Consider the following 269525-nt stretch of genomic DNA (forward strand, 5'->3'; position numbering starts at 1 on the left):
AAGCAGGCTGCATGCACTCAGTGCAGAGCCCTATGTAGAGCTTGATCTCACAGACTGTGAGATCATGACCTGAGTTGAAATCAAGAGTTGGACGCTTAACTGTTTTAAATCTTAGGACTCCCTTATACCTTACCTAGCATATTAGAAATATTTAATAAAGGGCTTTTTTAAAATGCCAAACACATGACTCCAGATTGCTCTAGTCCTTGTTCTATGAATAAAAGCTGACCTGTGTGGAAGGCAGAGGAGCTCATCGGAAGAGACTGTGTTACAGTAACTAAAGGGCTAACAACAGAAAAAGAGACCTCAGGAATCAAACGGACCTCCAGAGTCAGGTCCATGTTTTATCTGAAAGACCCTCCTTCTCACCCTGCCCAATAATATCCTAATATCACCCAAGTGTACTATCCTATTGTACTCATTTGTTGATGGAATCTCAGCAACACAATTATTCATATTCACTTCATGTGCTGAAAACACATTAAGGCAGAACCGATAAAGCCAGTCGCATGCTTCTCCTGTCCTTCCAGGGGGGTGGTGTTTTGTCTCCTTGTTATTGTGACTCTCCTAACGAATATACTCCCACCCTCAGGTAAGAAGAAATGGTTGTAGCCAACATCCTTCAGAAATAGGAGGGCAGAAATCAGACCAAAGTTGAGGTGGCTTCTACCGGACAGACCACATGACCGTTTGCTTCTCCCCCAACTCTCAGGAAAAATAAGGCGGAAGTAATTTGTCCCTAGGACTTCTATGATTATCAGTGACTTACGGTCTCAGGATATAAGGAAGAGTCAACAAGTCTACCCTCACGGGTTTTTTCAAGGTGACGGGGTCTGTAAACAGACCCCATTCCTCACAGAGGAATAAAGTAGCAAAGCTAAAGGTGCCATATGGTCCAGGGAGGAGTCTAGATTCTGGTTTCCCTAGATTTTATCCACGCCTGTGAAAAGTTCTCGCATCTCTCCGCATGCCACACCACCTGAACTATCAGTCGATACATTATTCATATTTATCCAAAAGTCCAGAGGACACTGTTCAGGGCTGTTTTTCCATATGTCCTTTGAGATGGCACCATCCACAGTATCTGTGATGTTCTATCTCCTCTCTGTTGGGTCCCCACCTCCCACAGGCACCTTCTGGTCTTCACTGCTGTTCTGTTTGTATCCAGCAAAGCACTCACCAGTTCTGTGGAAGAAGGCCGATCTTATTATTCAAAAATGCACGCACAAACGAAAAGAAGTAAGGTTCAACTATTTCCTTTACAATTGTTTTATTCAAAGCAAATTTTCAAACCTAGTATCCTTTTTCTTTAAAAACGGGGATTTTTAAAATAGTTTTATAATTAGTGGTGATGTTGTTTTACTTTACCTTCGACATAAATGATTTATATATTAAGTTAAAGTTGTCTGATATTCACGTACATTCTAATCGGGCTTAGGGAGCGAGGAGGTTTCATATTCAGAAGCCAACACCACTTTTCTAAAATGTAGAAGAGGAGATCCTCGGGCCCAGCACGGCAGACGGTAGCTCCAAATGGTGAAAAGTCCTTTAGCCTTTGGCCAAATATCAGGTCTTCATTGCGGGCTGTGTGAAAGGAAGGGTTTTGTTTTCTTCAGAGGATGGAAGAAGCCTTCATTCCTTAGGTTTGTTTTTGTCTCAAAGCCGTGTCTAAAATGGGGGTCTACGGTTGTGATGTGTAATAAACCTTTTGATAGTCTGGCCCGTGCGGTCCAATGTTTAGATGATGTTTTTATGCCGAAAGAGATGACCGCTGGTAGCCGTACTGCACACAGGCCAAGGATCTCTGTGTTGTCGTCTCAAGTCCTTCTAATGAAGGCGACAAGGCTTGTTTCATGTAACCAACAAATAGAGGAGTCCAGGTACACGGCAGTTGGGAGGGAATGGGGGCGGGGGGGGCACAAGAGTAGGACGTAAAAATAAATACTTTACACACTTTTCTCCCACGCCTATAAGTATTAAAAATTCTAGCTGGAGAAGATTAGAAGGTAATTAGCCAACTCAATTACTTATAAAAAATATAAAAACTCACAAACCAAATGATGCAAAAAATCTTTTTAATCTAAAATCTCATTTCCCAGGGTTAATTAATAGCCAAGCCCTGCCAATTTTTATTAGTGTATTTGACTAACAAGAGGTATTCAGCATTTTCTTCAAAGTATGAGAATATAGAATAGATTCTGATAAACCTTTCTAAATGGGGCCATGGTACTGTATGTAGGCAGGTCAAGGAAAAATAGCCATACCTATATCTTTGGTGTCACCAAAAGGATATCCAAAAAAGTCAGCAAATGTTGACATGTCAAGCGATAAGAAATTGCCAAATGCGAGTTTACACTCTGGTAAAAACGGCCGTAAAAGGAAAATCTCCACCCACAGTTCTGTAGTGCAAGTCTTCAAGTGGAATTCTGAAAAATAAGTTTATTTCATAAGCAGGAAACAGCTTCCAGCAGCGTTTTATCACTTGCCCCTCTTCCCTTCTGTCCCCTCTCACCCTCTCTGTGCGCGTACGCGGTCATCTTCGTTCTCAAGGAAGGCCTCGGCCGCTACTCAAGGAGGAAAGTCATGAAAAGACTGCCCACGTGTCTAAAACTCAGACCAGAAGGCGTGTGTCTGTGGCCGCAGCGGAGCAGGCTCCAAGTGACTGCCCTGCCACTTCCCCACATTTGTCATGTTCGCGAAACCAAGCCTTTTTTCCCCAGGAAAAAGTACCTGAACCCATTAGTCATTTAGCCCTTTCGCATCGTTTTGGGTTCATCGCGACACAGCTCACCTCGAAAGCACGCCGGGGCCGGGACCCCGTGTCCTCTGCAGCACCAGCCAATATGCCCCCTCTTTCTTAGAAGGAATGGTTCTCTCCCCTCTTTCTTCAGAAACTCACTAGTTTCCCCAAACAGAATACTTTTCAAGCAATTCCCACCTAGTCCAGAAGATTCCATGTTTCCACCCATCTTTCCTTCTATTTCTGTACATGCTGTTTGTGTGTGTGTGCGCGTGTGTATGTGTGTGTGAGCGCACGCACGCGTGTGGTTTAACACAAAAGGGTTCAAAATGCACACACACACACACCCTTCCACACACACACACACACACACACACACACCCAGCATTTAGTCAAAAAAAAAAAAAAAAAAAAAAAAGGGCGTGCGGAAGAATAAAAAAAAGAAATCTTCCCCAGGAAGCACTTCTGGAAGTTAAGCTTCTACTTGCTTTTCAGCCACAGGGCAAGTGCCGAGGGGAGGCCTAAATAACACCCCCCTTCCGCTGTAGGGCTGGCAGCGCCCGGGGCCCACAGCACAAACGCTGAGCGGGATCCACGGGCAAGGCAGGGAAGGTACCTGTCAGACTTTCCTAGAGCGAGGTGTTGTGCGTCTCCCTCACGTTACCTGGGAGACTCACATTCTCATCCCTAGCTCTCCTCCCCCAGAGGACCTCCGCACCGTTCTGATGGACCCGTGCGCTCCGCCGTGACTGTCCCGTTGGCGGGGCCGGGACCCTGTGCCTGCGGCGAGGCGGCGGGCTCCCCGCCACAGAGCAGGCTGCCCTTGTCCGTTTCATCCCCCACCGGTCCATCCAGGGAGCATCCCCTCGCAGCACCCGGGGCCCGGCGAGCCCGGTTGTCTACAGGCTCCAAGGCTTCCCCTTCGCCTTCCGAGATGACGGTCATGGGGCTGCTCTGGATCCGGTTCCGCACGCTGTATCTGCTGCTGGCCGCAGAAGGCGGGGTTCGGCTGCGGCCGTACCGGGGGCCGGAAAAGGACAGACTCCGAGGCATCAGACCTTCGTTCTTGGCCCACTCCTCCTGGGCCCGCCTGTTCTTGCTTGGGGAGCAGCTTGACGGGCTCTCGGGGGCGTCTGGCGAAGGCTCTGACCTTGATCTCTGGAATCTGGGGTCTGTGTTCTTCAGCATCTCGGCTGCAGACATGCGGGCACTCGTGTCTGCCCGACTCCCCTTTTTTAGCAGCAGAGCTTTGAAGTTGTCACTGCTGGTGCTGCTTTTACGGACACTTCTCTGAATTGACCCCACTTGCTTCGGGGAGGCCAGGCTGGGGGCAGCACCAGTGGGTGTCACTGGCGGGGAGGGAGAATGGTTTCGGGAGTGATCATCATCTGAATCTTTACGGCCAAGGACTTTCCTCTTGGATCTGAGATTTAAGAACATGAAGATAAAGGTTCATTCCCAGGGGGCCATGGGATGTCGGTCACAACCGCCCTGCATATTCCGGTCACCATTTATTAAGAGTTCCTTTAATAGTTTATTTTATTATCATGTGAGCCCATGACCCAGCTACAATAATGATTAACTCATGGCTGCCCTTCTTTCATCTGTACCCTCACTGGATTACTTTGAAATGAATCTTAAGATATCATATTAACTTACTGTGGTGAGGATCATTTCAAAAGTTTCTATTGCCGTATTTTATTTAACACTCCCGTATTAGACTGATCCCGAGTGAATTTCACTGCCGACCACCCTTGTTTGTAATCTTCCTTTTCTTGTTTGGTACTAGCCCTTCAACAGGGCTAATAGAGAAGTCAACCCCCAGAATATCCCCTACCATGAGGGAGGCCCCCACTTCAGGTTCTAGAACAATTCTATAGCTCTGCGTTCTCATAGAGGGCTAATAGAGAAGTCAACCCCCAGAATATCCCCTACCATGAGGGAGGCCCCCACTTCAGGTTCTAGAACAATTCTATAGCTCTGCGTTCTCATACAGGGCTAATAGAGAAGTCAACCCCCAGAATATCCCCTACCATGAGGGAGGCCCCCACTTCAGGTTCTAGAACAATTCTATAGCTCTGCGTTCTCATACAGGGCTAATAGAGAAGTCAACCCCCAGAATATCCCCTACCATGAGGGAGGCCCCCACTTCAGGTTCTAGAACAATTCTATAGCTCTGCGTTCTCATACAGGGCTAATAGAGAAGTCAACCCCCAGAATATCCCCTACCATGAGGGAGGCCCCCACTTCAGGTTCTAGAACAATTCTATAGCTCTGCGTTCTCATAGAGGGCTAATAGAGAAGTCAACCCCCAGAATATCCCCTACCATGAGGGAGGCCCCCACTTCAGGTTCTAGAACAATTCTATAGCTCTGCGTTCTCATACATTCTAGAGTGTGACATAAAACCAGGCTTCTTTGGCTCTTACTGGCCCATATGTCAATTTCTGAAAATCCAGTTTTCCAGAAAACTAGAGTGAACCTTCCACACCAGATCCTGTTTCCTGACTGACTTCAGAAAACCTCTCAGGGATCAAGATAATCTGAAGAATGTGGGTGGAATGTGACAGAGGAGGGGCCTTTAGGGAAAGTTAAGATGTTTCCCGGAGGTGCTTCTTGTCCTCAGTCTCTAAGAAGCTTGCTGTTCAATGTGTTTTGTATGCAGAGTGACTCAGAGATAATAACGCAGATGAGCCAGGGGGCCCCTTGCTGGTCTCTTCACAATAACAACTCAGTCTGCAAGGAATCTCTCAGCCAGATGCAGGTGCTTTAAGAAAAACTCGGTACATTTAATAAAACAAAGACATGGGTGCATCTTTTTGTTTGCTATAAAATGATAGAATATGCAGCAGGTGCTTGCAGCACCAAGAGGTTGGTACTGTATATACAGATTGAGAGTTGAACTTGAGCACTACCAACCTCTAGCTGTGTGACCTTGGACAAACTAGTCCGTTTTCATACTTGTAAAAATGGGGGCGAGGATACTAACCTCACAGGTTCGTGAGGATCCAATGAGATGAAGAGCCTCTGGAGTCACACAGACCTGGGCTAAATCCCCTGCTAAAGCTTCCTTGCTCTGTGACCTTGGGCAAATTAAAGTTTCTGATCCTTGGGGAGCCTGGGTGGCTCAGTTGGTTGAGCATCCGACTTCAGCTCGGGTCATGATCTCACGGTTCGTGAGTTCGAGCCCCGCTTCGGGCTCCGTGCTGACAGCTCAGCGCCTGGAGCCTGCTTTGGATTCTGTGTCTCCCTCTCTCTCTGCTCCTCCTCTGCTCACACTTTGTCTCTCTCTCAAAAATAAATAAAGATTAAAAAATTTAAAAAAAAAAGTTTCTGATCCAGTATCCTATCTGGAAAGTGAAACAACGGTAGAGAGCTCCTAGTTTATCAATAAAGATGAATGCAAATAACAGCCATAAAGTGTCAGGCACGGAAGATGTGCTCAACAGACCTGTGAGTGTCATTTAGGGAAAAAGAGTTCTTTCTTCCTGCCGCTAGGCCCGCTTCAGTGCTGTTTTTACTTGGCCTTGCACAGCAAGACACGGGAGGAATGGACCCCTAATGGCTGCCCTGGGCTCGGTGCTCCCACAGTCCTCTTCATGCTTCTGGCCAAAAAGAAGCCCCCAAAGCAGAAGACAGGAGATGGTAAGGACTGAAACAAAGTCTGAAGGGTGTCCAAAGCTGACGTGGCACCAGCCCCTTTGAGACTGCAGAGCCTGGCCTATGACCCTTTGGTCCAACGGCTCTGCATGGTTGTCAACAGAGAGCGGTGCTCTGGAATACATTAATGACCAGCTGACAGAAACCACAAAAATAATAACATCGCAGAATCTTAGAGCTGGAAATGGCTTTAGCTGGTGTGGTCTGACCAGGGAAGGTAACTGATACCAAAGAGTGAAGTCACACAGCTTAATATAAGAACTAGGACCTGATGGAGTATCTTCCTACCCATAGTGCCTGACCTCACAACCTATAACAGTCACCTTAGAGAGTGATTTAGCACTGAAGCTATATATATTGCCTTATTTGAACTTCTCAAAAGCAGTTCTGCCCATCTCATTCTTGCAGGTACTGCTTTGTAGCCTAATTTTTAGTTTGTTTTTTAAAAGGTAAGGGTGTGCAGGGTGCCTGGGTGGCTCAGTCGGTTAAATGTCCAACTTCGGCTCAGGTCATGATCTCACAGTCCGTGAGTTCAAGCCCCGCGTCAGGCTCTGAGCTGACAGCTCAGAGCCTGGAGCCTGCTTCGGATTCTGTGTCTCCCTCTCTCTCTGCCCCTCCCCTACTTGCATATTCTCTCTCTCTCTCTCTCTCTCTCTCTCTCTCTCGCTCTCTCTCAAAAATAAACATGAAGAAAAAAAAAAGGTAAGGGTGTGCTGAAATCCATACATCAAGCCACAGGTATACTTGATTAAAGTTATGGCCTTTAACTGTAGGTTTAGAATTAAGAGCGGAGATGGGAATTTATGAAAGTTTTTGTTGTTTCTCAAAAGCAGCTGCCCCTGAAAATGAGAATTAAATCTAAGCACACAAATTCTCTGCATATATGTATGTATACACACGCACACACACATACATGCTCTGTGTGTGTATTTCCAAAGAAGATGGCTATAAAAAGCACTCAAACAGTTAACACTGGCTTGAAACCTAATTACTTCAATAAATATAAAAATTTCACACCTCAACTGGTGTTCTGCATTTTCCATCTGGCTTTAAATCTGAATTGAATTCATTTGCATTATAAAATTTGAAAGCTGTGGGTTCAGTTTAGATACTCTTTCTTTTAAATTATTAGCTTAGGTGGGGCGCCTGGGTGGCTCAGTCTGTTGGGCATCCGACTTCGGCTCAGGTCACGATCTCATGATTCACGGGTTCGAGCCCCGCGTCGGGCTCTGTGCTGACCGCTCAGAGCCTGCAGTCTGCTTTGTGGATTCTGTCTCCCTCTCTCTCTCTGCCCCTGCCCAGCTCATACTCTGTCTCTCTCTCTCTCAAAAATAAATAAAACATTTTTAAAAAATTAAAAAAAAAGAAGTTTCTAAATTATTAGCTTAGGTGCTGAAGAATATAAAATAAAATAAAGCCCAAAAAAGCAGTCTTCGGGTGGATTTTTATTATGTCCGTTAATACATTATCAACACCAAAACAGAAATTAGCAGTCGTCTTCCCTCGCTCTCCAATCCATACCCTACTTGGTCTCCATTTCTATCGTGTGTACACAGAATGATACAGACTGGCTGATTTCCACATCTGTAGTAGATATAATTCACTACTAGGAGGCACCACAGATTTTTCAGTGTCTTAAGAAGGTTGCCAAAGTAAAATATGGAAGAGACATTTGGCGTATTTTTCAGAAAAGCACACAGTAAATTGGCCCCACAATAGCTGGGTTCCTCACTGAGACCAAGTACTTAGTACACAGAGCAACGAGCAACGTATCTTCTCTGTAGACTGCTATTTTAAACATATATGTCTGCCCATTTAGCAAACCAGTGCATTCCCTATGAAATGAAAGATGCCACATCCTGGAAGAATTTCCTGATAGTTAAATCCCAACTGGTTTCATTTAATCCAGAAAATATTTACGGTGTGCTTATTATGTCTCTAGCATGGTTAGAATAGAAACCTCTGTATAAACTTCTACAAATGCCACTAACGTCCGTTTCAAAGACGTAGCATTTTTCATTTTACAGTTTTCAGAAATAATTTCATAAGTAGCTACACCTTTCTATTTCTAATGAGATCAAAGAAACCATTGCTAAAGAGGCAGTCTTTAGGGTCTTTAGGCTCCAATGCTAGAGCCAAGATGTAAAGAACCTAATTGCTGGGGCACCTGGGTGGCTCAGTCAGTTGAGCGTCAGCTCTTGATTTCGGCTCAGGTCATGATCCCAAGGTTGTGGGATCAAGTCCTGTGTCTGGCTCTGCCCTGAGTGTGGAGTCTGCTTAAGATTCTCTCTCTCCCTCTGCCCCTCTCCCCTGCTCAGGATCTCTCTCTAAAATAATAAATAAATAAATAAATAAATAAATAAATAAATAAATAAATAAATAAAATAAAAGACTCTACCTTTAAAAAAGAAAAGAAAAAACAGAATTCTTGACAAACACCTAATTCCCCAGCTTGGTCCCCTCCGCCCCCCCCCCCAACTCCTCCCCAAGTTAGATATTTATATGCTGCACAAGGAATTTCAGATCAGGATAACACCGTGCTTTTCATCTCATGCAACAGCCTTCTCAGATTCCAAGAGCTGGGAAAACAGTCCTGACACAAGGTTACTTACATGGAGAGTCAAATGATTTTATAGGATGCTTCGTTCCGGGAAGAGAAAAGGGACCTTGATTCAGGGCCACATAAGGTGCTGGCAGCATAAAGACACTCATAAGAGTGTCCAAAAACACTGTGGTAAAGGAGTTGAGAAAGCAGCAAAGGATTGATACAGCTTTGTGGTTAAAAGCACTTGCACATATCCAATCTCATCTATTCTTACAGTGACACTGTTAACGAGTACGCGGCTGTTTACAGCCAGAAAAATAAGGCAATATATATATATAGCTTTGGTGCTAAATCATATTCACTCTCTAGGGTGACCATATGTAAAGACTCTAACAGTTCAGGCAGTTATTTTGAAACATTTACTCCACATTTTTTCTTAAAGCCCAACAATTTCTGATGCCAGTAGATGGCACTAACAGTATACACTAACAAATTCAATTCCTTTCGCTCCCGCTTTGAAAAGACCGTACTCTTGTATGGAAACATTTCAGTAGCCAAAGAAAACTGCGCTAAAAAACCCTGCTATTTCCGTGAAGTAAAAAAAAATAATAATAATAAATGAATAAATAAATAAATAAATAAATAAATAATAATAAAACACCCTTAGGAAAGAAGCAATCCTGTAGAGCTTAGCCTGTGCCTATCTTCTGTCCACAAAACACAGCATTCCTCCCCCTGGACTAGACCATCCGTCGCTCTAATCCAGTTCTTGTAAATACTCCATCACGTGACTGACACATTGCATTTCTTGCCAGCAAGTGCAGTGCTGGGCAGAAGGCACCCATTGAGTCCCTGTCCCCACGTCTTCATAAAAATCAGTGGAACAAAGGAGAACAGAAATTGGGAGTCAGAAGAAAAAAAGGAAAAAACATAGAAACACACTAAAAAAAAAAAATCAAGTTAATGGGTGACAGAAAAAAAGCTCAAGGAAGACAGACTGAGGAACCACTTAGACTCAGAGAGTCGATCGCCGATAAGAGCGAGGAGTTCGGGATACCTGTGAATAGCTGCGAAAAGGTCTTCTGTGGTCCGGGGTCTGCTGGGGGTCATCACCTCCTCACTCCCTTCTTCCCTAAGGAAGTCGCAGGCCTCCGAGGAAGCAGCCCCTGTGTCCGGCTCTGGCACCCCGGCTGTAGAGAAGCAAGCCGATACAGGACGCGCACAAGTGACTTGAATTGGCACTTTTCACCAGGCTTCCCCATCTGCTTCCCTGCCATTCCCGATAACGTGAGAACCCCGGGACAGGCAGTGGGGTCGGCAGTTTGATCTTTTATTTGGATCACAAATAAAAGACAGCCAAAGCTCACTCTCTTCTGTTGAAGTCCGGGGCTCCTACTGAATCTCTCCCTCCGATTTTGTTGCCACATTTCTTTGCAGCTCTCCAGAAGGGAGATTACTCATTGCTGTTTAATAAACACCCTGTCTGCTGCGGACCACGCTGCCCCTCTATTTTCTGACGTTCAGTAAGCCCTACCCTCAGATCCAGATTTTTTTTTTTTTAATATCGTAAAATGCCAAGTTGGTAACCTAAGTGTGAGGCAGCACAATGAGCCCACATGCGGCTAGCTTTACCTTGAACATGCACCGGCCCTATCTTCTGCCTGGGCTGCATGTGGTCGGAGGGGAAGGAGAGAGAAAAGCAGACTCACGCCCTCCGTCCTGTAGAGACAGGCAGCTCTCCGCGCTGCCTCCACCGTCTGCACTGTTCTCGGCACCTGGCTCCTCCTGCTTGGCGGCTGGCGAGACATCGGGCTGCACCATGGGGACATTGGCTCTCACTCTGCCGGGGGAAGCAGGAGCTGCAGCCCCTCCCTCGAGATCCGAGCCGCCAGGACCGGTCTCGTCTGGACCGGCCCCGGCTCTACAAGTCTCGGCTGCCTCTCCCCTCGTGGGGCTGGGCGATGCTCCGCTCACGTTCTCCGCGGGCTCCGCTGTGAAATCTCTCTGCGGAGGTGGCACCACAAGGAACAGTTTGGGCTTCTTGGAAATGGGGGGTGGCTTCCTGCCGGGGGACGGGCCGGGGGGCTCCTGGAGCGGGGCGGCCCCGGCCTCTGGCTCCGCGGCGCGGCCCGGGCTGCGGCTCAGGAGGCCACGCTCGGCTGCACCGTCCTGGTGACCCTGACTCAAGCTCTTGGCAGGAGCCGGCGGCGAGCCTGTCACAGAGGCAGTCTGGCTTTCACTCTCCATTTCATTTATGCTATTTCGGGATTTCAGGAAAGCAGATGGCTTTAAATGATACTGGGGAACAACCGGAGTTAGTGTTTCCTGAGATACTTGTTCATATAACAGTGCTTGCTCGGATCCTGAGTTCTTTTTCACGGGCCTCAACTGTACCATCTGCAATGCTTCAGTGGTTATCAGGGGCATGGGGGGTCTAGTGCCCTCCTCTTTGCTAGCGGGCTGCCTAACGGCCTCCCAGGAGCACTCGGGCTGGCCAGATTTTTTGAAAGACGGCCTGGCATCTTTCATCAATTTGGGGTCAAGGGGTGGGGCAGGCGGGGGAGCTGAGGAGGGTACCGAGGCAGGGGGAGGCGGCAGGGAAGCCGAGGCACCCAGAGGAAGGGGGCTAAGTGCCCTGGGGGGAGGGGGAAAGCCCTGGCCAGGGAGGGGACAGAAGGGAGTGAGAGCTTCCGGTGGTGGAGGGGGGAAAAGGGGAGACTGAGGCAGAGAGCCCTCGGGGGAGTCTACTAAAGGCGGGGGAGGGGGAAGAGGAACGGCAGCAAGGGGAGAGGCCAGCGCAGAATCCAGCTTCTTCATCGTCCCGCTTCCTTCCGTGGAAGTGTTGGAAGACAGGGAGGTGGACGACGAGGAGACGGACACTGAAGATACCAGGGAGGACTTCCTCTCTGGCACCTTGGGCTTGGTCTTCCCCTTCCCGTTTGCTGGTGACGCGGATTTTAAAAACACAGGCACAGGGGTGAGCGCTGTGGGTGTATTCGACTGGCTGGAATACCCACTGGATGGAGAAGTGACTCTGTGGGACTTCTCCGGTGACGTGACCTTTGGTTTGATGGCGCCACCGGGCACCTGGGGCATCGCGGTCCCGGAGCCCTCCTGGACCTGGCAGGCTGGCCCGTCTCCGGCCGGCGCCCCGCTGCCGCCGGGGCAGCCCCCGCCGGGGATCCCGGGGTCTTCCTGCGCGCCCGTGTAGTCAATGTAGTACCCCCAGGGGTCCGCGTACTCGGACTTGACGCTGCTCGTGTCGCTCTGCGACGGCGTGGCCCCGCACAGGGAGTACACGTTGGGGGCGGTGGCCGAGGTCATGCTGCTGCCCGCGCTCACCGTGCTCTGGCTGCGGGAGCGGGACAGCCAGGGCTCTTCACAGTCGCTGCAGGGGCTCTGCGAGGGCGAGCTGCCGCCCCTGGCCTTGCCCGGGAGGTTCAGCTGCAGCGAGTGCTGGAGCGAGGCGATCAGGCTCTCGTTCAGCGCCTGTCCGTTGGCCTGCACGCCCTTCTTGGGAACCCTGCGCAGGGAGTCCGTCCGGGAGGGTGGCAGGGGCGGCTTCTTCGCTTTCTTCAAAGAGATGTTACGCGAAAGGGACTTGTCATGGTCACGCGGCCGGTCCCCTTGGCTCTTCCGAGCTCGCCCATCAAAAACATTGACCACACTGTGCCTGGGGTTCCCGAAGCCATCGCTGCTATTGCACAGGTTTCCAGATCCGTGTCCGGCGTCGGGGTGCATAGATGCGTAGAAGCCATCGTGCTCCTCTGAATACAGGGACCTGGCATCATCTTTGGTCGACGTCTGATCCAAACTGCAGCTGCTCATGTTACTTCCGGGAGTGGAGAAGCCGGGAGTTGCCGCACGTGCCTTCAGTGGGGATGCCCGTCCGTTACCTGCGGCACCGTATTCCCAGGGCTCCGAGCTGCCGTGCCCCCCGCCCTCGGAAAAACTGGACTCGCTTTTGCCATCCACATCCTGGGCGTGCGCTGGAAAGCCCAGGTTGTTTTTACAGTCGTAGGTCATGGCTTGGGATCCATTCTCCCGACTAGCTGGAGTATTTAGAGAGACCGCTGAATCACAGAGAGAGGACAGCATGGCTGCACTGGGGGGATGGGGATCTAGGGCCTGGGAAAGAACAGTGGGGTGACCCTCAGTCCAGTGACCGCCGTGAGACTGATGGCCCTCTTTACTAGCATGCCTGGACAGGAGGTGCTCTCTGGATTTTGCCTTCAGGTATGAACAGGAGCTGGTAATTTTACCGTCCAGCTGTCCTGGACTGTGAGCAGCGTGAATAATAATGACCTCCGGAGAGGACGAGAGCGTGGCGTTTGGGATGATGCTGGTGGAATAGGTTGCGTGAGGAGAAACCACGCACGCTGGGCTAATCACGTTCTCAAAGTGCCTCAGCTCCTGGGACTTGGGCCTCAAAAGTGTTCCGGTCCTCGAGGCACCTCCTAAGTGTCCTAGGTTTTCATCTACTTGTGGGTTCCCGCTCTGGTAGGGGCGCGCGCCATCCAGGTCTTCCGCAGGGCCCAGGGGACCCAGCCGTGGCTCGAGGGACTGGATGATTGCCCTTGCTCCAGAACGTGGAAGGCTGTGGAAACCAGCATCACTGTGGAGGCGGGAAGGGAACACGATACCCGCGGAATCGCTCAGCACAGACATGTTCCCAGAGGAGCCCGAGAAGTGGCTCATCTGGGCGGCGATGCCTTGCCCCTTCTGTGCCCTGATTCTTCTCATGGAAGGTGGTACAACTTTCACTTCCTCGGTCTGACAGCTGGAGTCCCTGGTTTCTGAGCGCTGCCCAGCAGCCCGAGAGCTGTCAAGCCTTCCTAGTGTGGAGTAGTGGTCTGGGGTATACACTGAGTGAGCACCGACCTCATCCTGGCCGGTGCCTGATGCTGGAGATAAAGCAGAAAGAGGCTTGTTACCTAAAAATAAAAATATGTTAGTTCATCACTGATACCCTCATCCCCTTTTTACTCTGCTGTACTTAAAAATATTTTTTTTTCAATTCGATTTAGTTTTTCTTTCCTCCTGTAGGCACCTGAGAGTTTAAACAGTTATTGATACTCCTAAAAATAAAAACCCTTCTTATGAATGTCATGTGCTTCTCTCGATTTGTACTTCAAACCCTCCTATAGGGTGAGCGCTACATATGGAATTCTCAGTTACTCTCTTTAAGATCAAAGCTGAACACTCTGTGCAGGAGATACTTTTCAAATAACCTCCTTTCGGTAAAGATTTCAAGGTGGCCTGTCACCCGCCAGGTGACTGTGCCGAGTATCTGTCAAGCTGTGACGATCTTTCCCAAAGACAAATGAATGTAGTGGTTCAATAGCAGGGCTACAGAGATACCATTTACAGGGGATACTGGTATAAAACAGTGTTGATTATACTAATTTTTTTTATGTCAGAAGGAATTCCAAGGGAAGAATGATTTACAGGCCCATCTGCGTATCAAACATTTCATTATCCATGTTAGACCATTGTCATCTGTCTGTCAGTGACATTCAAAATCCAATGGCAATCTGTTATGTTCTGGTGGGGGAAAAGCTGCAAGAATTCATCCAGTGAGCATTTCCTCAAATTAGGGTTATTCATTTCTTGGAGCTCTAAAACCAGATGAGAGCAGGTACGTTTAAAGGTGGGGCGGGGTGGGGCGGGGCAGGGAGGGGGGAAGCATAAGGAGGGCCAAACAGAGAGGGAAATGGATGAGAAAAAACCTTAAGTGTAGATAACAGTTAGATTTCAAAATACCTAGAAAGGAACAGAATCTTAAAAACACAAGTCCAACATGAAACCAACAATTTAGCCAAAGTGGAGAGGCAGACAGAGAGAGAGAGAGAGAGAGGAGAGGGAGAGAGAAACCAATTCATGCATAGTAACTAACCACTAGGACACGTTAAATCTTGAAAAGTAACAGCAAAACCAGTTTTCTCTACACTGTTTCAAAAACTGAAAAATTCTCAATCATGGGCTTTGCTGAGCAAGTTGGGTGCCTGCTGGCATCACTGTTCACCTGGGCAAGGACACCAGTGGTGATGGGATTCCCGCGAACTCCTTCCCTATCCCGCATGAACTAACTACGTGTCCCTGACTGGACATCCAAATACCAAGGATATTACAAAAATGGCAGCGATGTTCTTGTATGAACCACAAAGGAGATGTCATCCTGTGAGGAATAAAGCATAAAGCCTTTTCCTTCACTGTGATGATGGAGAATATTTTTATACTGGTATCTTTTAGCAAAGAGGATCTGTTTCCTCCCCCTACTTCTCTGCCAGTTACGCTCACTGAAGACAGACAGACACGCGCACGTGCGCACACACACATGCACACGAGGTTCTCCCTTAGAAAGAGAGGAAGTGGGTCAAAGGGCAGGAGCAGGAGAAAAATCCACTTTGAGGAAAGAAAACAAAAGATGAAGGTTTTGCTATTTTAAAAGGTATTTTAGTAGGTGGGAAAATCGACTTGCATGGCTCCACCAGTTTGCTTCCAAATATTCAAGTTACCTTATTCCATTGAACAATGGATTTTCATGCTTTTTCTTCTAAGATTGCAGCCGTTTTGCACGGGATCAGTGGTAGATTTTTAATGGTCTTTAAGGGCCATAAACAAAGTACTGATTCTTTCAGGTAACAATTCTGAATGTGAAACCATTTTAGGCTTCTGAAAATGGAAATATAACCGTTTCTTCGCCATTTACAGCCCAGTACAACTTTCTTATTAACAAAGTTTTTCTAAAGACTTTAAAAAACATGTGTGAAAAACAACTCACATATCATCCGTCATAGGGACCACCAAAGTTCTATTCCCAAAACAGACTGCCTAATATTTTCATAGTACAAAAAGTGTCACATATTATAGGATATAGATGAACACTATCTTGACCAGAATTCAATAACAAAAGCAGACTATAAATAAAGAGATCTGTGGGGCACCTGGGTGGCTCAGTTTGTTAAGCATCTGGCTTCAGCTCATATCATGCTCTCATGGCTCATGGGTTCAAGCCTCGCATCAGGCTGTGCACCGACAGTGTGGAGCCTGCTTGGGATTCTCTCTCTCCCCCTTCTCTCTCTGCCCCTCCCCCATCTCAAAATAAATAAATAAACTTAAAAAAAAAAGAGAGGACTGCAAATATAGACCTCTCGGGTACTGCTAAAAATCTTGAATGGATTTTTCTGATTTTACAACATAAAGAAATAATTATATTTTTTCTTCTACTTATTACGCAATGCTACAAGGTATGTCAAATTCAAAAAAACATATGTAATCAAAGGTAGTTAATTTAAAGTTTAATAGATGAATTTTTAAAAAGTCATGTCTGGTCTTATGTTCTTAATGGTCTTCGTACAAACTATCAAAAATCATTCAGAAGGGGGATTCCTTTAAGTGAAGCTTTTCCTGCTTGGGGAATACATATTGTTGTTCAAGGACTATTCAAACTCTTCAGGAGCCAAATATAATTGTATACCAACAAAATAATCCGATCTGATTCTAAAAGATGAAAACTCATAATGGGTTGTTCAAACACATTTCTATGTATATATAAGATAATAAGAGTAAAGAAAAAATTAGAAATTTTGTCCGATTCACTTAAATGGAAGGCAACGAATTCTAGGCCATAAAGACTTTAGAGAGTAAATCTCATAGCTTGACTTCAAAGTACAAACTGGCTCATCTCAAAAATAAAAATAAAAATAAAAATAAAAATAAAAATAAAAATAAAAATAAAAATAAAATAAATAAAATAAAACAACTCATCTCTAGAGTCCACTGTTTATGGTTTCTGAAGTGAAAAGTGCATATAATGAAGCACAATCAACTTTAATTCTGGAAGAATCTCTGGTTTTGATTTTTAAAACTCCAAATCTCCAGCAACTTGGGCAGTGTCTAGTGGACAGGAAGTATCTTTCCTAGTGAATGTTTTCTTTTCAGATAATCATATCCTTTTTTTAATCTAATTTGTTTGACTCAGCCATACTTCCCTCTCCTTCGTATCTAAAAAAGACTAATTTTTAAGGAAAATACCAAGTGTCTATAAGCTTTCAAACCAGATACCTTTCAAGTACAGAGTATTGGGGAGAAAAGGCAAGATCAACCAGAAGTCATAAAATGAATGAAGAAAATACATGATCCAAATTTTCTGCTAAATGTTACTCTATTCAATATTTATTTATTTTTGAGACAGACAGAGACAGAGCGTGAACAGGGGAGGGTCAGAGAGAGAGGGAGACACAGAATCCGAAGCAGGCTCCAGGCTCTGAGCCGTCAGCACAGAGCCCGATGCGGGGCTCGAACTCACGCAAGTGAGATCGTGACCTGAGCTGAAGTCGGACACTTAACCGACGGAGCCACCCAGGTGCCCCAAATGTTACTCTTATTCAAACGTTATTTTCCCTTACTCTATCAATCCTTTCAACTAGTCTATCTATAAAAGTACAGTTGTTTCTTATCTTTTCTTTCTTTTTTTTTTAAACTAGCTCTCACTTCAATACAGCTGTCTCAGTGGACCACCAGCTATGATTCAGGTTATGTCGACTGCACAGTGACATCAACCGTCTCTGTTTGGCCAAGACCACAGCGCAATGATGTGGGCAGGGCTATTTCCTTTCCTCCAGCATTGTTGGTGTTTCTACGTCACATACAAAAGAGATGGGAGCATGGGCCCCAGGGACTCAATTACTGATTCTAAAAATACAATTACAGAAGACCGGATTTACCTAGCTGATCAGATCATTCCACTAAGATCAAAGAGGCAACTGAGTTATTGGCTTCATACTGGTTGGTTTAGTAATAAAAGTGATAAATTTCATTATCTCTGAGGTTCTAGAAATCATGTTACATATATACATAGAGAGAGAGAGAGAGAGGGAGGGGGGAGTGAACAGGGGGAGACACAGAGATAATTCACACTGAATACTTGTGTGTATGTATATGTTTTTCTGAGTCAAATTATTCTTATACTCTTTGCACAAAGCCATCCAAAACCTACCTATTTTGGCTGCACAGCCATTTAAAATGTAGACTACCCTGAAATATCAACCTTGTTATCTTACAAAGGGCATGTCTTTAAAGTCACTCCTTTAGGTTAAGGAACGTCCCCTAAAAGACCAGTTAAAATATAAACATTACTGCAGTGCTGTAAGAAATTAGCCCATTAAGTATCTACTGAACATAAGAGTATGTACTAGTTTCTCACATAAGTTAGCTGTCACCTAAAGGAAGAAAAAAAGAGAGAGTCTGAAAGAATGAGATCCAGGAGGACCGGCCCAGATCTGGAAGCAGATGCAGGGGCACGGACGGAAGACAGATTTCTTAAACCCTGTGGATGCAATCTCGCCTTTGTTTGCGATAAGACCCTGTGTTATGAAATAAGACGGGCACTTGTATGTCACCTGGGTCACCGGAACTACCTAGAGCAAAAGCAAAGCACTGCTATTCTTGTCCCACTGTGGCTTCAGTCTAGAAGGCAGAACATACATATCGGAGAACTGGGTGGCAGTAAAAGAGAGAACGCCAGGTAAAGAAGAGTGAGCCTTCTGTCCCTAAAACAGGGCATTTCCGCAGGTGTTTTGGGAAAAAACACATAGGAACAATGTCTGTAGCACTTGGAAGCTGAAGTAGGCAATGCTACCTCAAAGTATAACAGATCACTAGAGCTAGGATAAACCCATTTTGACTCAAAGACTGCGGGGCAAGTTCCGAAAGAATTATCCCGAGTATCTAGACTGTAACCTTCAAAAGCAAATAAAAGTAAAAACATCAGGTGAAAGCAACTATGAGGAAATAAGTCCACAGGTTGGCTGCAGAGAAAGAGGCAAATTTCAAAATAGGTAGTATTAAGTTCCCTACGGTAATTACAAAAGCAGCTTTTATGTTAACCTATAGTGAACCTACCGGCACCAAGTGCTTCACCTGTATGAATTCATGACACCCTCAGACAACCCTATGAGGTATGGTCTGTCAACATCAACAACCACATTATTTGCATGAGGAAGGAGACTCGGGCAGGTGAAGTAACCAGCTTGAGGCCACCCCGGGCGTCAGCGGCAGAACTGGGATTCAAATCCACACATCTGGCGCCGGAGTCCCTGCCCCGGCCCAGCGTGCGCTGCTGTCTGTGTAGACATTCCCAATGAGCCCATTGAAAACCAAAGGAGGAAGGGAATATAGAAAGAGGAGAGTGAGAGGGTTACCCAAAGCATCTATAAAGATAAGCAGAAATAATATGGATAAGTGAATTATGAAATAAATAACCTTCTCCGCTAGCCCCCCCCAAAAAGAGGGGGGGTTCTTTCTTTTCTGTTTTTATCACAGGTTGAAAAATATTGAATTAAAAACCTATGAAACTGTTTCCTTGGACATTCCATTAAGGTACTATCCAACATAAATGAGTATTTTCTGTTGTACTGAAATTTACTAATTATCTCACACTTGCTGTCTCTTTGATGACAAAATGGCCGTCACCGTTGTCAGTATTAACTAACGAAGTCCACAGTCATTATCTGGAGTCCTAGAATGAGTTTTTGGTTTTATGAAAACTTAAAATCTAAATGAGAGGTAAATTTCATCGTGGAAATACCCAATGTGCAAGGCACATGGAGATGCTGACATTACTGTAAATGTCTATCACCCCAGTTGACAGTCTTTATATAAGCTCTTCCTGTAACCGTCTCACCAAAACTCAACAAATCAGCTGCAGGGGATGTTAAGACTTGTACCCAGTGCTGCACTCAGGAGAGAAGCTGGCCCTCTGGGGGCACCAAACGGCTATCAGAATGTATTGATCTCGTAAGCACCACAATGAGGTTAGCGTAGTAATGCTGAGCAGTAACGAGGGGCAACAGAATACAGTTCTGATGAGCCATACCTAGCTCCTTCTGTATGTTGTCAGGGACTCCTGTAATAGTCTTTCTCCTTTTGACTTTCTTCGGTCGTCTTACCAGAGTGTCTGTGTAAATTAGAGACCGCCGAAGGCTGGCCTGGCGATCGAAATTCTCCCCTAATATAGAGTAGTAGAACAAGCAAAGCAATGTTATTCTCAAGCAAGCCGACACCATGCACTCTCTTCGAGCAGCTTGTTGTAAAATGATAAGAAGGTTATTAATAATGATGTTAGCCAGTCTTATGATGATGAATGAATGCTGAAGGCCAAAAAAAGAAGGAAAGCACATTATCGTCATAAGGCTATTTTTTCATTTCCGGTCTACTTCCAAAGGAAGCGCCTTGATCTCATTTGCACATGAGCTGGGGTAACAAGTGCAAATCTGTTAACATGACTTGAAGAGTGATTCTCTGTTATTTAGAAAAATGGGTCATTTTGGAAGTGCTTTTTACATAGGCCCTATCGTCACCAAAATCACTCTTCACATCAGCGTAGGGTGTGGTGAAGGCAATGAGCCTATTGTATTCACGTGTTCTCTCTAGAGAGCAATATGATGTCTTGTCCTGTGTGAGGATACAAATAATCAAGAATTCTTGGATGCAGAGCTTTCTCTTTCTGTCGAGGAGGCTGACCATTTGGGCAGGCTGCAGTAATTGTTGTGGTGTAGATATAACCGTAATGACCAATAAAAAGCCTTATAATGATAAAGTACTTTTACCACAATGAGACCCAGTAGCACTGCTGTTGTTAAAGCTGAACTGCTTTCTTTCTGCTTCTTGATCACTTTTGACCATTGATCTTAATTCAGACATTTCAGGTAGTTTTGCAATCAAACCTAGAATGCCATATCCACAGGACTGTTTTTTGTCCTCTGAAGTACGAACTTGTGTGATTAGCACACCAATGGAAACCATAAAATAATAAAGTAGCAGTTACTGATTGGTCTGCTTTAAATTCTTTCCCAGTTTCATTAAAGAAAGTTTTGTAGCACTGTCTCTGTTAAATGGTTATTCTCCTCAAAAAGAGATTTTAAAAATACATATATACACAAATTATATACTCCTATCATGCTTATGTTGTACAAAAAGAAATATATAAACATTCATTCTTTTTAGCAATATTGACACACAAAGTGAGTATGTTGTAAACAAGCCACCCTCTATTTAAATAGGAATAAACTGTGATTAGAAACTTCTTTAAAGCAAAACAGAGGATAAAAGATCTGAATGATCAAAGCACATTTCACGTACGAAGCAACAAACACAAATAAATGCTTGCAACTTTGTTCCTAGTGGAGAAAACCAGAAATGATTGAGAGAAGATGGTGAAACACCCGAAGGTATCATCACTGTAATAAACGCATCACTAAGTACAATAGCACGGATGATGCTTGTAAGGGGGCAAGCCATGACTTCAATGGTCCATAGTTCCCTGCCGCAGAGGAAAACAATTTCCTTGTATGAAGGTATTAAAAACAGACAAAACATCAACAGATAGCTGCATTTAGTCTCTACTTTTGCTTCCTTAAAAACAAAAACAAGAGATAAACCACTCAACTTCCAAGGAAATTAAGAAACAAACCATGAGAATGGACATCGAAGACATATGCCGTTAAAGGCACCAAACTCTCCATCTTGCATCATGGCCTCAAATGTCTGTCCCTGATGGTGGACTAAACATTTCTTGAGGGTAGGTACCACAATTCTTGTACTTTAGCACCCCCTGCCAGTGTGCCAAAACTGTTAAGCATGGTACCACTCTATTTATCTTCCAGGTGGAAGGCTTTTAATCCACATGGCGAATAGGAAACCTACACATATATGCATTTCATTTGAAACATTTTTTTTTTTCCTTCCTCAACTCCTAGAACATGATGAGTCCCTACAGGACTATGACTGAGGGGATTAAATTGATTTTCATGCTAGCAGCTCATTGTGCTAATGTTCTGCTGCTATGCCTGGCCGGCTTCACTCTGGACGTAAAATAATATATTTATCGACGTTTCTTTCCCCTGCTGATCCTGACTGAAAATCAAACCGGAGGGTCAATGTTCATCCAAATAAATGAACACATGACAATTCCCTACAGGAAGCTATATTTTAGTCTCAAAAGCCTTCTAGGGCTGCAGAAACACATCATTTAAAGAGGAGGAAGTGGTATAACCTAGGTCAACTCGACTGCTGAAAGTGAAAATTTTAAATTTAGTGCTTCTTTGTATCAGAATAGTAGAAAAATTAACATCTTTATGTAATGCATGTATATGTATGTGAACACATGGATCCAGAAGATGAATCAATACACATGCAACTAGATACGAGATTTGATTATTACAGTTCTGAAAATGTTAATCACTCAATTTAAACTGCATTTTGACATAACTCATTTTGCTCACTTCTTTGTCATTTGCCTTTCCTATGTGGCATTTGAAGGCCTCCTTTTAAACTCTGTGTAATTCATATCTACTTAGTCATCAACAGGAGGGAATTACAGCTCAAAGAAATGGCAATGTCTTCTGTTGTTACAATGCATTTCATTGCAAATGATTATTTCTGAGGCTGTAGTTAACTCTGTTTTAAATTTCCTGATCTCAAGATAATGCATTTATCCTAATTCCATTAAGGACTGCCATATTTCATAGCACAATCTTCTTATCTTACAATATTACTTTGGAGGCATCTAATCATATATAATGTAATTTATGTTTCTGCTGCATTTAATCAATCAAATAATGTAATGCGTTTTCTTATAGAAAATTTGTGTCCACATATTCCATTAAGCAATAAACACACTTTATTCTGAAACACAGCTACTTCTAAAAATAACCTTAAAAAAATATGATCTAGGTGCATGAGAATCACACTTGGGAAGATCAACGTTATTTGCAAAGAAAATGGAATCAAATACTACGCTATTCCTTTAAGGCTTAAATACAATCAATGTGGGAGAATGTACCTGGAATTTAAAATAATTCATGCACCTATTTACTAAATTTCTCCAAAATAGATGTAATTTTTATTTTAAGTGTAATTCTTAAACATCTGTAAGGTTTTTTTTTTTTTTTTTAAAGTCTGCATTAACTATCAAAATACAAAAACCTTTCTAACAGCAGACCACAGCATTAGCTTCAGAAATACAGCAAGGGTGCTATGGGTTTTCATCCTAATTTTTTAATGAAAACTCAGCCTTATTGGTCACCTGATATTTTTTAGGTTCTGGCCCTAGAGGCCATGCTTCTGTAAGGACTGGTTATCAATGACGATTATTAGCAACCAGTTTCTCTTGAATACACTGTCCAACGTTAACTCTTAACACATCTATTTTACACGTGTATGCTTCCCAAACCACAGACCTTTTTTATGAGGTACGGAACTGATAAAGCAGGAAAAATCTGGTGCCTTTTAGCAGTTCCTCTAAGTTCATGAAATACTGTCTTTGAGCTTCATGTAACTTGTTATCTGTCCCCTTAAATATTACAGATGATTAAAATCTGAGCATAATATTCCAAAAGAACTTGAATTTGAAGATTATAGAATTCAAATTATGAGGATCAAAATATGACTTGACCATCCTCTTAACTTTAAAACAGTATTTTCATAATCCTTACTGTTAGTTCACTTGATATTCTTATTTTAAGCAATTTGAGAAGACAAAAGGGCAAGAAAATCCATCACTCAAAAATATCACAAAACTGTTACTTCTTCACTTCCATAAATACTACATAAAACAGCCCTTTAGAAGGGAAACGTCATTGTTTCCTTACCCAGGGCCACATTTAGAAGATGTTCCCAAATAAACAAAATATTTTAAAGAAGCAATTCAATGAAAAAAGACACACATTTTCTATGAATTCCATGACATCAACCTTTGGTGACAGCCCTCTAATCTTACAAGCAAGAGATATTTCATATGCATGCACACATATAAATTTTAGTTTTCCTTTCCTTAAACACAGAGCAGGAAGCCCGACTATAGCTATTTACCTTTGATGTACAAGTGAGATGCTAAGAGCATATAACAAACAGAAGCCAAAGTCATTTTCCCAAGTATGTTTAGAAACCTATCTGTACAGCAAAGCATACCAGTTATATTAATGGGAACCACATCAGCCTGGATTGTTTGGGCTTGCTGTCGCATCTTCTCTTCTGGCGTTGGCAAAGGAAGTGACTTGGTCCAGTTCGTTTGAGTATGAAGGTCAGAGAAGTCACTTGAGGTTGGCGTGTTAGGTCTCCTGATGGAAATAAGTCTTTCCTCTTCTGATGAAGAAATAGAACACTGCAGGGAAAACAGTAAGTAGATGCTGTAGTGTGCAAATAGCTGGCAAAAACATTTAAAAATACATTCCTTGTTTAAAGCCTTTTTTCAACTAGGGCACGGGCGCCTGGGTGGCTCAGTCGGTTGAGTGGCCGACTTTAGCTCAGGTCATGATCTCACGATCTGTGAGTTCGAGCCCTGCGTCGGGCTCTGTGCTGACAGCTCGGAGCCTGGAGCCTGCTTCAGATTCTGTGTCTCCCTCTCTCTGCCCCTCCTCCACTCAGTCTCTCAAAAATGAATAAATGTTAAATAAATAAGTAAATCAATAAAATATTTTTTCAACTCATTAAAAGCGAGCCAAAAAAAAAACAAAAACAAAAAACAAAAAACAAAAAACAAAACTGGCCACATTTAAGAAAGAAGCAATAGTTTGCAAGAAAACTGCTCATCATCTTGAGCATGACCCGTTATGTATATGATTCACGACGTCGCCTTAGTCTCTAAACCATGAGGTCTGCAAATGGCTTTGCTGACCCTCGATATCTTTTCAGTCCTTCCTGTTTCTCCTATATTTACTGTGGTCAGAAAGCTTATGGATTTAGTTGAATGCCAGAAGCCCGGAGAAGCATCATGGCTGTGGCCATCGGTTTCCACTTTTATTAAAATTTTGTTTGCTCAAAGTCATTTCTAGCCTCAACCTCATTTCCTTCAGGCGCTGACCTCAAGGAACATTTCTGGAATCATAGAGCTATTGTGTGCTCTTCTGAAACCATTTATATGAAAACAATTGGTGTGAAATTGTTAAATTCTAAGAAGCTGACTGAAGCTCTGCTCTGAGCCTTATCAGAATTCCCTGAAAACATTTCTGGCAGTGTCTGTTTCAATACAGATTAACATCCTAACTGGGGAGCCCTTCTGCAATACCTTTCTTCCCATAACATCTTAAAAAGCGGAAGCAAGAACGCTGTTTGGGGAAGCATTTTACCATGGACGGTACCATGGCCGCACGACAGTTGGCTCTTTGACAAGGAAGCTCCAAGAACTCAAACACAATGTGCTCACAAACAACAACGATGACAAAAAAGGGTGATTGGCTTTTGTTGAGAAACGGCAGTTTATAATACACAATAAATGTCTTAAGAACTGGTCTTCGAGTTGAAAGCATTTAAACTAACTACCACCTCTGAAAATAAGGCGTTTAAAAGAGTTTTACTTCAGAATAAAAAGTCAATGAACCTTCCCAAGGGAATACCTGTGTAACCAGCACCCAAGTCAGCTCAACACTCCCCCTCCCCAAACCACACACCCCTAAGCAAGGGTAACTACTCTCTGACTTCTAACACCCCACCATAGCTTTGTTTGCCTATGTGTGACCTAAAGGGAATCCTGACGTTCTCTTTTGTGACTTTCTTTTTTCGTTCAATATTATGTTTGCGAGGATTTATCTATCTTTAAGAAGCAGGCATTGATACCTTGCTGGATTTAATGCAAGTTTCTTTTTTTTTTTTTCAACGTTTATTTATTTTGGGGACAGAGAGAGACAGAGCATGAACAGGGGAGGGGCAGAGAGAGAGGGAGACACAGAATCTGAAGCAGGCTCCAGGCTCCGAGCCATCAGCCCAGAGCCTGACGCGGGGCTCGAACTCACGGACCGCGAGATCGTGACCTGGCTGAAGTCGGACGCTTAACCGACTGCGCCACCCAGGCGCCCCTAATGCAAGTTTCTAAAAGCATACAGGTAAGAAATTTACAGAAGAAATACATCTGTTAGAAATTTCAACCACTTAGAAGAACACTGTAATCACTGTTTATTACTATTGAATTCATCTTACTGTAAAATATCTGTTTTTATTCTACAACTACCAGCCCTGCACAAATTTCACAAGGACTACAGAAGAGCCAATTAAAATAGTTTGGTGTTGGGGGATAGGGCCTAAACTAAGAATCCAAAGACCTGAGTCTATTCACTTTATACCTGACAGTCTCGTGACTTTTAGGCTCTTCTTGAACCCTTCCTTTGCTGTAAAGTGGGGCTATATGTTTCCCTCCTGAGTCCCACAAAGAGCCATTCTCAAGACCTAATGAGATAAGGGCTGCCTGGGTGACTCAGTTGGTTAGGCCTCCAACTTCAACTCAGGTCATGATCTCGTGGTCCATGAGTTCGAGCCCCATGTTGGGCTCCGTGCTGACAGCTCAGAGCCTGGATCCTGCTTCAGATTCTGTGTCACCCCCTCTCTCTGCTCCTCCCCTGCTCACACTCTGTCTCTCTCTCTCTCTCTCTCTCTCTCTCTCTCTCAAAAATGAATAAATGTTAAAAAAAATTATTAAAAAAAGACCTAATGAGATAAAATCTCTGAAAATATCTATGGCTGTTAAACATCATGGAAATAAAGGTGATGGTCCTATAAAAGTGACTTTAGGAAAGCAAAATCATGGGGGCACCCGGCTGGCTCAGTCGAAGAACAAAGGACTCTTGATCGTGGGTTGTGAGTTTGAGCACCAAGTTGGGTGTAGAGGTTACTTAAAAAAAAAAAATCTTAGTACAAAAAAGAAAGAAAGCAAAATCATGAATTGACAAGTTCATGATTTTTTCTTTTATTGCAAAAAGACTACCAATAATAAAGGTGTTGTGGAAATAGATAATATAAAATAAATCATAATGAAACATCTCTATTTTTGACTTTATATTCTTGATACGTAAAAATGTAAAATGATATGGTAGTTTCTTCTCCACCTAAGGAAAATTGTGAAAAGACGTTTGTAATTAAACTGACAAATAAATATACTCAATTTATAATGAGCATATGTTACCGACATCTGATAATGATATTAAATTACATCGGATTATGATATTAGATTACACCATATCCATTTCACATTTGATCCAATTCTGCTTAAATGGTTACAACACCTATCAATGGTTCCAACTCCTACCTATCCTTGAAAGATAAGGGAATGTTTGAGTCAGCAGTGGCAGCGAAGCCACAGTGATATAAATAATTTCCAGCCTTTTTGCACTTGTACCACGCTGGTTACATATGACTTATAATACATATTCTCTACCCTTAAGATGCAGATTCCCCCTGCCCCCCAGGCACACACACAAGTAAATTTAACTGTATATGAGAATTTCATGACAGTTCGCATAAAGGTCTCATGTCGATGACTGAATCTCAACGTTGCCAATTAGAAGGTTACTCCAATTTTCTGATACACACACAGAAATAATTTCTCAGGTAATCTTGAAATACAGCACACACTTTCAAGCCTACAGGAAGCAAATCCTAACGAAACCAGTTTAACAGAAAAGTAAAGCTACAGCTTGATGAAGAATAAATAGCACGGTGACATCCTGCAGGGAGGGTTCCCTTTTCCATGTGACACCTGCCAAGGGAGATGGTGAAGCACCGTTCCACAGTCTGTGTGCATCTCAGTGGTGCCCAACAGCCCTAGTAACCTACTTTTCTTTTAGCTGACTGACGGCGTCAGAATCGATAACTATCACAAAGAGAAAGTACTTGAGTTTGGCCTGGTTGCCGTGGGATGACCGCCAGGGAGAGCTCCAGTACGACAACTTTCAAAGGTAATCTGTTATAAAGGGCTCTCTTCATTTGTGAGACAATTTCCCAAGCATGGCAGAGAATAAAGTTCTATGCAAATGTGACTATTACACAGTGCTACAACTAAGGAAAGATAAAAACCAGGACGGTATGACTTCCAGAACGATCGCACTCCTATCCTTCCTAGGATTTATAAATCCAGCAGGGGCGCAGGGAACCACCTCCGGCATCTCAATAGCCGAACACATCATGATTACTCCATTAAGATGGACACTGTAATCCTCTGGATTATGTTAGCCTCTTACCTGGTCTCCACATTTCTGCCTATTGTGCCCACCCTCCCGCTCCAAGTCTACGTCTCAACACAGAGGCGTGAGGCATCCTTTTAAAATTTAAGTCAGATCGTGTTGCTCCTCTGTTCAAACCCCCCAACATCCTTACCATGACCGACAAGACCCTACATGATCTGCAAATGGCTCACCACTCCCTCTGACCTCATCTCCTACTATTCAGTCCCTTATTTCACTCTAGCCACTCCATCCTTTCCGTGTAGTCTCTTGTACATATCATGCACACTTCTGCCTCAGGGCCTTTGCACTTGCTGCTCCCGTTGCCTGACATGCTCTTCCCTTAGACATCCACACCATCTTTTTCTTCATGTGTTTATTCAAGAGTCTCCTTCTTGTTGAGGTCTTACCTGTTGAGCATACCTCAAATTTCAACTCCTCCCTAATATTTTATATCTCCCTTCACTGCTTTTTCTCTTTAGTACATATCAATAGTATACATATATTTTAGATATTTACCTTGTTTTCTCTCCCATGAGAATGTAAGTTCCAGGAAGCTTTAAATCAGAATTTCATAGAGAACTATTTCAGGATTTTAGCTAAAAAAGGGTCACCATTTATTTACTGGCTGCTACATGCCTTGCTCTGGGTTACAGACTTTATAGAAATTGGCACCTCATTTAATATTTATAGCATTAGCTTCATTTTATAAATAAGGAAATAGAACAAAGTAATTTGACTTTTGGGACGTTCACAAGTGGACAGCTGGGATTAGAACCTGGACTTGACCCCAGAGTCTCTGCTGTTAAACAGTGTTAAAATAACAACTTGGCAATATTTGCAATAAGTTACTAGGTTGTCTGATCTAAAGATAAAATCTCCGTTTATATCTCTTCTTCAAGAACAAACCTTTTAAAAATCTAGAAAAGCCACCGCAGTGTGGTGCAGTGGAAGAAGCACTAAACCCTGGAGTAAAACACTAAGTACCAGCATCCTGGCTCTTGTCATTTACGAGCTATAGGTTTTGAGCAACTCAACTCCCTCTGTTGAGAACAGAACAACTCAAATAGCTTCACCATGCTTCATATTAATGGACTGCCTCAATATAGAGTGAATTACTTTTTTCAAACATGGAGTGTAAAGTTGCCTTGCTTTCGGACCTTAAATGCAATTTTTAAACCTGTCTGTTGATCAGTAACGTTCTCTGATACCCCATACCCTGATCCCAGAAGGAATGAAGAGTCACAAATGAAAGGAGAAACCACAATTCCTTGTGCCAGATTACTTAATTTAGAAAGGGAAATCACTGGCCACACCAGCAGTTGTTGTGTAGATTTGGGATGCTGCAGACCTGCATTTCAGAGACTCCTAGGTCCTGTCTGGAAGCCAGACAAGCTCCCACCAGATGGACAGTGGAGCCTGAAACATGGTCTCTTTGGCAGGTGGCCAAGTTATCAAAAAGTGAGCTTAAATGTGAATCACAGATTAGCCCAGGCTTTTTCCTTTTTAATCTGCTATGCTCCTAGCAATTAAAAAATGTAATTATAATCAGAGCTAAATTTAGCATTCATTTAGCAATTATTACATGAAAATGAATGTAGAACAGATGAAACTATATAGAGTATTATTATTATTTTTTTAATTTTTTAATGTTTATTTATTTTTGAAAGATAGACAAAGCATAAGCAGGGCAGGGGCAGACAGAGAGGGAGACACAGAATCCAAAGCAGGTTCCAGACTCTGAGCTGTCAGCACAGAGCCTGACACAGGGCTTGAACTCATGATCTGTGAGATCATGACCTGAGCCAAAGTCAGATGCTTAACCGATTGAGCCACCCAGGCGCCTTTATGTAGAGCATTAGTTAAAAGAATACTAACATACACTCCACTCCTTTTTGCAGGACATTTACTCTGTCTTTGATGTTGGTTTTTTTTGTTTGTTTGTTTTGTTTTGTCTTGTTTTGTTTCCCAGAAGGAAATCTGTCTTGGGTTGACTCTTGGTTTTCCAGATCATAGATGGCTTCATAAGGTGTCGAAACTTCCGCAGCCTTTTTTGCCTATATGTGCTTCTTCTACTTTCAATATACTTAGACACAAAAGATCCTGACTTATTTCTGTTCTCTCCTATCCCCTCCCCGCCAACCCCAGGCTCAACAACAACAAAAAAAGCAGGGGCAGTGGAAATGGATCCATACGGAAGCACAGTTCTTGGCCCATCTAGCGGCTCCCTGATGGCCAGATGGTGGTGTCCATATCCACAATATTAAATAGCTTCAATTGTTCTTTCTCTCCCCATCAGCATATTAGTCCTTTTACCACAAAGCCAGCCCCTTTGTCATTATTACATGTTGGATTAAAATATTGTGGACTGAAACTGATATTGTGGACTGCATATTAAGGATCTTTTCCTTAAAAGAATGGAAAATACTTAAGACTTTAAATGTTTCACTGATATAATACTTCTTACTTATAATCTTTTAATTTTAATAAATGATATATACAAAATATAACATAATGAATATTTCAGAACTTACCACCCACCCCGTGACTTATACAAACTATTACCAATAACTGCATCTACCTCAGTGCTCCTCCCCGCTTTCCCCAAGATAACCACTGTCCTGAATTGTGTGTTAATTATCCCCTTACTTTTTGTTATATATGTACCAATATGTGTAACTTACATGTTTACTGACTTCTATAAAAATGGTTCATTCTCGGTGTTGTGTTATTTACTTATGTTTCTAAGACACATCCATGTTTCTGTGTGAGCCTACAATTCATTTATTTTACTGGGTATACATTCCATTCCAATACGTATTTATTTATTCACTCTTTTACTAATGTAAAAGACTGCTTCACTTTTAAGGGTGCCAAAGGTGTTCACTACCATGATTATGGTGATGGGCTCATGTGTGTACACATATATCAAAACTTACTAAATTGTATAATTTAAATATGCATATTTTATGTAGATTACATCTCAAAAACACTGTTTTAAAACCGAGATTTCAGTTTCAGTATTTTAAAACTATGTGATCTTACGCAAGCGATATAGTCTCTCCAAAATGCAGTTTCCTCATCTGTGTTATGGGTACAATCCAAGCTACTTTGCATGGTTGCAATAAGTATTAAATAGATTCACATATAGCACGGAGCCTAGTCTCTGGCTCCTGAACTTTTCCACATGTTGGGAGATACAGAGGTATACGGAGAGCAACAAGACAGGAATGCTGTGTCCCCATGTAAAGGGGAAGGCAGATATGAATGGAGCCTTATTCCAGTTTAATGGGGTGTTTGCAACAAGAGCCACTGGAACAATTTACTGGTTTGAATGCATAAAGGTCTGGAAAAGTGACAATCCCCAGGCTTCTCATTCCTGCTTGCAAGATACAAAGTAACCAAGGTGTCCCAAACTGGGAAGCACTGAACACAAGGAGCTAGCATAGACTCCTCTGGGTTTCCACTGTGCCCTGGAATTACTCACAGAGACCCAATACAAATGACCGCACTAGAGTCATCTAGGGCATGGTTTCTAGACCATAAACCATCCTAGGCCAGGCAGTATGTCTGTATACTGAGACGAAGTGGTTCTTAAGTGGTTTTTGAAACAATGGTATGAGTGAATGAACGAATAGCAGACAAGTCAACAGTGGAATGAAAAATGCCAACAACAGGCATAATATGAAGGCATTTGGGGAGTGTAGTAATCTCCCCCTTTTGTTTCACCAACATGGTGCAAGGAAGAGAAATGGAATATAAAGCGGAGGACCTACATTCGCGTCCTCCCTGATGCATTCTAGCCATGTGGTCTTGGGAAAGCTATTTCATAATTCTGAGTCTTGGTTTCCAGATCATCAAAATGATAGCAATGAGGGGCGCCTGGGTGGCTCAGTCAGTTAAGCGTCGGCTCTTGACTTCAGCTCAGGTCACGATCTCACCGTCTGTGAGTTTGAGCCCCACATCGGGCTCTGTGCTGACTGCACGCAAAGCCTGCTTGGGGATTCTCTCTCTCTCTCCCTCCCTCCCTCTCTCTCTCTGCCCATCCCCTGCTCATGTGCTCTGTTCTCTGTCAAAATAAAGAAATAAACTTAAGAAAAATGATAGTAATGATTATTAAAATACTTCTTCCATTGGAGTTCCTGTGGGAAATGAGATATAACTTGAAAAAGTCTGGCAAGTGTTCTAAAGTAAAGTTAGTGCTAGTATGACCTCTAGTAGTTCTATTTAGAGATAACCAACAAAGACACAACAATGGGAAGTTTGTTAGTAGTTGCTGAAACCTCTCAAATTTGTTGCTTCAGGCAGGAAATTCTTTGCGGAAAGTCTATAATAAAAGACTTAGGGGGAGTGGGAGAGTGGCCAAATTTCATTGTCCGTGGAGTCCTTTTCTTTGTAGTCTGGTTTGAAAACTCAAGCAGTTTAGTAATACTGAACTAGCCATTATTTGAGCATATTCTATGTGCCAGGCACCAAGTGAAGACTTTCATAAACATTCATTCCTTTCAACCTCACCACATCCCTCCCCAAGGAAGGTAAGGTGGCTGTGTAACTTATGATCAAAACCAGAACTCCTCTGAAAGTGAAAGGGGGTGCTATTAATAATTACGCAGGACAGCAGCTGTAACACAGGACTGTCCTGAGCAAACCAGAACATGGGGCTTCTAACTCTTTACAGCGAGGAAACCAAAGCTCATGGAGAGAAGCAATTTACCCAAAACCACTCAGCTTCAACAGGTGGACAGGCTGCCCCAAACCGGCGATCTCAAGCATCATGTTATATAAGCCTCCGATATGTGCAATTACAGAGCAAGTCTACTATCCCTTTTGTCTTTTCAAAGTCCTCCTTCAATTGAAGTATCTCTCATCAATGAGGACTAAAAAAGAACCTGAGATGCTAGTTCAAAGAATAACAGGAAATAGAAAATTTCAGGTTACATCAGTACCATAAAAGCCAACCTTTTATTGCCATTAATCCCAGTCTAATTTACGTGTTTGAGAGTTAATTTTATATAAGAGATTGAGCAACTCATAACTGACATCCTTTCTGCTGAGACAATGGGGCCTCTATGAATGTTTCCCTGATTCAGTGAACATATCATCAAACATAACCTCCAACAATGGCAGTTGGGGAGATGCCCTATCAACTCACTAGAAATATTTTGGCACCCATAACTGAACTTCCTGCGAATACCTGAAAAACCTGTTTGGTAGTACCTGGTACACACTGAAAACCGAAAGAACACACACACACACACACACACACACACACACACACACACACGCACACACACACAAAAGGCTGCGACTAGCATAATACTAAAGCACTGACTTATTCTCTGATCTCACGGTTGGAAAAAAAAAAGGTGTTCTGTGAGATTTCTAAAGCCCTTTGCAGACAGCATTTCTCTCATGCAAGTTTATATATAACATATATCATTGGAAATAGTTATTTTTCTTGCTACACTTTGAAAGACACATGTGGAGATAATTAGCAAAATTACCATTCCTTATACCATAAACAGGAGTCTTGCTTCGTAAACATGTTTTGCATTAGGATAATTATTCTAGAACAATTCTCCAGAATAAACACCCAGAACAGATGTCCCCTAGGTTCTTCTAATGTATGTCTTTTACCTTATCAGCAGCTCTCCTTTTAGGAGCGTGCTTCTATCCTAAGCACATAATAGATGCTTCCTATTGCTGAATGCAAATCAGATGCTTTTCATTCTGTGTACCTCTTTCCAGGTCAGAGCATTTGTAGTCTAAGCGTTTGTTAACTTCTGTGTAGTCCACTGCTCTCCTCACCATACCCCAACTCCTACCACTTACCTAGAAAATACAAAGTAAAGGCTTTCCCCAGCATTTTCCCTCAAATTTGACCTCTACATACTCTGTATCTAAAATAACCCCAACTGTTAAAATGACTTTTTTTTTCAACTTTTATTTTATTTTTTGGGACAGAGAGAGAGAGAGAGCATGAACGGGGGAGGGGCAGAGAGAGAGGGAGACACAGAATCGGAAGCAGGCTCCAGGCTCTGAGCCATCAGCCCAGAGCCTGACGCGGGGCTCGAACTCACGGACCGCGAGATCGTGACCTGGCTGAAGTCGGACACTTAATCGACTGCGCCACCCAGGCGCCCCTAAAATGACTTTTAAGAGCATGCATTGCACTTAAGGGTCTTGGCCTTAACACGGAGGCCATAAACTGCTGGCTTGGAGCCCCTTTTATAGCTACTGAACTCCCACCTGATTTCAAATGTCAACTTGATCACGTACTAAATCCCATGAAGATTTAGGTAGACTTCTGGTCTTTATAGTCTATGTTTAATATTCTGTCCTGCTGGTCTGTACATTCAGATTCCACACTGAGCAATTCTTGACTCTTTTTAGTACCGGGTGAGGCGAGTAGTTCTCCTTCCTCATTGCTCCTCTAGGTTACAGCTTTCCCAGCTATGACCCTTAGATCCTCTCTGGTCCTTCCCTTTCTCTGTCCATCCCCCAAATCACTCTTAAACCAAAACGAAACTAAACCACTCAACATCTTATTGGTGTTGTGTTAATTCTATAAATTAACTTGGGCAGAAATGACAGCTTTTTGATATGGAGTCGTCTCATCTAAGAGCATAAGAGAGAGAGAGAGAGAGAGAGAGAGAGAGAGAGAGAGAGAGAGAGAGCGCGCCAGTGTGCAAGAGCAGGAGAGAGAGGGAGAGACAGAGAGAATCCCAAGCAGGCCCCGCACTCAGTGTGGAGCTGACATGGGGCTGGATCCCACCACCCTGGGATCGTGACCTGAGCTGAAATCCAGGGTCAGATACTCAATCGACTGAGCCATCCAGGCACCCCGTCTGCCATTACAACTTTAAATAGATTTTTCCTATTATATCTTGTAATTTGCTTTTGTAGATATGAAAAGTATTGGTTTCCATACATCAACATCATACCTTTCTATGTCATTGAAGTTTACTGTTGATAGCAGTTTCAAATTTTTATTTTCCTGGAGTCACCAAGTATACAAACATATCATGTACAAAGAATGATAATTTAATTTCAGTCTTCCCTTATTTCTGAGCCTCTTACCCTACAACTTTTCTAATTGTTTTGGCCAGTTCTTCCCATACAATGTAATAATAGTGACAAGTGAATGTCCTGTCTTACGTCTCATTCTAGGAAGAATGGCCCATGGAATAGCATGTTGGCTTTGGTGACAAGGCAGATACATTTTAAGGTATGAGTATCTACTTGTTTCTATATTATGGACTGTTTCTTATCAAGAATGGATGTTGAATTGTTTCAAATACCTTGTCACTATCTATGGTTTTGATCCGATCGTTCTCTTCAAATCTATAATATATTAACATGTGATTAGATTAACTGATACTGAAAATCCTTGCATTCCTATTGGGATAAATCCAGGTTCATTTTTAAACATCTGTCTTGTAACGAGCTGTTAAATTATGTTTCCTAACATTCCACTGTGACTTCTAATGATAATATTCATGAGTGGGACTGGCCAGTTGATTTTCTACTTTGTGTGGTCTTTGTTAGGTTTGATCTCAGGGTAAATCTGATTCGTTTAAAAAAAAAAAATCACACCATATCCTTCTTTTTTTTTTTTTGCTCTGAGAAAGTTTCAAGCATTGGATTTACTTACTCTTTCTATTTTCTTTTCCTTTTGTTTGTTTCAAGTTTTTATTTAAATTCTAGTTCGTTAACATATAGTATAATCTCGGTTTCAGGAGTAGAATTTAGTGATTCATCACTTATATATACCACCCAGTGCTGGTCACAAGTGCCCTCCTTAATACCCATCACCCATTTCGCCCACCTCCTGCCCACCTCCCTTCCAGCAACCCTCAGTTTGTTTTCTAGAAGTAAGAGTCTCTTATGGTTTGCCTCCCTCTCCTTTTTCCCCCTTTCCCTATCTACTTACTCTTTAAAAGCTTTAGTGGAACCCTCTCTATGAAACCATCTGAACTTGATGCTTTTTGTAATTTGGTCCAATTTTTTCTTTGAAATGAGCTTCATTTTTCCACCCAGTTTTATCGAGATATAATCAACATAAAACATTGTGGAAGTTTAAGGCGTATAATGTGATAATTTGTTATATGTATATACTGCTAAATGATTGCCACAATAAGACTAGTAAACACATCCATTACCTCACACAGTTACCATTTATTTTGTCAACCTGGTGTGAATCTTTGACAAAATTTCTCTATTTTTCAAATCAGAAATCAGTCTTAAAATACTCCCTCTCTAGAAGTTCTAGAGTCAGGTTTGATATATTCTATAAATTAGAAAATCAGTTTCAACATTATCTCAACATCTTCCATCTAACACAAGATGGTACATACAACTTTTGTTCCTAATCATAAAGTCGTCTGCTTAAAAATGTTAGTGACTTCCATAGGGCACCAGGTGGTTCATCTGATTCAGCGTTCAACTCTTAAATTCTGCTCAGGTTGTGATCTCATGATTCGTGGGATTGAGCTCTGCATCAGGTTGAAACATGGAGCCTGGTTGGTAGTCTCCCTTTCTTTCTCCCTTTCTCTCTCTCTCTCTCTCCCATTCCCCCTCACAATAAACAAATAAACATTAAAAAAAATATATGTTAGTGACTTCCTATTAACTATGCAATAAAACCTAACTCCATCACTTACCATGGCTCCCCTGTCATCCCACCTCAGCCTCCTTCCACCACTACTCCTGTTAACATTCTTGGTGAACTCAGTATCCACAGAGCGGATCCATCCCTCATCAGTCTTTCACGACCTCACCTCCAACGTGCCCCAATGACCCAGTCTCAGAAACATGCCCCGGACTTCATCATCGCATAACATCGGATATGGGATTTTAGTAGGGGCTCTATAATTGATAAATCTATAGTATTTACTGAAGGTGTAAAGAGAATAAAAGCAGCGAGAATGTGCCCAACATTTTTGGCTTCAGCATCTGGTAGAACGGAATTATACGGTTTACCGAGGTGGGGAAAAGTATGAGAGGAGTAGGTAGGGATGTGAGAATGAACATTTTGGGATTTGGGTTAGGTTTGAGATGCCCATAAGATGGACAGTAAGCAGCTAAATGCATGGGTCTGGACTGGTGATAGAAATTTAGGAAACTTCAGTGTCCGGAATTTAAGGCCATGGGTCTCAGTGGGATCACCCAAGGATTAAACCTGCTTCAGAGGAGCAGAGTCAAACCAATGTTTAGATATATGGAATAGCATCCAACCATGACTGAGAAGCACTGGCTAGTGAGGCAGGAGGAAAACCAGGAATGCGTGGTCTCATGGAAGCCAAGTATAGAAAGTACTTGAAGAAGGACAGTAAACTATGTCAAACACTGCTGAGAGGCTGAATCGGAGGGGGGCTGAAAACTAACTATTAGATTTGGGCAAGATAGACGTGATGAACAGACTTAACAAGACTGATTTCAGTAGCGTGCTAGGGATAAAAGTTTATTTGGAGGGGGTTCAGAGGAGATTGTGAGAAAAGGCAGTGTTGACCGCAAGTCTAGACAGTTCTTTGGAGGAGTTCTATTCTAAAGAAGACCTGGAAAATATGGCAGAATTTAGAGGGGGGTGAAAGGTCAAAGGAGGGCTTCTTCAAGATGAAAGACAAGGTAGTTTGTTCATATAATGAAGAGTTCTGATGCAATAAAGAGAGAGAATGGATTAGGGCAAAGAGAAAGGGGCAAATTGCAGGGATGAAGTTCTTGAGAAGTTGGCCTTAATCGTTCCACTGAAAAAATACTGAGTGTTGACTGCATGCCATGCCCTAATCTAAGCACATGGGTGCAAACAGGGCAGAAAAGAAGCAAGGACTGTGCACCCATTGCAATGGCAGGAAAGGGTGAGTAGGTGTAGGCATAGATGCAAGCCGTTCAGTAGGTTTGGTTGTGAAAGGATATGCCTTCGGACTGCTCCCCCCGCCCCCCCTTCACCCCACAGTGCAGTAGATATCACAGATGGTATCCGAGAGTAAAACAGAAAACATGGTGTTTGGAGATTTGAGAAATATAATTTGGGCAGTGGGAGAGTGAACTGATGAGCTCATATGTTAGGACTGCTGGCACTTTAGGTCCGAGGTGAGGCATTTATAGCACAAGCAGCCACTAAAACCTGGTGTTTTCCTCTAGCCTTGTTTAGTGAGCCAGGCTTTAAGCGCAGAGCAGAGGTAGAGCGGGATTCAAATGGGATTGGGCTCTTCCCGTAAGTGGCCTGAGGTGATCTCTGAAAATGGTTCGCTATTCCCTTGACCCGGAAAACCCGACAAAATCATGCAAATCAAGAGGTTCAAATCTTCGCGTTCACTTTAAGAACACACGGGAAACTGCCCAGGCCATCAAGGGTATGCATGTCCGAAAAGCCACCAAGTATCTGAAAGACGTCACTTTGCAGAAGCAATGTGTGCCATTCCGACGCTACAATGGTGGGGTTGGTAGGTGTGCCCAAGGCCAAACAGTGGGGCTGGACACAGGGTCGGTGGCCCAAAAAGAGTGCCGAATTTTTACTGCACATGCTTAAAAATGCAGAGAGTAATGCTGAACTTAAGGGTTTAGATGTAGATTCTCTGGTCATTGAGCACATCCAGGTGAACAAAGCCCCCGAAATGCGGCGTAGAACTTACAGGGCTCGTGGTCGGATTAACCCATACATGAGCTCTCCCTGCCACCTTGAGATGATCCTTACTGAAAAAGAGCAGATTGTTCCTAAACCAGAAGAAGAGGCTGCACAGAAGAAAAAGATATCCCGGAAGAAACTGAAGAAACAAACACTTATGGCCCGGGAGTAAACTCTGCATGAAATACATGCAAATAAAAGTAAAAACAGGAAAAAAAAAAAAAAAAACAGACAAACAAACAAATGGGATTGGGATGTCTTCAGGAAAGTGACAGAAGGAGAGAGGAGCCATCAGAGTTCCAAATATGCACAAAGAAGTGAATATAATTGTGGGTCCTGTCATCTAAGATGGGGAAAGATAACTGAGGCTGTGAAGAGGGTAATTTCTCACGGGGTCAAATAATTTTTGAAATGGGATTCTAGAGGGATCAAGCTGGAAAGACAATAAACGAAATTATCCCTGACTCTTCTTTTTCTCCCAACTTCAGCAAATTCTATAGGATCCACTTTCAACATAAGCCTAGAATCTTCTCCGCTGCCACCCTGGTCCCAGCCCACATCAGCTATATCTTGCCAGGATTACTGCAATAGCCTACTGACTGACCATGCTACTTCCATTTTCAACTCCCCACAGTCTTGCCTCCATATAGTGGCCAGATTGCATCAAATAGTAAATCAGACCACCCTGCTTACCACCTCAGTTCCTCCAGTGCCTCCCCATCTTCCCCAAGAACAACAAATCCAAAGTTCTCACCACGGCCGGTCAGGTCCTTCCTATGTGATCTGGCCCTTGGTTGTTTCCCCAAAGTCATTATTACCTCTCTCCCCCTTGCCCACCGCAAGCCACTCTGGTATCTGGCTACTTCTCCCACAGGATTAACCACACTAGGGTCCCCAGGCCTTTGTACTTACTATCTCTTCTTCCCAGAAGCTCTTCCCAAAGATATTCCCATGTGGTGTTCCCACACTTCATTCTGAGATCTGCTCTAATGACACCCTCAGAGAGCCCCCTCTTGAAAACTCAATCTCAAATAGCAGCCCGTCACTCTCAAACTCTTACTGCCAGTTTATTTTTCTTCATAATGTGCATCACCACTGTGTTATGTTATACTTGTTTACTGCTGTTTCCCCACTGAGAAAAGGTAAGCCTGTGAGATGCTGGATATGTTAATCAACCTGATTGTGATGGCCATTTCACAAAGAAAACGGATGATTTAAATATGTACAATTTTATTTGTCTATTACAATTTCAATAAGGTTGAAAAATTAAATAAGAGAACACAATCCACACCATATAACTCATCTTTTGATTTCTATTTTCCTTATTCATATCAATGAGAAAAAAAAACTTTAAAATTAAAAACCAGATCAATTTTGAGGTAGCTCCTTTTCCTACTACAGTATTTCCTAATACAGTATTGTGTATTTTGAGTCCCAGAGGACTAAGCTAATATGGGAACATACTTTTAAAGAGATAAGAAAAAATATTCTCAAATAAAAACCTGGGTTTTTATTAGAGGACTAAAAAATTATGGTAGTAAATTTCCCATTTTTGATCAACTGTTATCCACCCTTTTCTCTGATGTTATTTATGTGGGGAAGGACAATAAATTTTGACTAATGTTCTCTAAACAATAACGCATTTATGCATTGACCTAATTCTACTGAAATTTCTTAGAATAAAAAATGGTTTCTAAATCAACACGTGTCCATCAAACTTTAAGTCCATAGTACTAAGTAGAATGAATTTAAAAACCCATATGAGTCAAAATCTCTCTACATTTTTATCTGCTCATGGGGCTTCTATTACTGAGAAAATATATTTGCCTTAAGTAGTTTGTACATACTACAAGATATGGCATGAGAAGAAAGGCAGCCAGGGTAACACAGCATCTCCAAGTGAACTGACCAGTGCTATAATATTAAGTCAAAGTGCTGCTTCTGTTCAATCTTTCTGAGAAACACTGACTGCTTGTGAAACAGTGACTTTTGCCTGTTATACTTAGAGCTCTTGTTTTAGGATCTGAGTGGGTTCTTGGTCATGAGAAAACAAAAAACAAAAAACAAAAACAGGACCTTCAATTTTTCTACCCAAAAGAGAATATTCAAAATGCACAAATATACTGACTGATTGTGACCCTTTAATGAATTCCTTGAATCCTAACCTTACCTTTTTTTTTTTTTTTAATTTTAGACCGACTGTGACTTGCGGAAAAGTTGCAATCATAGCGCTGAGAATTCCTGTGAACGCTTTACCCAGCTGCCCACAGTGTTAACATGCTAAATAATCATGGTACCTTGGTCAAAATTAAGAAATTGACATACCATTATTAACTGAAACCCTATTTTATTCTGATTTCACCAGTGTTTCAACTTATGTCGTTTTTCTGTTCTGGGACCCAGTCCAGGTTCCCATGTTGAATTGGGAAGCCTTACCTTTTGATCTGTTTCTTCATCTTCGTTTTGATAATCATCGCAGAGGGGGTTGGTACTGGCTGCAAAGGTCGGCCCCTGGGAGTAGTACTGTGAACTTCGGTAGCCATCCCGCCTCAGCTTATCACATTCTGCAGAGGGTACAGGCCAGGGAAGGGGTGGGGGAGGAAGGGCGTAAAAAACCAGAATTTGTTTGCTTCTCTTTATTTACCTTTTCTAGCAATATTTTCCTAGGCGTAAGATTTCAAAATAATCATACTATTAATAATGAAAATGATGATCAAAACAACTAAGAGTTAGTAGATTACACACTACATACCGTGTTCAAATGCTTTAATGGGATGATTACCTTTAGACTTCACAACAACCCTCTGAGTCAGGTTTAGAGTAATTAAATTTTTTTCTCAGTAAATGTTATACAGATAAGCAACGGACTCGGAATATGAAACCAGGTTCTTAATTACTGTAATTGTTTATGCACGGCAGTGGAAGGTGCAACTCCTCATCAAAAAATACAAAACTTCGGGGCGCCTGGGTGGCTCAGTCGGTTAAGCGGCCGACTTCGGCTCAGGTCACGATCTCGCAGTCCGTGAGTTCGAGCGCCGCGTCGGGCTCTGTGCTGACCGCTCAGAGCCTGGAGCCTGTTTCCGATTCTGTGTCTCCCTCTCTCTCTGCCCCTCCCCCGTTCATGCTCTGTCTCTCTCTGTCTCAAAAATAAATAAACGTTCAAAAAAATTAAAAAAAAAAATACAAAGCTTCTCGCGCTATGCTTCTTATAGATTCCTCAGCTGGAAGGGACACGAGAAGTCACGGATTACAATGCCCTCATTTTATTTTTAGTTCTCAACCTAACTTTGATGCCAAACAGGCTATAATCATCGAGTGGAATTTAATGTGAAGCCGGGTGGCAGTCTGAGCCGTCTGCCAGACTACAGAGAAATACCTGGCACCAGCAAGTGGAAGGTAACCGGAAGCATGGCGCCCTGCTTCGCAGCAAGGTTGGGGCCGTCGGCTGCTCAGAGACCAGCGGTTCTCATCGAGGAGGGACCACTGTGCTAATTGCAATTACTCGGATCAGTGGGGGCAAGTGCAGCAAGAAAAGTATTAGTGGCCTTTTAAAGCCCCAAGAGATTTCTTAGTACCCAGCCAGCACCTTAGAGGAGGGTGTGCCTTGCAAAAGGGTTCACTCACCACAGGGTACCTTTAAATATCCGGCTCATAAAGGAGTGTGAAATGTGTTTGGTTTGGGAAGGGTTCCCCTTCGCACAGCATGACAAGACTGTGCACCTAATGGCACCGAAGTAAAGTAGGGCATCTTCAGAGTTCCTCTGTAACAACACTAGGATCTGCGATTCTTCTCAGACAGGAGATGACGAATGGTCACTTTAGTGAAAGGATAAAAATTCTCCAACCGGGGGAAAAAAAGATCCTTACTCTCCTTTGCTACTTCACAGTGGGAGTGAATAAAGTTTCCAACCCAGAACTGCTAATCAGATTTTTAAAAACCCCATGAAAATAGTCATGAGGATCTTTTAGGATGTCAAACTAACTTTAAAAATGCATTATGTAATCACAAGATAGCTGCTTCAGTTGCTTAGGAGCTAACTAATTTGTGGGCTCGGCTTGCAACCACTCTTAATATGGAGTAAAAGGGAAACTTTTTTAAAAAAATTCTGAAACTTCCAGAATACAACTTATTTTTAATGAGGATTTATTCATATTAATCTCTTTTCAGTGAGAAATATTTTCACATTTTTTCCAACATTAATAAGTTTTCTAAAAAAAAATGTAAACAGAATGGTCAGAATTCTACTTTCCTTCTACAGAGAGAATATTACATAAAGCGTGATTAGTGTTTTTCACTGTTCTGTGTAGTTTTGGGATTCTGTAAGTATTTGATTTGATTTTCTTTAATTGATTACCTTAAAGTTAGGAGAAAAAAGTAATACTCAGTAGTTTTGCATTTCACTAACTTGTGTTGCAAATTAACTCTTCTGTGGTCCTATCAGCTGACGTCTCCTAAGGATTCAGGGTGAACCTTGTGTAACAAACCAATAAAAACCGTTACCACTTTAGAGGGAACACACCTCAACATAAAATGGGCCATATATGAAAAACCCACAGCTAGCATCATATTCAATGGCGAAGAACTGAGAGCTTTTCCTCTAAGATCAGGAACAAGACAAAGATGTCCACTTATATTCAACATAGTACTGAAGGTCCTCGCCACAGAAATCAGGTAAGAAAAAGAAATAAAAGGCATCCAAGTTGGTAAGGAAGAAGTAAAACTTTCCCTGTTTGCAGACAGCATGATACTATATACAGAAAGCCCTAAAGACTCCACCAAAAAACTACTAGAACTGATACATGCATTTAGTAAAGTCACATAATACAAAATTAATTACGGAAATCTGCTGCATTTCTATACACTAATAATGAAGTAGCAGAAAGAGAAATTAAGAAAACAATCTCATTGACAACTGTACCAAAAAAGAGTAAAATATCTAGAAATAAACTTACCAAGTTGGTGAAAGATCTGTACTCCAAACACAATAGAACACTGATGAAAGAGACGGAAGATGACACAAATAAATGGAAAGATATTCCACAGTCATGGATTGGGATAACTAATATTGTTAAAAAGTCCATGTTAGCCAAAGCAATCTACAGATTTAATTCCTTTCCTTTCAAAACACCAACAGCACTTTCCACAGTAGAATAAATAATCCTAAAATTTGCATGGAACCACAATAGTCTCAGAAGAGCCAAAACAATCATAAAAAAGAAGAAGAAAACTGGAAGTATCACAATCCCAGATTTCAAGATATACTACAAAACTATAGTAATCAAACCAGTATCATTCTGACACAAAAGCAGAATTATAGATCAAGGGAACAGGATATAGAGTCCGAAAATAAACTCATGCTTTTATGGTCAATTAATCTTTGGCAAAGGAGGCAAGAATATGCAATGGGAAAAAGACAGTCTCTTTAACAAATGGTGCTGGGAAAACTGGACAGCGACATGCAAAAGAATGAAACTAAACCACTTTCTTATACCATACATAAAAACAAACTCAAAATGGATTAAAGACCTAAATGTGAGACCTGAAACCATAAAATTCCCAGGAGAACACTTAGGCTGCAATTCTTTGACATCAGCCATAAAAACATTTTTCTAGACATGTCTGTCTCTTCTGGGAAGGGAAAGAAATGCAAAATTAAACTTTTGAGAGTACATCAGAATAAAAAGCCTTTGCACAGTGAAGGAAACCATCAAAAGAACAAAAAGGTAACCTACTGAATGGGAGAAGATATTTGTAACTGATATACCCAGTAATTGGTTAATATCCAAAATATATAAAGAACTTACACAATTCAACACCACCACCACCAACCCCCCCTGAAATAATCCAATTGAAAAATGGGCAGAGGATACACACAGACATTTTCCCAGAGAAGACATCCAGATGGCCAACAGACACATGAAAAGATGTGCAACATCACTCATCATCAGGGAAATGCAAATCAAAACTACAATGAGATATTACTTCACACCATCGGAATGGCTAAAATAAAAAACTCAAGTGTTGTCACGGACATGGAGAAAAAGGAATCTGCATGCACTGTTGGTAGGAATGCAGACTGGTGCAGCCACTGTGGAAAACAGTATGGAGGTTCTTCAAAACATTAAAAATAGAATCAGCATAGGATCTAGTAATTCCACTCCTGAGTTTTTACGCAAAGAAAATAAAAATACTAATTTGAAGAGATATATGCACCCCTAAACTTACTGCAGCTTTATTTACAATAGCCAAATTATGGAAGCAACCCAAGTGTCCGTCAATCAATGAATGGATAAAGAAGTGGTGTGTTTGTGTTCGTGTGTGTACACACACACACACACACACACACACACACACACACACACACTGGAATACTATTCAGCCATAAAAAAGAATGAAATCTTGCCATTTGCAACAACATGAATGGATCTAGAGAGTATAATGCTAACTGAAGTCAGTCAGAGAAAGACAAATGCCATATGATTTCACTCATATGTGGAATTTAAGACACAAAACAAATGAACAAAGGGAAAAAGAGACAAAAAGAACAGACTCTTAAGCACAGAGAAAAAACTGGTAGTTAGCAGAGGGGAGGTGGGTTGGGATGGGTAAAATAGATGAAGGGAATTAAGAGGACACTTACTGTGATAAGCAACGAAGTAATGTATAGAATTGTTGAATCATTATATTGTACACTTGAAACTAATATAACACTGTATGTTAATTATACTTGAAATAGAAAAGTAAAGAGTTAAATGCAATCAGCCACACATATACACACACACACAAAGTCACCACTTTGTATCTACTTATAATTCATTATTTTCAAATACTTGACAAACAAAACAAAATAAAAAGTGAAGGCCCTTTTAAATATATATTTTTAAGATTTTATTATTTTATTTTATTTTATTTTAAAGCTTACTTATTTTGAGAGAGTGTGTGTGTGTGTGTGTGTGTGTGTGTGTGTGTGTATGTGTGTGTGTGTGTGTGTGTGTGTGCATGAGCAGAGGAGAGGCAGAGAGAGAGAGAGTGGGAGAGAGAGAGAATCCCAAGCAGGCTCTGTGCTGTCAGCAGTTTGTGAGATCATGACCTGAGTTGATATCAAGGGTCAGACTCTCAGACGACCAAGCCACCAGGTGCCCCTAAAGATTTTACTTTTAGGTAACTTCTCCACCAAATGTGGGGATGGAACTCACAACCCTGAGATCAAGAGTTACATGCTCTACCAAAAAAAAAAAAAAATTACACACTCTACCAACTGAGCCAGCCGGGTGCCTCAAGCCAAGGCCCTTTTAAACGAAGTCCTTCTGTTGTTCCAATTAGTCTTTTCCCCTCACTAATAGACCCTATAAGAAGTATAAGTTTAAAATTACAAGCTTTTATAATATTGAAAATCTTTTTCATGTATTGGGTACCCCGTCAGATGTGTTTGAAAAGATTTCTTGCTGGAAAATAAGGAAGGGCTGTTGGGCTGGATCATCTCTAAAGCTGAGACGAGTTCTGATGTTTTTGGCAATATTAAAAATAGCTGACATGACTGGGTACACATTACATCTTAAAAGACCAAAACACTGCAAAATTATTATCCATGGAAGTATGGAAATCTGGCAAATATTAGTACTTCCACCATCACCTTTTGAGCCTAGTTTAAGAGACAATGCCCCTTTTTTCCATAATGAAGTTTGCGTCACAGAAATGTTTAAATAGTGGGATGTCAACTGAATTAGGATGCCGGGTCTAAGGTGAGACTGGGCAGCATACATTTATGGCAGATGACCAATGTTTTCACTCTTATCAAATTTCTGAAATCTAATAAAGTCATCGAATTCCACTGTCACTTGTCTTATTCCAACGCTAGGGGAAATCTAGGAAAATCTCCTCTTGTCAAGTTGCAACAGCTCTCAGTTTCTAAAACCATGGCTTTGTTCATTAAATAGAGTTTATTGTCTGGAGAGTGAGATATAAGTAAGTGCAAGCCATCATGAATAAGCAAAGACTTTTCCAACATTAAACTGAGAATAACTGCACGGCAGAGCATACTTTAAAGCGAGCCACGCCAGCAGCTACAGGCTAGAAATGAGATACTAAATGTAATGGAAGATCTACCTTTAACACATACTCCTCTTGCAACAGAAATTTGGGCTAAAGCCGACCTATTGTTCTCACGGTACTGCTTGGAGAAAGGGATCACTGTTCGTTGTATCCTCTGGTTTCTCAACCATAAATTTCCTCCTCTTTCCTTTCATGTCAAACTATTTTCTTTAGTGCAAGAGCAGTGGACAAACATTCCTTGCTAGACCAAAGTTTTAAGTACAGAAGAAAAAAATAACGTCATACCACTGGATGGTCATTTAACCGTCTTACGAATTTAAACCTTTCTTGGGGCGCCTGGGTGGCGCAGTCGGTTAAGCGTCCGACTTCAGCCAGGTCACGATCTCGCGGTCCGTGAGTTCGAGCCCCGCGTCGGGCTCTGGGCTGATGGCTCAGAGCCTGGAGCCTGTTCCCGATTCTGTGTCTCCCTCTCTCTCTGCCCCTCGCCCGTTCATGCTCTGTCTCTCTGTCCCAAAAATAAAATAAAAACGTTGAAAAGAAAAAAAAAATTTAAACCTTTCTTGGCCTCCAAACTTTCATCTATTTCGCTACATTAGACTGTTCATGTTAATATTTTAGACATGTTAAAAGAGTCTATCTACTAAAGAGACTTGGGGGTACCTGTGTGGCTCAGTTGGTTGAGCATGTGACTTCGGCTCAGGCCATGATCTCACAGTTGTTGAGTTCGAGCCCCACATCAGGCTCTGCGCTGACAGCACGGAGCCTGCTTTGGATCCTCTGTCTCCCTCTCTCTCTCTGCACCTCCCCTGCTTATGTGCTCTCTCTCAAAAATAAACAAACCTCTAAATAAAATAAATAAAATAAAGAGGCTTGGAGGAGTTATTCAACGTAATCTCCTCTGCTGGAAATCCTCAATGAATTTCCATGCTCCATGCTTTACTTTTCAGTTTACGGAATCAGTCACAATTAGCTAGAATATGCAGCAGTTACAAATAGTTCCCAAACTTCAGTGGCTTCAGAAACTAGGAGAATCTTTGCTGCACGCTGTCCTGGTATAAACAGAGCTAGCAGGAACTCTGCTTAGCACAGTCACTTGGGGACTGGAAAGAGGGAAGTACCTGTGTTCATCGGTCACATGACAGCACGGTGAGAACGTGGTGACTCTCACAGTGGCTCCTAGGGCTTCTGCCAGAAAGCTTTACTTTCTTTACGGACTCTACTCTCATTTCTTTGGCCAAAATAAGCCACGTGACCATATCTAACTTCAGAGGGGACTAGAACGGGCAATCCTACCTCGTGAACAAGGAGGGAGAGGAGAATATTCAACAACTATTCAAGTGACTCTTCCAGACAGGGATAACGCTGAATCTCAGATTTTCCGGATCCCTGCTATGCTTATTTCATGTTTACTTCAACCCTTCTTGGATGAGGTTGAGAGGCTTTTGGTGGGGAATCTGCAACAGCAATGAAAAGCTACTCTCTGTGTTTCAGGAACAGGAAGTTAACTATTGGGAGGGATTCTACATGGAGAAGCAGTGGAGTGTCTGGAATCAAGACAGACCTGGCCGTACTAGGGGGCATACTAACTGTGACGTCTAGGGGACGATGCTTGAACCTGCTGGAAACTCGGATTCCACCTCTGTAAAGCCAGGACTTTACTCAACTCAGTCTCGGAAGCTGTCATGAGATTCATTCAACAAACAACTCTGAGTGCGCTGCTCTCTGATGAGAGAGCTGAGGTAAGGATATGTCAGAACTTTGCACAGAATCCTCCCCATGGCCAGTACTCAGAAGATGGACACCGCTTCCAGAATCTACCACATAAACCATAACTACCTCAAACTCTTCTACTTTTAAAAGCCAGCGAGCAAGTCCGCAAGATGTGCTTGGCTGCACAGTTCTTCAAGATACCACAATTTTACCAAGCCTTTGGCTATATCTTTACCAAAATATCATGAGGCTACATTTCTTTTCCTAAGAAGATGTGTTAGGTACTCCTAACCCCCGGTACCTGTGAATGTGATCTTATTTGGAAATAGGGCTTTTCCAGATGTAATCATGTTAAAGTGAGGGCATTAGGCTGGGCCCTACTCCAACAAGACTTATGTCTTTATAAGAAGAGAAAACAGAGATCATGGGCCATGTGGAGACACAGAAACATACAAACACAGAAGGAAAAAAGCCCGTGAAGACAGAGGTAGAGATTAGGAGTGATGTAGCCATAAGCCAAGGAATTCCCAGAGCCCCCAGAAGCTGGAAGGGCAGGAAGGGATTCTCCCCTCGAGGTCGGTGGGAGCACGACCCCATTGACACTTTGATTTCAGATTTCTAAGAGAAAAATAAAGCAAGGAAGGGAATAGGGACTAGCATTTGTAGCAGGTCTCACTGAGCAGTGATTTCTGAGCAAAGAAAGTATGTCCCGTCAACCTGAGAAAGAACTAGAGAAAAGTACAGTTTGGGGTGAGAACAGGAGACATGGCCAGATAGGTAAACAAGGGACAGACTATGTTAGGGCCTTGAGGGTTCTAAGGACTCTGGCTTTTACCATGAGGCCAAGGGACAGCCTCTGGAGACTTGGAACAGAGAAGTGACATGATCTTACTTGCATTTATCACCTTCTTCCTGCTTACCCACTTCCCTAAGATGCCAGGACTCAGCTCAAAGTCCTGATACTGACACATATATTCCAAATAAACCACAATAGGAGCTTGATTGTTATCTACAGGAGGAGAAAGCCAATCAATCATTCAGTGATGCCAGTAAAAGTACATGGACATTTTTATCACCGAATGGTATAATGCACCAGAGTTGATTGTTTCATATTTATAAATCTATAAGAGAAAACATACACATAGCGAAAAATTTCCTGAATTTATTATAAAGAGTTTGAAATATACTCAAAGAGAACAAAGTTCTTACCTTAAATAAATGGCTAATAAGCCCGACTTGCTTAAATGAGAGGGAAAAGGAGGAACAGAAGGAGAGGAGACACTGGGGTCTTCTAGTCCCCAAAGAAATAATATCGTATGATAAGGGGATGCTAAAAGGAAAAAAGTGAGGGGTGCCCTGGGTGGCTCAGTTGGTTATGTGTCTGACTTTGGCTCAGGTCATGATCTCATGGTTTGTGGGTTTGAGCCGCATATTGGGCTCTACACTGACAGTGCAAAGCCTGCTTGGGATTCTCTCTCTCCCCCGCTCTCTCTGCCCCTCCACAACTCATGCTTTCTCTCTCTCTTCATAAATGAATGAATGAATGAATGAATGAATGAATGAATGAATAAACAAACAAACAAACAAACAAGGAAAAAAAGTGAGAAGTCTGCTGACTTGTTAGGCTGTGTGAAAAAGAAGGGGAAGGGAAGAGGGGAGCCTGAGTGGTTCAGTCGGGTAAGTGTTTGACTTCGGCTCAGGTCATGATTTCATGGTCTGTGAGTTCAAGCCCCTCATTGGGCTCTGTGCTGACAGCCTGGAGCCTGCTTTTGGACTTTCTGTCTCCCTCTCTCTCTGCCTTTCCCCCACTAGTCCTCTCTCTCTCTCTCTCTGAAAAATAAATAAACATTAAAAAAAAAAAAGTGAAGGAATGATGAAGGAAGTATTTGAAATAAGCACTGCTATAGTAAAAGCCAGAAGGAACAGATAAGAATATTGTCATTCCTCAAGTCATATGGGTCGTGTTGGTGAGTCCAGGTATGAACTGCCAGGAAAGTTCTGGAACATTCAAGTCAAAAGCACAATTCTGGTACTCCACAACAGCAGAGCATTCTAGACATGCCATATTTTATTTTATTTTTATAAGCTTTTATTTAAATTCTAGTTAGTTAAGATATAGTGTAATATTGGTTTATGGAGTAGAATTTAGTGATTCATCACTTACATATAACACCCAGTGATCATCAAAACACAGGCATACCATATTTTAAAATCTAAATGTGGTTTCTTTTAACATATTAAATCTTTCATAATCCTCCTACTATAATCCAAGGTCATTGAAATTGGGAGGATTCTACTTCCAAAATTAATTATAAAAATAATAGTCATGAGGTGCTGCTTCAGTGAGGATGTCCTATGATGAACCATAGTCTAAAAAAGTCCTTTCTTCAGATCACTGATTTTTAAAGCCATTACTAATGACTACTAAATAAATGCATTATTTTCTAAACTGGAAGCCCTTGGCCATCATTATTTGATCCGTGTTTAAAGTATTTCTGTGGGGATTGAAAGAGAACAAATACTATATGTGTCTTATGGATTATGAAACCCAGGTATAAAGTTTCTGGAAGATCCAGGTTTACAAACTTCTTTCCCAATTATTTATCCATCAGATTATCAACAACAGGGGAAAAGGCCAGTTCTATGATCTATCTTTGTCCATTAGTGGAGAACTAAGGACACATAAGACTATAAACATGCATGCTTAAATGAAAATCAATTCCAGTCCAACAGCTGTATTGGGTATTATACAGCTAATCTAATTTGAGCTTTCAAGCAAGCACATGGAAAAATCTGTCGCATTCAAACGCTGCACTTCGTAACCATTAGGGAATTTATTTTCTTAAGAAAATTAAACCAAAACGCATTTTAAAATAGAAGTGATTCACCTTCTAGCTCATTAATTTATTGGGTTTGGCAACACTGGAAAAGAAAAAAAATCTTACTCATACTGTGGTTCACATTCTGCCTTGCCAATCAGGCCCAGTGGATGTTTCAAAAAATACATCCGGATTTTCTGCAAATTCTTTGAAACAGCTGAACTTCAATTTATTTAAATTGTTTTTAAGAATAAAAAATTAGAATGATTAAGAGATTATAGACGTTCAGACGTTTTTAGGTTCCTTGGTTATTTATAGCCTACCAAGTGAGCTGAAAAGCTGTGTAAAATCTTAAAGACATTATGAATTTATTATAGATCTTGGATATGGGTATTTTCCTAGATAATTTGGTTGCAATTTTAAAGGATAGATTTCAAAGAAATATGCCCTTTGGTTTAGTATTAGACTAATGATTGGTTCTTTTCTTCCCTCCCCTCTTTAGAGTAAGAATTTTTATATAGTTTTACAGTAATATTTATAATGGCATAAAAGCATACTGTTTATATATGGAGTAGTAAACCCAAATTTATCTTCCAACAAATGCATAGGTGAGTCCATAAGATCACTTCTTTGCCAGAGTCATCATTTCAATAATACTTAGCATCCAGTGCACCATAAAACATAAAAAGATAAAGAGGAAATGCATGGCTTTAATGATTAAGCCCAAGCCTCTCTAAAAGTTCTGAAAACAAATGTCTCCTCTCTTAATGGTGCATGTAAGGCAAAATGTCCCAGGTGCTAGCATATCATTGGCTTAACTGGGTAAGAAAGAAAGAAGGCCAATCAGGAAATATGCCAAGTATCACCGGCGTGTCAAGGAAAAGGGAGCTCCCTTGAAAGGAATGAGTTTCAATTTGCATAAGTCACCTTCTGCTAACAGCCAGAGTGATGAAAAGCAGCCGTCCAGAGCTCAAACCCTGCATGTGAACAGTTATGTGTTCAAATCCTAGCTTGTAATGAGCTGGTGCAGCAGAAGGGATACTTCCAACTTTCAAGGGGCCTCGCTGACGGAGAAACAAGTTCACATGGCAACTTACAGAGCCAAGGTTTTCCAAGGTAAGGTGCCTCAGAACCACCTGGAGGGCTTGTTGAACCCACTGCTGGCCCCACTTCCAGAGTGTCGGACTCACTAGGTCTGGGGTGGGGCCAGAGAACTTGCATTGCTAGTACATTCCCAAGTGATGCTGATACTGCTGGTCTGAGAGCCACAATAGGAGAAAAGATGGAAACAGAATTTGGATCATTTGAGACTTTTTACATATTCCAAGTGAGAAATGCCAAGAGGCCCGAGGGGAAAAGAGGGTTGATCTGTTTCTTTAATTATGTCACAAGTGATTCACACTCACTCACAGAATAACTTCAGAAGATGAAGAAGACTTTAGCTTATGGTAGGGGTCAATGTAGAGGGGAGGAATGCTAAACGTGGCATCTGCTTTTAGCTCCTCAAGAACACTGGTTTGTTTCAGAAAAAGCTTTGACTTTGCTACTGCAAGTACCTTGCACATCGAGCCTCCCTTAAAATGCTTGAAGAGCTCATGCTTTAAACATCCCTCTCCAGCTCCAACACAGGAGGGAGCTTCAGGCGGCCACCACCTCTCACCTGAGTTCTGTGCTAATCCCCACCCAGTCTCCTGCTTCCACCCTGGCACCCATGTGGTGAACCTTTAACACAGGATCCGACTGAGCCACTTAAAAACGATGAATCAGATTATGTCACTCCTGAGTTCAAACCTCTCCAGTGGCTTCCCAGGCCCTGAAAGTAAAAGCCAATCTCCTCCCAGTGGTTTCTAAGCCCTGCATGATCGATCTGACTCTGTGTGGGTGGCTAGCAGGGGCTCGGTGAGTTCATTAAATGAATGAACAAAGAGCACTTGAAAGGGTACTGTGATTACACAATAGAGGTCCCGCCCCATTCCTCTCCCAGGTGTATTTTATCATTGAACACGCTTTCCACTGTAATAAACCCAAGGCATATGACCTGCCTCATCTATACTGGCCATGTCACCAATGTTTATTAAGCACAACTGGGGAGCAAGGGCTGGGGCCAGTATCGATACAGAACTTAATGGGGGAGGGGCCCCAATCATATGTTCAAAAAGTAAAAGGATGAGGGAAAAGCAGGTAGGAAGAGAATGAGGTAGGGAAGATGAGACGTCCAGGGCTCAATCGGTGTTTTCTATCCAAGGAAACTTATTAGTTTCAGTAGAATTTCAGGGAAACTGATCAAATCCAGTATTCAAAACCTAACTGTATCATGGACAACGCCCAAGAGATTTCTGGTGAGATATAACCAGAGAAAGCTCCCAGAAGTTTTGGGTAGGAGTAGGGTAGAAGACAGGATATGTTGATACAATGAATGCCTTTGTTCTTTTTTTTTTTAATTTTTAAATATTTATTTATTTTTGAGAGAGACACAGAGCACAAGCAGGGGAAGGGCAGAGAGAGAGGGAAACACAGAACCGAAGCAGGTTCCAGGCTCTGAAATGTCAGCACAGAGCTGGATGTGGGGCTTGAACTCAGAAACATGAGATCATGACCTGAGTTGAAGTCAGATGCTTAACTGACTGAGCCACCCAGGTGCCCCTGGAATGGACGCCTTTGAAATGGATAGGTTTCTTTGCCAAGGGAGGAAAAAATAAAAATAAAAAATGACAGGCAAACTGCAGAATTCATACCCTTAAAAATTATTTTAGCACAATTCCACATGACATCCTATGTCAGTCTACACAGTGGACTTGGGGAAATAAAGTGATCAGGATAGGGAAAGATAGAGCACCGCAGAGAGAAAATGCACAATTGTGTCATCAGCCCAAGAGTCAAACAGGAAATGAGTTTGCTGACTAACGTATTAATGTGTATTGGAAAGAACCACTCCCTTCCTGATCCTGGGACCAATATCTCCCTCACTGACTTTAAACAACCACAGGCAATTTCACTTCATGTAGATAGGTTTTACAAAGGTCATTTTGACGAGGATCCTCCCTCTATGGTTGCTTTCTGTTAGGAATAGAAACCTCAAAAAAAAAAAAAAATTAGGAATTAAGTATTAAGACTGAAGCAGTTGGAAAAAACTGTTAGCTTTATTTTTCACTGCAAACCGCGGACAGATTTATCCTTAAAGGTTATTGGCCGTTGTAGAAAACTGATTGCTAACATTTTTCTTCTCCTCACATCCCCAAATTAATTCAAGGAGCATCAAAGAACTCAATCTGATTGGAATGAAAGCGAACGCTTTCTGGTGCCCATGATTAATGTGAGCATGTGAAGAGTTTGCCAGCCCCAGCTGAGTGGCACCACAGCTCAGCCAAACTGGAGGGGATCTCGTTTCACTTTAGAATGAGAAAGCCCTATCACTGGCCGTAGCGGAGCATCACCAAGGTTACTCAATATCAAATAGCCTGCAAAGATTCTAAACCAACAGCGGAGACTTCAGTTGTACACAGAGTGATAACGAGCCTTATCCACCGTACCTTCAATGTAGCATTTTTATGCTGTACTGAGTGAAATATAGAGGCCACTCAAGTTACTCACTTTATCAGGAATTAAAATAGAATTGCTGAAACAGCAGACTGGCTATGGACACAAAAACAACACAAAAAGCCTTTTGTTTAAACAATCCATAGTGCTTTGTTAAGACCTGGATCATTTAAATGACTGTCTTTGCTTTTCTATCTTTTGTGTGTTGCTTACCATTAAAAAAAAGAAAAAAAAAAAAAAAGGCAACATGTCTCTTAACCTACTGAAAAAGCAAGGATTGTTCATTTTTCCCTGGCTCTTGCATCAGACTTCCCGCTCCCAGGTTAACTACCCTTTCAGGGTTACCACACTCAGAATAGTTGGTATTTTAAAAAAATTCCCTGAGCCATCAAATCCAGCAAGAGAAGTTAAACCACCCCTTTGGTAGATCATTTCCATTCTGTTGATTCCTTATTTTTGTCTTTGCGCTTCTCTTTCCTCAGTAGATAATCTAGCCCACTGTTTGATCAAGTCAGACAACTTTCCCTAAGGACAAAAATTCCAAAAGACGGTTAATGAAATTAACGAAAATTAACGAAATTTAATGAAATTAACCAAACATTAAAAAAAAAAAGCTTTTAATAACAATCACATGAACTTTTGTCTTTGAAAGATCAACCTAATTAAATTCACAAGCGCTGAACAAGAGCACCAAATGAAGTCATTCTTCTCACCAAAGCACTTGCAATATTGTAGCAACAGAGCGGGGGCCACATTTCTGTCAAGTCTCCAACACCACCTAATGAACGACTTCACCATTTCTTTTGCTCCGTCTCAAAACTTGCCCCAATTGTCTGTCTAGGAGACACAGGTGGAAACCTGACCTCCACCTGTGCCCCTGAGTTCACCGCCTACTACTGCCGCCTCCTCAGGGAACATCCTCCCCATTCCCTGTTTGTATCTGCCATCTTTCCCCCTCCTCATGGGCTCCTGTTGTCTACGACCATGTTTCAACTGGCTCTGATTTCTAAAACCATAATATTACCTCTATCTGGCCATTACCTCAAAATACAGTTCCCTTTCTGTTTTGCTGACATCATTTATCCTACTTCATTTCTCAAAAGCTTACTTGTATTGTTTTTCTGCTTATAAAAATGATTTTTCTCTCATGAAGTCTGGCTTCTTCCATCCAAAGCTTTCTTTGGAACTGCTCTTTGGAAGGTCACCAGTGGCAGCCTAAGGACCAATTTAGTAGCCTTTCTTCAGACTCTCTCCCTATCTGTGAGTCTCATGAGGACTGCCCATCCTGACCTGACTTTCCTCTTCCCCAACTACTCTTTTACCAACTTCTCTTTCCCAGCCCCCTAAAATAGAGGCTTCTGGGCTCAACCCTACACTCTCCCAATTCTCTATCTCCTCACTCCTGCATTTCCACCCCTTGTCTTGTGGCTTCGGCTCTCACCTCCTGAGTTCTAGGTGACCTTTCCAGGACTTTCACAAACACAACAGTGCTCACAGTCCAACGAGATACCAAACACAGAAAAAGAGAAGCTTTTAAATAACATTACCATTTGTCTTTGAAAAGTCAACCTAATTAAGTAAAGCACCAGACTGTGTGCTGGGGTCACACAAAAGACAAGGAAAGGTCCTGCTCCCAACGGTGTTGCTGTCAGGCAGGGAGATAAACGAGTAAATACAATTACACAGCACAGAACAAGCAGCTTAATGGAGAACTATAAGGTTTTGTGGGAATGTGTGGAAAAGTGTAGAAGGCTTGCCCAAGTCTGCCCTGGGGAGTCCAGGTACATATTGTGGGGACTCTTACAGGGGAACAGGAGTTGGCCAGGTGTAAGAGGTTATGATACAAAAGGGAGAAGGACCAGACTGGGACACGCAGCAGAGAAAGGAAGGACAAGATGAGTTTGCATTCTGACACGAGGACTTTATCCGTATGGGTGAAGGCACAGGTGAGAACCTGGGCGGAGGGGTAGAGAAGCATGGGGGAGAAATGGTGAGCTGGCAGGTGAGGCTGGACTGAGACCAGGGGCAGATCAAGAAAGTTCTCAGATGCTAAGGAGCCGAGGTTTCATCCTGTCTGTGAGAGGAGCTCTTAGGGAATTTTTAACAAAGGAGAGAAACGATTAGATTTATGTTTTAAAGACAACCTCCAGGGGCAGGGGCGAGGCTTAGTGATACCCCCCTCATCCACCTTGTCACTCATGAATATATCCTCTCTCTCTGGCTAGCTTTAAGCTTCCAGTGAAAGCAGCAATATCATTCATTCAGCTTTGACTCGGCTGCAATGTTCGGCCTTGTGCTTCACCTGCAGGATGCACTTAGAACATTTTTATGTCAACACAAACACAGATTTTTGATAACCCGGTCTGTCACATCTTATGCTCAGCAGTAAGTTCTATCTTTGTTATTTTTTTTTAAGCTTACATCTTTTGAGGGGGTGGGGGAGGGGGAGAGAGAAGAGGAGAGAGAGAACCTCAAGCAGGCTCTGCCCTGTCAGTGCAGAGCCCAACTCAGTGCTCGAACTCACGAACCCACGAGACCATGACCTGAGCCGAAATCTAGAGTCGGATGCTTAACCGACTGAGCCACCCAGGCGCTCCTGTCTTTGTGTCAGTAAACTTCACATGCATCACCCTTAAGCAGTTAAGTATTGGGAGGCCAATCAGAACTCTTGAGCTCCTAAGGGAACTTAGACATCAGCCGTTGTTTTCCAGAGGAGGAAGCCAAGGACAAAAACGAGACATGGTTTTCTAAAACCCCACGGGATACTGGCCGCACTCGCATCAGAAGTCTGGCCTCTCATCTCATGTTCTTGACTGGTTAATGACAATGGAACAAAATGGCAATGCTGCTCTGTTTTAGGAAAGATGAAACAATATATTCCCTACCCGTGTTCAGTGGCTTTTTCAGAATAACATATCACTCTCCCCACCTGAAATCTAGACCTATTTGTGTGTAAACTAGAAAAGAAGTTAAAATTCTGGGGGCGCCTGGGTGGCGCAGTCGGTTAAGCGTCCGACTTCAGCCAGGTCACGATCTCGCGGTCTGTGAGTTCGAGCCCCGCGTCAGGCTCTGGGCTGATGGCTCGGAGCCTGGAGCCTGTTTCCGATTCTGTGTCTCCCTCTCTCTCTGCCCCTCCCCCGTTCATGCTCTGTCTCTCTCTGTCCCAAAAATAAATAAACGTTGAAAAAAAAAATTAAAAAAAAAATAATAAAATTCTGTATGAACGAGTGTAAGTAATTGAACATTTCTTACTTATCAAATATTAAAAATAACCTTCCTTTAACCAGTGATTCCTCCCCTTCTCCTTCTACCTATCAATACCTAAGGATTCTTCAGGAAGTACACAAGTAATGACCAAAGAGTAGGCTCAGTGCTGAATCATTGGTCCCCTTATCTTTCCCTTATCCCTTCTACACCCTGTGCCTGTTTTTTTGTTTTTAAGTCCATCGAGGTACTGATGACATATTAGAGTTCTAAAAATACACACCAAATGCCATTAGGATGAAATGGACAGCTACAGACACTTGTCACACCCGATGTCCCATGATGGAGCTTCCTCCCTGTACTTCTCTTAAACTTACTTGAGCTTCAGTGAAATCAGGACTGAGTGAAGAGAGTTCCAGAGCAACAGAGAAGCCCCACCTTCAGGCACAAGCTAACACGCAATCCCTAAGTGAATCAGCTAATGAAACCGAACTTGTCATGGGCCTTTGGATTCTGACTGAGCCCTGGCCCTATGACCTTTCTTTCCTTTTTAAAATGTTTTGATGTTTACTTTTGAGACAGAGAGAGAGAGAGAGAGAGAGAGAGAGAGACACACACACACACACAGAGCGTGAGTGGAGGAGGGGCAGAGAGAGGGAGACACAGAATCCGAAGCAGGCTCCAGGCTCTGAGCTGTCAGCACCAGAGCCCGATGTGGGGCTCAAACTCAGGAAACCATGAGATCATGACCTGAGCCGAAGTCGGACGCTTACCAACTAAGCCACCCAGCTGCCTGTCCCTGTGACCTTTCTGAACGTTGAGGACAAGCATCCAAGCGGTATGTCTTCTCAGAGCCCTCAGGATCGGAGATCTGAACAGGCCGGTATGGGCTGAGCAAGAAACCCGATTTCAAATCCTGACCTAGTCATCTTTCAACTGCAAAGTAGCTATAAGATAATCCCATCTCTTCTCTGGGCCTTGGTTTACTTACCTACAAAATGAAGAGGGGGTTATTAATCAGAGGATGTGGGAGGGCCCTTCCAGCTCTAGCAGTCCAGACATCTTTCAGAGGTGGATGGAGGGTGGGAGAAAAAGGCACCTTGCTTATGTGAATGAAATGAACCTCGGGGTCAAGTGCCCGTGGCTGTCCCTGTCATCTGACCATGTTTCTTGTTTTGTTCCTCTTTCCCTCCTCCCCACAGCGTATCTCTGGAGCATAACGGATAGAAGGGAAGGCAGCAGCTAAATCACGACAGGACATCATTTGGGAAAGAGGGCTGAGATTTATAAAATCTCCTTTGTATTCCATTGCACTTAAATGAAAATCCACCCTGCCCTCCACAAACAGTGCTTCCAGCTTAAGGGGTGGGAGCTTTGAGGTACTTGACAAAAGTAAGTTCATTTTATTCCCACAAACACAGACACTGTGGTCTTTCTTTTACAGATGAGAAAACAAGTTCAAAATGTTGAAGAAATAAACTCAAAATTAAACTCAAATCATAGATGCCGAGTACATAACAGGCAGGATTTGAACCTAGACATGTCCCATGCTCTTTTCTTTCTTTTTTTTTTTTTTTTCAATATCCCCATGCTCTTTACATTACACCTGGATTTTTCCTGTTGGAAAGCAAGAAGAACAGGAGGTTTCTAGAGGTTAGGCCACATTCTACTTTTTGACCAGGGTAATGGTTACATTGATATTTACTTTACAGTTATTTGTTACATGGTAGATGTTTTATGTACTTGCGTGACATGTCATAACTTTTAAAAAGTGACCAAAAAGAAAAAGAATTCAAGGTTTAGTCCAGGTGGGCAAAGCAAGATATTCACCTTGAGTGTGTCCAAGATGGTGAATGGACACACCATTCCAGAAGACAGAGCTCTCAGTCAACATCCACAAGCCTCCATCTACAAACAGGCCTGTGCAAGGGGCCACAGGACCCCCAAGAGGAGCATCTATAGCCAAAGCCACAGGGCATCTGGGATCCCCTAGCGACCCACGTGCCAGGGCGCCTCATCAAACCCAAGAGAATCTCACAACCTCTCCCAGAACAGACTCATCTAAGCCAAAAGCGAACTAGGAGGCTCCTTGCCAATGGAAGGTAGATGCAGTGTCCCTTAGATAACGTCTGTGTGTCAGGAACGACCAGCGGAACCTGGCTGGAACTACTTGAAAACTTGTTCGTGATTTTAAGAAAGGTGCACCGTTCTCCAGTGTTGAACAGGTTGGTGTGTGTACTATTGTTTTTAACCACTTGGTACAAAACAGTCATTTCTTCACACTGCAAATCTTCAGTTCCTGTAATAAATATAACCAACCGCTGACTGAATTCACACAGGTCAGATCCCTGCACTCACACTTCTAATTCTAGAACCACAGAGCGGGCTGACCTGCTAAAATGCATTTCTTCAGGGAGGATATAGCTGTGACTAGAGGACATTTTTGATACAACAACAGATGCTCTGTGAACTAATTCTGGCAGGGGTGGACACAGACACAGTAACTAAACTGCCTGTTAAACATACTGTGAGAAATTATGTTTCTCTCTCTCTCTCTCTCTCTCTCTCTCTCTCTCTCAGGTTGGGCTTTCGGGGGAGGGAGGCTTGAAAATAAGGTGTCTTATCTCAGCCCTTAATATGCTCATAATTGTCGAACGGGGGGGGGGGGTCTACACTTAGAAAAAAATAAAATCTGAAGCTTTCATCAAGGCCCCATCCCTCAACTCTACTTTTCCTATTTAGTGTGGCCCTTTTAATGATGCTAAAGATCATCCAGATAAAACTTTAGTTAAGCAGATGTGAGTCATCATCACATCCAACTCTGATAAAGTTTATGAACTGTTCAAACAACTATGGAGATTAAAAGGTAGAATTCTTCTGGAAATTCAGTGAAAACCTAAGTGAATTCTTTACAGATAAGGGGACCCATCTTTAGAAATTAACTCTTCATTGTCAGCCAGATGTCCTGTTAAGCCAAATATCAGAATACCATTGATAAATCTAGGTACATGGGGGCACCTGGGTGGCTCAGTCTGTTAAACGTCCGACTTTGACTCAGGTCATGATCTCACGGTTCGTGGGTTCGAGCTCCGCGTCAGACTCTGTGCTGACAGCTCAGAGCCTGGAGACTGCTTCGGATTCTGCGTCTCCTTTTCTCTCTCTCTCTCTCTGTCCCTCCCCCACTCATGTTTTGTCCCTGTCTCTCAAAAATAATAAATAAATGTTACAAAAAATTATAAATCTAGGTACATGTATGTGGTCATTAGCAGTAAATCATTACTTAAATCTCTAGCAACAAATCAACAAAAGCAAATCATTTGCTCTAAAAGTATGGCCACCAAATTCTATCAAATTCTCCAGAGACTAGCCAACAACAAATACAAAAGATCTCTGCTCTGTTTGGACCAGAACAGAGCGAACTTGTACATGGAAGACATGTACAAGTCATTCAAGATGCCATTCGAGATGCTCCAGCCACTCGAGATGCCATTTTACAAACTGCCCACCTCCTCTTTGATGGCAGGATGAGAGGGGAACAGACGTGGGGGAAGGGGTCTCCCAAAGCTTTTCTTTTCCAGCTGACTGAGCTCTCTACCTGCCCACTGTACTTCATATACCTCTCCATTACACCACTGTCTATTTACTTCAGTCTTGACACAAGACAGCAAGCTCAGCTCTTTAAGGTTAGGGACCCATGTACTTTCATTAGTTCATCTAAAAACTCCTGGCATAGTACAGAACTGATGCTCAAATACTTACTCCATTGAGTTTATCATCTGCCTTTATGTGCTAACTCAAACTTAGCTTTTTCATGAAAACATTTGCCAGTAAAACCTTCAGTACCTACCTGTATTTCTGCATGAGTTTAATAAGCCAATGTTTATAACACTTAGTTATGAATTTATTAGTACTCACTGTATCATTTCCCTCCATATTTTATGATGCTTGAGAGCTGAGCTCCTTGTAAAAACCGACAGAAGAACTGATACAATGGGCATTTAATGCCAACCTGTTTAGCATTAAAGAATAGTATTCCTTCCTTGAAATTATGGATATTGGATATTCCCATGAAATTATGGATAAGGTCACAGTAAGAAGAGAAGGAACAAAATAGATTACTCATTGTGAATAATTAGCTACCTTTCTATATATTTTTTAAAGGTTATTTATTTTTGAAAGAGAGAGAGAGAGAGAGAGAGAGAGAGAGAGAGAGAGAGAGAGAGAGAGAAAGAATCCCAAGCAGGATCCGTGCTGTCAGCACAGAGCCCGACTTGGGGCTTGAACTCATGAACAGTGAGATGGTGACCTGAGCCAAAATCAAGGGTCCAACACTCAACCATCTGAGCCACCCAGGTGCCCCAATTACCTTCCTATATTTTTAAGCAAAGAACATTGAGGTCAAATTAACTTAGACTGATAGCTTTTGTATAACATCATACCTTGATAGTGCCATATATTCAGGGACTGAACTTTTTTCTGTTTAATCTTCACTCATAATGAGGCAATCAATGCTCTGTACTCATGTTTATCTTGAGTTGCTAGCATGACGTATGGGAGGTGTGGTTCATGAAGTTCTGTATGCGTGATTAAAAGTAAATAAATAAAGAGGAAAACAACTCAGCCGCTCTTTCCCATTTCAATCACTATTCTTAAAGTTATTATTTACCTAAAATCTCTTAGGGAGTATTTAAATCCAGATTTTAAAAGCTGAGCTCCAAGAATTTTCCGAACTTGTTAATTTTATTAAATAGCAAATCCCTTTGATGAGGCATTCTAGGGCATTAAAGCAATTACTAAGGCATTTGCCTTTTCAAGATAAAATTCAAGTGTAGGCAAAACCGGTGGTGATGATATTCCATATGGGGCTACTGAGTAATCAAAAAGAAAATAAAGTCAGAAAAATCTATATACAGGTGTTCAATCTTCTATGGGAAGAAAAGAGACACTGTGATCTGATACTTGAAAACACATGAAAGAGGTAGCGAAGTTCAATTTCCTGGAGAGTGATCAAAAAAAAAAAAAAAAAAAAAAAAAGAAAGCCAGGCCTGATATTCAAACTCACACATACCTTCCTGAGAGCTTCTCCACAAGCCAGACAGTGAGTGCAGTGCTCTGTTGTTCATAGCTCTTGAGAGAAATGTTAACAATGGCATGGCCTCAGGGGTTTGTCCCGGGAACTGTGCCATTTAATATTCTTATTAATTATTTGGGGGAAGAAGGTGAGCTATAAGGAGAGAAGCTCTTGCTCAAAAGGTACTGAAGATAAATCACTAGGTAGTGAAGGGATGTAGCAGAAATTTTGGTCGGATTTAGGTACATCATGAACGCAACCAAGGTCAAGTACAATTCCAAGGCTGTATGAAAGAGCCCAACTAATGCAGTTCTTTTCACTTTAAGCTTACAGTCACTAAATATATGACCAGCTAAATGAAAAAGGGGACCCAATAACCTAATTTCTGTACAGTCCAATGCCAAGACTGGAAGATACAAGATACCGTAAGATACATGAGGTAATCTAAGCATTAGAAAAGATTCAAGGAAAAAAAACTAAGGCTATCATCTAAATGTTTGTATAGTTCTGTTCAGAATACCAAATCTATTTTGAGTCTATAGATAGCTATTCCTTCTTTCTCTAAGCAGAAATTATCGGCTTTCTGGGGTGCCTGGGTGGCTCAGTCGGTTAAACATCCAACTTTGGCTCAGGTCATGATCCCGCAGTTCATGAGTTTGAGCCTTGCACCAGGCTCTGCGCTGGTGATGTGGAGCCTGCTTGAGATTCTCTCTCTCTCTCTCTCTCTCTCTCTCTCTCTCTCTGCTCCTTCCCCACTTGCATGCACGTGCACTGTCTCTCTCTCTCTCTCTCTCTCTCTCTCTCTCTCTCTCTGTCTGTCTCAAAACAAACAAACAAACAAACAAACAAACAAGAACAAAAGAAACTATCTGCTTTCTCTAATTCCTATACAGCAATTTTTGGCACATCTCTTGAGAATTTTTCACAGTTCTGACCTGTACTATAGAAGTAAAAATTCCTTGAGAGCCAAGACCCCGCCTTTATAGCCTGCATTTCTGCCAGAACAAAAGATTTCCAACAAGTGGATGTTAAAGCCAATATAATGCAGCGGTTAAGAATATGGGCTCTGCAGCTTAGGACTGTTCAAGTTTACATCCTGGTCTCATCATTAACTAACTTTGAGGGCAGCCGGGTGGCTCAGTCGGTTAATCGTCTGACTTTGGCTCAGGTCATGATCTCGTGGCTCCTGAGTTCGAGCACAGCTTCAGGTCCTGTCTCCCTCTCTCTTTGCCCTTCCCTTGCCCCAGCTCTTGCTCTCAAAAATAAATAAATTAAAAAATAAATAAAACCAAACAAAAAACTAACTTTGAGATCTCAGGCAAGTTTCTAATCTGTGTATCTCCACCTCATCGCCTGTAAAATTTGCATTAAAACAGTAAAAAGATTATTGTGAGGATTAAATGAGATAATACGTGTAATGGGCTTAGAACTGAAGCTGGCATATAGACAAGTGTTTAATAGATATGAGTTGGGGTCCTCATGCTGGGATTCCCTTGAATCAATAACAGATTTCTTCCAGATTTAAGTCTTTCACAATTAGATAAGATATAGGACATCCAGTTAAATTTCAGATAAACAACAAGTACTTTTTCTTTTAATATATTTATTTATTTACTTTAGGAATCTCTACATTCAACGTGGTGCTCAAACTCAGGACCCTGAGATCAGAGTTGCATGGCTCCGATCAAGCCAGCCAGACACCCCAGCAACAAGTACTTTTTAAATAAAACTACGCCCCAAATATTGCCTGATAGGAGAAAACTGGTGGTAGAGTAAGAACATTAGTTTGCTGTTTTAAGAAAAAAGTCTCTGAATCTTAAAGGACACTCCTTCGTTTAAAGAACTTCTTCCCTTCTTCATCACTTTTTTTTTTTTTTTTTTTTTTTTTTTTCAGAGAGAGAGCGAGAGAGCATGTGAGCAGGGGAGGGCCAGACAGAGAGGAGGGAGAGAATCCCAAGCCGGCTCCACACTGTCAGTGCGGAGCCCGATGTGGGACTCGAACTCACAAACATGATCTGAGCTGAAACTGAGAGCTGGACACTTAACCGACTGAGCCACCCAGGGACCCCTCTTCTTTATCACTTTTGAGAAGCCCTCCCTGCCACACATTCAGATTCCTTCACATCCACGGTAAGGTGAAGTGAAAATGAAAATTTTAAACTAGATACAGGAGTACACGCTTCCTGTATTTCTCACCGGCCACTGCATTGTCTGCCCGTCTGTTGACAGAACCTATGCTTAATAGCAGACCAGCTGGGTGCCGCCCACATTCTGATAAAACAAACCACTGTGAGCGCTTTCAAAGTCTATATGTAGGTCCCCTTTTCACCCAACTCGAAGCAGAAACAGACCACTAGAAAGTATTAGCTGTAACAAATTTGCTTTGAACACTTCCGATGGTTCAAGAAAGGCGATGGCAAAGCTTCCCATGTAAGCAGGGTTCATTTGGATTCAACTGGTACCCGTGGCTTGAACACGCCAGAGAGTTTCTAAGCAGGGGTGGGGACTTTGAGGACAGATCTGCGTGTCTGTAAACTGGCAGGTTCCCACAGAAACCAGGACATCGCGGGCTCGTATTAGGTTGTAAGTATTCATGATACCTTGAAAGAAACAGCGGACTGTATGTTCTCTATAAATAGGTCTTCTTTTACAAATAGCAATCACATTTGTGCTTTCATTTCTAGCGGTCGGTGATCCAAGAACCGCAAGCTGGCAGGATGCGATCTTACCCCTCAATACTGATTTGAGGTTGAGCTTGGCCTGGCGGTGCAGGTCCTCCACACAGGGCGGTCTCGTGGCGGGAAGGAATACGTTCTCCTGCTGGTGCCATGGGGCCGTGTAGTGGACTGTCCATCTACTCTCCTCGTCTAGGTTGGAAACAGCTGCAGAAAGAAAGGCAGAATAAATTACGGGGTCAAAATAAGCTGCAGTGGCTGCAAATATTTTATGTCAAGATGGGTTTCTGGTGCCTAACACACCCACGGGGTAAGGGCCGACAAGGGGGAAGGGGAGCAAATTCTGAATAAGAGTTAACCTTAGGCTCCAGGGGTCCTGCACACACAGTGGTTTGCCCCTAAAGGGAAAGCTGAAACTGTCCGTCACCCCCCACAACGTTTTGGTAGAATTGTTTCCTCAGTTGATGGCTTTCCAGCATTTTAGGCACTTCCTCTGCTCCAACGTTAGAAAACAATTAAGAAAACTGATAGCCAGGGTGGCTCAGTGGGTTAAGAGTCCGACCCGATTTCGGCTCGGGTCGTGATCTCACAGTTCATGAGATCGAGACCCACGTCGGGCTCTGTGCTGACAGTGTGGAGCCTGCTTAGGATTCTCTCAGCCCCTCCTCTGCTTGCGTGTACATGCACCCTCGCTCTCTCTCAAAATAAATTTTTAAAAAAAGAAATGAAAATTGATAGAGACCTCCAATTCCTACTTAACTCCACCATAACGAGTATATATTATTTAATCATACAATGCCATTGCATCACTAAATGTTAGATTGCCAAGACAAATACAAATTTCCTACTAAGAGTTTGAGACCAAATCTGTCCCCTCTAAAGCATTACTTTAAGACATCACTGTAATAAACACAATTCAAAAAAAAATTAAGCATATTCAGTATGTCAAAATACATTTAAATAGCATATCTAATAGAAGTAGAAATCAATTTTTGTGACAAAATTTTCTCTACATTTCCTGCTTTCGTAGAATACTTTTCTTTCCATAGAATACTTTTATATTAAAAAATTTAATTCCAATGCAATTAACTTTTCCCAAAATAATCCAGTTCAGTTGAATCTTCCTAACACAAAAAGAGGATGTCAGAGGAGGAAATGATAGGTAATCATGAGAGTACCCTAAATCTCTATAATAATTTTCCTTGATTCCTCCAAGGGCTTGGGATCTCGGTGTCTATTTCATTTTTTCCTGAGAACACAGACTAAGTGTCTTAGTGTTCAAGATAAAATGAACAACCATGCATGAACTACTGAACTCTTCTATTTGGACACATTTCAAATTAAGTCAAAGTACCTAACAGCACTGTATTAGAGCTACTATAAAGATCATATGAAATAATACATGTAAAGCCTGATTGTAGCAGGAGCAGTGAAGTTACTCTAATGAGGCCCCTGACTTTATAGCTATGGCTGAAGGGGAACCTGGCCTTTCTTAGTGCCCCTAGGCACCTGAGTCACAGGGTAGCTCTCCCCCATAGCCCATCTTTTCTATAGCTGTTAAATGCTGCAGGTCTCGTCTCCAAATAATTCATTTCTCAAATCACCCCACCTTCTCCATAAATTGCTAAATGGGAAAATAAACATGGAGAACTAGACATCAAGCTAAAAACAGAAACGTCTGTGTGCTTTCTGCTGTTTTAATGGTTGACAGGAACAGCATGTAAATTAGGCACCTGGTATTTCACGTAACCTCTGGTTGAACAATGTTTTGCATGGTGCTTGTAACTATCAATCTGAATACATAAAATCCACAAAGCCGTGACTTAGTCCTTATGTATGTGCCTGGGAATCTTGAGCAGCGCGCAACTCACCATATGTCCTCCAAAGGGTAGCCGTGGTTAACTGCAATGTTTTGTGCCGATGGGCATTTATTTGAGACTGAATTACCGTGCCTCATGGTTGGAAAATATTGAAAAGCGAAACTTCCCATTTACCAATTACAAATCAAATCCAAGTAATGGTTCTTGTGTCTGTGCAATCACACCATCAGCCCCACTGTGCAGCTACCAACTGGCTCCTATGAAAGGACAGTTGTCTCTTCTCTGGAGCATCTCACTCTTGCCAGGGCAGATTTTAATCGATCCGTCCAAAGATAGCCTTCCACCAAGGGAGCTACAGAGAATGAGCCGAGAGTGCTGTTTTTTGTTGCTTTTTCCAGTATCTCTCTTACCAGTTCTCTAACCCATCCACATTTAGCTAGTTTAAATTACTGGTCGAAAAACTACATTAAACTATTCCCACACCTATGTAAAATTAAAACCATGTGTTTGTAAAATTTATACTCTGCAAAGAATGAAGAAGCACCTGAATTAAGGAAATTTAAAACACCGGTAAGTACACAATGCAACCATGCCACAAAAGCTGTACTCTATACAGTGACTGAACAGTCTAGACAGAGTTTGTCCTCGAGCTCTAAAATACATAACAGACAGTTCCAGGGAGTTTTAGAGGATCATCCCCATCAAAAATACGTGATAGATCACACACGGCCTCCCTGCACAGTAAGCCAAAGAACCAAAAAACCATATATCAAGGTGGACGTAAGGTAAACACAAGGTTTTTTCCCCCTTTTTCAAAGGGTTTCTTTTGAGAAGCACAAAAGAAGCAAATTCACCTAAAATCCCAACCATAAATAAGTAAGACATGCTAAAATCACATAATTCTGCCCTGGAGTTATAAAATCTGAGGTATTTGAACAACCTGGTGAAGAATAGAGTTTAATTTGTGCTAATTATATTGTTTCACATTTTATTTTCATCGCGCAAAAAGATGTAGTACATAAAATACACACACACACACACACACACACACACACACACACACACACACACACCACGGGCGGTGGGGGAGAAATTACTTACTTTTTTTCTTAAAAAGTTTAATTAAAGACTTGATTTTTGCATTAATGAAGACCACCATTTCCAGATGCCTGCATAGAGCTTAGAAATTTAAATCACATTAGAAGCTCAACCCATCAAGCAGGTAGCGAGCTGTATCCTTCCGCTCCAGATTCTAACTTTCTTCTTCCAGTCTCAAATCCTTAGACATCTGCCGGGCGGCTGATGTAATGTTGAGGCTGAGTTTATTGTCAGGCCGTTTCAAGCCATTAACAGTCCTTGAACCTGAAAAGCTCCCAGTGAAACCTAATCTTTAAGGCTGAGAGCCGCAGTGACAAAGTGTACAGAAAGAAAGAGAAAGCCAATCACAATTCTTATTTGCATGATAGCCACATCAGTCTTTCTGCCTCGGTGCTCACTTATTCACTTTCTCTCCAACAGATCAGAAGTTTCTCCTCTCTGGAGTCCACAAAAACAGTGCAGATTTTCCTCTGCGCAAGTCAAGGCGAAGCAAATGTGTGCCCCATTTTCACTAGGCTACTAGGAACATCCAGATCTTTTTTACTGGAGCCCACAAGAGTCTTACAGCAACTATGTTTTGATTCTTGGACTCTCCAGTTCATTCAGGCATTTGAACTGATTTGGTGGGGGTGTGGGGGGGAAGAGCCAAACTATTGTTTCCCCGACCACGCCCCCAGGCTCTGCCTCCCATACCAAAGGAACCTTTACAAGCAGTAAAACTTTACGACAGAATCTCCTCTGAGCTGTAAATGATGACTTCGTTGCATTTTCATGGAAATGAGTACCTCCTGGCTTCTTACCAAGTTGGTTTTTGTTTGTTTGGTTTTGGTTTTGATTTTTTTTTTTCCCAGTGACTGAGAATCAGCATTGTAATTGTACTGTAATGATTTAAATCTGACTCTACACTGCCCCCCCCCCAGAATAGTAATTCCAAACAAACATTATTTATGTTTCTCTTTAACTTGAATAATACACATTACTGGATTTGGTTCTTCTGTCCATTTGCAATTAACCTCCCAGAACTGGGGAAACAAATAGAAAGGGAAGAATCAGAAATAATAGTACACAAGCCGGCACTAGAAAAATATCTTCTGGGGTAAAGGGACTGGAACAAAAAGGAAAACCCAGGTCGGGAAATACTATGAAAACGGACCAAGGGAAAGAATGATCCTTATACCTCTGCCGACTTTCAATTCATGGCAGAACGGTTCTGGAGACATGTTAGACAACCTCTTGTTTCATAGCTTAGGGCCAGACTTATAAATGAATGGAAAAATGTAATAATCCACTAATGCAAAACATTTAGTTTATAACAAAAGCTCTTAGTCAAAGAAGAAAATTTATATAAGGGGCTCCCTCTAGGGAAAGCTTTGGAATGATTCCTCCCCAAATGTTCCCTGCCACCCCCCACACCCTTAATCTTAGATTTTGGACAACAGCAAAAACAAAGCCAACAAAAAAGTAAAACACACATATTATCATCTCACCATACATATTATCACAGATTTCCAATTTGTGTTCTCTCATCCTACACATAGCCTTACTTACAAGTAATTACACGGCCAGATGGCAAACAAGAAGTGACTCAAATGAGAAACGACTCCGAAGTTAAATTATATAGCTGCCTTAAATTAGCGAGCGAAATTCCCCTTAGGAAAACAAATTTATAAGCAAGAGTTATCTGGCTCTGCGTCTCAGCCTCACTGCATCAGAGACAGGTAGTAGCATCGGATGGACTCAGGACAAGAGCTGTCCTCTTCACAACCCACAAGTTTCCGAGGTTAAATGTCACGCCACGTACTTGCCTTTGACAACAGCATGCACGTATACAGCCACGGCTTCCAAACACTCATTAAAAAGGTATATTGAGCACAATACTAAGTGTCACGCATTTGGGGGTACAACCATGAGGTCTTATATTCTTTTAAGCATGGAGCTTATATTATTTGACGATAGACTACAATCACATGACATGTGAGAAGGCAGTAAGTGCAATGGGCAAAAAAAGAAGTTGAACAGGATAAAAACAATTTTAGGGCGGGGAAAATGGCCAGGTTGCAGCAGCAAATAAAAGTCAGGGCAGACCTCACTGACACGGTGAGATTTGAGTAAAAACCTTAAGGAGGAGATGCCAATAAAACAAACATCTATAGTGAATCCCATTGGTGCTCATGTAAGGAGGGACTATGTTTGCTGGGCAGGGGTGAGACCTTACCAGGACACCAGGACTAGTCTGAGAAGTGACTAGAGTCACTCTAAGCAAATGAACTGTTGTAGGAGTCCATGCGGAGTAATTTCCTTTCTCACTCAATATTAAGCCTCCTAGTAAGCGGCCAGAAGTGTGTTAAGACAATGCTGCTATTTGGTATTCGGTTACACGCTCGTCAGTGGTAAGGCCAGGGGTAGAAATCAGGCTTCTGTCCCAGCATCCGGGGTACTTTGTCCTCTGTGCATTATTCCATGCCGTCTCCCCCAAGTCCAGATTTTCAGCTGTTGGCCAAATAAAGTATGCTACTTACCATAGTACACATTAGCTTGTATTTCGAAAGTTTATTAATTATAAAGATTTCCCAGACAGTTATAGCATCTCTTACTTTCTACCCTGCATATCAGCATGAGAAGAAGGAAGTGGCTTAGAATCTGCATTGCCTCAGTGTCACAGTTTATTGAAGAGCCAGGTTTTTATGGAAGGGACTAGTATTCTTTTTCATTTTTAGTTGCACCATTTATACATTCAACAGAGAATATATAAACCCATGGTACGTCTTCTTCCAACTTTAGCCCTATAATAGCAGCACTTGTTTAAAAAAAAAAAGTTCTAATATTCCAGACATGGAAAGTTGACGGCATGTCATGGGGGGGAGTGAAGAGCCCAACACTGGAGCCATCCCATCCAGGATACTAGCCACTTACTTACTAGAGGAGGGACCTCTCCATACCTTGGTTTTCTCATCTGTAAAATGGAGGCAATAATAGTATCGATGTTATAAGGTTACTATGAGGATTTAGGGAGTAATTATTGATATGTCCTTAGAACAGTACCTAGTATATGGTAAGCATGTATATTTGTTAGACGGATGAATGAAATCTTAAGAGATAGCTAAGCAGCCCTAGGCTTAATAAAGGGTCAGTCATGCTTTCATAGAAGAGAATCAACCTCACAGACCTCGCAGTCTTTCTGCTTGTCTCAGAGTTCAACTACCAGCTCCATGAATGATGGCTCTAAACCCACAACTTCCAGTTTCTATGCCCTTACTATCTTCTCTACTGCCTAAAATTCTCTCTATCCGTTTACAAAAAATTCTCAGTGGTCACCAGTGCACCTCTAACTAGAACCAATGGTCTCCTCTCTCCTCTTCGAATCATCTTTAATTACATACCACCAACGACCCAGTTCTTGAGCTTTTCATCAACACTTGCTCCTTTCCTACATCTGACTGTTCCTTCTCTGGATTCTAACAAACTTTTAACAAGCTTCTAAGAGCCTGTCCTTAAACCTTTGTCCTGTGCTACTTACTTATTACGCCTTGAAACCTTAATGATTTTACTGGAGAACGGCAGGCAGGAATCAGCAAATTATAGCCCTTCAGGCAATTCTAGCTGGCCCCTTTTTAAATAGTTGAACAAAAATTAAAAGAACAATATTTCGTGATGCAAAAATTATATGAAATTCAAATTCTAGTGTCCAATAATAAAGGTGTAATGGAACACCACTATACCCATTAGTTTATCTACGGACTATGGCTGCTCTCAGGCTGTGTGCACCAAAGACTGCAGGGCCTGCAAAGTTGAAGATATTTACTCCCTGGACCTTTAGGGAAGAAGACTACTGATCCATGGATTAAGCTATTGCCTTTAAACACTCAGCCATCTTCCTCTCAAACTACAGTCTTTCATTTGTCTGTCCTCCAGATCCATATTGCTAACCTCTACCTAAATTTCACATTATCTCATGCAGGATGTCTAATTTAAGTCAGTCTGCTTTCCTCCCAAACCCTTAGCTGCTTATCAAGAACTTTCTCATTTCTATTAGGGCTACAGTCAATTTTTCAGTGAACCAGAAGGTAGATTTCATCTTCAGTGAGAAACGAGAAAATTGTTATCTAGAAGCTAATGCAACGCAGGAGCTGAGAATCTGGGTGTCCTGATTTCTCTTTAATTAGCACATACTAAGTTGAGAAAAAAACATCTTTAGTACATTCAAGTTAATATATCTTACATAAAAGTCCTTATTAGGACACATAAATAATAAAAATATTTGAGAATCATTGCTCTCTAAAAATACTACCAAATATTACAAAAAAAAAAATGCTCTCCATCACTTGAAAAATCCCGGTGGCTTCTCCTGGTCTAGAGCATTCTATTACCACTTCTACTGTATAAATATTTGCATCCTTATAAAGTCCCAACATTTCTGCTTAGTCTTTCTCTGAAATGAAATCTCATTTCTGACCAAACATTTAAAATTTTTCTTCTAGGAATCACCTGATTATTTCTATAGTTACCTAACTACTTCTCGGGAGTAGGTACACAACACATTAGCAAAGAGATAAAGAAATATTTCACAAAGTAACACATATTCTAAAAAACTCAACTGTAACTATGCATCTGCATTCCACCATTCAGCAATTTTACATCGAGAACTTGTTAACTGCCTTGCCTTGGACATCTGACATCCAGGTTACAAGTAAATCCAACTTGGTCCCTGACCTTAGGAAGGTCAGAGTCTAATGGGGGTGACACACCCGAACAGATAAGAATAATAAAGTAATGAACAAGCATAGGGAAAGAGATAAGACCATGATATTAATGGGAAAGATGGCAAAGGGCATCCACACCATTTGGAGAACAGAGAGGAAGAGAGGACTCTTAGGAAAAGCAGTCATGGGCACACAGAGGTTCTGAGGTTCCTGATAAGCTTATGGGGGGGGGGTGATGTGGAGAAAGACGGCAAGGGAGGTAGAGAGAGGCAGGGCCAGACCCTGGAGGGCTTTGCTTCCCACAAGGAGGTGGGTTTTCGCGGGTGGGCCAGGGAGTCACTGATGGAGTTGACAAGGGAAAGTTGAAGGGCCAGTGTCGCATTTCAAACAGATCACTTGTACAAGATGAGCAGTGGGTGTGAATGGACTCCACTGGGGACAGAGAGAGAAGCTGGGAGCTGGTATAACAACCCATGCCAGAGGTGAGGAGGTCTGAATCCATTTTTACCCAGGGCGATTTTTCAACAACTCCCTTGGTCTTACCAGCCTCTATTTAAGTCTGTAACATGTATGTTTCAGGAACATATGCTTAAGGTATAAAAATTTTAAATTAAGCCTTAGCTGTTTTTATTTTATTTTATTTTATTGTATTGTATTGTATTTGAGAGAGAGAGAGAGAGAGAGAGAACGAACTTGGGGGTGGGGGGAACAGAGGGAAAGAGAATCTTAAGCAGGCTCTAACCTCGGCGTGGAGCCTGACTTGGGGCTCAATCTCACAGCCCTGGGATCCTGACCTATGCCAAAAACAAGAGTTGGACACTCAACCAACGGAGCCACCCAGGAGTCCCAAATCCTACATGTTTAATACAGGACTCTGCTTCCACACAGGTCTTAATCTTTAGTATAACCTTAAAATACACCCTTGTTGTTTTTATTAAGGATGAAAGATTATATGTTTAGCCCCAAAAACTTCTTAAGAGCAGAGCTGTCTATGGCTCCCAGTACTCACAGATAAGGCTTCTATCTCTTGTAGTCCTTCCCCATGTCCCCTATCTCCATTTCTGCAAATCTTCAGGCCATCCTCTGTGCATTCAATGCAGTTGGGGCATTACAAGTTTTTATGTTGAATCCAAAAAACTTTCACATACTTTGTTAAACAGTATTTACTAAATAAGAACACTTTCAAATACTGTCCACAAGAATTATGTGCAGAAATGAGGTATGATTATGCCATATAATATACACATTTTGAATTAAACAAAATCTGAAGGCTTGATCAATTGGAAATGGGATGTGTAATCAATAAAGATTACTGTGGTTTTTAAGCTGGAAGGGAGGGAAGGGGAAAAAATCTGATACAATGGAGTACTGATCAGGGCCATGTGCTAAAAGGTAATGTTCAGCTCTTCTCAAAGGAAATTTACCTCTTCAAAATGTAAAATTTCTCAGCCCAAACTTATCTATAAACAGGACTCGTACTGTTAATTTGTTTTAGGCTATTAAAAAAACCAAGCATGACATCTAAAAAGAAAGACTATATGTGACTAAGTTAACTTAGGTGTCCTCATTATCTTTACATATGGTTAGAATACATGAAATACAATTTTTAAATCCACAGACACACCCATTCATTCTTGTGCTTCTCAGACCTGGAGCACTGGAAAACATCATAGCAGAAAGTACCCAATACAAGGTCCTTGGGCCTATAAAGCAAAATACATACACTTAATAGTAAGAGATATTAGAGATATTTAAAAATTACCTAGCAGCATAAGCCATTTCAACATTCATAATAATGTTTTAGTAATAAACTTATAGAGAGCTTAGTCCTATCCTAGAGTCTTCTCACAACTCTAACTTTTGGAGGTAAAGATTAGGTCTCATGTTTTTATAAACACTTTCATTCACATTGAGGGCAATGGTATATACAGTCTACAATTCTTATCTATCAAAATAACAATCATTATTGAAGCCGCAAAGCAAATAACACAGGCAGATGAACACAGTTAATAAACATATAAATAAGAGAGTAACTTTAAAACACAGGGCTATTACTCTGAAAAACAGTATGGAGGTTTCTCAAAAAATTAAAAATAGAACTACCCTACCACCTAGCATTTGCACCAGGAGGTATTTATCCAAAAATACAGGAGTGCTTTTTTCGAAGGGACACACGCACCCCAATGTTTATAGCAGCACTGTTGACAATAGCCAAAGTATGGAAAGAGCCCAAATGTCCATCACCAGATGAATGGATAAAGAAGATGTGGTACATATAGATACGATGAAGTATTACTCGGTGATCAAAAAGAATGAAACCTTGCCATTTGCAACAGTGTGGATAGAACTAGAGTATATTAGTTAAGTGAATTAAGTCAGAGGAAGACAAATATCATATGATTTCACTCATATGTGGAATTTAAGAAACCAAACAGATGAACATAAGGGAAGGGAAACAAAAATAACACAGAAACAGGAAGGGGGACAAACTATAAAAGACTCTTAAATACAGAGAACAAAATGAGGGTTGCTGAAGGGCTTGGGGTGGGGGGATGGGCTAAATGGGCAAAGGGCATTAAAGAGGACACTTGTCGGGATGAGCACTGAGGGTTATATATAAGTGATGAATCACTAAATTCTATTCCTGAAATCATTATTACATTATGTGTTAACTGACTTGGATGTAAATTTAAAAATAAACAAATAAGTAAATAATAAATAAATAAAATTGTAAAAAAAAAACAAAACACAGGGCTATCAGATAAAATACAAGATGTCCAGAGAGAAAATTGAATTTCAGGGAGATCAAATTTCACAAGTAAAGGATTTTTTTAAAAATCTACAGTAAAATTCATTTGTTAACACAATTGTAATTTAAGATATATATATATATATAAACTGCCTTAAGGATTTAACACAACAGATGAAAAAAATATACTTTATATTATTCAAGACAAATTGAATTGACTATAGGTTCTTGCTGTTAGGCATTTAACTGACTAGAAATAACCCAAAAGGTGAGTTGGTTACATGTGACTAGAGAATCTCTCTCTTATTTTTCACAGCAGGTATTCTCACAAATTTCTACTATTCCTCTCTCAATAGTCTAAGACCTTAAGCATTCAAAACTTCTTCTTTGATTCACTGGTCAATTTTTTATTCCATTACTGAAAAGCTGCCATGTAAGAGAAATATTAGAGCCACTGCACAGGAAAAGGACCAGCCTGCCACCTTCCTAGTCCAGCAGACATAAAAGGGAGAAGCAATAACATGTGTCCCCTGGTGTGATGAAATACCAAGGATAAACATCACCTATGGTAAAATCAAGTTAAACATTTTTGAGAAGTTAAATATTTCCAGTGTAAAGGGAATACAAGAGCTAAAAATGAACAAACTAAAAGTGGAACATTTTGCAGGTCTGGCCTCTCCAGTTATACAATTAAATAATAATGATAGGAATGTGCCAGATTAAAAGAGATTTAAGGAACACCACAGTCAGATGCATATCCTGGAGAGAATACAAGTTTTAGAGAAACCAGTTATAAAGAAAGGCGTTACACAGCAAGTAGAGAAATTTCAATTATGTACTGGGTGGGATCTCAATCTTATGCTTTCTACAGTTATCTAATGATAACACACACACACACACACACACACACACACACACACACACACACACAGTAATGTTGTAGAGGGGTGCCTAGGTGGCTCAATCAGTTAAGCGTCTGACCCTTGATTTCGGCTCCGGTCATGATCTCACAGTTCGTGAGTTTGAGCCCGCACTGGGCTCTGCACCGATGGTATGGAGCCTGCTTGGGATTCTCTCTCTCCTTCTTTCTCTCTGCCCATCCCCTGCTCGGGCTCTCTCTCTCTCTCTCTCTCTCAAAATAAATACACATTAAAAAATGTTTTTAATTTAAAAACGGTAACGTTATGGAGGCACATCCCAGAAAGAAAACGTGTCTGATAACAGATGTTCATGAAGAATTATATTAATTGTCCCTTAAATTATATTTCATAAAAGTACGTTAAAAATCCCCAACATTCTAGAACTTCACTAGTGCAATGGTCTTTTCTTTCTTCTGCTTCTGAATTAATCTTTCATGATGAATCATATGGCATATGGAAAGCAAGACCAGTGGAAATCTCCCCATCAGTATCTGGTGGGGGGAGTTGGTGGGTGTAGAAAGGGAAACCTTAAGAGATGATAATGTATCAGTTATTTAGAAGGAACCTGATCTGGCATCCACTTTGCCAGTTAACTCTGATGCTAGGAAATACCCTTTACTCTGCATATGTTGAAGCTAAAGGCTTCTGCTGTGGATCCTAGTTAATAATTCAATCTAAAACCATTGCTACCATCTGCTCGGTCAATTTCAAAACGTCTGCTACCATTGTGACTAGTTTAGTCAAGCCACAACATTCACGTGGCAAGTGCTGAACAAATGAAAGGCGAGGCAGACAGAAAACATGCTATGACAAAAAGAAACCCCAATCAAAAGTCTAAAACACAAAGGGAGCTCTGCTGACACAGCATGCCAAGTTCAACCCTGCCTGAGAGATGGAAGGATGCAATGTCTCTCTAATGCGGGGCAGGGGACAATCTGGAGACTGTCCCGAGATAATGGGCACGAGGCGGGGCTGACAGCGGAGAGCTCTGTGAAGGGAATGGGTCCTGAGGTTGGAAGAAATGGTGAGCAGGGTTATGGCAAGGGCAAGTTGAAAAGGGGAGATTTCCTATTTTCCTAGACAGAGCTGAAGACAGTCTCAAAAGGCATCCAATCCACTGTTTTTTATTACACAAAATAAGTGACCCGCAGTACGTGCATCACAGAGCTATCCAGCACCCCCGTGAATCCTCCTTTGTGTGCTCCAGTCGTTAGGACACCAGGCTCTCTCTGCCCTCACTGGGAGTAGGCTGGGGGGGGGGGGCAGGGCTCCAACTGTCCACACTCATCTCTGCCCCCATGCCTTCGCACCTGTCATTCTTCCACCTGGGATGCTCGATCCCTGACTGATCCACTTGGCATGCCCTGGTTGTTTTTCCTTAAGACACATTCCTTGACAGAGCTTTAGTAACTCTTTAGTTCAAAAATACAGGCCATGTTCCTTCGAGTATAACTTCCTCAAAAGTGAAGTGCATCTGTCTCGCAGAAAGAACGAATGATTTCCTTAACTCTAAGCCTCTTATGCTTGTGCCAATTATCCTTCATGACATGTTGTAGAGCTCTAATCCATCCACCCACCTAGTACTGATTCATCTAATTCATTCTGCTCAGCCTATATTAGGAATATAAAGTCTCATTCAGGAGAAAAATAATGTATATGAGTTAGAGCTACATAGCAATTAGTCCAATTCTAAAGTTAACTCACTTTGCCTTTCCTAATTCAATCATTCAAAACACAGAATGCTTATTAGGGGTCTACCATGTCTTACAGAAGAGGATAATTTTCTGTGCTATTTAAATTTGCCATAATTATATCCTTTTGTAATAAAAATAACTTAAAAGGAAATGAACCTTAAATTTGAAAAGAAAAAAAAAACCAATTCAACCTTCCTTTTAAAATCTTCAGGGAAGAAAGAAAAATGAAATCTCATTGCGGCCTGAAAAGCCAAAGTATAATGCATGTGATGGTCTGAGAGATCTAATTTGAGAGCCACGTGATGAGCTGAAGTGCTTTATACTCTGGGCTGTCTTGCACTTCTAAAATTGGACAATATTAAGGATTCATCGATTGATGGTATTACAAAACTTACAAGAAATCTGTACTTGGGAATTTTCTACTTAGAAAAAAAACTGAGCAAAGGGCACATCCTCATCAAGACTACATGTGGGGTGGGACTGGGGGGGAAGAGCTGACAAAATAAAGTAGAAGGTCGCCACCTACAGGCGGATGCTGTAAACTAACGAAACACTGGTACAGGACAATGCTACTGTCTCTTGACAGAAAAGCTTGGAAGAAACGGCTCTAATTTAACAAGTCTCAAAAGACTGTTCTCATCTTCCTCCACCAAAGGAAGACCCCTACTCTATAATCTCTGTGAATTTTCTTAAACTACCTCGCATCTGCAACCAAACGCAGCTTAAGGAAACACCCCTGAATTATGTAAAACATTTTTTATTGATTTTTTTTAATGTTTATCTTTATTTTTGAGACAGAGACAGAGCATGAGCAGGGGAGCAGCAGAGAGAGAGGGAGACACGGAATCCGAAGCAGGCTCCAGGCTCTGAGCTGTCAGCGCAGAGCCTGACATGGGGCTCGAACCCACGAACAGTGAGATCATGACCTGAGCCGAAGTCAAACGCTTAACCACTGAGCCACCCAGGTGCCCCGAAAGTGTTTTCATTTAGGGAGAAAATGATTCTGAAGCCGTATTCCCCACAAACACACCAAACATGCTTTATTTAAAATGACTGAAGGAAAATGATTACTTATCATCACTTAAATTAATCACAGTGAATGATCAATAAATAGAAAGACTTAAAGCATCATTTGAAGGCATTGTTTTGTAAGCAACGGAACAACCTCACAAACTGTTCAGTTTTTCTTTTCTCTACTTCCTGTGATCTCTTGTATTGTTTCCCATATGGTTAAGATGAGCGCTACAATTAATAAACTGGTGTGACCAACTGCTTTTGTTAAGAGGCCAGCTGGTTCACACGCAAAATGATAATTAGACAAATTAAGACAGCCCGCTCTGCTTTGCTGATGAACTGACAGCAGCACTAGTTAAAATGTCTAAACTGTCTTTGGCTTTCTAGTCATCGCAAAGGTTGACCTAGGTGAAGATAACATTTGTCTCATTAGGGTTGGCTTAAAAAAAAAAAAAAAGAAGAATTACACAGTCTGAAACTATTGGATGGACAGCAGCAGCATTCTTCAGAGAAACCCTAGCTCCTTATTAAGCGTGAGTGCTATGAGGATTCTGTAATTATGCTGGAGGGGTCACAGCAGGAGCAAAGGAAGGTCAGCCAGGCATAAAATGATGTTCCGAATTAGTCTGGAGGGTACAGAACTTTCATTAAAGTCAAGCAGTCAGAGACTTTTGAAAGGAATAAAACCTTTCCTATGAGCTCAATGTTTCATACTCTTTCCCTGATTTTTTTTTTCTTTGCAATGGAGGGAGATAAGAATTATTTTTGATAACTGAACAGCAAATGGGAGCAAGACGCAAGGGTGAAGACATCAATCATTGCAGGGGGACATATGTTCAGTAGCTCTACATTCTAGTAACCTAATACGTCTAAAGCAAGGAGTTCACAACGTAGATTCTGAACTGATGCCACAGAAGTGCCCCCATGCTTGCTGGCATTTCCCGGAACCAGAGGGCAATACAATTAGGGCACAGCTGGAAGGAAGGGAGGCGTGTTGATTGCACGGCCCACCTAATTAGGCCCACACAGAATTTGAGAAAAATCAAATGGTAATCAAAGCAAGAATGCTGGTGCTAGATAATGGCTGGCCACTGACTTTGTTAAAATGATAGGCTTAGCTCCTCCCCGGCAGTATCACGAGGGCTCAAAACAGCAGACACAAAAAAATGGAATTCGTCACATCTTAGCAAGTAAAATGTTAGGAAGGGTTAAGACGAGCAGTTTCCCTCACGGACCTAACTAACAACAGTTTCGACGTGCAGTCAAGAATAGGAAGGTTGGAATTGTAAAGACAGGTGCAGATAGTTTCTATTTCAGTGCACTGTATTTGGTTGTTGTTGTTTTTATCGCTAAGGGGAAAAGGTGAAGGGAGTAGAAATCACCGTAACGATTTTGACCCACAATAAAGACACAAAAGCAAGTATTTTCCCCGAACCAGGTAAAAAGAAAAGCGAGACAGATATTTGGGGAGAAAATGAAGCAGATAGGTTCTTGTAATGCAACTTATTTTCTCAAACCTCACTCAAATTGTACAGCAGCTCTCAGAAGAGTCAGTTCAACCCGTTTGTATCACCTTATCTGAAACACCCATCTCTTTGTGAGTAGCAGTCCACATAAATCATTACACGATACAACAAGTTCAAATGAAGCTCCCGCTTTTCATTAGCAAACCATGTTTGATTGCATAAACATTGAGGCTCTCGCAGGCGGTCCTAAAGCACCTGCACTTGTCTTGACATTTACGCACAACGGAATGGAATTATTTTATTCTAACTACTTTCTGAAGAGAAATACTCACCAACTGTACCCCACTGGACAGAGGAATCAGGCACAGACTCCAGAGGATATATTACATTCATTATCAAAACAAATCCCAGAGCATCTATGGAGAGTTCATGCCAGCAGGATGTCCCGTGTTGAAATAGGACAAAATTCACTTTGTTGTTCGGTAACCTCCCTCCTTCCTCTTGTCAGTACAATCACAACTGCCCATCAACAACGGTAACTCTATTCCGAACTTTCCAGCTTCACTTAAATTGTGTTTGCTACCACCACTCTCCCTTGCTCCCCCTCCCCAAAATCGCCTCTGCTTTCTGCAGCTGCTGAATGCCACAAATAGCTTCTTGTATAATTTGACTTAGAATGCACCCCAAACTAGACATGTTGAATGGCAATGTGAATGCTTCATTCAGAGAGAACTAAAATGTGTAGAATGCCCTAAAAACATCACAGTGGTAAAGAGGATCATTTGGGAGTCTTGGGGCAGAGAAGTGCTTTCAGCAGTAGCCTGCAAATTCTTCTCAGGTCTATGCAAATGGCAAGAGAAGGGTTGCAGAAGATTCCCACAGGGATCAAAGGATTAGCTAATTTCCCTGCGTCTGCCCTGTCTGGATGGGGTTTCCCTAAAGTTGTCTCCATTCTCCACACACATTTTTCTTCCTCCTCTCCTAATAAAATGCACTTACTCTAAATCTATTCATGCTCTAGCATCAATGATCCATTCTTAGGTTAATTTTTGAGACTGTTTGCCTCAATGCTTTGTGTGTTCCACACACGGCAAGCCCCGTCTCTGATATTTTTGTGGGGCTAGAGCCAAATCTAAGCAGTTCACTTTGCAAAGTCAGTTACTCCACAATCTGATATAACAGGACAGCATGTAACAAGAGGGCACCTGGCTGGCTCAGTCGGAAGAGTGTGTGATTCTTGGTCTTGGGGTTGTGAGTTTGAGCCCCATGTTGGGTGTAGAGATTACTTAAAAATAAAATCTTTAAAAAAAGTGACAACACATAATATTCATGGGTACATTCAAAGAAAGAGGAAAAGCATCCATCTTTATGAAATGGATGAGGGAGGAAGAAAGCCAGGAACTTAAAAGCATCTATCCTACAGAGCTGCAACAGCCTAACCTCTATGAAAACTTCCCTTAGGAGATAGCTTGCAAATAACAAAATAAAAACTTCTGTACAGATAATGGCTATTTTCACTTCACAGATGTAAATCGTTTTTTGAAAAGCTTCCCTGTATGTTGAAATTGGAATTCATTTTCCTGAATACCAAGTATATTGGCAATCAAACGATTACGGGAGCTGGAGGTCAGGGAGAGGTAAGAGTTCAAGGACACCTCTTTTGGTTGCTAGGTAAAAATGGGAGCCAGAAGGATGAGGAAATTGCCTTTTACCTGCTCTCTTCGCATCATCCTCTGGGTCTCAGATTAACTGACATTTCCTTGGGACAAGAAACCTTTCCTCACCCTCTGACTCTGTTCACACCTCCTATTAATCACCCTGATCAAGACCCATGCTTTTCTTATTGCACTACCACTTGCTTTCGGATAGTTGTTTGTTTAGTGACTACACGTCCCACTAGACACATGATCTAGACACAAGATCCAGAGGCCATGGCTCTCTGGATTCACAAGGCCTGGGGGCTGAGCACCAGATCTGATACGCAGTAGGCACACAAGTATTGTTTTATTAAAGGAATGAATTATAGAAGGAAAAAGCTTAAACAAAACGAGATCCAGAGAATTTAGCTTTCTTCTATGGTATTAAAGAACAACTAATGTTAAAGTCTCACAGTATTGGTGGACAGCTTTAACTAGACACAAAAGTCAGTTTCAAAAAAAAAAAAATCACTTCATTCATTTCCAGCCTCGACTTGCTCATTAAAGACACTATACACCAAACACAGTACTAGGCCCTGGTGAAACCCAGATGAAGACAACCTTCTCTTACAAAGTCTCCCTTGACCTTTTTGTCTCCCATGCCTTCTCCCCAGAAGAGTCATTACCCACTCCTTTGTGGCTTTATCCCTCCCTAATTTTGCTTATCTATCTCCTCTACTAGGACCTTCGTTCCTTGAGGTTGGGAACCGGGCCTTCGTTGGTTTTGGAGACGCCAGTTAAGTTTGTTGATTGAAGAGCAAAATGAATGAATAAGCAACCTATTCCTTATCTGTTAGGAATTCGATTGGATAGAAGACTGATAAATTCAAATGGTAATAAGACACATTTTCAAAGAGAGGGTGCCCTCTAATGGGAACTAGAAGGAAATAATATCAGAGAAAATGAGGAAACACGACATAGCAGGTGGATGAGTGAGAATTTGCTAGATGCAGAAGGATATGAAACACATTCCAACTAAACAAAAGAGCACGAGCAAAGGAACTGAGTCGTCTGTATGTTGGGAATACTGAGTTACGTGTGTAACGGACGGTGCACATCGCCTGCACGGCCCCAAACCACCTTGTAGAATGCAGTGCATGTGAACGTCTAGCAGCTGAAAACCACATGTCCCAAACTCCCTTACACCTGGTTTGCAAAGCTGGTCCAGCTGGTGAATTTGACTGAGGACATCAGTCCACACTGCTGCTGCTTTGGCTATTTCTGCTGCTAAGTCTGGCTGTGGGGGCATCTTGGTAGGAGTGGTAACTGAAGTCTCAGTGCCCGATCCCTACTTTTGCGGGGATGGGAGGCAGAGCGGGTGGCATTCATCTGCTAGTAAGGTATACAGCTGAGGCAGTGTGGTCTTGGAGTCAAACACTGGGTGCCAGCTTCCTGACTGCAGTAGAGATAACGGCTCCCTTGGTAAGTCAGTTCTGAGATGGTGTCTGGGGTGGGGGGGGGGTCGTTCCTGGGAGTTCAGCTTGGACCAGTTTCCCGAGCTTTTCCGATGATTGTATAAGTACCATACGCCCTGTGTTAAATCTGCTTCTGCTTACATTGTTGTCTGCAATTGAACCTGCCTAAGAGAACCTGCTGGCCCACTGGGATGACAAAGTGGTGCTCGTAGGGGTGGCAGTGGGAGATGCGGCTGGAAAAGTAAATCAGGACCGGTCCGGTTTTTGCGAGGCACCTTGCCTGTCAAGTCAAAGAGGTTAGACCTCAGTTGGTTAGGCTTAAATATCAAAAGTTTTTATAGAAGACGGTGGTCTGTGTTTCAGAAAAATTTTAGAGGCAAAGGAAAACTGAATCGAAAAGGTAGGCAAAAAGGTAGGCAAATGCTATAGATCCCAGGGTGACCATGTTGATGAAAGAAGGAATGGGGGTAACTAGTCTGTCCTCTTTTTGGTAACCTTTGGCTGGGTCATCACACTTTCTGCCTCTCTTAAATGCTTTATCTACTCTAGCTAGACGCCAATGGCCCAGGGGTAGGATGTGTCCACCCGCTGACTTGAGTTAGCCTCTCGCCTTACCGGTCTCTCTTTTGATTTCATAATGTTGGGCAATTTGGGGTGAATACTTTAGTTCCTGATTATTTGATACGTAGACTGATTTTCTCCTAAGAGTAGAATTTGCATAAACAATATGGTCATGATAAAAGCCCATAACTGAAAAATCACATATTCTCGGTACGTATTTATTAAATGCTGACTTTCCCCCAACCTTAGTTACACAGAACTGAAGTACTCCGTAAATTCTGATAAAGAACACACAAGAACATCTAACCACTACCAGTATTAAGGGAAAGAGCATCCGACAACTGAAACAGGACAGCCCACACCTTGTTAAAGCGGCTATGAAGGCAGTGTCAGAATACTCAGATGGGAACAACAGAATGTACTCATTATATTAAGCAAAAAGAATTGATTAAGAGATAGTAAGGAGCTTCCAGAATCTCCCGGAGGGCCAGAGAATGAGGAGTTGACAAGCCACACTGCCAAAACTGTCACAGTGAAGCACTGCTGTTGCTGCCACCTGCTGTCACTGCTGATCCTGGGCAAGTCTGGATGCGAAGTGTCCAGAGAAGCCAATGCCTCAAGAGCAAGAGGCCGATGCTGCTAGTAGGCTTACAAGTCGATGCAAACAACCTATACAGCTACTGCCTAAGTTTCGTACTGCATCCATATTCAATACTGGTGGACAGAGCCTTTGTCACATACCTGCACTCTAGCTGCAAGGGAGTCTGGGAGTAAAGGCATCAGCTTAGCTACCATGATAGGAGGGGGTCAGGCCAGACAGGGATCTGGGTGAGCCAACGACAGAACCTGCTGCAGGATTCCCAGCCACGTTCTTCAGGAAGAACAAGCTGTAATATCATCCAAACTCAATTGGGATTTGTAGTCTCTTAGCTCCGTTTTGATTCAAATCCAGAAATACGGCTATTAACACCAGAACTCCCTGAGTCAGAAGCTGAAACGGAGAGTTCTTTTATTCAGATTGCACTGGTGGTCCCCAAGAACTCAAGTAGTATTCCACACCGTCAGCTGTTGAGTAGAAAAACTCAACACAGTCCAGAATTGGGTTTCTTCCCATGGGCTCCCTTTCTTGAGAACTTTAAAAAAAAAAAAAAAAAAAAAGAATTACAGTTTTTTTTTAAAGACATGCTCAAATTCGTGTCATATGTGAAAAATAATGCCAAATAGGTGAGGTGTAAGATTCACAGCAATGATTTTCAGGAAACTAGAAGAGTCCATGGGTTGTTGCAATCTGACTTTACAAATTAAAAGAAAAAATTCAGCGAAGTCACTTTTGCAACTACCTTATTTACTTAACGTTGGAAAAAAAAATAATAGAAGTTTGGCCTTACTTCCCCACTATGTGGGAGTTCTTATGGACAAGACAGTGAGTAATCTAGGCAATGACATAGTAACTTCAATATTTATACTTCTAAAATGCCACTGAAGAATAAAACGCTCTACAAGTAAGCATCTATTGAGAAAATATGACTTTTCTGAACACCACTGCACAAATAGACCCTCTGTGAATCAGGCAGAATAAAAATGCTTTCCCATGTATTTGGTGATATCTTCAACAGTATTTTTTTCAAAGTATAATCCGTGGTAATAATTTAATAGAAAGCAAATCTTCAAAAGAAACTATTCTGCTATTCAATTTTTCTTTTGATAAAGTGAAGACCTTCAACTTTTATCAAGAAACAGTGGCAATCAAATGGAATGTCTATGGATCTCATTAATTGCAAATATTTATTTCTTCATAAACACCCAGATATTATAATAAAAGCATGAAATGTTAATGTTCCTATCCAGTTTTTTAAAAAAATCAGAGAGCTATCATCCTGGATAGAGAAACGAATTTGCTCCCATCTCAATACATGAATAATTTAATTTTGCAAGGCGAATGGGACATTTGTCTAAGATGTCTTTCCTGTTGTCCATGATACATAGACCCCATCAGAAGATCAGAAGGGGGGGCGCCTGGGTGGCGCAGTCGGTTAACGTCCGACTTCAGCCAGGTCACGATCTCGCGGTCCGTGAGTTCGAGCCCCGCGTCAGGCTCTGGGCTGATGGCTCAGAGCCTGGAGCCTGTTTCCGATTCTGTGTCTCCGTCTCTCTCTGCCCCTCCCCCGTTCATGCTCTGTCTCTCTCTGTCCCAAAAATAAATAAAAAACGTTGAAAAAAAATTAAAAAAAAAAAAAAGAAGATCAGAAGGGGAGCAGGGGAAAATTCTGCAAGCGATCTTTGAAAACAAGCACAGTGTGTGCAGGTTGTTCTCTGTGGTAGCTTTTCTTTGTGCTTCAGAAAGGACTTTCCTCCACACGTAGCTGGGGGTTTTGAGAAGGGAAGCGAGAGAAAGATCTAGAATACAGTGGCAGTATTTCCCATTCCCTCCATTTCAGGAATTGGATAGGGTTGATTAGTAATGCTTTTCTTCACACATATATTGCTGAAATTTTCTATCTTAAAAAAAAAAAAAATTCAGCGTCATGTCTACCTATGACATTGCCTGAGTGAAAAGTTGGCCACGTCCACCTCGAGTTTGACTTTATGCCACACACACACGAACTTCAATCAGATCTCTCTTTGACCACCGTGTGGAGAACAGATTGTGTATGGGCAAGTAGAATGAGGAAGCTATTACCACGAACTATGCAAGAAATGATGGCAGCTTGAACATTGTTAAAGGGAGAAATGGGTGGATTTGAAATCAATTTTGGAGGCAGAACAGAAAGATTGGATGTGAGGCAGAAAGAAAAGGAGGGATCAAAGAGAACACTTTCTCTCAAAGGTGCCCGGATGGAGGCTGGTGATGCCATTTACTGAGAAGGGGAACCCCAGCGGAGGAATGGTTGGAGGGGAAAGGAATCCAGACATGGCATGTGGAAATCTCACACGGGCAGTCGCATGAGGCTCAAAAGAGAGGCCAGTGCTGGAGATTAAAACCACTTGGAAACGAGCATACAGAAGGCACTTCAAGCCACCGAATGACAACATTTAGGGAAAGGAGGCAGGCGCACAAGAGAACAGAAGATTGAACCCTATGGCTCTTCCTTAGAAAAAGAGGAGGAGAATCCACTCCAGGAGCTAGAAGTGGCTGAAGTAGTTTCTTGAATTCAGGAGAAGTACTTTTGAGGGGCGTGGGAAATGCAGTAGGCAACTCCACAGAATATGCTAATAAGGCAAAGACAGAACCCTGAGCACTGCATCTGGTCACGTGGAAGTTTTAATGTCCCTGAAGAGAATGCACAGTGCATCGGAGGGCCAGAAATCCAGATTCTGGTGTATGAACAAGTGACGAGGGAGTAGGGAAGCGGGAAGATCCGATGCAGACCACGTGTTTGATTACTAAGTTTTGCTCTGAAGACAGAAAAACAGGTGGGCACTGAAGGGTATGCAAGGTCAAGTAATGTCAAGAACTGAAATAAGTCCTTAGGATTTCCTTTTTCAAAAAATGTTTGCTTCGTTGTTCTTCAAGTTCTCTTATTTGTTTCCGAGTTCACAAGCCACGGCAGAGCCTTTTTTTAGATTCACATTATGAAACAAGATTCAACAATCTGGGTTAATGAATGACAATAATCTTCAAGCAGAAAGGCTGGGAATTATTCTCTGAATTAATGAGTTTCATTAATGGAAAAAAGAAACGACTTCCATCCTCCCCAATGCGCACACCCTTTCATGACTTTTTTTTTTTTAAAGAGAGGAATTCTTGATTGGCTTATGGATTTGTAATCATGAAGTACTAGTACAGAGAAGTAATTTCGAGTATGAAATCTTTTCCAAGGAGGTAAGAATGGAAAGCCCAAGCCTGTGTCTAAGCTGTAGGTCAAGCCTGGTGCCAAATGGCAAGATTGTTCCGTATGTTAAAAGCACAGAACAGTCTTTAGGGAAACAAAAGAAAAATAATAGCTAGAAGGAAATGGTGCTTACTCTGGGCTGAGCATTTCATGCACAGTATCTCATTTAACACACATCGCAGCCCTCGAGGGCTGGAGCTTTTGTTTATCCCCATTTTTCAAGTTGAGGAAATAGTGGCTCCATAAGAAGCTAGGTGATTTTCAAAAGCCATTAGCATGCCAAGTGGCGGGTCAAGAATTCAAACCAGGTCTGGGATGCTGAAGGCTTCCTCCTACCTACTCACCATGTAATAGGACCTCTGGGAATAGCTAAGGCAGGAACAAGCACTTTGCGAAGCAGACAGAGGGCTGAGCCCCGCACGGACTTAAACGAAGCAGGAAAACTAAAAGCTAAAATTAAGCCTGGGCTTTCAGTCAACTTTTTATGGGGTACAGAAAAGTGCACAAAATAGAAGCGTGCCACAAAGCGAACGCCCATGTGACCAGTACCCAGATCAAGAGGTAGAGGACGCCCAGTTCCCAGAACTCTGTTCACGCTCTTGTCATCGCTACCCCCACCCCCCAAAGTGACGCCACCCTCACACAATCACCATAGACTACTCTCGCCTGGTTTTGAATTTTGTAGGAGTAGAATCAGACTTTCTGTGTTTAGCCTCGTTCACTCCACACTGTGTGTGTGAGATTCACCTGTGTGGCGCATGCGGGAGTCTGTTTATTCTCACGGCTGTACAGCGAACAGAACGCTGACTCCCTGCCTTGTTTACGGTCATTTCTTGTTATTTTGTTGTTTTTCTAGTTGGGGCTTTTATGAACGGTGCAGCTATGAACATTCTCATAGATGTCATTTGGTGAACACATTTCTACCTTTATGCTGGGCAGACTCCTAGAAGGGGAAGTCGCTGGTTTACGGGGAATGCATATATTCAGCTTTAGCAGACACTGCCAAAAAGCCTTCCAAAAAGGAAACACTAGTGTGATGATTTAATGGTTTTCTTCCCACGGTACATGGGCTCCCAAGTGAAAACAGATTTTGAAATATTGAAGGATAGCATAAAAATTATCACAGGGCCACTCTTCAAGTATCAGAAATAAACTAAAAAAGAGAGTCTTTCTGAAAATCATCTGAACGACGGAAGCCCTGATTGCCAAAGCCCCGTTTAATAAATGCTAAAGAGAAAATTGGTTGAAAGGGTCTTGAGGAAGCGTTGGTACATACAGCAACTGGGCTGTCGACAAATTATGCTGGAGACAAAAGTCTTTGGCCCAGGACAGCAATTGCTAGTTTGCACCCTGCTACGTGAGACCTGGAACCTTCATGTCTCTGGGCCTTGGGTGTTTCAAATCTGAAATGGTAAAATGGCACCAGTTGAACTCTAAGTTCTATTTTGGGCACAAAACAATGTGAAACAGATAGATAAAAGACAGAATGCTTCCGGCTTGTCTGAAACAGTAAGGACTCAGGCCTATACACTCACTATATAACGCACCCAAAGCTAGAAGATATAAAATCACGGATACGCTTTGGTTGCAAAGCAAAAGAAAACAAAAAGGTGAGCTGGGCTGATACATTAGGGCAGTTCTAAGGACTACTTAACTGTTGGAGAAATATTTGGGGATCTTATGAGGAAGTCTTTTAGAAAAAAAAATTTTTTTGAAAATATTTAGCCAAAATGATCCCAAGATTAAAAATGAATTTTAGGAGCACCTGGGTGGCTCAGGTGGTTAAGCATTCGACTTTGGCTCAGGTCATGATCTCACAGTTTGTGAGTTCAAGCCCCACACCGGGCTCTGCACGGACAGGACAAAGCCCGCCTCAGATACTTGGTCTCCCTCTCTAGGCCCCTCCACCACTCATTTTCTCTCCCTTCCTCCCTCTCTCCCTCTCTCTCTCAAAAATAAATAAACATATATTTAAAAAAATTGTAAAATGTGCTCTTGGGTTCCCAAGCCATAATGTCAAAATACCGTATTTTGCCATATACAGCTCCCACTTCTTTTCCTTCTCATATATGCACTTCCCTCCTCTGTCACTGAAACACCTAGGACATATGAAACTTGTTCCAGATTGCCATTTTCCTCCCATTCTTATTATAAGGTGTTTCAATAACTACGTTCCTTTACACTGTTCCTCGAGTCAAGAGCTTTTCATTTTTTTGTCTAAAAATAAAAACATGTAGGTTTACTAATTTTCCTCTGCCTGCAGTTTTGGCTACATCCCATCAGTTTCGAAATTTAACTTTCTCTGTATCTGCATCTACTTTCTAAAGAATCTGCGTTTGTATTTAAATCTCCTCTTGCCTTTCTACTTTTCATCTGTAACACTAGTGAATTTGAACATACCCGACGTATGGTCTTAAGTTGAATAAAATCCATCTTGATAGTTCTCCATAAGAAGGTTGTCTTTCTTGATACCTTTTTGAAATCCCCCCAGCATCTATCCTGCCTCTTGGCACTCAGAGATATGCTTTAAAAGGTAATGCACCCTGTCACGTGTGTAACTTTAGCCTGTCTTTGCTTTGCCGTGTTTAAGCAGGAAAAGCAAATTGAGCCAGCTGTATAAGCAGTACACAAATCTCGGTCTCCCCTCCTCTGTCTCCTCCTTTTTTATCCTATTGACATAGGAGGTCAAGACCAGCTCTGTGAGACGGCACCGGAGTTTGTGCAGATAAGGATTTCTTTCGTAGGTACATATTCTGGAAACTGAAGTCAAGTACAGAGGGAAACAACACCATGAAACACCAAAAACCACGTAGACATTTAGAGGACTGCTCCAACTTTACTCACAAACAGCAGTGTGCAACTGCAGCAGGGAAAGAGAAAGTGGGGGGGGGGGTGTCTTTTTTAAATCTGAAGTGACAAAAGAAGTTTATGAGGCTTGTGACACCATGAAAACAAATCCCGTCCTTTACCCTCCTTTACATCCCCGAAGAGCAGCTGAATTTAGAGCTCCAGTTAAATGGCAAGGCCGAGTGCAGCAGGATTACCAGCGCCCAGACCTTTGCTGAGGGCATTTACATATGAAAAGTAGAAAGAAGTGCGTACCTATTAGGACCCTGACCAATCCACTTAGGAAACCAAAAACCCAAAGTGAAAAGATCCTGTTTGGCACTACGGTGGGACAAATACCAGTGAGACGGGCAGAGGCTGTGAGCGGTCAGCACGCACACAGGGCAGAAAGAAAAATGCCAGTTAACAGTTAGTGGGTTGAGCCAAGGTTCCGGGCAAAGCCTTACATCCATTATCCCACTTAAAAGTTCATGAAAATCTTATCAGTTAGGGAATTACCATTTGCATTTTAGAGATGAAAGGTCAGAGACCCAGGGAAGTTAAGTGACTTGCCCCACAGGCCGCATAGTTCCACAGGTGGAGCCAAAGTCATCAGTGATTAGAAAGCCCCAGACAAGAACCTGTGAATTAGAGGCCAGCTCCTTCTTACTATTTCTTCCTCCCATAATTCTTCCACTGCCGTACGCGGGCCATTTGCCGATTCGCATTTTGTAATTTACCGGGGAACTGGCAAATTGCACCTCTCAGGCTCAGAAGACAGGATTATGGGGAGAAAGCAAGTTATCTGGCATAATTAATTACAAGGCTTTGTAAGTCAATATAATTTCACATGATTACATGATAAGCCTAAAGATTTTGTTACTATTTCCTTTCTAAAAATATATTCCTAACACTCCAAGAATAACTGGAGTCATAAGAGAAGTAAAGGAGGACAGTAGAACAGCAAGAGCCAAAGGTTTCCACTCAGAAGGAAGAGATGTGAAATTATTTAGAAAAAGAAAGAAAAAAAAAGCGAAGCAGATCCAGGTTAACGATCGTGCCAAGTTTAATATCAAGGAAGAAAGGAAGTGCACGGTGACAATTCAGTAGCTGTTTAGTGGACAAGTTGCTAGTAGTGTTAGCCTGGCCTTCCAACACTACCGTATAATGAATTTGCTCTCAGGCTAAGTACATGTTTCTTTGGGAAAAAAAAACAAATATGCTAAGATGCCAAAGAGAGACTGGCTTAGAAAAGAAAATGTAGACAATCTCTGCACGACGAAGTTAATGCACCGATCAAATAAAACTCATTCCCAAATTAAGGATTACAGCTCACATTTGTTACACCTATAAAATAACTAAAGCAAGAAAAAACAACAAAACAAAACACTGTCAACTTTGTAAACTTCATCGGCAGCGGTGGCCCATCAAGTCAGTAGCCAGTCTTTTTAACTTTCATTCTTTGACTAGTCCCTAAAAGAATTATTGATGAGCCTGTTATTTCATGTTTGAGAGGAATAAATGTATAATTCATGATTTTTCCTCTAGAAAGATGCAGGCAGTCATTACTTAATTCCTACAAAGGTGAGTGATTAAGTAGGGTTATTAGCTCTGTTAATTTCTGACTCTATCATCATCCCGTGCAGACTCAACTGTTGTAATATTTCAAGCCAACTCATACCAAGTCGACTGTTTTAATATTTCATAAAATTAAATTCACCACATTGGCAAAGCACAGCCCAGACTTAACTTTTGCCTGTCCTGCATTTCACAACCAAAATAAATGGCTTTGAGAATTGCAACAAGAGGGGGGCCTGGGTGGCTCAGTGGGTTGAGTGTCCAACTCCAGTTCAGGTCATGATCCCGAGGTTCACGAGTTTGAGCCCCACATCGAGCTCTGCACTAACAGCTCAGAACCTGGACCTGCTTCGGATTCTGTGTCTCCCCCTCTCATCCCCTTCCCTGATTACACGCTCGCTCTCTCTCTCTCTCTCTCTCTCTCTCTCTCTCTCTCTCTCTCTCAAAAATAAACATTTAAAAAAAATTAGAATTCCAGTGAGAGTACAGTATTTCTTAAATGACATTGAATCAACTCCTCCATTTTTATTAACAAAAAAAGAGTATATTTCAAGGCTTTGAAGGGGGCCTTGACAAACAGAATGGCTCTCATAAAGGCAATATTAGAAAAACAGTACTAAAAAGAAGTAAACACCTCTGATGTCCTGCTTTTACACAACACTTGGAAAAACTGAGAATGAGCGTTTGATATTCTACTACCAAAAACAATCTTTATTCCTCTGATTATTGTTAACTACTCCTGTACAAAGTCAGCATATAATAACGTATGATCAGTCTTGACTTTTCCACTGGAGGCCTTAGAAGTTGGAGACCCACTCAGGGGCATACCTTGAATCAACTATGATGCTCCGATGTTAGGGAAAGATCTTGGATCACCCCGAAATAAAGACACTTTACAGCTGTCAGAAAGGACATTCAATTCTAGTGTTTTCAAACTTGGTCCATTCAATACTAAGGTCCACTGGAAATCAAGTCTTCCTGACAGAGGGTCCCCACACCAAAAAGCTCCCGTGCTCCGGCACCATTTTTTGTTTTGTTGGTGTGGTAGTTTTCTACAGCTATTGTAACAAATTACCATGACTTTGGCACCTTAACACAATACCCTTTTATTATCTCACAGTGTCCTTTGTTTAAGATTTCACAAGGCCTAGAGGCACCTGGGTGGCTCAGTCGGTTAAGCGTCTCTTGATTTTGGCTCAGGTCATGATCTCACGGGTTCGTGAGATCGAGCACTGCATTGGGCCCCATGCTAACAGCGTGGAGCCTGCTTGGGATTCTCTCTCTGCCCCTTCCCTGTGCGCGCACGCTCTCTCTCTCTCTCTCTCTCTCTCTCTCTCTCTCTTTCTCTCTCTCAAAAATAAATAAACTTAAAAATCTATGTATTTCACAAGGCCTAAGTCAAGGTGTTGACTGGCCTAGGCTCTTATTTGGACCCCGTGGAAGAATACCTGCTTGACAGCTCATTCAGGTTGTTGGCAAAATTCAGTTCCTTCTCACGGCTTCCTAGTGGCTCCCTTCATCTTCAAGCCAGCAACACGCGGACTCCTTCCCACACTTAGACTCCCCCCGACCTCGCCTTCACCAGCAGCTGGGAGAAAGCTCTGCTCTTAAAGGCTCCGATGATTACATGGGCCCACCTGGATAATCCAGGCGATTCTCCCGTTAAGGTCACTGAGTGGTAACCTTAACTGCATCTGCAAAGTCTCTTTTTGCCACACAGTGGAACACATTGACAGGCACGGCACCAGGGGATGAAAGTCCTGGGGGGGGCCAAAATTTTGCCCGTCAGCGTCGGCAGAGTGGAGTTTTCCATTATTTGGATGCCTCCATGCTAAAAGACTCAGACCATTTCACCTTGATAATCAGTTCTGGCTCAAATCGCTGTTTCTGAGTGCTTTTCTTGAATGGGTTAATATTTTCAGTTTGCACCACTCTTCCAGGCGATGAATCCTCTATCCCTCGTCCTGAAGGCCTAGCTCCGGTCGAAAACATCCACGTCACTTCCTCTTGCAGAATACTGTGGCGCTGCATCCCAGACACGGTTTTCCCGGGTAAATCCCAAGTATTTTAAGATTTCTTGGCATAGTTGCTTCTCCTTCCGAGGCACATCATCTTAACTGAAACTTTTTGTGCATTTCAACACCTGAGAAATTATTTATAGAGAACAGCTGGAATGAGGCACAGTACCCCAGGTGTGAACAGTTCATACCTTTATACATAGGCAGGGGAATGTTTCCTACTTTGTTTCTAATGCTAAGACAGATGATGCGCCAGAATTTTCCCCTCACATTTTTCAAACGTTTCAGTATTAATGAATTGATTCAAGCAGCCAACATTTATGTGATTCTTGGCATCGAGGGCAAGGAAGAACGCACGTTCCCTGCCTTACTGCCCAGCACGAGAAAACTGCTGTAGGACAACATGGCAGGCCACACAGAGCAGTTAAAACCAGCTTTGGAAGGTCCGCGTGGAGGACTTCTACAGGAGGGAATGTCTGAACGGGGTCCTGTTGGTCCAATCGAAATGTTAGGATGATGTACCAGGGGAGAAACAGAGATTCCTCCTAAGCAGACGATCCTGGCACATGCAGAGAAAGACGAACAAAAGTGGGAAATATGGGGGTGCTGGGGTGGCTCGGTTGGTTAAGCGTCTGACTCTTGGTTTCAGCTCAGGTCATGATCTCACAGTTCGAGCCCCAAGTCAGGCTGTGTGCTGACAACACGGAGCCTGCATGGGATTCTCTCTCTCTCCCTCTCTCTCTGCCTCTCCCCCATTCTCTCTCTATTGGTCTCTCTCAAAAAAAGTGGTAAACATGGAAAGCGGAGTGGCTAGTGGGAACTGAAGCCAAAGAGGAGAATATGGAGGCGTTCTTTCATGAAGAGCTCATATACGTCATGTTAAGGACATCGACTTTAACCTAAAAACAATAACATGGTGAGGGGACTGAAGAGTGTTAACCAGAGAAGAAACCGCATTCTGTAGAGAGTCTGGGTAGGTCCAGGGAACAAGTAGCTTAGAATCAGGGAGATAGGAGCCTGATAAGCCAGGAAAAGAATGCCCACTCCTGGGCAGCGCTGGCCCAGAAGACAGAGAGGACAGATGGGTTCCAGAGCACAGTAAAGCAGGAGGGTTGACAGAAGTGTGGCAGAATGGGAACAGGAGGAGACAGAGGACTGCCAGTTTCCCATGACATTCCGGGCGCCTTATCTCATCGGATTCCCACAGAACCACCCCAACAAGCAAGCAGGACAGTCACTTCTATGCATTAGGTGGCTCAGAGTGGTTCAGTGGCTTCCTCAGAGTCAGTAAATGATAGACTCAGGATCCGGAAATGCTCCCTGACTCCCAGGGTTAAGAGTCTTTCTGCTTCACATGCAGAAATTTTAGTTCTGGTTAAAAACATCAAGAAGGCTTCAGGCTCATATTCCTGAATGTGCATGTCAGTAAGATCTCAACTGGTCATTAAAATGATGGGTCTGTCATCTTCATTGTTTTTGAGCTGAAAAGACAACCTCTTCATCAAAGTTCTTGTAACTTTTAATAACCATAACAGTTCACAGAGATGAAGGAAAGGACTAAAGTCTCTAACGCAGCTAAGTGCTCCATCACTCAACAGATATTAATAGAGCACCTCTAGGCGTAGTCTGACATGAGGTCCCGAATAATAACCAGCTTGTTCTCATGCTACCTAGTCCAGAGAGAAAACAATGGTGACCAAATCGTATGCATATTTACAGAGAAAACGGGGAACAAAGGTTATGATGAAAGTGGAACGAACTGCATACAGGGGGCCCTAGGAAATAATCCAGTGCACCTGAAAAGTTACAACAAGGGATGAGAAGACCAAAGGACGTAAAGTTCCAATGGAAATATTTCAGCAGATGTTTAAAAAAAAAACAAAACCAAAAAAAAAAAAAACCCAAAAACCTCACGTTTGGTCTGCTAAGAGAAAAAAAAAAATCCATACTTCTAAAGACAATTTTACCACTCTTCTTTTTTTGCCCAGGCTCAACTGCCCATTCACCAGACTATGCATTGGACTGGTGGTGTGTTTTGTTTTGTTTTGTTTTGTTTTGTTTTGTTTTGTTTTGTTTTGTTTTTGTTTTAAAGCTAAGTGGAAAGAAACTGCTTGGATAAGGGTATGTTTCTCCTTGGTGACTAAGTCCTCAATCCCTTGGTCAAGAGAAGTGCAAGCCCTTCAGGATGGGGCTTGAAAGGGACCAGCAGGACCCTGGCCACTTCCCTGAGTGACCCTGCCACTTCAAAGACCAAGAAGGCACCTGAAAAATGCACCCCCTCCCCCTTAACCACAATGTTTGAATTTCTAGAACTACGTTACCTTTCTCCCTCTTTATATCAGCTTCCCACTCTCACCAGCCATTAACGATTGAAATCGCTGCATTAGATTTTTCTATCCAGTTGTTACAGAAAATAAGACTCTGAAAGTTAAAAATCTTTCTTGCTCTGCTTATTGCCTACATGTTTTCAGCTGAATGTAGAAAAATACACTTTTGTATTTTAAGCGATCGTCCCAGATGCCCATTTATTTCCAGAGGGAGTGATGGCTAACGTCCTTTTCACCTGAACGAGGCTACATATTACATTTCATGCCTTTAATCCACAAATACTGACTGGAATTCCTTCTTGGTCAAGCTGATGTGCTGGGCCCTCCAGGAAAGAAGAATCTAGCAGGGAAGTGAAAGCACCAATCACTACCACACACGTAAAGCGCGGTATGTGTCTCAAAGAACATGCAAATCGCACTCAATGAGGGGGTCAGACCTGCCCTCCAGTTTTATAATGCTGTGAAAGGAAAACATCCTGTACTTGTCATGAGAGGACTTTTCGCTATCCCTTATAACACACCAAAGCTCAGCAAAACAAATACCTGCAGAAGAATAAAAACCACTTATTAAACATGTAAGTGAGCTTTCTAATTTGGATGGGCTCTCTACCAAAAAAGCCATGGGAATCAATGTTGCAAAATCCCAACCCAAACTTTATCAAATCTATTTAGTAAACACCAAAGGTACATCTCAGGCATTAAATCCACAGACTGAGGGGCGCCTGGGTGGCTCAGTCGGTTGAGCGTCTGACTTCGGCTCAGGTCACGATCTTGCGGTCTGTGAATTCAAGCCCCGCGTCGGGCTCTGTGCTGACAGCTCAGAGCGTGGAGCCTGCTTCGGATTCTGTGTCTCCCTCTCTCTCTGCCCCTCCCCTGCTCACACTCTCTCTCTCTCTCTCCTTCAAAAATAAACATTAACAAATATATATATATTTTTTTAAATAAATACATAAATACACAGACTGCTATCTTTAATGCTAAAATGAGATAGGGTTTTTCTTCATTCCCCTTGCGGAGAAGACAAAGGAATCTCACTAAACACCATACCTTCTATGAGCATCAAACAAGAGCACAACTCACCTGGGACTCTTTTTCCTCTTCTGCCAGACTGAAGGATTAGACACAATTGCAAGCCCTGTCGCTTAAATAACAACCCCCCTTTCCCAAGATTTAGTTTTGGCCCCAAAATAAAGAGAAGTCGCCAGGACTCAAGCTTTTCCTCCAAGCGAAATGGGGTTTTGAACGAAGGAGCGGCACAATCACTTATGGGTTTTTGGGTTTTTTTTGTTTTGTTTTTTTTACTGTTTATTTTTGAGAAAGAGGTGAGGGGCGGGGGACAGAGGCTCTGAAACGGGCTCTCTGTTGACAGCAGAGAGCTCGATGCGGGGCTCAAACTCATGAACCGTGAGATCACGGACCTGAGCCAAAGTCAGAGGCTTAGCCGACTGAGCCACCCAGGCGCTCCCGATCACTTGGGTTTTTGAGGGTTCACACAGGCTACTGGGTTGAAACAGTCTCTACAGAGAAGCTAAGTCTCTACAGTAGTAGTCCAAGTGGGACTCAGGCAGGGAGGGGGCAGTGGAGGCCTGGGGGTAGTCAGATTCTGGAAAAGATGTTAACAATCAGGTCGATGGGATTTTCAAACACACTGACTGTGGGGTGTGAAAGAGAAAGGAGTCCTATATGACTTCAAGGTTTGGGGCCTAAGCAGTTGGAAAGATGCCTTTGTCCCCCCCCCCCTCCGCCCCCCGCCAGCTGGAATGGGGAAGGCACAGTGGAACAGATGTGGGGGCAAACGGGAAGGGGGGTCCGGAGTTTCGATATATTCATGAAGGCTGCTAGACATCCAGTTGGAAACGTGGAGCGGGCAGATGGCTATTCACATCTGAAGTTTAGGTGAGAGGTTGAGGCTGGAATAGAAAATGTGGGCCCTACTGGCATATCATAAATACTAGATTCGTGTTATGGGCAAACAGCAAAGGGCTCTTGACAGTGACTAGAGGATCACAGGGTAGGTTCTCGTTGTGTGGTGAGGGAAGCATGACCCTGGCCAAGAGAAGCCTCTTCTCTCATTTCTCTACAGGACCCATAGAGTCTGACATCATCTCGGGCATCACATACGGCTGCTAGGGGCCAACGTCAAGCAGGAGACAGACAAAGGTAGTGGTTTCTCATGCACAGAACATGGAGGTCACTTTCCAGTGTTAAAATGAGGGAAAGGGGGAAATTAAAGCAAAGAACATCTAGTCAAACACAGTCCAAAACAGTAGGAGGCTGGGAGAACCTTTTGGTATGTCACGTGCCAAAGCAATCTCATCTATTTTAGGGTCTCCTGTTTTCCCCTTGGCTCCCAGACACGTTATCGCCTACAGATAACATGCCAACAATGGAGCCGTTCTAGGATTTCATGAAGGTGAGTGAGGGGCAGGGAGCAAGTAACATCAACTCATTTTCAGCCAAATTTGCTCTCAGAAGCCAAAAAGCACACAAATGAAGATTTACAACATTTGCCGTACCGACATTAACTTTCTATGGGAAACAGAAAAGACACTGGACACTGAAGCTTTAGGCGTTCCCAGTAAGTGACTGAAGAGAAGCCGTCTCTATAGGCATCGCCTAACAAGCCCGAATTTAAAAGTGATGGCGAGTATCAGACTAATGTCTTATATTCAAAACAAGCTTAAAGCCATCAAAAGTCTACTCACCTGTACTCAATCCTTCCAGTGTTTACGGACGGCATTTTTGGAGGGATGGATATACAATGTCGCCTTTCCAGGATGCTACTTGTGTTAAACTTCCGTTGTGATTCACAGACAATTCAGTTGGACCACATTTACGCTTACAAGCTTATTCTGAGATGAAAAGTGGGCTACCAATCACTGAAGGATTAGGAATTAGGGGAGATGGGAAATAACCCAGCGATTAAGGAGACCTCATTACCAATTTCTCACTCAGCAGTCATCCTAAAATAAGGACGCTACCATCTATGTAAAGATAAAACTATCCATCCATCCATTCCGCTCATATAATTATGGAGAGATTGTCTGAAAACAAAACAGTTTTATGAAAGGCATCACGAGGAGTCCAAATCTTGCTCAAATTTTTTTATCAAGTATTTGTTCTGCCAGGAAACATTTCCAAAAAGGAAAGGTTTTGTCTCAATTGCTATGGCAGCAAACACTTCCGATGAAGCAGTTAGAAAGGTATCAGTATGCTCTCGCTGGCTTCCAGGGCTTTCAAAATATTTGTACTGCTATCACACTCATTTGCCAGTATATGTGACTCTTAGTACTTTGTATTCATCTGGGTGTATTTATACAACTGCGATTGCAGAAAACTTCACAAAAGTTGATGTAAATATGCTGTGAGAAAAATCCAGCAGGATGTGAGGCGCCTGGGTGGCTGAGTCGGTGAAGCATCTGACTTTGGCTCAGGTCATGATCTCACAGTTTGTGAATTTGAGCCCCGCATTGAGCTCTGTGCTGACAGTGCAGAGCCTGCTTGGAATCTCATGCTTGCTCTCCCCCTCTCTCCCTCACTCTCCCTCACTCTCCCCCACTCCTCTCTTTCTCTCCTCCTATCCCATTTGTGTACTCTCTCTTAAAAAACAAAAAAAAAAAATCCAGCAGGACATCTTTCTCACTGCATAGTTACACTATACTCACAGATTAAGGTACAAATTGGTCTTTACTTCCAGAAGCCCAAGGTAGGTCTAATCCATAACTTGCTTTGTTCTTAAAGTCCACCTTGGGGAAAGAGGAACCCTCAACAGTGTGCCCAAGTAGACAGGAAAGAGGCTGGAGGTCTTGGGTGCTGCAGAAACCCAGGCCTGGGGGTTCTGAGGAACCCAGGAGCATCAGAGACAGGCTTTCCTGGGGATGGGGGGCACCAGGCATGTGGTAAGCCCCCATCAACATCTGATGAATAAACGCTTATACCTAAAATTCTATCAAAACATTTTGGCCAGATGCGATGAACTTCAGACGTATTTCAGAATCTCAACAAATTCTGGATGAACTTAGATGTACAAATTATCCACTTTGGGATAATATTGGCCTTTTTTGTTTTTTGCCTAAAACTGAGTATTCTGTTACAGCAACACTTTTCTAGGAAAAAAGAAGGGACCAGAGCTTCCTTCGTCCTCTGGAAATTAGGGAAGAGTCTGGAGAAAGCAGAAATGCAATCTGCAGGAGATGGCTAGGCGGGAGCAGTGGAGTACCAGCGGCTGCTAAGTGCTTCCACAACTTTTGTTTTCTCCTGCCCTGTCATCTAATCCCAAGGCATTTTCCAAAGCGCCCTTTGCATTTGGGGAGGAACCTTTTCTGTTTAAAAACAGAAAGGTCACTATTTTTTTTTCTTTTAGTGTTTTTTATTTATTTTTGAGAGAGACAGAGAGAGCACAAGTGGGGAAAGGGCAGAGAGAGAGAGAGAGAGAGAGAGAGAGAGAGAGAGAGAGAGAGAAGGAGACACAGAATCAGAAGCAGGTTCCAGGCTCTGAGCTGTCAGCACAGAGCCCAACGCACAGCTCAAATTCATGGACCGTGAGATCATGACCTGAGGTGAAGTTGGATGTTTAACCGACTGAGCCACCCAGGCGCTCGAAAGATCTCTATTCTTAACTTCTGGTGCAAAATCAGTTTCCCCAGCCGATCTTCTGCCAACTCTAGAATCTCCTGGACTCCTGCTTCTCTCCTGAGGCTGGCCTGAGCAATGTGGACACCCTTTGCCTCCCTTTATTGAGAACACCCTCTGAAGCCACGGTCCAGCCTTCCCTCACTCCCACCCCTACTGTGAACAGCGGTTCACTTGGGAGAGCAGAGGCATCATCGGTCACAACTTTCATTCTAAAGTTTCGGGAACAACAGAGCTTGCACAGTTTTGAAATAAAGATCACAGATGTCTTCTTGAGGTCATCGAAGGAGAGATTCTCTTTGTTTTCAAACGCTGCCTTCCAAAATTTCTCAAGAACAAACCTATATACAATCTGACCTTTGAAAACCACTCTCCACTGAAACATAAATTTACTTTCATTCTATTTCAACACACAGTTCCTAAAGTTCACTTTATGCTATTTATATCTTTTTGTTATAAGAAGACATTCCAAAGAAAGAGTGGTCATGAGTGTTCATGTTTCTCTTCCCATGCACACTCCTCCCACGTACAAATTCAACCCGAGTTCAAGTCAGCATGGCTTTTTGTCTCAAAGGTTCAATATCAGCCACATTGACAGGACCCACAGTAAAAAATTTAAACCCCAGTAAAACCTGGTAAGTGTCACGTTGCCAGCAGATGGGGGATGAACACTGCTAACGTTATGCCAAATAGTTTGCTGTTACATTGCCTGTCGAATTAAGACCTCCTCATTTCAAATTCAATTGCTACGTATGATTTCATAAAATAATCTGACATTTTTCAATTTAAGAATATCCATATTCCCGCCTAGTGTCCCCCAATTAAAAAAAAAAAACAACAACAAATCCTGCCAAGCTATTTAATCACGCAAAAGCTATGAATTGCTTAAAGACCCTTAGGTTGTTTTCAAGCAGTGTTTCCTTCTGGTGTTTACAATAAGAAAATACGAGCCCCTGCATACCTTTGTGCCTGGCTGATGGTGGTGACATGGTGTCCCGAGTGGTAAATTGCCTTCATCACACTGATCCATTTGCCTTCGTCTATTAACTATATCACCTTTACTAACGCGTGTGCAGACTGCCGATCACACCTCTGTAACTAGAAGGAGTTCAATCCGGCTGAGGTATGATACAGCTCCCCCAGTGGGCAATCAGAGGAGGATAAGAGGGGGAAAGGGAAAAAAAAACAAAAAAAAACAAAAAAACTAGAAAAGACAGGAAAGAAGAGGAAGCAAGAAAAGGCAAAAAGGGAACAGGAGAGATTAAAATGGAGAACTTAACCAAAACCGCTGCCAGTGCTTTTGGGAATTCAAGTCATTTGATTCAGTTCCACCAAATTACCCAGAGCACTATTTTTGCACAGAGCGTGCTCCAGAAATAAGCAGACCCCCAGCCTGTGAGCTTTAGGCAGCAAGGCTCGGTCAACTGCTTTTTTCATTCCTGAAGGACAGCACCTCCTAGTTTGTATTATATCATCTATTCAGCATGGTGATCTGGCTTCTCCTTCCTTTAACATATTTAAAAGCAAGATTTTGATTAGTAGGACAAGGAAGAAAGAACCAGAAAGCATGATAAAGTTTTCAAGGGAAAGACAAAGGCAATAAAGGGCTAGCTTTGTTTGGTTTATTAAATTTCAAGGGCTTTGCCCACCAGTTTGAAAAATGCATGATATCACCAGTGTGTTTATTAAAAGTGCTACTTTAAATTGCAGATTGAGCAAATGTGAATTCCCCGTGGGAAGTGTCGGTTATTGACTAACAATTATATGCAATTTTTAAATGAAAGAAGAGGGGGGAAATAGGAAAGACCTGCAGGACTATAGGTCTAAAAGCTGCTGCTAATTTAAGTAAATCTCAAAATCTCAATGTATGAGTAGTAAAATACCCAGATTCAAAAAGATGCAATATTCTCAAGGTCACTTTGCATTTCGATTATCAAAGTCTTTCAAAGTGACGCTCAGAGTCAAATAGCAAAATAGCATAAACTTTGCTCAGTGCTTACTTGACAGTTTAATACTGACTTAAGAAGGGGTGGGGAACCTTCCAGAGCAAATGGTTACTTGCTAGCTAACTTGAAAAATGCACTTGTTTCGGCACAGAAATAACAAATCTGTTTCTGATTCCAGACATTATTTTCCAAATGCTGCCAAGAAAAGAATCTAAGGAATTCTTTTACATGCACAACATACACAAGACAACTGGAAAGCAGCCTGTGGTCTGTTCCAGGGTGCGCGAGGAGGGAGAGAGCGGAGTTTCTAGTACGAACGGCCCTCGTGGGAGCAGAAGCACATGCCTGAGATAGTTCATAGCTGTAATCTCCAACATAACTCTTTGCTATTATTAGACGACCTAAAGGCTTTCCTAAGTCTGTCTGTAACTTGTGAAGCAGAAAAGGCTAAAGACAGGACCCTACCACGCTGAGCATGCAGGCAGCTGGGGTACACCCACTCCATTTCCAATCCATGAAACTGGATTTCTAGATCTTGCCTGACAAGAAGAGCTGAGAAAGGGAAAGAATCTAGTCCAACACCAAAGCCAGGTTTAAAATCCCTGGAGAGAATGTTGACTAAGTAAAACCCCATGCTAAATTCAGAAACTAAAGTCTATGATGCTCATAAAACATACTGAAATTATTCTTAGACCACAAAAGGATTATGATGATTCCTTTCCACATTGAGAATGACATTTTTAAAACAACACTTTATTTTTTTAACCCAACTACAGAGAGGTATCTTGCTTGACAATTTTAAAAATTATGTAACAAATAAGCCAATGCTTCAAGAGTATGTAACTTAGCATGCATCACTTGTGTTACATTAATAAGGGGACGACTTAGCAACAAAATCCACTTTGGAGAGAAGGAGGATAATGGGAGAATTCTGAAAGACTGAGTCATCCAACAGACTGAGCTATCTAATGCAACTGTTTAAATTTTGGCTCGCACTGAGTTGACTGCAGTGAACCAAGCTCAACTTTGTTTTTTATTTTCCCCTTTCTCAGTAGGGCAAGAGTTCAATGAAGAAAACTTGATCATTTCTAGGAAAGAAAAAGGCAACATTTTCTCTTGCGTGACTGATCACAGTGGGCACATTCTTGACCCTTCTACCTGCCCAGACAAACCCGTCTCAAACTTAAGTTTCAAGCGCATCCCCAAGCAGCTACGCTGGAGAGTCATTCTTACAGTGCAGCTCTCCATTCAATACACCCCCTATAAGGTTACCTTCAATCAAAGTGATTTTATGCCCAGTCTACTCTAAGCTGTTAAACAGTGCCCCCCCCCAAATCCATGCCTACCAGGAACCTCAGAATGTGGCCTTATTAGGAAAGAGAATCCTTGCAGATATAATCAGTTAAGATGAGGTCATATACTGGATTAGGGTAGACCTGAAATCCAATGACACGTGTTTTTTTTATAAAAATTACAAAGATACTGGCACCCGGATGGCTGAAGGGCATGATCTCATGGTTTGTGGGATCGAGCCCCATGTTGGGCTCTGCGCTGTCTGCTTGGGATTCTCTCCCTCCCTCCCTCTCTCTGTCCCTCCCCGACTCGTGTCACATGTAGGCACTCTCTCTAAATAAATAAATGAACATGAAAAAAAACATTTTTTTTAATTACAGAGATACCCCAGGAAGAAGGCCATGTGAAAACAGAGCCAGAGATGCTACCACAAGCCAAGAAATACCCAAGGCCACCAGAAACTGGTAGAAGCAAAAAAAAAAAAAAAAAAAAGATTCTCAGGAGGCTTCACGGGGAACATGACCCTAACAACACCTTGATTTTGGATTCTAGCATCTAGAATATGAGAGGAGAAATTTCTGTTTTAAGCCACGTACCTACTGGTAATTTGTTACAGAAACTCTAGGATCGGTGTCAGGTAGCCAATGCTTTGCTATCGGTCTGCTACAAGAAACAAGAGAAAATGCTTCACTTCTATAGCTGTGTGACACTGTGGTGACATCATGCAGCACATAATGTCGTCTTACAAAATATCTGTGATGGATTGGAAACCGAAAGGAAGAAATCAATCTTCACAGTTAGAGATGCCACTACAAAGATAATTAATATTTACAAAGAGGAAGCTGATGTGCTCTAATTAAGAAATCTGCATTCTGAATTATCTCAGACAAACTTGTGTTCCACCCAGGATTCGTGGGAAAAATATGTTATTCTAATAGTTTCAACAGAATAATCCATGAATGGTTTCTAATATATGCACGGTGGTTTGCTGTTAATCATATTATTTGATGAGCCGGAAACGCACTTCCTAGACCACAGGACATCACTGACTACATAGTGAAGGAACAACACACCATGGCTTTGTTAACCACAGGGACCTTGGCAGAACCCAAGAGAGCATCCTCCCAGAGAGTGGGAGCTCAGATGCTGCTCATATAAAATGAATTGGGTGGAGTGAACAATTCTGAACTGCTTCAATGGCAATAATAGAGAGAAATTGAAACCATGTGAATTATCACAGCCAACAGAAATGACAGAGATGACATCTCTCTTCCAAGAAGTTACTTCCTCTAGCACCAAACCGAGCAAAAACTGAGTAGACATGACTTTAGAAAAAAAACAGGTCTAAATGGAGAAAAGGAAACCCTGCAGCAGTGTGGGAGACTGTCTGATGTGAATGTTTTCTTTCAACAATTAAAATACTCAGGAACATGACTTACCCAAAAGAAGGGCAATCGTCTTTCCTTTAATGTCAATGCTAAACCACGGACTCAATAGCCCCTAGAACCTCAGCTGGCCACAGACACAGGCTAATTAATGGAAGCCTCTGAAAAAGTCTCCGACAGAGGGAAACACAGACACAGTAGGAACACAAAGCACCCACAAGGAGCCCTTCATACTCCTGTGTGCAACCTCACTCGCTATTCCTTCATCATGTGTTTGCCTCGTATGAAGCCCAAAGGGCAGCTGACAAATCATTATTGTAAATCAAAAGGCTATAAGTCACAGGAAGAGAGCCAAATGTCAACTGTGTGTCCTGGCTGCTGGGAGATCAGAGAGTGAGCTTTAAAGGGGATTGTGGATTCCTGATTAGAACGCACTCTTCAGCACAAAAGTACTCGCTTGTCATCACATGCCATTCACTTGACTTTCTAAAATTTCCTAAGTTACCACGGAAACTAAGAGTCCATGAAATTGATAGATTCTTTAATAAAATGAAATGGCTGTTATGGGAATAGGTGGAGACAAATATGTTGAAGCTGCAGAAGTCATACCCTGCAACAACTCCACACCTGCATTCAATTAAAAATCCTAAACCTCAAGCTATCGTTAGATCATCATGATTTCAACTACTCTGGAAATTACACTAGGCTAGCATACACCCTCCTCCCATAATACTAAATTCTGGCTCTTCATGGTTATACTTTTTTTTTTTTTTTTGAGCAAACACATTTTTTTAACAAACAGCATCACAAGAGCTCATAACTCATTTCATCTAAAATTACTTTTCAGAACTATCCGAATTCATTTCACTCTTACGGAGCTCTTTAGAAATCCACTGCAACTAGATAGATACTCTCTATAGCAAGAACGAATTGAATTCTTAGGGAGAGGAAAATGTGAGGTCCTGGTTTGTTCTTACCCCCTTGCTTTCATCAAATGTGTAAAAACCATAGAAACAAACATACCAAGCTCAAAGTTTACTATCAAAGACGTTGCTGGTTTTTAAGGTGTCAAATCAGAGTTAAAACTGTAAAAGTGCAAACTACAGAATCCATGTCTCTAACTCATTAATAGGCTTTGTGGACAAAGGAGAAATCAGCAAAGTGAGTAAAGCCAGGATCACTTAATGTCCCAAAATTGAAAAGCTGTCAAGAATTTTCCATCAACGGAATGACATACGCTGAAAGATACGAACAAAAGAGTCTACCCCAGTTCCAAGGAAATTAATTTTAACTCTTCCAGTCCAACAATCTCATAGACAAACACACTCTCTAATGTCTAAACTAATTACACGAAGGCAAGAGTCGGAACAAAAATAGAGTTTGAAGGAAAAACACTTGCCTGAAAAGAGAAAACACTCCCTAACTAATCAGGGAATCTCTACATATACTCATATGTTCACCATCTTACGGTACTTAGGAAGCACTATCATCTATACATAGCTAGAACAAGAAGCATGTTCTACAGTAAAATTAAATCCATTCCTGAATTCACACATTAAAGCTTAAAGGAAGAGAATCGATTCCCTCTTTCCATTCATGCTGATCCCTTACATGGGCAACTTATCTCATGAAAACTTCTCTGACAGAACTCATGCTAACAACTGTAAATCATTCCTACTTTCATTAAGTTTCCTTAACACTAAACTTGTAACTACTTTGGCTATGCATACAAAACACATCCAAACAGAGAAATATCCTTTCTGCCTAAAAGAAAATTCCATCTCCCCAGCAGGAGGTCTTTCTTCCTGTTTGCAACAACAACAACAAAAAAGAACAATGACTTTTTCGCTCTCAGACTTACAAACTCGCTCAAGCTTTGATTTTAATAGTGCTAGCACTGTGACTTAGACTCTGATGCTAGATGACAGTTTTTCCTAACTAAAATTTACCCACCTAAATGGGCCCAAAGCCCCCTCACCTTTCAGGCAGAACATTCTGAAGCAGTTCCATGGAGGGGCTGGTGCTCTACAGTCCCATGTAGCCTGCAGTGCGAGGCACAGCTGTCTCCCAGCCCACCTCCCCACATTCACTGCCAGAGAGCAGGGCAGTCAGCCAGCAACTGTGATTACAGGAAGCCACTGCCCAATCCCCAGCTTTCTGGGCTGAGCTGCTGACACCTCCCTATCTTTCATACGCTGTTTCACACCATGGAATCAGCCAGGATCATCTTGGAAAGTGAAGGGAGCTGGGACTGTTCACATAGTGCAGCGCAGAACTGCGTAAGGGCAAGCCCATTTGTTTGTCTTATCAGCAGTTTTTTTTTTTTTTCCATTGCACCAGATGCAGGACCTCACGTGATCAACAACACAAAAAGGAAATCACTTGACTTGGTTTCATTTCACTCTTTGTTATTAATTATGACAACTACTCTTTGACTTCGTTATTCCTACGTTACTCATACACTTGTTTTCTTTCTGGTATGAACAACTCACATGCTGGTACATATTTAGCACTAAACATTATGATGTGAAACTCTGCACACAGCTGTCTGAGTCTATATAAATGGGTGGATATATGTGAGGCACTCACAACAGTGTCGAACAAATAGTAAGCGCTATGGACATGTTGACTATCATTACTATTGCGACTACTGCTAATAATAAACTTGAGTGTTAGGATACAAACCTGAAGCGCGTTACCTTTCCGCGGCATTGCCAATTTTTGGATGAGGAAACAAAGATCGGTGCACGTTAGCTGGCATCAGAGGATGTGAATTTCTAACTCTGCTGCAGCCACAATCCACTTGCTAAATTTCTCCTCCTCCGCCGAAAAGCTAGATTCGCTCTGGTGAGTTCAAGATTACCGTAAACTCTTTTAACACAGGTTCAAAGTGGAAGAAGGAATTTTATTGCATATCTAAAGAGAAATAGCCTACACAGGCGGCCTCAGGAGTACCCTGCTTGAAAGTGCTGTCTGAACTGTGAGTGCCCTCCAGACGCTCAGTGACTTTTGAGTCCCCTGGTCACCGGAAGTGGCCATTGTTTGCAAGACCCGTTGCTGTGTGCAGGTCTTCCTTTTGACTCCACGGGATGCAGGAAACTGACTCACAGAACGAACCTGTCTGTGTCCTGGGGTGCTCGCTGCAGCCCCTGGGACATGGTGTGGATTCTCCGTGTCTTTTGGCTTTCAACATACGGTTCAGCATACCCTCATTTGGTTTCTACTCCTTGTCTTGAAGTATTACCAGCAGTGTCTGGTTAATAAGTTCCCTGTGATAAGGAAGCCAGTGCACTAGTTGCTTTGACCACCAAGACATGGGAGAGGACCCTCGCCAGAAGCTGTTGGGTGGAAAAACATCTGCATGTGGAATGACAGACAGTGGAATTAACTCTTAGAACAGAGCCGGAACCTTATCACTCATCTCATCTGATAGACTGCTTCAGAGATGAGGTGATTTGCCCAACTAACCAGCAGCTGTGTCAAGATCAAAGTCAAGCCACCTGACTTAGCCTTTTCCATCTCACTATGTGACACCCCCCCACACCCCCCACAGACGGGCAGAGTCATTCCTGGTCTTTTCCTATTTTGAGTGGTCTCCCACGCAATTTACCAATTGCAAAGGTATTCCTCAAAGTGTTCTTTGGGGTTAGTCGCCTTTTTAAGTTGCACACAGAGAAATTCTGCATGTTGGAGAATTAAGATTTCTGAACATAGATCGGTGCACAGAGTTTTGGGTGGTTGTATGCTTTTACCAGCACTCTGAATACTTACAGTCAAAGCTTTTAATATAGAGATGACTTTATATGCTAGAAAGAATACTGAATCGGAAAGCAAAGAGAACTCGATCGCAGCCACATCTGTAGCATTATTGAACTGTCCCTACAGCAGTTCATAGAACTATAAATGTGTGCACTGAAGGTGGGGACTAAATTAACTATAAAATTCAATCCTAGCCTACCCCGTTAATTTTTCACTGTGACATATATAAATATAGATATGTATATGAATATAATATATAAGTGTTTTATTAGGCGCATGATGTCAGGAAAAGAGACAAGCTTTGCCTTCTCATGGTTTAGTGCAAGAGGTAGGCGGATGAATAAACAACTAACATAATCTAGTAAGTTATATAATAGAAGAATACACAAAGTTAATGATGATCAATGATAGCTTCTTGCCTATTACTTCCTAGCTAAGCTACGCTAGTTTACCAGGTTAAAACATCTATAATTGAATGTGATGGGTTGAATAGTGTCCCCACCAACATTCCTGTCTACCCAGAGCGTCAGGATGTGACCTTATTTGGCAATAAAATCTTTGTAGATGTACTTAAGGTAAGGATCAAGGTGAGCTAATACAGGGTTAGGGTGGTGGTAAGGACAATAAGACTATCTTTAAAAGAGACAGAAAAGACACAGACACACAGAGGAGGAGATAAAGACCACAGGAATGGAGTTACGTATCCACAAGACAAGTACTGTTTGGAGCCATCCGAAGCTGAAAGAGGAGGGAAGGATTCTCCCCTAGAGCCTCTGGAGGGAGCATAGATGGCCCTGTGGACATCTTGATTTCGGACTTCTGGCCTCCTGCACTGGGAGAGAATACATTTCAGTCATCTCAAGCCACCCATTGGTTGTAATTTGTCGCAGCAGCCCTAGACAACTAACACAGTTCGCTAAGTAAGCATCGTGTGTGAAGGGAGACACTTTTTTCTCTTTTTAAGCTAACTTTAATTCATAATCACCTGGGCTTAAAACCTGTTTCTTCCACACCACTGTGGCTAAATTCTTACTGAAGAAAAAAAAAATCTTCCTAGAACATTCCTAAGCAGCATAAATACCATCTTCTATTGAATTAGTGAAATCATGGGTACCACCATCTGAAAAGGTCACAGCATTAAACTCAAGCAGTGAAAATGGAATCAGCTTTTATTGAAATCAAACATAAAACTACATATAAATATTTTTTCAATCACTTGTTTTCACCATCAAACAATTGCGACTATGTGTGAGAAACAAAACATGAAAGGGCACACTGTTCGATCTAGGGGGGGAAAAATATGAAGTAGCCATGAAAATTATTATGATCTGTCACCAGCGAGGACTGCTACTGAGACCGAAATGTATACCTAGGAAGCCTGCATGAGGCGAGCAGGCCTGGGATGATGCATGCTTGCAGAATTCACCGCCCTTTGGACAGGACACAGGTGCCTTTGCCAGCCATGACCTTAGAGCACAACCACTTGATTCCCTCGTAGGATTACAACATCCAGCATTGTGTTAACGTTTAACATTAGCATCTCTGCCAGAGGGAGTGGTAACCACACATACAGCCAAAAGCTTACAGATATTTATAGCTTCCAAACCGGCACTATGAAACTTGTGTGCTAAAAACATTTTTGTCGTTTCAGTAAAATAGTGAAGATTTCAGTAAATTAGGAATTAATTTACATGAGACCCAGAATTAGCGAATCTAGAAAGACTCAAGATTCTACTTGTTCCTGGCAAAACACGTGACAAAATTATACAAGAACAGCAGGCAAACCAGTATTTTCTTTCTACGCATCTTGGCTCTTACTCCTACCAAAAGGGTCAACGGTGATGAAAAATGCCTTCTTTGTACCCATTCCAGGGTTTGTTTTGCATCAACTAGAAAAGTATTCCACCAGGTAAGGCTTGTTTTCATACCTATATCTCTGGGTGCTCATCTCAGTGCTTTGAAAGTCAGAGGAGATTAAAGACATACTGCCAAACATTTTCCATTTTCCCCTATATTACAAGAGACTGAGGATGCCGAAACCCTCTGATACTTTTGAGATCAGAATGACCAGAGGAGGAGCCCCTCTGGTGGCCAAGGCTGAGTGGCACCACTGGAACATCTTACACTAAAGGTTTAGTCATTGCCAGCTCCCCAACGGTTCTACGGTACTTCTGTTTTTACCAACATTCTGAGTTTTTCTATATATTTATTACTCCCACAGGCCCAAGAGAAAGATGAAAAAATATTAGAGCACTGTGTCTTTAAATTGGCTAACTTCACCTTTTCCCCAGCTCGTTCCCATGGTCTAGTGTGCCAGTCTGGCCACTTCTATAGCAGTGCTAGTTCATCATGCGGAAACCTGGACACAGTTCTTTGTTCTAGACACTTCCTCCACCTATCATCATCTCACCCTGTCTCCTGTTTGATTTTTCTGTACTCTGGAGGCAGAGCTGACCTACTTAATCCAGGGGCAACCATTCTCTGAGATGTCTGAATCCTGGCTCATTAAAAAGACAGGTTACTTCGTGCTGGACCCAAATCAGCTACAGAAGGCCAAGGAAACTGGCAGATGCTTCCCGAGAGTTCTTCAGTGGCTTCTGGCCTCAGGCAGGCTCATGCAGGTCACTATCTCTCCTCTAGGAATCATGAGAGTTCTGCTCTAATTGGCCATTTTAAAATATGTTTTCCTGAGCCAGGGTGATTTCGATGTTCTTCCCTTCAAAGCTGAGTCTGGACTTCGTGACGTCACAGCCAAGAAAGCAGCCCTCATTCGGCTCTTTCCCGTGAACTCCCGTCTCTAATCTCATTCATGCCACCCTGGCTCTAATAGCCAAATGACTTGATTTTCTTTTTTTAAGAACTCTTGGGTCCCTCTGGTTCTATTTTCCCAGGGAATGTAATAATGAGTCTGCAAGCTGACCTGAGCCCTTAGATGATTTCACATCCTTTCCTGGTCTCCCTTACGTGGGCAGATTTGCCGCGACTCCGTTGCTGTCCATTGGCCTCCGGTCTGGAACTCCACCCACCCACCCCACTGTGTCCACCTTAGGGACACAGTGCACCTCGTCAGCAACAGCAGCAGGAAGGAGTCTTTCCCGTGCAACCTTGCTCCATCCATCCTACCTGATGTAGCTTCCAAAGGTACCACCCATGGCTGAGATGTTTCTTCAAGCTACAACACTCCTTGATGCCTTTATACTCGTTTATTTTTTCTTTCTAAATCTGACCTCTTCATTCACCTTCATACTAACTACCTCTCTCCAAAAGAGCTTCATCTGCTCTATTCTCTCCTTTAGGAAAATGATAATGATGATGATGATTCCACTTATGTGAAAAATACAAGGTATGGATAAACTCCGTGCTCCTCGTCTAGCAGTAAAGTAAAAGGGTTGACACGCGGAGTCCATTCTTTTCCCCAAATTTTCTGGTCATATCCCCGCTCAGGGGCCCTGTCGGCAGGCTTTGTGCATACTTCGTATGGTCTCATACCTCCACTGTCTTTGATCAGGCCATCATTTCCTTCATCTAAAACGCAGCCCCGGGGCGCCTGGGTGGCTCAGTCGGTTAAGCGGCCAACTTTGGCTCAGGTCGTGATCTCGCGGTCCGCGGGTTCGAGCCCCGCGTCGGGCTCTGTGCTGACAGCTCAGAGCCTGGATCCTGTTTCAGATTCTGTGTCTCCCTCTCTCTGACCCTCCCCCGTTCATGCTCTGTCTCTCTCTGTCTCAAAAATAAATAAACGTTAAAAAAAAAAAATTGAAAACGCAGCCCCCTCTCCCACAGCCTGTTTTTCACTTCTCTGAAGCCTCCTTTGATCATGCTCCTCTCCCCCAGCAGAATCAATCTCTCCTTGCACTAAGTCATCAGGGCACTTTATCTATGCAGCTATCATAGTGTCTCAATTCCACCTGCCCACCTAAAATGAAAGGTCCTCAAAGCAGAGACTTGCTCATTTTCACTTAATCCGTAATGCCCTGTGGGATACCTGAAACAGAATAAGTGATCAACGTTCGTAGCATAAATCAAAATTATTATCACGTTAATATTTCGTCCAAAAGCAAAATGTTAGTGGAAAGTGTATATCCTGTAGCATAATGATTCCTATGAGACATCATTAAAAAATTTTACATAGTCCTTAAAATTAAATCGATACTGGGGCGCCTGGGTGGCTCAGTCGGTTGAGCATCCGACTTTGGCTCAGGTCATGATCTCATAGTTCGTGAGTTCGAGCACCGTGTTGGGCTCTGTGCTGACCGCTCAGGGCCTGGAGCCTGCTTCGGATTCTGTGTCTCCCTCTCTCTCTGCTCCTGCCCTGCTCACACTCTGTCTCTCTCTCAAAAACAAGTAAAGATTAAAAAAATATTTAAAAAATTAAATAGATACTATTTTCCCTACATATAACTATACTGAAACTCATTATTAAATAATAGTTACTGATCATTAATAGTTAAATCTATGGTGGAATTTTTATAAAATCATCATTTCTTTAATAGTCTATCACGGTATACACAAATATCAAATCATTATGTTGTATACCTAAAAATAATGCTATATGTCAATTATGTCTCAATAAAATTTAAAAAAAAAAGACTAATAATCTAAAGAGGCCTCATTTTTTTTTTATTTAATGTTTACTTATTTTTGAGAGAGAGAGAGAGAGAGAGAGAGAGAGAGAGAGAGAGAGAGAGCACAAGCGTGGGAGGGGCAGAGAGAGAGAGGGAGACACAGAATCCGAAGCAGGCTCCAGGCTCTGAGCTGTCAGCACATAGCCCGACGCGGGGCTCGAACTCACAGACCGCAAGATCGTGACCTGAGCCAAAGTCAGATGCTCAACCAACTGAGCCACCCAGGGTGCCCCGTGGCCTCATTTTCAAACCCACAAACAAAAAAACCATTCTCTCTCAAGACAGCTTCTCCAACAAACTCAGAAAGCAGTTTTTCCTATTCTCCTTCAGCCTAATTAAATGTTTGAAGGATGATGGAAGTGAAAAGAAAAAAAATATTTTTGAAAATATCCATACAAGAACATTGAAGTCACTGTGTCCAGCTGGAGGGAGGATCCCAAAACGATGTCATAATAATGACCCCAAATCCCCTTTCTTAGTGAACTTATTAGGAAACGTATTACAGGAGAAAAATAAAACCCCTAGAGTCTAAAATTAATTTTCGTAACGCTTTGCCATTACCAATATGCCTAATATGTGCATATTTTGAAGAGTCTAAGTTTAGAGCACGTATAAATATCCTCATATCCTTCCTACCACATAGTTCGTCAACGTGTGACTCCCAAAATACACATATCGATGAAAACCCCTCTAAAAACAAAAAACAAACAAACAAAAACCCTAAAAAGAGGGAGGTCAATTGTATCCTTTTCCCCTAAGCATCTGAGTAATCTGAGGAAGTTAAAACAATTACCAACCGCCAGCCACAGAAACAGGTGTAACTCTTCCACTCACGAAATTACCCTCCTAAATCAGCCTAAAGAGAAGTCAGTCTACAAATCAGAATTGCTCAAGATCATGAACCAGCCAAACAAGAGGAACACGAGTTCTGCCACAATTTCCTTGTTAATAAAACATAAGCCCATAACCATAGAGAGTAACTGGGCTGTCATTACCTTTAATCGTCAAGTAAACAGATAAAAACTGAAAGGAAGATGTGTCAAGTTAAAATGTCTAGGCTCCTGATAATTTCTGCACAGATAACGAAATACTCTAATATTTAAGTTCACTTAAGACTTACAAATTTAAAACACTTTATTTTAAAGCCCACTATGTATCTGAAAAACTCAAAGTTCTGTAATGAACTAGAAGATTTCCATAAAAAGGTAGTTTATTCCTGAACTCACGTTCTCCAACTTTTGACCCACTTAAACCTTGGTGACAAGGCTTAAAGGAAGGGGCTAATCACTTCCCTTTCAACCGCCAAGTCTTCTGAGCGGTCAGGCAGTTTGAAACTTCAGGAATAGCCAAGTTATTTTGGGACCCATAGGATTTACAACAGTAATGGTTTGAGGAAACCACACGATTTAGGCTCCTTCAAGTCCTTTCCCTGTCCTTAGAGGAGTTTAAAAATAAGCAAGAAAATGATTCTCAAATCGGCAAACCAATTTCAGGGTGGCGGTGCATGATAATCACAGAGTTACAAGATCCGCAGAGAACAGAGCAAACCACAGAAACAGCTCTTTTCTGATCCTCCTCTTTGATCATGCTAAACAGATCTAAGCCTTTTCCGTTTTTTGTTTTTGTTTTACCTCTTTCTCTTTTCCTCCTTCCTCCTTCATTCCCTCCTTGCCTGTGTGTCCCTCTCCCTCTCTCTCCCTCCCTTCTTTGCTTGACATCAGTAAAGTTAAGCCCTAACAGAAGTCACCTACGATTCTGTTGATGGTAATGGCTGGCATTTGTGTTCTATTTTTATTTCACGCACCTCTGCAAACTCAGCTATTAATGATAATAAATCCACAGCCCCTCAAGAGGAAAAAAAAGTTATATGTCAGAAATAGAATACTACATTTAAAGTTTGAAAAAGCACTTATTTTGAGGCAGATGTGCTTCTGACAGCTCTATTAAGTGATTCGACTTTCTCTGAGCACTTCACTTCATGCAAAAGAAAGGCTACAGCCCAGGGCCCTTGGGGTTTTCTGTTTGTCTTTTGTGGGGTTTTTGGGGGGGGTGGGAGGCTGGGGGGGGGGTTGAGTTTGGTTTGGTTTTTTTCCTTCAATTCTTTGAAAGCCGAATGAATTTTATTTTTGTGAGTAGAATAAAAGTGACACCAGAGACCCTGTTTTCAGATGTCTTTTCCATCCTTCAGAAGTTACTCATTTGCTGCCTATCTATTTAAGAAAACTTTCTGTGGGATACATTGAAGGAAAAGCTTCCCAAAAGTGTTCTGGAAGGTCAGTAAAGGAATCTGCTGCTTGACCTTCCCAGAGGGGTCAGGAAGGTCAAAATTAAAGAATAGACAGGAACACAATCTGAAAACCACTGAAGAGAGGAGAAAGGGCTCCACCGGCCCCTAACAGGTTAGTCTTGTTTTGTGAAGGTAACTCTACTTGGATCCTTCATAGCTCCAATTCAGAGACTATATACAAATATTTACTAAAATGCTCTTAAATGACACTGAGAGAGGAAAACATGTGGTCACTGCCTCTAAACAATTGCTCCAGTTGGCTTTTCTAATCGGGTATTCACAAAACAGCCTTATTCGAAATGTCACTTTATCTGAAAAGAAAAACATCTTTATAATTATTATCTCTGAGACTTTACAACCAAAACACAGAATAACTCTATTGGGTATCCAGAGCTTTTGATATCAGGATATCAGGAGTGAGCCTCTTTTATTAATTCTCTAATGTTTGGAAAATGAGAGAAAGGCTAACAGTGCTTCTTGAAATTGTTACTTTTCTCTGAGCCTCATTTCTTGAGTCACAGGGAAAAAAACATTTGTTTTTTAAACTCTACTTTCAACTTATTCAAATTGCATCTCAACATTTTTGGAGCTCTCCTATATATTCAATGAGCTACTACTGTGGGCCTAGGGTGCAAAATGGGGACTGCAACATTTCAACATAGACTATTCAAAGATCATGTTAATTCTGGGTATTTGGGATATTACTGGTTTATTAAGAAATTCACAGAGGATGCCTGGGTGGCTCAGTGGGTTGGGCATCCGACTTCAGTTCAGGTCATGATCTCATGGTTCTTGAGTTCGAGCCCCACAATGGTCTCTGGGCTGACAGCGTGAAGCCTGCTTGGGATCCTCTGTCTCTCTCTCCCCCCCCCCCCCCCGCCTCTCCCCTGCTTGTGCACATGTACTCACTCTCTCTATCTCTCTAAAAAATAAATAAACATGATGGGGCTCCTGGGTGGCTCAGTCAGTTGGGCGCCCGACTTCGGCTTGGGTCATGATCTCGCGGTCTGTGAGTTCGAGCCCCGCGTCGGGCTCTGTGCTGACAGCTCAGAGCCTGGAGCCTGTTTCAGATTCTGTGTCTCCCTCTCTCTCTGACCCTTCCCTGCTCACACCCCCTCTCTCTCTTTCTCAAAAACAAACATGAAAGAAAGAAAGAAAGAAAGAAAGAAAGAAAGAAAGAAAGAAAGAAAGAAAGAAAGAAAGAAAGAAAGAAAGAAAGAAAGAAAGAAATTCGCAGAAAAGACAGAGTCAGACCAGTTTTTTCAGTCCCATTTTACATCATTCCCATTTGTGTTAATGAGGATCAAATGCCACTTAAAGTGTTTGACTAAAAATACTCATGGAGAACAAGTGGTTTCAGTCATAGGAATATGGTCTCATCTTCACTATCTTTTTTTATTTTTTTGAAGCAGATGATGTGAAGATATGGAACTGAAGATATGGGGAGGCAATTTTAACCATATGAAACACATGAGCATATACCTGGTGTCCAAATATCAGCTGGAACGAAGAGAGGGGAGGCAGAGGAGAGGGAGAACATAACACGTTATTAGAGAAGGTGGCTGGTGGTGAAACCAAAGCTTAAAAGCAGCAAAGCTACACTTGTTTATTACGTGAAACAGTGCAGTGATCCTCCTTGAAAACTCACAGTGGTTTTATAGAAGTGTTTAAAATCTAGCATTTACAAAAAGAACCGGGATGGCCTAAGTCACAATTTCATAACATTCGTGCAAACACGTGCTTCATTCAACTGTCCTAAGAAGAAAAGCCAACAAAAGATAAAGACGGAAAAAACTTATTTACCTATTACAGTCACATCCTACTTACCAAGAGATCACTTTTCTGACAAACTCACCCACTCAACATCTGGTCAAGAAGTCAAGAAGCCAAAATGGTCTCTGACCAGACAGCATCACTCACAGGATTATGGCTCAAGATCTTACTATAATTTTTTGACCAACCCTGTTGCAATAAATTGGATCGCCCCGACCTTCCACACAGGGTAACAAATTAGAAATACCAAGGCAGAGCGTGGTGAGGACAAGAGGCAGGCACAACTACACGGGGAAAGAGAGCTGACAGCCTTCCAGCAGAAGTGGCACAAGCAGCAGGCAGTGGAGACCCCTTTGTGCCAAGGCAAAGATCTTACTCATCTCAGCATCCACCAGGGAGCATCACCAGGTTCTTACCCGTTCAGTGACTATTCACAGGGACGCCCGAAGCCTCAAAGCAAGGTTCAACTGTGCTGTGTGGATTGAGCAGAGACACTGCACGGTGTCATGGAAAGAGTGTGACCATGTCACAAGAAGTGGACTCAGACCCAATCTATACATTATCTATATGGCATCAGGTAAGTCACTTCGTCTTTCAGAGACTGTTTTCTTGCCACCAAAGGGGATAATGTCACCTCTTCTGCCCATCTCACAGGACTGTCATAACAATGGAATGAGACCATACACGTCTGAATACCGTGTCAACCATAACCTGCAAAGAGACTCTATCTGCAGAGTATGCTTTAGAACAACATTCATATGAAAATATTGCTAATTCTGAAAGATGAGGGGCACTTGGGTGGCTCAGTCGGTCGAGCGTCTGACTCTTTGATTTCGACTGAGGTCATGATCTCACAATTCGTGGGATTGAGCCCCGCACTGGGCTCTGTGCTGTCAGTGTGGAGCCTGCTTGGGATTTCTCTCTCTCCCTCTCTCCCTGCCCCTCCACCACTCATACTCTCTCTCTCTCAAAATAAATAAATAAACACTTAAAAAATTAAAAAATAAAAAATAAGATCCTGAAAGATGAATGAGGCAGGCTTCTATTATATGAAAACACAAATAAATAAAAGGCATATTCTTCTAACATTTTATATCAGCTAACATGTAGTCCATATTAGAAAAGTATCTCTAACCAATTACCAGTTGTTGTTTTCTGTTGTTTTTTCTTTTTTTACAATAACCTTATGTTTCAAAGGAAATGAGTTCTCCCTCTAATTAGACATTGGATATCTGACACATACAGGCCAGAGTCCAACAATTGGAAAGGGAACTTAAATGGACGCAACTTCTCAACTGATTTTCCTCTAAGGGTGACAGACAGTAGGCCAGTAAGCATAATGATAGAAAAATCCCCAGAACAAGGCAGAAATTCTTCAGACATTGCTATTCATGAGCTTTCCCGTGGGTCGGTTAGCAGGTGCACACAATCTGCCGAACGCAAGCTCTGTGACACTGTGCTCCATCAGGCAACAAGGGTTACACTGGAAATTACTCAGTCCCGCCTAATTTTTAAGCATTTCCCCTTATGGGAGAGGGGCCCAGAGGTCAACCTAGAAGAGAACTTGCCATGGGGAATGCTTACATGCTCATGACTGTAAGTCAGTCCTCAGAGCAGATGATTGCTGAGACGCACCACAAATCTACATTGCATCTCAAGACACTTCAGAGGTGCGAGACCCTTCTACAAGAGTGAAATGACCATGGATTATTCACAGACACTCCATCCTAGTTTGTCACTCTTAAACATTGTGAAGGAGTGACCTGGTACACAAGAATATTAAGAACCTACCCAAGGAAGTGAAGTCTACTGAAAGCAGTGTTTTACCCATTGAAGGCTATGATATAATAAGGGAGTCACAACATCACTTCGGTAGGTAAGGACTGACGTTTTCTGCCTAATAAAACAATAAAGGGCACCTGGGTGGCTCAGTCGGTTAAGTTTCTGACTCTTGATTTCAGCTCAGGTCATAATCTCAAGGTTTGTGAGTTCGAGCCCCAAGTTGGGCCCTGCACCGTTAGGATTCTTTCTCTCTCTCTCTCTCTCTCTCTCCCTCCCTCCTTCTCTCTCCCTGCCCTTCCCCTGCTTGTGTGCTCTCTCTCTCTCTCTCTCTAAATGAATTAATAAAGTTAAGAAAAAAAGAATAAAACAGAAGAGAAAATTGTTGCATGGAGTCATGCGACAATGAAGTAGCTTCACAAAACTTCTGCTTCATTGTGTGTGTGTGTGTGTGTGTGTGCGTGTGTTCAGTTGACTCTTGAATAACATGGGAGCTAGGCGCACCAACTCCTTCCCTCGTTCCCCATTCTGCACAGTTGAAAATCTGTGTGTAACTTTTGAATTCCCCAATAACTTAACTACTAAACAGCCTACTGTTGACTGGAAGACTTAACTACATAAAGTTGATTAACCCATATATTTCATATGTTGTATGTATTATACGCTATATTCTTACATCATAGTAAGCTAGAAAAAAAAGAAAATATTATTAAGAAAAACGTAAGTAAGAGAAAATACATTTACAGTACTGTACTGTAACTATTGGGGAAAAATCCATGTATAAGAGGGTCCATGCAATTCAAACCCATGTCGTTCAAGGGTCAAATGTATACACAATGTGTGGACTATAAACCAATCTAAAGTGTACTTATTATTATGGACACGGGCAAAATTTTGAGAGTCATTGACAAAAAGTCAACTATAGGGGCGCCTGGGTGGTTCAGTCGGTTAAGCATCCGACTTCAGCTCAGGTCATTATCTCGCCATTTGTGGGTTCAAGCCCCACATCGCGCTCTGTGCTGACAGCTCAGAGCCTGGGGCCTGCTTCGGGTTCTGTGTCTCCCTCTCTCTCTGTCCCTCCCCCGCTCATGCTCTCTCTCTCTCTCAAAAAAATAAGTGAAATAAAATAAAGCATTAAAAAAATTAAAATAAAAAAATTAAAAGTCAACTGGGGGCACCTGGGTGGCTCAGTCGGTTGAGGGTCCGACTTCGGCTCAGGTCATGATCTCATGATTCGTGAGTTCCAGCCCTGCGTCGGGCTCTGTGCTGACAGCTCAGGGCCTGGAGCCTGCTTCGGATTCTGTATCTCCCTCTCTCTCTGCTCCTCCCCTGCTCACACTCTGTCTCTCTCTCAAAAATAAATAAAGATTAAAAAAAATTTTTTTTTTAAAGTCAACTGTAATTAAATTTTTCTGGCACTGAAAAACTCAAGACATTCATACTATAGTTCTACTGTAGAAGATTCTTTATTCCATCCCAAACAAGAATTTGTTATAGAGCAACCTGGCTCAACTTGCTCAGAAATTTGAGGAAATGTTACTAATTTGATTTCTGTTCTGACCTCTGTTAGTTGGAGTTGACACATAACCTTCAAGATCTCTAAAACTAGCTCTGTGACCTTTCCATGGTTACAGTGACTTAAGCACCCAGGTCAAGTGGATAAACTAACACATACCCCAGTGCGTGGGATGTAACCAAGGTCTAATGATCCGAAGAATGTTAACGGAGAAAAATCCCAACGTTGCCACATTCAGAAAACATCAGTAGCCCATCAGAATGCCCCAAATGCAACCGGGTGTCTCAAAAACTCCTTACAAATCAAACAGAAGTGGGATCCTTAGGACAGAACAACATTCAGGCATTCACACCTGAGGACAAATAATGGGACGGCCAGCTAAAAAGAAAAATGCTTAAAAGATATTTTTATAGCAGGAATAAAGGATATTGATTAACTCTGCAATAAAATTACTTTAAGGTAAAAATCAAAGTTCCTTTCCCAGGAAGTCAAAGCACTCTAGGTACTTTCTGTTGGTGAAAAAAAAACTACGTAAATAAATAACTACTGGTCAAAATGACCACAGCGACCAAGCCAACACCAGCCACAACCACCCACCAAGACAAATTCACAAACTGTCTTTTGTATGCTTTGTAAAAGAATCCTCAACCAATCAAGACCGAAGCAGGACACGCCTGTGTTCAGGTAGGAATTCTGGTTTATCTCAAAATGTAATCCAGAAACACCCGACACCCAGTTTCTACTTTAGCTGAGGCGTTTCCAGTTACAAAGTAAACGAGAACCTTCGGGAATAGGGGCAAGGGAACCGTATCAACAGTAAAATATATTTACTCTTACTCTCTCTTTTAAAGTTTACTGAAAAGACAAAAATCGAGTGATACGGTTTATGGAAATCTCAACTGCTGGTGGCTTTCACTTGCAAATGGGCTTTTCTTCGAGAAGGATAAACATACATTGAACCCAAATCAGATAATTTACGTGCGCCACTAAAATTATTTTAACCAGTGAATACATTAGCCTTTGTCCTTGTTCCACACCCTTTCAACCACACATACAAACTTTATTAAGCTGTATCTTGAAAACAACCTCAAAATACTACAAGTGTACAAGTAGTTGTGCAAACAGCATATCCAGGAACTTGACCGAGTCCCAGCAGACTACCATTACTTTACCGCTTTAGAAGACCGGATCAGAAAACCGTTAGCACAGGGAAGGCAGCATGGAGAAGTATGGAGACTCATTAGCTCCTCTTGCCTTATTATTTATCCCATCTTCTTCCCTCCTCCAGTCTACTGCCACCTTCTCCCATTATCTGCCACTCAGTCCCGCCCCCAACACACTCTTTTTCAAAAGTAGTAGGGCATGAAAATGGCACTTAATGAGTGCCTGCTCGAGGGAAGGCCCTGTGTGCAGGGTCATTCCAGGTTACTCACAATTCAAGCCATTTTCTCCTGGAATCTGAGAGAGGCTTGCTCCTCCATGGGGCTCTCCCAAGGCGTTGTTCTCTATCAAGCCTACCTGGCAATAGAAGCTCTCAAAACACAAGAATCCATAAGACAAACCCAGATCATGGGAATGAGTCTAGCAAAGGGTAGTACTGGCCCAGGGGGAGCACTAGCTGGGAACACCGGCTAACAAATCCTTCAAGGGCGACTGTCTCAGACACCTGATAGGCAAGCGCCCACCATGTATCATATATATTTACGTAGCCAAAATATTGTGCAACCGGCATGGTGATGGGTTCCAGCAAGAACTAAATAAATAATTGCTGGTGTAATGTCTCTGATGACTAGTCAGTCATCGAATTTCAGCCATAAATGACAGAGAACAATCTGGGATGCCAAATTTGGTGGTACAGAAGAGAAAGGTTTACTAGAGCTGAAGAGGGGCAGACCACAGATCACTACAACCAGCTTCCAGCCTCCCAGCGTCACACACGCATGGCTCTGTATACAAACAATATGTATGCTGGTTATATGTTAGTTTTCCGATCACATTTATTAAGATAGTGGTCACCATAAATATCATCTTTAATTAGGAAGATTAGACACGCAATGTGAAGACTACCCACATTTCGTAAAGCGAGAAAACACATAACCATAACTACAAAAATCACAGATGCTATGCGACACCAACAAGTAAGTCTTAAATCCTGGGACTTCCCTTAATAAAGAAAGCCTCACACGAAAATCTGTAGCTCCATAACTATCCATAACTCACGTGCCTATATAATTGCTTCCAAGTGCTCAGCACTTTGTCGCTTCTCAGGCTCTACGCCGCTCAAATACATTCTGTGTGCCATAACCAAGCAGTTTCCCCTTAACATTGCCCGACCATATGTTCACACAACAAATACCTACTCTTGCAAAGTGCAAGACACTGGATAAGACAGAGAATAGACCTCAAGGAGCTTCAAATTCAGGTAAGGTATGACGCACATGCCTAAAGAGTCTCACAGCAGAGCCTGTACCTTTGAACCCAAAGATACTGGGTCCAAGACCTCAAGATACCCTACGTGCTTTCAACATCCTTTCTCTTCCTGAAGAATTACACTCAATTCCCTGTCTAACCACCTCTGTTTCTCTGCCCGGTTTTCAGTACTCCCTAGTGACCCTTCCTTGCTTATCACGCTACTATTTTATCTGATACTTACGGTATCCAGACAATATTTATTAAATGAGTTTTCTCATGTAACGTGTTATTAATAGTGTCCAGCCATGGCAAGCCCTCATTAGATGCTTATAGGCAGTGGGACTGATCGATACATGATGTTCAATTGAGTATTTTAACCATTTCAGGATTTGACATCAAAACTGTGGTACATATTACCTGAAGGATTATGTAACGGAGATGACAGCTTCCAGTTGGGTTGTCTGAGTTATACAAGTACTCTAAAAGCACTTATTTCTAGGGGTGGCTCAGTTGGTTAAGTGTCCAGCTTCAGCTCAGGTCATGATCTCATGGTTGGTGAGTTTGAGCCCCATAGCAGGCTCTACACAGTCAGATTCACTTCCTTTTCCCTTGCCTGCCCTTCAAAAATAAATAAATAAACTTTTTAGAAAACTCGATTTAAAAACACGTATTTCTACACTGAGAATTCTACAGAATAGTATATTCTACACTAGTATAACTACATCTTTTGGCTTAATTAACTATCCATAATTGCCAACCTCTTCAACAGTATCATTTAGTACAACCAGATCCAACCTACGGTAAGCTGATACAGTATCAAGAAAACATACACTCATTTATTCAATAAATAAGCTGCACCTCCTACCCACACGTATGATGACTAGGTATTATCCCATTTTACAAAAATGAAAACTAGAGTTTAAACAGATGATGTGACTTGTTCCGGGTCACGTTATGAGCAAGTGACAGAACGAGAACTATTAGATTTCCCGACTCAGTGCTCCACGCACCATTCTCTCTTTCCACTAAACTTTACTGGATACCTACCATGTGCCAGGCTTGGGGAAATACTGCTTACCAAAACATACAAAAACCTCTCCTGTCTTAGAGGTTAAGTTCTAGTTTTAGGAGACAGTACTGAAAATAAAGACAGTTACCCTCGAACAAGAGTTTGAACCATGCAGGTCCGTTTACACACGAATTTTTCCAATAAATACAGTACAGAACTATAAATGTATTTTCTCTTCCTTATAAATTTCTCAGCATTTTCTTTTCTCTAGCTTAGGTAAGAATACAACATATAATACACAGAATATACAAAATATGTTCATCAATTCCTTAGCTTATCGGTAAGGTTTCCGGTCAATAGCAGCCGTCTTAGTTAGTAGTTAAGTTTTCGGCGAGTCAAACGTTATATGGGGATTTTTGACTGCATAGGGGTCAGTGCCCATCACCCTTGTCTTGTTCAAGGGTCAGCTGTACATAAAGCATATAGTATGTTAGATGGTGGTAAGTGCTTTGGAGAAAAATAGAGATGGGGCTAGAAAGGCTAAGAGGAGGGTAAGATGTGACAACTTTAAACAGGTCCATGGAGATGCTCTTGAGCAAATATCTGAAAGAGGAAAGGGAGCGGTCAAAAGGGCATAGCTGGGTGAAGGGAAGGTCAAGCTCATGGCCTGCTCTCAACAGCAAGGGTCCTGATGTGACTCAAAGGTGCCGCTGGGGAAGCCGTGGAGTGAGGGAGGCAGACCGTGGAGGAACTTCCCGCACACTGTGGAGACTATCAAACTCGCTGAGAAGGAAAACCACAGAAGGGTTACATGACATGACTTATGGCTGATGTTTTGCAAGATCACTGAGGCTGCTCCATCAAGATTAGCCTTCCTTGGGGTCAGGGGAGGCCAGAGACAGGGAGAGCAAGGGTGGAAGCGGAGGAACCGGGCGAGAAAGAACCGCAAGAGCACGCTGCTGCCTCGCCGTGTCGGACGCGCATCAGCGGGTCTCCTACCTCATCTCTGTTTGCTAAGCCAGCTTCCCTGGGGGTGCAAGCACTCGTGATCAAACGTTTCTACAAAGTATTTGATTCACACACAGTTTGAGTGAGTAACAGGAAACGGAAGACTGCCACCAAAATTATGCTCCCCCAAAGTGAACCCTCTCTTTTGCAATACTCAAGAAACTTCAGAGTCAGGGGGCGCCTGGGTGGCTCAGTCGGTTAAGCATCCGACTTCGGCTCAGGTCATGACCTCACAGTTCGTGGGGTCGATCCCCGCGTCAGGCTCTGTGCTGACAGCTCGGAGCCTGAAGCCTGCTTCAGATTCTGTGTCTCCCTCTCTCTCTGCCCCTCCCCTGCTCATGCTCTGTCTCTGTCTCTCAAAAATAAATAAATGTAAAAAAAAAATTTTTTTTTAAAGAAACTTCAGAGTTGGGAGCACTTGTGAGGTTACAGTCATCAGTATATTGGACAAAGTGAGCACACAGGGCTGCCTATGACCCACCGCCCCCCCCCCCCCGCCTCGTTCGGCACGGTGCCCTGTGCAAACAGCACTATTAACAGGGTCCCAGATGAGTTATGTTCACCCGGTCAGCAATCGTTTATTGAGCACTTAGCCTGGGGGATAAAACGGATAAATAAGACTTGGTCTCTGTCCTAAAAGTGTCCAGTCTAGCTAAAGACACAGACACATAAGCTATAAGTACAATCTAGTATATAATAAACATAGTTACCGAGGTACGTAGAAGGTGGAGAAATCACACAGAGAAGGGAATAATCAGCTCTACCCTTTGGGAACTAGGGAAGGCTTCGCGGAGTTCTAAAGAAAGCAGAGAAGGTCCAGCAGGAAGCCAGCAGGCAGGGGCGGGGACTGGAGCATGATGGCCCCGGGAGCAGGAGATACACGGTAGGGCTGTGCAGAGAGCAATGCATCCATTTGCTACTGGGGGAGTTAAAAAAGGGCAGGGGAGGGAGGGGAGTGGGGGGGGGGCAGAGGGCGCAGGGCCCACACTCCATGAAGTAAGATAGGCTTTATTTTGTAGGCAATGGAGTGCAACAGAAGAGTGAGCCAATTATATTTGCATTTGGGCAAGATCACTCTGATTACAGTGTAGACAGACTCAAGACTTACAGATGGCTCAAAGGGGGATCAGAGTGAAGATAACAAGAAGGAGTAGAAGGCCACTCAGAAGGCAAGGTGAGAGCAGAGCAGGCCTGAATAGTTTGGATGGACAAGAGGCTGCAGATACAAAAGACCTTGAGGAATTTAAAACTGATAAGACTGGAATTGACGGAAGTGTTTCATAGGAAATAGTGTCATTAAAAAACACTTTATTTAAAACTTTGATAGAAAATATTATGGTTAAACCAAAAACTCTTGAAATTACGTAGAAATATAACACATTCTACAGTAATTGTAAGAGGCTTATAAAAACTAACACTAATTAATGTGTAGGGTCTTTTGAAATTATTTTAAAAACCAACTGTTTGAAAAGAACAATTTCAAAAAAGTTTTCAAAACCGAGTAAAGGCATGTCAGTGAAGAAGAACACAGGTTACAAACTTCCAAATGAATGCTCTGACAATAAGTTACTTCTTTTTTTTTTTTTTTAAACATTTTTATTTTTATTTCTGGGAGAGACAGAGCATGAGTGGGGGAGGGGCAGAGAGAGGGAGACACAGAATCTGAAGCAGGCTCCAGGCTCTGAGCTGTCAGCACAGGGCCCAACACGGGGCTCGAACTCGAGAACCTGGAGATCATGACCTGAGCTGAAGTCAGACACTTAACCAACTGAGCCCCCCAGGCGCCCCAAAGTTACTTCTTTTAATACTGTCTTTCTAATAATCTAAGTAAGTGTCTAATTCTCAAAACAAATCAACAAATTTTTAAGACAATAGAGGATATTAGATAAAACACCATTTCAACAGAATTTCACCAATTTAATAACAAATAAGATCATGTTTGCAATAAAACAAGGCAGCAAGACAACAGAGATTCCCAACTTCAAAAGAAAAAATAATCAAAGGTCAACAAAGGGCAGTCTCAGTGAACCAGATAAAATATTAAGTGGCACTCACTATTCGTCTCTTTCACAGAATGTCAGTTTCAGTAGAAAGAAGGGAAACATTACAGTTACTGCACTGAGAATATTCTGCTCATCTCTTTTATTAAGACACCACGATGAACTCCATTTAGCTATTCTTCCAATGTACCTAGTGACCCTCAAAAGAAATATTACTTATTTATCTAGTTTTACTCTCAAATGCAGGGGGGCTACTTTAGCAATATTTGCCAATACTTTTTAGGTCTCTTTAATGCCGTGAAGAAAATGTCCTTAAATCCCACAATTTTAAAGATTTTATGATCACAAATAAGTCACAGCTGTTTACATGGAAACAGGATCTTGACCTTGCTGCTTTTGGCCTTTTGTGCCTTCCCTCCCCCCCCCCCCCATTGTGATAGCTGAAATCATTGCTAATCTAATTATGAATAAGGATCCTGTTTTCTGCCAACTATTTTACTAGGGAGGACACTGGGATGAAATTACTTTAAACACAGCCAACTCCCACACTCAACAATTGATTATCTTGTGTATGGATTATTCATTACCCCTGATACCTAGCAAGGCCGTTCTCTGGCTCTTTTTTGTAGTTCCTGGGACGGAAGAAAACACTGAAATTCAAATAATTCAAATTGGGTAATGTTACTAGCACATATGATAAAAGTCCTGAAGAGGAGAATGAAACTATGGTTTAAATTGAGGCTTTGCATGTCAATTACCCTCTCTATGCACTGACCTGCCAATACCAGGATCATCAATCACGCCTCTGCCCAGCTGAACAGAGCAGGGGATACAACAAAACAGGCTTTGCTCAGTGAGAGGCTACCCCATTATTATTCCACCTCTTTTGGTTTTATTTGACAAGAGAAGAGTAAGTGAGCAAGATGGGGGAGCACAGAATAAATACTAGTCATTAGTTTCCCTTGAGAACCTTCCGCAGTGCTGGAAACAAAGCAGGAGCTCATTAAGTGTTGTGTGAATCAACGCTAACAGCCAGAAGGCCATGCAAAACATGAAAATGCTCAAGATAAAGTATCTTTATCTGGACCTTCTCATCTAAGCCATTATTCATTTTACAGTTTTCACAATTATCCTGCATTTTCTCTTTAATTCCCCATTAGCTGTCTTATCTGCTTCTCCATTTAAGAATGGATTCCATGACTTCACAGCCTGGGTGCTATATTTCTTTGCATCCCACATGTAGTACTAGAAGTTCCTTCAATAAATGCTCTCACAGGTCCATGTGAAAAGCTACCTATTGTCTCACCTACAACTGACTTCCACTTTTTTACTACATTGGCATCTATTAAAACAGCTCATGATTCACTAAATTTATGCCCAAGAGGATACTGATTCACACCCTTGATTTTTATGGCTAATTAAGTCAAAACATCATCTGCTATTGTAATGGGTCATATCCCACTAAGAATATAAGAACTGATCACTGCTGTTACTTAATTCATTTTTACCTTCCTGAGTACAAATGTTTTTAAGTTTTGAAACTTGCCATGGGCTGGAATAAAAGAAAACATGCAGGTGCCTAGTTGGGATTGCTTTGGACATACCAATTATGTATCCTCTGGTTACTTTTTAGACTCAGGAAAAGTAACCTATTGATAGCATCTAATCTTATAATAACATCGTCCAAAAATGTTCCAGGCACTGTAGTTTTATACTAAGTTTCTTGAGTATAAGCGGCAACATTAAACTACAAATGTATAATAGGTTTGTGTACGGAAAGATACCCATAAGACTAACTGCTTAAGAACTTTATTTTGATGTTACCAGTAAGCAATCCGGCATGGGCATTCCCTGCAAAAAGAACTTCTGAAATGAAACGTCAAAGAACTGTTTTAGAAAATGAACATACATACAACACACTGACCACACTGACAGGAAGGATTCCGTGGGCTAACTGCGCGAAGGAATCTGACCTGGAGACAGCGGCCAGGGAGCAGGCAGGCACTCTGGCCTTGCAGCAGCTGCTGGATGGAAGGGAGAAAGAAAGCCCTAAGGCTGCATAACTGGACACCCCAGCAGCCAGAGGTACCATGGGGGGGGGGGAGGGGGGGGTGGCGGGAAGACACAGGACGCTACCCTAAAGCAAGGTTAACTTGTTAAGCTACACTGCCCTACCTCTAGCTGCCACTGCCTAGTGGTGGCGTCTGTGGGTGGGGGAGGGGAGCAGGGAAAGCAGGTTTTTAGAAACCTGTGTAGATTAAAGGGAGTTGGGGAGCAGGCTGAAAGAAAAGCATGTGGTCTGGACGGACAGATAGGAAGTAAAAGAAAGCTGCTATGCAATTCCCAATCAGACCAGCATGTCTCCACTGCACATTTATCTGCAACCAAATCCTAGTATGGCCATTGGGCATTCTTAGCACTGATGGAGAATCCTTGCTAGAGTTTTAGCTGTACTGGACGCTGCTAATGGAAAACAACAACAACAACAACAACAACAACAACAACAACAACAACACACTCTAATCCTGAATAATTTTTCTGAAAGATTTATCCTCTTTTGATCTGGAAGTGTAAACAAATGTCACTTCTGTATTTCTCCGAAGGTAAGGGCCATTTGAAATAAGGGTCAGCAGGTATAACGTGCTCCTGGGACAGCGTGTCAAACTTGGGAGACAATTTTCTTCTGTAAGCCCGATGTCAGTCAAAAACAGAATAGAATCGTACCCACTATGATCTCTAGGCAGCTCTTTAAGGCTTTCCCCCCAACTCCATATGTCAAAAATGGTAATATTACCCACAGGCAATTATTTCCAAGAACCGAATAAATCTACGCCCTGTATTATGCCTCCACTTCTCCTCATGGGGCGACTGTATCCCCAATGACATTAAGGGATAAAGGGCACAATCTTCTGTATTGTTGCAGAAACGAGCCCCCCCCCCCTTTACAAGCCATCCCAGTTCTCCACAAGAACGTCATTATTTTTCACAAGTCAAGTGGACAGTGTTTGCTTCATTTCCCAGCTAAAACGAACACATGCAAATTGACAGTCTCTTTCCCTTTAGTGTTTAGATGGAGCGTCTCCAGTAGAAACCCTGAAGCGACACGCTCACGCGCGCATCATCTTTAACAGAAACGTGACAGTGACGGATTTAAAACAGTCACAAAAGAACCCCCTTTGGCAAAGGCCAAGGGGATCAAAACTACACCCTCTGACCACCACAACACGACTGTATCCACCCTCCAAACGTTTTTGCCTCCAACGTGACAACCCACCCATTTGCCACAACCACAGCTCGTTCCCGATTTGGAAGAGGAAAGTTCGTGGACTCCCTAAACCACACAACTCCATCCAGAAAAGCACAATGCCTTTCTCTGCATGGCACTCATGCCCCATCTGAACTAAAAACCTGCATATGTAGGCTCAGCGGCAGCGGACCACTGCTGACCCCCTCCTTGACATAATAAACAACTGACATCTTCTAAGAGCATTAACTCGTCCCTCCTGTGCCACAGTTTAATAGAGAAGAACAAATGGCTTAACGCACAGTATACAGGAGGAAGAGCCGTGTGAAATCCTGAGTCCGTGGAATAGAACCACCGCGCCCATCGGCACATATTTAACTGTGTTTGTTCTCTCGGGTTTCAGCAGTTTTGTTTCCTACAAGAAGGGAAAGAACAGGTCGCTGAAAGATTCCAGCGAGGTTCCTTTCGGCACGGGAAGAATGTGATAAACAGGGAAAACACAATCACGCGGAATGTCTGGACTCCTTTGTAATACTTAAATAGCGCCCCCCTACCGGGCTTTGCCACAGCACTGAATGGGGAAACCATTTTAGAGCTTAACAGTTCAGTCTCTACAGTAAACATTCTAAGAGGAAGAACTCAGAAACTCTAAACACAGAACAGGGGTGTGTTAAGAAATACTGAAATATTTCCCTCTCTCCCACTGGGGCTCATATTTTTCTTCACCTTGAGGAAGGCAAAACACGCCAAGCCTCGGCACAGAGACCAACACGGGTCTGAAAAGGAACTTGAAAGAAATCCAAAAACTCCTTTTGGCCACAGTATCAAGGGCAAGCCCTTCGTGTGTTCCGCTTCCTTGATGTCACTCTAACACCTGTTTGTTGCAAGTGTCATGAACTTCATCAATCTTCTTAAAGGAAGGTGCAAGCAGACCATTCCTGACTCCCAGAGTTTTGTCAGCATACTGTTTCAGAAAAGAGCTCCGTGAGGGTGGTTTTACCATTGAACTTTTCACAAAAGTCACCTGAGTGTGCGGATCTGCGGAGGGGAAAGAGTGCTGAAGACAAAAGGCGGCTATTTCGCCCTTCTCAGGAGGACACCGTCTCAAGCTGAATCTAGCTGGAAGAGCGCTTTTATTTTAGACATGGAAACAATCAATGTGAATGACACCGAATTCCAAAACGAAAACAAACAAAAAGTCCTAAGGGGGCCAAAAATCACGAAGGGGAATCAGAGATAGAAAAAGAATTCTACATTGCAAACTTCTAAGAATTTAAACAAAAACAAACAAACAAAAAACATCAAATCACCTTTTCTGGGCTGGGTTCTGTAATTCCAGTTTTCATCATCTGCTTCCACCTGCTGCCCACAAACTGAGAGCTCTCCATCACTGCGGAACAGCCTCTTTGTCTGCCTGGACAAGGAGGAGAAATTTATCCAACTCACAGCACGTGAGAGAGACCCTGAATTTGACTTGAGTCTGAAAGAACCTGAAGAGCCTTCCTTTTTCATCTTCTTGCACACCAAGCTCGACTACAGACAAAGGGCAGCCCCGCAAACCAGACGCTGGGTTTTACAACTGTTCCATGTCCTTTAAACGAACCTGCTCCTTCCCACTAATTCAGACAGCGCTGGGAGTCAGGCACGGCGTGATGCGGCGAGACTGCTTGCTCCTATGTCACCCAATTACAAAGAAAAGGAAAATGAGGGGTTAGGAAACAAAAAGAAAAGAAAGAAAAAAAAATTCTTTTTTTTTTGTTATCCTAGCCACATTGCGGCACTTGGTTTGGTGTAACTTTAAAAATGAAGCAACGCGTTCATTTCAGGAACACTTGTCAGGACTTGGAGAACGGAACCAAGGCACTCCGATTATTTGGTGGATACCTAGCATCCCATACTGTAATCCTGCTCCTCTCCCAGGCATCCTGCCCCACACGGGCAGGGAGCAGCCGTCTGCTGCAGACGGAGGGAGCTCCTCGGGCTGGAGAACGAGGTTCGGGGGTCAACCCGGGCGCCCCGTTTAAACTTCACCCACACAGGTGTCCCAGGAGAAATCAAAGAGTTCGGCTCCCTTGTCGCAGCGCAGCACCGAATCATACAGCGCCCACTTGCCCTCTTTCCCCGTCTGTGCACCGCTCAGGATCCACAGGACTCCACAAACAATAAACCAGGCTGCGTGGCTATTGCTTGGATCACAGAGTAAGCGCTCCTGGGAAAGGCGATAGGCTTCCCGGACACTGAAGGCACCTCATTGGAGACAGAAAACCCCGCCTCCTCTCCACAGTCAATACTTCAGTGGCAGCTCAAACTTCTGAACTCCAGCAACGCTACGGAAATGCAAGCCCGTGCAGAATACAGACTTCTGGAAATTTAAAAAAGAAGAAGAAGAAGAATTGATGATTTATCATCAGACCACACTTAGGAAGGTAGGATTTTGAGGAGGGGGGTTAGAAGAACATACAGTTTTATAAACATCCAGCATTCTTTGGCTGAGTTAGGGATGTGATCATCTAAGAAAACGTATTCCCAAAGAGAATTAAACTGAGTCTGCGATTCCTTCTTTCCCAGCTTTCAACAAAGGTGAAATGCAGCCATTCTTGCACCTGTTGCTGTCTCTGCTGTCTTCCACCAGCAGTCAGAGTGCGGGGGGAGACCAAGGACCCTCTTCTGCCTCCCCACTGGCAGCCCCTGGGGTCATTCCTCTCCAGCTTTGAAAGATCATGCTATCGTGAAGAACCATCATCTGAGAGCTATGTTAACAGCATTTGGCTGCAGGCTGTAGCCTGGAGACTCATAAAACCATTAATTATGACAAGCAAAATATCTACAGCCACGTGTTGGAATGCACTGGGTGCAGCATTTCACCCAAAGCCAACATAATTCCATGGTCCCAGGGGCACTAAAAGTCCCTATCACTTTGCATCACAGAGACTTGGGTCAGGCATCCCCTCCCCCAAGTGTTATTCCCAGTAAGCTAATAAGCAACAAGTAGAGGCCTGGGTCCATCTCACTTTCCTTTACTGGGCACTGAGGAAACATAATAAAACTAATACCTTGCAACAGAAAATAAACTTTGATTAAAAAATTATAGGGGCCCCTGGGTGGCTCAGTCGGTTAAGCGGCCGACTTCGGCTCAGGTCATGATCTCGCGGTCCGTGGGTTCGAGCCCCGCGTCAGGCTCTGTGCTGCACAGGCTCTGTGCTGACAGCTCAGCACAGGCTCTGTGCTGACAGCTCAGAGCCTGGAGCCTGTTTCAGATTCTGTGTCTCCCTCTCTCTGACCCTCCCCCGTTCATGCTCTGTCTCTCTCTGTCTCAAAAATAAATAAACGTTAAAAAAAAAAATTTTTTTTTTAAAAAGAAAAGAAAAAAAAATTATAAAGGTGGATTTTGCATCATATGTGTACTGCAGCCCACTGAGATTTTAAGAAAAACACTCTGCAAGTTTATAAGCTCTGTAAGTTTACAAGGACTGAGACATTTGTAGAAGAAAAACACAGAGCTGCTATGAAGCGTGTCTCAGATGGACAGCTCACACTACCGAGAAAACCACAAGACTGAACAGGTACTGGGGCACTGAAGGGCAAAGCTACAAAACAGTCCAGGTAATTAACAGATTTGGAATCAGTTTAATTTTCTTTTCCTTTAATGTTTACTTTTGAGAGACAGACAGAATGCGAGCAGGGGAGGGGCAGAGAGAGATGGAGACACAGAATCCTAGCCAGGCTCCAGGCTCTGAGCTGTCAGCACAGAGCCTGACGCTGGGCTGGAAACCCATGGACCGTGAGGTCATGACCTGAGCCAAAGTCAGATGCTCAACTGACTGAGCCACCCAGGTGCCCTGTGGAAACAGTTTAAAAGCTAAAAGTGTCCTCAAGAGTTTGTGTAGTTTTCTGTTTTGTTTTTAAGTTTATTTATTTTGAAAGAGAGAGAGCACAGGAGGGTTGGGGGAGGGGGGAGGGAGAGAGAGAGAGAGAGAGAGAGAGAGAGCGAGAGAGAATCCCAAGGAGGCTCTGCATTGCCAGCACGGAGCCCAATGCAGGGCTCGAACTCATGAACCTGTGAGATCATGATCTGAGCAGAAATCAAGAGTCAGTTGCTTAACCAACTGAGCCACCCAGGTGTCCCAAGGGCTCATGTAGTTTAAATCCCTCGATTCCCAGATGGAGAAATTCAGGGGTACACAAGGTATATGACATACATAATATCACACAGAGGGGTCAGGAATGGGGACCAGGTCATGTCAGACACCACTGGTTTCAAAGGTTTGCCACTTACTGGGAGTGCTGGCTACATCACCAAGCATTCTGAGCTATTAAACTGGAATGATACCTCTACTTTGATCCGTTTCATAAGGGTAAAAATGATAATAATTATGCATAGCACCAGTCAGTGCCTATTCAAGTTCAAACATCAAATAAGTCTTTCAGAGTCAAAGACACTTTTGAGAATCTCAAAATATAAAATAAAAAGTTAAAAAAAAAAAAAAAAAGACCATTGTGCCGGAAAATATACAAACATCCTGAATGCTGCCTTCCATTCCAGAGATTCGTAGGAATCCCTGACATCCATGTATGCACTCTCTAAGGATCTATGGACCTTCCCCCCTAAAAGAATACAATTGTCCCCTCCCTGATGTCTACATCCTAGAGCTATATATATTTTTAAGTTTATTTATTCATTTTGAGAGAGAGAGTGAGAGCACGAGCAAGGGAGGGACCGAGAGAATGGAGAGAAAATCCCAAGTGAGCTCCATGCTGCCAGCACAAGCCCCAACGCAGGGCTCGATCTCAAGAACCTTGAGATGATGACCTGGGCAGAAATCCAGTAGGATGCTTAAGCAACTGAGCCACACGGGTGCCCCTACAGCTGCATTTTTAATTCAGAGATACCTGAAGCTCTGAAATAAACCTTGTGCTATTTTTCCCCTCCATAAGCACTGCTGAATGCTTTTCCAACCCACCTTACTTGGAGTATGCACAAATACACACAATAGCAGGGATGAAATGCTGTCATTGGTAACTGCTGTGTTTTCCTCCAGTGCCTCCTATCCTTACACACATCTGAGAGCAAGCTCATGAGAGGGGCTGGAGGAATATTCACTGCCAAGTAGCCAGAAAGGTACATTCAAGGACTAGACTCATGACTCTCCTTCAAAGTAAGCACACTTATGCTGGACTTCCGATCTAACATATTCCCCGTTACTCACAAGACCTGTGGATACGTCTGCACAATAAATTCTCCATCGACTAGCTATTCCACGTTTCTGTTATATTGGACCTTGACTATTAATATCTTCACTTATGTAAAAGGAGGTCAAATAATTTAATTACTTTTACAACCGGATCAGAGTTCCTCTATGGCCGAGATAGAACAGAATAGTTTAAATTAGCTTTGGAGGAAACCTTTAGATTTTCACTATCCTTATTAGATATGTACTCCCATTAACTTAGAAAATCGCTAAGTGGGCTGCTTGCAAAGCTATTTCATTCATTCAAACTGTATTTATTCAGTAACTACAATGAACCACACATTTTAATTATCTGGACCCCAGAGCCATACAAATCTACTGCTCAGGGTCATGGCTACTTTGCAATGGGCACTTCATGTACATTACTGCAGATCACAACCACCCTGCAGTGGAAAATCTCTTTTAGAGTCGAACCCGTTTCTTCACACGTCATCTTCAGGGTAATAGAACGCCTTAATTTAACATTTTTTCCCATGAAAATCTACAATAGAATAAACACACTCTTCTCAGACCTTGGACAGACCTGCTGCACACATTCTGTCCGCATCCCTCGCTGTGCCGCGTTTTTTTCACCTCCCCTCTCCTGTCAGGCTGACAGACAGAAACTTCCGCTGCCATCGCATGTGCCAATAACTGCTCCCTTCCTACTGCTCTGCCACTGCCGGGCTTCAGGAATCATCGAGGAATCGGAGAAAGAGTCTTGCTTAAATTATGTGTGTAGTGGGAGTTGATAAGCACCCATGGAATGGAACACGTAGCTCTTGTACAAGGCCTTTGTCCCGGCTGCCTCCTGGCCAGCACCCTTGCCCTTGGACTGGCGAGGGAGATGTCCCAGGGTTGCAATGGGGGGGGGGGGGGGGGAGAACAGCCCCTGGATAACAGCCCCCAGGCGGATCTAATACAGGCTTCTGATTCAGTGCCTCTTTATATGAAGTTCTTAACACTTGAGGACAGTGAGAAATTCATCCATCACTAATGACAAAGGGATAAGAAATTATTTCATTTCTGGAATGATTTAAGTCATACATCACCCCCAAAAAAGTTACCTATAAAAACTGGGAGGCACCAGCCTATATTACTAAAGGAAGCTCTGGGATCATCCTCTTTGGGAATTCCTAAGTCAAATATCCATTAATTTGGAAAGATTTATTTATGTTTCTACCAAGAGTCACATGGATAGATTGAATACGTTTGGAAAGTCCTTGCCAAGAGACACAATATTTCATGTTTCAATATATACTGACATCCTTAAAAAGGAGCTTAGCTCCAATGGAAGTCTTTGATTTAGTAAAAATTGTTAAACATGACAAGACATAGGATTAGACAAACCCCTCAGCCCGCTCAGGCGTGTAATTGCCTCCTTTGCCATCTGTGGAAAATGCCAGCCAAGGGTAGGAACTAATTTCAAGTGCCATCAGTTTTTTGGCCTCAGAGGCCACAAATGAGCAACATGACTTTTAACTTCCATGTGTACCTTTCCCTGACTTTTAACTTCCATGTATCTTTCCCTGCCCTGACCCCGCCCTTCAAACCCAGAAGGAAGAAGGGGAGAGGCAGAACTGCCCCCAGGGAGCTGGTGAGGCTGGGGTTGGGGGGCGTAGGGGGCACCGAGAGCAGGCGGTGCACACAGACAGAGGTGAGGGAAAAGCATGTACGACGGCGAGAAGAGTCACGGTGAACTGGGTCCTGTTCTGAAGCAGCCCTGACCGGCCAGGGGCACTGAAGTCCGCGCCCGATCAGATTACCACATGAACCACCCAGACAACCCACAGGGACCTTTAGCGTCCAGGACGGGGTACAGTAGGTTTTCCAACTGTCAGCTTTTGTAAATAATTTAAGAGTCGATTTAAATGCAAACTTTCTACGAGGTAATTTGTACACGCTAATAACGAAAGCTTATCTCAACATCGAGAAGTGAACGATTTGAGCCAGACGGTTTATAAGGAAAAAAAAACAAAAAGAAAAACCACATTGCCCCCAGGGCCACGGCTAGCCAACTCCCACAGAACACTAAATCCTCCCTGTCACCCACCGCCCATCCCCTAAGGAATTAAATTGATTTACTCAAAAAGGAAGTCACGGAAGACAAAATCAGGCCTGTGTTCAGGGTTCCCTCCCCTACCACTGCTCCGATATTTAAAAGCGAGAAAATTACAGTGTTTTCATCAGGCTCTAGCTTTAAAAGACAGAGTAGGTAGGTTCCTTTCGGTGAAATGAACGGTGTCATTTCCCTTAAATAGAAAGATTAAAGGCAGACATTCGTAATTATGGATCATCACGAGCCTCAATCCCACCTTTCAACGTCTTCATATCTGAAAGGGACTCCTGAAATGGTCTGACGCTGGAAGGCTTCGCCTCAGTGTTCCCGTGGGATCACTTGATATGGGAGCAATATGGCAGCACAATACTGCTGTCAGCCCCCTGGGGCGGGCCCACCGCAAGGGGATAAAAGCTGCCCTTGGTAGAGAAACCATCGCTGATTGATGGGTACCATGGAGTGTCGGAGGCTTGGTTGGCAGATGATTACCAAGAATGGAACTCTTGTCCTAGCCCTAACCAAGAAAATGTCTCCATCCAAAGGGTTCAGACGAAAAGGCCCCCTAAAACTAAGTACTGACTTTGAGACTCTTCTCATAGAAGAACAAGGAGAAACTACTCTGAGACTGAAATAAAATTCCAAATTAAAAAAAAAAAAAATTGGGGGGCGCCTGGGTGGCTCAGGCAGTTAAGCAGCCAGCTCGTCTCAGTCATGATCTCACAGTTCATGGGTTCGAGCCCCACGTCAGGCTCTGTGCTGACAGCTCAGAGCCTGGAGCCTGCTCCAGATTCTGTGTCTCCCTCTCTCTCTACTCCTCCCCTGCTTGCACTCTGTCTCTCTCCGTCTCAAAACTAACTACATTAAAAAAAATTTTTTTTTTTAATTTGGGGGTGGGGGGCACGCGCCTGGGTGGCTCAGTCGGTTAAGCATCCGACTTCAGTTCAGGTCATGATCTTGTGGTTTGCGTGTTCCAGCCCCGCGTCGGGCTCTGTGCTGATGGCTCAGAACCTGGAACCTGCTTCGGATTCTGTCTCCCTCTCTCTCTGCCCCTCCCCCGCTTTCTCTCTCTCTCTCTCTCTCTCTCTCTCTCTCTCTCTCCCTCTCCCTCAAAAATTAAAAAAAAAAGTTTTTAATCACGATCTCCTTGTGCTTCATGCCACTCCTATGGCCTCTCCAGTGATCCGTGTAATTATTATTTTTTTCTACCTACTCAACCATTTCTTTCCTTTCTTTCCTTTTTTTTTTTTTTAATGTTTATCTATTTTTGAGAGAGAGTGAGTGAGGGGGTGAGGGGCAGAGAGAGAGATGGGGACAGAGGATCTAAAGCGGGCTCGGAGCTAACTGCGGAGAGCCCGATGCAAGGCTTGAACTCAGGAACCATGACGTCATGACCTGAGCCGAATTGGCCACATAACCGACTGAGCCACCCAGGCACCCCCCCCACTACTCAACCATTTCTTCACAAACTTTGTCATAATCACTGTACATAAAAACTGTACATAAATCACAGAAGATTTTATTAAAACAGAGTCTGATTCAGGTGCGGAGGTGGGCCTGAAATTCTGAACCCCTCCCGGGGGCCCACGTAATGCCCGTCCCGGATCGGCTTTGAGTTAGCACAGTACTGGACTGGACCGCTCCCTAAGGGCAGGGATCTCATCTGTTCACCTCCGTGTCTCTTACCTCCACACAGCCAGCCCTAATGAATGTTGGTTCATGGAGTGAACAATAGAACCCTCTATTCGTTTCCAAGGACCTCTTTCGTTTGATCTTAACATGTTTCCGGGAAGGAGACAATTAGACCTTGATGGCAATCCTTCCTTTCTCACGAAATTCCAAGAGGCGAAAGTAAAATTTATAATCTGACCAAAAATCTATACAATGGGAATTAAAGGGTGGTAATGAAAGTCTACTAGTCATAGAGTCAGACTGCTTCGCTTTGAGAAGAAACAGGGCCATCGACTGCGAGGCTCTGTGCTTTTCGTACTTTGTTAGGACATCTGCACTGCTTCCGTCTACCAAAATTCCAGAATCTAACGATCTGGCTCACAACCTGCGGCAATCACCATGAGCCAAGCTCAGAAAAGCAGCCCACATCCTGTCTGCTAATCCACACAGACAGGCCCAGACCTCCTGTGTTCTGCCGTGTGAACTGAGTTGCTCTGTGGAAGTGGAAAATTATTCTGCATCAGTTTTTCCTGGTACCTGTTGAAGACAAAGAAAAGTTTTAAATCAACCTGTAAGTGACCCTCCAAGGGGTTTACTGTAAAACCTACGGAGAACACCGAATATATCCGGTTTTCAGCAGCCATTTCATCAATTTGGCTCCCCTTTGTTACATACTATGTCACACTATACATGGGTTAGACATTGCTGACACCCGCAGTGATTCCCCTGGGCCAAACAAATCTTACTTCTAACAATTTGAGCAAACAAAATTAGGCATAAAGTACTTAAAAATCATATATTGGTGGAACCCTGTACCCCAATTAAAACGTGTGGCCAAAGAAGGAAAGAGGCAGAAATGCAAATACATACATTTAGGGTTATTGCAATTCCCCCTAGACACCAGTTTTTTTTTAGTATCTCCAATGATGGGAAAGAGCCCAGATAAAGGGACCAGTTCAAATATTTATTGATCTCCTTCTAGGAGATCAACCAGGCAAGCTGGTTCTAAAGCACAAAAGGTAGAGAATCCTTTGGCCAATCAATGCCAGCTCCCTGGGTGAGGGGTGTGGGAAGCCCTGATCTCTAGCATTTCCATGGCGTAAACGCTCCCAGTCATGGCCAATTTCAAGCTACCAACAGCTTCACAACCAGCTTGCTAAAATCCTAAAAATGTAAGAACTGGATCTCAAAGCCTGTACACACTGGCTCCAATATATCACCGAATTTGGCCAACATGGTAATTTGGTAAAAAAAACAAACAAACAAAAAAAACAGTGGCTTGGTAGAAAATTAATAGCCCTTATAATCACTAATTTTTTAGTGTGAGTAATGGGGGGGAGAAGCATCTATAAGTATTAGTTTATATGGGAAAAGGGTGTGCAGATATGATTGAGTTAGAGATCTTGACGTGGGAGATTATTCTGGATTATCTGGGTGTGCCCTAAATGCATTCTTATAAAATCATTTATAGATGGTGTGTGGGGGGGGGAGGGATATATATTTTTTTAGTTTGGAAATTACTTTCAGTTCTCCGTCTTTTTTTTTTTTTTCTTTTTTATAGACTTTTTTTTTTTTTAAGAGCAGTTTTAGGTCCACAGCAAAATTGAGAGGAGGATCTCCATTGTACCTCTTGCTCCCACACATGAAAATATTTTTAGTTTTGTGTGACGTAGATCGTGATGTGATGAAAAGTGCTACTTTTTGCCCAAAGTGGCGTTAATCTGAAGAGTGGTCTTTAAATGATTGACGGTACGTAGATGAATACAATCAGTATGTTCAGTTACTTCAGAATATCCCTTCTCCTCAAATCCAAATAATCCCTTTTCCCCTGGGGCATAGCTGAGTGAAAATGAACGATAAATTCAAACCTTTAACCGGACCCACAGAACAGCGGAGGAAAGAAAACGCTGAAAAGTTCTGACACCACTGAGCAGACACTCATAATGTGCCACTAGCTTTCAAGCAGCCAAATGGTTTGCTGCCATCTTGACAGGGAAGCGTGGAGTTAGGATGGAAACAACACGCCCTTTCTGGTCAGTTTTTCCCCTCTAACAAAAGCCCTGTGCAAAATACATTACACATATTTTATAGATACAGACCCTGAAGATAAAGGTGATGAAGTCACTTGCCGAAGATCCCCAAGTTATTAGGTAACAGACTTGAGATTTGAAGAAATGTCTGCCCGACGACCAAACCTTGGCCTTCCCTTCTCCCCTGATGACCCCCTACAGCCTCAGGTCTCTCACCTGGGCGACTGCAATACCCTGGGGAATGGACTGCCCCGCTTTCAGCTGTGCCCCCCTCAAAGCTGTCCTCCACATGCCCACTCACACCCTACAGACTCTAAGTCCCCGGTGCTTGATGCACGATTCTCCATCTGCTGGAACGCTCGTCATCTTCTCCATTTGCTGAACTTTTACTCACCCTTCAAAACTTCAACCGGGAGCTAGCTCAGCTCAAAAAAGCAAATATTTATTGGGCACTGTATCACTTCACTACTGCTGCCTAACAAACCACTCCAAAACTCAGTGGCTTAAGACAACAATCATTTGTGATTTCTCATCAGTCTGTGGGTTGTCTGGAGGTCAGCTAGTCTAGGCTGGACTCAGCTGGGGGTGGCTCTGCTCCAAGGAGTCTGTCCCGGTGTGCTCAAGACTGAGGAATTTCCCAGGATATGGAACTTGTTTTAAAATTGGGGCGGTCCCAAGCATATCAGGTTGGTTAGTCACCTAGGGGCTACCCCTATGGCAGACCCTCCTGCCCCTCTCCATCCTAAGACCAGCAGGCCAGTCCAAGTTTAACTTTCTCATAGTAATGGCACCAAAGAGCCACTCCTCAAGTCTCTTCTGCATCAAAGCTGCTAACATTCCATTGGCCAAATGTGGTTGGGGCATGGCAATACACTCTACGCATCTGAGCAAGTGGGGGTGGGGAGGAGATGCATATTTCTGAATTTCATTTACCATGGGCACCTGCTAAGCAAGTTCCTGAGGGTTAAAGACTCCTAGGCCATCATTCCTTACTGCAAGGATTAGATTGTTAGGTACCCTGCCATGTGTTTCCAAAGCACCACGTAAAGAGAGATGATGCACTTATCTTATTACATCTGAGCCATTAAAGACCATAAATTGGGAAAACCAAGCCTTTTGTCATAATGTGCACGGTGCCTGGGATACGGTAAGGATTAAATAGATGTTTGTTAAATTAAACTGGTCAATTACATGCCCTTCGTCACCATATTCAACTTTCTCCTGTTAAAGTACTCCAGTTTCTTTGATATTCTCCCACACAAAATGCTAGATTACATGCAGGGATCGGCAAACATTTTTGGAAAGAGCCAGACAGTAAATATTCTTTGTCAGCTCTACAATCTCTGTTGCAACTACTCAATCTGCCATCGTGACAAAAAAGTAGCCAGACAACACAGAAACAAATCAGGGTGGCTGGGTATCAATAAAACTTCATTTACAAAAACAGGTAGTAGCTTGTATTTGGTTCACAGACTAGAGTTTGCTGACCCTGGATTAGAAAAAGAAGTATAAACTGTGCTCAGAGGTGTATAGACTGCCCAAGCATAGACAACTCACACAATATTTTCCCAAACTGTGTTCCTTAGAACACCTGTATCAGAATCACCATGGTTTGGGGCGGGTGAGTGAGGGGACCAGGAGGGCTTGTTAAAAATGCAAACAAAAACCTGGGTGGCTCAGGCAGTTAAGCACCTGTCTCTTGATCTCAGCTCAGGTCATGATATCACAGTTTGTGAGTTCAAGCCCCACATCGAGCTCTGCACTGATACGGAGCCTGCTTGGAATTCTGTCTCTCCCTCTCACTGCCCCTCCCCCACTTTTCTCTCTTCCTCTCTCACTTTCTTGCAATATAAATAAATAAATCTTTAAAAAATTGTTTAAAAAATGCACATTCCTAGAGTTTATTTTGGTACACACTTCTGAAGAGGAACCTGAGAATCCATGTTTAAACAAGCTTCCAGATGAGTCTTCTACAAACTAAAAATTGAAAATCACTAGTTTCAACACCTCACTTCAATACCTAAATTACACTAAAATATCAAGTAAATACGTAAACTTCAAATCACTACTCATAGTTTCGCTGAAAATGTACAAACATCATAGATAATAATACTACATGCATACAACATAGGCTAGGATGATATACTGAAAATATTATCAGTGGATGTTACAAGCAGAATACAATATAACAGATTGTTTTAATCTTTTTTATTTTAGATTTTCTATTTTTTATAATATGTATGCTAAACATACACTGTAAATTTTTTTTTAAGCTTTTATTTTGTTAAAGTAATCTCTACACCCACCATGTGGCTTGAACTCACGACCCCAAGATCAGGAGTCACACGCTCTACCGACTGAGCCGGCCAGGCACCCCCACACTGTAAATTTTTTAACTATCTAACGTTCAATTTTCATTCAGAGTTATTTTAAACATAAAGAAAGGGAGAGAAATCAGCACAGCATTTCACAATTAGCATTTCACTATATGTGCTTCTGTTTTTTAAAAATAAAATGTTAGAGATAAATTTCCCTCCTGTTCGTTGTCTCCCACTGTAGCCATTATCCTAAATGTGGTCTGTATCATTCCCAAACATATTTTTCACACTTTTCTGGATATCAGTGGATTCAACAATAAGATATAATACTGCTTTGTCTTAAGTTTCACAAATGGTATTATATTGCCCAAGTCATTTTCTTTATTTATTTTGAGAGAGAGAGAGAGAGAGAGAGAGAGAGAATAAGCACGATTGGGGAAGGGGCAGAGAAAAAGAGAGAGAGAGAGAGAGAGAGAGAGAGAGAGAGAGAGAGAGAGAACGAGAGAGTCCCAAGCAGACTCTGTACCCTCAGTGCAGAGCCTGACGTGGGGCTTGATCTCAGGAACCATGAGATCATTACCTGAGCTAAAATCAAGAGTTGGATGCTTAAGTGACTGAGCCACCCAGGCGCCCCTGCCCAAATTATTGTAAAATTCTTATAAAATAGTTAATATTAAAAACTGTCTCACTCACTCTGCAACTAAAGGAAGCATGGACGTGGTACCTCTTATAAGCCAACTTACCTGATCCTTTTCCTACCACCTTGTTCAAGTAATTAAAAGAATATTTGCCAGCAGGATATATCTAAAAAATGAGGTCTAGGTTTCTATACTTGACGTGCAAATTTGCTTAAGGGCATGGCCTTTTGTGTTTCTCCCATATACTGTGTCTATTAACATTTCACTCATTGCCTAAGAATGTTTTCTTAAAAAGCCTACCAAATTTAACTTTCTGGAACTCGTGAAAGCATAACAGGCAGAATATAAAGACGGCTTTATCTTTATATGTTTTTCTCTTTAGCTCGACAATTTTTACAGTCCTAGACACTGCCAACTCCCGACAGTCATCAAAGTCTCCAAGTAAAAAGGCTATTTAGAGAAGGGGAATCCAATTGGATAATGACTACTTCAGCGGTCCTGTACAATCACATGTGTCAGCGTCTGCAGATAACAAACTCATCTTGATAGAAAGAAATTTGGGAGACAAAAGACCGAAAGGACACTTAAGATATTCAGAGATTTGGGACTGAAACACTTGTTCCCCTGGGTCAAAGATGGATCGTGAGGTCAAGAGAACGTTTGTTTCCATTAGACGCTGCTCTGAGACATGCCATCAAAGAGAACTTCAGAGAAGGATGAAGTACTTCTACAAAACACACACTAGACCCTCTCTACTGACGGAAGCCTGGAGGAGGCTGACAGAGCTCTGCAATCACAAATGAAGGCATGAGACAGACGTCCCTCTCAACCTCCCTTCCCCCTACCCCGAGCTCAGCCACTCCATCGTCCCCCTCAGACATGCGGAGAACGGAGACAGTGCAGCCTCAAAAGGCATCCAGGTGGGCAATGCCCTCGGTTTGCAACCCTATGCTCCAATCCCTGCACACTGGAGACTTTCTTCAGGCTGTTATGAAAATGAAATGAGAAAACGCTGACATCATCAGCACTCGGTATTTAGTAGGTTATTTGCAGCAGCAGCAGCAGCAGCAAAGGGGTAGCCACTGACCTTGAAGCAGACGTGGCTGGTGGACAAGCCAGGTGACACGGAGTAAGGCCGGGAGCGGGTGGCACCTGTCATGAGGGCCCGGGGAGCTGGAAGGGAGGGCCAGACTCCCCTCAGGGAAACGGTTCGCTCACATCATCTCCAAGGAAAGGACTGAGCAGCTTTATCTCATCTATGTCAACACAATTCTCAAGTCACTGCACTCATGTCCTGTTCACAATCATTAGGCACATTCCTCCTCCCACAGTGATGAGGCAATGAACGGCTCAAAGAAAAGTTTGAAATCTAACAGCTCAAAAGGAATTGTGACAAAAAGAGCCCAGGTGCAGCTCCCTACGTCATACCTAAATAATGACAGTTCTCTCAAATGGCCAAGAAAACAAAGGAAGAGAAAACACCAAATTTCGTCAGCTCTCTCTCTCTCTCTCTCTCTCTCTCTCTCTCTCTCAAAATGGGCTCCAGGAGTTTCCTAAAGTTTACTTTGCTGATAATCTTTCTAGGGGAGAAAAAATGAACACAGATGAAAAATCCCAGTTACTGTATAGTTTCATACCACGATATTCGTTATAGTTGATAAGAAAATGCTTAGCTAAGGGGCACCTGGGTGGCTCAGTCGGTTAAGCATCTGACTTCGGCTCAGGTCATGATCTCAAGGTTTGTGAGTTTGAGCCCCACGTCGGGCTCTGTGCTGACAGCTTGGAGACTGAAGCCTGCTTCGGATTCTGTGTCTTCTCCTGTCTCTGCCCCTCCCATGTTCATGCTCTGTCTCTCTCTGTCTCTCAATAATAAATAAACGTTAAAAAAAATTAAAAAGAAAAAGAAAATGCTTAGCTGAAAGTAAGTTACATCTCAAAATAAGAAAAAGGTCTCAAATAACTTTTAATCTATCACATAGTTCGACACTACTTATTCAGCACGTAGGAAATGACAGCAGGCTCTAGCTTGTATTTGAGATCATGTCAAATGATGTCACTTATGAAAGTGACATCACTAGGGGCGCCTGGGGGGCTCAGTCAGTGAAGCGTCCAACTTCAGCTCAGGTCGTGATCTCACAGTTCAGGAATTCGAGCCCCATGTCCGGCTCTGTGCTGACAGCTCAGAACCTGGAGCCTGCTTCGGATTCTGTGTCTCTCTCTCTCTCTGCACCTCCCCTGTTCACACTGTCTCTCTCTGTCTCTCAAAAATAAATACATGTAAAAAAAAAAAAAGAAAATTAAAAAAAAATGAGATTACAATGAAGCCCGAGGAAAGATCAAAATCTAATTTACCTAACTAGGGGATAGCCTCATGAAGTAAAACTAAAGAAATCTTTAGTCTAATAAAATGTTTTGCCACGAGCCTAATAAAGATGGGAGCGATGGCTACAGACAGAGGGGATAATCTGTGAGTATCTGTGGGTGCCCAGGGTCCAGGGCCTAGCACAGTGCCTGGGCCACAGCAAGTCCCCAGATGTTTGATGGCCCAGCATTGCTCAAAGAGACACAGGACAGGTCAGGCCCACCTGAAACTGGGTGCCTTCCTTCTCAGCTATGGCTGCACAGCAGAAGCCTCTTTGATCAGAGACTCTCATTCAATAGATCATATTTAGATGGGGTTATGGGTGTTCTGTTTGGCACATATGTTTTTAAAAAGCTTCATGGTTTATGTGAGGCATGCCCCCTACTTCCAGCTAAGAACTCCTGATCTCTAAGAAAGTTTCTATCTTGTTTATAGATAAAGCTAAATTAAAGGCTAGCTCCGTTTCAATCGATAATATTTAAAAGAACGTGAGGAAGCCTGCCATTTTCCCAACTCCAATTTTTGAAAGTGTGCAAAAGGGCACCGAACGCAAATGCAATCAGCCTCCTCAGAAGCATCCCGACCACAGGCTGGTGTCAATGGGGCCCAGAATATGAAAGCCTGGTGGCCAAGCAAAGGGCCAAGAGCAGACACTGCCTTCCACGGTCACTGGGGACACCAAGTCAGACACTTCGTGCTGACTGTCGAAATTACAGAAGCGTGGGGACAAAAGAGATCTTAGAGATGATGCTGCCACTTGCATTTTACAGACGAGGAAACAAGGAATCTGAGAGTCTGTCGGCTACCCCGGGATGCTAGCTCCATGGCTGTAGAAATGATCTCTAAGTAGTTTACTCTGTGCGGCCCTAAGTCTAACAGGTCCTCCATAAAATGTTTAGAAATTGTCAGGTATGGGTCATTGGCAACGTCAGGACCCAGAGCCAGGCACAACTTAAAACGGTGATGATGATGGTGATGATGATGATGGTGATTCACTGGAACTACAGTGAAAACCAACTGATGCTAAGAGATAAAGCAATTTTCCAAGATGGAGCTTCTCCAACACACTGGGGCTTGAAGCCCATCTGTCTTCACCACCGCCTCGAAAAGTGAAACATTTGTTCCAGAGAAGAGACACGCAGCACATGCGAAAAGGTCTTTCTGAGATTAACGGCAGTACACTAACCTCAAAACGTGCTGTTGTTATTAACATTTTAACACCTAGGCTGGACACAAGGCTCCAGAGAAGAGGAAATGCATTGTGTCAGATTTGCAACATTAAGTGTAAAATGTTTAAATCAGACCAGGTGGCTCTAGTAGAAGTAAGACTTTTTGCCTCATCTACAGTCCGTTGAAAATCACGTTTGCAATCGCGTCTTACGAACCCGGCTGGCCTGAAGACACCACATGCTTTGCCGGCAGCTGACCAGCAGGTGGCAGAACAGAACCACCCACCTCCCATAAAGCCCCAGGAGGTAGAGGCTTGGGTGGATTCAAGGGGAAGTGGTATTTGCCTTCAAGAAATATTAGAGGCCAGTGTCCAGCCTGTAAGGCGCCCATAGCAGTGTTTCAGACTTGCCTGATCATCAGCACGACCTGGGGGCACTTATTAAAATACAGACCCTAGGGCCCCACTCCAGACACACAGAATCTCTGGAGAAAGGGCCAGGGAATCACCTGGGGGGCCTGTTAGGCAAGTGTGATGCCCCCCCCCCCACACCTGTGTACTACCTGCCTGGAAGGCTCCTATCCACAACCCAAGGTGCGGTTATGTCGTGACCTGCCCACAGGGGAGGAATCAATTCCCAAGCTGGTCAGGGAAGCCACAAACTGCAGGCGGGGCAAGTTAAGCAGGAGCCATGTGGCTTCGGGCAAGCCTTCCACGCCACGGGGGGGGGGGGGGGGGGGGCGGGGGGGGCAGGGGCTGCCCTGCCCAGCCCTTCCCTGTCCCTGCTTTTCACCTCGAAACCTCATTTATCCCATCCTCCCTCTCCTGGTTCATCCCTGCCTGCAGCAGGAATGAACTTGCTCCCTACGTGGCATCGTCAATCTCTTTTTCTAGACACTGTGTTCCTTTCCATCTGATTGCCACTGCTTCAAATGACACGATGTTTGCCCCCAGTTGCCGCTCTGCTCCTCCTCACAAATTCTGTCTGGAGTCAGAAGTCAGGACTCCTCTACCCCCAGGGCTCCCTCTTCCTCGCCCCTGCAACCTGGCACCTCCCCCAATCCTGTTGCGTCTCGAACCACCTCGCAAACAGAGAGAACAGCCTACCCACGGGCTTGACTGGGCCCCTGTTGCTCTACAACAGTTCCGCTCTTGCCTTCCACGATGCCCTGGTTGCCCCAAACCATAAGGTTTCCCTTTAAGCCTGACTCCCACCTTTGCACCCACATGCCAAGGTAACCTCCCTTTGAACAAGACTGAGAGCAGTCAAGATGTCCCTCTGCCTTTCTCCCTTCTTCCCCTAAGGAAAGCTCCAGCGGCACTCGGCCTCAGCTTGCCCCGCGTCTGTGCTTCATTCTGGCCTCCAAAGCCTGCGCCCGTCAAACCCTGCTCACCACCCACCACTGCTAATCAGACCCGAGCTGAGGCCCCCACAAGAGAGTCCAATCTGCCCTTCTAGACTCGTCTCAGTGCCCCTACCACTGTAGCATCACGTCTGCCCTTCCGAAGCAGCTACCGTTCATTCACTCCATCCTGCGAACTTGCATGGCAGCAAAAAAGCTGCCCCCGCAGGATTCCTTAGCCTTAGGTACCCCGTTATCCTTTCCCCTGTCCACCAACAATGAGCAATTCCTTGAGAAGAACAATCTTAAGTCTGTGGATATTCAGTAAAAATTTACTTAATAGATAATGTAAGAATTAAGGCTTTATCCCTCTCCTCCTCCTTCCCCCCCCCCCCAAAGAAAACATGCCGGTAGGCCACAGAGGCAAAAAGCACAAATATTTGAATGAGACAAAGCTGGATTCCAATCTTGATTTCAATACATATTTAGTGACAAGTTGGTCTTGAGCAAGCCTCTCTGAACCCCGTAGCAAAAGACCAAAAAAAACAAAAGCAATACCGCCACCTGCGGAAAAAAAACAAAACAAGAATAGCAATATCGCCACCTAGTGGGGGTATCAGTCAGGCACACAGCACTGTAGTAAATCGTTACACTGTCAGACCTCTATTTGAACTTGAGAATTGTCAGGATACAGTCAGAAAAAAAGAATAGGTAAAGGACTACTGATACAAGTTTTTCAGGAAGGAAACAGTGGTAGTAAATAGTACATTGTGGCGTAAGCTGCAGAAAAAAGATAAAATTACAGAAATTTTCAAATATTTAACTTTGAAAGTTACCGTTTGAAATATTTTGGAGGGATTTTTTTTGCACGATTATTCTATGACAATTATTGTATCCTCACAGCCATAATAAAACTAAAGAGAATGAACCATGATCCTCAAGAAAACGGCACTACCGGCTGCCCAAACATAATGCCAGATAACCAGATTATCACTTTTAAAGAATACATAGGTAATTCATAAGCACAGCACCAACATTTCAAGGTACCTGTCAATCTAGGTTTCACTGAATGAAAATAATAGAACACAAGATTATTTTTATACAATAATCACTGCGGAAACTCTGTAGCAAGAGTGAAAAAGTGGGAAGTGTCAGATATGCAGATCGCTATTTGCTCAGGAAAAATATCTGGGATATATTTCAGTAGGGTGATCTAACACTTTCTAAAAACCATAGTAAGGCACATCAAACAAGGTAGCTAGGAACTGTTTTATAGCTTGTGAAAAGAAATCCTGATAGAGCAGAACGTTTCCCTTTAAACAGTAAAGAACCTTTCTCCAATTGTATCACATATTCATCATTCTATATACCAGATGCCACAGCCACGGAAAATCAGTAGTCCACAGCCTTATAAATCAAAGTTAAGTTGCTTCCTCACTTCCTGTTGTGGACTCCCCTAGTTGAACTGCTATGACAGTTCACTTCAAATCTTAAAAATAAAGGTTCATTTCACGGAGACTTGATGAATCCCATCTGAAGGTCATTAAAACACACACACACACACCCATTTCCATGCAAACCAGAAAATCAGTACAACTCAAAGACGCATTACTCTTCAAGCCAGAAGCTATGCTAACAACAAGTAATTCACACCTCCCATTAGGCGCAGAAGGCAAGGATGTTTGGTAGTGAGACCACTCCCGTCGGGACCAGAGCCCTGGTATCACCCCATCTGAGCTCTGCCTGCTTTACCACACTTCAGGTCTGGCTCTGGAGTGAGTGAGTCCCCCCTGATACGCTTCAAGCACATCAATGAGTCATGTTTCTGTTTCCTCGAACTGTGTTCCAAGTAGTCCTTGGGAGCACAGAGGTCATTCATTCACAGGAATGCTAACTCACTCGTCCAGGGTACTAACACACTTAGGAATCATGACTTACCATGCCACCTTCGAATCAGTGAAGCAAATGGCTAACTAAATCTAAAAATAAAGAGAGATCTGACTCTTAGCACTTAAAATACTTCCTTTCAACCTACTGTAAAACAACAGCCTATTTAGGAGATGAAAAGTGAGTCATTTCTTTCATCCAGCAGACGGGCTCCCCAGGCACAAACTCATGCACATTATACTTCATGGAGCCTTTTAAATATTTACTTGTTAGCAGATTCTTCCTTTCAGGTCAAAGATTATAGTACTTAGCAACACAAAGAAAGCAGAGGGATATAGTTATGAATTAGTAAACTGCTCTGCCAAGCCTTCCATTTGTTAATTCAGTCCAACTTCAAAGGGGATTTTAAAAAGAGGTTCATCTGTCAGAAATTAACTGTTAAGAAAATTACTGAATCAAAAAGGGACTTGGCCAGTCTTTCCAAAACCAGTGTTAAGGGAAAAGAGCCCCGTTGAAGGTATAGAAGTAAAAAGTCTCTTCCTATGCAAATAAGTTTGTTTTAACTCAAACAAAGTTTTAAAAAGTTTTTTTGTTTTTGTTAACAGCAGGACTCTCCTAGCCTTTGATATGCTAATGATGCTGTAAATTTCCAAGACTAGGGGGAGGGGGAAATTTCTGTTTATTTGGTTACATTTATTATCTGGAGGTGAGGGGGGTGGATGTTGGGAATAATCTATGAAAAGCACACTACACTTGTTCAGTACCTTCCAAGAGTGGAGAAATGACTTTTCTAAAAGCATCATATATTTCTGGTCTTTAGTAGCAGAGAACAGTAGGTTCCCATTCACAACTATTCCAGGATAAGTTGAGAGTCTCCAATGTTAAGTCAAATTGGAATCGGGAGAAGAAGCCTAACAGAGCTAAACCCTTCATAGCTTAACTTCTCATTGCCAACCAGACTGCCAATTCCCCCGGGCTTCCGAAATTGCTCCCTGGCTCTAAGCAACAGCCCCTATACCTGTTCCTGCAGAATGAATCAGGGTAGTTGTGTATTGCCCCTGGACTCTTTGATCTACATGCTCTAGTCTATTTCGGTGGTTTTTAACCACGGCCATCCATCAGAATCACCTAGGGAGCTTTTAACGCTACGGATGCACGGCCCAGTGCCAAATCTACAGAATCCAACATGGTTCCCAAAGGGCAACCGCCAAAGCCCAAAACCGCCATTCTGCTTCCTAGGAAGATGAAGTCAATAGACAAATAATTGATTGCGCATGTGCTGTAAATTGAGCACACGGACATCACTAAGGGAAGGGCTACCTAGTAACATTTTAATGAGTCCCCAAGTTTACACACAAATCAATAGCATTCACAGGTGGCCTTTTTCTTTTCTGGGCCTTTTCCACAAGGAAACACAAACATACTCCTCTGTTGTATTGCTTACAACAAGGAGCACCCCACCAAGGCCTTGCAGGTGCAGATGGCTGCAAGGGGGTGTCTGCGGTTCACACATGCCTCAGCCCCCGTCCCCCCACACAGCCCACCCAGCACATGACCGTAACTGGGGGCTCAACATTTCGTTACATGGCTTCAACCTGTGGACAACACCTGAGGAAGTCAAACCCAGGAAGATCCACTGTGCTAAAGCCAAGACTACTGTAGGTTACACGGCCCAGGGTATAGGCCTCCAGGGGGAACTCATAAATAGGTCAGTCCCCTACAAGGGAAAGTGATTTCTGAAAAACAGTTTTCTTCCCAAAGCGTATTTACTTACCCTATAGTATATGGCCACCTTTCTCCTCCTTATTAACAGCGTGGTGGCATTTCTGGTCTCTTTCCCCTTTCGCACTGTGCACTCCTTCTCACCCCAAGGAGAAAAAGAGGTCCTAAATCTCTCTTGGAAAACTTAAAACAAGAATATCCAGGATGAACGCACCTCTTCCCTCGTAGCTCTTGTGCTACTAGAAAGCACTAGAAAGCAACTAGAAGGCATTGCTTTGGCAAGTATCTGAAAGTCTCTAGGTATTCAAGGGTCAATGTGATGTAAAAAGAACAGAGTCCGAACTGTCACTGCCTGAACAGTAGAGTCAGCCTGGAGAGGTTGCTACAACTCTTGGGGCTTCTGACGGTAAAATGAAGGGGTTCTGTTACCACCCCCGAGCCTCTCCTGGCTCTAGGAATAGGGTTCCCGGACATGCCAGCATGGACTCCACTTTGCACTGTCCAACAATCGATGGAGCGCGGCAACTATTGCTAAACTACAATGGGAAGCCTCTAGGGTCATGTGGAAATAATTTCTTAAATGAAAGCTTTTTCATCACTTGCATGAAAAGTACTTAATAAATCTAAAAACAGACTAAGGGGATGATGTGGACAAGTCAAAATAGGATTTTGATGGACTCAGTGGATCGTTCCACAATCATGGCATATACTGAACAGGATTCCATTTGTTAATAGTCTTAAGATTACAAAGGGGTGGTACATTTGGCAAAATATCCAAGATTCTTGAAAGAACCGATGGCACCACAAAAGGGCATCCCAAGGAGTTGGCTGCAATTAATTTAGCAGAGCTTCTCCTAAGGATTCAGGAGGTCGTGTAACCTTTTCAGGTCACATCCATTTTTCACCTAGATTCAACTGGGGACACGGGAGAACTCTCAAAGCTTCAAGGAAATAACCCTGTAAAACAGTCTCTAGCAGAAGCAGTAGCAAATTATTCCAACCTTGCATGAGTTAAGCACAAACAAAAACAAATAAACAAAACACCTCTATCAACAAAGGTGTCTCAAGTGCACAAGATTTCTACCCTGGAATCAAAAGGTTAAGACCTCCAAATAGTGAGTAGTATACAAAAAGCCTAATCTGCCTTACTTCTAGTGGGTCGCATGTAAACGACATTCCGTTTTTTGTTATTTGAATATTATCATTGTCTTTCTTGCTTCCTTTAGCAAATGCACATTAGGGAGAACCATTACTGGACATCACAATCCATTTTAAGAGCAAGAAGCAGGACAAACTAACTCCACTATGAACCTGTTCAATAAACAGTAAGGCATCTGCAAGTTAATTTTTTTTTCTTAACGTTTATTCATTTTAGACACAGAGAGAGACAGCATGAATGAGGGAAGGTCAGAGAGAGAGGGAGACACAGAATCTGAAGCAGGCTCCAGGCTCTGAGCCGTCAGCACAGAGCCCAAAGCGGGGCTCGAACTCACGGACCGCAAGATCATGACCTGAGCCGAAGTCGGTCACCCAACCGACTGAGCCACCCAGGCATCTGCAATTTAAAAAGCACTTACATATGATGCACCTGCTATATGCATATGTCATCTTTGAATTAAAAGTTCAAAAGAAACAACAAAATATAACATTGTTCTCTGATGTAGCATACAGTCTTGTATCGATTTGACAAAGTTACACTTAAATATAAAAGTACCTATTAGGTTTTCCAACATCTTGGAATTTAAAATTAGAAGGACATCTTGGAGGCACCTGGGTGGCTTAGTTGATTAAGCATCCGACTTCGGCTCAGGTCATGATCTCAAGGTTCTCGAGTTTGAGCCCCGTGTCGGGCCCTGTGCTGACAGCTCAGAGCCTGGAGCCTGCTTCAGATTGTGTCTCCCTCTGCCCCTCCCCTGCTCACATTCTGTCTCTCTCTCTCCCTCTCAAATTAAAAACAAACAAACAAACAAAACCCCATAAATTCCAAGGACATCGTAGGTTAAAAATACAATAATGAAGAGAAATACAAATTTGTAATCGTAAACCAAGGGATAATCGACACCATTTTCTAATAATGTGAAAATCTAATGTCAACGTAACATTCCCTAGTTCTTAGTTCAGAATAGCATTTATTTGAGCTAGTGAACTGTCGATCAAGTACCTAAAATGATCTAACAAAGACTTTAACCTCTTAAATTTCCTGCCTCAAATGGAAACAAAAGAACACACGGAATTAACAGGTATTTATTGAGGACCACTAAGTACTCAGTGGATTGGGACCCGAGAAGGACACAGGATGAGTATCAAGTGGTTGGCTCCTGGCAAAACAAGTCAGGGCTCCTGGTCAGGAAGGCGGGAGAATGTGAGTTAGTAGGCATTACTACAATAAATGAGAGATAAGTTTTTAATTTGTCAACGCGTGGTTTTATTTCACATGCGCCCTTTTACATATACCAGAAAAGATATGACATGCATTAACGTCACACTTCCATTTGACTTACCCAGTGAAGAACAACTTTAGTTCATTAATTTCTCCCCTTTCGTCTCTCCTGATATTCATCGCAGGGGCAGAGGGAGGTCCGCCTTCATGACACGCTTTCTATTCAATTATCCTGCATTAATCTTTGACTTTCTCATCTCCTAATTCAGTCTCAAACTCACGCCTTTCTTGCTTTCTGACAAGTGTGTCCAGGTTGGCTAACTGTTCCCTTGGTGGTGACCTTTCTTGTATCATTGACCTTTATTGAAAGTGCTCATCTAGCTTTCCATTACCTGATTTTTTCCCTGATCACCACCCAATGAGCCTCTCATTTCCACCCCTATTATTTCATTTACACATTTAACCCTGGGGCCAATTTCTCTCTAAACAAAACAGGACCTCTGTGCCTCTTACTGACGTTTACAATTTGTTTTCAACTTATTATTGTTCCTTTAATTCAATAACATAGGATGTTTGCCAGATCCCATCTTATAAATTCCAGAAGATGGCCTAAATTCCTTGTCTGCATTTTCTTGTACTTAGCTGATTCTTTGAATTCATTGTGTTATGTTGTTAGAGGGTAGGGGGTGAATGTGAGGGATGGGGTAACTTTGGATTCAGACCGACTGGCTGCTTTACTGGCTCAACACTGTACAAGTTGCATGGATTTGCAGGATGGCAGAAAGATCTTACCTGCTTAACTTCTGTCTACAGTCTCACCGGTCTGTGGAAGGGGCACACTGGATAATGCACGTCGAGCATTTAGCCCGACACTCTGCACGCCTCAACGAATAATGGCTATTTTAAGTAGCATACCTTGGCAAGAACAGGGATTTCCCCCTGCATGTGGGAACATTCCTTCTATCCTGCCTTCCTCTTGAGCAATCATTCTCTTCCCTTCTTACAATCTTGAAGTAACAATCTATGTCGCTTCAGGTTTTTTTGTTGCACGCTCGTGTGCCCTAGCACACAAGAGCTCAGCGTCACAACTTTTGCTCTCATTATTCTGTTGTTTGGGGAGTCTGTTGAAACCTAGTTGCTACACCAGAAGGCTGCTTCTCCACCTTAGTCTTCTTTCCTGATCCTCTTCTGATGGTCCCTCAAACGGTGACGGTCACAAATGGCCCTTTCGGGGGTTCTCTCTTCTACTTCCTGGTGATATCTCCTGGTCAACATGGCTTCAGACACCATCACATGTTAAAAGGACTACAGTGTTTCCAGCTCCCGCGCTCCAGTCACCATACCCAGCTTCTTCCCTGGCCATCTCCATCCGACCGCCCTGCAGGCCCTCAGTCTCGGCACTCCCAGATCAAACCTCTGGGTCCGCCCTCAAACACAGTCATCCTGTCCTCTGGCTGGTTAATACCAAACCCAAGATAGAAAGTTCAAAATCCACATGCACTCCTCACTTTCCTTCTTTCTATCTCTTTATTTATTTTTTTTTTAAGTATTTATTTACTTTGAGAGAGACAGAGAGAGAGCACAAGTGGGGTAGGGGCAGAGAGAAGGGCGGGCAAGAGGATCCAAAGCGGGCTCTGCACTGACTGCACAGAGCCCGACATGGGGCTCAGACCCACAAGCCGTGAGATCACAACGTGAGCTGAAGTCAGACGCTTAACTGACTGAGCCATCCGGACACCCCTCTCTGTATCTTTTATATCCACATCCTTAATTCAAGCCTAATTAAATGCAAGGATTTATACTGTGCCTTAGTCAGCTGAGGTTGCTATGACAAAAATACCACTGACTGAGTGGCAGATCCAGGGTCTGGTGAAGGCCTGCTTCCTGGTTTGCTTATGGTGGTCTCCCCATCGAATCTTCACATGCAGAGAACAGACAGAAGAAGCAGGGTGTCATGTCTCTTCCTAGAAGGGCACTAATCTCATTTGTGAGAGCTCCACCTTCATGGCTTCAGCTCCCAAAGGACCCATCTCCTAAAGCCATCACATTGGGGTTTAGGAGTTAAACATATGAATGTGGGGGAAACACAAATATTTAATCCACAAAATACAGTAACAGGGACTCTGAAAAGAGTCTGATATCTACTGGCTCCTTTCTGACCTTCCCTCCATTACCTCATGATTTGATTACAGCAGGCTTCTAATGGTCCTCCCTGCTTCCTTTTTGTAGCCCATCTAACCAGTGACAGCCTCACAAAACCTACAAGGTAATCAATCCCCAGCTCCTTAAAGTAGCACACCACAATGCCGGTCTCACTTGGGTTCTCTTCTTAATTAGCATCCCTTAGCTAAAAATAACAAGAATCACCTTAACCAAATTTAAGCAAGGGGAATATACTGGAAGGCCACAATGGTAGCTCACAGAAACCGACATTAGGAATACACTGAGCTCCAGAAAAAAATTGGAAATGACAAGTCGGGAATCCATGAAGTTATTTCTGGCCATGTCTTGTTTGTGCCTTATTTTTCCTTTTTACAAATCATCTTCCTGTGCTCCCCAGTGCACATGGTAAGATATGGGCTTAGAACATCTCTGATGGTTGAATTGTGCATCCCCCCCCCCCCCAACAAGATATACTGGAATCCTAAACTCCAGTACCTCAGAGTGCGACCTTATTTGAGGATATGGTCTTAAAAGAGATAATCAAGTCAAAATGAGATCATTACGGTAGCTCGAATCCCATGTCTTATCCTTATTGTTATCCCTCTAAAAAGGGGAAATGTGTATGTAGAGATAGATACAGATAGAAGAATGTGAAGATGGCTGCCTACAGGCCAAAGAGAGGCCTAGAATAGATCCTTCCCTCAGTCTTCAGAAAGAACCACGCCTTCTTTCAGCCCTAGCATTCAAGTCTAATCAAATTTCTCTCTTTCTTTCCCTCTCCTCCCCTCCTTTCTTCCCTCTCCCTCTGTTACAATACCAATTCCCAAGAGGAGAAACTGACTGGCCGGCTTGGGATTGGTGCTCAGCCCAGTCCAATGTGCTGAATCTGGGGATCAGGGCCCCTGAACAGCCTTGGCTCTGGGCATCAGGGGTGGGAATGAGACACGCAGAGAAGCACACCTTCATGAGGCATCACATCTGAAATGCAACACAATTAACATTATTTGAGGACAATATTATAACCAATCACTGCTATTATGTTAGAGCAAATACTGTGTCTATTCCATCAGTTTGATTGCTGGTACACACTAGTCAAACATAAGTCTGATAAGTTACAGAGTCATACTCAGCTATCAATGACCAAATCCGCTCTGATGACCAAAATTAGGTGTTTTCAAGATTTTGAAATTCTATAGTCAATGAAGAGTTAAGGGCTTCAAAACAAAATCCCATTAACAATCCTTTCACAATAGTTTTTAAATATTATCTCCAGCTCGGGGCACCTGGGTGGCTCAGTCAGTTAAGTGTCTGACTTCAGCTCAGGTCATGATCTCACGGTTCTTGGGTTCGAACCCCACATCAGGCTCTGTGCTGACAGCTCAGAGTCTGGAGCCTGCTTCGGATTCTGTGTCTCCTCTCTCTCTCTCTCTCTCTGCCCCTCCCCTGCTCGTTCTCTCTCTCCCTCACCCTCCCTCCCTCTCTCTCTGTCTCTCTCCCTTGAGCAAAAATAAAACATTTAAAAAATGTTCAGTATTATCTCCAGCTTAACTGTGGAGACAATGAAGTCAGGCCGATGATACTTTTCAGGGGCAAAACCACTATCAAAGGTAGAGACCCACCTTCCCTCATAAAATATTGCAAAACTCATCAAAATCCTCTCCACCACTACAAACTACAATCTTTCTACCCCATCCACACACATCACTACATCCAATGAGAGCAGGAGAAATTAGCAGAAGGTATGACAGTGTGACTTCAACTAAAAAGTAGGGAAGTCATCAAAAGCAGCAGCAAACGAACAGCCGTTCTCCCTGGAAAGCGTACCTCTCCTTAGCAGGCATCTCAGAAATGTGTGCTACATTTCAGCTCGTCAGATCACGGGCATTCTATGGGCAGGCAGCAGGGACACTGGACACAGGGACAGTATATAGTCTTGCATCCATCACAGATTTCAAAAGTTCTAGATTTATGTCAGTAAAGACGAACAAATTTTTCATATTATCTGAGCTCGGAAACTCATTTCTACTTTATATGAAAATAAAGTCTTTGTGCTGGGCTTTAACGTATGCTATGTTTTCCAGAAATGCCGATAACCGCTGACATTGAAAGAATCGTTTTAGTTTGCTTCATTCAGAATTTTCTCGACAATTGTTCACCATTTCGGAAAGCTGCAATGGTGACCACACCAGGGCTCAGAGTGCCTGAGTCACCAGCTTTCTTATCATGACATTCCACATCAGGTAAGCACCTGCTTGTCTCGTGACACTTTCTAGTATAGTTTCGTCAGAGCAACAAGTATGAAAAGCTACCGAGGGTCCTTTCATTGCCCCTTGTGTTACTGTTAGGGTATCCTATTGACTTTTAAGTTTTTTGTGTACAGATAGTTTGCGAGGACTAAGAAATTCCCATTTCAAGGGAGGAAAAGGATATCACAAAATAGTAGTTACAAGAGAGAACCGCGGATCGACCTAAAGGCTAGCCTAACACTTTCATGTAGCTGCCTGCCCGCCTCAACTCTCCCAAACCCTGCTGACGATCCATCCCTAACAGAACCAGCTGCCACCCTCCTAGACATCATTTGTGTATTTTCTAAGTACTAATAAAAAAAAAAAAAAATGTGAGCCTGGATCTTTTCTCCGCCACGCTCACAGATTCAGATTTGTGCAAACCAACAAAAATGATGGCAGCCTTCCCCTGTGGTGAGCAGGAAGAAAGTATAGGGTTCTACCCCATGCTCAATCCTGCTTCTGTTCCTTCTAGGACGGCAGCATCCTCACACCCTAAGCACTATACTGAAGATGAAATTACAGTAAATGGCCTTCTGCACATTTCTTTTTAATTCAGGTCACTCTCATGTTTTCAGTCATTAGATTGCACAAGATGTGAAAGTCAAAGTTCGGAGTTCACAGCGCAGCTTTCCGGCAGGTGCCCTGCTTGAATGTCAGCACACCATTTCTCTCTGGGTGTTCAAGTTCATCCAGCTGTGAAATGAGGATCAGATTTGTTTGTTACCTCTCAACACAGGGACACGTGATAACCTAATCAAACATTCCGAGCTACCTAGCTGTTCTGAATTCTCTTATATACTTTTGTCAACACGAATTCAACACCACGTGATGTTTTATGGGAACCTGCACGGTATGCAAATGATTTGGAACTCTTCAGTCTTTTTTCTTCCTTGTATAATAACTGCAGAAATAATGGTGCTAACAAAATTAGAATCGGCTTATCTACCCCAGTGTGTAACCCAGATACTCTAGAAACCTCCAGTGCTTGGGATACCTTGTGGTTATCAAATGACAGAGGTTCGGTTGGGTCCAATCTGATCTCAAAGCCAGGTCTCAGGTTGAGTGAGGTTTACACCTGTAGGAAGTCTAGAAACTAACTTTCCAACATCATCTGCATGTCTTTTAGGTTGATTGGTGCTGAAAATAATTCAGGATATGATACTCTGGATGCCCAGATGAAGAATGTAGTAAATTTAAAATGAAGCAAAAATGGAGGTGTTTTGATGTTCTCTTGCTGCCTTCTTTAAAATTTAATTTAGCAATGCCTGCTGCAAAAATGAAGTGTTTATCGGCACTATCCAGGGGCATTAAACTCTAGCTTGCTGAGCAACACAAACCTTAAGAACTTTCTTTCTAAATAGTTTAAAACTTTTACTTTTTAATCAAAAGAGAACAGTGTTAAGTTAAATCAATTGCAATCCATGCTTCCTCAGGTTCAGGTCATTTCTCTTCTATTAAATTATAGTACATTTAAACGGAAAAATAATTTTTGATACTTTCAATAACCTTAATGTTTCTAGTAAGCAGAGAATTCAGACACTTAGATCTTAATCCTCATTAGAATTTATATGTTTGGCAATTGTGGGGATCCAAAACTTTAATTTGTGAGAGGGGGAAATGATGTTTTATAATAATCCCAACATCCAATATTTCAAAATGTCCTTTGGAAAATTCATCCCACAAAAACAGCTGAAATGCCCACAGGTATCATTGTGTATCTACTTGGAAAGGACCGCCATTTGTAAGTCAATTGTTAACCACCTAAAAGTATTTTTTGATGATGATTATGGAAACATTAAATCCAACCAGAGACAAAGAATTTTATTCCAATATTATGTACCTTCATTTGCCTTTTAAGAGATTAAATGTATAGGATAGAATTTGGATTAACTGGAAAAGAAGGACCAAAAAACCTAGTGTATTATGCTAAGCAAAATAAGTCAGTCAGAGAAAGACAAATGCCCTATGATTTCACTCATACGTGGAATTTAAGAAACAAAACAAAAGAACATAGGGAAAGGAAGAAAAAAACCAGAGAGAGGTGGGGAGGCAAACCATAAGAGACTCTTAAATATAGAGAACTGAGGGTTGCTGGAGGGAGGTGGGCAGAGGATGGGCTAGATGGGTGACGGGTATTAAGGAGGGCACTTGTTATGTGGCACATATATAGGTGCTCATACATAAGTGACGAATCAACAAATTCTACTCCTGAAACCAATATTACACTATATGTTAACTAGAATTTAAATAAAAATTTAAAACAAAAAATTTACAAATTTAAAAAATAAAGTCAAAGTCACCAAGATTGTTGGGGACCTCTTGTTTATACTCCTTTGCCTGATTTTAACTCTTTCATTCTAACATAGCAACCGTATGCACAGTTATTTTTACAAGCTGTTCAAGTTATGCGCTCTGGTTTCGTATATACCCCACCTCAGGCTAAACCAGCACCTAAGTTATTAAGGAAACATCAAACATCCTCTGTAATCTTTTGAAACACTCCTCATCCTTTTGTGATGCGTTCAGTCCCATCTCTGGACATGTGTTGCTATTTGTGCCGTGCAGAAAACACATGTGAGGGGAATACGATTTTTAAAAAGTTACTCTTTGGTGAAACTTAAATGATAGCTAATACTGACCACAGGAGTTTTTCCTAAATTAGGCAATAGCATCACAAAAACTCAGGAATTCCTTTGTTTAAATTTATTTTAATCTTTATTTATTTTTGAGAGAGAGACCGACAGACAGACAGACAGAGACAGAGTGTGAGCAGAGGAGGAACAGAGAGAGAGGGAGATACAGAATCCGAGGCAGGCTCCAGGCTCTGAGCTGTCAGCACAGAGCCCGACGCGGGGCTCGAACTCACGAACCCAACCATGAGATCGTGACCGGAGCCGAAGTTGGACACTCAACTGACGGAGCCACCCAGGTGCCCCAAGAACACCTTTACTTTAAAGACAAAAACTGAGGCTAATATTGATGTGCCTGGGCCTTAATTTTTTCCCAAGAAGATCTATCAGATTACAAACCCCTAAATCACAACAAGTGTATCATTACACCTTAGGACTACAATGACACAGTGCCATGCTTATACTGAAAAATGATGACTAAAAATTAGGCTGATTTTTTTTTTTTTTTTAAGATGTGAGGATGAAGCATCAGGTTTATTTTTTAAAACTTGTTATTTTGAAACCCTTATCAATTTACAAGGCACAAAGAAACGTACAGGAAAGCCCCAGGCACCCTGTCCCGGCATTAACATCTTAACATAACTACACCACAATGTCAGAACCAGGAAATGGACAATGGTACAATGCACACTTCTTATTCTGATTTTAGCTGTTATATGTGGGCTCATTTGGTGTGTGTGCACACACGAAACTCTATGCAATTCTACATGCCATTCTGCAGACCCACCACCACACTTATATACACATATCATCACCATAAGGCCCCCCAATGCTCCCTACCCCTTTTATAGCCACATCCATCCCATCCCTAATCCCTGACAACCTCTAATCTGTTCTCCATCTCTGTCATTATTTCATGAAGACTATATAAATGGAACCCTGCAGCATGTTTACTTTTGAGATCAGTTTTTTTTTTCACTCACCATAATTTTCTTAAGGTTTACCCATGTTTTGTTTTGTGTATCAATCATTCATACTTTTTTATTACTATTATTCCACGGTATGGGTGTACCACAGTTTGTTCAACTACCAAAGAACATTTAGGTACTTTCTGGTTTTTGGTTATTGTAAATAAAGCTATTGATGCCATGCACAAGTTTTCATCTCTCTGAGATATATGCCTAAGAGTGCAAGTCCTTTTTTTTTTTTTAAGTTTATTTATTTGAGAGCGAGGGTGAGGGGCAGAGGGAGAGGGAGAGAGAAAGAATCTCAAGTAGGCTGCCCACTGTCAGCACGGAGCCCAACATGGGGCTTGAACCCACAAACTGTGAGATCATGACCAGAGCTGAAATCAAGAGTCAGATGCTTAACCGACTGAGCCACCCAGGCGCCCTGAGTCTATTTTTACTTTTAAGTGGAAGTGACAAGCTATTTTCCAGAGTGGTTGGACCAGTAATGCAAAACTGATGTGGTTTTTCAGTATCTTCACCAGCATTTGGTGCTATTTTTTATTTATTTATTTAGTTAGTTATTTAGTTATATGGTTTTAGTTTGCATTTCTCTAATGGCTAATGATGTTAGACGTCTTTTCATATGCTATTTGCCATCATCAGTGTATTCTCTTCAGTGAAAAGCCTGGTGCATATCGTCCTCTAGTTCAGGTCCTGAAGATTTTCTATGTGTTTTTTCTTTTCTAGAAGTTGTACAGTTTTATATTTTACATTAAATCCATGATCCATTTTGAGTTAATTTTTGTATAAGGTATAAGGCTTAGGTCAAGATTCATTTTTTTGCCAATGGATGTTCAATTACTCCAGCATCATTTATTTAAAAGGCAATCCTCCTGGCTTGAATTGTTTTTCTCCCTGTCAAAAGCTGAGCACGTTTGTATGGATCTATTTCTGAGTCCTCTATTCTGCTCTACTCATCTATTTATCATCTACTCATCTCCAATACCACAATGTCTTGATTACTCAGCCTATAGAGTAGGACTTAATATCAGAAAGTCCCATTTTCTTTTTCTCTTTCAAAGTTGTTTTGGCTATTCTACGACCATTTCTTTTCCAGATGAATTTTAGAATAAGTTTGTCTATTTCTACAGAAAACATAGCTGAGGCTTTGATAAGAATTACATTATATCTAAGATAAATTCAGAGGAGAACTGATATCTTTATAATATGGTGAATCTTCTAATCCACGAACATGGTATGCCTCTAGGTATTTAGGTCATCTTTGATTTCTTTCATTAGCATTTTGTAATTTTCAGCATGCAGATCCTGTACATGTTTATTTCATTTCTTCAGCGTAATTTGCATTTTTAATTTGTTTACACAAAAATGCAAATGTTTTTCATATTAATAGAATTATTTTTAAATGTTTATTCAATCTAATTTCAGACTTTCCCCAACAATTTGGGGTATTTATTATTTTCCATGGACAATGCAGCTAAGAGAATCTACTTGGAATGAATATGGCATGTTTTTTGTTCTTTTTACCATCTGTATACACAAATGTTTAGAATCACATCCTCATGATCATATGCATTAAGAACTCATACATTCGAGACACTGTTGTGCTGTGATAAATTAAAACAATTCCTTCGTAGACAGTTCAAAAATCTACAAAGAACATCATCGTGGCTAAGCATGTGCAGCACCCACAGAGAAAGCCCTCCAAACGGAGAAATTGTCAACATGAACAAAAATTAATTCAGCTCCTGACATTTGCTAGCCTCACTTTCCTTTTATGGAAAGGAGAAAGATGCCTTCAACTCCCAAAATTAACCAGAATGTAACTATTAGTTTTAAGTTTTAAAATGGAATAGTTTGCTGAAAGAATAAGAGTATTTTACGCACCTCTAGAGGAAACCACTTGAGGATTTTGAGCATTTTTTTTTAATTTTTTTTTCAACGTTTTTTTTTTTTTTATTTATTTTTGGGACAGAGAGAGACAGAGCATGAACGGGGGAGGGGCAGAGAGAGAGGGAGACACAGAATCGGAAACAGGCTCCAGGCTCTGAGCCATCAGCCCAGAGCCCGATGCGGGGCTCGAACTCACGGACCGCGAGATCGTGTCCTGGCTGAAGTCGGACGCTTAACGGACTGCGCCACCCAGGCGCCCCGGATTTTGAGCATTTTGAAAACAAAACATCACTCAGTGCTCTGGCCACTACGATTCTGCGATCAGTGTAAAGGTTTCCTGTGCATTCATGGGTAAACACTATGAAGTTTGGTGGGACCTGCACAGTAGAAATGGTGTTTATGTGAGAAGGTCTTTTATCAAATATTTACTCGACACCTACTGAGTGCCAGACTCCACACCAGATGCTGTGAAACAAATGTGACTGAGTTTGGCCCTTACCTTCAAGTGGCCCACAGTCTAAGGACAAGAGGCTGACTTAAAAGTTACCATTATAGGGGCGCCTGGGTAGCTCAGTCGGTTAAGCGTCCAACTTCGGCCCAGGTCATGATCTCATGGTCATGACGAGCCCCGCATGGGGCTCTGTGCTGACAGCTCAGAGCCTGGAGCCTGCTTCGGATTCTATGTCTCCTTCTCTCTCTGCCCCCCGCCCCGCCCCCCACTCACACTCTGTTTCTGTCTCTCAAAAATAAATACATACTAAAAAAAAATTTTTAAGTTACCATTACAAATGCTTACAATCCAAAAATCCCTTATTTTAGTCCAAAATCCCCTTCTCTCCCTTTGACTCTCTTTTATAAGAACAGCTCACCCCTTTAAGATGAAAACATGTCACACACACTAAATGCTACCAAGGGCACAGCTACAGTTGCAAGGCAACGCAGTTCAATGTAAATTCCAGATCAATTTTAATTTTTCTTTTAAGAGAAAAAAATCACACACCTGTACCAACCACATATAGAAGAGAGAACATGTAAAATACACTGTGAATCTTAAGCTTTACTTGGAACTAATTTAATAGACCACACAGAGTCTGTAAATAAGAGAGCTGTGTAGGCAAGCTGACCATGTGGCATGGAGGGGACAATAAAAATGTGTTCAGTGCCAATACAGTCTTCAGTTCTTTTCGAAATCTACGCAAGGGAAGTAATCATCCAAGGCAGTGGTCCTTAGCCTTTGAAAATCTGATGAACACTGAGGATACTTTCTGCAGGGAGCACATATACACACAAATGTTACCCCAGAAATCCACGGATCTCAGGGTAAAAATCCCAGCTCCAGCACACGGAGACAAAGGAGGTGAGGTGAGGCTCTTACTGGCTAACTCCTTAAAGAAGGGCACATCTCCATTATTCTCCAAGTAGGATAATGCATGACCCAAGCAAAGAGCAAAATAAATATTTGGTGAATGAATGAATGATGAGGATGATGTTATGTGTGCTGTAATTTAGTTGTAGCAAAGTATTTCAAACTTAAAGAAAATCTCAGCTTTCCTTAACTGCAGTGACACATTCTATTTTTTAACTTTTTCATTTTTAAATAATCATAAACTCACAAGGAATTGCAAAACTAGTACAGGGATTGGTATACCCATCACACAGCCTCCCACAGTCAGGACATTTTATAACTGTAGCGCATTATCAAAGCAGGAAACTGATTGGCATAGCACAAATTACCAAGACAACAGAGCTAACTTGGATTTGACCATGTTTTGCATACTCTCATCTAATTATCTTTTTATGTAAACAAACAAAAAATGTAAATGCTCACATTCTCACCTCAAAAGCGTTGGCCAGAATTAAAATACTGCAGCAGTAGAAAATAGAACAGATTTTTATCAGCTCTGTGTGGCACAGAGCTGCTGAGCAAGAAAAAAGACCATCTTGGTTCTCTTAGCGCTGTTCCCCCGCCATGTATTATTTGATTTGAAGGGTATTTCTAAGATGTTAGGCATGACCAAAAAGGCAAGATTTCCATCAGCGTGAGGCGTCAGATAACCTGATTCACATTCACCTGATTACAGTTTCTACGCTGTTAAGGGTCTGTCCACGCCGCGGTCTCTGCTGGAGGGAAACTGCTTGCAGTGCTGGGAGGAAAGGGGCTGGGACTGTTCTGTGGCCCCCAAGCAGGGCAAGTACGACGTGAGTTCTCAAGTCACAGTATCTTTCAGGCCACCATATCTTTCCATTCCTAACTGCATACTATGCAACATCTCACTCCACTTCTCTGAACTTCAACTATAATTCAGAGAGAATGTTCTGCTTTTTCAACAGAGGTTTGTGAGCGCACAGTCAACGACACAGGTGAGGGGGCTTCACAAAAGTGAAGAGCTTCCTGAGTCCAAGCACTTACTGCTTCGAGCTGCCCTCGGCTGCGCCTGCCTGCCTGCCTGCCTGCCTGCCGTTCATTCTCTTACCAAGTGCAGCCTGAGGGCTCCCCCACCAGCTCCAGCCAGGAGAGTCAACACTCCGCCTCTTCCTCTCCTTCTTCCTCCCCCTTCCCCGCTCACCACCAAAATACTTCATTCCCCACGGAGACAGACCGTTTCCATTGTCTCACTCCATCTGCTACAGACTATGAGTAATTAATTTATCAACAAAATTTCAAACCAACAAAATGATACTAAGCCCCCACCACGTCCATCATGATGGATGTTTTCATCGTCTGTTCATTGAACAAGCCCACAGAATCATCTACTTACCCGGCATATTGACCATGTCGCTCCGGACCAATTCTGTAGGCTGGACCCAAATCCTGCATGCTATGCAAAGCCCTCTGTGAGAAGGCCCTGCCCACTTCAGAGGTCTCTGGCTACCGGCCACCTAGCATCATATCCCCAGTGTCTACATTCCCTACACATATCACGCACTGTGTTGTCCCTCTGTGTTCTGATTCCCAGTGCCCTGCACACCTTCATCTGGCTTACCTGTGCTACTTCCTTAATCGGCTAAGACAGGATCTCTTCCAAGGGGAGGTGCCCAAGAGGTGGATAAAATGTTCTCCAGTGCTACCATAAACCCAGTGCATCTGCCCGTCATGCTCTCTACCATTGAGGAATTATTTCCTTTTTTTTTTAACATTTATTCATTTTTGAGAGACAGAGAGAGAGCATGAGCGGGGAAGGGGCAGAAGAAAGGGAGACACAGAATCTGAAGCAGGCTCCAGGCTATCTGTCAGCCCAGAGCCCGACGCGGGGCTTGAACTCACCAACTGCAAGATCGTGACCTGAACCGAAGTCGAATTCTCAACAGACTGAGCCACCCAGGCGCCCCAAGGAATTATTTCCTTATCTCCCTCTTCCATCTCATTCACAACACTATCTTATTAAACTCTGTAGCTCCAGAAATTAGCTCAAGCCATAAATTCATCCATTCACTGACTGCACACCACAGTGTTAACCTTATGGACACAGATGAATCAGCCATAGTCTCCTGATCAGATTCTGACGTCACCGCAATGAACATTACTTTGCAACATACTGACATCAAGTACCACCAACCAAAAGAAAAAGAAAGTTTCTGAAAGAAAAAGACCATCTCTGAAACAGATCAGAAGGCAAAAACACCTCATCTGCTCCATAAACAAAAAAGCAGAGTCTCATACCAAGGATTTTCAATTTACATACCACATTAAAACTGTGCACAGTTTTTGAAGTTGAGTTGGAAGTGAGATGGAATGTAATCAGGATAAAAACTTTGATGCTCTGATTGCTTCTTCAGTGTACAAAAGCCCGGGGAACTCAAGAAACACAATTTGCTTTGCACAGAACAAAAGCAAAAACAAAAGCGATGGGGAATGCCTCATAAACGTGAGACTGCCAGTAGTCCTAATCTCAGAGTGGAGTTTCTTGTCTGCCTCCTTCCCCACGTGGCTTTGAAGCTGACTGCTGAGATCTGTTTCCGAAAGACAACTGCTGAAAGGGAACCCATTCGGGAGACCAAATGGATGCTTCGTAATGTCTTTAACCTCATACCTACTATGAAATAAAATTAAGCCCCACGATCTAGGCTCCAACAGCAGGAGACGGCGAGGGGAAGGCAGTAAGCCTCTCGGGGCCCTCGGAGGTGTGGCTCTCTCTGAGGTCCTCTGGGGAGATGTGGTGGTGTCACGGGAGCCTCCCAAGAGGAGAGCTGCTGTCTCCTCCCCTCTCTCCCCAGTCCCTCCGATGCTTCAACCTGCCAGCCACCGTCCCTGTCCAGCCACGGGGCAAGACCGCAGCTGCTGGGCAAGGAAATCTGTTCCACGACACTGAGCCCCAACAAAAGAATCCTGGGCCAAGATACTGCTTTGTCTAAGCACATACTTTAGTTCACGAGGGCAGAAATCGTATTAAATGAAGGCTTTAGTTTGTTTGAAAAGCGCTAACATGTCTGTCTGTCAGGGAATCATGAAAGCTACTTTGAATGACATGTTTTTCATACCAAGCAATTTCTGAGATAAAGGAAGCCAGTTATCAACAACAAAACAGTCTCAAGGTTTTTAAATCTTAGCACCAATAATCCAAACACAAAAGCTGTAATTCATATATGCAACAGAATGTTAACAGTTGATCCTTAAAAAAAAAAAAAAGAGCTCATTTTCATGTTCCATATATGCATGTCAACTTAAACCAGTAAAAGGGTAGAGGCGAAAATTTTATACAAGTTTCAATGTACTATGTATCCAAGAATTCCTGCTTTCTCTATAAAACAGGCATTGTTGCAATGTGATAGGTTGGAGGCACAAACTCATTTCTTGAGCCTATTAGGTTTGATAACACTTCTTATCCGTACTGAAACTTTTATTTCTACTAACTTCTGTTTTAATTTAACTTTCTATAAAAAAAAAAAGTTCCCTGAGCCATTACTCTGGACTACAAACTGCAGTAACTAGTTGAAACAAGAATGATTTGGCAAAAAATAAAGCAGACGGTTCTCCTTCGACTGCCACTATAAATAAAACTCTACAATGTATAAGATAAAAACTGGGCTTGTTACCATTGTAATATACAAATAAATTCACTATAAGAATAAGACTGTCCCTGGGGCACCGGGGTGGCTCATTCGGTTGGGCGTCTGACTTCAGCTCAGGTCATGATCTCACAGTTTGTGAGTTTGAGCCCCGTGTCAGGCTCTGTGCTGATGGCTTGGAGCCTGGGGCCTGCTTCGGATTCTGTGTCCCCCTCTCTCTTTGCCCCTCCCCTGCTCATGCTCTGTTTCTCTCTGTCTCTCAAAAATAAATAAACATTAAAAAAAATTGTTTTAATAACAAAAAAAAAATAATAAGACTATCCCTTTCCTCTGAGGAATTAGGAAGAAATCCTAAACACAGGAAAAAGATTCACACAATAGAGATATTTTGTTCATCCCCACTGTATTACACATCTACTCTGTTAGTGACTCGGTGTATTCAAAAAAAAAAAAAACCCAAAAACAGTAATTTTCACCACAGTATGAGCTCATGGAACTATACACAAATTTACATGCAAATATGATTTTTCTGTAGGAAGGACAAAGCTTATCCAAAGCATGCACGATCCCAAAAAAATGAACAACTGCTGATATAGATGAAACGTGCCGGAGAATTCCCAAGAAATATGCAACTTTCTTTTCTTTTAAGCTTATTTATTTGAAAGAGAGAGCACAAGCACACGTGCACATAAACAGGGGAGGGGCAGAGAGAGAGGGAGAGAGACAATCCCAAGCAGGCTCCACGCTGTCAGTGCAGAGCCTGACATGGGGCTCGATCCCACGAACCATGAGATAGATGGTGATGTGAGCCGAGGTCAAGCGCTGGATGCTCAACTGGCTGAGCCACCAGGTGCCCCAGAAATATGTAACTTTCAAATAAAGTGACCAAGAAAGGTGGATTTTTCCACCTTTCTAGACTTTTCATAGGCGTCAAAGGGGCAGGGGTGCACAGGCCAAAGCTAATAGAAATGGTACACAGAGTGGGAGGAGACTAAGCTGGGGACCAAAGCCGGGGCAGAGCATCGATGCCGGGAAGAACGCAGGGCACAACAGAGGCTGCTCAGGCAAGCTGGAAATAGATCACCAGGGGTCCAAGGGTCAGACTGCCCAGGCTCAAGTCCCAGTGCGGCCACTGACGGTGTCAGTTCGACTGAGTTTCTTCATTTCTCTCCAAAAAATGGTGGTATCGGTATCCCCTACCCTGGATGTTGGGATAACGATTAAACGAGATAATGAAGGCGAAGTGCTCGGCACGGCACCTGGCACACAGCAGTGCTCCACGATCACCACTGCTATGACTACTACTGGTATTGAGGCAGCACCACCATGCGCCCCCCAGGAATGTCTATTTTAAGGGAGAGATGTGCTCAGCCGCACCATGTCCCGGCACCAACTCACGCTCCTCCCTTCTACCTGACCTGGGGACGTACCAGGACACTCTCAGCTTCCTTCCCCATCCCACCCCAGCAGCTCCGAGCCAGATAACGGGAGAGGCTGGCTGTTCACCCCCACAGGACTCTACCGACACCTCCTCCCCAAGTACCAAACGAATCTTGGAGCCAACGAAGACTTGAGAAAAAAGAAAAGTTTGGTCTGGCCGCTATGTTAGGCATTCGGTAGCAAATACTAGGAACCCAGCTTAAAAGACATAAGCAAAAAGTGAAGTGTCCAGAGACAGTTCAAAAGACCCGACCGCAAAAACTCTCCTCCCTGCTACGCTTGCCCCGTGTTCCTTTCATCCTGTCTCCCAAGAGCTCCAGCCAAAGCCCCGTGGTTGAATGCCACCAGCTCATGATGGTAACTCTGTCCGGTCCTGGGACAAGTGCTCACAGTCACTCAGCTGCGCCTAGTCACAGAAACCAAGAACGGGACAGGAGATCTCCAAAGGAAAACAAAAGCGTTAACAGAAAATATAGGGCACTTATGCTAGAAAGGCACAAACAGCACGTAGCCATCAAAGAAGCACATGACTAAATCCGTGCCTTAAAGATGCACAATAATTCTTGGCATTATAGTCCCATTTGCTTATTTGAATCTGTTACAATTATTTTGGCTACAAGTGGCAAAAAAACCCAACCCCAAATGGGTCAAGCACAAAGATAATTTATTTGTTGTATGACCGGAGAGTCTGAAGCAGGAGAAAAATCATGACTTGTCTAATAAGCAAATGATGAAAAACGCTTCCCCCTGCCCCTAACATCTGACCCCGGAGTTACCACTGGGGGCAAAGACGGTCTCGTGACCCAGTTCTGGCAAAGAGATGAAAGAATCAGTCTGCTAAAGGCTTTTGTTTTCTGCTAAATGGGAGCTGATTCTGCCTAGAACTGAGACAACAGCCTCAGTAGAGAAGTGACAAGTGTAAGGGACAAAGGTCAACATGCAGATAAATGTGAGCCTTGATGGCATCCCTAAGAAGCTGAGTCAGGATAAAAAAAAAAAAACTCACAAAAACTTATGTTAAATAAACAAATAAATAAATCCCGACTCGAGCCCCTTCAGTTAAATTTGTGCTCCTTGCAGCTGAGAGCAATCCTGATCTGGCAGACCCACCTTCTTCCTGTCTTCCCTTAGCATGTTCTTCTTATCAAAAAGATGGAGACAACACCACAGACGTCACAGTAAGAAATAATCCGTGCACATTAAGAATTCCTCTCTTCCTGTGTCTTTCTTGAAAAGAAAAAATTTGTTTAATGTTTCTTTATTTTTGATAGAGAGAGAGAGAGACAGAGCATGAGCAGGGGAAGGGCAGAGAGGGAAGGAGACACAGAACCCGAAGCAAGCTCCAGGCTCCGAGCTGTCAGCACAGAGCCCGATGCGGGGCTCGAACTCACGGACCGCGAGATCGTGACCTGAGCCGAAGCTGGACGCTTAACCAACTGAGCCACTCAGGTGCCCCTTGTATCTCTCTTTTTAAAGTTCTTCTCATTCATTTTTTACCTCTCATGAGTCAGAACTACATCATATGTTTAAGCCCGAACTCAAGTGGCATGGAAAATGGTATTTCAGTGATGCACTCCTGAACGGGGGTCACTTTCCTGAAGCAGAAAAACGAGGGTCGGCTAAGAAGAAAGCTATAGGATGTTTGGTAGGCAACTCCCAGGGCCAAGGACACAGAGCAGCCAATAGCGGCATCTTAATAATGGCTTTCCCGCTTCCATCGCTCCCCCAAGGAGAGAGCTCAGGGTGACCCAGCTTCTCCGTGTGCTTCTGCTGCTTCGGTGGAACAAAAGCAATTTCACAGTCACACCATTTGAAACTAAAAACATTATTAAATACACGAGTATTTTAAAAGCATTGATTTAAATGCATTATTAAATACACGAGTGCTAAATGTAGCCCCAGAACACATCATATAATAAAACTGTGCCCAAAAGTTAACCACGAAAGGCTGTTTAAAAAACACAGAAAAGAAATAACAAATGAGAAAGTGTGTTGAAACTCTCATACGCTGCTACGGGGAGGGTGTACTAGCACAGCCACTTAAGCAGGCAACTTGGAAATACCTACTAAAATTGTAAATGCACATACTCTATGCCTAAAATATTTTGCTTCTATCCTAAAGGAATACTCACACTCACATTATATAAAGTAAGACAAACAGAACTATATCATTGTAATACTCCTCCAAGAAAAAAAAATGTCCAAGACAAACACATTGGCAACAATGTAAATGCCCAACGACAGGGGGATGACTGAAACTATGGTATAGCCAACACAGAATACTATACAGTAATAAAAAAGAATGAGACGGAGTACCTGGGTGGCTCAGTCAAGTTGAGTGTCCGACTCCTGATTTCGGCTCGGGTCATGATCCCAGGATCATGGGACCAAGCCCTGTGTCGGGCTCTGCAATGAGTATGGTGCCTGTTTAAGATTCTCTCTCTCACTCTCTCTCTCTTTCCCTCTGCCCCCCTCTCCCTCCCCACAGTTTGCACACACTCTCTCTCTAAAACAGAAACTTTAAAAGGAAGGAGACAAGTGTAAATGTACTGATATATGATGATCTTTAGGATATATTGTTCTGTTGAAAGCAGAAAGTTGTATAATGTATAATACTATACTCAGTTTTAAGGATAATTTGCATAGGTAAATATAAATGTATACAAAAAAAGTCTGGAAAGACATATGACAGTGAAAATACTGCTCACCTCTGAGGAGGGGACTAAGAAGTGGGTAGGAGGGTCAAGGAGAATTACACTGTTTGAACATTTGACTATGAGAAAACTTCCACATACAAAATATATGACTGAATCGACATGCTGATCTTTCAACCGTCTTCCTTTTCAATTAATCTGACACAGCAGCATTTATCTTTTACTTGTGGGCTTTAAATATATCTTCCCTGTACGAAATGAGCTGGTTTGCAGAATTTAAAAAGCAATAAACAAACAAATAAAAAGCATATATACTTTTAAAAAATGAAATTCCCTTGCTGATCTATGCACTTATAAGCCACTTAATTGAAGGGGGAAAATCTTTTTTAAGAGAGTAGATATTGGAGATACCACCTTTAAAAAAATTTTTTTAACGTTTATTTATTTTTGAGAGACAGGGAGACAGGGTGCAAGCAGGGAAGGGGCAGAGAGAGACGAAGACACAGAATCCAAAGCAGGCTTCAGTAAGCTGTCAGCACAGACCCAACGTGGGGCTCGAACCCACAAACTATGAGATTATGACCGAGCTGAAGTCAGATGCATGACCGACTGAGCCACCCAGGCGCCCCCTGGAAATACTACTTTAGTTTCATCCAGACGAGGAAGTATTCATGTCTCCACAATGAGTGATCCTTAATTGTATGTGCATTGGCTCTCTATAGAGAGCTAAAGGAATTAGAAGTAGATTTTAAGCAAATCCTGAGTAACCACCATACCAGGCCTTTTTTTTTTTTTTTTTTTTTAATGGAAAGTTTACGGATTCTGGAGGCAAAGTGAGACCACTGTGAACAGGTATGGAAGCCCGCTTAAGTGTTGGCTGGTATTATGCTTTTAACGAAATGCAAGCCAAAATACTGGCTATTAGGAAAACAGCCTATAACAAAGCTCAAGCCTAAGTTTTAAGTGGTTGTTCCCATGCTGAGAAATCTTTATTTCTGACTGGGGTAAGCTTTCAGATGATGACATCTGGCCTCTTGCTCTTCCCAAAATTCAGAATCACTGATTGATGTGTGCTGTAGGCACATCACTCTGGTGACGGCCCCCACAGATGGGAAACACCGTGCCTGGGTCCAAGACCGTGAGCTAAGTTTTCCCCTGCTGACAGATTCAGGCAAAGGCTCTTTTTCCATTTCATCAACACTCAGCATGGGAATGGAATGCCAATAAAACGGAGGAAGTACGTAAGCCTAAGAATTCGATTAGAAGAGGAAAACGTACAGCAAGTGGAGAGCTGGACACTGGGAATATCCCAAAGGCATATTACTTGTCCGCTCACCACCCCTCGTAGATGCTCGGCTGCCCTGAATCCTGGCTTCAGTGCTGGGTGCTGACGGGACCACCGGACGGCTGCTGCCTCCAGGCACTCCCGCAAAGCACCCTGGAATTTGTGGGCAACAGAATAGAGGGGAAATGTCTGATAAGGACACTGAAGTCCCCTGGGAAGTAATAGGGGAGGGGAGATGGGCAAGGCTGAGAAACCGGGAGAAAGATGTGGAAGGGTCAATGCTAGGCTCATGGCAACTGGGACGGCCTGGAAATGAAAGCTGCTGCTGCTGCAGTCTATGAATCAGTCTCCAGAAGGTCTGCACAGTTCCGCAGTTCCTGATGGGATCCTGAAACCTCCTGCTCCAGGGTTCCCATCTCTGGGGACAGTCTCATTCAAGGTTACCGTCTATGGGAATATTGGGTGCTATGGCAGACGCTGCTAGTTCGCCTACCCATTACCCACTTCCTACTTCTTCCTCATTACCAATAACAAGCTTGCTGTTGGTAAAAATGATAATGAATGTGTCCAATCAAAAAAAGACAACAACTATGTTCCCTTTCCTCCCTTGCTAGTGTGGCACATGATACAACTTTGGCCAACAGGACATAAGTGGAAATTGATGGGTGAGGCTTCTGGGAAATCTCTTTACAAGATGAAGCAATTCAGCTAGTGCTCACCCTGCTGCCCTTTGGCCTTCCTCTTCTTCCTTCCTGGAACCACCTTCCGGCAGGAGCCGAGGCAGCCGTCTTGTGACTATGAGGCAACAAAGACACACACGAAGGACAGAACAGTGGAAATACCGGAGTCTGACTGATGATGGTGTCACAAAACCACCATGCTGGCCCTAGGCTGCCTACTTCTGAACTTCTCATTACAGGAGAAAATTAAACATCCAAAAGTGTTAACCCCCACTGTTTACGATCTGTTACTTGTAGCCAAATGACAACCAAGTGAAGCAAGTGCTTGCTATATAGTAGGCCTTATTCTAAGTCACTCAACGAAACTTCTCCCTCCAAGGTCACAGTGACATGACATTTGCATCATTTTCAGCTGACAAAACTGAGACACAGCCAACTTCACTAATACACCCAAATCACAAGGCTAGAAAATGACAAATCTGGGATCTGAGTTCAAACAGTCTAGTTCCAAGGCTCTAGGAAAGAGTGAGAAAGCCCAGCTCTCCCCCAGGTCTCAGCCTCCAAGGTTATGAAACTTCAGGCCCCCTGAGCTTCTACAGAGTGTGAACCAGGTCAATGCCATACATCCAAGCCGTCTCTCCATTCAGGAGAACCTTCCAGCCCTTGCCCTCCAAATGCCGCACTGTTACATGGTTCAAGGTCCTCTTGCTATACGTTTAAAATGTTTCCTTTCAGTCCCTTCTTGTCAATGCAGCTACTCTCTTGGTGGGAAGGATTATTCTCTTCATAAACATACCCCCTGTCTTCTTTAGCCATAAAAAGACATTCAAGTTATATATGAATACAAGTAGCCAGGTAAAGAAATCACTCTGATACAGAAAGAACTGAAGTAAGCAAGCCAGGTTCTTTTTATTTATTTTATTATTATTATTTTTTTTAATGTGCCCCCAAATTAGTTAGCATATAGTGAAACAGTGATTTCAGGAGTAGATTCCTTAATGCCCCTTACCCATTTAGCCCATCTCCCTTCCCACAACCCCTCCAGCAACCTTGTTTGTTCTCCATATTTAAGTCTCTTATGTTTTGTCCCCCTCCCTGTTTTTATATTATTTTTGTTTCCCTTCCCTTACGTTCATCTGTTTTGTCTCATAAAGTCCTCATATGAGTGAAGTCATATGTTTTTTGTCTTTCTCTGACTAATTTCACTTAGCATAATACCTCCAGTTCCATGCATGTAGTTGCAAATGGCGAGGTTTCATTCTTTTTGATTGTCGAGTAATACTCCATTGTATGTATATACCACATCCTCTTTATCCATTCACCCATCAATGGACATTTGGGCCCTTTCCATACTTTGGCTATTGTCGATAGTGCTGCTATAAACATGCGGGTGCATGTGTCCCTTTGAAACAGCACACCTGTATCCCGTGGATAAATGCCTAGTAGTGCAATTGCTGGGTCGTAGGGTAGTTCTATTTTCAGTTTTTTTTAGGAACCTCCATACTGTTTTCCAGAGTGGCTGCACCAGCTTGCATTCCCACCAACAATGCAAAAGAGATCCTCTCTCTCCGCATCCTCACCGACATCTGTTGTTGCCTGAGTTGTTCATGTTAGCCATTCTGACCAGCGTCAGGTGGTATCTCATTGTGGTTTTGATTTGTATTTCCCTGATGATGAGTGATGTTGAGCATTTTTTCAGGTGTCCGTTGGCCATCTGCATGTCTTCCTTGGAGAAGTGTCTTTTGCCCATTTCTTCCCTGGATTATTTGTTTTTTGGGTGTTGAATTTGATTAGTTCTTTATAGATTTTGGATACTAACCCTTGATCTGATATGTCATTTGCAAATATCTTCTCCCATTCCGTTGGTTGCCTTTTAGTTTTGCTGATTGTTTCCCTCGCTGTGCAGAAGCTTTTTATTTTGATGAGGTCCCAGTAGTTCCTTTTTGCTTTTGTTTCCCTTGCCTCCGGAGACGTGTTGAGTAAGAAGTTGCTGCGGGCAAGCCAGGTTCTTAAAATTACTATTTCTGCTGCTGCTGCTGCTGCTGCTACTACTTGTACAAATAATAATTGATGATTATAAAAATAATGGTAATAATAGGAGAGGAGGAAAAAGAGAGAGATGCTATTCAAACTGTTAACAACTGATCGGAGATGCAACGCCCAACTTTATGCCAATACCCACGACTCCTGCTTAAGTCTCTACTGACGTGGAAGCAGATTTAGCACTCCCTTTCAAAACATCTACTCTAATCAAAGTTACCAAAACCCCTAAAATAATCAATCTAGACTCTGATTTCCTATTCTCCTGAAGCAGGACAAATAACAAACCATACACGGATTTTATTTCCTGTCAGGGTTGTTTCTGAAATACACCCTGAAGAGACCACATGTAAAGTACACACCGTAACACAGTTATATTACTTTTGTACAGCTGCCACACAGAATCTAGAAGTCGCAAATGTGACTTCCTAAGTACGAGATGCGCAGCTTACAACCCTGTATTTTTTAAACACCAAGACACGAGTCAATGGAAAACAGTAATTCAAGTAGAACACTAACTCCGCTGAGTAGCAAAACTGATAGGAGGAGCAGTAGAGGACAAATCCTTGACATTATGAATTCTCTAGTAAGAGAGGTTGAGAGTAGGAAGAGGGAAGGCGAGGGGCAGTAACAGGAGAGAAAGCGAAATCAAAGGAAAAGGTTCATTTGGTACACCCTCCCACACCAAGTATTTGGGTCAGTGCTTATTAGCAAGTGCAGGGGAGCCCCTGCAAATCTGGATAAACCAGACCACAGGGTCCACCTGACAACAACTGGAACCTGAAGGGAGAGGCCGAGAACAGGTCTTACTAGATCTTTGGAATTTTTGCAACCAGCCTATATCCCACCCGCCTCCTCCCACCAAGACTATTAGCAAAGGGAGTAAACTGTCTAGGAAAACAGCCCAGTCAGCCAGAACCAGGTCAAAGGCACATAATGAACTCAGGTCACACGAACCACTCTTCTTAGGGTTGATCCAGTCGGGGAAAAACATCATCCATCATCCATCAAGCCACAAGCCAAAAGGAAGCGATCTGCGGGCTCTGCGGGAGGGCCATTGCAGGACCCGGTCACTCCGACACGGCTCTCCCGGATGCAGGGGGGATGAAAAGTGACCTAACTCGCAGGGCTGCTCCTCATTAGGTCACAGTCTGTTTGGGAAGATAAATGACCTCACTCGCATAAAGCAAGAAGCGAATCAAGAGGGACTATAATTACAAGCAAAAGTGGGAAGGGCAACTCAAATACCATAGTACTCACTTGGGGGAGAGGAGGAAGACCAGAGACTCTAGGGGAAGGGGTGACCACGTGGCGACGGGGAGACTACAGAACAGAACATGTGAGCTAACCAGAGTGGGAAGAGATCTGTTCAGACACAGGCAACGTGTCCAGGAAGTCAACATGGTTGGTGCTGCTCAACCAGCCTCGTGCCCTCGTGCCCTCGTGCCCTCGTGCCACTGGAGCAAAGTGGAGTGCCAGGTGATGACAGCTTCACACTCACCCCTGCGGTTGCCACCACCGCCCGTTTTCACTCTGGCCACCAAACTCTTCTAATAAATCTTTGTGCCCCCGCCCCCTGCTGGATTTCGATTAAAACACCATAGGGGCGCCTGGGTGGCGCAGTCGGTTAAGCGTCCGACTTCAGCCAGGTCACGATCTCGCGGTCCCTGAGTTCGAGCCCCGCGTCAGGCTCTGGGCTGATGGCTCAGAGCCTGGAGCCTGTTTCCGATTCTGTGTCTCCCTCTCTCTCTGCCCCTCCCCCGTTCATGCTCTGTCTCTCTCTGTCCCAAAAATAAATAAACGTTGAAAAAAAAAATTTTAATAAAAAAAATTAAAAAAAAAAAACACCATAGATACACAGAAGCAGAGCTCAGAAGTTTCAAAACTAGAAAACACCCCTTGGCAAACTCATTAATTAGGGATACACAGATATTTTCAGAGGCACATGATTTTGTATGCCGCTAGCTAAGCGTTAATCTATAGAATAATCCATAGTATAATAATAAGGGTTAATCTATAGGAACTTAAAATGTAGACTTTTGTCTGGAGGAAAACAAAAAAAGAAAAACGATGCAAACATTCTTGGTAATGCTGGAGGAAGAACACCTATGAGATCAGCACTTCCGAATCAAGGTTGTGCATGAGCCGCCCAAGGAGATTCTGCTACGAGCTATACGCCCAGGCCCCAACTCCGGGTTCTCAGTCAGTGGTCTGAGAGCGGTGCTCAGGCATGAGTATTGTTCAAAAGCTCTTCCACTGGTTCCAGCACACAGGTAAGACCTGGTTTAAAGCTATGAGCTTGAATGACATAGAACACTGGGCAATCTGTAGGACACTCCTGAGTAGTTGTGCCCAAGTCCTGTCCAATTGAAAAAGGGAAGCACTTGTCAAAAGATACACTTTGCTGAGAGCAAAACACAGGTTGAAAACATCATTTGCTGACTAGCAGCTTAGATCATTGTAGACAAACTACTCACTTGCTTAATATGACCAGAGAAGTTTATGAAATCTTGACAAGATATGAACTCAGCTTTTTATTTTTTTATTTTTTATTTTTTTATTTTTTATTTTTTTAAATTTTTTTTTTCAACATTTATTTATTTTTGGGACAGAGAGAGACACAGCATGAACGGGGGAGGGGCAGAGAGAGAGGGAGACACAGATACAGAAACAGGCTCCAGGCTCTGAGCCATCAGCCCAGAGCCTGATGCGGGGCTCGAACTCCCGGACTGCGAGATCGTGACCTGGCTGAAGTCGGACGCTTAACCGACTGCGCCACCCAGGCGCCCCTGAACTCAGCTTTTTAAAGAACATATTCAACTTCAAGATTCAAAAGAGGACACCATAAAGGGAACTGAAGAAGCACCATTATGGCAGAGAAGCATATTTTTCCTTCTTTCTTCTACCTCTACAAAATACTATGCTTTTCTAAAAGCACTTCTGTGTGAAGGAAATAATGACCTCCACAAAGTGACCTGCCGGTCAGGGGGTGCCCCGCAATCACATCTAAATGACACCTGTCTAAGCAATAATTGTGTGTTAAATCTAATTTGTAATGTTTGATATTAAAAACATATAAAGTGTCATATGTCAATTATATCTTAATAAAGCTGGGGGAACTGTTTTTAATAAATTATAAAAATACATACAAATCATCTCCTAAGAAGCCAATGTCCCCACATCACCATCCTCTCATCTCAGAGTCATCTGCCTTAGCCCTGAGCGCAGCTGTCCCTGGTCCTGCCTCAGGTGCCCCTATCACTTCCCCTGCATTGTCCACTTGTATGGCAGTGAGCAAGAGGAGGGGACAGGCTACCTAAAATAAAACACAGAAAAGGTGTAAATGGCCCATCAAAGTTTCCCCATGCTATGTGTCCACTTATAGAGGAAGAACAGGATAATGTGGTTATTAAAAGCTAGTTAAAGGGGCGCCTGGGTGGCGCAGTCGGTTAAGCGTCCGACTTCAGCCAGGTCACGATCTCGCGGTCCGGGAGTTCGAGCCCCGCGTCGGGCTCTGGGCTGATGGCTCAGAGCCTGGAGCCTGTTTCCGATTCTGTGTCTCCCTCTCTCTCTGCCCCTCCCCCGTTCATGCTCTGTCTCTCTCTGTCCCAAAAATAAATAAACGCTGAAAAAAAAAAAATTAAAAGAAAAAAAAAGCTAGTTAAATTAACTCTAGCAATTATGGGAGGGATTGATGGGCTGCTGCTTTCATACTCAGCGCTCCCACCTCATTAAAGGACCTGCCAAAGACATCCACAACATATGCTGAAGTGAAAAAGCAAGTTCAAACATATATAATCAAACATATTATGTAATAGTATGTGCTCCATGGAGTTTGTTAAAAGGAGGGGTGACGTCTATAGAAACTTGGGATGTATGTAGCTCTGAAATTATGTATTCATTCCTCTTTTTCGGGGGAAGGAGCTCAAAGTTTTTCTATAAGACACTCATCAGAAGTTGTGTTCAAACCCACCATTCCAGAAGGTGTGAGAACTACTCCTCTACAAAGAAGCTAAAGGTACAGGTAAGCTGACAAAATCAAAACCATAACCCACTCTAGAGCATTCACTAACCTGAAAATATACGAGTACAATGTGCATGAGCGAATGAGAACAATGCAAGATGAATTCCTGGACCAAGAAAATTGCAGAGATCAGACAGGTTTGAGGAACCAAAACTGCAGAAATATATATATATATTTTTTTAATTTCTAAAAACTGAAGGGGAAGAGTACTTATTAAGAACCAACTTCGGGGCGCCTGGGTGGCGCAGTCGGTTAAGCGTCCGACTTCAGCCAGGTCACGATCTCGCGGTCCGTGAGTTCGAGCCCCGCGTCGGGCTCTGGGCTGATGGCTCAGAGCCTGGAGCCTGTTTCCGATTCTGTGTCTCCCTCTCTCTGCCCCTCCCCCATTCATACTCTGTCTCTCTCTGTCCCAAAAATAAATAAACGTTGAAAAAAAAAATTAAAAAAAAAAAAAAAGAACCAACTTCAAGGGCACGTGGGTAGCTCAGTTGGTTAAGCGTCTGACTTCATCTCAGGCCATGATCTCACAGTCTTTGAGTCGGATCTCCGCATCGGGCTCTGTGCTGACAGCTCGGAGCCTGGAGCCTGCTTCGGATTCTGTGTCTCCCTTTCTCTCTGCCCCTCCACTGCTTGCTCTCTGTCTCTCTTGCTCTCAAAAATAAATAAACATTAAAAAGATTAAAAAAAAAAAAAAAAAAAAAGAACACACTTCAAGTGGAAGCCACCCCAATGAAAGCAACAATAAAACAACCATAACCTACTGATCAGGGTTTTGAACAGCATTTTAAAGACATACATACACACGAAAATAACAAGATACTCCTTAGTTCCTGCCAAGAAAGAAGATGAGATGACATTTAAGATGCAAAGAAAAGAACCTTTCAGATTTGGGCAAAGAGAAAAAAGAGCTTGAAAGGAAATCTGCACAAAGGAAACGGCGACTGCAGGCCTAGAAGTGAGGCAAAGCCCTGTTCTTTTTGAAGACCCAATAAAGTATTTCATGACCTGAATGATCTGAAACAATTTGTCAATAAGACCAACATGTGAGAAGGTCACAACAAAAGCAACAGGGAAGAAAGAATTTATGAAACTGACTCACGCACCCCCAAAAGAATTTAATGTTAACAAAATGTTACAATGACTTAAAACATGACTCGTTTGGAGAAGAGCAAGGGGTAGTGAGAGCATATCACAAAGGATCTCATTACTGTAATGATGGAGTAGGACTTACTCAAAAAACTAAACTCTGCATCAGTTCAAGAAAAGGAGTCAAGATGGTGCCTGCTGACAGGAGATAAGAAGAACTAATTCAAACAATTTTACTACAAGTGCTAATGGAAAAAGTGGAAATATAAGCATTTCTTTCTTTTCTGGTCTACAATGCCATTCTAACAGCATGTTGAAACACAAACATCTAACATTAGAACAAATATATCTTTGAATGGTGAGGTAGAGGATTCTAGTATAAAACACATGCAGAGGCACCTGGGTGGCTCAGTCAGTTAAGCATCTGACTTTGGCTCAGGTCACGATCTCACAGTTTGTGAGTTCGAGCCCCGCACCGGGACTGGAGCCTGGAGCCTGCTTCAGATTCCGTGTCTCCCTCTCTCTCTGCCCCTCCCCTGCTCGTGCTCTCAAAAATAAACATTAAAAAAATGTTTTTTTAAACATGCAATACTATTCCCAATTATTGATCAGCAAGCACAGCCTCCTCTAGTTCACGGCAATGTTGACTAGTGTCTCGGGGTGTTGACTAGTGTCACAGGTCTGAGACAAGCAGGAAGGCCTCCCAGTGTCCTCCCCTTCGTGACCCTGTGAGCCTGCCTCCATCTTCAAATCTCATCCAATGTGCTAGCTACCTTCTGGGCAGAAGTAGGGAGTGGAGATAGGAGTCCTCTGGACAGTTTCACCTGGCTGTGTACATAAGCCACATCTGGGGAGAGGAAACAGGATAAGTGAGGAGACACCCCTGTAGGAGCAGTTCTTCCCAACTAACCCTAGAAGCTAGTCTTGGGAGGGAAGGGAACGGTGGGGAGGGGCAGATGGGGCAGGTCAGGCCACGGCAGTACCAACAGGGGTGGCCCCCACCCCTCTACCACTTCCCCCTGGAGTCATTGCTGATATATCAATGTCAAAGATAAGAGGTCTGAAGAGGACTGACTCCTGCATAAAGAGATTGTTGGGAGAGTTACTTACACTGCCCATGGCACATAAGTCAGATGTGTGGAAAGTTCAGAGCTGCCTAGCTAGAATAAGCACACATCCCTACCTTCCAGTTTAGGTCCATAGACAATCAGAGCTCCAAGTCTATCTCAGAAAGGAAAAGCAAGAAAATGCAAAAACTATAGGGATAGAGGAGAAGAGCACAAATGTCTCGATTACACCTGGTAGCTTAGCTGTGAAATACCTCAAACATAAAATAAATGGAATGAATGTCTATTTTTTTTAAGTACCATGAAGTTTAATGTAATTGATTACCTACCAAAAATACACGCAGACCAAAACTTAGGGGCGATTTCCAGCTGTACCCAGTGTGTGCAAAAACCAGAAGAGAAGAATGGTATCACTATCACTGTAGCAGGAAAACCACACTTTGGTGCCAGCCCCAGCAAGTAGATAGCCCTATGTCTCTTCTCCTGCTAGGCATGTGACTTGGGGGAACAGGTCCAGCTTCTGAATGCCTCAGTCAAATGAGACATTCCTCTGTCAGATGAGAATACCTTGCAAGGATCCTGTGAAGACTGGATGAGCTGAGGTCTGGAAAATTCACTACCATAGTGTATGGTGGGTGCTCAAAACACACTAGCTGTTAGGGAAGCAGGCAAAGAACCGCAAGGTGTTTTAAAGCAAACTATTTTTAAATGGTCTGGTCTAGCCAGCCAATAAGTAAATACATAAATGCGAAGCGAGCAACCACGTAAACAAAAGGACGGCTGGGATGATGGGGCAGAGAGAAAACTACAAGAGTAACTTAAGACTTGAAAGGCGCCTGCCAGGATACGACAGTTCAAGTAGACAATGATATTAGCCTGGAATAACCTAACAGCCACACAGGGGTACATAAATAAGACAGAAGAACATCCTTTATTTTCGTGCTAACCATATCACTTACAAAACTGGCCATGCACGAAGTAAAAAAATCTGGCCTACCATTTGCAGTTACTATGACAAAACTAGATAGGAAAAAAATCCGTCTTGAATACTGTCTAAACACATGCGAACTAAAATACAAAATATTTAAGACATACTGAACCTGGGACGAAATTCAAAATATAATAAAATGTTCTTTCATAGGTTAGATAACGTAACAAAACACATGAAAAACTGCTGAAGCAATTCTAATGGGAAGTTATTGCTGTAAGACTAAGTGATTATATTGGTGACAAAGTCAAAAGAAAAAAGACAAGCATAAGAAACCAAGCCTCTTGATGAAGAACTTAGAAAAGGAACAAAGTAACCAACCAAAATAAAATGAGAAAAGGCAAACTCAATAAAGAAACAAACTAGAGAAAGAGATGGCAATGAAATGGACAAAAACAATAGACAATTCTTTTGAAAGTCAACAATCCAGGCGTAAAGTGAATAGACGTTTTTCAACCAATAAAAATAGACAAAATAAAAATAGAAAGAATGAACAAAATGTAACTAAAGATGTATGAATTGGAAATACATTAATAAATTTGAAAAAAGTTAAGAAAATCTATATTAAAAAAGAAGAAATTTCAAAATGCAACAAAATACCATTTCCCAAGAAAGATTCAAGGGTATTTACTGGAAAAATGTGACAACCTTCCTTCCAAAAAATAAATCATCCCTATAACTGAGATAAATCTGTTCTTAATCTGTCCTACGATGTATGTGTCTGTCACAGAAAAGACCAGGTATCAGTGAAGCATCCCTGCTCCCAGCTTTACCTCCTATTCCCCAATTTTGGTAACTTCAGCATATGTCGTAAACATTCCCTCTCTAACTCCTGTGGAGCCATTTGGGTTTCTCCTAGCCCTTCTTAGCCCATTATCCCATTTCCTCTTTAATTTGTGCTTTCCTTGCCTCTGGAATGACAAATAAGCAACAGTGTTACCTGAGAGAGAAAAAAATCCACAAAAATCACTGTATTCTTATACACTAATGATAGAGCCAAGGGAAAAAAAAAAGACTTAAAAAAATTACGACATACTAATCATTTCCAAAAAAATATTTAAAATAAAAACTTGGGGCGCCTGGGTGGCGCAGTCGGTTAAGCGTCCGACTTCAGCCAGGTCATGATCTCGCGGTCCGGGAGTTCGAGCCCCGCATCGGGCTCTGGGCTGATGGCTCAGAGCCTGGAGCCTGTTTCCGATTCTGTGTCTCCCTCTCTCTCTGCCCCTCCCCCGTTCATGCTCTGTCTCTCTCTGTCCCAAAAATAAATAAACGTTGAAAAAAAAAACAAATTTTAAAATAAAAACTTGAAGAAAAAAAAAGAGAGGCAAACCAAGAAGTAGACTCTGGTAATCATTTCCAAAAAAATACTTAAAGTAAAAACTTGAAGGAAAAAAAAAAAAAAGGAGAGGCAAACCAAGAAGTAGACTGTTAACTATACAGAACAAACTGAGTGTTACTGGAGGGGAGGTGGGTACAGGGATGTACCAGATGAGTGATAGATACTAAGGAGGGCACTCGTTATGATGAGCACTGGGTACCTGTAAGTGCTGAATCACTAAATTCTACACCTGAAACTAATATTACAGGGTATGTTAACCGGAATTTAAATAAAAATTTGGAGAAAAAATCATTTGAAACGCAAAGTATGTATGTATGTGTGTGTGTATGTGTGTGTGTGTGTGTGTGTGTGTGTGTATAATATATAGTATATAATGGCAAAATAAAGACAAGAACAGAGATAGCTTGTTCCTGCCAGAGAATTTAAAACATAGCTGATTCCTCAATGTAGGAATCGAACGTTGCATTAAAGATCCTGTGTTAAAAAAAAAAAAAAAAAAAAGATCCTGTGTTACAGATTCATATAACTATATGAATATTCATTAACTATATGGATTAACTATATGAATATTCAATTCAAAGTTATGCCTCCTCCAGGTCTTACAATGAGGACCCCCATTCCCCATCTGGTTAATCAGACACTATTTCCCATTGCCATATTCCTACTATGACACCTAGCTCAGTATTCTCCTATTACACTCCTACTTTCAGCAACATACTTAATTTGATATGTCCATAGTATAAAAGACAGTAATGGTCACATCTAAAGCTACACAAATAAAATAATAAAATAGTTAAATGAGGAGCGCTAGGGTGGCTCAGTCAGTTAAGCATCCAACTCTTGATTTCAGCTCAGGTCATTATCTCATGGTTCATGGGTTCGAGCCCCATGTTGTCAGTGCAGAGCCTGCTTGGGATTCTCTCTCTCTGCCTCTCTCTCTCTCTTTCTCTGTCAAAATAAATAAATAATAAACTTTAAAAAAATAAATAAAATAGTTAAATGCAACAATGCAAAACGGTACCTAGTCAATCTTCACTCTAAAGTAGCATTTTTTCTTGTTTATAGCAGCACTCTCAACAATAGCCAAATTATGGAAAGAGCCTAAATGTCCATCAACTGATGAATGGATAAAGAAATTGTGGTTTATATACACAATGGAGTACTACGTGGCAATGAGAAAGAATGAAATATGGCCCTTTGTAGCAACGTGGATGGAACTGGAGAGTGTTGTGCTAAGTGAAATAAGTCACACAGAGAAAGACAGATACCATATGTTTTCACTCTTATGTGGATCCTGAGAAACTTAACAGAAGACCATGGGGAGGGGAAGGGAAAAAAAAAAAGAGAAGGAGGGAGCCAAACCATAAGAGACTCTTAAAAACTGAGAACAAACTGAGGGTTGATGGGGGGGTGGGAGGGAGGGGTGGGTGATGAGTATTGAGGAGGGCACCTTTTGGGATGAGCACTGGGTGTTGTATGGAAACCAATTTGAGAATAAATTTCATATATTGAAAAAAAACAAAAAAGAAAATCTAAACAAAAAAAAGAAAACACAAATGTATTCTATATATGGAAAATTACTTATTAGGTGAAAAATAAAATTTTACTCAAAATGTAAAAAAAAATAAAAATAAAGTAGCATTTTTTCTGAATAATATTACAACTTTCAAAAAGTAAAAAATACAGCAAATTTGTGTATATACATGTTTCATATTAAAGTTTAAATTAAATATTGGTAAAGATTATATACATATTTCATGTATAAACATTATCATAATTAATAAACAGATACAACAAAAATACTCCTATCAAAAAATTAAGCAACTGTGTCCATTAATGATTATGACAAACTACAGTAAATTAACAATAATAAAAACTTAGAAAAAATGTTCAACAATATGGAAGTGGTTAAATTATGGTACATTCATATGATGGAATATTATATTTCCATTCATAATTACAAGAAAATACTTGAAGAAAGTTATGATAACGGTAAATGGGGGGGAGAGCATCAAACTATAACTAACAATCTATATGTAAATACATATACACAATTAAATCTCAGCTACCCCTCAAAATTTAAAAAACCATTAGAAAAAAAGGCAAACTATAATGCTCTACCAACTCCCAGGGGTAGCCTGCTGAGTTTTCAAATTTTCAGCATCAGCAAATATTGTCTATATAATTACAACATGTTTTTAAAACTATAACTATCACTATTAATAATCAAGAATAAACAAAAACATTATTGTAGGGGCACCTGGGTGGCTCACTCCATTAAGCGACCAACTTTGGCTCAGGTCATGATCCCATGGAACCTCTTTGGAACCTCTGTTTCCCTCTCTCTGCTCCTTAGGTGCTCACACTTGCTCGCTCTCTCTCATTCTCTCTCTCTCTCTCAAAAATAAATAAACATTAAAAAATTTTAATACTGAAAAAGCTATTTTATAAAAAAAAATTATTGTATATCATATACACATTCTTACTCTATCAGGATACTTCTGACTAATCTAAATTTCTGCTGCACATAAATACCTAAAACAATATGAAACCTACTTTCTCCAAATTTTTTGGAGAAAAAATTTAACATATTTTAACATATTTAACATATTTTATCGGAAAAAGCTTAATTGCTTTAAGTTTTTAAATATAAACATATAACATATGCATCCATACAATCACTCATTATGAGCAATATATGCTAATTTCCTATACTCTATCCTTATTATGTGTATCTTCGAGGATATTTTAACATTTGGCATTAAAAACAAGACAAATTTAATTGCTAGGAAGTTGACAACCACTAGCTTTATCTTCATATTTTGCAATACGACATCCTATAGTTAGGCTAATTCCCCATTTCACTATTTTAAGTTGCCCTGAGTACCCCAAGAAGAATTATTTAATATGTAACTCAAAGTACTAGCTGTGAACTACTTATTTCTGTGTAATTAAAGAATGTCCCTCCATTCTTTTCCACAGTAGTCATTGGCCAAGACGAGAAGTCATTTGAAGCTACACTGGTTAGCAGAAACTATTACTGCAGAAAGTCAGTAACTACAAGAAGTGTTTGACCTTGGCACTTAATAGAGTGCTTAGTAGATATCTACAGGATGAATGAATGCTGGATAAACTCAACATTTTTATCAAACACGGACAGGGTTACAAGAAAACATTACACCTATCAATGTGGAGCTCAACCACTTCCAACCATCCCAAGTCAGCCTCTGAGAGACAATGGCAGAATTCTAAGGATAAAACACAGTTGTCTTCCATGGCAGCATTTAAAAAAAAAAAGTGTTCAATACTAAAATAATGTTAGGAAGTTCCACTATCTGTGCATGGAGGAATATTCTCTTCATAGTGTGACTGAATCAAGTCAGCCACCTCGGGGGAGATAATGGCTTCTACTTTTCTTCCATCAGCCCTACCCAGAAGTCACTACTGTGTTGGACAACTAAACTAAATGAGTTAACAAAAAAATCGTCATCCCTAATTATTTTAATGGGGACCAGATCCCATCATGACTTAAAAGTACCAAATTTCTTTGTAGCCCAGTAACTTTTATATCAATATTACATGAAATTAAAGAGAAGCAGTTGGTTAAGTATCTCACTCTTGATATCGGCTGAGGTCATGATCTTATGGTCATGAGATCCAGCCTCCCCCCTCCCCCCTCCCCCCGGGGCTCTGCGCTGGGCATGGAACCTGTTTAAGATTCTCTCTCTCCCTCTTCCTTTGCCCTCCCCCGCTCGCTCGCTCGCTCACACTCCCTTGTTCTCTCTCAAATAAGTAAGGAGAGGCAATTACCAGATTTCTTTTTTAATGCACAGATTTAGTTGTGGCAGCAAACTGCTACAAAAATATTTGTGGTAAAAGGATTTCCTTCTAACCTTTACAAAGCCTCAAACATTAATTAGCAAATATATAGTAATTAGAAGTTGATTTCTATAGAAGCAGCCTCTGTAAATTCATACAGTCTGGAGAAATAATGACCATTCTCTTTAATTATGTATTTTTCAGATTTTTTTCAACAGAACGCAATCACTTTCTCCTGAAAATAAACCAAAAATTCTATTAAAAGACTGCATACTGTACAACCTCGTAAACTATGTAAGTTGATTACTCTTTCAAAGCAGTCTTTGAAAGAAATAATTATACCTTTGGATGAAGAGCTAAAGATGTTTTTTCCAAAATGCAAAAAGGAAACAAGTCATTCTAAAGTTATACAGTTTCCATGTATTACAATCAATTTCATCTCAGCCACATCGCGGACAACAGTTCTTATACAACTTAATATTTGTCAATCCATGTAAATATGCTTAAGCTAAGAAACATATTATGCCTATCTTAACCGAATTCATTACTTTCTTTTCAACGAGAAAAGCATACTTAACTGTAAAGGAGGCAGAAAAGTTAGGTCCTAATTGAATCGACATCAAAAGGAAAAGAAAAAAAAAAAAAAAAACCTTCCTTATTTGAATCAGTTGAAAGCCTTAAGCATTCAACTGACTTGAGAAGATGAAATTTGGTTACACTATTCCTGGGGACATTTGCATCTTTGCTCAGAAAGCCCTCATAGGACCTTTCATTGCACTAACTTCCAACTCTTTGCTGCCTCCTCGGTCACTATGGATCAAGCTGAATATTAATGAGTAAAAGCAGGCAGAACATAGGAAGCTCAGCCAAGAATACTAGGACAGACAAGAAAAGAGCTCACTATTTTCAAGAAAACATCTTTTAAGAGTTCTGGGCTCCCAGAAGTCAGGCCAAAACAGAGAGAAACTGCCTTTGGATGAGGATAAATAAGTTTAAGCTTTGCTCAGAGGGGATGGTCAAAGACTTTCCTTCTTCTTTTGTGCCATCTGTTTTAATAACATTAAATCTGGGTTAACAGCACATTCATACTCACATCAGAATTACTTGATTTGTCTGAAGAGGAGATACAACAAAATTCGTAGTGTTAGTAATCAGAAACTTTAAGGAAATTGATCTTTTTTTTTTTTTAAATGTCCATTTGGAAACACTGTCAAGTTATTTCTTCCCTCCATCTATACTCTTGGGAAGAATCATGGGTATCCCTGAAAACTTCTTCAGGATAAAAAGCATTATCCGAAAACTTGAGAATTTAGCTTAAGTATACTTCATTCACCACAAAATAAGTGACTGCCATCAAATAACTTTTATTCATTGAACTGCTTAAAATGCTAATGTATGCAAACCTCTTATTCTTACATATAAACTAATTTTTGAATTTTTGCTACTTTTTGAAGAAACTCAGCTTTTAAAATCCAGAATGCTGTATTTCATCATATATATCTGATAGAGCTTTATCAGCACTTCAGAATTCTCATCAGTAAAACTCATACTACACAGACTGTAATCTCAGGGAGAACGGCAAACCTCATCTTTGAACGTTTTGAGTTACCACACAAATTAGTACAGCATGCATATTTTTAAGATTTTTCCCTTTCTTATTGTCTAAGGTCTCAATGTCTATATCAGCTATCTATTACTGTCTTAATAGGTTGATCTATTGTCTATATGAAGTATCTATTTGTTGTATGTTTATTTTTTACCATCTTATACCATAAAATGGCATGGCTAATAATCTAGTGTTCTGACGATTAGGCTAAGGAAATCAAACTTATTCTATAATTTCTTAGTGTTTTCACAGCAGTTTTGAAATGTCTTGTATATGGTAGGCGTGTTAAAAAATACTTATTGCTGGGGCGCCTGGGTGGCTCAGTCGGTTAAGTGTCCGACTTCGGCTCAGGTCATGATCTCATGGTTCGTGAGTTCAAGCCCCGCATCAGGCTCTGTGCTGACAGAGCCTGGAGCCTGCTTCGGGTTCTGTGTCTCCCTCTTGGTGCCCCTCCCCTGCTCACGCTCTGTCTCTTTCTGTCTCTCAAGAATAAGTAAGAATAATTAAAAAAAAAAAAAGCATTAAAAGAATAAAAAATAAAAAATACTTATTGCTTGGTAAAACTGAAGCCACCTTCAATCTGGAACCCTTCCAAGCACAGAGGCTGATATAGTATCAGACTGAACTCTCCAAAAATACGTGAACTGTCAGCTTTGCTGACACCAACAGGCAATATTTCTAACTGGTTATGTTTCCAAAATATTCCAGACCCAGTCAAAAATACAATCGAAAAGCCAAAGAGGTATAAAATAATTCTTCCATCTGTCCCAAACTCAGTATCAACTGATAACCATTCTGCCCCTCTTACTTGAAAGAAAACAGTGACAATCAGAGGAACACCTCCTGCTCCCCTTGTGCCCACCCAAACCACCCATCCCTCATCACTGCCTTCCCCTGAATGGTTGCACCCATCCATCCCTCCATCCTTAAAGAACGAAGTGCCCTTATTGTTGCCAAATTCCGCTAGCCTGTGAAGATGTATAACCCCTTCCTACGCTATCAAAAAACAAAACAAAAAACAAAAAACCAAACAAAAAAAGAATCCCTCATCCTCAGGAAAAGGAAGCCATTACCTCCACCCTTTCTCCAGTATCAACAACCTCTATAAACATTCACTGCTTCTTCCATATGAAAAGTTTTCTGCTCATGGAATTACAGCAAATGTCTTCATTAAGTAGTCTAACCTCAATGCCATCACCTTTTCACCTTCCATTTTCTCTCAACTGACTACAATTTGGCCTATACTCCCTTCACTCCAAAGAGCTGCTTTTGAGAAGAAGATCCAGAATGTCTTCCTGTCAAAACCAAACAGATGAGCCCGACACCTTAGCAGTGGCTTCTCAGGGACTTTCTACCCCATGGACCACCGTCTCCTTCCTGAAACTCCTCCCGGGGATATAGTAACACTGTCTATCCTTCTGGTCGTTGTTCTCAGTTTACTTTTGGAGATCAAGCTCCTCTGGATGTCCCTGAAAGTAACTTTTCCCCAGGGCTTACACTCTGCCTTTTTCTCACCTTTTATAAACTCACTGAGCAATCTTAATGCCACCATAGCTCCCTAAGTGCTTCCAAATCAAATTCCCAGCTCAGATAGATATTCTGCCTATTGGCTATCAACACATTCATATAAATACCTACAAAGGTTCTTCAAGCAATACATTATTTTTTCTCTCAAATTAGCACAAGTTGCTTGAACAAGCTATGCCCTCACACCTCTAAGAGCCTGGTACATATATCTCCTCTCCTGAGACACCCTATCCTTGACTTGCTATGTAGGCGTTTCATGTTACATTCTTGACCCCACTCTTGCTTACCCACCTATCACCATAGAGACCTTTTTTGAAGACACTTTCCCAGCCACTCTTGTGGCTAGAGGTAGCCAAGTAACCCAGTTCTTCTCAATAAGACATAGAAAGAGGTCTTCGGGGGAGCCATGAATGAAGGTATTCTGGGAAAGAGAAAAATATTTCTTAGAAAATGAAAGGAGAGGAGTGCCTGGGAGGCTCAGTCGGTTAAGCGTCCGACTTTGGCTCAGGTCTTGGTCTCGCGGTCCGTGAGTTTGAGCCCCGCGTCTGGCTCTGTGCTGACAGCTCAGAGCCTGGAGCCTGCTTAGGATTCTGTGTCTCCCTCTCTCTCTCCCCCTCCCTGCACGCGCGCACACACTTTCTCTCTTTTTCTCTCTCTCTCTCAAAAATAAACATTTTTCCAAAAATTTTTAAAAAGTAAGATAAAAGGAGAGAACATATGATAAAAGGTCTCTCTTGGTGCCTGGCTTCCACATCTCCCTCATCTTCCTGCCTTTACACAGTCCTGCAAAGATACAATGTCTGATAGAGTAGTTAGTTGCTCTCTAGAACTGTTACCTCTGAGTGGCTAAGGATAAAAAGCCAATATGAGCTAATACTCCTAATCATATAGTTGACAAAGGACTAATATCCAAAATATATAAAGAACTCCTACCACTCAATAACAAAAAGACAAATAGCCCAATAAAAAGGAGCAGAAGGCTTGAACAGACTCTCCCCTGAAGGAGATAGTCCAGTGGCCGATCAGCAGACAAAAAGGTAGTCAACATGAGGGAAGTGAAAAATGCAAACCGCAATTAGATGTATCTTCACGCATAACAGAAAGGTTAAATTTAAAAAGAATGATAATATCAAGTAGTAGCCAAGATGGGCAGGAATTGGAACTCTCATACATTCCAACCACTTTGGAAAAAGATGCGTTTTGTTTTGTTTTGATGTTTATTTCTTGATTTTAAGAGACAGAGAAAGCCAGAGTGAACACTGGCACAAGTAGGGGAGGGGCAGAGAGAGAGGGAAAGGGAAAGAATCCTAAGCAGGCTCTGTGCCGTCAGTGCGGAGCCTAACGTGGGGCTCGATCCCACAGACCGTGAGATCATAACCTGAGTGAAATCAAGAGCCAGACACTTATCCAATTAAGCCACCAGGTGCCTCTCTTAAAGTGAAATATATACCAGTCCTTTGACCCATCAGTCCTCCTCAAGAAAAACAACACTATGCTCCCCCTAAAAATTACATGCAAATGTTCACGGTAACTTTATTCGTAATAGTCCAGAACTGGAAAAAAAAAACCTAAATGTGCATCCACAGGAGAATGGACACACAAATTTAGGTACATTCACACAATGGAACACTACCCAGCAATAAAAAGGAATGAACTACTGATACATGCAACAACATGGATGAATCTCAGAGGTATTACACTGAGAGAGGCCAAACACAAGCACACGCAACAGGATTCCTGTGCATGAAGTTCAAAATCAACATGCGGTGACAGAAATCAGAATAGGAGGTGCCTCTCATGTAGGATGTGGGGTTGTTGGATGGAACGGGGAACAGGGGAACTCAGGGTACTGTTTAGGGTCCTGGATAGTCTACATCTTAATTCGGATTTGGGCTGTTCATGAACACTTATTGCTAAAGACTCATCAAATGGTACATTGAGACCTGTGCATTTGAGTGTTTATAGATTATACCTTAATAAGCAGTAAATTTTAAAAAGCAAAAAATAACAAAGTCAGTTAGGCAAATACCAAGTGCCAGGTGCTGGATAATTACCAACTCAAGACAATCGTGAACATCAAGGTGAAAAGAATCACTTAGCTGAGTCATGGTACATCTTGGCCCTTTCATCCTCTCTCCTCCCCCCACCCCTTCTTCTCACTTTTATACCAGACAAATCTAAAGGGTTTGTAAATGACTTGAGAAGCATTTCCTTTTCCCCTATCAACTTCCCCAAATCTGAAGTGTTAACAAAATCCATGTTTTCTAAAATACCATTTCAGACTACAAGAAAGAAAAAAGGGATCATGTTTTATATTTATTCCAAATTAGTTTGTTTTTTTTAAATATTCTTTCAATTAACATCTGATTAAATTTCCCTTATAAACTATTATATTATACTCCCAAATTCATACAAATATGGATTTAAAGACACTAGTTTAGAGAATCTAATCACTCAAATGTTCACTGGGGAGTCAGCACTTGGCTAGTTGCTGCGACAGAATACCAGATTCTACAAGAATTTATATTTCCCCTCAAGAGGTAAGACTGAAATGAGCATTTAGTATTTTACGAATACATTCTCCCATTTAATTTTTTACTGTTTTATACATGAGGGGGGAAAAATCACTGAAATCAGAGTCAGAAAAAGACGCTGAAGAGACCACAGAACTTGAATACATCCTGACAAAGTGGGTTTGTCCTATGGTAGAGAAGATAAGGAAGAACAATGTAAGCAGACAGAATGGTACACACAAAAGCTTTTCAAGACAGGAACGTATATGAAATATATAGTGTTGTGTCCAGTCTCCACTGAATAAATGGATTATGAATCACGGAAAATTAAGTGAAGAAATAAGACGGTTTCAGATTGTGGTAAACCATGAAGTTTAGGCAAAGGACTTCAGACTTGGTAACAGAGAGCCAATGTACATTTTTTTAAAGAAAATAAAAGGGGCACAGTGTTGTTTTAGAAAATTTAGTCTAGCAGTAATGGACAGAGTAGAATACAAGTGGGAGGGAGGCAGTAATTAGAGGGGAGATCCAAAAGGAGGCTGAGTACAGGGAGATAAGGGCTGTGAGCAGAAGAGCGAAAAAGATAATAAAAAGGAGAAGCACACTGTAATTAAAGGGTAATCATTGTCAAAATATGTTACTCTAAGATTCTTTTAAATATTGGATCTGCTTCATAAATGTACTCATCAAACACTTAAGTGGTTATTTTCAAAAGACTGAAGAACAGGGTAGGCACAGGTAAGCTAACATGTTAGGTAGAAACATGTCAGAGATGAAAACAAATCAAACCAAAGCAATAGCTAGTAAGTGACACAATGACTGTTTTTGACTAAGAGCGGCTACCGGCTACCATTTGTTGAGCACCTACAATGTGTCAGGCACTACGCTAGACATACGGCACATCACTCTGCAATTATCACCTTTATTCCTCACAATTCTGAAGATGAAGATATCCTTCGTTCAATTTTTTTTTAATGTTTATTTATTTTTGAGAGAGACAGAGACAGAGAGAGAGACGGAGACAGAGCATGAGCAGGGAAGGGGTTGAGAGAGAGGGAGACACAGAATCCGAAGCAGGCTCCAGGCTCTGAGCTGTCAGCACAGAGCCTGACACAGGGCTTGAACTCACAAACTGTGAGATCGTGACCTGAGCCGAAGTCGGATGCCCAACCGACTGAGCCATCCAGGCGCCCCCTTCGATCAATTTTTTTAACAATTGAGTCTCAGACTCCAGAATTGGACCCACAAAAGTATGGCCAACTAATCTTTGACAAAGCAGGAAAGAATATCCAATGGAAAAAAGACAGTCTCTTTAATAAATGGTGCTGGGAGAACTGGACAGCAACATGCAGAAGAATGAAACTAGACCACTTTGTTACACCATTCACAAAAATAAACTCACAATGGATAAAGGACCTGAATGTGAGACAGGAAACCATCAAAACCCTAGAGGAGAGAGCAGGAAAAAACCTCTCTGACCTCAGCCGCAGAAATTTCTTACTTGACACATCTCCAAAGGCAAGGGAATTAAAAACAAAAATGAACTATTGGGACCTCACGAAGATAAAAAGCTTCTGCACTGCAAAGACAACAATCAACAAAACTAAAAAGCAACCAACGGAATGGGGAAAGATATTTGCAAATGACATATCGGACAAAGGGCTAGTATCCAAAATCTATAAAGAGCTCACCAAACTCCACACCCAAAACACAAATAATCCAGTGAAGAAATGGGCAGAAAACATGAATAGTTCTCTAAAGAAGGCATCCAGATGGCCAACGGGCACATGAAAAGATGCTCAACGTCACTCCTCATCAGGGAAATACAAATCAAAACCCCACTCAGATACCACCTCATGCCAGTCAGAGTGGCCAAAATGAACAAATCAGGAGACTATAGATGTGAAGAAACGGGAACCCTCTTGCACTGTTGGTGGGAATGCAAACTGGTGCAGCCGCTCTGGAAAACAGTGTGGAGGTTCCTCAGAAAATTAGAAATCGATCTACCCCGTGACCCAGCAATAGCACTGCTAGGAATTTACCCAAGGGATACAGGAGTGCTGATGCATAGGGGCACTTGTACCCCAATGTTTATAGCAGCACTCTCAACAATAGCCAAATTATGGAAAGAGCCTAAATGTCCATCAACGGATGAATGGATAAAGAAATTGCGGTTTATATACACAATGGAGTACTACGTGGCAATGAGAAAGAATGAAATATGGCCTTTTGTAGCAACGTGGATGGAACTGGAGAGTGTTGTGCTAAGTGAAATAAGCCATACAGAGAAAGACAGACACCATATGTTTTCACTCTTATGTGGATCCTGAGAAACTTAACAGAAGACCATGGGGGAGGGGAAGGGAAAAAAAAAAAAAAAGTTAGAGAGGGAGGGAGCCAAACCATAAGAGACTCTTAAAAACTGAGAACAATCTGAGGGTTGATGGGGGGTGGGAGGGAGGGGAAAGTAGGTGATGGGTATTGAGGAGGGCACCTGTTGTGATGAGCACTGGGTGTTGTATGGAAACCAATTTGACAATAAATTTCATATTAAAAATAATAATAATTTAAAAAATTGAGTCTCAGAGAATTAAGTAATTAACCTGAATAAGGACACATCCTTAAAACAGGTAGGACCAATATTCAAATGCATGATCATTTACATAGGTTTTAAAAGCTATATGTATTGCATTAGATGGAGATACACCTATATTAGCACTGAGACAACCCTTAGCACACAGTGTGTCCGAAATAAACATCTCAGTCATCAAAATTATGTTAAAATTAGGTACCATTTTAATAGAACCAGAGGATTTACACTCTCAATTAAAGAGAGAACTTTTCTCAAACTGACACATATTAGTTATTTAAAATCATAGGATGCCAGAGAATAAGAAGACAGCAAAAAATTCTCAAAAACACTTTTTTTCATATTATAACATTCATGAAGAAATAATTTCTTCCATACTGTCAGGTAGTCAGTTTAAAAATCATGTCTATTGAAAAGATGTAACACACAAATAAAACAATGTTTTAAAAAAAGGAGACGGGGCGCCTGGGTGGCTCAGTCGGTTAAGTGGCCGACTTCGGCTCAGGTCACGATCTCGCAGTTCGTGAGTTCGAGCCCCGCGTCGGGCTCTGTGCTGACAGCTCGGAGCCTGGAGCCTGTTTCAGATTCTGTGTCTCCCTCTCTCTGACCCTCCCCTGTCCATGCTCTGTCTCTCCCTGTCTCAAAAATAAATTAAAAAACGTTAAAAAAATTAAAAAAAAAAAAAGGAGACAGGCATTGTTATTACTTATATTACAATTTTTACTTATATTACAATATATTACAATATATTACTTATATTACAATTTACTTATATTACTTATATTACAATAATATTACTGTCATTATTTCAAAATCCGATTTTGACTTGGAGGAGCAGGGACTATGAGATAAGGAAATAAAGTTGACAAAAGACAAAAGATAAGACAAAAAATAAAGTATTACTTTCAAATGAAAATTAACTTAAAATTGACATGTGTCTTCTATATAGGTATATAAGTATTATAATTTATCCTCTGCTTTAAAATTGTGGTTCTGCAGAGACATCACTACAAGCAAGAAACCTACAGATAACAGTGACTCTAAACGCTTATCTTTCAATAACCACACTGAATGTAAAAAGACGAAATGTTCCAATCAAAAGACATATGGTATCAGAATGGATAAAAAAAAGAAGACCCATCTATTTGCCGTCTACATGACAGGGATGCCCACTCTCACCACTGTTGTTTAACATAGTGTTGGAAGTCCTAGCATCAGCAATCAGACAACAAAATGAAACATGAGAATCCTAAATACAGAAAACAAACTGAGGGTGGATGGGGGGGGGTGGGGAGAGGGGAAAATGGGTGATGGGCATTGAGGAGGGCACTTGTTGGGATGAGCACTGGGTGTTGTATGTAAACCAATTTGACAATACATTATATTCATAAATAAACGAACAAACAAACAAAATTCTGGTTCTAGAGGCGCCTAGGGTAGTTCAGTCGGTTAAGTGTCCAACTTCAGCTCAGGTCATGATCCTGCCATTCTCAAGTTGGAGCCCCACGTCAGGCTCTGCCCTGGCAGCTCAGAGCCTGGAGCCCTTTCAGATTCTGTCTTCTGCTCTCTCTGCCCCTCCCTCACTCACACTCTGTCTCTCAAAAATAAGTAAACATAAGAAAATTCTGGTTCTAGATGCAACTAATATTTGCAGAGTACTTGCTTTGTGCAGGCACAGATACAAGGAACGTTACATATTCCTACTCCTTTCATTTTAATTAGCTGATTTATATGCTCTCTAGCCTTGAATCTGAGGTCAATAGTTTTGAACCCAAAACATCTATAAGGCCTCTGGGGCCTGACCAGGAATTCTATCACTGTATGACTGTGAAGTACTGTATGACTTAAACAGGTATTAAAACCATAAAGGACAATAGAAATGTTTCAATGTCACATCTTAATATGTGGTTCTACTCTAATCATTTTCCTTTTTGGTATTATTTTATGACATGATGAATAGTAATTGAGTGATATACAATGATCATTCCCAGTAAGGTCTGGCATGATCTAGCAGCAATGGGGACCCAGTTGAATCATCAAAGCATTCCTTAGAGGCAAGAGGTAATCTGGGCCCCAGGACTCTGCTGTGGCCCTTCCCTGCCCCTTTCATTGCTTCCCTCCCCTTCCTTCTGCAGGGAGGGGGTTCCTATCAAGCATCTTCCACTCTCATTCCCTCACCTCTTCCAGCTTTGCTCAAAAGTCACCTTCTTAATGAGGCCAGCCTGGCCTACTTAAAATGATAACTCTCTCTCCTTGATTTCCATTACCCTACTTTATTTTTTCCGTAGCACTCAACTTTATAACCTTCTACAGTACCTACTTTCTGTTATTTGTATTGTTTGTGTGTTCCCCATGCTGGAATGCAAACTTCCTCAAAGTGGGGACTTGGGTCTTTTCGTTCACTTGAATTCGTTCAACGAACAAAGTTCGTTCTTTGGTTCACAAGAATTGAAGAGGTATCTGGCATAAAATAAGTGTTCAATATATACTGCTTAAATTTTTTGAAAGCGTTTTAGTGAATGAAATAGAGAAGGTATAATATGTGCAAAAAGATAAACCTCGAACCAAAATTTCTTTATATTCATTTATGTGGAAGACAAATTTAAATGCAAGCAGTTAACATAGAAACCTAGTAAAGTTCCCCAAAACCTAAAATTTTTCTTTTGTCATATAATTATAAGAATACAAAAGCCTTCCCAATGCATCTTTCTTACTCGAGCATCTTCCAACCCAGTAATTCCAGAAACATCTAAACATTCTTAACATACCACATAAATCCCTTGCCACACAGGTTTTCAGTAGAGAATTGTAAGAAAATCAGCTACGCAATATTTTTAACTTCTAACTCCAAATAACCTGTTGCAAGAATCTGAAGTAATATATTGAAGAGTCAGCATACATGGATACTTTAACTAAAAATTATTATCAATAGTTTACAGAATTGGGGTTGAAAAGATCGGTGACTACCTACCAAGGAAGAAGTTGGAAAATGTGATCCTTCAACATAATATGCCAGTCTGAAATTGTTGACATTCTATCTAGACCAGAAACTTCTAAAAACAAATGGTTTTTTTTTAAAAGCTAAATTCCTTAATTCAAAAAATAATTTGAGACTTACAAATGCTAACACCTGTCCTCAGTTCGGGATTTTAGAGTCTCCAGCAAGTAAGACCTGATTCTGCCATCATGAAGCTTATAGTCTTGTAAGAAAATGTTTTTCTATAAAATTGCTTTTGGGGCGCCTGGGTGGCACAGTCGGTTGAGCGTCCGACTTCAGCCAGGTCACGATCTCGCGGTCCGTGAGTTCGAGCCCCGCGTCAGGCTCTGGGCTGATGGCTCGGAGCCTGGAGCCTGCTTCCGATTCTGTGTCTCCCTCTCTCTCTGCCCCTCCCCCGTTCATGCTCTGTCTCTCTCTGTCCCAAAAATAAATAAAAAACATTGATAAAAAAAATTGTTTAAAATTGCTTTTATACAGTCACACAGATTAAATTCAAATGTAAACTGTCGGAGCCTGTTAAGAATTTTAATTAAAATGGAGCATACTACCCGACCTGAAAGAAGTAATTGACAAACTGGAGAGTGCTTTTAATGTGAAAGTTTTTCTTCCTGTGTCAAAACAGCGATTCCCAATTTTACAAAATATCTGTGATGAAAAAATAAAATCTTGGCTCATCGTCTGCATCCACTAGGGAGCAACATTCAAGTGTCAGCCTCTCTTTTCTGTACCAATCACTGAAGAATAGTGAGTCACCAAAGGACCGGCATTGGTTACCAAAATGAATATATTTTGTTCTGTAGTTTCCTGTCCCAGGGGCAAAAATACAAAGCAAAACAAAAAATGGAGCAACGTACAGCACAAAATATTCAATTCAAGGCATTATGCCAAGAAAGCAACAGAAAGTTCTACATTAGAGCCAAAGGCTTCTTGGTTTCTTTTAAAAATTTAAATCGTGACAATTATCTTGATGTTTCTTGATGAATCAGATCTGTCTACAGAACAAAGCATGCTCAGGAGTTTTGGGTACTTTGAGGAATAATTATTTCCTAAGCTTATTCACTTTTTTAAGAAAGCAACTTACAGACAGATTTAAAAGCTAGTGTGCTTGAGTGAAAACATTTGTAATCAGTCAACCTACAGAGCCATTTAGCCTGAACCGTCAATTGAAACAGAAAAAGGATTCTGAAAGGAAAAGGAACTTAAAAACTCATCCCACCAAAAAAATAATTAAAAAAAAATTTTTTTTGTTAATGTTTGTTTATTTTTGAGAGAGAGAGACAGAGAGTGAGCAGGGGAGGGGCAGAGACAGAGGGGGAGACACAGAATCCAAAGCAGGCACCAGGCTCTGAGTTGTCAGCACAGAGCCCGATGCAGGGCTCAAGCCCACGAACTGGAAGATCATGACCTCGGCCGAAGTCAGCGCTTAACTGACTGAGCCACCCAGGCGCCCCGATATTTTTAATTTTCTTGCATACATTGCTCTTCCAGCTTTGTGGTCCAAACTGCTGCAAAACTTTTAAGTCATCACTGCTTTATTCAGTAGTGATGGAAAAGCTTGCATTTAATTAAACAGCACTGAGTGACAGTCAAACCTCTACAATGGCTATTTCACTTCTTTCCCTCTTGATGTAACTACATTAGTACATAGCACATAACACATTGATAAACCTACTCTAATAGCTAATTAACAATAATTTATATTTTACCTTTCTAGCACATAAATACAAATTATTGCTAAGTCGCAATTAAAATGCATTTATCAATGTCTATCAACGTACCGGTGTTTTCGTTTCTCTTGCTGCCCAACTACCCTAAAACTTAGTGGCTGAAAAAAAAAAAAAAAACCAGTTGTTTTATTTACTCACAATTCTGCAATCTACGCTAGGCTCAGCCAGATGGTTCTTTTTGGCTCATCTTGCCGGTTTTCACATGAAGCTACACTGAGCTGGCAGGGATCAGCTAGGACATGGAAAAGCCAAGCCTCTATGTCCGTGTGACCTCTCCATTAGGGTAACTGGACTTCTTGCATGTAATTGCCCAGAATTCTTAAGACTTAGGTCCAGAACGTACATAGTGTCACATCTGCTGTTTCGGTCAGTGGAAGTCGCCGACCCAACATGCATTCAGAGGGAGGGGCCTACATGATGGTATAAAAATGCTAGAGGAATAGTTTATTGGACCCTCCTAATGTAACAGACCTAAAGGGAAACTTCTATTCTGCCTTCAGAACTTACATTGTCTTTCTCTGGATTAGCACCATGGAAGAGGCAAGAAGAAAAAAATCTAAGCAAAATATGCGAGAGAAAGGTAACAGATGGGGTTGTTTGAGCGGGTGGAGGGGAAGGAGAAAATCCTTACTAGTAAGAGGAATACAGTCAGCCATGAAATAGATAACTGAACAGAGTTGGTATAAAAATCTGTACCCTAAAATATGCGGGGGTTTTATGGACCGTTAAAGCATTTATTGGTAAAATTAGGAAGAAGTTGCATATAGAAGCTTAGTCATTATTACGTATCACATAATCCTCAAGAAGCTGAACAAGGGGAAATGATACACCAGGTTATTACGGGAAAGTACATACACTACACCCTCATCAGCCATTAGGATAACAAGCAGAATTAGTGGATGGACAGTGGCAACCTGTGGTTCAACCTTCACATCCAGAACTCACAGCCCACAACCTTGGGAGAGTGTGGGCTCTGTAAGCTTCTAGTCCCTCACTGGGAAAGGCAGAGAATACCCTCATTTCATATACCATTTCTATTCAGTAGCTTTATTTCAGGTCAATGAAGCCATGCTGAAACTTGAAACAATGTGGATCTCCCATACATGAGACCTATATATGAGACACATCATTTCCTTCTACGGAAGCCTTTGGAAGGAATCATGGAATTCTGTTGCTAGAAGTCTTGGTGTGGGTCTTCCTTAAAAAGAGCAAATTAGATCTATTTGTTACAAAGTTGTTTTAAATTGCCTCACATTTGGTAACATGCCATGATAGTCATCTGTCAAGACTTAAATACACATGCCAACCAATTTAATGTAATATCTAATATATTCAAAGAAAAAAACATATATAACTGACTTTTACTGGCATCTCTTTAGTTTTTCTAATTTTGGACTTGTCCCTTTTCCCTTAATTTATTAAGTTTAAGGAGGGCATATCTTAGAAAAAGAAGAGAAAAAGCACATTGAAGAACACAAAGGATTCTACTCAAAGAAACTCACAAAATACATTTTCCTCAGTTTGACATATGGAGCATAATGTGCTGCAACATTAGCTTTCCTTTTTGTTTCCAAACATCTGCTATTAAGAATTTCTTCCTCCAACGTGCAAGACGCTTTCCTCAAGCCAACTGGGTCAATTAGCATCTACACCATTTAGGTAACCACACACATTACATAATGTGTAACAAAATAGAAGGGCTGAAGTAGGAACTATGAACCTTCAACACTCAGGCCGCCTATCTTGTCATCCTGTCTTCCCTTTCCTAATGCCACAGCTTCTTCAGGTGGACAGTGAATGGCAAGGACTATTCTCAAGGAGGGGGGACAGTATGGTACATTGACAGGAAATGCTGACCTGTAACCACAAGGTATCAGGATGCTTCAGTACCACTGGGCAAATACTGAGATGGGCAGAAAAACTCACGCTCTGTCTCCAGGACGCCATCTTCTTACACACAGGGTTAAATTCAATAACAATATGTATGAAATTATTTAAACATTGTGGAAGTTAAAAGGCTCTAACTAAATTTAAAGTCACACAATAAGTATGCTCAATGTCAACACTGCCTCTCTATGCTTCGTGGTAACAATCTGGAACATAAAGCACCCAATAATATGAGTTGTTGATAGTCTTTAAAGAACTTTCACTTCCATCTTCTTTGGTCTGTGAAATAACATTCATTATTTGGTGTTTACGTTTGCCAAATTTGAAAGAAATTTGGAAGAAATTAATTTATGGTCACATCACAGAACTTTAAAAGGACAAATTTTCCAGCACCATTATTTACAAATCCAGAAAATAAGATTGAAAGTTTCCATTCATATCATTTTTTATGAAGATGCAATTATTGAGTAAGAATAATTCAAGTAAGAAAATTAGATTTGGTTGAGGTAAAACAAATGAAAAACATAAGCACTTGGGAAATACACCATACAACACAGGTTAATCATTACTGTTGCTCTCTAAGAGATGGAAAATACCCACGTAGGAGAGGAAAGAAACACAAAAGTGCGGGTAGAATCTTTAACAGAAAGGCCATTGTTTACCCAGAAGTTTCACACTCCAGAAATATGAACACCTGCCAGGTAATTAAATACACCCACATGCACGGTGTTCCATCGCACTTTTTTTTTTTTTTTTTTTAATTATCACCATTTATCATCATCACCAACAGGTAATTTTCTAAGCAACGTAAGATCTGGACTGCAACTGAGGGAAGCTAAACACGTGAAATTAGTTCAAGCTACTACCCTCGGATGATCAGTTGCACATGCGCCCGCTCACAGGGAGAAACTGTCAGGCATCAGGATCAACTCTGTGTTCTCTTGCCTGTCGGTGATATAGCTAACCACAGAGTCAAGAGCAGGGACGGCTCAGTGAAATTAACTTGAGTAGGGTGTAACTCGTTTCTTCATCCCGCACCCAAGCCAATTTGGCTTTCCACACCCATTTTATCTCCAAGCCCAATTAGGTGACATCTATCTTAAGCATTTAAGCTCCTTTAAAAGACTTAGCTTTTAACCCTTTGCATTTTAATTGATACTATTAGCAACTTATTTTTTTTTTATAATGCCACAACTAAGTATGAAACTTCTGCCTTGATTAGGATAGGAAGAGACTGTGCTTTGAAAAAATGTTGACGCTAAGATTCTCCATATCAGCAATCTTCAACTCACAGAGAGATTTTACAACACAACACAGCAGACTTTATGCACACATACATACACAGACACGCTTAAACCACATACTAAAATATACGTTTCATGAAACATGTCATACCTTCAGTGTACATGAGAGTCTCCATTATTTTCTCTTCTATTTCTTTTTTTATCCTGCTCATGGTCCCTAATTTGGTTTTACCATCCCACTAGCTGGGGAGCAACCAGAGTTTGGAAAACAGTTCCCTCTTTCATAAAAATCACTCCTGCCAATCACTATGATACTCCCTGCCGATGAGATTAAAAAGACACTCCAAAGGGGTTGGCTGATTTGTAAACAGGACTGTTTCTGAAACATGAATGAACCAGGCAGCAGGATATCAAGAGCAGATGCGCACTAACTGTGCGTCTCCAAAAGCAAATTAGTCACTTACCGCTCTCTTGAAAGTGTACAATAATAGGCCTTTTTGGACAGGAAAATGGAAATGTAAACAAGATTTTTATTTTTTCTTATTATGTAGGCAAAACATTTTTTAACCGATAATATCAAGTGTTGAAAAGGATATGGGAAAAAGCATGCACCGTTATTGGGACTGTAATTTTGTACAGCCGTTTTGAAGAATGATTTGGGAGCATATAACCAAATTTTAAATGCGCAAACCCTTCTGACCCAGCAATTCATCCAGTAATTTATGCTAGGCTCTTACAGATGCACAGAGATCTACATTTCAAGACAGTGGCCATTGGTAAGGAGATACTTAAGGTACACTCACATTCTTTAATTATATTAAAAAATGTCCAAAAGATAAGGTCTTCCCATACCATTGTTTCTCAGTAGGATAATATTGGCATTTGAAGCAGGATATTTCTTCATAAAATTCCCCTACATGTTTAAAAATACTCCCTGGGTGGGGGCGGGGAGAGCGGTACCATCTTAGAGCGAGAAAACCACTATTCCGTGTGCCCTGTGAAGAATTTTTTCAAAATGTATTACAAGGAAAAAAAGAAAGCAAGTTGCAGAACAATACCTATTGTATGACTGCAATTATGTGACAATAAATCAACCACATTCTGGTGTATGTGCCCAGGAATGCACTGAATTGGGGGACGTCAGAAGACAGTTTTACAAATCCTGCCCTATGAGCTCCAATATTACTTGATTTTCTTTTTTAAAGAATTTCTTTCTCTTATTTTGTTAGGCTAACACTGTTTTATTTGGGGAAACTAAAATCCACAATATACTCACAAATCTAAAGTGGCTGTTTGGAGAACGGTGATTGAGCAGAGCCTGTTGAAAAAGCTATAAAGCAAGGAGGGACGGAGAGGAAGAGGAAGGACTAGGTACTAACGACCCGAGTCATAAAAGTCCTTTTCCTTCCTAATTAAAGTGACAAGATCTCTCTTTAATATACTAATTAAGCACAGATAAAAAGACAATTTAAAACATGGAAATTAAACGCTAATGCTACCTAGGGCTCCATTGTCACCCTCCTCCCACAATAGCGGTAAAAATACTACCTCTGAACTCTGTACCCAGCTGTCCCTCTGCCCCCTCTCACGCACTGCGCAGCTGGCCGACCTGCCTGCCCCACCAGGTCAGAGGCCGCATGTTATCCACTGACCCCTCTCTACGCTACCTCTAAGAGTTGCTGCTGGGTAAGAGGCTGTTGAATGACGGTTTTTGAAAAACTCTGTGAAGCAAATAACCTCACTGGGTATGAGTTTTGACTAGTCTGCAGGGTTGAGATGAGTCAGAGAAAAGATGGGTCCACGTTCCATAGCAATAGTTGAAAACGAAATTACAATTGGTCTTTCTAATAAAATCCTACCTGGTATTTAGTATTTTGCATTCCAACTTTGAAACGAAAAGAACTGAGCAAAGGCACACCAAGCGCTATCATTGTAGGTGGGCAATTATTTTACGAGGATCACCTCCAAAGGAAAATCATCAGAACGATAACCGCAGTTTGTGGCACGCACCACATTGACCATCTAGTATCCACTCCCCACCCTTTCTTACTGACACAGCACCAATTAATGTCAGGCAGCCATGTGCCCAGATAAAAGCACATGACGCCCTTACAGCCAGTGGTGGGCATACACTCTTCGATGTGATGTAGGCAGAAGTCACCAGAAAGAGATCGCCTCTCCCAAAAAAGCCTCATCAAAAGAAAGCCCTCCCCTCTTTCTTACCTGTTCTTTCAGCTGAGAGTAAACCCTAAAGACGCAGCAGCCCTCTTGTACTCTTAAGGAGGAACCCACGTGACAAAGATGGCCCACCCCACATAACCCCCACCCCCACCCCCACCCCCAAATAGGAGGACCTGGTCCTTAACAGTGTTGAGCAGCTGCATGACCCTGGACTGCCTACCTGCTTGACCTTCTGTTACCTGAGAAAAATCAATGTCTGTTTACTCCAACGCAGAGGTTTTCTGTTCCAGCTGAAAACATTCCTAGCGATATATTATCTGGGGGGGAAAGTCAGCAACATAGCACTGAATCCCCTTGCTGAGACTGTAGGAGGATCATGGATAATATAGGAAAACGGAAGATCTGATCGAGGGAAGACGCAATATATAAATGAGTACTGCCAACATTCGTTGGGATGATACACACGGGCACACCAGTGTTCACCTTTTGCCACCACCTCTCAATAAAATGGGCTTTCCGTTCCCAGGCTTGCAGATCCCTAGGCTTTCCTTCTGTTGGCAACTTCTTTGGGAGCTAACCACTCTTTGGACCACATTAGCAGCACATCCTAATTAGCCAACTAAGAAAACATTACTAACAAACCTGAGGCAGGTTCTCAACACCACAAATTATCCTAAGAGGACAACCATGAAGAAAACGCATGTTTCCTTACACACCATGCTTTATTACCCATTTCCACGTTTATCAGCTGCCACAATCAATTTTCATTTAGAGGATTTCAGCTTGACTTACTGTTGCTTCAATCTGTACGCATCGTCCTCCACCCCATAAACACACACACACACACACACACACACACACACACTCACACACACTCACACATTCACACATTGTTACTTTTCATCTCACAGTTAATGTTCTACTGTTTGACCTGGATTTCCCTAACTATACTCATGAAAAAATGGGCAGCCACACTCATTAGTATGTCCTCTGAGAAGGCTGCATGATTTACAGCCAAACCAACAGAAAGGCACCTATACCAAGGTACTTGAAAAGAATCAACCCAAGTTTTATTACTTACATTTTAGTTACCAATTCCATAATTTTTAAAAGAAATGTATACACATTTTCAGAAAAGTGTCATAAGCAAACTGTCATTGCCTTGGATAACATTAGAAACTCAGGGCCTGGGGCACCTGGGCGGCTCAGTCAGTTAACCAGCCAACTGTTGATTTCGGCTCAAGTCATGATCTCACAGTTTATGAGTTCAAGACCCACGGGGGTGCTCTACACTGACAGTGTGAAGCCTGCTTGGGATTCATTTTCTCTCTCTCTCTCTCTCTCTCCCCACATACACACACACCCGCCCCTTCCCTGCTCACTCTACCTCTTCTCAAAAATGAATGAATAAACTTAAAAAAAAAAGAGAGAGAGAGAGAGACCAAAGAAAAATTATTAACCCAACAAAAACCAATGCCCACGCATTTTAGAGGATAAACAGTTCCTGGCATAACGTCAGCACCAAAATTTATGTTTAATTTGTTTTAATAATATACATTATCAAACATGAGAAAATTTAAATTTCATTTCTTTTATTTATATTGTAAAAGAATTTACCTATTACCTTTTGTTAACAGCAGTAGAGAAAGATAAAAAACACCAAGACTAAGTCATCCTATCTCTATGAAGCATGTCTTTAATTTCTGTGTAGAAGCTGGGGGTTCCTAAAATGTCCCTGAACTATCTGGAAAATGAACTAATCTAGGTAAGGAAAAAAAATCTACAAGTAATTTCAATGAGAAAACAACTGCAAAAAAAAAGGGGTTTTAAGATATAATATTTGGAAAAATTTAAAAAAGTTCCTGAACATACCATTTAAGAGTATGTGATGAGGAAATCATAAAACTAACTTGGCAAAAATTTTGCTATCTACAGTCCTCTCCTAAAACTGAAGCTTGGAGCCATCACTGAGTTCTACTATGGTCTATGTGAGTCCTTCTAACTTTAAATTGGAATTAAAGAATTGTGAGTTAATTTGACAAAATCCTCTCTAATGACAAAGTGATTTCCTGGAGCTAGCCGAAAGAACTTTGAATATGTTTTTTTGTCTTTTGTTACTTAAAAAAAAAATTTAATGGTTTATTTTTTATTTTTGAGAGAGAAGAAGAGACAGAGTGCGAGCAGGGGAGGGGCAGAGAGAGAGACAGAGACAGAGACAGAATCCGAAGAAGGCTCCATCCAGGCTCCGAGCTGTCAGTACAGAGCGCAGTGCAGGGTTCGAACTCCCAAACCAGGAGATCATGACCTGAGCCCAAGTCTGATGCCTCCCCATCCGCCCCTGTTTTGTTTCTTTTAAATTTACAGTTGTACCCTTGTTCTCTCACACGTATTATGTCAACAGCCTGGTAAACTACGCTGTACTCACACCAAGTCAGGGCTGGAACACTTACACGACATTTACACATACTGGCAAAGGGCAAGAGAAGAGGAACTAGCATATATGATGTGCCTGAGATACAGTAATTCTTAACTATGCTTTTAAAAAATCACTCTCATACTTCTCCTCACTACTAATGAAAGTATAAATAAATAATGTAAGATATTTCTGAATGGCAGCTATATTACATTTCTCTACAACTATAGAAAAGCCAGCATAATCCTGGGTATCTACTGCCAAATTATGGATCTGGAGTTAAAAGAATGATGCTCTAACATCAACTGACTCAGTGAAGATTGAAGAGCACGGGAATTACAAAGATACCCGATAGTAAAAGTATTTCATAACATATTCACTGTGATAAGTGAATATAATCAGAAGTCAGGCAACTAAACACAAAAAGCTAATGAAGAGGTATTTTCCCCTACCACACGCCTTTCCAAAATACATAACTTGTATGATGTCCTTCCTTCATGTAACACCTCACATACCTGTTATGTCTTTGCTGATACAAAATAGTACATCTTTTGTAAAATCCACACACACGAAGACACAGGAGCCCATGGTTTCAACCTAGCAGTTTTGACGCCAGTGGGAGGTAGGAAGCACACCTGCATCATTCCCCTTCTGCAGGAGCACACCCACAATCGGTACTGCGTTTTTAAACCATTTGTTCAGTTTTTTTTTTTAATTTTTTTTTAACGTTTATTTATTTTTGAGACAGAGAGAGACAGAGCATGAACGGGGGAGGGGCAGAGAGAGAGGGAGACACAGAATCCAAAGCAGGCTCCAGGCTCTGAGCCATCAGCCCAGAGCCTGACGCGGGGCTCGAACTCACGGACCAAGAGATCGTGACCTGAGCTGAAGTCAGATGCTTAACTGACTGAGCCACCCAGGCGCCCCCATTTGTTCAGTTTTTACTGAAAACTTCCTCTACTTCTTAATTGGGCTACGCTGAAACATCTAAAGTTTCGATGATCTAGAAGTTGAGTCTGGGCAAGGAAAATTTCAGGTTACTGTGTGTCTTAGTACTTCCATCTGAATAAGGAATCAAACTCACAAACTTGATTACACAGAAATATTGTTCATAAAAGGACTCCTTACTCCTCCCTTGAAATCTCAGAGAGAAAAATACAGAACTCTGACCAAAAACACAGAAAGGCAGATGTATTCAGTCCCATATGCCCCCTTAATTTATAGAGACCAAAGGAACTATATTTATCCATACAATTTCAAAACTCCAATAATTGTTTGATGCTACTTAAGCAAAAAGAAAAGGTTAAATATGAGAAAATTTAAATCTCATCTCTCACATCACAGATTCACCTTTTATTACATTTGTTAACAGCAATAACAGAAATAAGAAACAGCAGGGCTGATCCTAGGAAACCATGTCTCCATTTTCTGGCTAGAAATTCGAAGTTTCCAGAATGTCCCCGAGCTCAATGGAGAATGAATTAAATCTCAATAGGAAAAAGAGTCTTGAAGAATTTCAATGAGAAAACAAATTTATTCCTAGAATAAAGCTGTTTTTCAAAACAGATCTTAGAATAAGTGATAGTTCCTCAGTTAAATAAATTTGGCTTTATAAACATTAACCACTACAGCAACAAAAACAATAGGAATAGGCACCATGGCTTTCGTAAATTCCTTTCAGTTCTGAAAGGTTCCTGGATCATCATTGTCTATATTACAAGTATAGGTTAATTATAATCCATATAAGAAAAAAATTCACTTTGAGGCTGCAATATTACCCTTTTTAATTGTTTTTAATGTTTTATTTATTTTTAAGAGAGAGAGAGACAGAGACAGAGTATGAGCGGGGAAGGAGCAGAGAGAGGGAGGGAGACACAGAATCCAAAGCAGGTTCCAGGCTCTGAGCTGTCAGCACAGAGCCCGACATGGGGTTCGAACTCACCAATGGTGAGATCATGACTTGAGCCGAAGTTGGACACTTAACCGACCGAGCCACCCAGGTGTCCCTGCAATATTACTCTTTTAATGCTGCTTGCCACATGAAGGTACTAACTGAAATGTTACGTTCCCAATCCTTGAAAAAACATTATTTTCAACTCATAGTTGAATCATTTATTATAGTTTGGAATTCTGTGACAATATCTCATGATTTAATGTGCTATCCTCTCTCCCACAAGGACTGGGGTTGGGGCGAGTCCTTTGGTCTTACATACTGTATTATGGTTCCTTTAAAGAATATTCATAGTCATTTGACTCGCCTCCTCCCATCTTTTCTCTACTCAGACAAACAAGTGAGTCACTCATGAATGCTGTAAGACTGGCTACTCATATTTTGGATGCTTGAGCATTTTGTTCAAACAAGCATGGATATATGATGACTATTAATTTATTCCGGTAGAATCACTAATAGGCTTAACAGGTTGAACAAGATCTTATGCAGAATATTCTAGACTTAAGAAAAAGAAACCTGTCCTAGAAGAAAAAAATAATCAGTCAGTTACACATACCTGTACACCTTTTAAGAACACTGTCCATGGATCTCTCACAAACCAATGGAATTAATGAATATTGGTAAAAAATTTCTGAAGGACCCTTAAACATACAGCAAAAATCTCCTTTAAAAATAAAGTTGGCTACGGACACCTGACTGGCTCAGTCAGAAAAACATGCTACTCTTGATCTTGAGGTCACAAGTTTGAGCCCTGTTTTGGGTATAGAGATTACTAAAATAAATAAACTTTTAATTAATTAATTAATTAAAAAAAATAAAAGTGCCTACATGTGATCCAGAGATTCTGACAATTCCTTCCCAGGAAATAATAGCCAAGTACACAAAGATACATGTGCAAATATGTTCAATGAACCCATGATTAAAATAGAAAAAAAAAAAAAAGAAGACATATTAAATGTCTAATAATATCAGGGGATTGATTAGTATATATTTCCATGTAATGGAATACTTTGAAGATATTAAAAATATAGTTAAAAATAGCAAAATATGGGGCAGCTGGGTGGCTCAGCCAATTAAGTGTCAGGCTCTTGATTTCAGCTCAGGTCATGATCTAGCAGTCTGTGAAATCGAGCTCAGCATTGGGCTCTGTGCTGACAGCATCGTGCCTGTTTGGGATTCTCTCTCTCCTTTGCTCTCTGCCCCTTCCCAGCTCGTGCTTGCGCTCGCTCTCTCTCTCTCTCTCTCTCTCTCTCTCTCTCAAAATAAATAAACTTAAAAAAAAAAAACCAGCAAAATATGACATGACATTTACTCAAGAAAAGAAAGGAACCAAACAACACGTATATTATCATTGCATATATCTAAGTATATTTAAAACTTTAGGTAGATCTACACCAAAAATGTTCAGAGTTAACTGTAAATAATGAGGTTGCAAGCATTTCTTTTTCCTTCTTAATGCTTCTGTGTTTTCTTTTCTTTTTACGTTATTTTTGAGAGAGAGAGAGAGCTCCAGCGCAGAAGGGGCAGACAGAGTGGGGTCCACAGAGGACCCAAAGCAGGCTCTATGCTGACCACAGACAGCTTGATGTGGGACTCAAACTCACAAACCATGAGATCGCGACATGAGCCAAAGTCAGACGCTCAACTGGCTGGGCCACCCAGGCGCCCCATCTACAATATATTTTATGTACAGCTTTACCTGGCTGTGACTGGTGAAGTCATGCCTGGATACATTTTGACAAATTTTGAAACAAATATTGATTAGATAACGGCTCACCATGATATCCAAACCACCACCCTACATTTCCCGTTTGCCATCCAGGACTAGGCCGTGATCTAGAAGATGCTGCCAACGTGCTTGCCAACCTCTCCCGGTGCGTGTTGGTCACACTTTTCGTTCTGGTGCTCCTTTCACCTTCTCTCTAGTATCAGGGAAGAGCTAAACGCATTCAATAGGCACATAGCGACAACTTCTTACATGCCACCTAGGCTGGGTTACCCAAGCCACACAAGCTAGTGGGAGCAAACCCTAGGTTACAGGAAGGTCCAGATTCATTTGGGGCAACAGGCAAACACAGCAACAATGACAATAATATAATGGCGCAAGAGAGTTAGGTACACACACGGTACTTACTGAGCAAGAGTAGAATTGGATAACTGCCCAGTAAGGCGAGAGTTGTCTGTCAAAGGACTCAAAAAATCTAGATGGAGCTAAATGTTAAAGGCAAACTCAGTAAATGGAAAACACAACTAGACTCTAGTTATGCTGCAATCTGTATTGGTCAGGGTTCTCCAGAGAAACAAAACCAATAGGGTGTGTGTGTGTGTGTGTGTGTGTGTGTGTGTGTGTGTGCGCGCGCGTGCATGACCATCGTCTAGACAGAAAGATATTTAAGGAATTGGCTCATGCAGTTTTGGGGGCTGGCAAGTCCAAAATCTGCAGGGCAGTCTTGCAGGCCAGAGACCCAGGGAAGAGCTGATGGTACAGCTCAAGTCTAAATTCTGGAGGCAGAATTTCCTCTTCCTTGGGGGACTTCAGTATTTTTATCTTCAGACTTCAACTGATAGGATAAGATCTCCCAATTACATTATGGAGGGTAACCAGCTTTACTCAAAGTCTAATAGTTAATTCTATCTTTTTCTTTAAAATTGTTTTAATGTTTATTTATTGTTGAGAGAGAGAGAGAGAGAGAGAGAGAGAGAGAGAGAGAGAGAGAGATGGAGTGCAGGCAGGGGAGTGGCAGAGAGAGAGGGGGAAGACACAGAATCCAAAGCAGGCCCCAGGCTGTCCGCCCAGAGCCTGACACGGGGCCTGAAGCCATGGACCATGAGATCATGACCTGGGCCGAAGGTGGACCCTTAACCAACTGAGCCATCCAGGCGCCCCGATGTTAACCTTATCTAAAAAATACCTTCACAGCAATATCTAAATGGGTGTTTGACCAAACTCTGGGTGCTGCTGCCTAGCCAAGTTGACACATAAAATTAGTCACCACAAAAGCCACATCAGAAAAGTAGAATAAGAAATAAAGGCAATAAAATTAACAGTTCTTCAGCCCTTTATTACAGTTTTGTCTATTTTCCATCTTCCCTTTTCTCTTCCCCAAATTCTGTATTTATTTCTCAGTCTTCCTGTCTACTGCTCTTGCTGTTAGGAGAGGACTTTCAGATGCTCTGGGCCAACCTAACTTTCTAACAACTTCCTTCCTCCCTCCCTTCCTCCCTTCCTCCCTTCCCTCCTTCTCTTCCCCCTCCCTTCCTCCCTTCCTTCCTTTTTTAAAGATTTTATTTCCAAGCAATCTCTACACCCAACGTGGGGCTCAAACTCACAACCCTGAAATCAAGAGTCGCACACCCCACCGACCAAGCCAGCCACCCCTCTTAACTTTCTACAGACTCAGAACCTAACCACAATTTTTTACTTCTGTGGCTTCAACTAGCACCACTGTGCAGATTAAACCCAAAATCTGGGCCGCCTGGGTGGCTCAGCAGTTAAGCATCCAACTTCGGCTCAGGTCATGATCTTGCGGTCAGTGAGTTCAAGCCCTGTGTCGGGCTCTGTGCTGACAGCTCAGAGCCTGGAGCCTGCTTCATATCCTGTGTCTCCCTCTCTCTCTCTCTCTCTCTCTCTGCCCTTCCCTGGTTGTGTTCTGTCTTTCTCTCAAAAATAAACAAACATAAAACAAAAGTCTATTTCAAAAGAACTCCCATTGCCAAAATCCTGCTGAATACACCTTGGCAGCTTAAGCTGTCTGAGTCCAAAGACTAACAAAACTGTCCCCCAAAGCCAGCTCCTCCTCTGTTCAAGCATGACTAGTTCCCCACTGGCCAATGAACTCAGCACCAGGTTTCTTTACCTGGTGACCAAGTCCCTCCCCATTTAAGCCCCAGGCTCTCTCTACAGTTAATCCCGGTATTGCATTCAGTCATGTATTTAACACACGCTGGGTCTAGTAGGGGGTGAAATGATGTGTCAAACAACATCAGCTCTCGGCGTGCCCAGTTGGCTCAGTCAGTAGAGCATGCAACTCTTGATCTCCGGGTTGTGAGTTCGAGCCCCACGTAGTGGGCAGAGCTTACTTAAAAACAGACAAACAAAAACAATGTCAGCTCTCAAGGCACTTGATCTGTAAGGACACACACAGTTAAGTACAAACACAGTATAACAGACAGATGCTCTAAGGTGGGTAGGTCTGGAGTGCCTTGAGAACTCAGGAGAGAGCGAGGCACAGAGAAACCAGCAAACAGTCTACAACATACCTCAAATGCCACATCTCTAAGGGTCAGTAGATTTAGCCAAATTGACAAACTGCAGGAAAGGCCACCCAGTCAAAACCAACAGCAATTATAACTTGGCAGGGAAAGTTAACAAGGAATCGAAATACGTTTATTTAACTAAAGGATTGGAAAAATCAGCTTTACAACTAAACACAATTCAAAAGCCACATCTACTAAAATGATCTGATTATAAAATAAGGAAATGAATGTCGCTCCTCATCAGGGAAATACAAATCAAAACCACACTCAGATATCACCTCACGCCAGTCAGAGTGGCCAAAATGAACAAATCAGGAGACTATAGATGCTGGCGAGGATGTGGAGAAACGGGAACCCTCTTGCACTGTTGGTGGGAATGCAAACTGGTGCAGCTACTCTGGAAAACAGTGTGGAGGGTCCTCAAAAAATTAAAAATAGACCTACCCTATGCCCCAGAAGTAGCACTGCTAGGAATTTACCCAGGGATACAGGAGTGCTAATGCATAGCATTGGTCACTTGTACCCCAAGGTTTATAGCAGCACTCTCAACAATAGTCAAATTATGGAAAGAGCCTAAATGTCCATCAACGGATGAATGGATAAAGAAATTGCAGTTTATATACACAATGGAATACTACTTGGCAATGAGAAAGAATGAAATATGGCCCTTTGTAGCAACGTGGATGGAACTGGAGAGTGTTGTGCTAAGTGAAATAAGTCACACAGAGAAAGACAGATACCATATGTTTTCACTCTTATGTGGATCCTGAGAAACTTAACAGAAGACCATGGGGGAGGAGAAGGAAAGAAAAAAAAAAAAAAAGGTTAGAGAGGGAGAGAGCCAAAACATAAGAGACTCTTAAAAACTGAGAACAGGGGCGCCTGGGTGGCGCAGTCGGTTAAGCGTCCGACTTCAGCCAGGTCACGATCTCGCGGTCCGTGAGTTCGAGCCCCGCGTCAGGCTCTGGGCTGATGGCTCAGAGCCTGGAGCCTGTTTCCGATTCTGTGTCTCCCTCTCTCTCTGCCCCTCCCCCGTTCATGCTCTGTCTCTCTCTGTCCCAAAAATAAATAAACGTTGAAAAAAAAATTAAAAAAAAAAAAACTGAGAACAAACTGAGGGTTGATGGGGGGGGCGGTGGGAGGGAGGGGTGGGTGGGTGATGGGTATTGAGGAGGGCGCCTGTTGGAATGAGCACTGGGTGTTGTATGGAAACCAATTTGACAATAAAGTTCATATTAAAAACAAAATAAGGAAATGAATTAAACACATATACACAGAGGCTGATATAGTCAAATCAATGCCATCTTTCAAATTAGTAATCTTGAGACACTTAGTCCAGGAATAAGCCTGGAAACTATCGCTCTATATCAAAATTTGAATACCTGGTGATAGCTTTACAGACTTTTGCTGCATCATGACTTCAAATGGTAAAAACTGAAAACCAACCCAGATGTCTATCAATAGGAGGATTACTAAACAGTGTAATGAGGACTGTAAGAACAGACACCAAAATGTTGATGAATCTGAAGCAGGCAGTAGGGCTGGCGGTGTGGGGAATAAAATTCTGTAACAAAGGCGGGGCGCCTGGGTGGCACAGTCAGTTAAGCGTCCGACTTCAGCCAGGTCACGATCTCGCGGTCCGTGAGTTCGAGCCCCGCCTCAGGCTCTGGGCTGATGGCTCAGAGCCTGGAGCCTGTTTCCGATTCTGTGTCTCCCTCTCTCTCTGCCCCTCCCCCGTTCATGCTCTGTCTCTCTCTGTCCCAAAAATAAATAAACGTTGAAAAAAAAAAATTAAAAAAAAAAAAATTCTGTAACAAAGGAATCGTTTCCACGACAATTTAATCACACAGCTAATACGTGCATACAAACCAAAAATATAAACGTGCTAACAGATTCCAGATTCAATTTTGTAAAGATTTTGTAAAATTTTTGTAAAACAGATTCCAGATTCAATTTTGTAAAAACAATGTTTTTAGCAACGCCGGCAACGCTGGATTAAAGACACACTCTCTCAACAGGACTATTATAAAAAGAATGCTTTCACTGCAATGTACAGAATGATATTTCCATCCGGTTTTTCTTTCAATGTCAAATTGCATCTCTCTATTTGTAATGATCAGTGTTCCAGAACTATGTTCCACGGGAAAATTCAGGGTGATCACCACTACTACAGTCAACATCCCCGTAATGTGGCAATTCCTTAGCAAAGGCAAAGAAGTAGAGAGAACTGCAACCCAGTCAGAGCTCTCAATGCAGGAACATGGGCGCCTCAGTGGCTCAGTTGGTTGAGCGTCTGACTCTTAATTTTGGCTCAGGTCATGATCCCAGGGTCATGGGATTGAGTCCCATGCTGGGCTCCACACTGAGTGTGGAACCTGCTTGAGATTCTGTCTTTCTCTCTCCCTCTGCCCCTACCCCTGCTCATACACTCTCTCTCTAAACATAAATAAATAAATGCAGGAACAGCAGAGTCCCATTTCAGAACTTAATTAATAGCACGAGCCTAACAAGAAAAACCAAAGTAGAATTTTAAATACCTATTTCTGGGCTGTTTCAGAGTTCAAAGTCCAGTGACAGTTTAAGCATCAATTCTTTAGTTGAAGGCTTTTTGCAGGACCATAAAAGGCACAGTCTGCCATATAACCGTGTCCTTCTCAATGAAATCAAAGAATGAAACAATGCCCTTTCTCACTGAAAGAAAAATGAAAGAATATTTCTACAACTGGTCAAGATGGGGTGAAAGGGAAAAAAGAATCAAAAGAACAATGAAACAACTTGTGGCACCGTTAAAAGATAGCTTCAAATAACAGAAAACTTCAACACAAGCACTACTTTCTAATCTACACCAAAATTTTGGATTTTGATGTTATGTCATAACCTGAGATAATGCAGCAAAATCACCCAAGTGAAGCCTCCGTTCTGCTGTGTAGAAAAAATTAGGGTGAAGCCTCCATTCTGCCGTGTAGAAAAAATTAAAGAGGATAGCATGACCATCACTCAACACAACATAATTTCTCTTAGAAACGACTGAATGGAAATGCATACACCCAGGACGGTATTCTACAGAACAGGGGGGAACACGCAGGATAAAATGGCGATGTTTGGTCAACCACAATGTTTTCGGCTCTCTTCTAGAATTTCATTCACTCACCAAATCCCACGTAAGTCAAATGCACAGCGGCTTACAGAAGGAATTTCAGACGCTTTAACTGCCAGCTCAAGGAATATATCCTTATTTTATTCATTACCTTCTTTACTTTCATATCCTTTCCACCTCGCCATGGACATTCATTTCGAAGGGGAACTATCAAATGAGAGGTATTGACAACTGGAAAACATCCATAATTTTCAAAACCTGTTGTGTGCCAACTGGCAATAATAATTATCGGGGAAAGAGGACTATGTAGAAAGTTCATGACTTATATAGTTCTACAATTTTAGCAGTTAATATTTAACCCTTCCTCTGAAATCAGAAAAAAAAAATCATATCTTTCTTACAGGCTCTGTGAAAAATTTAGGACCACTCAGAAAGAACTCTATAATGGACATACATGCCAAATATTAAACCAGCATGGACAGTCTCAACTTTAAGCAGAACTCCAAGGAGAAACAAAATTCCCTTTTATTACCCCAAATAGAGAAAAGTGTTTACTGTATTCAGTGACCAAAGTCATAGTATATACTTAAGTCGCCAGAAATTCAATTCTTGCCCGATCATCTGTTCTATCTGACATCAGTTCAGACTATCACAATTTGGAATCTTTATTTTTCTTACTGTTTGTTTTTTTATTTTGAAGGGGAGAGTGGCTGAGAGAGAGAATCCCAAGGAGCACGGAGCCTGATGTGGGGTCAGTCTCATGACTGCAAGATCATGACCTGCACTGAAATAAAGAGTCAGATGCTTAACTAACTGAGCCATCCAGGCACCCCTAGAATATCACAATTTGGGCAGCTACTGAGTAATTTTTAAACCCCCCAAAAAACAAAAACAAAAAGTACTTCTTCTTTTACTTTAGATTCTAGAGATGATGTAATTTCATTCTCTTACACATTTCAAATGAGGAAACGGAGGCCTAAAGAGGTGACAGAACCTTCCCAAGTGTCAGAGTGTTAAACACTAGAACGTAAAACCTTCAAAATTCAACTCTTTCAACTTCATCCATTGATAACCACATTTAGATCTCTCTCTGTCTGAATATTTGTATGTGCATATAAAGAATGTTAAGAAGCACCAGGCAGCTAGCATCCCTGAGTTTATACTTCAGCTCAACTTCAGAGAGAGATATATAACAGTAAAGCAAATCACTCCTTAATTTTTATTGTTATTTAAGAAGAAAAGAAAGACATTTCGAAAGAAAGGGATCTTGAACTCACCCCAGAAATACAGGTGCCATTTCCAACAAATAGAGAAAATTTAGGCTGAAAATTGCCTAAATCATTCTAGGATCGAATATAATTAGGAACATCATTCTAACATATTCTCAATCCAGACATCATGCTTGAGACCCTAACCAGACAGGGCAGATGTTAGTCTTAAATAACTGATCACTAATCTGATTGTTTATCACTATTAACATGGCGGAAACAAAGGATGTGGGGCAAACACAAGCAAGTCGTAGCAGACTTGCTCAGACTGTGACAAACCAGCTGAGCTATGAAAAAAGGGGTTAGTGTTAGAAAAAAAAAAAAAAAACAGGACATAAACCTAGACATTTAGGAATATGAATAAAAAGTAAGTTAGTCTCTATACGACTTTTAGCTCATAAAATTTTTTCATAAGATTTGTCTCATGTGATCATTACCAAACTCTGGAAGCTAGACATGACAATCCTCCCATGTTGCAGAAGCGGAAACCAAGACAGGCGACAGGGCATGGCCCGGGTCACAGAGTCAGCAAAGAGATGGAACTGAGAAGCCCACGTGCTGACCACGGAAGTTCAAACATCAGATCAGAAAATGCCTTGTGTGTCAAGACTTTAGACTTTAATTCGTAGGTTAGGGTTAGTTTCCAACTAAGAAGTGACATAAAGACTGTTTTAGCAATATGGAAGTTCCTCAAAAATTAAAACTAGAAAATCCCCTATGATTCCCCTTCTGGGTATTTAATCCAGAGAAAATGAAAAAATTTGAAAACATATATGTGGTCCTGTGTTCACTGTAGCATTATTTACAATAGCCAAGATATGGAAGCAACTACGTGCCCATTAACAGGTGGATGACTACAGATGTGGTGTGTATATAGAGTGGAATATTACTCAGCCATAAAAAATAAAATAAAATAAAATAAAATTGTGGCATTTGTGACAACAGGGATATGGACCTAGAGGGTAGTATGCTAAGTGGAATAAGTCAGAGCAAGACAAATACAATCTGATTGATTTCCTTACGCGTGGAACCTAAAAAACAAAACAAACAACAAACAAAATAAAATAGAAATAGAATCATAAACACAGAAATGATGGTTACAGCAGGGGGTGGTAGGGGCAGGGGTGAAATAGGTGAAGGAGATTAAGAGGGACAAACTTCAAGCTATAAACTAAATAAATCACAGGCATGTAGCAGCATAGGGAATGTAGTCAATAATATTATAATAACTCTATATGGCCACAGATAGTAACTAGACCTATAGTAGGCATTTCATAACATATATATATGTCAAGTCACTATGTTATATACCAAAAACTAATATAATATTGTTGTCAACTATATTTCAACAAAAAAACCCAATGATGACTAATTTAGGAACATTCATTTGGAAGCAAAGCGCAAGGTGAATTTGACAAACCAAGGAATGACTGCAGAGGGAAAATTCTTAAAGGACTACTGAAATGATGTGTGGTCCTCAAACGACAAGGGCTGGTAAGTATACTGTGGGGGCCCGTCTCTAGTGGTGATATTGCGATATAAGAAGTACACATGTATATGGTCTTGGTTTGTAGCACACAACTCCCAGGACCCTTGGAATTTCTGGAGGGGCAAAGATGATTGTCATTCACAGCAAGCCCCTTTCCACCACACTGGAATATATGTCAGTCAGGTAACTCTAGGTGATAGGGGCTGGTTACCAGCCACATGATTAGAAGGTTAGAACTTTCAGCCCCACCAACTGTCACTCCCACCCCAACCTCTGGGGAAGAAACAGGGGCTGCAGATGGAGCTCAACCATAAACGGCCAAGGATTTAATCAACCAGGACGATGTGATGGGCCCTCCATTAGAAACCCTAAAAAATGGGCTTCTGAGAGCTTCCGGTTGGTGAACACATCCACGTGCCAGGAGGGGACACCACAATTCCTCGGGGACAGAAGCTCCTATGCTCCCCATGCGTACATCTTCATCTATATCTTTCCTTATAGACTTTATAATGGACTAATACATATTAAGTAAGCATTTCCCTGAATTTTGTGAGCTTATAGCAAATCATCAAACCAGAGGAGGGAGTTGTGAGAACTCCCGATTTATATCCAGTTGGTCAGAAATATGGGTGACAACCTGGGACTTGCAACTGGCATCTGAAGAGGGGGACAGTCTTTTCAGACTGAGCCTTTAACCTGTGGGGTCCAGGTAATTAGTGTCAGAATTACTTAAGGGAAGGGGAAGACCCACACAGTTGGTGTCAGACATGTTGTCAGTGGTTTGCTAGTCTTGGTTATGAAATGGTTAAACTGCCCCCCAAAACAAGATTTTTTTCCTCCTATCAGCCCTCCATGGAGGGTCCACTCAACCCAGAAGACATCGCCACCACCTACCCCCGAAGACAAAATGAGACAAACTGAAGACCCAGCTCCCATCTCTCCTCCTGGGAGCAGACAGAATTCTCCATTTAAGAGTGGACTGAGGCTCACTAGGATAGGCCGTTAAGCCCCTGCCTACTCTGCTACTTTTATGGTCCCCCCCCCCACCCATGAGTGTGGTGGCCCCATGACTCATACTACAGAATAAGGAAGACCTTGTTCAGAAAGAAATTGCTCACTGGTTTGCTACATAATGGGAGAAGCGAGGGAAATGAAAAGTCAAAGCTAACCCCTACAATCTGGTCTGATAGCTAGAACAGTGGTATCCCCAACAGAACAGGGACAGGGGAGGAAGTGTGCAGGAAAGATGTTCTGTTTGAGAAGACAGACAGACAGACACATAGAAAGTGTCCAGGGGCTCTAGACAAAGGGGGTGAAATGAATACAAGCATCAAATCTTGACCCCTTTCAAAGCCCCACTAAAACTGCAATAAACGAACTGTTTTCAAAAAGATGGGGAGAATGGGAGGAGAAGTAACAAGAAAATTTTTGGAAGCTGGAATAGGAAACAAGTTGAGCAGTACCTGACTTGAGACTTGATAAAGCCAATCCTAAACCAGCGTGGAGGAAAGCTAAGAACCTATTCAATTTACACTGCAGAGTTCTCAAAGTTCAGGCATGGGTCGTAACAAGTATTCTGGAAGTAGAGGTCAACTGATTTTCTTGGGAAAGGGGTAACAGTTAAAATAAGCATTGACTGAAGATTGCATCTGCAGTCTGAACACCACATCCCCCATCCCACTCGAAGCCACCAGTCACTGCCCCTCACACACCCGGGCAGAAGACGGGAAGTTAATTCTCAAGAGAGGTTAAAACAGAGGGTTTCTGGCTTGAGAATACAAGGCACAGTCGAGAACCTACCAAAAGCAGAGGGATTAAGTAAACTGATGCACTCTGAATGCTAAGATACCCAGCCTTCTTTCCACAGTCTCTGGATAGCTGACAGCCAGGACTCACCCTCCAGCTAAGAGATTAAACAAGTTTTCTCTGGAGAATCTGACCAGCCTACAATGACCTAAGGTTACTGACAACAGGGATCCTGCACATAATCTGCCCACCCAACCAACAGGCTGCATCAAAACCCTCAGACCCTCAAAATGGCCTTTCATTCCCCCACTTATAAATGAGTAGACAACCAAAGACTACCAGACATCTCAGGAAAATCACTAAAATGAAATACAGAGAGACCAAAAAAGAAAAAAACAACTTGGAAGAAACACCGTTGAAGGTAAATAACACTTATAAAACTTACGAATATTCTCAAAGAGATAAGAAGAGACAGTACATCAATGAATTAAGAGCAGGTGCTATACAAAGGAGAAATGAAATAGTAGAAATAAAAAGCTCAATAGAAGGGCTGCAAGAGAAAGAATAAGAAATATCACAGAAAGGAAAACAAGACAATGAGATGGAAAAGCATAGAGAAAAGATAAAGGTGGAGGATCATTCCAGAAAATCTAACATCTGAAATTATAAAGAAGAAAGAAAATTAGGGAGAGGAAACTAAAAATTAATTCAAAAACTTCTTTCAAAACTAAAGCAAAAGATTTTCTAGATTCAAAGAGCTCATCAAGTATCCAACAATATTAATTAAAACACACACATTCACACCGAAGGACATCACTGAGATTTTGGAACGCTGAGATTAAAGAACTGACTCTAGGGGCGTCTGGGTGGCTCAGTAGGTTAAGCGGCCGACTTCAGCTCAGGTCATGATCTCGCGGTCCGTGAGTTTGAGCCCCGCGTCGGGCTCTGTGCTGACAGCTCAGAGGCTGGAGCCTGTTTCAGATTCTGTGTCTCCCTCTCTCTGACCCTCCACCATTCATGCTCTGTCTCTCTCTGTCTCAAAAATAAATAAACGTAAAAAAAAAATTTTTAAAGAACTGACTCTATATCTTCTAGAGAGGAAAAGGAAGTTACACACAAAGGGTCAGGAATCAGGATGTCTTGAGCTTCTCTGCACCAACATCAGAAAACTAAAGACACCAAAAGAACTAAGAAAGCTATGTCTTCAAAACAGAAAATTTAAGTAACAGATTTTTAACCCAGGATTCCTTACCCAGCAAAACTATCAATCAAATGAGAAATAGCCTGTTGTACAGTATTTCTTAGGAAGCTACTGGAAGCAGAGCTCCACCGAAATGAAGGACTAAACCAAGAAGAAGGTGTTGCGGGAGACAGGCATCATGAGAGAAGAAGTCTCTAGAATAAGGAGAAAAGAGTGACGGTCATGCACCAGCCACAGAGAAATATCAACCTAGGTTAGAATCGATCCGAAAGCTCTGGGAGAAAAGCTTCTTCAAAAAAAAAGATAAAATTGATAGAATTCTTAAAGTAAAAAGAAAATACTGACAGGGTAGAGTTTGCAGCTGAGATAATAACAAACACATAAAACACACACACACACATCCCCAAAAGGGCCGGTATTTATGCCAGGGAAAACAAAAGGTATACAGTAAAGGAAAAGTAATCATGTCTGATGAAGGGCTCTGCTCTAAACAGCGTATGCTGTCTTAACGTCGTAAACATCGAAAGCTGAGCTACACAAAACCACAATATAAGTGTACAGTGAGGATATGGGGATGCGAGGTGAACGTGTATGGTGGGAGTCAGATGGAGGAGAAGGAAACCAAGCTAAATTTTCACCTTGAGAAGTCAACAGATAATACCTCAGACTACAAAGGAAAACATGAAATAGCAAACCGAGCTGGATGTTTAAAGATATAGAAGTATATTTCTCAAAAATCAGCTAAAAACTTTAAATGACTACCCATGACCTTTGGTTCTCCACTCTGGTCAACCTACACTGCTCATTTCCATGGCCTGAAGCCAGCTCATCATCGAGGGAAAGGTTTACAGTATGAAATGAGTCACCATAAATCTTCTACAGCCACTAGGGCAAAGTCAAAGCAGGTAGTTTAACTGTCCCATAGCAGTGACCTCTCAGTCTGTCCATGCTGAAGATAATACATGACCTTTCAAAGTGCTGTAGTAACCATTAGTCAATGAATAATTTTATCACTGCCTCCTCCTTATGATTTTCTTTCCCCTCAATAGCTATACTTCTGATCACTCAGCACTCAACAATAAAACTTAAAAATTAAAGTATTTAACTATTATCTCTAACCAGGAAAATAAAAACCACCATATATGAAAAGCATACTTCAGCTTGGTCTAGATCCACAATGCTACCTGAGAGCTAACATGATCTATTTCTAACAGGAAATGGGGGGGGGGGGGTGAAACTGAACAAAAGAGACACAATAGGTAATTCAGAACACTTTCCAATTCTTTCTAAAACAGATATGACCATGGCTCACCTTAACATACTCCATTATGACTGTCAAAACATAAAGGACCCAGCAGAGTAAAAACATTTCTAGATTGCTCCCATTACCTCTTCTCCATTAGCCCAAATAATCAAGAAAAAAAAATGAATAACCAAATATGCCACTATGATTAGAATACAGTAAAAACTGTATATTTCTTAATTATGCTAAATATTAAATTTTAGCTGTTCATATGTTTTCAGTGAGAAAGCCTGAGGAATGTGCAAAGTGATTTCCCCGTGGGGAAATATTTAACTAGGGGGAAAAAAAAAGACTATTGTTATTTGGTCCTGCCCCATTAATATAAGCAGACACTTACGCAGCTAAGATTTAAGTAACTAGAACAGTTTCCCAGACTCAGCATTTTTTACCTCCCCTTCCCTTTCTCTCTTCGTTTTTATAGTTACAAAGAAAACTGTCCAGATTCATTTCTGGCTACAGAAATGGGGAAATCCAGCTCCATAGAACACAATCATTGCACAGTGTTCTAAAAGTTCTTCACTGAATTTTTTTTCAAAGTTCAAGCTAAAAAACAGAAGTTCATTTTCACCTTGGAAATCGAACTTGAAAGAAAAATGTGACCTCCCAGAATTTAATTCCTTCCAAGGAACTCCCTCAAGAACATAAATTGTTCAGACATAGCCACTTGGGGAAAACATTTTCAAGTCATGTTTGATATGTGAAGCTACATGGGACTTGACAGGAATAATTTTTAACAAGCTCAAGTCTGTCTTTTCTTTACATGTTCAACACGAATTAAAAACATGTACTTTACCAAAAGCTCGCTGGATTCTATAAACAATTCAGATCCTTTTACAGAGAATGCACAAGGGAAGTGGAAAGGATCTGTAATGCTTTGCATGTTGTTTGCTTAAAAAAAAAAAACAAAAAACCCACAATCTTTGAATAGAAATCAAATGTAAATGCATGCCCATAGAAAACAGAGGTAAGTAAAAGAAAAAAAAAATGAAGCGGGCTTTTCTTTTTTTTTTTTTTAATTTTTTTTTTTCAACGTTTATTTATTTTTGGGACAGAGAGAGACAGAGCATGAACGGGGGAGGGGCAGAGAGAGAGGGAGACACAGAATCGGAAACAGGCTCCAGGCTCTGAGCCATCAGCCCAGAGCCTGACTCGGGGCTCGAACTCACAGACCGCGAGATCGTGACCTGGCTGAAGTCGGAAGCTTAACCGACTGCGCCACCCAGGCGCCCCTGAAGTGGGCTTTTCAAACTGACAAAACTGTTACCCATTTAAACACTCCTAAAAAAATTTTAAAAGAGCCAGTACAAGCAGCCTCTTACAAACAGATATAAAAGTTCGGCATATACCTGCCAATTGCCCTACATGACCCTGCAGGCCACCTTCCCTCAGCTGGCCTGGAGCTCCTACCTGGAATGAACATCCACAGCCAACATTCTGGCTGAGTACAGGGTCTAAAGTGCTCAGTCCCATGCACCCACACTCCCTGGAAACTCTCCTATCCCCTGCTTCCCAAGCTTTACATGCACATGTCCTGCTATCGTAAAATCATGAGGTCTATCTCCCCCTAAAAAAAGGAATTTGGAAGCCTGATCTAAGTCACTCATGTTACGGAGGAAGCCAGGGTCACACAGCTTAGGGAAGGGGTTGGGAGGACAGAAAACTGTGATCTTGTATCCTGGCTGTCATTTCTAATCCATTTTGCCATAGAAAATTCTTCCATGATGATTAGGCCCTGCAGCGCAGCAGGTCTGGGTATCGCTATTTCAGGAAGAACAGATTTTGGGGGGTGCTGCCCTGTGCCTGGTTATGCTTTACAAGCATGGTTAGTAAGAGGAAATGTATTTGTAGGTTTAAAATAACTTACAAATTAACTTTTGTAACTTGACAAGTTTCTAAACTACAGATTACATGTGTAATAAAACCAACTCATTGGAACTCAACAAACCAAAACCCCTAACTTGATTTTATCTGATCTCAATTTGAAAAGATGAAAATAGCATCAAAACGAACTGATATCAGAGGTGTAACCAAAACACCATTTTTAGAGAACATGCTGAATAAACTGAATCCAGTATTCTAGACTCTCAGAACTGAATTATCAAGATGCCCAAAACAATGATCTTAACTCTCACATTAAGTCCAATTATCAAACCTAGCCATCAGCTATCCAGAAAACTCATTTAACCACAGCACACGCACACTCATTAGGAAATTTTAAGAGTTCGATCAAATAATTAAGTCCAAGCCTTTATTCCAACGTCTTAACTTTATGTTTAGATTTTAATACACTCAGAAAAAAAAGGTAAAAAAATAGTTTTAAAAAATAGTAAGAGGCAGTCCAAAGTACCAATTAATATTTATTGTTCATTATGGGCTAGGCACTGTTCTAAATACGTCATTTTATCTGTACAACCATTAGTATGGTGCCAATTTTACAGAGACAAAAAATATTAAGCACAGAGAGGTTATGTAATTTACTCAGGGTCACACAGCTAGTAAATCTTATCTCTTAACCGCTATGCTCTGCTGCCTTTTATCAAACTGCTATAATTACCTCTCATTTCTCCAAACTACAATGGATTATACTACACTAACAGCTACTTTGTGGGCAGATTATTAACCAAGGAAGTAATCCATGGAAAAGCTGCATTATATCAGGTAGAGCAAAGTAGGATTCAGCTACTAGCAACAGAACGCCAACCACTCAGCACGTTCACACTGGTATATTTTTCTGGTGTTTATTCAAATGTGTATGTCCCATCCACAATTAAGATTTCCCATGTCTGCCTAAGGTTTTCCTAGTTACGTCTTCTAGGAGACACTAAAATATCGAAATGGGGGTTTTATATAATCAGTATTTAGAGAGAATAATCGTCTCTTCTCAGATTTTGTTTAGAAAGTATGTCCCTACCCTGTGATTGTGGTGAGTCACCTCCCTGCTCTCTGGATGTTGTTTAAAGTTCCTAAGGAAAGGGAAATCAGAGAGGCTGCCTTCAACCCTGAGGATGAGGAACAAACCCAGGGGCTGGGATACTCATCTCCAAATACTCATCTCCCGCTAGCCAGCATGCCTCTAACGCACAAATCGGCAGGGAGCCAACGATTCTTAAAGCAAAACTCTCATTGTTGCACAGTAACGAAGCATTAGTTCATAAACCCATAGTGTCCTGGACCATATGGTCCAGCTTCTAGAGGAGCCTCTGGGGACTCAGCTTTGGCAGCCCTAGTCACAGCCCGCGAACCAGCACAGGCGGCAGGTCTCCGAGCTGACTCACCTCTCTGGCTCTGCAGACTGCTGAGCCTATCCCCACGGACTCTGATTTAGGAGGTCTGGTGTGGGGCCAAGATTTTGCATTTCTAGCAAATTCCTAGGAGATGCTCATGCTGCTGACCCAGGAATTACAACTTCAGAACTGCTGATTTAAGTTCAATTCTTGGCTGGTGCCACCAGAAAGCACCACATAGCTGAAGGTATTCGCCATCAACAGAGGCAAATGTTCTAGAGAGTGGAGGGAAGGCCAGCCAGTCTCATCCTATCCTCCATCCCTAACAAGTAAACTAAGGAAACCTTGAGGTACAGGCTTGAGATAGTACTTTACAATGTTACAACATTTAAACATGGCAAGCTTGGGGAGAGAAGGGAAAGAGAATAGTCTCCCCCCTAATAGAGCAAATAAAAATAAGCTAGAAATTGAGTGGTGCCAGGGTGGCTCAGTTGGTTAAGCATCCAACTTGTGATGTCGGCTCAGGTCATGATCTCACAGCTTGTGAGTTCGAGCCCTGCATCGGGCTCTTTGCTGACAGCTCAGAGCCTGGAACCTGCTTCAGGACTCTCTGTCTCTTCTCTCTGCCCCTCCCCCACCAGCGCTCTGTCTCTTTCTCAAAAATAAACAAACATTAAAAGAAGAAAAACAGAATAAAATAGAAAATACTGATCAACTCAGCCCACCTCATTAATTTTTCGATATTAAAATGAACTTAAAAATTCACAAAAACAGAGTTGCAATCATTCACATAAAGTGTTAACACAGAACTCACCTATACCATATTTTGTCTCTACTCCTTAGCAGTTGTATGACCTTGGGCAAACTACTTTACCTCTCTGTAGCCACTCAGTAAAATCAGTAAAATGGGGGTGGTACTATGTATCTCCTCCAGTTTTTATGAGGATTAAATGAAACTGGCACATAGTAAGTATCCTATAAATGTTAGCTATAAATGTTATCCCATAAATGTTCATATGAATTATTTTTATTGAGCAGACCTTGCAATTTGCAAGCAATATATTTAGATTATGTAAAATATATTAATGGCCCTCAAAGACATTTCTCCCACTTCCATCATGCCTTCATTCCCTGCCATCATTACCATGGGTGAATTTGCTCAGTCCCTCGATGTTTCTATAGACTACTAATTTTTTCAATTGAACCACCCAACATTTAGAATAAAAGGAATAAGTTTAATCACCATCTTCCCATAAAACAAGAGCCAAAGTTGCAGCACGAGATAGTTGACAGATCCTTGTTTTTTAATCTTGTCGAGCTAAATCTAAACAGACACGTATGTTGCAAGGGCAGGCACCAGCCAAGGTGAGAAACCTAGAGACGGATGTCTGATTAAAGTCTTGGTAAAGCAGGAGGGGAAATGGGTTATCTGTTTCTTACAGGAAAAAGAGAAATGTAACTTCTCTTTAAAAAACAAAGCAACATAATTCGTTAGCAAACAGGCATACTACTCAGCTAAAGAACCAATAAGGAGAGGACACAACCAACCATCTTTTGACTCAAGGATCTGTTTGCTGTTAGGATACAGAGAACTGTCACTGGGGGTCAACAACCTTAGATACAAAATAGGGTTAATTCTTCCAGAAGATTGGGATGGCATCAGAGATCTGGGATTAGCAATCTACTGGGCTGATAGAATTCCAGCACATCTCCTCCTAGATGCTACCTTATGAGTGCAATTTACGAGCTCACCAATAACACAGAGAAGAATCCCTAGGGAGCCCCAGAAGATAACAAACCTCTGTCCACTTGATAACTCTTGTGTAAAAAGACTTCAGAAAACAGCAAAAGGACTTCACTTGGGAGCCCACACAAAATAAGAAGCTGTCAGAGAGATGCACCCTAATGCCTCTCCTCTTTAAAACAGTCTCTGGATGTCCATGACCTGGAGAAAATTCTCACAATGTAAGCTAAGTTTTAAAAAATCAGGACACAAAACTACTTATAGAGAATGATGCCCTATGTTCCATTAAAAAATGTTATCTGTTGCTATATTTAGATATAGAGCCAGTCATATAGATATATTAGCAAAAAACCCAAACAAACAGGAACTGGACACTCTCTGGGTTGTGATACTTTTTCTTCTTTACATACTCTGCATTTTACAGGTTTGACCTTTATGGTGAATATACACTAATCTTACAGTCAAAACTATTTTATGACCTACTTCCTAAAAGTTAAGGCTTTTTAATGTACTTTTACTTACACAAAACTTACATCATAGGTTGTGTTATGTTTCTGAGGCTACACCCATGAATAATGTGTAATTAGTCATTTCTGTATTAATTCAGTGCAAACCTTTCGTCTTAAGCAGGTTAACAAACAGGAAAAAAAATGACTCAAATGACCACAGTTGCTTCCTCCACATGTACGTCACGTCACTCTGTCACTCAGTGAAATTAAAATCCCAAACAGACTTCATGATCAGATGCATGTATTTAGCCAATGAAAACACTATCTCAGAGTAAAACATTCACACCAAAATTCAAATGCAGCCCTATAGTGGTAAGAGTCTCCTCCCAAGCCAGGAAGTAATTCACATTCAGCATGCAGGATATCCAGACAGAAGGCAGAAAATGCCCACTTTTAAATAGACTCAACCTACACTGTGTTGTTACAGACATTTAACACAAGTCCCTCCTCCTTTTTCCTTTCTTAATAAAGGAAAAGATTAATCATCTCTTGGGAAGCTCCTATTTAAAATATACCTAAAATGAAAGCATTGGCAATAAAAAAAAAGACCTTAAATTAACACTCTATTTCAATGTTAATTAATCTAATTTTTACCAAATGATTTGCATTTTCGGACCAAAAAAAATGCAACTTCACAAATAGAAAAAAGAAACTGGCTAAGAGACATACAGAAAAACAGTGAAAATAATCACTTTGAATTATGTATACGAATAAAGAAGAACAGGATAATCCTGAAGTTATGTGTATGGCAAATGGAAGGAAAATAACATTAAATAGTATTTTTATATTTGCATGAAGAAACTGGAAGGACAAGGAGAAACTAATAAAAGTGATTATTCTAGTGGGGGTGGGGGGAGATAGCAAAGTAGATAGGGGACAGAAGCAGGAGACTTCGCTGCACAGCTTTTTGGATCTGTTTTTTCCAACAATGTAGATATATTGTTCAATAAATCAAATGAAAATTGATGCTAAGATGCTCGGGGCTGCATCATGATTTTCCGGCAAACTCAGCCCTCACCTAACGTAGAGGTAAAGAGCACTGGCTGTGGAGTCAGGCTGCCTGCAGCTTCTGAACATGCCACAGGTTAAGCTAATGGGTATGACTTGGGGGGGTGGGGGGGAAGCAATGCCCTTGCCAGTGGTGGTCACAGTGGCCAGGCCATGAGCTGGGAAACCACAGTGCTCCTCAGCAGTAGCTCTCAGATGCCAAGAGAATGAGGCATACACAGCATAGCATCTGCTTAGTTCAACTTCCTTTGCTACACACGGTCTCTGAGCCCTCAGAACGTCTCATTAAACCTCTAATACTGTCACACAGAAAGCCCCCATTCGATTTTACCGTGTGGTACTGCAATTTAAACCAGCCCATTACCACGTAGTCCTCTATATACTGCTGATGACATCTTGACCAGCTTTTATTTTTAATTTTTTTAATGTCTATTTACTTTTTTTTTAATATGAAATTTATTGTCAAATTGTTTATTTACTTTTGAGAGAGAGAGACAGAGAGAGAGAGCACACACGAGCAAGCGGGGAGGGGCAGAGAGAGACGGAGACACAGAATCCGAACAGGTTCCAGGCTCCGGGCTCTGAGCTGTGAGCATAGAGCCCCGCGCGGGGCTCAAGCTCACGAACCGAACCGTGAGATCATGATCTGAGCCGAAGGCAGACACTTAACCAACTGAGCCACCCAGGTACCCCTTGACCAGCTTTTAAAATCAGAAAGGGAGCTGGGAATAGAGGAAAGTATAACAGAGGACATCCCTGCAGGAATAACCTGAAACAGTTGTCTGTTCTCCCAGAGCAAGATGTTGCTTTTCTGCATGCAAGGAAGTTTCTTGTAAAACAAATCAGAAGAATAAGTCAAAATAAAGCATTACTAAAAAAAAGAAAACTCCACCAACCCACCAGGAAAAAAAATCTTCCAGATTTATATTTCTTTCCAGAAGGTTTATATTTCTTTTCTAGAACTTAACTTTTAAACAAAATATGCTCTGAACATTTCAAATCAGTATTTTACATGTGTGGGAAGGCCTCTGTCCACATGCTTACAGGAAGGTCTTCTGAGTTAGATATATTCGAAAAATCCAACTTAAATTGGCAATTAGGACTTCAGAACAGATTTTCTTTTAGAAACAATGTCACAAATAAAGGTGAACTTTATTCCTGAATATTTTTTTATTTTTTCTTAATATTTACTTTTGAGAGAGAGAGAGAGACAGTGTGAGCAGAGGAGGAGCAGAGAGAGAGAGAGAGACACAATCTGAGCAGACTCCAGCTCTGAGCTGTCAGCACAGAGCCCGACATGGGGCTCGAACCCACAGCCTACGAGATCACAGCCTGAGCCGAAGTCGGACGCTTAACTGACTGAGCCACCCAGGGGCCCCTATTCCGTACTATTTAGTTACGCATCTGCTCATCCACGCGAAACTGTAAAGTACCTGTCTTATTCATCTTTGAATCCCCATAACTTAGCACTAGTACAATATCCCAAGATACATCTCCCGATTGGACGAACATCCTGCCGCCCTCCACGGACACGATTCCTAACACACAACAGAGACCGGTGTTTCCAAAACTTGGTTAATCAGAATCACCTGGGGGTACTTGTCGGCCAGGCGTGTTCCTGGCCTCACCCCAGACCTGATGACTCAAAATCTCCAGAATCGAGGGGAATCTGTTTTTAAACAAGGCCCTGGTGTGTGTGATGACTCAGAAAGTGTGGGAAACACGAGATGAATGAAATAGTGCTAACATGTGCTCCGAGGTCCAGGATGCCCAAGGAAAGCCGAGGTGTGAGCCGAGCCTCCCGGGCTCTGGGTGGGAGCATGAAATCAAGTAGCAGCAGGCTGGGCAACTGAGGTAAAGGGGAGTTCCTCCAGCTAGGAAACCAAGTGGGAGCTGAGCGGGTGTGCAGCTCCTACAATAGGAGGAAATGAGGGTGAAGAGGGCTCCGAGAAAGAGGACATACACACAAAGGCCCCGAGAGAAGGGCTCGCTCTTCCAAGCCTCCTGTAAAGCAGAGGGAAGCAACAGCCCTTCACACATTGCTGTCAGGAACCATGGACGCTTTCAGATCCCCGGGCAGAACGCTCCGGTTTTTCAATCAGAAGGTCGTTTTTGTTTTGTTTTTTTTAATGTGTATTTGTTTTTGAGAGAGAGAGAGAGAATGAATCCCCAGCAGCCTCCAACACTGAGTGCAGAGCCGGACGTGGGGCTCGATCCCACGACCTGAGCTAAAATCCAGAGTCAGTCGCTCAACCAACTGAGCCACCCGGGCGCGGCCAGATCAGAAGTACTTTCGTGTTCATCACCGACACCCGCTGTCCCCTACTTTGGGCAGCTTTCACCACGCAGGCTCCAGCTGAGCAGCCTCACAGGGGTCGGCCGGGGTAACAGGCGCACATCGGTGCACACACAGATGCTAACTCGGCCTTCTCAGTCATCTGCACAACAGGAAATGTTAAATACACGTTAGCGACGCGCCAGGAGCTGTGAGAAGTGGCTTAGATGCGGGTCTCAAATTTCTTAGCCATCTACTAAGAGGTTTCAAAACAAAAAGACGAGGAAAAAGGAAAAGACCAAAAGACAGGGGCTTACTCCCTCAGATACGTGCCAGGACTTCGCCACATCTTCTTGGGGTCGGTTTTCCCCATCTGAGTGCACAATGTCATGAGTCCAAGAGAGACAGCACCGCAGCATTTCAAGAGGGACAAGCCTGCCGTAGTTCAAACCCCAGCTCCCTCGCTTACTAGCTGTGGACGGGGGTCAACAAATGACTTGTGCCTTAGCTGCATCACCTGTCAAACAGACACAATAACAGTATGCACCTCCTAGAGCTGTTGTACACACAGTAGTCCCCCCTCACCCGCGGTTCCGCTCTCCACGGGTTCGGCTGCTCGCCGTGGCCGCAGTTCAGAAGCGGGCAATCCTCCTTCTGACAATCTTCAGAGGGTCAACGGCAGCCTAACACGATGTCAGAAAAAAACACAGTATGCACAGGGTTTGGTACCATCCAGGGTTTCAGGCCCCCACTGGGGGTCCTGGAAGGTCCCCCCCACCGCAGATAAAAGGAGACTCCCGTATTAAAGAGTCTGGTCTAGAGTAGCTGTTGGCGTTAGCAGGCAATACAAAGTCACCAGAAAGCCCGATACCAAAAAGTTGGGATTGCACTCCTACAACCGCATTGATATTAGTAACGTCATTTTTTACTTGAGGGATGCTAAATGCTTTGACAGACTTGTCATCTGGTCCACAAGGAAAGGGACTGAGGTTGGGACCCCCGAGGCCTTTTCTCAGAAGAGCCCTCCCTCAAAAACAGAAGCTCCCTCTCTTCTGCTACATTTGTCTAAGGCATTGCTACGGTGCTCCTTCCGAGAAGTGCCGACCACAAAGGTAACATGTGAAGGCAAAAAAAAAAAAAAAAAAAAAAAAAAAAAAAAAAAAAACGGGGCGCCTGGGTGGCGCAGTCGGTTAAGCGTCCGACTTTAGCCAGGTCACGATCTCGCGGTCCGTGAGTTCGAGCCCCGCGTCAGGCTCTGGGCTGATGGCTCAGAGCCTGGAGCCTGTTTCCGTTTCTGTGTCTCCCTCTCTCTCTGCCCCTCGCCGGTTCATGCTGTCTCTCTCTGTCCCAAAAATAAATAAACGTTGAAAAATAAATAAATAAATAAATAAATAAATAAATAAATAAATAAATAAAAAACATGTGAAGGCAAGATTACCATCGTCACCATCCTGTTGATTCTGAACTTCAAATCCTGCAGAACTAGTCTATCCCAGGGTAAAAGTCAATTTGAGGAGAAATTAGATAAAAAAAAAAAAAAATCACTAGGTGCCTAGCTAGGTATAAAGCATTTTATGTTATACCTAAAACTTAATTTTTTAAAAGACATTAAAATGACAGCCCAAGGAAAGCACTGCATCATTTTTTTTCTGAATTTTCTTCCAAAATATTAAAAAACTCAAATATTTCTCTCATTAAAAAAAAATTTATTTGCTAGTCTCAATGCAGAAGAAATTTTAATATTGGGTTTTCCTCTTATATACAGGGAAATTAGATTATTGCTAGAATCACGTTCCAAACCTAAACGGAGGTAGTTTTTTGAACCAGGTAATTGTATTATACCCAAGAGTCAATAAGTAAATTGATGTTTTGGCTTAAACAGGACACTTTCACAATTACAAAAATAAATAACTCTCTTGTAGAAATCTGACATATGGCAAATGCATTTAAACTACAATTCTCCTTCCATAATGATGTTAGCACTTTTTAAAGATGAGGAGGAAGCCGTGACCCCTAACCCCTCAAGACATCAAGCTCCATGCACTCCATGTGGGTCAAATATGATTAGAAAGAGTCCCTATAGTCATGAAGAGTTTATTTCAGACACACACACACACAAATGTTTAAATCCCTAATCATAAGAATCAGAGAGGGATTATCATCGATCAGTGATATTTGCAAGTCACTACTGATCAGTGATATTATACTAATATCATCAAATAGTAACTCCTCATTAGAATCACAAAATGCCAAGGTAGAGGTTATTTTAGTCAAAGTCTCTATTTAAGGAAACTAATGCCTGGAGGTGTTGAATAAATTAATCGGAATCTCCACCAGAAAATGGCAGCATGAAGTCACATTCCAGTCTCCCAATTCTCAATCCAGTGAGACCTCCTGTCCACTTCAGGGCTCCTCAAAGCGCGCTAAGCACACGGTGGCATTTGTTACACATCCCGAAGCTCTGGCTCAGTAAGGCTCGGGAAGGATCTGGAAATCCGTAACTTTAACGAGAGTTCTAGACAATTCTCAGTGTCAGGCAAGCACAGAAAACACTGCTTTACTTCATACAGCCTCCTTAACCCGAGGCGCAGCCTGACTGCCTAGCTACTGTCAGTTTCTGTCAATACATTCAGGGGCCCTCCAGGGATTAGAGGGGGGTGGAAACCACATTCCGACACCAACACCCTCCCTAGCATGTGGTATGTTTCAATGAAAGCAAGTCTTAAGCCAGTTTCACCAGAAATACAAACATTTTATCAGCAGGCAGGCAGACACAAATAGAACCACACTACCTGTTCTTAGAAGGGCAGTGAAGCCTCCACTCTCTGTCTTTAGAATTCTGACAGGCACCTGCATAGAAGGCTAATTCTGAGGAAGAAAGACATTCTGACATCAGGACAGCCAACCCTCTGGTTGGGACAGTCTGCTGTGATGTAGGACAATGCAGCTAGAGACCTCGAGCACCATCCAGCAGTATTAGGCTATAGCATCTAACACAGGCACTGCAAACTCACATCTTCTTCATGTAAAGACAGTGCCTATAAAAATCTTTCTGCCAGCCAACTATCTTCAACACCACTCATCTCTCCTATAAAAATTGTATACCTTTGGCTCAGGTCATGATCTCTCAGCTTGTGAGTACGAGCCCCGTTGTTGGGCTCTGCGCTGACAGCTCAGAGCCTGGAGCCTGCTTCAGATTCTGTGTCTTTCTCTCTCTCTGCCCCACCCCTGCTTGTACTCTGTCTCTGTCTCTGTCTCTGTCTCTGTCTCTCTCTCTCTAAGTAAACATTAAAAAAAGAAAGAAACAAATCACATAGGGCTTGAAAGAATGAAACAGGCTATGAGGTTGGGTGCCTACTGATTTCTGCAAAGTTTGTTTTGACTGTTTACAGACCGGAGAGATAACTATCCAATTTCTAGCTATTACTATTTTCTTTAAATCTTTTTTTTTTATGTTTATTGAGAGAGAGAGCACAGGGGCAGGGGTGCCCACAAGTGTGGGAGGGGCAGAGAGAGGGGGCAGGAGAGAATCCCAAGCAGCCTCTGTACTGTCAGCCCAGAGCCAGCTGGATACGGGACTCAAAATCACGAACTGCAAGATGATAACGTGAGCAGAAACCAAGATTCCAATACTGAACCGACTGAGCCACCCAGGCACCCCTACTATTACTATTTTCAATTAAGCACTTATTTTGTCAGCAAAATTAATGAAGTTTGGCTTCTAGGGAAAGGAGCATACTAGTGCTTCAGCACAAAACCTTAAAAAGATAAGAGTTTACTTTTTCATTTGTTTTTAAAGTTGTTTGTCTTGTTCATGTAGATTTGGAGCCATGAGTATTATAGTCCCTCCTGATGGTTCTTCTCAACAGTGAGCACTAAGAAACCAAGTATTGGTTCCATTCAAATATGTACTGAGCTATTCCATTCCAGGCACTGTTCTTTTTTTTTTTTTTTTTTAATTTTTTTTTCAACGTTTATTTATTTTTGGGACAGAGAGAGACAGAGCATGAACGGGGGAGGGGCAGAGAGAGAGGGAGACACAGAATCGGAAACAGGCTCCAGGCTCTGAGCCATCAGCCCAGAGCCTGACGCGGGGCTCGAACTCACGGACCGCGAGATCGTGACCTGGCTCAAGTCGGACGCTTAACCGACTGCGCCACCCAGGCGCCCCACCAGGCACTGTTCTGAGCTTTGAAAAAAACAAAGATGCAGCCACCCTTGACCTCAAGCAGCTTGCTGTCTAGCAAAGGGGAGCAGAAGTGAATACACAATTTCAGCCCATGCTGGTAAATGTGGTGATAAAGAGATACACTGGAGGCCCATAATGGATGCTGTTGGGAGCACTCCTTCCAACCTGGGGATGTCGGGACAGCATTAGGGGAGTCTTTAAAGATCGGTAGGAGAAAAAATAATGTACGAACTCTCCAACTTACGACAAAAAGTTATTTGGGATAACTACCTGTGAGATTTCGAGGAACGGCAAACCTGATGATTTATTTCTTAGAATCATTGCCCACGGCACTGAAATGCTGTTTCCGTATCACAAAGATAAAGTCCCCATGTTTTTGAAACAGCTGCACTCATGCCTTTTATTATGGCAGAGACCCATCAGGCAAGGCAATATGCAGCATCTCCCCCTGCAGCTCAGGCTTCTGGTAAACTCTTCAGTTCCGTCACTTGTTCCTTGGGAGACTTGTTAAAAGGGTTATCTGACAAGAAGGATGAAATTAACAGTCACAGTTATCCTTTGGACTGTTTGTGGAATGTATCTAAACTTTGTTCCTATTTCCCACGTGACCCTAAAAGGAAGGGATATATGCTGTGGGACCAGCAAGTGAGCCAAACAGAAGGTCTGGCCTCCAGGCCTGGCTGTGCTATGAGCCCACCACACAATTAAAGTGAATCACTTCACCTCTCAGACTCTATCTCCTCCCTCGTTGAGTTAATGAAGAAGATGGCCTTCACAGTCAACTCCAAGTCTAAAAGTCTACGTGCCCATTCTAATGGAGTACCTTATTCGGAAGACCTGCCTAAAAGGGTACCAAAATGATTTCAAAATGTCGCTTTCACTTTAGGAACAAATTTGAGGCATTTTTTAAAAACCTAATAGAAGTTAAGTAAAACGGATACATAGGTGTTTCACTGCTCTTTACCAATAAAAAAATTAAATGTATGAAGGTGAGAAACCAAAAACTAATGTCTTTACAGTTCAGCTTTCTTCTCTATACATACACTTCCATGCTCACACATAATTACATTCCATAAAAGCCTTCTTTCTCCGTCATAAAAAAAAAAAAAAAAAAAAAAAAAAGATGAGCCAGGTTTTCTGGTATAAAATCAAAGCCATTTAAAGTTCAAACAAACTTATGAAAAGTTTTTAAGAGAGGTATTTCAGTCGCTAATTAGGACAATTTTAGTTAATTTAGGGCACTTGGGCAGTTTCAGCTTTGAATATTAGCTGATTGGCACACAAAGAGTAATGGTTAAATGCAAAACAAAACTAGCAAAAGGAGGAGTTCTTGACCGTCAGGGAGGTTTTTCTTGTTCTTTAATTCCCACAATAGATCAGTTCACCTAGCAGTCAGATCTGCCCCATCACATCATTCCTCATGGGTGAAATTCTCATTCACCCACACAGTCACTCCACACAAAAAAGACATAGAAGCAATGAGGCATGATGAGACTCCGCTAGGACAGTATATCCGGATGCAAGAGGTCATTATTCACAGTAAATAGATAGATTCCGTCCAACAACTTGATGAGACCACCTTGATTTTTTCCCCCTCATTTGGGGGGTTGGGGGAGGGGGAAAGCTCTCCCCAGTTGGGAACTGTCCACAACTTAAAAGGATCTGACAACACAGTGAAAGAGATGTAAAATGTAAAGTCATCACATGATAACTTCACAACGTGGAGAAAGATGCACAGCAACAATACGTGAACACTTCCGGTTTTAAGGTAATTAAAGCATAGCCAAGTTCTTCCAGCAAGGGAAAAAAATGGAAAACCAGCTATTTGAGACGGTGTATGAAGTGACGGTGAGAGAGACAGTATTTCATCCAGAGCTGTGGAAATCTAGGCTCGTGTTCACCAACACCTCCCCTCATAGCCTGCAATCCATCAACGAGCTCCAATTTATTCTTTACACTTAGGATTATGACCAAGTCCATGTACTAAAAGGGGAGAAACCACACAAATATCACACTGAAAGTTTCTCTGCTTTGGGCCAGCAGGAAATTCCAGTTACTTCATTCACTGGGGCTAGTTAAGCTGCTGAAATGAAACCGGTGCTTGGAGAGATCACTACGTCAGGACACAGACTTGATTTTCAGGATTGGAGGAGGTCAGGCAAAGACGAAAGGGATTCAGTCTAAACTCAAGGTCAAGGTCCTTTGAATCACAAAGGGCTCGTGGGGTGGGAAGGCAAAATGGCCCGAGCACACACACACACACACAGGCGCACACACACACCCCTTCACTCAAAGTCTGCATACTTTGATTTGTAGGTAAGAGCGCCGGTACGCGGTAGGCAGAGAGGCGACCAGCAGCCCCAGCGCTCACTGAGATCCCCTGAGGTTGTTACAGAGCCTGCCGGAGTCTCCAGGACTGTAATCATTCTATATCCATACCTATATTGCACCCTGACTTCTCGTATAGGCTACCTTCCCCTGACCCTTTCCCACGACCTTGGCTCCTCCTCTGTCTACAGCGCCCCCGGGTCTCCTCTCTGCCTCCCACACACACACAGGGAAGGACCGGGCAGGGGGACGGGCCAGCCCGATTCCCACACTCCGCGCCCACTCGTCCAGAGACCAAGAACCTCCCGGAATCCGAGAGTCTGAGGGCGCCGCACCGGCTGCCACCTGCAGCCGTGCCCACCCGCGAAGCCGACCCTCGAGGGACGCGAGGGGTCGGGGGCTCCGCGCCGCGGCCCGAGAGCCGACCCGGGGCCGCCAGGGGGCGGGAGAGAGCAGCTGGCCCGGCACCTCCCCACCTCGTTCCCCTCCCCCGACCCGCCGGCCACTCACGGATTTTCACTCGGCGGTGGTCTAGGCGCGCGGCGGCGGCGTGCAGGGCGTCGAGGCGGCGGTGCAGCGCGGCGGTGCGGCGGCCCAGCGCGGCCGCCTGGCCCTCGAGCTCGCCGAAGATGTCCCCCGCGCAGCGCGACAGGTCGGCGAGCTGCGCCAGCAGGCAGACCAGGGCGTGCGAGCTGACCTGCTCCAGCGAGCGGAAGAGCGGCGCGCCCGCGGCCCCGGCCGCCTCGGGCCGGCGCAGCCGCGCGGGCTCCACGGTCCTCTGGTGGAAGGGCATGGCGAGGGGCGGGGGGCCGGGGTTCGCGGCGCCGCGGGCCGCCCAGGGCGAGCGCAGCCCTCAGTCCACCCCCCGTCGGCGCGGGGCGCGAGTGCGCATCCAACACAAAGGAAAGTCCGGGCAGCGGCGGGGCGCCGAGGGGCTGCCCCGGTGGCTCCTGCCACGGGGAGGAGGCGAGGCGGGCAGGAAGGACCGACCGACGGACGCGCGGGCGGCCGGGCGGGCGGGGGAGCCCGGGCGGCCGCGGGGAAGGGCTCCGGAGGGTCGCGGCCGCGGCTGCCTGGGGCCCGGCCGCGTCCTCCCACCGCCGGGGTGCGCGGGGCCGCGCGGCGAAAGGAAGTTCAAGGAGCAGCTCCTGGGCGCGGGGCGCGGTGGCCACGGCGGCGAGTGGAGACGGGAGTCCCGCTCAAGTTTGCAGGGAGGCAGGAAAGAGCCGGCGGCTCCTTCCCTCCCTCCCGATTGGAGAGGGAGGAGGAAGCGGGGGAAGTGCCGCCGACACCGGGCGCGAGGGAGGGGAGGCGAAAGAAAGGAAAGGGGGAGGAGAAAAGGGCCGGCCCGGGGAACCACCTGCGGCTCTCGCGGCCGCCGCGCCCAGCGCCTGAGGGGAGGCGGCGGCCCCGCGCCCCAGCGGGGCTCGCCGCGGCGGCCCGGGGCGCACGGTCCGGGGGCTCCCAGCTCGCCGCCCCGCTTCCCTCCAAAGCCCACGGGCGTTTGGGCAGAGCCCTCGCCCGCCCCCGGGGCCCGGCGCGGGGAGGGGTGGAGCGCAGCGCGGGCGCCGCGGAGGCGGAGGCGCCGGGGACGGCGCGGCGAACCCCGCTCGGGCTGCTCACCTGCGCTCCGGCCCGCGGCGGCCGTGAGTCAGGCGCGCCCCGCCGCGCGAGGAACGCTCGGGGCCTCCGAGGGTCCCCCGGGCTCTCCCAGCCCCACCTTGGAAGTCGGCCAAGGCTTCTGGCGGCTTGGGTGGACCCGAAGGAGAACATCATTAAATCGCACAGCGGCCAGGGGGTTCTGTAGCCGACTAGGAGTCCGAGTCCCCATCCGATAAAACCTCTGAGGACCTCTTTTCTGAAGGGCTTCGAGGGAGCTTTTCTTAGCAAGTTGGCTCTCTCTCCTCCCACCGGAAAGGTTCTTGGCTGGGAGTTTCTCCTCCCAAGCCTGGGGGTGGGGAGGTTGGGGAGTAGCAGAAGGGGACCAGAACCTGGAAACCTGAATTCCGTGCCTGGAAGATGCTTAAACTAACTGCTATTGACGCGATGATCGGGGGACAGCCCCCTAACTCAGACCTTAGGGTTAGAAGTATTTGAGGAGACTGAGGCCAGATTCCCAAAGCTAAAATCCTACTGGTCTCATCGCTACGTTTGCCCAGAAAAGGAATCTAGGTTCTTGGGTTTCTGCCCCCCAACTGACCCAGACTGCTGTGCTGTCGGGTTGCAGTTTGGGAACCAGTCTATCAAAGCTGTGCTTGCTGACTGTACTGCAAAGTGGATTCTTCTCTCAGGGAGACACGAGGAATGCAAGACAGGCAAGCCTGAGAGAGCAACTTGAGATAAAAATTTAGTAGGCAGAAATGTCTTGGGGTCTTTCCCCGGTCGTACAGCAGACCGTCTTTCACAATAGAAGCGAACAGCAGTTTCCTGATCACCCTCTCTGACCACCCTCGGGGTTGTTAGGAGGCACAAAGGAACTACTGCTCTCAGTGACAAAATGGCCTTGAATCCATGAAGCACTGTATAAACGGCAGGTACAGTATAAAGGTGTGCGGTTTCCTCAAGAAGTGTTTGTCGGGTGCCTGTTGAGGCATTGGCTAGAGATGCGGTAACGGGGCACAGCTAGCTGCATCCCTGCTATCATGAGGCTCCCCGTCTAGTGGACCACAAACAACATTTCAAAGTCATATACCATATAGTTCACCTACCTAAAGTGATATATAGTTCACCTACCTAAAGTGCAGGGGCACCTGGCTGGCTCAGTCGGTTAAGCTTCTGACTTCGGCTCAGCTCATGATCTCACGGTCCGGGTCCGTGGGTTTGAGCTCGGCGTCGGGCTCTGTGCTGACAGCTCGGAGCCTGGAGCCTGTTTTGAATTCTGTGTCTCCGTCTCTCTCTGCCTCTCCCCCGCTCACACTCTGTCTCTCAAAAATAAAAATATTTTAAAAAATTTTTAGTGTACACTTCCGTGTTTTTTAAAATATATTCCCAGTGTTACGCAAACATCATCACAAAATCAAATTTAGAACAATTTCTAAATTGTTCTCAGTCGAGTTAAGTGGCAGACTTTGGCTTTGGTCATGATCTCTCGGTTCGTGAGTTTGAGCCCCACCTTGGGCCCTGTGCTGTCAGCGCTGAGCCCACTGTGGATCCTCTGTCCCCCTCTCTATGCCCCTCCTGCCCTCTCAAAAATAAATAAACATTAAAAAAAAGAAGAAGAACAATTTAATCACCCCTTCATTCTCCCCCTCCCAAACAGTTCTCTTTAGCACTCACTCATCTTTGTTTCTATGTATTTGCCTCTTCTGAACATTTTGTATAAAGGAAATCATAAAATATGTGTTGTGTTGTGTCTGCTGTTGCTTAGTGTATGTTTCGAAGCTCATCCATGTTGTACCATATATCAGAACTTCAATTCTTTTTTATGGATGAGTAATATTCCATTGTATGGATGTTCCACATTTTGTTGACTCGTTCATCCACTGAGGGGCATTTGGGTTTCCGCTTTTTGGCCATTATGGATACTGCTGTGAACATTCACGTACAAGCTTTTGTGTGCATACGTTTTCAGTTCTGACAAAAACATACCTAGGATTAGAACTGCTGCATCCTGTGGTGACTATGTTTAACTTTCTGAAGAACAGCCAGACCGTTTTCCAAAGCAGCTGCACCATTTTACATTCCCACCAGCAGTGTATGAGGGTTCTACTTTCTCCGCATCCTGACCAACCCTTGTCATTATGTGTCTTTTCCATCATAGCCATCCTAACAGTTGTGAAGTGGTATCTCCTTGTGGTTTTGACTGAGATTTCCCTGAGAGCTAATGATTTTGACATCTTTTTGTGTGCTTTCTGGCCACTTGTTTAAGGAAATAACTTCCATCTGGAGAAGTGGCTGTTCAGATCTGTTGCCCATTTTTAAATTGGGTTGTTGTCTTTTTGTCATTAAGATGTAATAGGTCTTGGGGCGCCTGGGTGGCTCAGTCGGTTGAGCATCCAACTTCGGCTCAGGTCATGATCTTGCAGTCTATGAGTTCGAGCCCCACGTCCGGCTCTGTGCTGACAGCTCAAAGCCTGGAGCCTGCTTTGGATTCTGTGTCTCCCTCTCTCCCTGCCCCTCCCCCACTCATGCTCGCGCGTGCGCACGCGCTCTCTCTGTAAAAAATAAAACATTTTTAAAAATGTTGGGGCACCTGGGTGGCTCAGTCGGTTAAGCGTCCGACTTCAGCCAGGTCACGATCTCGCGGTCCGTGAGTTCAAGCCCCGCGTCAGGCTCTGGGCTGATGGCTCAGAGCCTGGAGCCTGTTTCCGATTCTGTGTGTCTCCCTCTCTCTCTGCCCCTCCCCCGTTCATGCTCTGTCTCTCTCTGTCCCAAAAATAAATAAACGTTGAAAAAAAAATTTTTTTAAAATGTATAAAAAAAAGATGTAATAGGTCTTTATGTAGTCTAGATACATGTTGTCTGTCATGCATAACCTTTACTGCTCCAATAGTCTTATGGTTAAACGTTGTTCTTTATGTGTTCGTCCTCATCCCTTGAACTTGTTTCTTAGTCTGGAAAGATGTAGTTTAACCACATAAACTAATATAAAAGGAGCAAGGACATGTTTGTAAATTTGTAAACCTGAGGCAATATGACTAGATTTTTTTTTTTTTATCAAATGATTTCACTGCTCCAGAAGCTGTACTGAAACTCTATACATTACCAGAACATCGAATAAATAGGATTCATGGAGAGTATCCATAAGAGCAACTTAAGTTCTATTGCCTACTGTCCCATTAACAATCCATTCTAGGAAGATAGTTCTTCCTCTTCACCTGAATGACAGTCCCATAACTATTCTGTTCTCTCGGGTAATAGGAAATCCTACTGTTATTCTAGGAGATAAGACATGATCTCAATTCAGTAATTAAAATTACTTGCCCCATTCCCCAGCAGGGACTTTCTCTGGGCAGAAGTCCAGGCATGGGGCCTTGGGCCTCTCCATCTCACCCTATCCCAGCCAGCTTGCGGACAGCGATATGGAGAGGGATTCATGGAGGGGCAGGGAAGTTTGTACTAGACCAGCGCTCTGACAAAAGGGCACCACACCCTCTGGGCCTGGTGGATATGTGCATTTTCTGTGAGCACTTCCGTGGCCCCTTCCTGGGAAGGCCTAACCATTATTTCCTGAAATAAGGCAATGAATTCTCTTGAACTGCTTATTCGACCTCAGTCTTGGTTTTCCTTCAGTCCACTCCACACAGACTCTTGCCACTGGGGTCCTATGAACCCTCTAGTGGGACCCTTTAGGCAGAATCCCTTTTAAAATGACCCCAGGCTGATCCCCTACTGTGGACCCTACATACCAGGCATATCTACGAGGTTCATGGTTAAAAGGTAGAACATTCACCAGCCAGGCATAGCCCTCTCTCTACTCTGCTGCCATAGAATGTAGAAATTTCCTCAGGTGGAAGTCTAGCACCCACCCGCTGTTGGCCAGCAACATGTGCCAAGCGCTCAGAGGTCCCGAGGAACCCCTCCTCACTGGGCTTGGTATTAGATGCCAGTGTCCTTGCCCACTGTGGAGGAGGAGGAGGAGGGAAGAGAAGGCAGAACTCCCAGTGCAGCTCTATCCAAACAAAATCTCCCCAATCTTCAGCCACCTCACTCTCAGACCCTCTGTATGAATGAGAATCCAGCCAGCCCTCCACCATTATTTGCTTTGAGATTTCCACATTGTGCTCTTCATCACAACTCATTCTGGCATCCAGCATCTGTCTTTTCCTGGTGCATCAGTCACAACTGACCATTTAACATTCTGGAAGGTAAGAGAACAAAACATTATGCGAATTTATCCCAAGAAGAATTGAATGCCAGCTACTAAAGGGAGGCGGGAAAAGAAAACAGTTTGGAAGAGAAGAGGTTTGGTGTGACCTGCCTTTTAGAGTGTCTGATGGGCAGGAAAAGATCTGAGGGGGGGAATCCACAGAGGAATTGGGGGCCGCGGAGGTGACGCTTAACAGTCATGAGAAGAGATGTCCCAAGAGCTGATAGGTGAGTGTAAGGAGCCATGAACAGACAGCCAAGGTCCAAGTGAGGGAAAGCCCCCAGCCAGAGGGCAAGAGAGGAAAGAAGCATTGAAGGAAACAGGGAAGGAGGAGATCTGAGGGGTGATTCACCAATGCGAAGGGTAGAGGGGCATAAGGGTGGAAATGTGAGGGAGGCGTTTCTGGCAACCCCCAAAAGAGTGATTACGTTATGACAGTAAGGACAAAAGCCAGATCTCAGGCATATGAATAGAGAGGGTATACATGTGATAGAACTAGAACATTCACGGAGAAAACTGCCTGAAGAGAAGCTCAAAAACTGGTTAGATGAAGCAGTATTATTAAAATATATATATATACATATCCCCTCACAATGGTACTTGAAAACCAGATATGGCTGAAACTGCTTACTCTGTTGGGCCATCCTTCCTCTTTCTGCCGACAGGACTTAACTTGTTTACCAGTATGTCCAGCCTCTTGACATCAGTCATAATTTATCTAGCCCTTTCTGTGTCGACAGTGATTAGTCAGGTGTGGCCCAGTTCTAAGCCAACGAGTTGTAAAGAGAATCAGAAGGCTTCAGCAAATATTTACCCCCCTAATGAGAGGAGGTGGAGAGGAGAAAGGCCGTCTCATTCTCATCTCTGGTCAGACCCTCGCCTTGCTGCCTTTGGATGCACTCGAGTGAGGATGGGGTGTTTGGAGCTACGGCAGGATCTTGAGACCAGGAGGGGCAGACCAGAAGAATCAAAGCCATCGTGCAGATACTGAGCTTACCCCACGAGGATGACTACACGTGCTTGTAACGTAGAAATCCCCGTGGTCCGGGGATCAGGAGCATTAATTAGCATTGCCTGGGAGTTTGCAAGAAATACAGACTCTCAGGGCCCACCCCAGGCCAACTAAGTGAAGATCTATATTTTAACAAGTTCCCCCAGTGATTCGGATGTATTTTACAGTTTGAGAAGCACTAGCTTAAACTTCTATTGGATGGGTTTTTCTGTTACTTACAGTTGGATACGTAGGAATTTATAAGGTGAAGAAGTAAGTCATCAAAGGATTGAAGATTGAAGATTCTGAAGAGATTTAGATGGATATGGAAAGATGAGACCAAGAATAAAAGTGAAGTTGCCCCATGGCCCGGGTCTCAGTAAAGACAGCAAACTCATGTTTGCAGTGGATGTCATAGGCAATGGTGAGGAGTTTCTTAGCAACTCAAGTGGTGAATACAGGAACTACCAGAGGAGGGCTCAGGGAAGTTGGACAGCTTGGGTAAGGAGTGGAGCCCATGTACACGGATCTACCCTCTGCACCCTAAAACCCCGGAACAGAGATAGTGGATGGCTCCAGATCAACGTAGTGTGAACATTGGCCAAGTAGCATGGGGCTGGGGTGGCCAAGGTAATGGCGAGGGTCATCATTAAAAGGCTGACTATGGAGTACAAGGTGGATTAAACAGTGTAAGTAAATGACCTAAATACAACAGCAAAGCTTCACATACAATCTGGGGAAGGCCCGAGAGAATGTTCAGTGGTTATGAAGGAGTAGAAGAAAAAATAGGCAAGAGCATGGTGACGAGAAGGAGTGGCACCGGGGGCACCTGGGTGGTTCAGTCAGTTGAGTGTATGACTTTGGCTCAGGTCACAATCTTGTGGTTCGTGGGTTCAAGCCCCACGTCGGGCTCTGTGCTGACAGCTCAGAGCCTAGAGCCTGCTTTGGATTCTGTATCTCCCTCTCTCTCTGCCTCTCCCTCACATGCACTCTCTCTCTCTCTTTCTCAAAAATAAAAATAAAACATTAAGAAGGAGGGGCACCAAATTTGAAATCTCAGAGATTAAGCAATGACTTATGATTATGTGAATTTAAAATAGAAATGTTCTTGGGGCACCTGGGTGGCCCAGTCAGTTAAGTGTCTGACTTCAGCTCAGGTCATGATCTCGTGGTTTGTGGGTTCAAGCCCCACGTCGGGCTCTGTGCTGACAGCTCAGAGCCTGGAGCCTGCTTCGATTCTGTGTCTCCCTCTCTCTCTGCCCCTGCCCCACTCGTGCTCTGTCTCTCTCAGTCTTTCAAAGATAAATAAATGTTAAAAAAAAAAATGTAAAGAAACATTCTTAATGAGAAAGAAAAGTTCAGCAACCAACCAGGGGATGTGTGGTTAATGTATTCTTGATAATTATCCAAAAGGTAAAAATTAAAGTCTACCTTTAATAGAAACAAAGTACTCTTCCCATTTGAAATGAAATACTTTCTATAGTGCTCAATAAATTTTTTTCCTATCATATTCAGTAAATCTTACCAAATGTGACTCAAACTTTAAATGATAATGGATGTAGGACTTCACCTCAGGGGCTTGGGATAAAAACTGAAGCCAACTGTATTAGCTTCCTCAGGCTGCCATAATGAATTACCACAAACTGGGTGGCCTAAAACGACAGAAATGTGTTGTCACACTGTCCTGGAAGACAGAAATCTGAAATTAAGGTGTCAGCAGGACTCTGTTCCCTCTGAAACCTGTCAAGGAGAATCCTTCCTTGTCTCTTCTAGTTTCTAGTATTTGCCAATCATCTTTGGTGTTCTTTGGCTTATGGGTACATGCGTCATTCCAATCTCTGCCCTATTTTCACACGGCCATGTTCTTCCCCAATGTCTCTGTCTCTGTGTCTCTCCTCTTCTAATAAGGATGCCAATCTTATTGGATTAAGGGCGCCCCCCCCCCACTCCAGGAAAACTCCATTTTAACCTAGTACAAGAGCCAATATCCTGCTTGCAAATAAGGTCACACTCTGAGTTACTGGGGGAGAGGTCTTCAACATATCTTTTTAAGGGAAAAACTCAGTCAGTAACACTAACCCAGTGAGACCAATTGTTTTGGATTAATTCCTTAAATAAAGAGATACTTCATGCCCAGATTATTAGAGGCCAAAACCCCACAATGGCACATTACTCCCAGTTCCTGGTTCTGGACCTCTCTGAGTAAGTAAGGACAGTGGGTGCCAAGGAAGGGTGATGGGGTAGAAACACCACACAGCGCTGGTGTTCTGGGCTCTGCTCACATCACTCTTGTGGTGGTCACCCCTCCTTCTCACTCTATATCCCGCAAGGGATTGGGCTGTACCCACATCTCTGTTAATCTCTGTTCAAGAGTCCTCAAGAGCTGAGAAGCCAGTAAGGTAGCCCAGCAGCCCTAGGCTACATCCGAATGTGAAATCAAGACTGGCACTCTCCATTCGCATTTTTTCATTAACATACCTGAAGAAAGAATAGAGAGAAATCCTACTAAATCAGTTCTAAGACCACAGTTGTAGAGGTCTGTATATTTTGTAAAGACTCCCAAAATGAGTGGGAAATAAAATAAGAAGTTCTGATAGAGTATATAGTATTTTCCACCTTTTGGACATATAGTACAAATTGTTATTGTGTTAAAAGTCTAATGGTTGCTATATTGTTAGTATTATCTTTACCCAGCAGGGGGGGAATGCAACAAAGTATCATGGTGTCAGAAAGATACACCAGGCACTGTGGCATGTAGCATCCTGCCCAGGAACTACTCTAGTTTAAGTGCAGGATTTGCCAAGTGATAGAAATTTCAGTCTAGCTAGTCTGGAGACTTGTAGAAACCAAAACACACACACACACACAAAACAAAACAAAATAAAACAACAAAACAAAACAAAACACCCAAACTTTTCTGCTTTTAAGAGACACTGGCTGGCAAGTGGTAATTTCCCCAAAATTAAAATGACACTGGCCTTTGACGAGCCAGAGATCTTTAAGTGCAAATCTGATTGTGTTCCTCCTCAGCTCAAAAACCTTCAAAGCCTTTTCATTATCTTTAGGATTATCTTTAAGGAGGATCATAAAGTCCAGACGGTGCTCTCCCTATCTTTCTCCAGCCTGATTTCCTGCCTGCTCAGACTATGTTTTCTTCAGTGAGAACATTCTCATCCTCTCTCTCTCTATCTCTCCCTCTCCTCACATATTCTCTTCTTCATAGTTAATTTGACTCCCTCTTAAGAGGGATGATTCCAATGTCACTTTCTTGACAAAATCTGCCCTTGCTTCCCAGCTCCCCAGCCAGATCAGGTCTCCCTGTGATAGGTCACTATACTTCTTGAACATAAGACAGTTTGTACTTATATATTTACGTGACTTTTAAATTATTATCTACATAAGAGCCCAGTAAAGGAAATATATCAACTCAGATCGTTCGATTAAGAAAATTTAACAAAGAGACAGTGCACAGAAGTGTGAGTAAGTTAAGAATATGCCAATATCCTGGGTGGCTCAGGAGGTTAAGCACCTGTCTCTCGACTTCGGCTCAGGTCATGATCTCACAGTCCGTGGGTTTGAGCCCCGCATTGGGCTCTGTGCGGAGAGCACAGAGCCTGCTTGGCATGCTCTGTCTCCTCTCTCTCTGCCACTCCCCCCACTCATGCTCCCGCTCTCTCACTCTCACTCTCTGTCTTCTCTCTCTCAAAAATAAATAAACTTAAAAAAAAAAAGAGTGCCAACAATAGATGGCTGAGACACCCAAGGACTAGTAACAGTGGGAAGCCTTTAGGACCTTTTAGTCTGAAGGGTATAAGGGGAGCACCACCTCGATTCTCCCAGGACTGAAGTCATCCACCTGCTGTTCAGAGTACAGTGGCCAACAGGCATTAGCCAAATCCCTCTCTGGGACCTGTCCTCCACTAAAATGAACTTCCTCACTGAAGACATGCTCTCCCCCCACCCCACCCAGCAACCAGATCAATGACTGATCTACACAGATGTAAAGGGCTAGCCCACTTGGCCCAAGTCGAGACAACTAACTGCAGGGCCATCCCAGCTCACTCTGCCCAATCCTGTGTTCCTCTCTTCCCTACCCCAAGTAGTAACCCCAAAAGCACTCCCCAGGAGACCTCTCACAGGCAGAGTATCAGAGTCTGTTTTCCATAGAACCTGACCTGGAAAAGGGTCAAAGGAAGAAAGTGTTACCCAAGCACTGTGAGGCCTGGTACCATGGAAAAGATGATCTCCTCTAAAAGACGAAGCACAGGGGCACCTGGGTGGCTCAGTCGGGTAAGCATCTGACTCTTGATTTTCAGTTCGAATCTCAACGTTCGTGAGTTGGAGCCCCGCGTCGGGCTCCGTGCTGACAGCTCGGAGCCTGGAGCCTGCTTCGGATTCTGTGTCTCCCTCTCTCTCTGCCCCTTCCCTGCTAGCTCTTTCTCTCTCTCTCTCTCAAAAAAAAAAAACACACACACTTAAAATTTTTTAATAAAATAAATAAAAATAAAAAGTGAAGTGCGTTCACTGCAAAAAAAAAAAAAAAATGTAGCACTTAAGCAAAGAAAGAGTGGGGAAGAGCTATCCCAACCTGTCCCGTCCCACTTGTCCGTCTTGCCTGTACTTCACATTGCTAGAAGCCACTGGGGGGTGGGGATCTGAGTCCCAGGGTCAGACAGATGAGAGAATAGATGAGGGGAGAGAGGAACAGGCACAAATAGAGGCTCACAAGAACAGTTCACAAGTTTTGCCTCTTAGCACCTATTTTCGCTCTTCCCTCAGATGGGAAGACTCTGATCCCCCCCACATGTGGGAAACACCTTGAGCTACTGTCAGTCAGAGGTCGTGTCAGTTCAGTCACATTCTGAGAAGGACCGAAACTGTAATCACAACTCCCTTCACGACTGCACACAGGGCAGCTCCCGCAGGAAAGTGGGAGAATAAAGGAAAAAATCAATTAGCGTAAGTTAGGCACCCACCTCTGTAACTAGTCTTGACATCAGAGCTGATAATCGCAGCTCCCTTCTTCTGCCGTGTTCTCTTTACTCTTGGTCAGCACTGGTTGGGGTGACCCAGACCTTTATTCCTGCAGGTTCTGAGTCCTGAGGACAGCAATTTTCCATTGACGGTTTTGCGAAGCAACAACCAAATTTCGCCTCAGTAAGCAGCCAACACATCCCGTGGCAGGAGGAGCCTCGAATAACCAAGCGGGTAGTCTTAGCTTCCAAATTAATGGAACCGTGGCTGTGTTCTTGAGCAGAGCGTAAGCTTTTTTCTCCCTTGTGAACAGGGGCTTCCAATGAAAAGCCACATGGCAAGGGGGACCGAGAGGTGCCACATGGGAATCCGCTGTGGTGAGCATGACAGAGAGAGAATAAATACAAAATGACCAGCACGATGAGAAGAAATGAGAGAAGACGTGGCTCCCACCAGGGACCAGGGAAAGTAAAGGTCAGGAGAAGGGGCGTGCCAAGTCTCTTAGACGTGGAAGAGATCGAAGATGAATCCTGAATATACAACAAGTTAAAAATAAAAATAACTATACCCCTTGGTAGATGATCCAACAAGTGGTTAGAAATAGAGCCTAATGCTCAAGTGAGAAGAACAGGTTGGAAACTACGCTCTGGAGGGGTGGCCATAGGAGTCGTTAAGCAAAACTCAGGAGGTGGATGAGATTCAGATTCGACAAACATTTATTGACCATCCTCCTGGAGATTTCCAGTCATCGTTCTCACAACAGTGTTGCATAATAAGTGGAACCGTCTCCAGTTCTGGCATGAGAAAACAGAATTAGAAAGATTAAGTGACTTTCTCAAAATTGCACTGAGGCAAAGAGCCTAGGGATCTCACCAAGGGAGAGAGAACAGACAGGAAGTTGTATTTCTGAGCACTTCTTATGCACGAGGGATTGCGCTAGGCATTTTGTTCATATTATCTCACTTAATCCTCACGCAATCTGATGCTCAGTTTTATCGCACCCATTTTACCCATGACGAAACAGAGATGCTCCGTGGAGTTAAGTACCTTGCCCAAGATCACAAAATTAAGGAAGAACAGAGTCAGAGTCTGAAGCCAGGTCAGGCGCCAAAGTCTGTAACTGTTCAACTGTATCACACTACCAGGGGGCACAGAACACATTTAAGTGTTGAGAGAAGAAAAAAGATCCAAGAAAGAAACAGAAAAGAATTCCTCAAAAAAGCATGAGGAAATCCCCAAATAACCTAGCATCTTGGAAGGCGACGAAGGGGAGGAGTTTTTCACTGGCAGAGCCCGTGATGTCATGGAGAGTGCAGTGAATTCTAGCTCCAGAAGTGCTCCAAATGGGCTGTGAGACCTTACACCAATCTCTTAGCTTATCTGGGCTTTATTCCCTCAAGATAAAAAGTACAGAGGCTTTTACTTTACCTACAAATTTACCTATATTCATACTCATCATTAGCTCATGTCCAGGCGGATGTTCTACCTGCCTGTGCTTAGGATTCCACCCCTTCCTGCACCCTCCAACACCTTGCTCCTACAATTACCCCCTTCTTTCTATCTTTGATCTCTCTCTCCATTTGCCACTTCAGCACTTAACACATACCCAAGTCTCTGTCATCAAAAGATTAAACCCCTTACCTTCATCCTGATTCCCTATATAATTAGCCACCCGCACCCCCCCCCTTCTCTTTCCCTTCATAGTCAGGCTTCTAGAAAAGTCTGCATTCATAGCATCCAGGTCCACAAACCAAGCCACTGCAAACTGCTTTCCCAGCCCTCCTGCCTCTGAAATGGTTCTGCTGATGTCACTTCCTGCTCACTCTGCCCCTTGACTCTATGCTGCCTCTCACATTATTGGTTATTCCCATTTTCCGGCAACTGTTCCTAGGTTTTCTGTCATGCTGTTCCTTACTCATTCTATAGCATATTTTGCTACCTTGGGGAACCAGAGCTATGAACACACTCTTCAGAAAATGCAGCCTTCATCTTCCTAAACCACCAAAGCCAACACACAGATCCTCAAGAAGCCGATGGACCTCGATTCCTACAGGCCTCTTGAGCAACTCAACCATGCCTATGACTTCAGTATCGCTTCCTACCTAACTCTTTATATCTTCAACCAGGGTTGACAACTCAGCTCTTACCACTCACCAGCTGTGTGGCTTTAGGACAAGTAGTTCACCTGTCATATCTCCGTTCCTCGTCTGTAAAACAGAGATCAAAATAGAATAATCCTGATATGAATGTTGTGAGTTACAACATGTAAAATTCTTCAGGCATTGCCTAGTACCATGGTTAGTAATTAATAAATTCTTGTTACATAACTAGATCTCTCCACCTCCCTCCGTCCTCTAAGTCAATTTACTCAACGGATAAAGAATATTTCAACCTGAAAGTCCCACATAAATGTCCAAAACTGAGCTCATCTACTCCACCACCCTTCAGCACCTCTAATACCTGGACTAATCTTTACAGCACGCCAGAATCATGAACAGAATAGCAGTGATTTATCTATCAATGATTTATCTATCAATTATTTTGTATCTATCAATTATTTTTTTCAATATTATATGTTTTAAGTAATCTCTACACCCAACGTGGGGCTCAAACTCACGACCCCAATATCAAGAGTCACGTGCCCTACCAACGGAGCCAGTCAGGTGCCTCAATCCATCAACATTTTTGAGATAGAGTTGGTCAACTGCTACAAATCTGCCTCCCCATTTGCATCCCTCCACCTTGTCTATGTGGAAGTCTATCAAATGTCTTACTGAAATCATGTTGCCATTCTCTTGTTCTATAAGCAACCATCACAAGAACTATTGAAGGACCTGTGATTCAGAGAGGAAAATAGCTACAGAAAATTAAAGGCAGAAAAAAGAAAAAAATCTCTAAAATCTCAATCAGAGCAGTTAGATACAAATCTTTTACCGTTATTCAACATATGAAGTTTACAAAGAACAATGAATGGCAAAGATAAAGAGAAACCCTGAATCAGGGGGAGCCTGGGTGGCTCAGTCCCTTAGGCGTCAGACTCTTGTTTCGGCTCAGTTCATGATCTCCCGGTTCATGAGATCCAGCCCTCGCCTTGGGCTCCACACTGACAGTGCAGAGCCTGCTTAGGATTCTCTCTCTCCCTCTCTCTCTCTGTCCCCCCCCCAACTCACATGCTCTGTCTCTTTCAAAATAAATAAACTTAAAAAAAAATTTTTTTAAAGAAAGAAAACCTGAATCAAAACCACTTCTCTTAACCAATTTCTCCAGCACCTTATTATGAAGGAATTGGAAATACCAGTATTATACTAACATGTATTATTTTTAGCATGTTGCTTCCATATTTATACTTTGCGTAACTGTTTAGTAATCCATATTGGATCCTTTCCATAGTATGGATTACTCCCTGCAGAGCCGTTCTTACTCAGCAATTTTTGAAAACTCAGCTGGCCTTTGTCAACAGATAATACAAGAAACAGCTTATAAACTAATTATTTTGTTTGCTTTGAACATTGTTTACAATAGCTTCGCTTGAAAAATTCCTTTTAAACATGTTATGAAAGTTTTGTTTCCCAGAAGTAATGTTTTGTCTCTCATGGTTAATTAAAATTTTGTAAATGACTGTAGTTTCCTTTTCACTTTGGTTTCCATGAAATTTCAAGACAAATTTACTATTCTACTGTAGTGTCTATGTTCTCCTGGCCAGGATATATGTCTTCTATGTGACTTCAATACCACCACCACAATGATTAATCTCCTACTCTATTTTCCATGGCCATCATTTTCTTAAGTTTATTTATTTAGAGAGACAGACAGAGAGAGAGACAGACAGAGACAGAGAGAGAGAGAGAGAGAGAGCAGCACAGAGCCCAAGTTGGACTCAATGTTATGAACTGTGAGATCGTGACCTGGGCTGAAATCAAGAGTCAGAAGCTTAACTAACTGAGCCACCCAGGTGTCCATGGCCATAGTTTTAAAAACATTGTATTCATTTCCTTTTTTGCATGTCTACCTAGTGAGCTGCCTCAAATCCTTGGTTGAAAAAGGTGAGGTGTGCATTAATTTTAGATTAGTTATAAATTAATTGCTTAATACGGGTGCCATCATTCCCAGTTAACCCTCTTACTATTTTTGATGTTCTAAGGTCATGAATAGTGTTTATGCATCATCCAGGGGATGTGCCTGAACCAAATGAGCCCATCTGGCAACTGCAGTGACCACCCACTGCCCGCACTGCCCAGACCAAACATGTCCCGTCCCACGTGGGTGTGCCAAGTCACCTCAACCATGCAGTGGACCTCTCTCTTATCCAGTGTCCATGCACCAAATGTGGTTTCGTGAGATGATAAGGTGACTCAGATGAATTTATTATTCAATAGATTCATCATTTTCCTTCTCCAATTTCTAATTGAGGATCCTAACTCCATGCCTCTTACCTCTCCTTCCTCCCTCTTCTGGCCATTTAATGATTTCATTCTTCATTTTCAAAAAGAAGAAATGGATATAAAACATGAACGAACGCTACGCTGTTAAAACTGTGTACCTGAGACCAGAAAGAATTCAGAGACCGGTTCCCTCTAGTCAAAAGGAAAATGAAGGACATTCTTTTCTCATTTCAGGAAGCTCTGAAACAAAGTTTCTTCTAGAATTATCTGCAGAAATCTCTTGCATTTCCCACATGGAGTAAATATCTAAATTGTCTATGTCTTTTTGATCATGGAGTTCTAAGCAACACATGGTCAGGAAAACTGACCTTTCTCAGTTACAGAGAAGTTATTTAAAGTTTAGGCTCCCTGGGGCGCCTGGGTGGCGCAGTCGGTTAAGCGTCCGACTTCAGCCAGGTCACGATCTCGCGGTCCGGGAGTTCGAGCCCCGCGTCAGGCTCTGGGCTGATGGCTCAGAGCCTGGAGCCTGTTTTCCGATTCTGTGTCTCCCTCTCTCTCTGCCCCTCCCCCGTTCATGCTCTGTCTCTCTCTGTCCCAAAAATAAAAATAAAACGTTGAAAAAAAAAAAAAGTTTAGGCTCCTTGATTTACTCTTTTTTCCTTTCTCTTTTCCACCCCTAGTGAAACCTAATACATGTATGTATATAACATTCTTTAAGGAAGTAATTATGTAGATACAAGGAAGATGTAATTCTCTTACTTAGTAAGTCTCCAGGAGAAAAATCTACAATGAGGGAAAAAATGCTTTCAGAGATGTACAATCCTTTGCTTTCCTTTTTCTCACATCTTGTGAAAGGGCTACTTGTAATTCTACCTATTTCCATTGAAAACTGCAAAATGTTAGAATTTTTAATTGTTTTATCATACTTCAATAAACAAACATGGTAAGGGAACACTGTCAGTAACAGAATAGTTCATCACCTTGTGCAGGTGATTGATCGTTTGTACTATTTGCCCATCCCAAGAACTGAACCCAAAGAGATTCTTAATTAATTTGGGAAACTGGAACATTCTCAGAAACTTCCACAATAATGTATCTTAGTCATAGGTGACTTTACTATGGAGGCAATGAAGCTGAAGCCTCAGGGCCTCTTTACTGGATTTTTCCTAAGCCCCGTAAGGGGACCTTAATGTGTCTACAGAGTCACATATTTTTGTAATATTTGCAAAGTCAATTGTTTGGTATTCTTTTTTTTTTTTTCTCAGAAAAGGACTCCAAAATTACATAAGCTTTGGACTGCATAAAATCTGGATGTATGCCTCATCTCAATGAAAAGCATTTTAGCAGTTTATTTTTCTCCCCAGTAAGACTGTAACTATAGCAAACCAGCTCTCTTCTGTAAAATATTGTTTTAAGTTCATACGATGGAGAAAGAATGTGTGCCTATTTGGGTCATTTAAATTAGGCCATTTAAAAAGTAATATGGAAATGCAATTTGGAAAACAGTGCCTTCTTACTATTCAAATAACTCCAACTGTAATTTCAAGAATTAAGTTTTAACTTCTATTAATCATTTGGCCATAACTCATGTTTCCCAATAAACTAGGAAAACTTGGCAATAATTCAATATACAATTAAGACTTTATAAACAGAACCAATTTTTTTTAAGTTTGTGCCCATAAAAAGTTGAAATAATATGTCTTCCCCAGATCTCCCTATCTAAACAAAGTATATTAAGAAAAATAAAATCAACCATTAAAAATTGTATGTCCATTATAACCTGTGGGTTATAATATAGGAGACTAAAATTTTCTCAAATAAGAATGTTTACAACATATGAGCATCTTTCATCAAAGAGCCCTCTTTCTGCAGTTTAAATCCTAAACTATGCCTCCTGATCTTAGCCACAAGGAAGTTAAAGAAAAAGGTAGTTTGTGAGACAGCTTAGTACCCAAGACCACCTAGATTTTTGTGAGCCATAGTCAACACCTCAAATTATACTGAGAAACAGGCAGGCAAGGGGAAATGTGGAGTGCAATTCTGAACAAGTTATAATTTCATTCCTTGTGGCATGTGCCCCTTAGCTCAATGTCACATGATCTGTGGCTCCCGGTGGCCTCTTAGAGCGAGTTGCAGGCATTCAGCCTAATGCTCACAAAGGCCACCTGACACAGTACCCTCAAGACTGTCACCCACAGTAGGCACTCACCCCTAAATACCTGTTGGCGATATCCCATGATGACTATGGCAAGCCAATACTGAGGATCTATTTGACCTTGCCCACAGCTCCCACCTAGGTCAACTTCTGTGCCCTTCCACAAAGTCTCTTAGATTCGAACTCCGGTGCTGATTCCATAGTTGAAATAAAAGACTCAAAGATTGATTTTTGCACTTCAAGAGTGAAGAGATTTGGTCAAGGACAAGTGTCTCAACTTCAGGGTGGGGAGGAAGAAGGCTAACAATTCTAGAAAGTGTCCTGATATCAGAGTTATATCAGTGCCTTTCTGCTTTAAAAGTGACTGACATTTTTTTTTTAATGTTTATTTATTTATTTTCAGAGAAAGAGAGAGCATGAGCAGGGGAGGGGCAGAGAGAGAAAGAGAGAGAGAATCTCAAGCAGGCTCCGTACTATCAGGGCAGAGCCTGACCCGGGGCTCAGTTCCATGAACCATGAGATCATGACTTGAGACAAAACCAAGAGTTGGACTCTTAATGAATGAGGCACCCCAAAAGTGACTGACATTTTTGAGGTACATACAATGTGCTGGGCATTAGGCCATTGTCTATACATGCATGGGCTATACATGCATTACCTCATTTAAATAACTACTAACAGGCCTATGAAGGAGGTTTTCTTTTTTTCTTTTTTTTTTTTTTTTAATTTCTGAGACAGAGAGAGACAGAGCATGACTGGGGGAAGGGGAGAGAGAGAGGGAGACACAGAATCAGAAGCAGCCTCTAGGCTCTGAGCTGTCAGCACAGAGCCCGACACGGGGCTCAAACTCACACGCTGTGAGATCATGACCTGAACCGAAGTCGATGGCTCAACCGACCGAGCCACCTAGGCGCGCCTGAAGGAGGTTTTCTTATCACTGCCACTTTACAGGTAAGGAAATGGATTCAAAGGGGTGGTGTAACAGTGAATAGCTAGCAAGTGAAGGAGAACTTTTGGATTAATTAATTAATTATTTACTTAAAGTAATTCCTACACCCAATGTGGGGCTTGACCTCACAACCCCAAGACTGAGTCATATGCTCTCCCAACTGAGCCAGCCAGGCACCCCCAAAATTCTTGATTTAAACTCAGCCTGTCTTAATCAAGACCTTAGTTTTGAAGACATTGCTAATGTGTCCCAATGTTTGAAACAGGAATTCCTGGCAATCTGTGACAGGATTTTATTTGGGACACAGATGCTTCCATTAAATATCGAGAAAGTCATGTTCTTTTGAAAGTCTTTCAGTCCTTCTTTTCCTATCAAGGAGAAGGGTTCAGTTTGGTGCTGAATTGTCACCATCTCGCTAACCCCTGGTCCTCTGCTTTTGTGAACAAGGAGCCCAAACCACAATCTCAGCCCTCGGCGGGCAGTGGTATATAGCTGGAATTGAACAAGTATTTCCATGGTGTTTGCTTTCATACACTTTACGTTTACGGAGTGTAATGTGGGTTTTTCATCACGTAGTAAAACAAATTTTCTTTTTCAGTAAACATATATAGTGATCATGTTAAAGAAAAATATTAGGTACATGTAATGATCAGCTTTATGGCTAGGCTATAATCCCTAGTGATCTCATCAAACACTAATCTAGGTGTTGCTATGAAGGTATTTTGTAGATGTGACTAACATCCATAATCACTAGATTTATGTAAGGGGTTATTCTGGATTATCCGACTGGGCCCAATGTAATCACATGGGTCCTTAAGAGAAAAGAGGGAATAAAGAGAGCCAGAGAAGGAGCTGTGAGGACAGAAGGGATACAGCTACAAGCCAAGGGATGTGGGCAGAAAAAGGCAGAGAATGGATTTTTCTCTTAGAGCCTCCCCAAAGGACGCAGCCCTCTGGACACCTTGACTTTAGCCCAGCAAAAACTGATTTTAGACTTGTGACCTCCAGAACTGTAGGAGAATAAATTGTGTTGTTTTAAGCCACTTAGTTGGTGGTATTTCATTACAGTGGTAACAGAAAACTAACACACTAGTCTATGATGTTTGCTAGGTCTCAAACAGCAAGAGTTAGCCTTTTTACAACACCTGCCTAGAAACTCTAGGGTCAGACTGTTTATTAACTGACTTGGAGAGGGGACGCCTGGCTGGCTCAGTCAGAGCATGTGACTCTGGATCTCAGGGTTGTAAGTCCAAGCCCTATGATGGGTATAGAGATGACAAAAATAATAATAATAATAATAATGATGGGAAGAGCACTCTTCTCCCTAAATTTTCAATATGTTAGTTTATGCCTGCTAAAATGTTATTGGTGCATAGTAGGTGCCTGGGTCACCATTAGGAAGCAGTCTTAAGACTAAAGGTTTGCTGCTTCTCAACAAACTGCTCGACAGATTCCCAGGCCTTTTGACCCTCTGCTCTTATTGTGAATTTCTTAACCATCTTTAGGTCTGACCACCCAGTAGCTATAACCTTTTGATATGCCACTGGCCTAGAAATTGTTCTCCTTCCTGATTTCTGACTTCTCATTTAACTTAAACTTCTTATTTTGTCCTAATCTCTGTTTCATGATCTGGTGGCTGGTTTCATTCTCGCCTGGATCTTCAATGGGTACATGAACCTTATGCATTGCTCAAGTACACTGTTTAACCCATCGCAAGCATTGACTTCTGGTCATGAACTAGGCCTTTTTTATGGACTTCAAATTCAGAAGAAAAAGACTCCTTTTCTGGGGCGCCTGGGAGGCTCAGTTGAGCATCCAACTCTTGATTTCAGCTCAGGTCATGATCTCACAGTTAGCGAGTTTGAGCCCTGCGTAGGGCTCCACACTCACAGCACATTCTCTCTCCCTTTTTCTCTGCCCCTCCCCTGCTTGTGCTCTCTCTCAAAATAAATAAACATTAAAAATAAATAAATAAGGGGAGCCTGTGTGGCTTAGTCGGTTGAGCGACTGACTCTTGATTTTGGCTCAGGTCTTAATCTCACAGTTTGTGAGTTTGAGCCCCGCGTTGGGCTCCGAGCTGGCAGTGTGGAGCCTGCTTGGGATTCTGTCTCTCTCTTCTTCTCTCTCTCTGCCCCTCCCCCACTTGTGTGCACGCTCTTTCTCTCTCTCAGAATAAATAAACTGTAAGAATAAATAAGTAAACTTTAAAAATGAATTTTTTTCTAGTATAGACCCATAGCTTATTTTTAAACAGTATCTTAAAATAAGAAATGTAAAAAAAAAATTAATTGCATAGTACAAAAAGGTATTGAGCTTATTTTGAACCCCAGTTCCATTCTCCAGACGCAGGTGTGTGTGTGTATGTGTGTGTGTATGTGTGCGTGTGTGTGTGTGTGTGTGTATAAGACAGAGAGAGAGAGAGAGAGAGAGAGGGAAAGTTATTCTTCCAGATGCATATGCATGCAAGGTTAGGTCTGTGTAGACTTGAATAGCAGGATTCTGTACACTGTTTTCCACATTGACTTTTTTTTTATAAACATATAATAATAATATTTCTTAGGGTTGTTGTGAGGATTAATCAATTAATCCTTAGTTCATCCTTGAGCACTAATTTTGTTCAATAAAATACATAGATTCTCTTTAAAAACAAAATGTCTAAGGTTCTAAAGGATGTTACTTAAAATTAAAGAATCTACTCAGTCAGTAATTTTTATTATTTCAAGTATTTTTATTATTTTTAAGTATCATTTATCTCTGTAAATAATAGTTAATAAGCGTATTTTATACTCCTATAATCGATATGAACTTGTAATTTTGTTTGTTTTTCAAAAAAATACTTACGTAGAGCTTTTCATTAATGACTCAGCCTGTAAACTTGTAACTTTATATATATTCTAACAAGCATGTAAGTCACAGTTTGTGTAACCTTTTCCTTGATGTTGAACATTTGCGTTATTTCTAGCCTTTTGTTATGATATATAGCACTAGTAAAATTAAAAAATCTTAAAATGGAGAGAGATTTTAGAAATAGTTCCTTAACACAGGTATATCCTATCACATTCCATATTACCTGGGTTCTGCTTAATACATCTAGCAAAACTGACTGTTTCATGGAAAAGCCCATTCCATTTTTTCCATTTTGAACCGTTCCAATACAAAGTTCTGTATCTTTAACTCCATTTGTCCTTGTCCAGGCCTCATTCGAGCCCATCCTGTATTTGCAGTCTGGACTCCAGACCTGAGGTCAAGACTCTCACCCTGTGCCCTAACCCACAGGCACCCATTATCCATCAACAACACGAACTTTTAAAAATATATATATCCGTTTTCAATGGAACATTTTTTTAAGGAGGTTTATCATATGTTTAGTCTTGATGCTTTTATATTTCCACAGAATGTTTCACAATTATATTTGTTGGTTGAGCAAATGTAAAACAAAGCTATATATTTACTTCTGATAGATACCATAGGCAAACCAGATAAAAATGTTGCTCAGTATATATTTTCAAGTTACTTTCACTTCTTAAATTAGTAGTGCTAATTGGCATTGACAAAATAATCATTGCCACTAAGTGAGCTATATCAACTCTTCACACGGAATTTCTGACACAAAATAGGATTAACAAACTAACAGCTGCTCTGCTAAACAAAGTTCCCTGGAGAATTAGAAGCTGTCAGCTTATGGCTCAGATGAGAACAAACTGTATTATACAGTCACCACAACATACTACAAAGTTGCGAAAACTATACATTTCTCGGGTTTTCTGGTATTCTTTGTACAAGAACTTCTAAGCTTAGGAATTCCAAAGAAGTTTAAATGAATACTAAAATAGCAATTGAATAATTTCAAATTTTAAGAAGGGAATGGAAGAAGTTGAAAATAATGTCATAAAGGGATCCCAGGATTTAAAAGGAAAATGTTGTGGGGCAATCTAGGCACAATTATAATGGTGAATGGGGACTAGACACATTGATTGTGAGATCCCATGGCTGAAGTTTAGGTTCCATGAGGGCTCTGGGACAGCGTTTTCACCCAGAAAAAGTCTGGCCCATTGTAGGCACTAAAACTAACAAAATTCCATTATTATGCCGGAAAATACAAATATAAACATGGATAAACACTCCACATTCAAACTTACAATGAATTGTTAACTAATCTTAAGAACGAAGACTAAATCATCTTAACCACAAACTTTATATTTTATTGAGACATACAAATGCTGAAAGAATTCATTACCAGAAGACCTACACTTTTAAGAAATATTAAAGTCCTTCAGGCAGAAGAAAAATGATACCAGATGGAAATGCAGATCTAAACAAAGGAATAAAGAACACTGGAAATTGTAATTATATGGGTAAATTATATGATTTTTTTCTCTCGTTATTTAAATCTCTTTAAGTGATATTTGAATGTGTAAACGAATATAATGACAATGTATTATAGAGTTAACAACATGTATAATTAAATTATTATACCAATAGCGTAAAGGCTGGGAGGAGAGAAATGGAAGTACACTGTTATAAGTTACTTTAAAAATGTGAAGTGATGGGGGTGCCTGGGTGGCTCAGTCGGTTAAGCATCCCACTCTTATTTTCAGCTCAGGTCATGATCTCGCAGTCTGTGAGTTCTAGCCCTGCCTCGAGCTCTGTGCTAACGGTGTGGAGCCTGCTTGGGATTCTCTCCCTCTCTCTCTGACATGTGGTCATGAAAGGAGCAAATTGCATCCATGAGCATATGTAAGTCTTTTAAAGAATAAAACCTACAAAACAAACCTCTAGATTTCCATATGTGGACATGCAGGTAGGTAAAGGTAGAGAAGACAGCAAGAACATTCCACCTCCAGCTGATAACTGAGTTCACCTCCAGGAAGAGGATGAGGATTGAGAGGAGTTACAAGGATATTTTCAGTTTGCCTGTTTTGTTTGAAGTTTTTACACAGGAATCAACACAACAGAATTTGTTTAACTCAAACAAGTGAAAGAGCAGGAATAATTTGTACTCAGCATAAGCAGTATGCTAGCTAGCAGTATGTCAAATAGGTAAGGTCCCTGCCAAATGTACACGGTCTTAGGGTCAGTATGTTAGGGGCCTATGCACATAACTTCCAGTAATAAAATAACTAAATCAGTAATAAGAAAGAGAACTTTTTTTAAAGATTAATTAGGATAGGATATAAGGAACACACCATGCATTATGTTTATGAATAGAACATTAGATTTTCTAAGGAACTGTTCTTACGTTCATCTACAGGTTTCTTGTCAGAAACCGTGCATTGTCCCGTGGAAAAAATGTTTAGGTTTTCATGAAATCTGTTATATCACTGTTCTTTGGTAGGAAGCATCAGAAATGCTCTGGAAAGTAAGGCAAAAAACTGACTGAACACTACGGAGGAGCTCACAGAATCTAGGAGACACGCAGTTTCAGCCCTCAGGAAAAACAAGAACCAAGTGGCCCTTGGATCTAGGCTCCGGGTGGACAGCTGGAAACATCAGTCTTTCTTGGCAACTGGACTCTCGAATCTCATGATACAAGCAAAGTACCGGGAAGCCCTCAAGTCTGTTTCAGCTTCCTCTACACCTAACACTGCCCGTTCAGGTCCTGAGAATTTTGAGGTTTCGGAAGACTTTCTGAGCTCACATCCCAGCTATGTTACTTACGAACCATGTGACTTTGAGCAAGTTATGTGACCATAACTACTTTCATCTATAAACACGGGATAAAATTATACCTAGCTCCTAGAGTTTTTGAGAGGATTAGGTTGTAGAATACATATAAAATTATTAGCATAGAGTTTGTATTCAA

The 269525-nt window shown here is 42.3% G+C and overlaps 1 protein-coding gene and 1 pseudogene across 6 annotated transcripts; one reads left to right on the forward strand and one right to left on the reverse strand.

Moving 5' to 3' along the window:
* Nucleotides 1-1253: 1253 nt before the first annotated feature.
* On the reverse strand, nucleotides 1254-134201 carry NHSL1 (NHS like 1). Of its 6 annotated transcripts, none has more exons than XM_019831290.3 (8): nucleotides 133324-134201; nucleotides 65687-65839; nucleotides 41000-41127; nucleotides 23918-24110; nucleotides 19824-19955; nucleotides 10654-13878; nucleotides 10002-10134; nucleotides 1254-4163 (listed from the first exon to the last, which is right to left on the reverse strand). In XM_019831290.3, exons 1-8 carry the CDS (start codon nucleotides 133523-133525, stop codon nucleotides 3428-3430), a joined length of 4902 nt encoding a protein of 1633 aa, XP_019686849.3. In that variant the 5' UTR covers nucleotides 133526-134201; the 3' UTR covers nucleotides 1254-3427. The 6 variants fall into 6 exon arrangements, with proteins under 6 accessions (XP_019686849.3, XP_019686858.3, XP_019686857.3 ...); XM_019831299.3 differs by lacking the exon at nucleotides 133324-134201 and adding an exon at nucleotides 108583-110111; XM_019831298.3 differs by lacking the exon at nucleotides 133324-134201 and adding an exon at nucleotides 102942-105499.
* LOC109499923 lies at nucleotides 28267-38773 on the forward strand (annotated as a pseudogene).
* Nucleotides 134202-269525: the final 135324 nt, after the last annotated feature.

The sequence above is a fragment of the Felis catus genome, chromosome B2, assembly GCF_018350175.1.
Source record: "Felis catus isolate Fca126 chromosome B2, F.catus_Fca126_mat1.0, whole genome shotgun sequence".
NCBI classification, from domain to species: domain Eukaryota; kingdom Metazoa; phylum Chordata; class Mammalia; order Carnivora; family Felidae; genus Felis; species Felis catus.

Coding starts and splice junctions, on each gene's coding strand:
- NHSL1 (XM_019831290.3), bottom strand. CDS start 133,525: ATGAAAAAGGAAGGCTCTTCAGGTTCTTTCAGACTCAAGTCAAATTCA. Junction 19,956..23,917: donor GGTTCCCATTAATATAACTG/GTATGCTTTGCT, acceptor ACTCTATATTAG/GGGAGAATTTCGATCGCCAG. Junction 4,164..10,001: donor CTTTTCGCAGCTATTCACAG/GTATCCCGAACT, acceptor CTTAAATCTCAG/ATCCAAGAGGAAAGTCCTTG.